The sequence below is a fragment of the Lepidochelys kempii genome, chromosome 1 (genome assembly GCF_965140285.1).
Source record: "Lepidochelys kempii isolate rLepKem1 chromosome 1, rLepKem1.hap1, whole genome shotgun sequence".
NCBI lineage: Eukaryota > Metazoa > Chordata > Testudines > Cheloniidae > Lepidochelys > Lepidochelys kempii.
Window position 1 is genome coordinate 111,004,253 of NC_136380.1, and position 243,793 is coordinate 111,248,045.

The window sequence follows — 243,793 nt, forward strand, 5'->3', positions numbered from 1 at the left end:
CACACTCTGGGTATGTCTTTGCTGCAGAGTTAACTCAGGTGTGGCCCCTAATTCCACTTCCATCCACACATAAAACCTCCTCACCCAAATCAAGTGTTGCTTTTAACCCAGGCTAACTGGCCCATCAAGAGCTAGGTTGGGTGCCCCTTTCACCTGAGCTAGAAGCCAACCCATTTCACAGTGAGGACACAGGCTAAATCACTCAAGTGCTAATAGTCCTCCAGTGCCTTCCCACAATTCCCCCTATATGCTCAGGGCACAAAAGTTCTCTTATCATTCACTGGGAAAGCATCAGCTTACTGGATGTGCCCCCAGAAGTACTGACCCCACACGTTAGGGAGTGCAGCACTAATGAGAACAGAGTGACGTGAATAGGGTTTTGTGGTGTGGCTGCTCACACCCAGACTAGGCTAACTCAGGTGTTGATCATCTGAGCTAACTGCAGTGAAGGCATACCGAAGAGGACTTATTAATCTGTACCCTTTCGGCTGAGAATCTCAAGTGAAAGATGCTCTGCCTTTTCCACCCTATCTTAGAAGTTGAAAATTATTTCAACTTTCTAAACAGTCTACATAAAGCTCCTAAGCAGCAGTCTCAGGCTATGTCTACACAAGAGCCCTTACAGCAGAACAGCTGTATCCAGTGGTAAGCTGGAGGTGGTTCGCACCGGTTCACGCGAACCGGTTGTTAAATTTTGAAGCAGTTTTAGAACCAGTTGTTAACCTGCTTCCCTGCAGGGGGCGCTGAGGCTTTGATGGGCTCCAGCTGGAAAGTGATATAATTCCTCCTCCGGCCGCCGGGGGCACTGCGGGAGCCATGTGGGCTGCCACCTGGCCCTGGGCACAAGCCCTGTTGCTGCTGCTGCTGCTCCCCTGGCCCCGGGGCTCCCGCTGCTGCCTGGTGGGTCCCGGCTGCTTCTGGATGCTCTCCCTGTGAGTACCCACCACCCTGCCCGGAGCCAGCCCCTGCCTCCAGCCACCCCCGCACCCCCTGCCCTGCCCGCAGCCAGCCCCTGCCGCACCCCCTGCCCTACCTGCAACCGGCCCGTCTCCAGCCACCCCCGCACCCCCTGCCCGCAGCCAGCCCCTGCCGCACACACCCCCTGCCCTGCCCGCAGCCAGCCCGTCTCCAGCCACCCCCGCACCCCCTGCCCTGCCCGCAGCCAGCCCCTGCCGCACCCCCTGCCCTGCCTGAAACCAGCCCATCTCCAGCCACCCCCGCACCCCCTGCCTGTGGCCAGCCCCTGCCGCACACACCCCCTGCCCTGCCCGCAGCCAGCCCATCTCCAGCCACCCCTGCACCCCCTGCCTGCAGCCAGCCCCTGCCGCACACACCCCCTGCCCTGCCCACAGCCAGCCCATCTCCAGCCACCCCTGCACCCCCTGCCTGCAGCCAGCCCCTGCCGCACACACCCCCTGCCCTGCCCGCAGCCAGCCCATCTCCAGCCACCCCTGCACCCCCTGCCTGCAGCCAGCCCCTGCCGTACACACCCCCTGCCCTGCCCGCAGCCAGCCCGTCTCCAGCCACCCCCGCCCTGCCCGCAGCCAGCCCCTGCCGCACCCCCTGCCCTGTATCCAGCCAACCCCTGCACGCTGCCCCTGCCCTGCCTGCACCCTCCTGTCTGCAGCTGGCCCCACGTCCACTGGTGCCCTGCAGTTCCCAGGGCAGTAACCCTGCACACCTGCTTCAATGAGGGGGGCAGGGAGCAGTTGGGACCCACACATGTGCACACCCGAGGGTGACCAGACAGCAAGTGTGAAAAATCAGGACAGGGGGTAGGGGGTAATAGGAACCTATATAAGAAAAAGACCCCAAAGTCAGGACTGTCCCTATAAAATTGGGACATCTGGTCACCCTAGCACACCCCCAGAGAGAGTGGCAGGGACCCACACATGTGAAACGGAGCTCATTTCTAGTTTAGGCCCATCTTTTTAAAAAAGAACTTTAGCCAGGGTTAACATACATCCGTATTTTCCTGGACAGGTCCGGCTTTTTGGTATTTAAATCGCCATCCGGGAGGAATTTTTAAATTTTAAAAACTCCTCCCGGGAAAATATGGATGTATGGTAACCCTGTTGGTACAAAAAATACATACTGGGGCACATCCCTTAAATCAGAACTTTTTATAGGGAACCGGTTGTTAAGATTTTGGCAGCTCATCACTGGCTGTACCAATGTAGCTGTGCCACTGTAATCTCTCGTGTAGCTCCTGTATGCTGACGGGAGAGTGCTCTTCCCTTGTGTCATGGGTTTGATACACTCATCACCCTTTGCAGGGATGGGGTGGGGTGCATTACAGCCCTGTGGTTGCATCTGTAGGGCTGCCCCAGGTCTCAGGGCCACATGGCCTTAGTCAGACACCCTTGCGATCAAGGCAGTGCGGCCTGATGGCTGGAGTCAATAATGGCCCCTGCTATTGTGGTATTGAGTTCCAGCGGCCAGAGTCAATAATACAGCCCCTGCTGTTGGGGCAGTGCAGCCTAGCGGCAAGAGTCAATAGTGCTAGGGAGCTGAGCCACCACCCCAGGGTGAGCGATGGCCAGGATAGGGGGACCCAGGCCCACCTTCTCCATCAGGTCCCAACCCAGGGCCTGTTAGTGGTGGAGTTGCCCACCACCCACTCAGCAGGGATCCTATCGAAACACGCCGAGCCTGTCTCCTGTTCTACAGCCGCTTCCCTGCCAAGTTTCCCTGGGTCACTTCCTACCCAACTCTCAACAGTTCGCCGTCTCTGGGTCTCCACGGTCTCTCCCCTCTCTGTGGCATCTCGAGCCGGTGTGTAGGGGTCCATCTCTGGCTGGCTGGCCTCCATGTCCTGCAATGCAGGTAGTCCTCCCCTAAGAGTCAGCAGCACACCTCCTTCCTCACAAGTGGTCAGCCCAGACTGCGCCACTCTGCTGCCTTTTATATCCTGTCTGCAGTTGGAGCATGCCCAAAAGAGCTGAGGGGGCCTGGCCTCCTCAGCCAAGAGAGAAGCGTTAACCCCTGTTGCATCGGTTCGGGGTTGAAACACCCTGTCACACCTTGACATAATTAAACCACTCCCAATGGGTAGTGGTAGCTATGTCAGAGGGAGAAGTTCTCCTGCCAACATAGCACTGTGCACACTACGACTTATGCTAGCGAAACTTATGTCGCTCAGGGAGGTGGTTTTTTCACACCCCTAGGCAACATAAATTTTGCCAACATTAGTGGTAGTGTAGACATGACCTAAGACTCAAATACTTAAATTAAATCAACCAGGTTTATTAAGAAAGAAGAATGAACATCTGATTGAAATGAAAAAAAAAATCTCCATATATTCATTCTTATACTCTGCAAGAATTGAGCTAGGGTGGTACAACTTTGGATAATCTACAGTGAAAGAAAGGATATCTTACTTCTCTGTGCACCCTATCAGTGAGACCACCTCTTCCATCAAGGTAGCTGTCAAACTTTTCCCACTTTGATCCACTCAGCCATCTAGTATCTCAGAGAAACAGCTTCTGGTTTCAAGTGTCTTCAGTTCCCCTTCACTCTTGAATCTGTCCTTTCACCACGAGGTGAATATAGCTAAACCACTTGGTAATAGTGACCATAATAAAATTAAATTTAAGATCCCTGTGGCGGGAAAAATACCACAGCAGCCCAACACTGTAGCATTTAATTTCAGAAAGGGAAACTACACAAAAATGAGAAGTTAGTTAAACAGAAATTGAAGGGTACAGTGCCAAAAGTGAAATCCCTGCAAGCTGCAGGGAAACTTTTTAAAGACACCATAATAGACACTCAAACGTATACCCCAAATTAAAAAAACACAGTAAGAGAACCAAAAAAGTGTCACTACATCTAAACAAAGTAAAAGAAGCAGTGAGGCAAAAAGGCTTCCTTTAAAAAGTGGAGGTTAAATCTTACTGAGGAAAATAGAAAGGAGCATAAACTCTGGCAAATGAAGTATAAAAATATAATTAGAAAGGCCAAGAAAGAATCTGAACAACAACAAGCCAAAGACTCAAAAAGTAACAGCAATTAAAAAAAAAAAAAAAGTACATCAGAAGCAGGAAGCCTGCTAAACAACCAGAGGAGCAACTGGATGACTGAGATGCTAAAAGAGCACTCCAGGATGATAACACCATTGCAGAGAAACTAAATGAATTCTTTGCATCGGTCTTCATGGCTGAGGATGTGATGGAACTTCCTCAGATTTGTCACCTAAAAAGAATGGCTCAGGTTTGGGAACTGTCCCAGATTGAGATGTCATTAGAGGAGGTTTTGGAACAAATTGATAAATTAAACAGGAACAAGTCCCCAGGACCAGATGGTATTCACCTAAGAGTTCTGAAGAAACTGTGAAATTGCAGAACTACTACGTAGTTTGTAACCTATCATTTAAATCAGCTTCTGTACCAAATGACTGGAGGATAGCTAATGTGACACCAATTTTTAAAAATGGCTCCAGAGGTTTATCCTGGCAAGTACAGACCGGTAAGTCCGACTTCAGTACTGGGAAAATTGGTTGAAACTATAGTAAAGAACAGAATTGTCAGACACACAGAGAAACATGATTTGTTGGGGAAGAGTCAACATGGTTTTTGTAGAGGGAAATCATGCCTCACCAATATACTAAAATTCTTTGAGGGGGTCAACAAGCATGATCCAGTGTATATAGTGTACTTAGATTTTCAGAAAGCCTTTGACAAGGTCCCTCACCAAAGGCTCTTAAGCAAAGTAAGCTATAATGGGATAAGATGGAAAGTCTTTTCATGGATTGGTAACTAGTTAAAAGATAGGAAACAAAGGGTAGGAATAAAATGGTCAGTTTTCAGAATGGAGAGATGTAAATAGTGGTATCTCCCAGGGGTCTTCACTTGGAATAGTACTATTCAACATATTCATAAATGATCTGGAAAAAGGGGTAAACGTGGCAAAATTTGCAGATGATACAAAACTACTCAAGATAGTTAAGTCACAACAGACTGCGAAGAGCTACAAAAGGATCTCACAAAACTGGATGACTGGGCTACAAAACGGAAGATGAAATTCAATGTTGATAAATGCAAAGTAAGGCACATTGGAAAACATAATCCTAACTATTCATATAAAATGATGGGGTCTAAATTAGCTATTACCACTCAAGAAAAAGATATTTTGGAGTCATTGTGGATAGTTCTCTGAAAACATCCACTCAGTGTGCAGAGGCAGTCAAAAAAACCTAATAGGATGTTGGGAATCATTAAGAAAGGATAGATAATAAGACAGAAAATATCATATTGCCTCTGTATAAATCTATAGTACGCCCACATCTTGAATACTGCATGCAGATGTGGTCGCCCCATCTCAAAAAAGATAGACTGGAATTGGAAAAAGTTCAGAAAAGGACAACAAAAATTTTTAGGGGTACAGACAGCTTCCATATGAGGAGATAAGATTAATAAGACTGGGACTTTTCAGCTTGGAAAAGAGATGACTAAGGGGGGATATGATAGAGGTCTATAAAAATCATGACTGGCGTGGAGAAAGTAAATAAGGAAATGTTATTTACTCCTTCTCATAACACAAGAACTGGGGTCACCAAATGAAATGAATAGGCAGCAGGTTTAAAACAAACAATAGGAAGCATTTCTTCACACAAGGCGCAGTCAACCTGTGGAACTCTTCCAGAGGATGTTGTGAAGGCCAAGACTATAACAGGGTTCAAAAAAGAACTAGATACATTCATGGAGGATAGGCCCATCAATGGCTATTAGCGTGTCCCTAGCTGGGAATGGGCAAAAGGGGACGGATCACTTGATGATTGCCTGTTCTGTTCATTCCCTCTGGGGCACCTGGCATTGGCCACTGTTGAAAGACAGAGTACTGAGCTAGAAGGACCTTTGGTCTGACCCAATATGGCCATTCTTATGTTTGTTATAGTCTGACTTTTTCTGAGTTAAAGGCATGACAGAAATCAGGCATGCCGATGAAGTTTACATCAGCATTTCACCAAAGTAATGTTTGATCATCTAGAGTGGGGGAGAGATGGTAACAGTCCCTGTTTTCTGTACAACCACTTTTGTTTTCTCTATCTTGTAACAACATTTTCCTACCTTCCCACCCCAGGGTGTGTCTGCCCTACTTTAGTGCTGGAGTATTTCACAGTTTCTTCTCTCAACAGCAAACATTTCAGATGCCTCTTTGATCTTGCCTGCACTTGAGTGAGCCCAAAGGAGCAGCCTGATTGGGCCCAGATTTGCATGTCAATTGTCCATAGTTGGACTGAATCAAACTCATGGTCTTTAAAGCAGCAGGATTTGCAATTTTTGTATAGTTTAATTTGACCAGATATGTACTGACAGACTAAAGTCCACCTGTATTGGTAGGGCAACGATTAAGATACAGGTAGGGCCCTACCAAATTCAGTCCATCCTGGTCAATTTCATAGCCAGAGGGTTTTAAAACTGGTCAATTTAAAGATTTCAGATGTTTCACAGTGTTGTAACCCTGGGGGTCCTGTCCCAAATTGGGATGGGGGGGAGGGAGAGTTGCAAAGTTGTTATAGGAGGGGGCTGCTAGTCTAGTGACAGAATAAGGCAGGGGACCCCAGCCAATTTGGGCCTCTGTGCTCCCAGCAGCAGGGGGAGATCAGATTTCACGGGGAAGGGCTGATTTAACAGTCTGTGACATGCTTTCCATGGCCATAAATTAGAAGGGCCCTAGATATAAGTATTTTAGTCCTATTCTTCTTAGAACTTAAGGGAGCTGGACTGATTAGCTTTAAGACTTCTTTCCAGCAGGGCTCTTAGCTGAATTAGTGTCCCAGATGTATTAGACTTTTTCCATCACGGATATGCTGAAACTTTGCTGGGAATAATATAGCTGTTCCTACTCCTGGTTTTTCAACTGCCCATTTAAGAGGCACTCTTTCTAATGTGCCTGTGAGAGAGGACGGAGCTCTGGGAAACAAACAACATGGCCTTGATGAATTATCATATTTGTTTAGCTATTTTCAGACTTCGTAACAATCAGAGTCAGAGTAACAATAGCCATAACTTTGTTATTAGCCTTTTAGGTTTTGAACATGTGGATCTGTGGTGATTTTCACTTGTGGGGGGGCACTGCTAGTGGTCAGGGCTTTGACCTTTCAACATACGGGGGAAGGGAGGCACGAGACCCTCCCAGTCCACCAGGCTCCAGCCCAGGGCCCTGTGAGGGCAACACAAGGGTCTCAGACCCAGGAGCATCTTAAAGCTGCCCTCCCTGGGCCACTTCCTATCACCCTGCTATTGTCCAAAGTTCACAGTCTATCACAGGAGGGTGAGAAGACCGTCAACTCATAAATTGACATAGTTTCTTGGCCAGGCATGGTGTGATAGTTCTCTCCCTCTTCGGGCAATTGCTACCTCCTCATGTCTTGGCCCTCTGGCAAGTGAGTTCCAAGTCTCTTCCCTTCCAGCGGAGTCCATAAACAAAACATGGTGAATCAATGCAAATAAACTGGGTTAATAGGTGAGAGGAGGAAATACCTCCCTCTCCAAGTATAACAGAAGCAGGTCCTCCCTTTCCTCAGGGAGGGGTCTTCAGACAGTTGTTGAGGAAGAGATCCTGCCTTCCCTCAGCCTTTTTCTCATGAGCTGCAAGGTACAAGTCCTTTCTCATCCCTGGTCTGCCCACATGTGAGCTGTTCTGCTCCCTTTTAGCACCTCCTCCAGCCTGTACATCTCTTGCAAGGGTGGCAGGCTGGGGCTTAATCCCTTGTTGCCCAGTGTGGGGTTTGTATCTACATCAGAGGATCCTGTAACTCCTTCTAAAATATGGTATTTATTGTTCAATGTCAGGGAGTCTGAGCTTATTTTGATGGTCTGGGATTCATAATCAATATCTTCTAGAATTCTGAGGACAGAGATATTTTAAACCCTGACTTGGTGCTTTAGTGTTTCCACTTTTCTTTCCAGCAAAGAATTTTTTTATAAGAATTTTGTAATTCTCTTGAAGTTTCTTTGAGCTCAGATTCCATGCAGCCTAACACTGCTCAGTAGTAAAATCTCTTGGTTCTTAAATTAACAACTTCTCAGAAAACTACTCTATTTTTTCCCCCATGGCAGAGGGGCATTGTTGGCACACGACAGCATATCACATTGGTACATGTGCAAGTGAACGAGCCTCTTATGGTGTGGCTGATGTGATTAGGTCCTATGATGGTGTCCCTTGAATAGATATGTGGACAGAGTTGGCAATGGGGTTTGTTGCAAGGATAGATTCCTGGGTTCGTGTTTTTGTTGTGTGATTGCTGGTGAGTATTTGCTTGAGGTTGGGGGGCTGTCTGTAAGCGAGGACTGGCCTGTCTCCCAAGATCTGTGAGAGTGAGGGACCATACTTTAGGATAGGTTGTAGATCCTTGATGATGCACTGGAGAGGTCACAGTTGGGGGCTGAAGGTGATGGCTAGTGGCGTTCTGTTACTTTCTTTGTTGGGCCTGTCCTTGAGTAGGTGACTTCTGGGTATTCTTCTGCCTGTGTCAATCTGTTTCTTCACTTCAGCAGGTGGGTATTGTAGTTTTAAGAACGCTTGATAGAGATCTTGTAGGTGTTTGTATCTGTCCAAGGGATTGGAGCAAGTGCGGTTGTATCTTAGAGCTTGGCTGTAGACAATGGATCGTGTGATGTGGTTTGGATGAAAGCTGGAGGCATGTAGGTAAGTATAGCGGTCAGTAGGTTTCCGGTATAGGGTGGTGTTTATGTGGCCATCGCTTAACAACACTCTAGTGTCCAGGAAGTGGATTGCTTGTGTGAACTGGTCCAGGCTGAGGTTGATGGTGGGATGGAAATTGTTGAAATCATAGTGGAATTCCTCAAGGGCTTCTTTTCCATGGGTCCAGATGATGAAGATGTCATCAGTGTAGCGCAAGTAGAGTAGGGGCATTAGGGGACAAGAGCTGAGGAAGCATTGTTCCAAGTCAGCCATAAAAAATGTTGGCACATTGTGGGGCCATGCGGGTACCCATAGCAGTGCCACTGACTTGAAGGTATACATTGTCCCCAAATGTGAAATAGTTGTGGGTGAGGACAAAGTCACAAAGTTCAGCCACCAGGTTTGCCGTGACATTATCGGGGATACTGTTCCTGACGGCTTGTAGTCCATCTTTGTGTGGAATGTTGGTATAGAGGGCGTCTACATCCATAGTGGCCAGGATGGTGTTTTACACTAACCCAGGACCCTATCCTTGCAACAAAGCCCTTTGCCAACTCTGTGCACATATCTATTCAAGGGACACCATCATTAGGACCTACTCACACCAGTCACACCATAAGAGGCTCGTTCACCTGCACATCTACCAATGTGATATATGCCATCATGTGCCAACAATGCCCCTCTGCCATGTACATTGGCCAAACCGGACAATCTCTATGCGAAAGATTAAATGGACACAAATCAGATGTCAAGAATTATAACATTCAAAAACCAGTCGGAGAACACTTCAGCCTCCCTGGTCACTGAATTTCAGACCTAAAAGTCGCAATTCTCCAATAAAAAGAACTTCAAAAAACTGACTCAAATGAGAAACTGCAGAAATGGAATTAATTTGCAAACTGAACACCATTAAATTAGGCTTGAATAAAGACTGGGAGTGGATGGGTCATTACATAAAGTAAAAACTATTTCCCCATGCTAATTTCCCCCCCGCTACCATTACTCACATCTTCTTGTCAACTGTTTGAAATGGACCATCCTGATTATCACTACAAAAGGTTTTTTTCCCCTCCTGCTGATAATAGCCCACCTTAATTAATTGATCTTGTTACAGTTGGTATGGCAACACCCGTTTTTGCATGTTCTCTCTGTGTATATATATCTTCCTACTGTATTTTCCACTGCATGCATCTCATGAAGTGGGTCTTAGCCCATGAAAGCTTATGCCCAAATAAATTTCTTAGTCTCTAAGGTGCCACAAGTACTCCTCGTTTTTTTTTTTTTGTTGATACAGACTAACACAGCTACCACTCTGAAGTCTAAGGCCAGGTCTACGCTAGAAGTGTTTTGATGGAATAGCTATACTAGTATTCTATACTGGCAAAGCCCTCCTAACGTGAACACAGCTCACCCTGGAAAAATGGTGCTTTTGTGGTTATAACTTACTCCAGCCGCCCCCAACGCCAGTGAAATAAGCTATATCAGCAAAAGTGCAGTTTTGCCCGTATAATACAGCTACACTGGGGGCTTTTGCTGGCACAGCTCTGTCGGTAGCAAATCACACCTCTGACTGACTTAGGCCTGGTCTACACCTAAAACTTAGGCCAACCTAGCTACATTATTCAGGGGAGTGAAAAATTCACACACCCCTGAGACATAGGTCAGCTTAACTAAGTCCCCGTGTAGACAGCACTAGGTCAATGGAAGAACTCTTCCATCAACCTAGCTGCCGCCTCTCAGGGAGGTGGATTACTACAGTGATGGAAAGACCCCTTCCACCATTATAGTAAACGCCTACACTACACTGGTGGTACTGCAGCTCTGCCACTGTAGCATTTCTAGTTTAGATATACTCTTAGCTATGATGACAAATATCTGTACTGCAGACCTGGCCTAAGTATAAGACAAAAGACCACAAGTAAATATAGACAGACTAGGAAGCACAAGGAAACAATGAGATAATATTGATCAACATGGTAGACAGTAGTCTTGGCATACCTTAGTGTTTCCTATAGCCTATTATGTACCCCATTAGAGGTGTGTGAGAACAGACCTCTTAATTATTCTCGACAGTCTCAGCTTTCAATAACAAAACAAACAAAAAAAGCCTCTAGCAAGCAGTTGCTATTGCACAGATAGCCTTCAAAATGTGAAGTGTGTTTAAGTGGTGAACAGGCTGCTCCTGAATCTGCTGAGAGCCTGAAACAAGAGCTCTGAGATATGAGCAGCACCATTCATCTTAACTCTTGCTAATTCAGATGACACAGGTCACATTGATATTGCTGAAAATGTTGTTGACGATTTCACTGCTTGTCGAAGCATGTGAGAAAGGAGAAGAAGTTTATTAGGAAGATCTGCAAGTGTTTTTCCAATAATTGTGGGGGAGGAAAGATGTATGAATGAAGATGGGTAGGCCTTTAGCATCACATGGAGCATGATGCATTTCATTTGCCTGAAGAGGGAGAGAGGACACTCAGGTTTCAAAAGTTTGGGAAATATTCATATTTTTGGATGCGGACCATAAATTCTGCAGCAAAAGTCTTGATTTTATTTGCTCACATATACTGGATTTTATGACAAACTATAGTAGCATAAAATAAATGAAAAAAAGTAATCAGATTTTTGTTGAATATTAAAACTAACTACACAATCAATGCAGTATTGATGTTCATTTTAACGCAATGAGAATTCTTTAAGATATTTTTCCATTTATTTTATGCTGCTGCAAAAATTTCACTCAGTCATCATATTTTGCATTGACAATAGGGTAGTGGAGGGATAGAGAAAAATAAGCCAAAGATTTGGCTTGCAAGAGGTTTGGGGCTCTTAAAAGAAGGCTGTGTTAGTGATACAAGGTATGTGAGGTTGCAGGAACTGAGAAGGGTTGGTAACTGAGGCAAGAAGCAGATTTGGAGTTCTATTACCTCTTCCTGTGGGTGTTTGTGGGAGGGAACTTGTGGGAGGGGTAAAATATTTGCCTTCTGGTCCGTGGGTCCTCCTTAGTGAAAGAGCCAGGAGCCTTTGTGAAATCAAGTCATCGAGCAGACCAATCAGCAACACACATTCTTTCTAGGCCTGAGGTGGGGACAACATTTTCTGTGGGACCACAGCACCACTCAAAGCAGAGACTAAGTTTAACATAAGTCTCACAGAAATCTAAACACTGTAGAGATCAACAATAAATATAGGAAACATATACAGTTTTAGCTATCATATTTCATGAGTTCCCATGCAAGCCTGTCTACAGCAAGTTCCTCTTCATTTATATAAAAAGAACATGAGTACTTGTGGTACCTTAGAGACGAACAAATATATATACACACACACACACACACAGATAAGTGGGAAGTTGATATATATCTTCTTACTATACATTCCATTCTGTGCATCCGATGAAGTGGGCTGTAGCCCATGAAAGCTTATGCTCTAATACATTTGTTCGTCTCTAAGGTGCCACAAGTACTCCTGTTCTTTTTGCGGATACAGACTAACAAGGCTGCCACTCTGAAACTGTTCAGTTATAATAGTGCATGCAATATAACTGGGTCCTGTTTTTCAACCTAGCCCTTTTCTCTCTCCTGGAGAGAGCAGGGGGGGCAGAGGGTCTAGCGAGCTACCTTTTGATCAGTCCCTTACGGCACAGAACATTAGCTATAGGTTTGCTCAAGAGATCAAAGATCTCTTTAGATTAAGGACTGCATCTTCATATGCGTTTGTACGGCACCAAGCACAGCTGTAATACTAATATATACAGAAATAGATGATTGGCAGTGGGCAGAGAAACTATTCCTGATGTTTTGCAACGTGTGTGTAAGCAGATAATCAGGCCATAGTTTTATTCACTCTTACATGATATGGAGCCATTTCTCCCCACCTCTGCCCATCCAATTATGCCAGACTCTGTTTCCTATAAGTCAAATTTTCCCACAAGCATCTTCTTACTTTCTCTCATGACACTTTTTACACCCGAGAGCAGATCCTCATAAAAATCCACAATGCCATTACATTTTTATTAATAAATTAATGTACACTGAGGTTGTGCTTTTTTAGTTTTTTTAAGAGGATGGAAGGGGAAGTAATTTCAGTTACACTCAAGTAATTTCATTGATGTTAATGGGGCCGCATAGTTGTAAATGAAGACAGAAATGCAGCCTAAGGGCCAGTCATCTCAAAGAAAGAATTCCTACTTCATGACTTCAAAGCATGGAAACCTTCATAAATCACTTCAAATGTTGCCAGTTTTGCTCCTTAGTAGCCTCAGTTTGCTTTAAGGGCCTAAATCACTTCTCTTTTCAAGGGGCAGGGAGGTGGAGGGAGCAAATACTCCCTTCTCCTCAGAGCAATTTGTTGCAAAAGTGGGAAGTAGAAATTTGGAGTTCCAGCAGTTTATACAGTCCTCTTTTGCATACATACTTCCGGGTGCATGGGAAAGGATGACCCTTAATTTACTGTACTTGGCTTCAAGAGAAGTATGACAATTCTTTTTATTTTGGATATAAATCATATCCATTAAAATGATTGTTCTGAGAGAGTGTTTAGGTCTGAAACGTAGTAGAAACGTAGCTGTCTCCGGGATTTTAATGGCAGAAAGTCAGGCACATCCAGAGTTAGGCAGCATTTGAGCAGGGGTTTTAAAAATCTTGGTGATGCTAAAATGTGGAACTTAAGCTGTTAAGTCCTTTTGTGGATCTCGGCCAAAGTTGCTAAGGGTTGCTGGGAGTGGGGAAGCAGTTCTGTGGGGACAGCCTGACAAAAAACATGATGCCTCACAGGATAAATACTATGAAAAGACTGAGTTTGTCTTTTCTATGTTTGACTAGCTAGCCTGGAGGAAGGGAAAGAGTTGCAGAGCGATTGTTTTTCTGATGGTTTGCATTTGAGTCTTTTTTCTTTGCAGGGAAGAAAAAACTTCGAAAGACTGTTTTTACCAGCAATCTGTCTGCAAGCCTTAGTTTCTCTGTGTTGTGGAAAGAAGGCACTCCCCAAAATAGTCTGAGAAATAGCTAGAGGCTGCCATACCTTCTTTTGAGGAGGGAAGATATCCCAAATATATATTTTTTTATTTTATTTTTTAATAGGCTGGCTCCAGCCTTCATTTACTTTGTACTGAGAGAGAGAAGTGATCTCAGGAAATAGGTTGGTCATAGAGGAGCAGGCGTCAGTGTTACCTTGTTCAGGACCCAAGACTGGAGGTTCCAGATGCAGGGTGGGTGTCCCCTATGGCTACAAGCATGCTCACTCAGTAGAGACTCTTGGAACCCCGACATGTGCAATGAAACTATATTTGTTCTGCTGTGTCTGAGACTCTACTGCTCACGGTAGAGGAAAGAGGATTTGACCCTTCAGTGTTCAGATACTTAGGTCTGGTCTACACTGGGGAGGGTGGGGGGAATGTTGATCTAAGTTATGCAACTTCAGCTATGTGAATAACATAGCTGAAGTCGACGTAGTTAGATCTACTCACCACTGTGTCTTCACTGTGGTGAGTTGACAGTTGACGCTCCCCCGTCGACTCCACCTGCGCTTTCACTCCAGTGGAGTACCGGAGTCGATGGGAGAATGCTTAGTGGTTGATTTATCGTGTCTAGACTAGATGTGATAGATCGACCCCTGCTGGATCGATCGCTGCCCGTCAATCCTGCGGGTAATGTAGACAAGCCCTTAGATAGAATACAGTATACACAGGGAGGGCTGTCTTATTGGGAATTGTTCCAGGGAACTAATGCGTAATGCTAGTGAGCGCTAATGAGTAATGCTAAAGACAGACAATACTAACAGTCTCTGTGTAATGGGGATGTATTTGGGGAGTAGTTTAAGTAATGTTAAATACTGTGATTAAGTGCCACCAACAATGCTCACCACTTTAGAAGCTACAAATAGACATGTATACTAGAGTGCTCCCACAGCAGTCACTTAGTGTTGGCCCACTTAAAGACTGGTATGATTGGTGCTGTTCTGCTCCCTCCATATCCTATTGATTCAGTACAACTGGCTAGTGCTGGGGTGGAAGAATGGGAGTATGACAAGGGCATGTGGGTAGAGATCTTCAGATCTTTAGATGAAAGGAACTCTTAAGTACGAATTACCCTAATTCTTGGCTCTGTTCCTTTTATCTGCTTCCTGAAATCACTGCTTACTGGCATCTAACTAGATACAAATCTGCATTTTCAAATGCTGTTATTATAAAAGAGGTATTATAGGCTACAGCCCTAAAGACTAATGACTGCAACAATAGTTTACTGTTCAGAGTCACAGTAGCAACTTAAAACCAGTTTAAAGAAATGTCCAGGATTTTTGATGCCATCATCTTCCTGCTCCGAATGAGACTCAAATGAATGGTGTGCCCAAGACAGGATAGAATTCTAGCCTGTGTTCATATACAAAAGTTACAAAACAATAAGTTACACATTAAAGTTAATGAAATGTTGTGAATATAATTTTTACTCTTGTATATCTAAGCAAATTTTTTTCAGTTTATGTCTCCATATTTCCAATTCTTTCCCCTCATTTAGGGTGCAAGATTTCCACTGGTATGTCCCAGTCAGGACAAGCCTGGGATAAATTACTGCCTGCTTAATTGAACTGATTTCTATTCATATATCAACAAGTTGAAGTAAACTTAGACCACTAACTTTATTGCAATTGCAGACAAGGTCCCCAAGGAAAAAAAACAGACTCAATGACTGTGGCTGTCACACCACAATTGACATGATGGAATTGAATGTGGTCATGGGTGAGGGCTTCAGGGACCTCATACACCTCAGTGAGCCTGCCTACAAAGTGCTGCATCACACCATGTTCCCTCAAAAGCAAGATTTCCAGTACAGACAATGCTCAAAATGCCACGCCTCTTTAATAACAAAGAAGATCAACCAGACATAGCAGTGCTCAGGGAAAAGCATAGCAGCATCTTTAAGAACTAGTTTTCCACCAAACAAGCTTGTAACATTGGCAACAAGTTTGGACACATGGTACAAGCATATCGAAAAGCTTTTGTGGGCTATTAATATTGAAGGACTTCAGAAAATTGCATTTGACAAATTTCTTTGACTATTGATAAGTAGAATAGATTTGCCGTTGGTTTGTTAATACGAGTTGAAGACAGAACTGTCTTTCAACTTAAGAAAATACCCAGAAACAACATGTCCTAGATTTCATAGAGACCATTGTACTCTAATTTGCATTAACCTTTCTAAATAGGGAAACTTGATGACTGTATTATTGCATACTTTTTTTCTGAACCAAAAAGGTAATACAATATTTACCATTACAAAAACGAACGTATTTACTTTATGGTATTGATTTGTAAAAATCACTCAAGCTTCCTAAGTAAATGGCTGTAAAAAGATTGAAGACCAAGTCAGGAAAAAAAATGCAGATACTGTTCAGAAACATGAACCCACAACCTTTTTGAATCTAAAAATGCTGACACTACTAATTTGAGTGCTTTATTTGGTGGGAAAGAACAAGCCACTAAAAGAGGTCTTTTTTGAGCACTAAAGCAGAAGAATGGTAATCACAGATGACATTAAAACGGAATTTTATTTACTGTGCTGATTTGGAATCAGTTACCCATTTCAGTAGCTAGAAAAGATTTTTAAAAGTAAAGTTCCTAATGTGATAAGTACCTTATGGTGCATGCTAGTTCTGCTAAATAGCACCAGTCCATCCAGTTATTTTCACATTACGTAACAGTATGCATCCGATGAAGTGAGCTGTAGCTCACGAAAGCTTATGCTCAAATAAATTGGTTAGTCTCTAAGGTGCCACAAGTACTCCTTTTCTTTCTGCAAATACAGACTAACACGGCTGTTACTCTGAAACATTATGTAACGGTGACTCTCAACTACCTGACCCCCAGGATAAACTGGTCGCTTTTTTATAATCCTTTCCCCCTCCCCACCCACCACCACACAGGCAGCAAGAGACAGTTTGCAAGCCATACAGATGTGATGTTATCAGAATTTTTGATATACTAGGTGGTTTGACATGCTGATCAGAACAATGATAAATTGAGATCAAACTAGCCAGAGACATAAAGGGTAACAAGAAAACATTCTACAAATACATTAGAAACCAAGAGGAAGACCAAGGACAGGGCAGGCCCGTTACTCAATGAGAGGGGGAAAAATAACAACAGAAAATGTGGAAACGGTAGGGGTGCTTAATGACTTCTTTGTTTTAGTTTTCACCAAGAAGGTTGGTGGTGATCGGACGCCTAACGTAGTGAATGCCAATGAAAATGAGGTAGGAACAGAAGAGGCTAAAATAGGGAAAGAACAAGTTAAAAATTACTTGGACAAATTAGATGTCTTCAAGTCACCAGGGCCTGATGAAATGCATCCTAGAATATTCAAGGAGCTGACTGAGGAGATATCTGCGCCATTAGCAATTACCTTTGAAAAGTCTTGGAAGACGGAAGAGATTCCAGAAGACTGGAAAAGGGCAAATATAATGCCCAATCTATAAAAAGGGAAATAAGGACAACCCAGGAAATTACAGACCAGTCAGCTTAACTTCTGTACCTGGAAAGATAATGGAGCTAATAATTAAGCAATCAGTTTGCAAACATCTAGAAGATAATAAGGTCATAAGTAACCATCAGCATAGATTTGTCAAAAACAAAATCGTGTCAAACCAACCCGATAGCTTTCTTTGACAGGGTAACAAGGCTTGGGGGGTGGGGATGGGGCAGACATGGTATATCTTGACTTTAGTAAAGCTTTTGATATGGTCTCGCATAACCTTCTCATAAACAAAACTAGGAAATGCAACCTAGGTGGAGCTACTGCAAGGTGGGTGCAAAACTGGTTGGAGAACCATTCCCAGAGAGAAGTTATCAGTGGTTCACAGTCATACTAGAAGGGCATAATGAGTGGGGTCCCGCAGGGATCAGGTCGAGGTCTGGTTCTGTTCAATATCTTCATCAATGATATAGATAATGGTATAGTGAGTACACTTATAAAGTTTGCGGACGATACCAAGCTGGGAGGGGTTGCAAGTGCTTCGGAGGATAGGATTAAAATTCAAATTATCTGGACAAACTGGAGAAATGGTCTGAAGTAAATAGGATGAAACTCAATACGGACAAATGCAAAGTACTCCATCTAGGAAGGAACAATCAATCAGTTGCACACATACAAAATGGGAAATGACTGCCTAGGAAGAAACACTCTGGAAAGGGATCTGGGGGGTCACAAGCTAAATATGAGTCAACAGTGTAACACTGTTGCAAAAAAAAGTGAACATCATTCTGGGATGTATTAGCAGGAGTGCTGTAAGCAAGACACGAGAAGTAATTCTTCCGCTCTACTCCACTCTGATTAGGCCTTAACTAGAGTATTGTGTCCAGGTTCCACATTTCAGGAAGGATGTGGACAAATTAGAGAGAGTCCAGAGAAGAGCAACAAAAATGATTAAAGGTCTAGAAAACATGACCTATGAGGGAAGACTGAAAAATTGGGTTTGTTTAGTCTGGAAAAGAGAAGACTGAGAGGGGACATAACAGTTTTCATGTATGTAAAAGGTTGTTACAAGGAGGAGGAAGAAAAATTGTTCTTCTTAACCTCTGAGGATAGAACAAGAAGCAATGGGCTTAAATTGCAAGAGGGGAGGTTTAGGTTGGACATTAGGAAAAACTTCCTGTCAGGGTGGTTAAGCACTGGAATAAATTGCCTAGGGAGGTTGTGGACTCTCCATCATTGGAGATTTTTAAGAGCTGGTTAGATACACACCTGTCAGGAATGGTCTAGATACTTAGTCCTGCCATAAGTGCAGGGGACTGTACTAGATGACCTCTCTGGGTCCCTTCCAGTTCTATGAAATTAGGCAAAGGCAATTGTACATCAGGATTAGAATCAGAGCAACAATGAGGTGTTATGTGAAAATAAAATACAATAGCAAAAAGAATATTCTGAGCCTTTAAAGCCCTAAAATGAGAAAGAAGGCTTTCCTCACCTAAACCCCAATACTGTGTGAGTGGTATACATTCACAGTAATTGAACAGCAAGGACCTCATTGCAAAACCAACATACTAGAACCTAAAGTAGAGACATAAGACAAGGCTAACCTTATTGCAACTCCTAAGTGAATAGAAAAAGGCAAAGCCTAATTCAACTTAGCAGCAAAGAGAGAAGAAATACCCACTTTACCTGTAGATTCCAACAGTTGCTTATTCCCTGCTTGTTTATATCTTCCTCTACCCTGGTTATAGGGGTGGCTTCCACTACTAAGGCTCATTACTATTCCAGCAAGAAGCACCTGTTAATGCACTTGTGTAAGTGTAGGAAAAGGAAGGCAGGTGAGTGAAAGAAGTAATTAGTATGTTTGTAACCATAGCAGCTAACACTGTTTTGTGTTTCACCCCACCAAAATGTGAGTCTTGGAGAAGGCTGTTTATCTTCTTAACAGAGACAAGGTGGGGGAGGGAATATCTTTTATTGGACCAACTTCTGTTGGTGAGAGAAACAAGCTTTCAAGTTTACACAGAGCTCTTCTAGTTTAACACATTGTAGTTTACACTGTGGGCAAGTCTGGTCCTTCTATAGCTCTGTGTGTAAAGACATTCCAGAATGCATTGACCTTCATGCAGAAAAGGTTGCTCTGTGGCTGCTAAGTACTGTATACCTTGCTGAGGAACTATCTGATACAAACAATTGAGACAAACATAGTTAAGTAGTATGGTAAAGGTAGAAGTACAACCACTATTGTGATGGTAGAAAAAGCAACTGTGTAGACACAAACCAAATTAAGTTACTTACAATTAGCTCATATGACTGTCTCTGCTGCTTATAAAATCATAGTTAAAAGCTGTAGTATGTTCTGTTAGAGGATTTTGTTATTAAATTAGGAAATACAGGACATCTTGCAGGTTATATCACAACCAGGACGCGGTGAGTCTGGTATAGCGGGTAGGACCAGAAGTCAGGCCTAGTGGTCAGAACCAGAAACAGGAATCAGCACTCAAACCAAGGGTCAGAACCCAAGAACAGAACCAGAAGCCAAAACAGGGCCTGTTGGAACAACAGGTTACGTACTTCTAAGGTGCTTATACATCTTCCTGGAACGCCCTCCATGTTTAAATAGTGCACGAGGACCAAAGGTCATGGGGTGCTGCCAACTGAGTCTTCTATGGCTAGCACTTCCTGTGGTGATTAGCTTTACCCCTTCCCCCCAGCATTTATAGCACATGCATCACAGTTCTCCTATGGCTGCTGGTGTAAAAGTGTTGATCACCAAGAGCGCTGCAAACCTGGGTTTTAGTCCTCAGATCCTCACTTATTAATATAATGGAATTTTGTTGTCATGCTCTCTGCTATTGCAGATAGGATATAAACAGCAAGCCCAGGTACATATTGTCAGAAAATTAGGAAGAAATATGTCAAAAAAATCAGAAATACATCCAGCTCATTCTCACTATGATTTTTCCAGGAAACAAAACCTCTTTAAGATTTTAATAGGCACTAAAACATATATCTAAAACATGTTTAATAAACCATGGTAAATGCTAGGAATACCGAATAGGTTTTAACTATCCATGGCACTATGGAACTGAACAAATCCATAGTCTGGCCACCAGGTATTTAGTTCTTCATAGAATGGTGGTGTAAAACCCTTTCCATTGCTCTTTTAAGAAAGAGAGAGAGAGAGAGAGTGCGTGTGTTTTCAATGTTTCACCTCATCCTCAGGGAAATTAATTACTGCAATGTAAAGGCTGTAAACATTAGTATGACAAAGAGTTAATATAAATGCAAAAGTTAATAAATATTTATCACTAGCAAAGGTACAGAAACTCAATTTTTAAACTGATGTCCTTTTAAGGTTTGAATAGCAATGTTAGCTTGACCACATTGCACATACCGTATATTAAATTGCACACTTTGTGGGTCTAAGGAGTAATAAACAATCCTGAATGTATATTATGTGGCTAAATTAAAGGTGACCTGAACAGAGGAAAAAAATGTTGGACCTGTGCCCTTTTTTTTTTTTCCAGGATGTATAAAGAACTCAAAAAACACGATAAAAATATATATTGCTGAGTTTTTTCTTTCCACATTAGAAGTTTCAGGAATTGTCTGGCCTAGGAGATTTTATGATGGTTGGAGAACTAGTGCATTTTTACAACACAGGGAGCAAAAGAGTGAAAGTTGACTAATCTAGGCCATGATCCAGGCCATGCAAAGCAGGTTGCATCATTAGGGCCCTAGACAGGAAGGGATTTTTAGTTCGACTATATAAAATACTTTGGGTTTGGTTTGCTCTTTAAAAAACACTTATTTAACTAAAACAAAATAGTTTAATTAATTCTGGAGAAAGGAAATTTTTGTTTAAAGTAAAATCTCTACAGCCTTACTCCTTCACTTAAGGTGTGAAAACTAACAAAGAACATCTTCTGAGCCTCTCAACAAGTCCTTTAGCAAACTCAGGGGAAACCAGAAGGGATGTGAAAAACAAGCATCATGAGACCCATAGAACACATTGGGATTACTCATGGGTAAATTGTTTGCAGGAATCGGCCTTAACCCACCCCCCCATTACCAGTAAAGGAGTATTTAACACATTAAGAATATATTCCCAGTCCCTGTATATTTTCCCATGATTGTAGTACCCTTGTGTGTGTGAGACACACGCTATTTACCTCGATTTGCCACTGTTGGGACCTGTGTGTGGTTTCACCCCTAGGAATTTTACAAATAAAGTCCTGCACGGAGAAAACTGAACAGCTGCTCCATCTACAGTTCCCTTTCCTCGACTTCCCACCCTCAACAGCAAAGGAAACAAGGGAGAAGCGCTCACCACCTGCTTGGAGCCCTGCTGCTCTAGAGCTCAGCGCTCTGGGGCTGTCCCACTGCTCCGCCAAGGTCGCCCCCCTCCGGGGAGGGCTCTAGCTATCACTCCCTCCACTGTCTGCTAGGCTGCGGCGTCAGTACCTCAGTAGTTGTGGGTTTAGGGCTATGCAGTCAGGTGATTAAAGAAGGAGCTTCCCGCTCTTTTCTCCACTTATGGGATACGCCCTTTCAACAGGCGTTGGGAACCTTCCTCTGCTTTTCGGATTTGCTGTTGCAAACTCGTGTGAACAGATGTTGGGCGCTAGCACTTTCTGAGATTGTCACTCACAACCCAGCCGGAGGCAGGACAAAAGCTGCAGCGATAAGGACAAGGAAGGATTGCAAAGAATACGTGTGTGTTACCCGGAATAAAGCACTCACCCGGCCTCTGCGGCATCAGCCTGCATTCTTTGCACCCCCACGTCTGAGTTCAAGGAGTGTTTTGGGGTGTGCAAAATGTGCAGGAGGAGGCTCCTTGCCACCACAGCGGAAGAATCAAAGGGGACTGGAAAATCAGCTATAGCGCGCGGCGTTTTCCCCTGGGGTTAAGAGACCGGGTCAGGGGGAGGGAAGCAGGACGCAAACGCCCCAGCCCGAAACCTCCAAGCTTCGGCAGACCCGAGCGTGTGTCCCCCGCGCCCTGAGAGCGCCCCCCCCCGGCCGCCGGCCGCAGAGCGAAGCGCAGGACAGGCGTGAAAAGGGCGGAGCTCGAGGCACTGCGGGGGGGGGGAAGGGGAGGGGGTTATTTGCGGGAGGGGGCTTGGGGAGGCGGAATGCGCATGCGCTCACGCCCTTTATGACGCGGACTGCCTGAGTAGCCGGCAAAGATCAAAGCGGGAGGGGGAGCCGAGCCGGGCCGGGCCGGGCCGGGCAGCAGAGCTAAGCTAACTGCACGCTCAATAAAACGCTGTCTGGCAGCCAGGAGCCAGCGCAGAGCCAGGGACACTCCCCCCTCCCCCCCCCCCCCAGCCTGGCCTTTTCCTCCTTGCAAAGTGTCCAGGGGCAGCAGCCGCTCGAGCCGAGTCCCCGGGGCGGGGGATGAGGCGCCGGCAGGAGCAGCGGCGCACACATGGGTAGCCTGGCGCACGCATGATTTAGCCGGGGCAGCACGGGGGGGGAGGAGGAGGAGGCGGCGGCGGGGGGCAGAGCGGGAGGCAGCGGGGCGGGGGAGTCGCGCTCCGCTTCCTTGCGGGCGGCTGAGGCGGAGCAGCCGCTGCTCCATGGAGGCGGAAAGTGGAAGCGAGGCGAGCTAGGCAGCCCGGCCGGCCGAGCGGCGCTGGCTCACCATGGATTGCAGCCTCATCCGCACGCTCATCAACAGATATGTAAGTACCCGGGGCCGCGCCGCGAACTCGCCGCGGGGCGCTCTCGGGGGCCGCTTCTCCCCGGCGTGCGGGGGAGCCAAGTGCCCGCGTTAGACCCACGCTGGCCCGGGGAAGCGCCCCGGTGACCCCTGCAGGGCGCTGCGAAGCCCCCGTCACTCCATCCTCCCTGCCCGTGACCGCTTGGTGCCCTTTGGGAGCAGCCGCTCCGCTCCCTGCCGGGGGTGGGAACCCGGCCCGGCAGCAGGTTGCCGTGGAAGCGGTGGCGGGCGCGCCTGGCTGCGAGCACTTGCACAGCGGCAAACCACGGGACTCCCGGGACTCCCCGCACTTTCCAGCTCTGCCCCCTCGCTTCCTGCCTCTCTCCGCCGGCCCGTTTCCTTCTGCAAAGCGCGGCGGCGGGGGCGCCGGGTCAGTGTCGGCCGCTAGTTGCTTGTAGGACGTCAGAGATTTGAACTCTCCAGGCTGGACCAGCAGGTGCCTCTCATGTGAACGCGCTTACAGGGCGAAGTATAAACACTTGTTCTGGCTCTAATTGCCTTGCATTGCGTCGATACAATATTTTTGACTAGCCTGATGGGCTAACTATTCGCTGGTGAGTAGCTGAATAGTACAGTGTTTCGAGCTATTCAGTAAGTGAAAACTATATTTGATGCAATATGATGAATGTTATTGCTCGACGGTAAAAAATCCATCGAGAGAGGGGTGGCTGTGTTTACTAAGTCCATCTTCCGCTTTTGGAAGCCTTTACATCTGAGATAACATACTTGACACCCCATATCTCTCCAAACCTAGTGAAATACAAACCCTTAAGGTAGCACTCCAAGACAACATAGTTATTTTAGTCAAATTGGTTACAGTGAACCAGAATAAATCTGTTCTGACAGTGACTCTCTTTTCTGTTGAAGGCTGATAGTAAGTGATCAGTCATGAGTTTTTGATAGTCTCATGATTTGCAGGGAGGTCAGGAGAAGCCTTCAGGGCTTATCATTGCACATGATGGATATGGTTTACACAGTTGTTAGTGTTCCCCAAATAGGTATGGGTATTGTCATGCACTCTTTTACTAAAGCAAAAGTCAGCTTTCCTACCTAAAACAAGGACAATTTACTATACACAAAAATAAGTAATACTACCGGAGTGGACCAGAATTAGCATTAACAGCAAATCATATTTGATTTAGAACTTTTTAAGGATTGAATTTACAGGTATTTCTCACAAAACTAAGGTGACATTCACTGTTAAGTGCAAAGTAATGCACATGTAGAAAAAAATAATCCTAACTATATGTACAAAATGGTTCTAAATTAGCAGTTCTCATTCAAAAAAGAGATCTTGGAGTCATTGCGAATAGATTTCTGAAAACATCGGCTCAACGTGCAGCCGCAGTCAAAAAGCTACCAATGTTAGTAGCTGTTAGGCAAGGAATACATAATGAAACAGAAAATATCATAAACCTATGGTATGCCCACACCTTGAATACTGCATGCAGTTCTGGTCACCCTGTCTCAAAAAGATGTATTAGAATTGGGGGGGGGAAAAAAGTACAGAGAAGGGCAACAAAAATGGTTAGGGGTATAGAACAGCTTCCATATGAGGCGAGATTAAAGAGACCTGGACTCTTCATTTTAGAAAAGAGACGACTAAGGGGGATATGACAGAAGTCTGTTAGACCATGAATGATTTGGAGAAAGTGAATAGGGAAGTGTTCTTTAACACTTCATGTAGCACGAGAACCAGGGTCACACAATGAAATAATAGGTTGCAGGTCTAAAACAAACATAAGGAAGTACTTCTTCACACAGCCTGTGGAACTCATTGCCAGGGATGTTGTGAAAGCCAAAATTATAACAGGGTTCAAAAAAGAAAGGTCCATTAATGGCTATTAGTCAAGATGGTCAGGCTGATCCCAAGCTCTGGGTGTCCCTGAACCTCTGACCATCAGAAGTTGGGACTGGACGACAGGCGAAACCAGAAACAATACAGAGAGATTAGAAATATGGGCAGGAAACTGAAACTACATGTGAACTAATGCAAATTAGTACATTGGGGAATGGGGGGAAGCCAAACCATAAATATTGTATGAGATGGGGGTAATGCTAAGAGACTTTGGGGTGTTCAATGTATGTGTAGGTGTTTTTATTTTTTTGTTTTGCTTTTTTTTTTTTGGACTGCATGTTCAGAAATATCTTGTCCTAGGTCAGGGAGATGATTTTCACTCTCGGTGAAACAGTAGCTAAAGTACCCAGTTTCTTTCTAAGCTCTTCAGCCAGAAAGATATGGACAAATTGGAAGGAAATGAGAAGAGTTTGGAGGGAAAAAACCAAAGAGAATAAAATGATGGGTGTTGAAGAAATTTCCTTGTGGCAAGACTTATAATGCTTCAGCTAAGGGGTGGGTAGGTGGGTGGATGGGGTGGCAAGGGAGGTAACTATATTCACACATCTTTAGAATGTAACCCTGAAGAAAGGAGAGGCATTTCTAAATATTGTACAACTTTAAGTCTTAATCCTTCAGTTGGATCTTCATTGTGGAGGATTCAGCTCAGGTGTACTCTTATGCCTATGTAGAGCCCCATTGTAGGCAGCAAGTCTCCATTTAGGTGCAAAAAGAAAAGGACTACTTGTGGCATCTTAGACTAACCAATTTATTTGAGCATAAGCTTTCGTGTTTCAGGCAGTTGATAGATTTCCACTCCATACGGCTAAATGCAGTGCCTTAGATTTCCACTCCATACGGCTAAATGCAGTGCCTTACATAAGGCACTGCATTTAGCCGTATGGAGTGGAAATCTATCAACTGCCTGAAACACGAAAGCTTATGCTCAAATAAATTGGTTAGTCTCTAAGGTGCCACAAGTACTCCTTTTCGTTTTGCGAATACAGACTAACACGGCTGTTACTCTGAAACCTGTCATTTAGGTGCAGTGATTTGTCAGTGCGGATCCAATTGCAGGATCCGGCTTAAGCAAAGGCCAGTTTTGGATATAGCTGTGCTTTGAAAAATGATTTCCAAGTTCTAACAAATAGTCTTTCAGAGGAAGTACTGCAAACAACTTTGGTAAAACCAGGCTAGAGAATATGCTAGAAACTATTCTAAGAAGAGAGAGAGCATGTAAAAATCATTATGTACTTGGGGGAGGATGGACTGTATCATCTAAGTTTCTTTTTAGTTTTGATGATTAAACAGGATAAAAATTTAAATGCAACCACTTCATAAGCTGAATTATGGAGTGTTCCTGTTTCTCAATGCTCAGAACTTTCTGCTTCAGAATAAAGTCAAGATATGTGGGAGAATTAAAAAGATCTTTATAATTCACCAGATTTTCTAGACTGGCTTCTATGAATGGCATACTTCATCAGTTGCATGTTATTACATTGCTAGGAGCAGGTAAACTATCTTTCCTATTTTCTCTGTGCATCTTGTTGGTTTCTTAAATTTGAATTATTATTATTGTTGTTGTTGTTTTTATGAAGACTCATGGAAGAAGCAGCTGTGGACACTATAAGGTTTACCACTTCAGAAAACTCTGCAAGTAGATGTCTAGCCAGTTACTTTTCCCAACTCAGTGATTGAACTGTTTGTTTTAACCACGGCAGTAAACATACTCTTGCAATATTAAATGCCATCCCTGAAACTGATTGGCGTGAATGATTAGATGTCCATGCCATAGCATAGATCTTTATCACTGTTACTGAATAGATGACACCCACACACTCGTCTCATCTTTGTCCTCATTCCAGAACTTTTTAAAAGGCTGGTGAGTAGGGGGGATGGTACTGCTGGAGGAAAGCCATAGAGAAAAGGTCGGTTTTATGTTTGCGTAAACAATGTCAAGCTCAGACTTAGTCTGACTTCCTGTGGTAAGTTGAGGTCCTACCACTAAGAATTCTCTGCCCCTGAGTCTTTTCCTGAATCATTTTGGCTACAATGGTTTTGTGGTGTGTAGTTGTCTTGGTGGATTGTGGATGGATAAATGGTCTCTAAGGTATGCAGGTGCTAGCCTATTAGAGGCTTTGCAGATTAATAGTGTTTCCCTGGCCGAATCCAGACTAAACTTGGCTGAGTGATATAATCTCTTCACGCTCTGGCTAGTAAACAAATGCTGCATGTTGAATTAGTTGTAGCTTCTGTGAGGTGGTCTCTGTCAGTCCTAGATAACTTCCAGTTGTGTAGTTTTGAGGTTAAAACATTGGGGTTTTTTATTCAAAAGGAAAGGTCGGTCTCCTGGCTTACCAAAGGTGAGAGGTTGTAGTCCTTGCTGCAGTTGGAATCTATGTCCAAAAGCAGTGAAGTCCAGCGTAACTTCAAGGTTATGCAAAAACTTTTGGATCTGATGCCCTTAGTTCAGGGTGAAGTTTGTTTTGGCTAGCATCTTCAAATGTTTTTGTCTAGTGTTTTACCTGAATTGTTAGTCATTTGTTTCCTTATTTGTTCCGGGTATGAGGACCCTTGATAATGACATTGGTTTGCCAATGCAGCCTGACTTTAACCAGTATGCTGAGCACTTCCAAATATCATACTGTGTCCATGCCATCTCCCTGAGTGGTGGGAGAACACTCTAGAAGAGTAGAGGTGCTAATAATAACAGTGTAGTCAAATCCAAATGCATTCTGCCTCCTTTCTGCAAATTATTCTCTGCTTCCACATATACCCTGTCCTATACACCCCTATAGGGCTGTGCGTAGGGGAATAACTTATGAGAGATCCCAATATTTGAACAGATTGTAAATGCTTTGGGTTCCTTGAGGATAAATGGTGTGACAGGAATATACATTTTTTTTTTTTTTATATTTCCATATGAGCTTTGTTTACTGAAAGTAGTGCTTTAGTGGGTTTCAGTTTGTTGAGCATAGTACATGGGTTCTTAATTGAATATTTGTACTTCATTATTCATAGTTTTTCTGTAATATAGAACAGAAGCTTCTGACTAAATATATACTGTTTAAGTTTAAACCATTCAGTTCCCTGAAGTCTTGAACATGTTTTGATTCTTATGGCAAACAATGAAAATTAATTTCCTAATATACATGATTAAAAATCTGTACAGCTTGTAGACAAATTTTTTTTTCTTTTCTCAAGTTAATTAGACTGACTTTTTACGGGGAGAAATAGACTTGAATTTTGGCCGATTTTTACAATGAAGTTAAAGTAACTTCTATGTCTGTGATGGGGGTATACAAACCCCACACTGGGCCCAAAGGAGCAATGCCTCAAACTGAAGGGTCACATAAGACGGATGTTACTCAGGGCAGCAGACTTTTACACTTTATAGGAAGGAATTTGCTGATGTTCCTTCCCACAGGGCCCTGGGCTAGGACCTGGTGGAGAGGGGAGGGCCTGTGTTCTGTACCATGCCCCACTTATGGCCAAGGCCCAGATGCAGAGGGGAGGCACAAACTCCCAGCCTGGAGTCAGGAAGCAGGCACCATTAACGCTCTTCTTCTCCCCTTCCTGTACCTTCCCCCGCCCCCCCCCGGGCCTCGAAAAAAGAAGATGGAGGTCAGGTGCACTAACCACCAGGAAACCCAGCTTTCCAAGAACCCTATCACAATATCCGTGATAATACTCCCTGGTAATTTATCTGGTTTTACAATCCCAGTTTTGTTTTAAAAAAATGTTTCTTTCCTCTGTTGTTGTATGAATGATTAAAGCAAACTGGAAATCATACTGTACAGGGAAATATAGGGAAACTGATTATACACAAACTGAAACTAGTAGTAATAGAGAATCTTTTTCTCTAAACTCACAGAAGTTTACTATAGCTATTAATAACTATATCGGGGAGGATTTGATTTAAATCACTAGTCAGGAAGACTCTCTATTTTAATTATGGATTTCTACATAGAAGTACATTCTTGTTGGTTGTTAAACTCAGACAGATGTAGGTTTCATTTTTAGAAGGTACACACTATACATTTTTTAAGTGATTTATTTTGAAAACTTTTCAGATTAGTTTTATAGCTGTATCAGAAAATGAATGATTGTTCGGTTATTTCATTTACCAAAGGTAACTGAAGCAGATATTTATGAAGTCATTTGGAGGTGAACTATCTCCAGTTCAACAGGTTTATCATTAATATTTGGAGGATTTCTTTGCCTTGCTGTATTAGGAGGAGAAGATCACCAGACAGACATTTAAATTGTTTTATTCAACTAAAACAACATTATGTATTTTGGATTTTTTTCTTCAACAGTTAACATCTAATACCTTAACAAAACAAGCATATGAATTTTTGAATTTAAACTTTCAAGTTCTTGTAAAATCAGGTTTGTTTTAGTTTTTTAACTAAAATAGCTAAATGAAATATATTTTAAAAAAAAAATTAACTTGACTATGTCAGCCAGGTCAACATGAGAAACTTAAAATATTGGCTTTTGCAGCTAACACAATCGTCTTCACCTTCATTTATATATACTACTTGTTTTCCAATATATACTAAATATATATTCGTACATCATTTTCCCACGTTTTTCCCCTTGTCATACAATAGTAGTTGAAACAAGAAAAACAAAAGGGGAAAGTCTTGATTTTTTTTCACTTTATTTTATAGTCCATTCAAATCAAAATATCTCAAATTGGTTTGTAAACTGCATTCTGAATGCAATAACTCTGGATTAGCTGGAAAAAGTTACTGTATATAAATGCCGTAATTGGCTACTATTTAAAATATCAAGACAGTTGGATAACTCGAGCACAGTTTAAACAGATTTGAATGTAATTGGAAAATGGAGGGAGTTTTGAGACAACACAAGCTGATTTTTTTTTCTCCCTTCCTTCTCCCCCACTTAAAAGATGAAATTGTGCCTTAAGGCTGGCTGGGCAGATGATGTTATAGCACATACTACTTAACTGGATTTGACTTAGCAGGCTATTTTGTTCATGAAATACAGTTATCTTCTCATTTAAATCTTTTAGTCAAATTGTATTTTTCCTGAGTACCATTTCTGAACCCATTGGTTTACCATTATATGAGATAATGTAACATTTCCATTGGTATAATTGTCAAGGGACATCTCAGTTGAAATTCAGCCTGAACTACAAGGCAGAACTGGAATGCTGTTTGTCTCCTCTGCTATAATTGCCATAGCAACAATTGCAGGTAGGGAAGCAAACCAAGTCTTCTTTCTCTGTTAGAAAGACACCAGTTTTTCATTTTAACTGTAAAGAGTCTGTTACAGAGCTGTACCCTAAGTCCCCTTGGAAGGTGTTTGGATTGAATGTCTAGTATCATAAATGTTTCCTATTAAGGTTTATTGGCATCAAAAGTATTTTGAAATATTATTTTAAAAAGAAACGTGTACTTTCTAGCAGAAGATGACGTTCCGTACTAGATTATTTTAGAGGGGATGGATGGTCCACTAGCTACGGCTTAATGTGGGTCTCCCAGGTGCAGGCTCAATTCCCTGCTCTCCCACAGACTTCTTGTGTGACTTTGGGCAAGTGACTATTTGTTTCTTTGTGCCTCAGTTCTGCATCCCCCAAATGGGGGCAATAACACTTCCCTACCTTATAGTAGTGTAGGGAAAAGCCTGTGTACATTAAAGCCTGTGAGGTATTCACATACTGTGGTAATGGTGACCATGTAAGTACTACAGATAGGTGGGGTTTTTGGTGTCCCCCCTGCCCACCTCCCCCAGCACTACTTGTTTTCCAATTATACATGATTTACAGTAGCCTTGATCTGGATTTCTGAAAGTATCTCCTCAAACTTTGATTTATTTGATATGCTTTGATAGTAAAGGTCTCTGATAGTGTTTGCATTAAATTTCACTGGTTTCAGAGTAACAGCCTTGTTAGTCTGTATTCGCAAAAAGAAAAGGAGTACTTGTGGCACCTTAGAGACTAACCAATTTATTTGAGCATAAGCTTTCATGAGCTACAGCTCACTTCATCGGATGCATACTATGGAAACTGCAGAAGACATTATATACACAGAGACCATGAAACAATATCTCCTCCCACCCCACTCTCCTGCTGGTAATAGCTTATCTAAAGTGATCACTCTCCTTACAATGTGTATGAAAATCAAGGTGGGCCATTTCCAACACAAATCCAGGTTTTCTTACCCCCCGCCCACCTTGATTATCATGCACATTGTAGGGAGAGTGGTCACTTCGGATGAACTATTACCAGCAGGAGAGTGAGTTTGTGTGTGTATGAGGGTGGGGGGTGAGAGAACCTGGATTTGTGCTGGAAATAGCCCACCTTGATGATCATACACATTGTAAAGAGAGTGGTCACTTTGGATGGGCTATTACCAGCAGAAGAGTGGGGTGGGAGGAGGTATTGTTTCATGGTCTCTGTGTATATAATGTCTTCTGCAGTTTCCACAGTATGCATCCGATGAAGTGAGCTGTAACTCACGAAAGTTTATGCTCAAATAAATTGGTTAGTCTCTAAGGTGCCACAAGTACTCCTTTTTCTTTTTATTAAATCTCACTGAAATTGCATAGCTATTCTTTAGGACATTTGTTGTACTTGTTACATTATGAAGCTACAAATATCACTGACTTAAGAGGTGAAAGTGACCTTTTCAGGTTTAGTGCGTGTGTGTGTGTGTGTGTATAATTCTTATATGCAGGCACTGTCCTCTGTTTTATGTAGACTGATTTCCCTTTTTGAAACTTGTGACTAGTTAAGTTGTTTCCTTCGCTGTATCTGGAAGAGTCTAATACTTAAATACAAAAGATATAGCAATTCTGTTTCCTGGTGGCAGGGACTAATCTTGCTTCAGTTGGAGGATTAAATCTACTCTATTTTAAATGGAGGATTAAGGACAATTAGGTTCTTCCTCTAGATCACTACTAAGATATTACTTTGTGAAATCCCCTGAAATGCACATCTGCTAAAGCACCAGAAAAGTGTTGGTAAATTAATAAAACACATACATAATCTTTCTCTTTAAAAATAGAAATGGATTATATGCTGATAAAATGTACTAAATGCAGGGTGCTGGAACTAGGAGTGCTGGGGGTGCACACCCAGGCTTGGAGTGGTTTCCATCATATACAGGGTTTACAGTTTTGTTTTTAAATGGCTTTCAGCACCCCCATTATAAATATTTGTTTCAACGCCTTTGCTAAATACAACTTGTACTGTTTGTACACTGTTCTTCATAGGGTTAAATGTATAACAAGTATCATAAGCCATGCAGAATGTACCCTGCATTGGTCATTTGTAATTTACATTAGTGGACATGTAGATCAACTGGAATGGATTTCTTGAAATGTATGGTGGTTAATGCAATTAAAATAATAGGCTTAGCACTTTATACATCCCTTTATATTTTTTACAAGTACTGTTAGTTTTATAAAGCAATATAGTAATTAAGTACAGACACAAATATACACTAACTTTGCATGTATGAGAGTTTTTACACTGTACCTAATGAACATGAATTACCCCTCTTGAGGCGAACCTGAATCAGAAGGGGCATTCAATAATCTGTATTAAATCAGCACCCTTGACAGGAGGTGGTCATACAGTAAAAGTGGATATTGAAGTGTTTGAGTGTACATAGATCATATCTATTTAAACAAATAGATGTAAAATACTTAATCCTATGTGAAGGAAAAATAAATGACTTACTATTTTTGTTTTTGTTTGATGGATTAGTTGCAGAGAATATGACTGTTTAAAAGACAGATGAAAGTAAATTGGTTTTACTAGACTGACACTTGCCTTGGAGAAAGGAAAACCAAAATGTTTTCAAAATTTCATCTCTAAATCTAATAATTGTCAGTTATCAGTAACATATTTTCTTTTGTTTATAACAAGAATATTTGTTCAGAGTGCAGGGACTAGTTGGTTCTCTTGAATTACACTGTTCTCTCTCTGAATTCAGGTGCTATTTAACCCTGGCATCTTTTGGGCTGGCAACCAAATAAATGCTTCAAATACATAGATAGGTCCAGTCTCTGATGATTTAACCCACATATAAAAGGAAAGTGCATGTTGACCACTGTTTCTGTTTTTCTGAGGGCATAGAAAATGAGGAGAAAACTAATTGCTGGAAAAGTTTAGGTACATTCTGTTGTCTCGTCTTTTTAGAGTTGTGTAAACCATTATTTTAAATGAAACAGTGCCATGAAAGCTCTTACAAACCAAGCTGTCATTTAATCTTAATACAAAATGTGCCTAGGTATAAACAATACAATTTTATTATTGGAAATATGATACATGAAGAGGATGAGAATACTGCAAGTTAAGACCTAAGCAGTTTAACTTAATTATTTTTTTTATTTATGGCTTTGTCAATAACTGTTATGCTGGAGTTAGCAGATATATAATCTAAATGTTTAGAGTTAGCATTTAGTTTTGACTAAAATACTCCATTTATTGTTCTTAAGTAATGGTCAGCATTTTCCTTGTAAACCTAGAATACACACACATTGAAAATGCTGTTCATGTTAACTGGGATTTCCTGTATCTTCTATATAACAAATAGCAGTTACAAATTAACTAACGTTTTTGTGTTTTCTAAAGATCAGCTTTAACCGAAAGTACTCGAAAGCTTGGGTTTTTTGTTTTCATTTTGTTGTTTTGACTGAAACTCATCAGTCAAGTTATACTAGGAGCGAATATGCGTTTAAATCAACTTCCAGGCTCTAGACCCCCCTACCTGGCAACTTCTTTCTTGGATAGTTAAACAACTTCTGCTAAGATGGGACAGTTAAAAATGGGAAAAGACATTTTTCAGACAAATGGACAAAATTATAGCAGTTTAAGCTAAATTTAAATTTTTAATCGAATATAAACTTATTGATAAGTTTCTATAAAACAGTATAAGTACATATCTGGGTGGCGAAACTCACTAGCCAGCTGAGCTGCATACAGTAATCGTCAGAAGTTTGAGAGCCAGAGCGAACCTGCTGGGAGCCAAGGCTTGGGGCTTCAGCCCCACTTCTGCTGAAGCCGCGAGCCCCAGCAGGTGCATTCCACAGGGCGGAAGCCCTAAGACCCTCCTCCCCACTGGACAGAAGCTCCTACCCCACCATGCCACTGCAAGGCATATGTTCCAAGGTCCAGTCTGGTAGGCGGATAATGGGGAAGTGGAGTGTGGCTTGTGAGCCACACTTTAATGGTAAAAGAGCCACATGTGGCTTGCAAGCCAGAGTTTGGCCACCCCGGTGTGTATACATTAGTGTTTGCAGCTATTCCCACTTAAATTTTGTGTTTTTTCTAGTTATTCACTCATTTGTTGCTAAACCTTATCGTACTCTGTTGTGCAACAAAGGCCACGTTTCTGGTGCTTGACAAATACATCGGACATCTTTGTATTATTATAGCTTGACTTTGGCGGGGGGGGGGGAGGATTTTGATTTATGCATCTAGATAATCGCCTTGTTTCAATTTCCATACATTCATTTTAAACAAAAAATTCAAGGAAAATCTTGTAAGCAGTTCCTTTAAAAAAAACAAAAACATAACCATTCATTTCTGCTGTTATGAAGCTATAAGTCATTCATTTTAAGAAGTGAATGTTGAAGTACTATTAATCTCTTAAATGGTGTTAAGTGGTAAACTGTGAGTTACAGGAATAAAGTGACCAGATGGCCTAGTGTATCTGGCAGGAAGATTCTCTTGTATCTGTGTTTGGAGCAAGGGAAAGGGGAGATGTGATGAAGAACGCTGAGACTATTTTACTGCACTCACAGCTTTCATAGGGTTTGCAAATATGTTTTTGTTTCTGAGAGGTCACTTTACTCTTCAGCCAAGGAAAGTGTGGGCCCCTTATTGAATGAGGGAGGCAACCTAGTGACAGAGGATGTGGAAAAAGCTAATGGACTCAATGCTTTTTTTGCCTCTGTCTTCACTAACAAGGTCAGCTCCCAGACTGCTGCGCTGGGCATCACAAAATGGGGAAGAGATGGCCAGCCCTCTGTGGAGATAGAGGTGGTTAGAGACTATTTAGAAAAGCTGGACGTGCACAAGTCCATGGGGCCGGACGAGTTGCATCCGAGAGTGCTGAAGGAATTGGCGGCTGTGATTGCAGAGCCATTGGCCATTATCTTTGAAAACTCGTGGCGAACGGGGGAAGTCCCGGATGACTGGAAAAAGGCTAATGTAGTGCCAATCTTTAAAAAAGGGAAGGAGGAGGATCCTGGGAACTACAGGCCAGTCAGCCTCACCTCAGTCCCTGGAAAAATCATGGAGCAGGTCCTCAAAGAATCAATCCTGAAGCACTTGCATGAGAGGAAAGTGATCAGGAACAGCCAGCATGGATTCACTAAGGGAAGGTCATGCCTGACTAATCTAATTGCCTTTTATGATGAGATTACTGGTTCTGTGGATGAAGGGAAAGCAGCGGATGTATTGTTTCTTGACTTTAGCAAAGCTTTTGACACGGTCTCCCACAGTATTCTTGTCAGCAAGTTAAGGAAGTATGGGCTGGATGAATGCACTATAAGGTGGGTAGAAAGCTGGCTAGATTGTCGGGCTCAACGGGTAGTGATCAATGGCTCCATGTCTAGTTGGCAGCCGGTGTCAAGTGGAGTGCCCTAGGGGTCGGTCCTGGGGCCGGTTTTGTTCAATATCTTCATAAATGATCTGGAGGATGGTGTAGATTGCACTCTCAGCAAATTTGCGGATGATACTAAACTGGGAGGAGTGCTAGATATGCTGGAGGGGAGGGATAGGATACAGAAGGACCTAGACAAAATGGAGGATTGGGCCAAAATAAATCTGAAGTTCAGTAAGGATAAGTGCAGGGTCCTGCACTTGGGATGGAAGAATCCAATGCACCGCTACAGACTAGGGACCGAATGGCTAGGCAGCAGTACTGCGGAAAAGGACCTAGGGGTGACAGTGGATGAGAAGCTGGATATGAGTCAGCAGTGTGTCCTTGTTGCCAAGAAGGCCAATGGCATTTTGGGATGTATAAGTAGGGGCATAGCGAGCAGATCGAGGGACGTGATCGGTCCCCTCTATTCGACATTGAGGCCTCATCTGGAGTACTGTGTCCAGTTTTGGGCCCCACACTACAAGAAGGATGTGGATAAATTGGAGAGAGTCCAGCAAAGGGCAACGAAAAATGATTAGGGGTCTAGAACACATGACTTACGAGGAGAGGCTGAGGGAGCTGGGATTGTTTAGTCTGCAGAAGAGAAGAATGAGGGCGGATTTGATAGCTGCTTTCAACTACCTGAAAGGGGGTTCCAAAGAGGATGGCTCTAGACTGTTCTCAGATGACAGAACGAGGAGTAATGGTCTCAAGCTGCAGTGGGGGAGGTTTAGATTGGATATTAGGAAAAACTTTTTCACTATGAGGGTGGTGAAACACTGGAATGCGTTACCGAGGGAGGTGGTAGAATCTCCTTCCTTAGAGGTTTTTAAGGTCAGGCTTGACAAAGCCCTGGCTGGGATGATTTAACTGGGAATTGATCCTGCTTCGAGCAGGGGGTTGGACTAGATGACGTTCTGGGGTCCCTTCCAACCCTGATATTCTATGATTCTGTGATTTAATGAAGGAAAGCTTGAAATACTTTCTGTTGTGGGAGAGGAGGTGGATTCCAGTGAACACACAGACTTAAATGTGTGACATACTAGATTGATTGATTTTTTTTTTAGAAGATTTGAGCTCTTAAATTTGGGGTGCTATTTCTTCCCCCAAAGGGGGGTTTCCAGCCATTTGAATTTCTTTTTAAGGGGTGAGTTACCTTAGCCAATAACTGACTGTAATATTGTGCTCAAACACTTATCTCTGAAGGCTTGTGCTGACATGGGTGTGTATGACTGAGATATCCCTGTGGCACCTTAGAGACTAACCAATTTATATGAGCATAAGCTTTCGTGAGCTACAGCTCACTTCATCGGATGCATGACGATGTAGCTCATGAAAGCTTATGCTCAAATAAATTGGTTAGTCTCTAAGGTGCCACAAGTATTCCTTTTCTTTTTGTAAATACAGACTGACACGGCTGTTACTCTGAAACCTGAGATATCCCTAAGCATTTGTCATTGTTTGCATAATGGAAAAGTCTAAATATAATTTTGTTTATAATAATAAAAAGCGCCTGTACACAGGCTCTCTGTGCCCTGCTAATTATTTAAAATGACAAAAACAGTTTGGCGAAACCACAATTGGGGTAGAAATACCAAAGGAAACTACCGACAGTCTGACGCATACTTGAAGGGTGGATAGGATTGGTGAAGATCCTTGCCAGAGATGGGGAGAAGTTATAGCCGTGGTTCTCAACACCTCTTCCTACTCATGCTATCAAATCTTTACTTTCTTTTTTTCTTCCCTAGGAGCGCTTTGTTGTTGTGTAACAGTGGCTGCCTGTTTTGTGGCTCCTCCCTGAGGTGGTGGTCAGAGCCAGTTGTGGCTGCCTTTTTTTGATGGGGGCAGAGCTACCCTTTTCCTTCTTTGTGGGCACGCTGGCCTGGCGGCAGCAAGGACCTGACACTCCTACTACTGGAGCTCATGCTCTGCTCATTTCATCAAGTGGCAGCTCAGTGGAGCGGGGGAAGGGGTGGGTGTGTGTGTGTAAGGGGTGTATTCCTCACATGGTGGCTATTGCACTGGCTTTGCTCCCCTTCTTATGGCACGAGGGAAAAGGCGAAGTATTTGTATGAACTTCCAGTGCTGCCAAGTGCGTGGGTTCTTGGTAAGAGCACTTCTAACTGGATGCACCGAGGGCATCATGAGAGATTTGTCCCATAAATTGGGGCCTAATCCAGCAACTTGCTGACATCCTGTGAGGTACTGAGTGCTCCTTGGGGACCATCCAGCATTGGAAAGGAGAGGAATAAATGACCAGAACATTATCTAATTTTCACAAATCCAGAGTAATAAAGAAGAATGTGGGGTGGTATGGTAGTGGGAATGTGAGAGAATGTTGTGGTGTGGAGTTATTTCTTTAATGCCTTTCATTCTTCATGAAGGCCAGACGTGCATGATCAACTGAAAGCGTAATGACTACAGGAAAATGGAGGAGCCATTATGTGCTCAGAAATTACTCCCACACCTACATTAGAACATCTTTTATTGAAGATGAATATTGGTCAGTACACCAGAGTTATCCCTTACTCTTGTCCTTGGTAAGCAGTTATATCTTCAAGTCTTCCCCAGACAACCACAGACTGGCAGCAGGGATCTTTTGGTCTAAGGCCAATTTCTAACAGTACAGCATGCAAATAATTTCAGTAGTGGCTTGTCTGGCTTGGAGGCAATTGCTCTCTTAATTGAGCCATATTATATCCTTTGGTTTTTCTTCAAAGGTATTTGGATTTCACTTTTCATTTTATTCTGAAAGCAATTGGTAAAATACAATAACTTCTCAAGAACTTGTCTTTTAAAAATATAAACAGGACTTCAGGGGATGAAGAAGGTAAAGTTCCTTTAAAGGGATTCTCAGTGAACCGCATATTGATCATTATGTATCGATAGCTTGAACTGCGTTTTGTTCAGACACTGTGGTCCTTTTTTTTGTGTGTGTACGTGCGTGTGCATGGCTCACATTAGCAGAATTTATGGGTGGTGCTAGTGTGGTAAGGTAGGATGTAAATGAATTTTTAAAACTCTTGAATATTTAACTTCTGTGGTTTTCATTGCTAATGAAATAACAAATATAAAAGTTATAATTCAAACAACCTATACATTTCCTCCTTCTCTTTACATGGAATTTAAGTCATTAGGATATTCAGTTATCAAAATGTGTGCCGTTATACAACAAAATCATTTTTCAAGTGTCATTATTCCTTTAAGAAATTAACAGAATTTCTCCCCTTTTTGTCTTTCAATATATTCAATATCTAATGGTTATCTTAAACTAGTTTGGATGTTACAAATCTAAAATATGTAAATTGGTCCTCTGGGACTGGATATTTAAAACAGGGACTGCAAATCTTTGTAATTCTTTCAAATTTTACTTGAAAACAACCATGTCTAAGTAATTGAATAACTCGTACCTTTCTAAAATCTGCACTGACTTTTTTTACAGTAGTTCCTGTCAGTCTGAAATTGCAATATGAGGAGAGATTCCTTTCCAAAAGTATTAACAAGAACTTCTTGTTCTTTCACTCTTGCAGGAAGCAATCTCAAAACAGCATGGAAGTATTGATGTAACTTGCCTTTGTAAAGATCTTAGAAGTTATTCAAATAGCAGTTGAGGGTCAGCTGGCAAGCAGAGTCTGAAGCATGTAGGTGAACAAAATAAAATTAGAACTAGAATCTTTGCTGGCTGTTTCCATCCAGCCACTCACTCTGCACCTGTCATATCCAAGTGGTCGCTGACAGTGGTGCTCACAGTCCCTACAGATGCTGCAAAAGGCTGGTCCCCTTCACTCCCAGCTTTCCAACTGTCTCCTGTCATCCTCACAGACTTTGGTTGTTTGTCATTAAATCAAGCCCTACAGGGTGTATTTGGCAGGTAGAAAAGATATGGAATGTCTCCGCAGACAAACTACCCCACCCTCGACAAAAGTCTGGTAATGCAGCTGGATGGAGAAATGCCCAATATCACTCTCAGAAGTTTGATGCGTCAAGGGAAAGCCACTATATATAGACAAGTAACAATGTCTTTAGTGGCTTTCCCTTGACGCATCAAACTTCTGAGAGTGATATTTGAACTGTTCATGATGCCACTCGAGAAACCCAAAGATATTTATACCCCTTTCTGTTTGTTTCTATAAAAACAGTTGGGTCCTACTTGCCATTTAAATTAAAAAGAAAATGGTCCCTCCTGCCTCTTTAGAAGACCTCTTGTTTTATCATCTGGCCAAATGATGGTGGTAAAAGATCCTGAGAGGTGTTTAAAACTGACTCTGGGTACAGAGAAGCATAATACTTTTAATAATTCACAAAATATGTGCTATGTTATAGCCATACAGAATATAAAAGGTCATAAAGATTACCAATGACTACTACTTGGTGGCTCTCTGTCTCATCCCTGGAGATTGTAGGCCTTTATTATAGCAGTGATTTGTGTATAGATCTCTACACTATGAAAACTACCTTAGAATTTATACTGAATCACCTGTTTTACCCTGAGATTATTGCTACTGCTTCTAAATACAGACATATCAATTAGGATAATGACACAGGGACAGGTTTCAGAGTAACAGCCGTGTTAGTCTGTATTCACAAAAAGAAAAGGAGTACTTGTGGCACCTTAGAGACTAACCAATTTATTTGAGCATGAGCTTTCGTGAGCTACAGCTCACTTCATCGGATGCATACTGTGGAAACTGCAGCAGACTTTATATACACACAGAGATCATGAAACAATACCTCCTCCCACCCCACTGTCCTGCTGGTAATAGCTTATCTAAAGTGATCATCAAGTTGGGCCATTTCCAGCACAAATCCAGGTTTTCTCACCCTCCACCCCCCCACACAAACTCACTCTCCTGCTGGTAATAGCCCTTCCAAAGTGACAACTCTCTACACAATGTGCATGATAATCAAGGTGGGCCATTTCCAGCACAAATCCAGGTTTTCTCACCCCCCCACCCGCATACACACAGACTAACCATAAAGAACTTATTAGGAAAAATGGAAAAATTTAGGAAATCACCCTGGAGAGGATGGAAGTGAACAAATAGGAGATGCAGGCACTTCACGCAGGGCACATCTCTTCGCTTATTCTCACCTCATTCATTTTACACCTCCAAACCCAATCTCAACTCTGGTTACAAGGAAAAAAAAGGCAACACCTCTCAGAAAACTCTTGGGTGTATTGGTGGTAGATGAACATCCTGTTATCTTTTTATAAGATACTGGGCTTGTGATCTGAAAATGAATTTGGGCTCCACTATTCCATGTGTTTTTAGTGAACTGACATAGTTGCACTTTTCTTAGCAGTTTGCGGAGAGAGCAGGGTTGACTTTGTGGAGATGGTTAGCACTAATACAAACCCTATGTAGGATTTTAATTTGTTTTTTTATGGAAATAGGAATAAAAATATTTGACCGTTAAATTTCAAATCGTTCATAGACAAAGTACAGGCTGTTTTTTGTACTACATATAACTAATTGATATGCAAGTTCCAGCCCAGACTGGCCATAAACTTGCCCAACCAGTCCTGAGACTTGCTTTTATTGAGTCATTAGATTTTAGAACAGACTGCAAATCTGAAAGTGGGTACTTGGAGGTATGAGTCAGCTGAACTGGCTACTTGAACTGGATTCAAACTACCTTATATAATCTTGTACTGTTTCTAGAAAGTATTTTTAAGGTAGAGCCTCTTGCTTTTGTTACACGGTAGCAGAGGATGTAATGTGAAGGATTTTTTCCACATAATTAGGCAAGGCTCTTGGCTGAGACATACCTTGGGATTTGACACCCATGCTGTTGGAAACAGGTGACCTACCATTTTGAGATCTGTGAGCTGGTGTTGGTGAGAGACCTTGACATGTTTTCTGCCATAACAGATATTTTTCTGTTCTGCTGTGATGTGGTAAATTGGCACTTGCAGAAGTCTTACAGTAAAATTAATCCAACAATGTGGAGGAGGGTTGGGCGGACTTCTCTGTTTCTGATGGAGTTCACCACCTCTCTGGATACTGCTAACTCCCCAGGACAATGATTGTTTTTATCCCTGGATTCCTTTTTAGATTAAATTATGAAAAGCTGTTAATACAAGTATCCTGTGAGATAGCATGAGGGATCTCAGTGCCACCTTCTTGGTAGACTGTAATGTGTCGAAAATTGAATCTAATGGTTTTCTGTAGCTCCTTCAGTATAAGTGCTTTGCACAGGTAAATTAGTGTTTGAATAGTAACTCCATAATGCACGTAATAAAGGATTCTGCTCTTTGTTCTTCTGGGGGGTGTTGGAAGCTCAAGTTGGGGTAAGTGTTTTGAGGGCATGTATTTTTACACTATGGTTGCTGATACAAAGCAATCTTGACTGTGTGGTAAGCTGGCCTCAAGCAAACTATGAATTTTAATAAAGCCAAATGTATACAATTAGAAACAAAGAATGTACCCCATCCTTACAGGATGGGGCACATCTATCCTGGGAAGCAGTGACTCTAAAAAGCGATTTGGGGGTCGTAGTGAATAATCAGCTGAACATGAGCTCCCAGTGGGATGCTGTGGTTAAGAGGGCTAATGCGAATCTTGGATGGATAAACAAGGGAATCTTGAGTAGAAGTAGAGAGGTTATTTTACCTCTATATTTGGAAGTGGTAGAACAGCTGCTGGGTTTCAGTGTCCAGTTCTGGTGCCCACAGTTTGAAAGATGTTGATCAATTGGAGAGAGTTCAAAGAAGACCCATGGGAATGAGTAAAGGATTAGAAAAAATGCCTTGTAGTGTAGATTTAAGGAGCTCAGTCCACTTAGTTTAACACAGAGACAGAGAAGGGGTGACTTGATTAGTCTATACATACCTATATGAGAAACAAATATTTAATAATGGGCTCTTCAGCCTAGCAGAGAAAGGTATAATATGACCCAATGACTGAAAGTTGAAGCTAGACAAATTCATACTGGAAACAAGGCACACATTTGCTGCACTCTCTACTCCCTCTGTCATGTAGACTGGTCAGCAATAGTTTGGTCAACCTGGGTTAAAAGTTGCAGGCAGGTTGACTACTCCAGGCATTGAGATAGTGTCCATCCATTGCCATGAGGTCATTGTATGTTAATGCTAGCCACACTACCTATGTGCTGATCTGAAGCTCAATTATGAGGCATTTAAAATATCAGATTTCGTATATTAGAACTTTCTCAGTGACTTTGCCTCAAAATAGGAGGTTGGAGACAAGGTTGAAGTTGGTCAGACTTTCTCTATATGGTGTTTTGTCTCTTGGAGAATCAGACTGAGTATTGTGTGTGTTAATGGGTTGGGGTGTGTGTGTGTGTGAGCTTCTCTGAAGGTGTCAGATTCCCATTAGCAGTGGGCATAGCTGTTCTTCTGTGGCTCTCACCAGCTGAGTGAGGTATGGACCTTTTTTCCTCAGGTAGTAGTGTAAATATTTCTTGTTGCTTTTAAAGGTTCATTGGATGTGATAGTGCCAAACTCTGTCAGAGAAAGCTAGTGGGCTGCTGCATTTCACTGAAAGATTTTCCTTTATTTTCTTCCGCAAGTGTTGAATAGCATTTTTATGTTTTGACACAAAATTACTTCAAAAGAACAGTTATTTTTAACTTTAAGCTGCTTTTTTTTATGGTGTCTTGGGGACAATATTTTTAATGAAATCCAGAATGCCAACTTTCGCTTTGCATTTTCTGGCTATTATCCAGACCATTTGCCATCATCTTACCATCTAAATGTAGTTCTTATATCTATTTCTAATTTATAATATTTCTATGCAGTGTTTCAGTGAGGATGCTAAAACAACCATATGGTAAATATTTAATAACAGTAGTAAAGACTACTTGTTCTCAGCAGGCTGAAGTCCAGTCCAAAAGGAAAGGAAATAGACTTTTGAAATTATTTATGAAATGCTGCATATAACAAGATGGTTGGCTTTATTGTTCAGTTTACTCATGTCATCTGTATATCAGAATGCTTTCAGCTTTAAGACATAAATGGTGCAAGTGAGCTTTAGATTTTTATTATGCTTTAAAAAAGAAAAAAAAAGTCCCATTGGAAGCCGTGGATCTTTTAACAGTGCCAATTGAAGGTGATGTAGTTCCATATCCAGGATGGTACGTCCATGATACAGTAGGTGATCTCATGGCCATCTGAAACCTTGAAGTTGAAATATGGATCAAGTAGATGACTCATCTCAAACTCTAAAAAAGCCTTTAAAACTGGAATTACCACCATTCAAGTTCTATTAAGTTTAACAGTGAAATTGTCACTTGATTTAGGTGTGGCCTCAGCTCTCTAGGGAATGTTACATCTCTTTAATTTACTGCTATTTAAAATGTGGGTCACAACAAAATTAATTTTGATTTGGAGTTAAAGCAACCTTTTAAACTAAAGTTAGAACTGAATTAAAAAAAAACTTAATAGAGGGAGGAAAGCCACAAACTCTAAATTTTTGCACAGTACAAACCAGAAGGGAAGTTCTAGTTAAAATATAGAGTTCAACCTTACCTAAAAGAAATTAAAAATTGGTGGAGGATATTTAGGATCTTGCTATAGTGGATTCAGTGACCTTTCATATGCTGATTATCAATAAGGTTTATACGCAATATAGAAAAAGCCAAACAACTTAAAATTCAAGGTGGTGTTGCCAGAGTATATTACTGTTCTCATAAGACTTGTGAAATAATGCAGTTTACAAGTATCAAAGTCCTCTTTGGAGCAGGTGAGTAATGGCTTTACAGTAAGGACATCTATCAAAGTTAAAATATCACTTAACTGGAATGTGGATGCCAGCAATCTAGTCTAGGTCACTGGAATATTATGGAGGCATTTGTAGCAGCTCCATGGTTAGTTATGTTGAGCTATGTACTCTTAGTGTGACCTAATATATTTCTGTTCCTTGATCTAGTTGTAGGCATGGATGTGTGGTGTGGGGGGGCATCAGGCTATGTACAAGACTTCTGGGGCTTTGGGGGAAATAAGAGGGATGAAGAGGACCAGAGCAGTGGCAGAGGGGAACAGAGCTGTGGAGAGCAAGGGGCCAGTTCAAGGACTCTACTTAGGGCTGCCAACTTTTCTAATCACACAAACTGAATACCCCTGCCCTCATAGGCGCTGACTTCCCCTCTGCCTGATGGGTGCTCATCCCCACCCCACCCCTGCCCTGCCTCTTCTCCGCCTCCTCCCCTGAGCACACCACCAAACAGCTGTTAGGCGGCGGGGGTGGTGGTGGTGCTGGGAAGTGCTGGGAGGGAGGAGGAGGAGCAGGGATGCAGCACTCTTGGTGAGGAGGAGGGGGGAGCTTGGCTGCTGGTGGGTACGGAGCACCTGCTCACTTTTCCCTGTGGGTGCTCCAGCCCTGAAGCACTCATGGAGTCAGCGCCTATACCTACCCCACCTCTTCTGAGACCCTGCCCCTGTTCACTCCATCCCCTCTCCCTCTGCTACTTGCTCTCTCCCATCCTCCCTCACTTGTTCATTTTCACTGGGCTGGGATGCAGGAGGGGGTGAGGGTGCTGGCTGGGGGTACAGCTCTGGGGTGGGGCCAGAAATGAGGGTTTAAGGTTGCAGGACAGGACTCGGGGCTGGGGGGTTGGGTGTGGGGGGGTGAGGACGCTGGCTGGGGGTGCAGGTTCTGGGGTGGGGCTGCGGATGAGAGGTTTAGTATATAGAAAGGGGCTCCGGGCTGGGGCTGAGCAGTTTGGCGTGCAGGAGGGGGCTCAGGGCTGGGGTTGGAGGGGGGGTGGGCTCCGGGAAGGAATTTGGGTGTGGGATGGGGCTTTGGGCTGGGGGATGCTGGCTCTGGGTGGGGCTGAGGAGTTTAGGGTGCAGGAAGGGACTCAGGGCTGGGGTGGGGGTGTGGCCTCCAGGAAAGAATTTGGGTGTGCGAGGGGACTCCAAGCTGGGGGATGCAGGCTCTAGATAGATCTGGGGATGAGGGGTTTGGGGTGTAGGAGAGGGCTCAGGGCTGGGGCAAGGGGTTGAGGTGTGGGAGGGGATACAGGCTCTGGGATGAAGTTTGGGGTGCAGGTGCCAGGCAGTGCTTACGCAAGGCAGTTTCCAGAAGTGACAACACATCCCTCCAGCTCCTAGTGGGAGGGGCAGGCAGGGGGCTCTGTGCTGGCCATGCCCGCATGTGCTGCCCCTGCAGCTCCCATTGGCTGCAGTTCCTGGCCAATGGGAGCAGCGGAGCCAGCACTTGAGGCAGGGGCAGTGTGTGGAGTGTCCCTTCCCCCCAGCAGCCCAAGACGATCCCTCTGCCTAGGAGCCAAGGGACATCTCACTGCTTCTGGGGAGCTGTGTGGAGCTAGGTAGGGAGCCTGCCAACCCCACACAAACCAGACTTTTAACAGCCTGGTCAGTGGCGTTGACCAGAGCTGCTGGGGTCTCTTTTCAACTGGATGTTCAGGTCAAAAACCAGACACCTGGCAATCCTAACTCCACTGTTTCTGCATTGTGGTATTGGCGCTTAAAAGGAAATATGTCAAATACTGATGATTTAGTATGCGAAAGACAGACTCCCATCAGCGCTGCAACCTCGGCCCACTTGCATGGAAGGGGAAAAAAGTGAAACCAGTGAATATTAAAAAGGAAGGAAATGCAGAGTCTGGGTTTTACTTCCCAAAAAAGGCATGTAACCTACCTTAGTTATGGCCTTGCACCAAAGGGCCAGCTGCTGAGAAGGTTGTCTCTAACTAGTGTCACTCTTTTGTTTTGTAGGTAAGTCTGTTCCAGAGGAGTACATTTCACTTCTCAAGGACAATGAAACTACCTAAAAGTATAAGTCTTGGTTGTGGGTAGGAAACAGTCCCTGAGGTGATGACTGCCCAGCTCATTGCAAGCTTTGAAGATCCAGACCGGGATCTTAAACTTAATCCTATATTTGACTGAGAGCTCCTGTAGTAATGAGAGCACTAAGGGGGGTTGATCATGACCTATGCTGGTCTGCAAGTAGAGAGCCATGGCTTTCACTAGTTTGAACTCTCATTTACTCTGGGTTTTTACTTTAATTCCATTGTGCCTTAACGGTGTGATCTATTCTTTTGGTAGTAGGGCTTATTTCTACTTGATGCTATTCTCTTCTATCCCTGATATTCATGGTTTTGTTGATCATAAACCATTATTTTAAAGATACAATATGCCTCCTGAATGAAAGGGCATTTTTTTTTTTGAAAGTATAAACTCAGTTAGAAGCGCTCATAAGAATTCTCAAACTTTTGACAAGGGAGGGGGGTAACTTAGAGAGGTTGTTAAAATATGTAGAACTTAATACATTAAGGCTGGGATTTTCAAAGGAACTTAAGTGAGGTAAATGCCCAACTCCCATTGCCCGCCACTGCACTAGGGGAATTAAGCACTCAAATCCAATTGCAATGCAACCTGTGGGCCGCAAGACAGTTTGTTTACACTGACAGTCCGCAAGCACAGCTGCCCGCAGCTCCCAGTGGCCACAATTTGCTGTTCCTGGCCAATGGGACCTGCAGGAAGCGGCGCAGGCTGGTTGCCACTTCCCACAGGTCCCATTGGCTGGGAACAGCGAACTGTGGCCACTGGGAGCTGCGGGCAGCTATGTGTGCGGACAGTCCATGTAAACAAACTGTTTTGCGGCCTGCCAGCAGATTACCCTGACAAGCCACAGGTTGCCCACCCTTGCTTTATAGCCTTTGAAAATCTCAGAACAAAACACTTCGAATGCAAATTTTCAAATGATAAACTTTCCCACTCCTGGAAAAGACAGTTTTCAAAGAACAGTTATGAGAACAAAGATCAACCCACTCCTCCAAAAGTAACAACTCAAGGCAATGAGGAGAGGCTCAAACAACAAACTGGAATTATTATTTAAGTATTGTCCTGTGTTGGGCAACACAGGACGATGCAATACCTGCTGTGAGGCACTTACAGCTTAAATACAACTTAATTTTGTCAAATTTCATTAGTGTACATAAAGAATTAATGCTATGAAATACATATTACATGCTCTGTTGCATTTTATATTTCCGGAGTTGGCCATCAGATTGACTTGAAAATGTTAGCTTTTTTTAGTTTCTTTAACAGTAATCTGCCTCTGTAAAAGAGCAGACTCACCCCTGCGGCAGCTCTTGCTGGTCATTAGGAATTTAGCTCTTTTCCAGCTTGGAGCACCCTCTGCAGGCTGGTGATCCACACAGCTCTGGCCCCCATGTCCCTCACAGACCCCAGTGCCCCTTTCTCTGAGATTCTGCCCCCTGGCTGTACCCCCATACTCTGCTTCTGAGTCTCCCCTTCCCAGGGGAACCCCCAACCCACTATCCCCATTTTTCAGTCTGGGCTACTGCCAGTCATCACCAAGTCCCCACTCCCTGAGGCAGACTGCAGTGTAAAGGCCACTCATCATAGGCAAGGGGGTTCGGACCTGTTGCCTTCCTCTACCTCCCAGTACCTCTATCAGCCTTGGACCAGGCCTTACAGCCTGGGGAGTTGCTAGCCTGGAGCACCCCCGCTCAGCCTGCTCCTTCCCCAGCACTGCGCCATCCTCAGTACCCAGGCAGGCCCTGCTCTTTCCCAGCCTGGAGAGAGACTCCTTAGGCCTCCGGCTCACAGCCTTTTTATACAGGCCAGCTGGGGCCTGATTGGGGCGTGACCCAGCTGCAGCTGCTTCCCCAATCAGCCATCCCCAGCCACAGCCCTCTCCAGGGCTGCTTTTAACCCCTTCCATTTTAGGAGTGGGGTAGCCACTCCGCTACAGCCTCAGAGCGTGTATATGTGTGTGTGTGTGTGTGTGTGTGTGTCTCTCTGTCTGTCTCTCTTCTCCCCCCACCCCTTTGCTTTAATTAAAAAAAAAAAAATCCAGCACTTAAGAGAAGTGGAGAATTAAGGGTGTCTCAGCACTGCAGCTGGGAGTAAGTCTCCCAGCCCAGATGGACAGACACATGCTAACTCTATTTGAACTAGTGTGTGAAAAGTAGCAGTGTGGATGTTGCAGCATGGGCAGTAGCTCAGGCTAGCAACCCAAGTATAGACTCAGGAGGATTGTACTTGGAAGATATCCCGTGTCATTGCCCATCCCACAACATTCACGCTGCTATTTTTAGCACGCTAGCTTGAGCTATGCTCCCAGCTGCTGTGTAGACATACCTGAAAGATTGGTTGCATCAATCTCAGTTGCCGAATGCGCCTGTAAGTAGGTCTGAGACTTGAACTTGCATTTAAATCTGGTCCCTAGCCTCTGCTGCAGATCTTAGCTCATTCTTTTACTCCAAGTCTGTATAGTCCTGTATTCACTATGACTTTAAAACCTTTTCAAAGGATGTTAACCACAACTTTGCATCATTCTAAAATCCTGTCCATAGTGGGGGGAGGGGAAATAAGCATGTTTGGAATAACTTGAAACATCTGTAAAATTTTCTTAAATATTTATAGAACTCCAACATCACTCTTGCACTGAAATGCTGTGATTCCTTGTGTGCGTATTCAGAAGTTGTGTGCGGGATTTTGATGCGCTGGTCTCACACTAGTTTGCAACACCTGGGATTCTGTTTAACCTTAGGTCCTAGTGAACCAGTGCAAGCTACAATTTTAGCCAAGTATGGACCTGGAAGCCACAAAAATTATACCTGCATTAGTTGAACTGTTTTCTTTAGCTCATCATGCCTTAAATTTGTAAACTGCTAGTATGCTTCTTGCATAAGTGCTGGTGTAAGTACTTGGAGATTGGTATTTCATGAGTCTGAGAATGCACAAGCACATCCAATGATTTGTAAGGGGTGCTCTGAGGATGTGCCAAAACTACTGTAGCAGAATCAGGGTTGCTGTGTGAACAACGCATCAAATGTGTAGATCTGCCTTAAAACTAATTAAACTCGGAAAAATGTTTGCTAAACTGTACTTGAAAACCAAACAACTATTTTTAAAAGTATAAGTGTATTATTTGATGTGGCAATTAAAAAAACAAACAAACCCCACCTAGAGAACAGAAGAAAACAAATACTGTGTAACGCAAGCAGCCTTAAGCTCATCATAGGCAGTTGTGGCACACTCCTTGTCTCAGAGAGTTTACAATCCAAGGCCCTCCACTTGGGGTTGCCTGTTAGGGTAACTGCTAATTGCAGTAGCAAGTTTATGAAGCATTTGGCCATTATACGCAGGCAAAGCAAGATGTACTGAGTCCCAGAAGATGGTGTTAACGTATCCTAGAATCTCAGCAGAACGCTTCCGAAATGGAGGACAAAACTGATAGGCCTGAGGATTGTTTGTTAGGCTTCCAAAAATGAGTTATTGAATGAGTAAAAGAACAAACTGCCAGACAAACCAATGCAGTCTTTAAATGTGAGATGGGGAAACTGAAATTGGTTTATATTATAAAACGGGCCATTTTAAGCTCTCTGAATGTACTTAATTCCTGATATGCACTGTCCAACCACTCCAGTCCAAGACCTCTCTTCAACGGGAAGGCTGCACTGTGGCACAGTTTTGCTAGCTAGTGATTACAGAAATACACGCATGGCAGCTTCCAGCTCTCAAGAGGAGATGAATACAGACTAGCACAGCTGCTCCTCTGAAACCTGTCATTCTAAGGTAGTCTCTTATTTTGAAAAAGTCCTTGCCACTTCCCACTCTCAAATTTCAGCATTATTCCCATTGCTGAGACAACTGAATACAGAGTAGAACCTCAAAGTTGCAAACACCTCAGGAATGGAGGTTGTTCATAACTCTGAACAAAACATTATCATGGTTCTTTCAGAAGTTTACATCTGAGCATTGACTTAATACAGCTTTGAAACTTTACTATGTAAAAGAAAAATACTGGTTTTAACCATCTCAATTTAAATTAAACAAGCACAGAAACAGTTTTCTTCCCTTTTCAAATCTTATTTTTTTAAACTTTCCCTTATTTTTTAGTAGTTTGCTGTATTTCCTTTTCCCCCCTCTGCTACTGCCTGATTACTTACTTCAGTCAACCACACGCCTCATTTGGAACTGGGTCAGTTCGTAACTCTGGTGTTCGTATCTCTGAGATTCTACTGTACAGCCTTTTTGCAAACCCACTGTGTGACACTGGCAAACGAGCTGCAGTTTATGCCAAGGTGCTCATGCCTCATATGGATACTGACAAATACATAGGTGGAATTAATCTGACTCACCTATGTGTCAGTATTGTTAAAATAGATATTAGAATTATAAAAAGGTGGTTAATGTTTAGAGATTATTGAATGCTTGTAAATTGCTGGATTCATTAATCTCATTAATAACATCGATATCCCATGTTACAAGGTAAAATATAAGTTTTTTGCATTGTAAGCCTCTGTAACTATGTAAGTCACCCGAGAGGGACCAGCTCTCGTAAGCTTACCCAGGTGACAAGATAAACCAGAGTACCCAAGAGGACTGTCTGTGCCTCCATGGTTAGACTGTTATAGTGCTGGAGGAGTTTACACTTAATAAATGATTGGTGAAATCGAAGTCTAGAACTCACAACCAGTTTGGGGTTTGTCCCCTGCTTCTTAATAGTCTGCCCTGAAGTTGGTATTCATGCCCTTGAGTCACTGGAGGACAGCTTGATGCACTATTTCTGTTGTTCCAGAAAATGGCCTGGCAGGAGGTGTCCAACAATATTCCCCTCTTTCAACACTGCAGGTGCTACTTATGTAATAATTGATGCTTCTTCAAGAGATGTCCCTGTGGGTGCTCCACTCCAGGTGTTGGTGCACCCCTGCGCCTTCGTGCGGAGATTTTTACAGCCGTGCATGTGCGGCGCTTGCCTCGTGCACTGACTGTGCCTCAGTAACGCCTGCGCACGGCCCAGGCTCCTCAGTTCCTTCGCTATTGTCTCCGGCCTGAGGCGGAGCTCAGCTGTCTCGCTCAATTATTTCTTGCTTTAGATAGTTGTTTATACAGTTTATCTCGCTTTTTTTTATTAAAATTAGATACGTTTAATTTCCCCTTCTCTTAAAAAATAAAATTAAATTAAATTTTTTTTTCCTTCCCGTTCTTTTTCTGTCAGTTAAACAGTTTATACTATGCCTGGCTCTCCAGGTTTTAAGAGATGGACTGCATGCAGAGAGGCCATCCCTATCTCTGATGACCATTCTCCATGTGTTTGCTGTTTGGGGGAGTCCCACATCCCCCCCCCCCAAATGTGCCCACTGTACTAAACTAAAGGGTAGGGCACTAAAGGACCGAGACCTGAGACTCAAGTTAATTCTAATGGAGAAGTACCTTAGACCTGCCTCTGACTCGGGTCAGGAGTCCTAGTTGAAACAGAGTCCTCCTAAATCTACTAGGGACAAGAAAACGACAAAAAAACTGCCAGCTTCATCACCTCAGAGAGATGAGCCGGTATCCAAAGGGTCTCCAACCAGGTCTGTCTCGTCGGTGCCGACAGCTCCGCGGCTAAGCATGTACGACATTCTGGGCACCTCCAGCACCGTCCGTACCTCAGCTGCTGCCAGTACACACTGCTCCGGTGCCGAGGGTATGTGCTTAAAGTTGCCTGCCTCTTCGAATACGGCACCGCACGGCACCGCAAAGGACTCGGTGCCTACTCACCTGTCCCAGCACCGACACCTCAACCACTTATCACACCGCATACGGTGCCGCGCCAATTGGCACCGGCCGACCCTGTGGCCCCGATGCCGCACCCAGCGCTATGTATTCCAGCTCCATCTACCTTGGCACTACAGTTTATTCATTCCAGTGATTTGCTAATCTCGCCAGCTCCAGATTCCCCATTACTTGGTACTGATCTCTCACCGGGACCGTTAGCACAGCACCGACAGCTATCCCCCATTCCCTCTCACTTTTTTCTAGTGATAAGGATGATGACGTGGAGGGAGTTTTTTCACCATACCATTCCTCCCCCCTTCACACTCCTGCTAGCATGGGACCAAGGTCCTTTTATTCCAGGGACTTACCACCCTGGTGTGGACACCTGTGGATGGGACCACCCATACCCTTCCCCGGACAATGGCATTATTGGAACCCGTGGGGGGTCCTACAGCAGGCACCACAGTAGCCAAGCAGAGGACAGTGCACGTAGACAAGGAGTCACCTGAACCCTCCCCAAATAATAATAATTAATCCATCTCACCAGAAGAAGCTATTCTGCCCCCCACCCCCAACAACAGCAGATGATTTTACTCATTTTCAGGACCTCTTCAAAAGAGTGTCTGATGAGCTCAAGATGACTCTGGAGGAGGTGTCAGAGACTCGGGATGAGCTGACCGAAACATTACAACCTTCGACCTCCTGCAAGATTGCCCTACCTATTAATGGAGCCATTATGGACCCTGCCAAGAATATCTGACAAATCCCAGCCACCATACCCCCCACCTGCAAAAGGGCAGACCAGAAATACTATGTCCCCTCCAGGGGCTCAGAATTCCTTTACTTACACCCCTTTCTCCCCCCCCCCCCAAATTCACTGGTGGTAGAAGCAGCCATCCAAAAGAACAAACAGCAGCCATTTCTGGTCCACTCCCTCTGTCAAGGACAGCAAAAGAATGGACCTACTCGGCTGCAAAGTTTATGCATCATCCACGCCACAGTTTAGAGTGGCAAACTACGTGGCCCTACTGGCCAAATAATATGATAGAAATCTCCATGAGTTTCCTGTCTTTATTAATGACATCCCAGAGGACAAGAGACCACAATTCAAAGCATAGTCTCTGAAGGGCAGATTATTTCCTGCATTGCAGGCTGCCCTCGATGCTGTGGACACAGCTGCCAGGTCCACCGCAATGGCTGTAGTGATGCGTTGGGCTTCTTCTTTCCCTGGTGAGATACAAAAGATGGTGGAGGATCTCCCCTTCAATGGCGAGAAGTTATTTGTAGCAAAAACCAGCGAGGTGCTGCACACCATGAAGGATTCCAGAGCGATGCTCAGATCCCTAGGCATCCATACACCAGCAACTAGAAGAAGACAATACGGGTATCTGCCTTATCAATGCCCACGATACCCAGCTTCCACACAACAGCAAAAGAGGCCATACAACCACCAGCAGCAACACCGCCAGAGACCCAGGCATAAACAATGATGCACCACAACATCGGCACCGTCCCAACCTGCTCCATCTAATAAGCAGATTTGAAACCTTGGTCAAGACCTTCTACCCACTCCAGCACTTATACTTCCCATCCAACCTTTTGGTTACCGTTTACTCCCATTCTACCACAACTGGTGAGCCATCACTACAGACAGATGGGTCCTAGAGGCCATCTGATTGGGTTATTCCATCCCCTTCCTCTCCATACCCCCATCCCTCTTCGGGGACCCCTCTCACGACCACTTGCTCCACCAAGAAGTGCAACGTCTTCCACAAATAGGAGCAGTCAAGACAATGCCCAATCAGCACAGGGAAAAGGGTTTTTATTCCCACTACTTTTTGACAGAAAAGAAAAGGTGGGGAATGGCGACCCATCCTCGACCTCAGGCGACTCAATAAGTTTGTCAAAAAGCAAAAATTCAAAATGGTTACTCATACCCATAATTCCAGCGCTGGAGCAGTGCGATTTAGTTTTCAGCCCTTGAACTCCAGGATGCTTATTTTCATGTAACTATACACCCCACCCACGGGCATTTTGTCAGATTTGTTTTGGGCTCAAATAACTACCAATACACGGTTCTGCCCTTTGACCTCTCAACAATACCCCGCGTCTTTTTCCAAGATTCTCATGGTGGTAACAGCACATCTATGGAAAAAAGGAGTCATAATTTTTCCTTACCTGGACAATTGCCTGCTCAAGGCACAAACTCTTGGGGCGGCCATCCAAGCCACACAGATGACTATCGACTGCTTCCAAGGTCTGGGCCTACAAATAAACAAAACCAAATCCACTAACTCCTACCCAATGACTACAGTTCATAGGCGCTCACCTCGATTCCACAACTGGACTTGCATTTCTTCCATTTTACGGATTCAATACCATAAAGAATCTTGTTGCCAAGTTGCAAAACAGCCTGCAGGTCACCGTCCAGGACTCTCTGCAACTTCTCAGCCATATGGCCTCGTGCACTTTTGTGGTCAAGAATGCACACCTCTAAATGCGGTGCCTGTAGGCTTGCATGACCATTATCTACAGACCCAAATGTGCATGGCCTAAACAGACTTCTCTCCATAACTACCAAAGTCTAGGACTCACGTGGTGGACTCTTCCTCTGCTCCAGAGTTCTGTTCGTGCAGGAGTCCCCCTCCATTATAATTACCACAGATGCTTCCCTCTCAGGCTGAGGAGCACACATGGCATGGCACACCACACCACTCAGGGACCCTAGTCCCCTACAGAAGTCCCACTACAGATAAATCTTTTAACTTTAAGCGGTCCACAGTGTCTGCCTCCAATTTCTCCTACACATCCAGAACCAACACATCAGGATCATGACCAGCATCTCCTGCATGTTTTATATAAACAGACAAGGGGGAGCTCGATCCCACTCGCTCTGCACGGAAGCTACGAAACTTTGGAATTGGTGCCTCCAAAACAATATCCAAATTTCAGCCTCCTACCTACTTGGTTCACTAAACACCACTGTGGACGAGCTCAGGAGTTCTTTTCCCCTAAACGATACCATCCTACACAACATATTCAAAATATGGGGCTACCTGCAACTGGATCTTTTTGCAATCACAGCCAACAAAAAATACCCAGAATTTTGTTCCAGAGCGGGCCTAAGAAAGCACTTGATGAGAGACGCATTCATCAAATGGAATGACAATTTCCTATATGCATTCCCCTAGATACCCTGTGAACAAGTGGTATTACAAAAAATATGAGCGGAGAGAGCCAGGGTCATACAAATAGCCTCTACATGGCCCAGACAGGCGTGGTATCTATTTGTAACGAGAATTTCAGTTTGTCTGCCGATTCCACTTCCCCGCCTCTTCTGAACCTATTATCATAATTATCAACTACACCACCCCAACGTAACAATGCTGCACCTCAAAGCATAGCTCCTCAGTGATTCTCTAATGAGGAACTAGACTGCTCTGAACAGGTACAAAGAGTACTATTACATAGGTGGTATGTGGATTGTGTTCTGCTATCTCCATAAATGGACTAGGTTCACTCACTGGTGCTCCACCAAGCAAACCGCACCTGTTTCCGCCCCTCTTTCACTAATACTAGACTATCTGGGCTCTCCTTCAGCTCCATAAAGGTACATCTAGCAACAATTACGGCGTTTCCTAATAAGACTGGAGACACTACTATCTTCACCCACCCCATCACAAAGCAGTTCCTCAAGGGCCTCCAGATCCTATACCCGGACATTAGACCACCCACTCAACCCTGGGACCTACATTTGGTCCTCTCATGCTTGATGCGTGATCCATTTGAGCCTCTTGCAACATGCTCTCTCTTACATCTATCCACAAAAACTATTTTTAGTTGCCATTACATTGGCCAGACGTAGGAAAACTTGAGTACTTAGAGCTGACCCACCGTATACTATATTTTTTTAATGGACAAAGTCGTGTTCCAAACGCATCCTACATTTCTCTCAAAGGTACATTCCTCCTTCTACCTCAATGAATCTATCCATCTATCAACCTTCTCTCCTAAACCATATGTGACTGCTTTCGAATCGGCAATGCACACACTTAACTTGCACAGAGCATTGTCTTTTTATTTGGATAGGACTAAGCCCTTTAGGGCTTCCCCTAAACTTTTCATTTTAGTTGCAGAATGATCCAGAGGCAAATCCGTCTCTACCCAGAGAATATCCAGTTGGATAGCAGACTGCATCCGCTTATGCTACCAAGTAAAGAAGATGAATCCTCCAACTTCCGTTAGAGCACGCTCCACCAGATCTGTGTCAACGTCTGTGGCATTCTTACATAACGTACCCCTCACAGATATTTGCAAAGCCGCCACCTGGGCTTTAGAGCATACTTTTTTGCTTAAACATTATATTCTTACTCAAGGACCCCTGACCGATATTCAAATGGGCTGAGCTGTGCTGTCTATAGCTTTCTTACCAGATCCAAAGTCCCTACCTCCTTAAGAGACACTACTTTTCAGTCACCTGGAGTGGAGCACCCACAGGGACATCTCTCAGAAGAAGAGGAGGTTACTCACCTGTGCACTTCCCACTCTCCTCTCCTCTACTTCGGAGTTCGGAGCGGTCTCCATTATAGAGAAGGAACTGACGAGTCTGGGCCATGCGCACGCATTATTGAGGCACAGTCAGCACGTGAGGCAGGCACCATGTGTGTGTGGCCCGTGTGAGTACTGCTGTAAAAATCTCAGAGCGAAGGTGCGGGGCACGCCAACACCTGGAGTGGAGCACCCACAGGGACGCTCATTTCGAAGAACATCAGTTACTGCACAGGTGAGTAAGCTCCTCTTCTTGAACAAATGTAGAAGTCTCAAATGTAGAAGCCACTTGGCTAGAGGTCCCCCCCGTCCCCCTTGTACTGAGCTGCATGCTGCAGTGTAACCTTTTGTCTGATATTAAATCACAATGGGCAGTGTTCACTGATCCAGCAAAGGACAATGTATGTGTATAACTGAAGACTGATGAATCAGTCTGAATAAAATACAAAACATTGCAGAACCTGTTTTTGCCATTTGAAATAATGTAAGCTCCCATTTTAATCATTTTATATGCCTCTGAGCTCTTTGCTTTCATCTGGAAGTAGAAATAACCACAGGTGTTTTATGGAAGGGAATGTATCTTTCTCTGTGTTTGAAAAGGACTTCGTACATTATGGGTGACACAGCATCACCACTTATATTACAGTATTTTTTTTTATTTGAACCAAACCAGGGAACTTCAAAGACCCTGATCTTGCAACAGAAGTGGTATGAATACAGCCTCTAACAGAGGTCTGCGCTCACTATAAAATAACTGCAGTATAAATTTTTAATCAAGGAAAGTAGGTACAACCTGAAAGAGGTTGCTACAGTCCTATCTGGCAGCACTACAAGTCTTGCCTATACTACTACCAAACAAAGAGTAGCCCGCAGTTCTGCACTTCTATAGGTTTGCTTTCTGCTACTCTATTAGGGAGACTTAATACACACACAAGCCCACACCCTGCCCCACTGACCCCCTCCTACTTTAATCTCTCATTGTCTACTACTAAGGAAACTAGGGAGAAACTTAAATACACAATACAGAAGTTCCTCCCTGGACTAACAAAAGTGATACCTGTGCCCCAAAAATTCATGCTGCATAAAACCTTGAGAACAAAGTGATTTTTTCCAGCAAAAGTGTGACCCAGAGAGTTTGTAGCGTATGACTATTGAATGAACATAATCTGTTTGTTCTAGTTTCATTTAAAAAATACCCAGCAGTCAAACAGGTTCTTGTTTCTTTCATTCAAGTAAGTTTTCCTCCGTGCTCAATGCACTCAGACATTTACTCCTGCCTGCATACTCCAAGCTTGTCTACGCTGTGGGGCAATATGCCGTGGGAGAGAGGAGAATTTAAAGTACATGCAGAGTATTAATTGATCTGTGTACACCCATTTGAGGCACACTAACGTGTGCTACATTAAAGTTCCCTAGATACTTAATGTGCAGCACATTAATGCACTTCAGAAACAATATCCCCATAGAGCAAAATGTCTTACTTTACAGACAAACTCTAGTGAAATAATTTCACTAATCTGTGGTCACTTGGGCAACACCACTCACTACATACTCATGGCTCTACTTGCTGATCGGAGTCATTGTTTGTATTCTGTGCGATCTGCCATCAAAGACTACTCCTCGCTTGGACTTCAGCTTCATTTTACACACCGAGCTGTAATTAACCAAAACCCTACTTAGAGCAATGAGTGATCACAGCAATGTGCATCGTGACGACCTTTTAGTTTTTTGCAGTGCTTAAAACACAACATTATTGCCAATTTCAAGAGGTCAAAAAATCATTAATCAGGGCTGAACTTTCCAAGGGGGTGGAGCATCTCCTGTCATCACGAAGTAGGCTTCAAAACCCCACCACACATGATGAAGTAGCAAGAATTGGCAACACTTAAGGTTGCCAGATATTTCGCATTCTAAAACTCTGTTTTCAGTTGCTTATAAATTTGCCGAACTTTAATTATTTAGGCAAATATTTTCCATGCCAGGTATTTGCCTCAAGTTATTAAAAATAAATAAAAAAAAAAATCAGCTAAACAGTGTAGTCATTTCTAAGAACGAGACTAAGGGAAAATACTTTTTGAAAAATAATAGTGAACTGAGAAGCTCTAACACCCCATGCTCTGGAATAGTGACCTGGAATTTGATAGGTGTGGTTTTTGTATCAAGGATGTGCCTTTTGCTGTCCCTATGAAAATCCACCCAATTTGGCCAGGTTGTAAGCCTCTGAAATATAGTAGTTTGCACGCGCTCAGTAGAGATGCCTTAAATTTTTAGCAGCTAAAATCTCCAAAGATTCCCTCCTTGCTGCCATCCTCTCTCAGCTCCTAGTGCCAGACTGCACGTGTGCCGTCCCCTCACAGAGCAACTGAGTATGCTCCAATCCAGGGCTACAGGAGTTCAGAAGGACTTTCTTCTGTAAAGACTGGTAGGGCCAGGCACCAGAACGGAGGGCAGGGAGCCTGTCTCTCCTGTGTTTTCAATGATCCTCCTACTGACATCCAGGCAGCATGGAGGAGGAAGGAGCAGCCAGATTTTGAATGAGGAAGGCACAAAATAGACTGGGGTTGGGGAGAAAAAGGAGTAGATTGGGATAAATGAATGTAGTGAGATTGGGTTGGAGGTAGGGTAGAAACTGGATTGGCAGAGCAAGGAGACTGGGAGCTGTGGGAAGCAGGGGAGGTTCGGGATGGTGTGTGGTGAGGTTTTTTGGGGTCTTGTTTTTTTTTTGAGGAGGGGGAGACAGGCATGTTTTGCTCTTTCTCTGTGTATCATGCTGAGCTTGTACCAATGCCATGAAGTAGCACATGATTAGAATAGCGATGGTGAAGTGGGTTAGATTGGATGTGGCACTTGAAAAAAGAGAGGACCCACTAGCAAGTCGTGTAACTACCATCACCTTTGAGATTTTGCTAGTTTGTCTACAGTTGTTCTGCTCATCTGTTTAGATCATGTGCACTTCAGTGTGAGTGGTCTGTTTTACTCAATGTAGGTGCAGCACCTGGCGCATTTGGTCACTTCTGCAATACACAAGTAAATAACATCTGCCTTCAACACACCATTCTCCTGCTTTGCTGAAACAACTGTTTTTTTCTTGTATCTTTCAGAGGTGTTAAATTGTATCTTATGTGAATATAAATTAACTGGTTTATAAATTTTAATCTAACAAGCAGTAAGTATTTAGCTTCAACATCCCACATACAGTTCATTTAGAAAAATAAAACACAGATGAATCTCAGTATTGTTACCTGAGAGCACTGAAAAATCACAGCAGTGCAGGCTAGAAACTTTTTAAAAAAAAAAAAAAAATTAAAAAAAAAACCACCCAGCTACAGTTGAGGTTCTGGTATAGTCACATAAAGCCAGGGCCTAGAGCTTTAAGAAAAACACTGAATACTGTGAAGCTCCTGGTTTGTGGTTTTTTGTTTTTTGGGGGGGGGGGGGGGGTGTTTTTTTTTGTGGAAAGTTGAGAGCTGACAACAATGCAATCGCTTGAATCAAGAGTTTAAAAAGATTTAAACCAAGAAATAGTTGGTTTTCCAGTCACAGGACTAAAACCACCTCTGCATGTTGACTGTCCATCAGTTGAATGTCTGAATTTGTTGCTGGGTATTTGTCTTGGGTTCAAACTCCGCCCCCCCCCCCCACACACACAGAGTGCTTTGGCTTAACAGCTCGACTACAGAACTCTATAGGAGACTAAAAGCAGACCTGATGTCTTTGCTATTCTCCTATAACTAACTGAAACAAAAGCTCCATGCAAAAGAGTGAGTTGAATGTGCTGCAACCCTATTCGATCTTTGAAGATCTGTGCAAGCGTAACCCTTGCCTGCTTGGTGTGTGACGCTTTTTGTTCTGGTCTAGTGGCAGCTAGACCAGCTAGAGATTGATGAGTCTGCTACAGCCTTGGCTAAGAGAGAGCTGTCTTTTAGCTCATGCAGTAGAACAGGGGTGGGGAGCCTTTTTTTCTATCAGGGCCCTTGACCTACAGAAAAAATCAGTGGCAGACCCCACACAGCCCTGCAGGGGAGCACAGAGGCTCCGGGCTTCCCTCTGCAGCGGGGCGAGCCAGTTCGCGCAGCTCCAGCCACACAGGGAGGCGCAGAGGCTTGGGGCTTCCCCTAAGCTCTATGGTGGGGCCAGAAATGAGAGGTTCAGGGTGCAGGAGGGGGCTCTGGGCAGGGGGTTGGGGTGCAGGAGGGGGTGTGGATTCTGGCTGTGAGTGCAGGCTCTGGGTTGGGGCTGGGGATAAGTTTGAGGTCTGGGAGGGGATTCTGGCCAGAGGCAGAGGGTTGGGTTGCAGGTGCGGGAGGGAGTTTGGGTGCAGGAGCTGGATCAGGTCTGGGGGTTGGTATGTGGGCAGGGGTGTGGGCTCTGGGGGGAAGTTAGGGTGCAGGGACAGTGGGGGTTTTGAACTGAGGCCAGGGGTTGGGGTGTGGGTAGGGGTGTGGGCTCTGAAAGGGAGTTGGAGTGCAGGAGGTGGATCAGGCCTGGGGATTGGTGTACGGTTAGGGGTGCTGAGTCTGGGAGGGAGTTAAGGTGTGGCAGGGGTGCGAGATGCTGGTTCCAGCCAGGTGGCCCTTACCTGAGGTGGCTCCTGGTTGGCAGCACATCGGGGCTAAGGGAGGCTCCCTGCCTGCCCTGGCCCTGTGCCGCTCCTGGAAGCGGCCAGCATGTATGGCCCCTTGGCGGAGGTGCGGCCAGGAGTGTCTATGCGGTGCGCACTGCCTGCACCTGTAGGCGCCGTCCCCACAGCTCCCATTGTTCCCGGTTCCCAGCCAGTGGGAGCTGCGGAGCCAGCACTGGGGGCCGGAGCAGTGTGCGGAGCTTCCCTGATCACCTCTCCACCCAGGAACTGCGGGGGGTAGGGGGATGCTGAGGCGCAGGGCTTCTGGCCCACAGCATGGAGACTTGCTGTGGGCCAGATTAAATTAAGCAGCAGGCCGCATCCGGTATGGGAGCCAAAAGTTCTTCTCCCCCCCTCCCTCTCCCCCAGTAGAAGCTCATGCATTGCGCATCCATTGCGGAGAGTGGACCAGATGATATGTCTGGGGGGAGAAAGCAGAAGGAGACTCCGCTGGTTGGAAGGCATGAGATGCACTGTCGTGAGATTGGGGGTTCCACGACCACCACTCCCAAGAGAAGGAGGCAGGTGGTGGTGGTTGGGGAATCTCTCCTCCGGGGGACTGAGTCCTCTATCTGCCGCCCTGACGGGGAAAACCAAGAAGTCTGCTGCTTGCCAGGAGCTAAGATTCGCGATGTGACGGAGAGACTGCCGAGACTCATCAAGCCCTCAGATCGCTACCCCTTCCTGCTTCTCCACGGGAGCACCAATGATACTGCCAAGAATGACCTTGAGCGGATCACTGCAGACTACGTGGCTCTGGGAAGAAGCATAAAGGAGTTTGAGGCGCAAGTGGTGTTCTCGTCCATCCTCCCCGTGGAAGGAAAAGGCCTGGGTAGGGACCGTCGAATCGTGGAAGTCAACGAATGGCTACGTAGGTGGCATCGGAGAGAAGGCTTTGGATTCTTTGACCATGGGATGGTGTTCCATGAAGGAGGAGTGTTGGGCAGAGATGGGCTCCATCTTACGAAGAGAGGGAAGAGCATCTTTGCGAGCAGGCTGGCTAATCTAGTGAGGAGGGCTTTAAACTAGGTTCACTGGGGGAAGGAAACCAAAGCCCTAAGGTAAGTGGGAAAGCGGGATACTGGGAGGAAGCACAGGCAGGAACGTCTGTGAGGGGAGGGCTCCTGCCTCATACTGAGAATGAGGGGCTATCAGCAGGTTATCTCAAGTGCTTATATACGAATGCACAAAGCCTTGGAAACAAGCAGGGAGAACTGGAGGTCCTGGTGATGTCAAGGAATTATGATGTGATTGGAATAACAGACTTGGTGGGATAACTCGCATGACTGGAGTACTGTCATGGATGGTTACAAACTGTTCAGGAAGGACAGGCAGGGCAGAAAAGGTGGGGGAGTAGCACTGTATGTAAGGGAGCAGTATGACTGCTCAGAGCTCCGGTACGAAACTGCAGAAAAACCTGACTGTCTCTGGATTAAGTTTACAATTGTGAGCAACAAGAGTGATGTAGCGGTGGGAGTCTGCTATAGACCCCCGGACCAGGGGGATGAGGTGGATGAGGCTTTCTTCCGGCAAGTTGCAGAAGTTACTAGATCGCACGCCCTGGTTCTCATGGGTGACTTTAATTTTCCTGATATCTGCTGGGAGAGCAATACAGCGGTGCACAGATAATCCAGGAAGTTTTTGGAAAGCGTAGGGGACAATTACCTGGTGCAAGTGCTAGAGGAGCCAACTGGGGGGGAGCTTTTCTTGACCTGCTGCTCACAAACCAGGAAGAATTAGTGGGGGAAGCAAAAGTGGATGGGAATCTGGGAGGCAGTGACCATGAGTTGGTTGAGTTCAGGATCCTGACACAGGGAAGAAAGGTAAGCAGCAGGATACGGACCCTGGACTTCAGAAAAGCAGACTTCGACTCCCTCAGGGAACGGATGAGTAGGATCCCCTGGGGGACTAACATGAAGGGGAAAGGAGTCCAGGAGAGCTGGCTGTATTTCAAGGAATCCCTGTTGAGGTTACAGGGACAAATCATCCCGATGTGTCGAAAGAATAGTAAATATGGCAGGCGACCAGCTTGGCTTAACGTTTAAGATCCGCTAGGATTTCACCATAAAAAAGAAGCTCACAAGAAGTGGAAGGTTGGACATATGACCAGGGAAGAGTATAAAAATATTGCTCGGGCATGTAGGAATGAAATCAGGAAGGCCAAATCGCACCTGGAGCTGCAGCTAGCGAGAGATGTCAAGAGTAACAAGAAGGGTTTCTTCAGGTATATTGACAATAAGAAGAAAGCCAAGGAAAGTGTGGGCCCGTTACTGAATGAGGGAGGCAACCTAGTGACAGAGGATGTGGAAAAAGCTAATGTGCTCAATGCTTTTTTTGCCTCTGTCTTCACTAACAAAGTCAGCTCCCAGACTGCTGCGCTGGGCATCACAACATGGGGAGTAGATAGCCTCTGTGGAGAAAGAGGTGGTTAGGGACTATTTAGAAAAGCTGGACGTGCACAAGTCCATGGGGCCGGACGAGTTGCATCCGAGAGTGCTAAAGGAATTGGTGGCTGTGATTGCAGAGCCATTGGCCATTATCTTTGAAAACTCGTGGCGAACGGGGGAAGTCCCGGATGACTGGAAAAAGGCTAATGTAGTGCCAATCTTTAAAAAAGGGAAGAAGGAGGATCCTGGGAACTACAGGCCAGTCAGCCTCACCTCAGTCCCTGGAAAAATCATGGAGCAGGTCCTCAAAGAATCAATCCTGAAGCACTTGCATGAGAGGAAAGTGATCAGGAACAGCCAGCATGGATTCACTAAGGGAAGGTCATGCCTGACTAATCTAATCGCCTTCTATGATGAGATTACTGGTTCTGTGGATGAAGGGAAAGCAGTGGATGTATTGTTTCTTGACTTTAGCAAAGCTTTTGACACGGTCTCCCACAGTATTCTTGTCAGCAAGTTAAAGTAGTATGGGCTGGATGAATGCACTATAAGGTGGGTAGAAAGTTGGCTAGATTGTCGGGCTCAACGGGTAGTGATCAATGGCTCCATGTCTAGTTGGCAGCCGGTGTCAAGTGGAGTGCCCTAGGGGTCGGTCCTGGGGCCGGTTTTGTTCAATATCTTCATAAATGATCTGGAGGATGGTGTGGATTGCATTCTCAGCAAATTTGCGGATGATACTAACCTGGGAGGAGTGGTAGATACGCTGGAGGGCAGGGATAGGATACAGAGGGACCTAGACAAATTGGAGGGTTGGGCCAAAAGAAATCTGATGAGGTTCAATAAGGATAAGTGCAGGGTCCTGCACTTAGGACGGAAGAACCCAATGCACAGCTACAGACTAGGGACCGATTGGCTAGGCAGCAGTTCTGCGGAAAAGGACCTAGGGGTGACAGTGGACGAGAAGCTGGATATGAGTCAGCAGTGTGCCCTTGTTGCCAAGAAGGCCAATGGCATTTTGGGATGTATAAGTAGGGGCATAGCGAGCAGATTGAGGGACGTGATCGTTCCCCTCTATTGGACATTGGTGAGGCCTCATCTGGAGTACTGTGTCCAGTTTTGGGCCCCGCACTACAAGAAGGATGTGGATAAATTGGAGAGAGTCCAGCGAAGGGCAACAAAAATGATTAGGGGTCTGGAACACATGACTCAGGAGGAGAGGCTGAGGGAACTGGGATTGTTTAGTCTGCAGAAGAGAAGAATGAGGGGGGATTTGATAGCTGCTTTCAACTACCTGAGAGGTGGTTCTAGAGAGGATGGTTCCAGACTGTTCTCAGTGGTGGAAGAGGACAGGACAAGGAGTAATGGTCTCAAGTTGCAGTGCGGGAGGTTTAGGTTGGATATTAGGAAAAACTTTTTCACTAAGAGGGTGGTGAAACACTGGAATGTGCTGCCTAGGGAGGTGGTGGAATCTCCTTCCTTTGAGGTTTTTAAGGTCAGGCTTGACAAAGCCCTGGCTGGGATGATTTAATTGGGGATTGGTCCTGCTTTGAGCAGGGGGTTGGACTAGATGACCTCCTGAGGTCCCTTCCAACCCTGATATTCTATGATTCTATGATTAAACTCCAGGGGTCCCAGGTTAGGTCCTGGTTGCTGCTGACCGGGATTTGTCGGTTTTACACCAGGACTTCATCTTTCATCACAAGGAAACTGGGCTAGGAGTTGTACATGTTGCTGGTGACCTGAAGCCAGGGAGTGTCTTGATCTTACCTCCTCTCCAGCATTGCTATAGAAATAAATTCTAACAACTGTGCAGGGGAAAGTAGTGCACAGGGAGACATGCCGGTGAATAGGAGAGCAAGGCCACAAAGAGGGGAATCCAAACATTACAGAATTGGACATGGAGGATGGCTAGGGAGAAGAGGACAACAGGACTGAATTGCTCTAATTTTAAAGGTGGAGGTTCTATTTGAGTTTCAGTACTAATCCAATTACAGCAGCATTAATTTAGATTAGTACCCAAAAGAAACTCAGTAACGTCCTCCCAAAATGTTAATCCTTAAATAACTTTTTTTTATTATTATATTTATTAGAGTGTATGTAAACAGTGAGGTGGTGGGGTAGAAGAGGAGTAGAAAATGTGTAGTTAAGAGAGAATGCCATTAAAGCTCAGCTTATATCCATGTGTTCATTAGGGTAAATTGCTGAAACTGATTATGTACCAAAAAACCTTGAAAATTCTGGTGGCGTGTGGTGTTTTGTTTGTTTGTTGGTCTTGCCTAAACTTCAGATTTAAAAAAAAAAAAAGGAAACTAAATTTTCAAACTTCACAGTAGCACCAAAATATAGTGTGGACACCGCTCCCTTCCCTAACCTACATGCACATGCATACACATGCTTGTACACATACAGTCTACTACATGATTATTGGTCTAAAGCTATTCCATTTTCTGTTTGGTTTCATACTACTAACGAGACATCCCCACTAGATTCCTTGGTTTCTGAACATGACTTAAAAACTCCATGCACATTGAAGCAGGCTAAATTTAAGGATCTAATTCCTATTGCATTATTTCATATGCCAGGTCAAATAGTATGACAACACAGCTGCAGGTTCTGAAACCTTGGCATGTCAAGGCCAGTCTTTTAAGCATGCAGAACAAAGGCCATTAGCATAATGTAATCCAAAACTACTGGGTAGTGTCAAAAATATCTAATAATTGAAACATCACACCAGATTATTTGATTTGATGCGATACTGAAAGAATACAAACTAATAGATTATGGAAATGCTACACTACTTAGCATTATAAAGTTTAACACGGGGTTGGGGTTTTATCCTATTATGTTACACAAATCTTTGGATTATATCAAGTATTAGCAGCCTGCTCCAACAAAAAACAAATTGAAAATGTGTTTTTCACAAACTGACAGATTTTAAATAGGTTTTAGTTCAACAGTAGATGGGTTTATAGTCTCAAATTTATACCCCTCAGATGAACAGGTCATGCCCTAACTATGTATACAAATGTATCTGTAAGAGAATAATTCTCCTTGGAAAAATGCCCCATTATTTTATTTCGTTGTATTGTACAAAGCAAGTACAGCACTGAAATAAATTATCAAGATTTCGCTCTGTAATAAAAACAAGTCACGGGATGCTCTCCCAACATATAGTGCCTTTCAAAAGAGCCCTTTCCATGTTTATAAAATCAATTCTTATTCTCTGTGGACTACATCAATGATGGGAATATTTAGGGTTGTACCGGGGAAATCCTACTGTGTATAGGATTTATCATAAAATTAAAGCTTCAGTCAGCTACCTTTCACAAAGGAATGTCTTATTTTAATCACATGGTAAATATTATATTATCTTACAACTATAAAACTGCTTAGAAATGTATTCTTTACTCACATAAAATGTCAACAGGGAAGAAAGGAGAACTGGTAATCTAATATAAATGTAGAAATCAATTTGGCAAAACCCTTCCCTGACTCCTCTATAGAAGAAGGGAGGAAACAGGTTTGCTTTGTTGCTTAGCTAGTGAAGGAAATTTAAGGAAAAGCTAAACTCCAAAGTATCTGAAGAACTTTTACTTATAATTTTTTTTTTTTTGAAAATTCAGGATTACATGGAATAAACTCTAATCCCATAGTATTGATTTGCAAACTTCTTTGATCAAAATACTTTTAAACAAATCACACCACTGTTGGGGTTTAGCACTACAAATGTTGACAAGAGGTTCTTGAACATGTGCATTCTAAAAATTATAAGAAGCAACTCACTCTGTTTATATCAGAGAACTTAATAGAATACAAAATAGCTAATTATTTATTTACTTTATTTATACAGAAGCATTGTGTGCTTACAAAAGTCTTTTAACCAAAAAGGAGAGACACCAGACATTTGTGTTTAATCTAATTTCCCCCTTTTCTGTAGCAGATCATTTAGAAAGTGAACTTCTCCACTTCTAAAAAAGTTTATCCAACACTGATGCCATCTTGCACCCCCCCCCAAAGTTACAATTCTATAGATAACCAACAGCGTAAGCTGTATCTCAACATTATTTCAAAAGGACACTAAAATCGTCATGCCTTTCCTAGTAGGGGATGTAACTACAAAGTCAGCGATGGTCATGTTGGACATTGTGCCAACCGATGAGCAAAGTCCTACTGATGGTGTGCCTGCTAATGTAGAAAAAATTCATTTATTATGTAGGCATACACTTCAGTAAATGTCATTCCATTATAGCCATATCTGAGAGGGTTCATGATCCAGGTTTGTCATAAACTCACAAGGTGGTAGGAATCTTCACCACACAGATCAGCATGCAATGCTGTAGAAACATTTTACCATGTATATGGCCAGCTAGGCAAAATTACTGATGCTTATGGAGCCTTAATTAACCAGTTTTTCTATTTAGTGACACTGATTTGGACTGATACCACGCTTTTATTATTTTTCCCTTTTTTAACTGGAAAAAAAGCTAGTGTCCTCTGTGTGCTTCCTTTGCCATAGCAGCATGATCCAATCTCGGTTTTGTGAGTGTCCTATCCTGATCAGAGGCCCCAAGTCATGTTTTTTCAATCTTAAAACAATGAATTTCCATCATGCACTGAATATTATAGGAGCACATGGCCCTGGGTTTTATAATAAAAATTTAAACATATTTCAGTCTTGGAACAGAAGTTGTACTTAAACTAATTATGTTTTAAAGTGTTCAGTAATTTTTATTAAATATGTGAAGAATGACAGACCCTCAGTAACCGCAGCAGTTCCAAGCACCATTATAACTGTTAACATACATGTAAGTTGAAAAGGTCTGACATTATCAGTCTCCATAGATTCACATGTTAATTCATCAGAAAATATTTCTTCAGGAAATACATTATAGACCCTTTGGATCTTAAGAAATTTTCTTTTGCCCAAAGAGCTTTCATTGCTCCAGCAGCAGAATAAATGCCTACAGTTGATCCATTTTTTTTTTAACTTCACCTACGAGGTCCACTTCTTTCAGTGTGATATAAAGTGTGACATTTAATAAAGCTTAAAATCAAGATTTACTTCATACATTGTGTAATTTAGACTATCAACATGTTTGTAATATTTCAGTTTCCAGACTCTGGCCATCGCGTTCATAAATCTCTTAAAATGTCTTTGCATTGTTAAAAGTACAAGCTACAGAAGAACCATCTCTTTAACCAGGAAGGGTTAAGAATCGGCTAACACAGAAATAAGGTGAAGATGGAAGATCTTACCCAAGGGCTGAAGCTTTGTCAGAACAGAAATCTGATTGAAGTACTCAAATGTATTCAACACAGGGGATTACAACTTGGGATGCACAGGATTAGTTCACCAGGCAGACACTTGAAAGGCGAGCAAGTCAAGTTGGGACACTGAATTGTTATAAGCAAAGCTTGAGAGCTGCTTTCATCAGATGAAGGAGCATAGAGTTTAACCTTCCACAAATTTAGAGTCCTCTAATTATCCTTGTGAAGAAGGATGGGGGAATGAGATGGTGTGGGGACAATTGGTGGCTGAATAAAGTTTCAGAAGGACACATGCCCAAACTTAATCTGTTGTCCAAAGCTTCCTGTTTTACTACACTTGACCTAGCCAGTGGATACTTGTGACTGGAGATTCGTCCATATGATTGGCCTGAGGCCTATGTGGGATAAGAGGGGGTGATTCCTAGAACTATAATGAAGGTAAAGCATTGCTCCCAGTGAGTTGTTCAAGTCAGCTAAATATTCTCTGTTCTCAGTCTTCTCTATTCTAATCAATACCTCTATCCCAGGAGACTTAAGTGAGAATGTCAGAGATCTGGAATCCCTTTCCTGTAAGGAAACAAGAAAGACTCAAGATTACAGGGAAACTACAGTTTATTGTTAATGTCGGGTGGGTTATTAGGAGATTGGAGACTCCATTCTCATTTGACGTTTATCTTTACTTTCTAAATGCTTTCTAAATTGCAGGGTAGGCCAACATCTCTGCTTACCATTTTTCTATAGTAGAACACACAAGCAGATGTAAATACTTATTGTAGTTACGAGAATTATGTATTGTAAATATATTTCTTTTAACAATTTATCTTGAAAACCTTTGGAGAAAATGTATATAAAAATCAGGAACAAAGAAGTAACTGGCCTAGAGAATCAGAGTATGAAACCACAATTCACCTCAGAGGGGAGCCTGATGCAAAGCCAGCAGAGTCCACGAAACTTTTGACTGCAGGTAGAAATCAAAGAGGACGTTTTCAGTTCTGTCATACATTACACATTTTTAAATGAATTTGAATGTAAGATGAAGAATTAGAAACTAAATTAAAATGTTTTGAGATACTTGGTACTAGAGATCCCAGAAAATATTTTTGATCAGAGCTCTATATTTTGTTTTGCCAAATATTTTACAACTGTCTCCAAAAATAGAGGTCTCTAAAAGATAAAAGACTGTAACATCCCCCTCAAATAGATTAAACATTTTTTAAAAAAGATACAAGACTTGTGATTCTGAAACCCATGAAGTTCCAGAAGTTTAACACTAAGTTCTGGAAATTTCCTTTTCCATAATCTACACCAATATTTAAAAATAGGGACATAGGTTAACATGAAAGCCTAAAGCTTAAACCACCTAAACTTGCAACTTGGTACTTAAATAAGAGCAGCCTGACGTTCAGAGATGCAGATACAGCTGCAAAGTCTTTGAAAGTCAGGCAGCTTTTTGCTAGGTGCTTTACGTTAGTCACCCAAACTTGAAAAGGTTTAGCCAAATCTTTAAACTTCATTGGCCACAAATCTCTTTGGATGGTGTGCAGGGGAAATTCACATTTTGTAGTAATTCTGTGGATTGTCCCTTTTGAGAATTTCAGTGTGTACAAGACTTGCAAAGTTAAGTACGCAGAAGTGAAGAAGTGCCAAAATTAAAGTTGCTCATTCAGCTGCTTTGTGTGTATGCATTATGATACAGTCTTTAGGTACACAATCACGTACTATTTTTTTCCACTCCCACTCACTTATCTTTGTTGTTAGGGTAGGAATATATCTTTGCAATGATTTTATTTGACTGAGACAGAGATAGTCTGTTCTCTCCAGAGAGTACGTGTGTGACTGCTTCTGGTTAAGCAAAGTAACTTGAGAACAATGAGTATATAAATAAATGTTTGGTTTCTTTGTACCACATGCCTAGATCCTGTAATTGTTTAAGAGTCAAGTAAACACATTTCAGAAACCTACAAACAAAAAGCAGTTTGCCCTAATACACAGAGCTGGAGTCAAGGTAAACAGTACAAACAGAATATGTCCAATATCTATTGTACATGGAATATCAAAAACAAAATGACAAAATTGAACATATACAGAAAACTACTGAGGTATTAAATGCCAACATTTAACCAATTTTAAAGGAAACTTTTTTGGCATCTTTTCATGATTTGTCCACTAAAAATGACAGGAACGTAAGAGGTTGTTTTTTTTGGATACGTCTATCACCATTAATTTTCTTATGACCTTCATGGAACTGATAATATAGGGAATAGCTGTTTCCTTTGTCTTAGTACCCTTCAAAATTACCTTTAATTGCATCTGTTTTAGAAACATTTTGAATTAGAACAGAAATCTAAGTCCAGTTCTTCACCACATCCTGCTCCTTACATTTCATTGGAGATTATTTTCTTAATGAAATAAAACCACTATAAACTAAAAATGACACATTCTGTGACCATTAGATATTGTTTTTAAAATAGAATGCTAAATTTAGAATTGTGTAAGAGAGGGGGAAGGAAAAATTGATAAGACCAAGGATTTCTCTTCATGGTGTGCTAGCCTCTTCAGGAGGGTAGCATTGCAGTTCTAGCTGGAACACTTATAGAAGATAATGTGCATGTTGACCTGAAATTAAAACTAATGGAAAACTGTATTAAAACCATTACTAAGATTTTTGGTATTCCCCAAAAAATTGCTGTTGAGGATCTGTTAGTTATATATAAATCCTTTTTAACTTCACTGATCGTAACTGACCCTTCTTTAAACACACTAAAAGCGTATCATATATGTCTTGAAAGAAAGTCTCCATTTTGATCATTCAAGTTCCATTAGTAGCATCTGTTTTAGTCATTTTTGTAATATTGCCCACCAACAATTTGTTAATGCGAGAGGTCTGGAAATGAAAAGAGAAACTGAAGTTTTTCTTTGAGTGCTTGCTCATGTCAGTTCCATTCATGGTCGTCGGAGTTTTTTTGCCTTAGCGGTATCCGTAGGGTCAGCAGTGGCACCCCCTTGAATGCCGCGCTCGTGATACTAACCACCAGTATATCAGGCGCCGCCGACCCTACACCCTCTCAGTTCCTTCCTGCTTCTCATGGTGGTTAGTCAAAGTGCCTTTCCTTGCATTGTAAGCACTAGAGGTTTTTCCTCTACTGACATCAAGCTTTAGGGCCTTGTAAATAGTTTGTTTATAGTTGTTAGTGTTAAGTAGTTAACTGTAGTTAGTAGGTAGCAGTTAGAGTCCCAGCAGGGACTTTGCCCCAGGAAGAGCATGCCCCGGTCTCCTGGGTTTAATCCCTGCGCGGACAGCAACAGGCCTATTCCTGTAAGTGACCGCCATAGCAGCTGCTGCAAGTGCTTGGGGGAATCACACATGAGATAAGTACTGAATTTGTAAAAACTTCTGGTCCCGCACTCAAAAGGAGCGGGATATTCAGTTACAGGCTCTCCTCATGGAATCCGGCCTCCATGCAGCCCTGCCAGGCATCGCCAAGTACCTCGGCCTCAATGCACAGTGTGTCCCCGGCACCGGGCTCTGCCTGGCATCGTTCCCAGTCACCAGTGCCCAAAAAGAAGGCCAAAAAGCGTGGCTCCCTGGATGAGGCAGTGGTGGGACCCTCGAGCATTGTTGCTGGAATGCTTTTTATAGTGCGGTGCTGAAAGCCAGCAAAACTATCCACAAACTTTTTACCTCATGCCACCCCTCTCAGATCTGAGGCCAGGAGCAGGGCCGTGTCTCCGGTTTGGGGGACATGGACAGGGATAAGGGGGCCGAGGCTGGGGTCAAGCATGAGGTCTGTAGTGGAGGCATGCGTGGCCGGGAGCGGGGCCGGCAGCTGGGACCTTGTGTGTGCAGCCGGCAGCTGGTACCCCTCATAAAACCTGAGGGTTCTGCAGCACCTCCTGCACCTCTACTTTCCGCGCCTATGCCATCAAGGGTCAGTCCGCCAGACGATTTCAAAGAGCACCAGGCCCTGCTGTGTTGGATGGCTGAGAACTTGGGCCTGGAGGTGGATGAAATGGCTGAGCAGGTGGACACCTTATTTAATGTCCTATCAGCCTCTACCCCAACCCGTATCACGCGACTGGTGCATGATGGTGTCCTTAAGATTGCCAAGGCCCTCTGGCAAACTCCTTCCTCCATTCCTCCCACCTCAAAAAGGGCTGAAAATAAATACTTTGTGCTGGCCAAAGAGTTTGAATACCTCTGCACTCACCCTCACCCTGGCTTGCTGGTGGCCTCCGCGGCCAACAAAAGGGACAAACGGTCATACCAGCTCAACCCCCCAAAATAGAGAGGCCCAAACGGTTGGACCTGTTTTGGGAGGAAAATTTATTGGATGGCCAGTTTTCAGTTCCGGGTGGCAAATCATCACCCCCTCTTGGGCCATTACAATTTTAACTTATGGAACTCCCTCCATAAGTTCAAGGAGTCCCTCCCACAGGATGTGGTCCAAGAATTTGGCACCCTGGTGAAGGAGGGCACTGCGGCTGCCCGTTGCTCCCTTCGGATGGCAAGGGACACCACGGACTCAGTAGCCAGGGTGGTCGCTTTGGCAGTGGTAATGAGACGCAGTTCCTGGCTTCAGACCGCCGGACTTTCCCAAGAAATGGAGACCTCTGTTCAGGAGTTCCCATTTGATGGGAATGATCTCTTTTCCAACCAGATGAATGCGATGCTGCAAGGGCTAAAGGACAACAGGGTCACCCTTCGCTTGCTGGGAATGCATACACTGCAGCCTGCGAGGAAGCAGTTCCGGCCGCCCCCGCCACCTAGGCTTGGCAGTCTCATTCAGGGTCTGCAAGGAGAAGGGACTGAGACTTTAGCTTCAGCCGCCGCCACCTTTCCTCCTCCTGCTCACCCGTGCAGCCTGGCCTGGCAAAACACTCTGGGGGCCAGAAGCGCTTGTTTTGAGGGTGTGGTCAAGAGCAATGCCCCAGTCACCTTCCAGGATCCATCACGCTCTTTCCTCAACCATCTTCATCCCTTCCGTTCAGCCTGGTCCCAAGTCACCTCAGACCATTGGGTGCTGGACATAGTGTCTCAAGGTTACACTATGCAGTTTACGGCCGCCTCTCCTTCCTCCCCCCTCTGCTTCTGTCCCTCTTCAGGGACAAGTTTCATGAGTAATTCCTTGTTCAAGAGGTCAAGAACCTCTTGCGCATGGGGGCCGTGGAGGAGGTCCCTCGGGACATGGCAGGGAAAGGTTGCTACTCCTGTTATTTTCTAATCCGGAAAGCAAAAGGGAGCTATAGACCCATTTTGGACCTGCAATGCCTCAACAAGTCTCTCTCAAAAAGTTGAAGTTTCGCATGGTCTCCCTGGCCTCCATCATCTGCTCCCTGGATCCAGGAGACTGGTACGCTGCCCTCAACTTGAAGGACACCTATTTCCGTATCGCCATATTCCAAGGTCACAGACGTTTCCTCTGTTTTATTGTGGGCGAACCCTATTTCCAATTTAGAGTGCTCTCCTTTGGCCTCTCATCAGCCCCAAGGGTCTTCACGAAACGTATGGCGCCAGTGGCCGCTTATCTGAGGGGTCCAGGTCTTCCTGTATCTCGATGATTGGCTCATCAAGGCCAAGTCTTAGGATCGAGTGCAGAGAAGCCTCGATCTGGTGCGTTCCATGTGCCACAACCTGGGCCTCTTGATAAACAAGAAAAAATCAACCTTAAGGCCAGTCCAACACATAGAGTTCATAGGGGCGATTCTCGACCTCATGTGAGCCAGGGCCTTCCTCTTGGAGGCGCGTTTTCAGGTCATGTTGGATCTGTTCTCCCATGTGAAGAACCAGCCGCACACCACGGCTCACACCTGCCTGCAGTTGCTGGGCCACATGGTTGTGTGTACGTAAGTGGTCAGTCATGCCCGACTCTGTTAGCCTCTGCAAGTGTGGCTGGTGTCAGTTTACACCTCCAACAGACACGATCTAGACGGGATAGTCAGGGTGCCAAATCACATCCCTGGAGTGGTGTTGCAGAGAGTTCCCTTCGCAGCCCTCTCCCCATCGCTGACCCTGGTCTCAGATGCTTCAGTCCTAGGCTGGGGAGCCCACCTGGATGAACTCAGCACTCGGGGCCGCTGGCTGCGGGAGGATCTGGCCCTTCACATCAATATCAGGAAGCTATGGGCTGTTCACCTGGCCTGCCAGGCCTTCTTGCCCCACCGGAGGGGCCAGATGGTGCAGGTCCTCATGGACAATACCACTACGAACTATTACATCAACAGGCAGGGCGGGGTCAGGTAGTCACCCCTTTGCCAAGAAGTTCTCCGCCTTTGGGACTTCTGAGTGCAGCATGCCATTTATCTGGTAGCCGTGCGCTTGCCTGGGACTAAACATACACTAGCAAATTGCCTCAGCAGAACCTTCTTGTCTCTCCATGAGTGGTCGCTTCATCCAGAGGTGGCTAGTATGATCTTCCAAAAGTGGGGGACTCCCCAGGTGGACTTGTCATGTCCCACCAAAACCGGAAACACCACGAGTTCTGTTCACTCCAGGGGATGGACGGGAGATCCCTGTCAGATGCTTTTCTGCTTCCATGGTCAGGAGCTCTGGTGTATGCCTTCCCATTAGTGCCATTGATCCACAGAGTCCTCATGAAGATCAAGCGGGGCAGGGTGTGAGTTATCCTGATAGCCCCCGAGTGGCCTCACCAACACTGGTTCGGCACACTGCTGGACCTTTCTGTAGCCATGCTGCTGTGACTCCTTGTCTGCCCAGACCTGCTGTTCTAGAACCATGGCAGTCTCCTGCACTTGGACCTGGAGGTGATGCACTTGACAGCGTGGCTGCTGCGTGGCTGAATGCAGACTAGCGGGAATGCTCAACCAGGGTGCAACAGGTGGTGTTGGGCAGCAGAAAGCCCTCCACCAGAGCAACTTACCAGGAAAAGATTCACATGCTGGGCTTCAGATCAGCGCGTCCGGGCTGAGCAGCCTTTGCTGCAGGAGATCCTGGATTATCTTCTGCACCTCAAACTTCAGGACTTGTTCCTGTCATCGATCAGGGTCCACCTGGCTGCTATTTCGACTTTCCACCCCCCCGTTCCAAGGCCGGTCAGTCTTCGCTCATGACATGATGGCCCAGTTCTTAAAAGGTCTGGAGTGTCTTTACCCTCACATCCGGGATCCTGTCCCTCCCTGGGATTTGAATCTCATGCTGTCAAGACTCATTGGGGCCTCCCTTTGAACCTCTGGCTTCCTGCTCTCTTCTCCTTTTCTCCTGGAACGTTGTGTTCCTGGTGGCAGTTACTTCTGCCCGCGGAGTGTCTGAGATCAGAGCACTTATGTCAGAACCACCCGATATAGTGTTCTACAAAGATAAGGTCCAGTTGCAGCCACGGTCATTCCGTAAGTCAACGCAGCTGTTTGTTGTGGCAGTAGTCAGGATGAAAGGTCATCTGGTGTCTGCTCAAAGGATTTGGATCACAGCCTGCATCCAATACTGCTACGATCCGGTGAGTGTGCCTCCACCGGCAATAGTCAAAGCACACTTAACTAGAGCGCAAGCATCAGCAGCAGCCTTCTTGGCCCAGGTGCTCATCCAAGAGATCTGCTACCTGGTCATCTGTCCACAGGTTCACATCCCATTATGCAGTGACCCAGCAGGCCCAAGACAATGCTGGCTTCAACAGGGCAGTGAGTGCTGTGAACTGCCAGATTATGAACTCCGAGCCCACCTCCATTGGCACTGCATGTGAGACAACTAGAATGAAATCGACATGAGGAAGTACTCGAAGGAAAAAACAGTTACCTGCCTTTTGTAACTATTGTTCTTCGAGATGTGTTGCTCATGTCCATTCCAAACCCACCCTGCTGCCACTCTGTCAGAATTGTCGGCAAAAAGGAACTGAGAGGGCGAAGGCCCGGCAGCGCCTGATATACTGGTGCATGAGCGTGGCCCTCAAGGGGGCGCCAATGCTGACCCTGTGGATACTGCTAAGGAAAAAAATCTCCAACTGCGCGCGTGGGTGTGCGCACACCTAGAACGGAACGGACAAGAGCAACTCATCTCGAAGAGCAGCAGTTATGAAAGGGAGGCAACCGTTTTTTCATTGAAATATCACTTCCCTGGTATTGCTAAAATAACTCCTAATGGCAGAAAAGTAGCTACATTATCTGAATTCTCGTCTCGTGTTTCCAGACCTCCGTATTTACCCACTAAATTTAATCAAATTAAAAATGTCTATTTTATACTATGTCTGGTTTTTAAGCTGAGAGAAAACTTTGTTTTTGTACATGAAGATCTGGATTCAGATGTCAGGTCTGATATATTTTTGTTCCCTGAATATAAGTAATGTCATGTTAGCTTAGAAAAACAAAAACCCCTCAGCTTTTTTATTTTCATGTTTAATTATTTGTATGGGTCTCATTTTTGAGCACTCTTCTAGCAGGATTTGATATATTATATTTCTTGTTTGATAAATGCATACTTGAAATAATTTCACAACCATGAGTGGAGTTACTGAGTGGTTGAAATAACATTTTAGTAGTAGTGTTTGTAGACCTAGTTGCCATGTAGTATTCCTTGCCTTGTCTTTAAAAGAGAGAGGTTAGCTCTCCAGTTTAAATTTTTCATTGAAGTATCTGGATCTAGTATGGACTAGTTTGCATCTTAAACTTAAAAATTCTAGCTGCTTTTTGTGTTTTGTTTGCAACTGTGGTAATACAATCTTGGCAGATAAGTCTTTTGAAATATTTTCCTGGTTAAGTATTCATAGTTGTGCTTTTGTTGGATGTTAAGAAATTCTTCTTTTATGCAAACTTCATTACTTTGAACAAACTCTTATGGAAATGGCTCTGACAGGATTAACATTTCAGAGGTCTGGAACAGGTCTGTTTTTAGGGACTGTGACTGCTGGAAAGATGTTATTTAGAGGCAAAATATTATTTGGCCTTATTTTGTGTGTGTGCGTGAGAGAGAGAGAGAACCCCCCCACTCTTTGTCCCATAAGTGCCCCCTCCTGGGACCCCCGCCCCTAAGCGCCCCCTGGGACCACCCCATATCTAACCACTCCCCGTCCCCTGACTGCCCCCTCCAGAACCGCTGCCCTATCCAACTGCCCCGTTCCCTGTCCCCCATCCAACTGTCCCCTGACTGACACCCGGGACCCCCTGGCCCTTATCCAACCCACCAGCCCCCTTACCACGCTGCTCAGAGCAGCATGTCTGGCTGCCGCGCTGCCCTGCATGAGCATGGAGCCCCACTACCCAGAGTGCTGTCCACACGGTGGCGTGGCTGCAGGGGAGGGGGGCTAGCCTCCTGGGCCAGGAACTCAAGGGCTGGGCAGGACGGTCCTGCGGGCCGTAGTTTGCACACCTCTGAACTAGAACAAAATAATTTACCAAAATGAGACTATTAGATTTTTCTGTATTTTCTGCCCTTCATTGTGGTTTATCACTTTTTTTCTTTTTACATGTAAAAATACCGTCTCCTTTCCAGTCAGTGGTTGTTTTTTTCCTTCTTGATGTCCGAAACACCACCTGTTTCCAACCTTCCCAACACTATCCTGTTGTTTACCTTCGTATCTGAGGGAAGTTATTGCTTGAGCAATTAATAGTGTGTCATGGAGTCACCTGGCTAAAGTGATTTATACATTTTTAACGCTAACTGAAGGAACCATTTTACTTTCCTTATGGGTTAACGTCATTATGCCTTTCCAAAAGTATATTAGCATTTCTTTGTGCCTTTTCCCCTTTACCTTAAGGTACAGAGTGTATTGAAATGTTCATGAGACTTAAAAACAAAATAGCTGGTTGTAAAGACAGTCCTTGGAATATTTCCTTCTGTCCATCTCAAAAGGAATCTTTGAAATTCTGCAAATATCTTACGTAAATATTTATCTTAAATAAGAGTAGCCTTTCCCATATCATTCCTACAGGATATCAGTATAGTGAGAATGACTATCTGAAATATTGTGTGGCTCACTGAAAGATCCTTCAGAATTGGGAATATCTCCTCCATTAAAACCTGAGGGTACTCTCATTTATGCTTTGTTTGAGAAGGGAGAAAATTTCCAGGGATACTGTTCACTTTGTTAAATCCAGATATAGAAACATTGTTGTAAAATGCATCTGAGCATTTGTGGCAATGTATGTAAATAGAAAATCTCTCCTATTGTTTTTGCGAAAACATGTGAAGCCATTGGAACTAGATAAGAAAAATATTGTAAGAAGCTCAGGCTTGGTGGCTTGTGGGCCTTCTGAATTAAGACCCCACATAACTGTTGTTGCTGTCTCATTGTAATTTACCAAGTACCTCGTAGAGAGTGCATCACAGTTCCCAGAGACCCTCTTGGGATTCCTGTCAGGCTTACAGTAGGATTTTTGTTGTTGTTAAATTCCCTGTAGAACTGATATTTACTCTCCAAGGAACTTTACATCAATGGGAGCTGAACGTGCCTAGCATCTGTCATGATCCGTTCCTATGAAACTAACATTTTTCAAGATGCTCATTTTTTTCTTCTCTTGGGGAAATGTATCTCTTTCTGGGGTAATGGAACTGAATGAGTGGACAGGTGTTATCTCCTTTTTAACACACAGGTAAACAGAGGTTAAATGTCTTGACTGGTGGCACAAAAATGGGAAATGACTGCCTAGGAAGTAGTACTGCGAAAAGGAATCTGGGGATCATAGTGGATCACAAGTTAAATATGAGTCAACAGTGTAATGCTGTTGCAAAAAAAGCAAATATCATTCTGGGATGTATTAGCGGGAGTATTGTAAGCAAGACACGAGAAGTAATTCTTCTGCTCTACTCCGCACTGATTAGGCCCAAACTGGAGTCTTGTGTCCAGTTCTGGGTGCCACATTTCAGGAAAGATGTGGACAAATGGGAGAAAGTCCAGAGAAGAGCAACAAAAATGATTAAAGGTCTGGAAAACATGACCTATGAGGGAAGATTGAAAAAATTGGGTTTGTTTAGTCTGGAGAAGACTGAGAGGGGACATAACAGTTTTCAAGTTCATAAAAGGTTGTTACAAGAAGGAGGGAGAAAAATTGTTCTCCTTAACCTCTGAGGGTAGGACAAGAAGCAGTGAGCTTAAATTGCAGCAAAGGCGGTTTAGGTTTAGGCGGTTTAGGTTTTCCATTAGGAAAAATGGCCTGTCAGAGTGGTTAAACACTGGAATAAATTGCCTAGGGAGGTTGTGGAATCTCCATCATTGGGGATTTTTAAGAGCAGGTTGGACAAACACCTGTCAGGGATGGTCTAGATCAGTGCTACTCAAAGTGGTGGTCCACGGACCGGTGCCGGTCCGCGAGCCATCAGCTGCCGGTCTGCGCGCACATTGGAAAAAAAAATTTTCCTGTCCCCAACATCAGATAGCTTGAGAAGCACTGGTCTAGATGACTCTTAATCTTGCCTTGAGTGCAGGGGACTGGACTAGATGACCTCTTGAGGACCCTTCCAGTTCTGTGATTTGTTAGGATATAGCTATTCAGGCCTGTCTGCAAAGGCCTGTACTTTAAGAATTTAGGGGTATTCTTATCACTTGGCTAGTTCTAGAGGTATAAAAGAAAGAATCAAAATCACTGTCTGCTGGTGTAAGGGCCTTCTCTTACTGTGACTGTTTGAGGCCCTGTTCTTAGGCTAAGGCCTTTGGCTAAGCAGCAGAGGCAGCCATAAGCTAGGAAGCGAACAGTCACATCCTCACATTCCAAACTAGTCACATTGAAATAAGGTGCTATTGGGCTGTCAGGCACTATCAGGACAGGATTGTATTCCTATCACCTCCAGAGAAAGGGAAGTGCCTAGAAAATGTAAAAGGAAACTTAGTTTGATAGCATCCTGTCTGGCAAGAACTCACTTATCAATAGCTGGGATGTGAAATCCTCACTTCTGTATTGTTTTGTCATTATAGTTCCCACTTTGCTATTGTTTGTCTGTATAATCTGTCTGGTTCTGTGATTGTTCCTGTCTGCTGTATAATTAATTTTGCTGGGTGTAAACTAATTAAGGTGGTGGGATATAATTGGTTACATAATCATGTTACAATATGTTAGGATTGGTTAGTTAAATTTCAGGAAAATGATTGGTTAAGGTATAGCTAAGCAGAACTCAAGTTTTACTATATAATCTGTAGTCAATGAGTAAGTGAGTGGGTGTGGGTGGGAGGGGATGGGAACAGGGAATGGGGGTGCGGAAATTGGAATCATGTTTTGCTAAAGAGGGGAAAAGGGAATGGGGGTAAGGAAATTGGAATAATGTTTGACTAAGGGCAGGAATGGGAACAGGGACACAGGTGTAAGGCTCTGCGGTGTCAGAGCTGGGAAGGAGGATACTAAGGAAGGAAACTGGAATCATGCTTGCTGGAAGTTCACCCCAATAAACATTGAATTGTTTGCACCTTTGGACTTCGGGTATTGTTGCTCTCTGTTCATGCGAGAAGGACCAGGGAAGTAAGTGGGTGAAGGAATAAGCCCCCTAACATGATTCTATACCAAATCTGTAGTAGAGTTGGGCGGAAAATCCAGGTTTGTGGTCTCCCAGTCCACTATGCTAACCAACAGGCAATACTGTGGCCCCACAGTTGTTGTCCATCACATGGAAAATGAGGACACCAGTTTTACTTTCCTTGCATACAAACAGAGCACTCTACCTTCTCAGCAAATTGTTTTTCTACACATCAATTCCTTTCTCGTCCTCACTCACCCATATCCTTTCTCTGAATTTAGAATTTATTTTGATTTCTGATTTTGGTATCAGATCTATATCTCCATGTTCCAGAAGAGATCAGTCTTTCCCTCTGATTGATATCTCTGAACAACCATGTCTGAAATGTACTTAACAATCCTAATAAAGTTAGGCAGCACGATATAAACTTTTATCAATCACTACAGTCTACTTGATATTGTTTAAACCATGTTAATGTGTATGTAGGGCTGTCAATCGCAGCTAACACGTGATTAATTTAAAACAAATTAATGCTTTTTTTTTTTTAACAAGCATTAATCGCACACTTCTGAAGACAGGACTAGCAGCGACCAGGCAGGGAGGAAGACACAGCCAGCCTTAGGGGTGAGTGAGGAGGGACCACTGCCCAGGGTGCTGTGCTCAGGGTGTGCCCCTCTGCCTGCTGCCCTGCTTCACTGCTTCTCCTGCCTCCTCCCTCCCCCTGAGCCATCCCTGCTCAAGCCGCTCTGGAGCGGTCGGGAGCCTGCCTCCTGTCTGCTGCACAGAGTGGGGGCAGTGGGGAGGCTGATGTTGGGGTGTCCCCATCCACTCAGTCATTGCTGAGCTGGGGTCAGGAAAAAGGGAGAGCCTGTCTGTTGCTGGCTCAGGAATTAGTGCTGCTCCCAGCAGCTGCTGCTGGCTGAAAATGCATTCAGGCTCCTGAGTGTTCGGCTGAAAGAGACAGCACTCTTCCCCCACACACCCCCCACCCCGCGGGCGCACACACACACTCTCTCTTCTCCCCCCCCCCCCCGCCCCCAAATCTGAAATGGTGTCCCTGGTGAGCCAGGAATGGCCAGAGGGGCTGCGGAATGGCCATGGGCTCTGGAAAAATGCAGCCCCTGTGTGAAACCATGAAGCCTGCCTTGAGCTGCAGGCCGAGTGCCAGGCATCATGAGCTGCAGCAGCTGCGCAGAAGTAGGTAACATTCAAGAATATTTAAATAAATGATATTCTATTGTTGTTTTAACAGTGTGATGAAAACTGCGATTAATCACGACTTTTTAAATCTTGTGATTGATTAATTTGTTTAAATCGTTCAACAGCCCTAGTTTATAGTTGTGCCGAGTAAGACACTTTAATAAAAAAAAAAAAAAGTCAGAAAATGAGGTAGAGTGGTAGTATAATCAACAGTAGAAAGCTTAGCATTGGCATAACCAGGTCTTGAGAAACAGGTCTGGCCACAATAAATTAAAGTTTTGCCAAGTGGGATATGTAGGGAATTGTTCTTTCTCTGAGAACGAGGAACTGGACTGGATTTTATCTTGTACTTAATTTGAGCCAGATAGCCTAGGGTTGAAAGGATCTATATATCGTCACTCCACTAGTTACCAACAAATATTTTTCTGTGAATGTTACTTTTAGCTAAGGATTCATCATCTGAAGGCAGCAATATTCCTGCACACATCAGTGTATCATTTTATTAATGATAGTTATTTTATACAGTTTGCATAGAATCTTATTCTTCAGCTAATCCAAACTTGTATTATAGAGAAAACTAAGAAACCTGGGGGAGTCATGCTCTCCCCTTGTATTTTGCTGTATTTTCAGAATCCAAAGCTTTTATTAATTACAAAAAAAAAAAAGCCCTTCTAATTGTTAAGATGATCTTCAGAATGTAAACAGATGAACTGTTACATTGCTTGCAGCCTGCCAAACTGAGATAATAGTAATGAGACGTGTGAAATGCTTCCATTAATCTAAATGGGGTACTAATTTAGAAACCTTATTATGATGTATTGCCAGTGCTGTTAACTACTTGACTATGTAATGATATATCAGGTACATTCAACAAATATGACTGGATACATTCAGTGTATATTGTGGCACAGGAACATTTCAAGCAATGGGAAAGGATAGCTGAGAAATTGGGTTTATCTTTGATTGTTAGAGGATTTATATCAAACAAAGCAAAATTCCTACCTACAAAGGAATTTGTACAAAGGGCTTGCTCAGTGAACTCTATTTAAAGCATTTTTCTGAACAGCTGTTTCTAGCCTTTCATTTATATTTAAAATTGTGTATAATTATTACTTGAAATGCTGTTTTTTTATCCAGTATACATGAATTTTTTTCTAAAAGAACTGAAGAATATGAAGGAAAAAACCTCTCTGCAGATCTTGCTGTGGGTGACCACAATTTAACCTGCTTTCCAGAAAATTCTTAGTGACAGGTTGTGTGTGTAGGCGGGGATGGATACAAGCAAATTATTTAATGCCTCTAGGTTTTTACATTGTCAAACAAAATTTCACATCCACTGTAGGCAGCGTGCCTTTATGTGTGAATCTTCCAGGGTTTGCTGTTCTTTAAATTTCAAAACTTCATATTTTCTTTGCAAATTAATTTGTAATCGAGTCTGTAAAATTTATGGGGGAAAGATAGAAAGAGTTTGGGCTTGTTCTTTGTTTCCTATATAGCAGTTTCACTGACAGTCTTATTTCTGCTGAGCTTATATTTAGATCTGATGGTTTGGAGTGTTTGTTTTATTAAAAGCTGCATTTTTGTAGTAGTTACAGAACACCAAGGGAAAGTTATTTTGAATCTTTGTTTGTAGTGTATTGATACTCTTAAGTCAATAACTTTTCGATTTGACTGTGGGCTAGTGAGGGATGTTCTTATTTGTTTTAAAGAATGTCCATGTGCAGATGTCATCCCCCAACATCTACAAGTGTACTCCTTTAAAAAATATAAAGTGTGGCACAGTATTAATGACATATACTTATTCTTTTCGGAGATAATGTACACTTTTATTTTAAATCAATTGCACCATAAACCACAAGTTAATATAATATGCAATCAGTTCTGCTGCCTAAGTTATTTTGAGCCATGTTACACTCCTATTGGAGGGATTTATATATTGTAACTTACCAGAAGACTGTTGGTTTTTTCATGTTCTCTTTAAAAAGAAAATGTTTAAAAGTAAAGTAACTTTTTAAAACTTTTCCCTAAATATTGGAAATGTAAAAAACAAAAAGAAAAACAAACAAAACCCCTAACCCTGTCTAAATATGTGTTAAATAAATAATTTTTTTTTCATTAAATTCATAATGAGGATGACAGTTCTCTGGGGGGAAAAATGTTCCCCTGCTTGGAATAAAACAATTGAAAGCTGGTGGGATTCCTACACTGACAAAAAAACCTTTTCTGGCGGTATGGGCTGTGTCTATACTACAGGGCTATGCTGGCATAGCTATACTGCTACAGTGTCCATAGTGCAGACCAGGGTTTTTGCCTGTGACCACCCACCCCACATTTTGAGACTTACTGTTTCCTATGGCCCCAGACAGCAACATAGTGACCAAGGAATTTACACATTAAGTACACTATTTGATGCTCTCTAATGTGTCATTAGAGAACACTGTGTGACATAGCAGGCAGTTTGGCCTTTCTTCATTCTTGACCAAAACACTGGTGAAGCATAATCGAAGAAAGCCTCGTCATATTTTCAAGCATGTTTCTTGGATTCTAGTTTTTCGTTCATAACTGCATCACTAGACTTGCTGCTGGAGGTTGACGCAGATACTGTCTGTAAAAATGAGTGCGTTGTGCCTCTTCTTCAAAAAGTTAAGTAAATGAGGCCAGGACTTCCGAAGGCCTTGTGTGTTGATATTAGGGCAGCACTGAGACAGTCATTGTATGTCACTGTCATTGAGAGATAACAGAATACTCAAGGTGACATAAAAGAAGATATGGGCCCTGCCTTAGCTTACAAGCCACTGCAGGTTCCATCTCAGAAAAGGCTAGCACAGGCTCCTACCAGCTCGAACAGAGAGGATGCTCTGTTAATGAGGCTGGTGCCCACAGATAAGGCTCTTCTGCATTCAGATACCTCAGCTGGATGCTTGCATAGCTGGATGCTGCAAATGACCAAATTAGCGCCCACACAGCTATCTCTGCACAGCCAATGCGTCCGATTTTGCTCCACAAATGCTGCATCAGGTATTGTAAAAGGGCCTTGCTATTATGGCAGCTCGGCTAAGAAGACAAGGAGCAGTCTAGGTGTATCCTTACTAGATGACTGCCTAATACAGAGCTCCTCCCAACAACATCTCTTGACATCTTCACTTCTAAGGGTTTCAAGGTCAACAAGGACAAATCCACACTGAACCCAGTGCAAAGCATCAAATTAATAGAAGCAGTATTAGATTCCAGGTTGGGAAAAGCATATCTACCTGCGAGATTCGAAACAGTGGCAGACCAGCATACATCGTTTCCAAAAGTGCAGCCCTCAACATCAGTGAGAACCTGTCTGAAGCTTCTGTGACATTTTGTTGTACACGTTTGTCACACAGCATACCGGATTTCACCTTTGTCCACTACAGGGGTAGTTGAAGTGAGCATATCTACCCAACAGCGACAGCCTAGACAAGATGGGCTCCCTCCCTGGCTCCTGGGCACCCTGCCTGCAGGCTGCAGCTCTCTGGACTCCGAGACTCCCTAGCAGCCCATCTGGCTGCCAGAGTTGGGGCTTCAGGGATGGCCAGCTCCCCAGCTGGTGGAATTCGTGGGCTTCCTGGCTTTGTGGGTGGCCAATTCCCAGATCCTGGGGTCCCAGACAGTGGAGGTGACTGGCTTCCCAGCCAGCAGGATCCCTGCTCCCGGGGTTTTTGAGCGGATGTCTCCTTTGATAGTCTGGCTCCTTGGCCTGTCCTACTGGCGGGCAACCTGGGAAGCCAGCTAGCTGGGCAACTAGGCCTTCCGCCCAGCAGTTTGGAGGCTGGGCAGGTAGCTGGCAAGCCAGAAACCTCCATGCTGATTCTTCTGAAATGGATTTTTTTCCACCTCTTTCCTGCCTGTTTAAAAAAAAAACAAACAAAACCCTCTGTTCCCATTCAGAACAAAAACCCCTCAATCTTGAGATTTTTTATGGAATGGAAGATCTTTTCCCCCACACAGATCTACTAGTCACTTTTGAAGACCTGAGGGCCAATGGAGTACATCACACTCAGTTCTCAGTGTGCTCTATAGGCACCCAGTTTTGTTCAGGATCTAGCTCAAAATTTTTATTCATCTTTAGAGTGCTATCTTAGAATTCCTTTTCTCTGACTCGACCTAAGGAGTGGGCTCTTAGGTGACTTGTTGGTGAATTATTTGTTATCTAGGGGTAAGGCATTCTTGGGCTTTTGTTAATAAGCTTCTTACTGCTGAAGAACAGGATGGCCCTGACAGTCATAAGAACACAGGGCAAGACTGATTCTTTGGCAGAAGCCTTTTCTTGGAGGGTGAACCAGGGGAGAGGAAATTTTCTCATAGGAGAAAGAACAAAAAAGGCAAAGGAGAAAACTTTCAGTATGTAATTGAGGCAATGGTAATTCAAACAGTAACAGAACCGAGGATGCCTTATTAGACTACTCATTTTTTTAATTTAGTCTCCTGCATGGCACATAGATACCATGGTTATGAGAGCATCAGAAATGTATAGATGGAACTATCGCAGCATTACTTGGCCCTTATATGCACTTTACAAAAAATAAATGGCCTTTAGTAGTACAGGATATGTGTAGTTTACTGCAGTATTTTTCTTCCAGTATACAAAGGTTATAGTGACAACAGTTATAATGAAGATTTAATAAGTACATGTGACATAAGAGGCTGTTCCTTACTGCATTGTGTGGTGACTTAACAGCTTATGCTATAGCTTACTTTTCCTTCGTGAAAGATTAACTGCTTTTATTAAAGGCTCTTTCTTCTGGAATAATGCTGAATAAAATTCCTGTTGCTGCTGCTTACGTCATATTGCTTTCAACACAGTTAGAAATGAAACTGTGAAATTTAAAACACTTAATCTTTTTTTAACATGACATTTTGTAGTAGTGTCTCTGATGCAATCTAATTGAAAAGATCCCCCTCAGAAACTCTCAAGTAATGCTTAGTTTATAGGCTTTATTTTTACAAAAGCAAAGCTAGTTTTTTTTCCTCTCTATGGAAATGTCTTAACACTAGATTTAAACATAATGTTTGTAGAAATTTTATTTTGCTCTAATGAATAAGTCTTATGTGTAACAATTGGTGCATTGTTAATGTCCAGTCTCTTATGTGATTTACCAACACAGTTTACGAGCTCAAGTTTAAACTTCTGTCTGCTTCAGGCTTTCAAGAACAAAGAAAGCAGCATAATCTTGTAACACAACAGTTTTTTTGTTTGTGTGCATAGAAATAAAAAGGCAAATTTGTATTCTCGATCTTTTTTTAACAAACAGTATCAATAGATTATATATAGAATATTTCCTATCTTGCTTTGTACTTAAGATTTGTTTTTTAAAAAAATCCAAAGTTTGCTACAGTTTGACCCTTACTACAGCACCATCATGTTGAGAGGTAAAGAATGGATCTGCATGAGATTTTGAAGAAGCCTTTAGAGAAAGAAAGTTGTTTTGTTTCTACACTGTTACAATGAATATATAGAGTGCAGCAACTGATTCTTTCAGATTGCTCTAGCCATGAATTAAAGCCTTTATCTATGCTATAGGCCTAAAGAAGTAATTGATAAAAAGGCAGCAACGCATAGTTGTGCTAGTAATAGGTAAAAACATAAATTCGTAGACTGTCTACTTCTATCAGTGCAGGCAGAATTTGCCCCACTAAAACCAGTATCTCGACAGCAACTTGTTTTTCCAGTGGGATAAAGATTTGGTTTGTTAGATGACATGCTTAAATAAATTAATTGTAAACCGACATTATGGTTAACTATTTGAAGTGTACAATAAAATATATATCACAAGTATTTGATCACATACACTTATACTGTACCTGAGAAACAGTATCATACTTTTTTTCCTTAAGAACTTTGCTACAGAAGTGTAGCATCTGGTAAGGTAGTACTGTTTCAGACAGTCTATGAAAATAACGTTTTATAGACAACTACGCAGGGGAAGTTTACTTAAGTGTTATACAACTTCTGTGCGTGGCTCTTGACTAACCAAGATCTCCTGACCTTTGGAACTTGATCCCCCAACTGTTCTTCAGAGTCTTTAGATCATGCTGTAAGATTTGTCTGCTCAGCATGAAAACTTTGTATGTTTCATTTTCATTTTTGATTTCTCTTCTGGGTAATTGGATATTGGATGTGGCCAGGTTTCTAAGTTTTTGATCCAAGTTTCTATAAAGGGAAGGACTGACCAGGGTGAGCTGGAGCCATTTCGCTGGAACTGGTTGTTAAATTCTGAAGCCCTTTTAGAAGCGGTTGTCCTGTTGTCCTATGAGGGACAACCAGTTCTAAAAGGGCTTCTAAATTTAACAACTGGCCAAAAGTGGCGCCTTAGGGGAAAATTTGGTGGGTGCAGAGCTCCCCAGCTCACCTCACCTCTGCTCCGCCTCCTCCCCTGAACACATCGCCCCGCTCTGCTTCTTCACCCTCCCCCTCTGGTTTCCCGCAAATCAGCTGTTCGCGCAGGAAGCCCAGGAGGGCTGAGAAGCAAGCGGCAGCTTTGCGCTCAGGCCCAAGGAAGTGGAGCAGAGGGGAGCTAGGGAATGGGGGGTGAGGAGGGCCGCCCACACCGCAGCAAGTAACCCGCGGGGCGCGCAGGGGAACCACTCCCCGCCCCAGCTCACCTCCGCCTCCCTGGGCCTGAGCGTGAAGCCGCCGCCTACTTCTCAGCCCTCCCAGGCTTCCCGCACGAACAGGTGATTCGCAGGAAGCCGGGGGTGGGGGGTGTGGGGCGGGCGGAGAAGCAGAGCGGGGCGGTGCGTTCAGGGGAGGAGGTGCAGCAGAGGTGAGGTGAGCTGGGGCCAGGCGGGACCAAATTTTCCCCGTGGGTGCTCCAGCCCTGGAGCACCCACGGAGTTGGTGTCTAAGGCGCCCCTTTTGATGTGATCAGTGAGGGGAGTGGCCTCCCCCTGCTTCCCCCCAGCTATGCTACCCCACCCCTAGGAAGCAGAGGGACCTGCCAGATGCTTCCTGGGAGCCACCCCAGGTGAGCCCTGCTGGGACTCCCCACCTCACCCCCTGGCAGATCCCTCTGGCTCTTAGGGGCGGGGTGGGGTGGGCACCCACTACGGTGGCCCACGAGACCCTCCTGCCCGGTTCTGGGGGCAGTCAGGGGACAGGGGAGGGGGTTGGATGGGGCAGGGGTCCCGGGGGGTTGGATGGAGCAGGGATCCCTGGGGGCACGGGCGGGTCACGACTCCCTTGTGGGTTGAGGAGGGAACCGGTTGTTAAGATTTTAGCAGCTCATCACTGGGACTGACTGAATTGAATTCTGTTCTATCATTTTGTTGTAGATACTACATCATACAAATTGGACGTGTTGTGTGGATTTGTTGGTTATATCTGGCTGTTCACTTAAGATATTGGGAGGAACTTAGCGAAGTAACAGCTTAGTGTAAGTGACAGTGGATTGACTGGCTATATTTGGTGGCAATCATTTTTATCATTTTTGCAGTCGATTACAGTAGTTACTAAAATCCAAAAAGCTAAGGTAACTGTTTACAAAATCTCTGCAGAAAGCAACTATAAAGCTTCTCTTGGATCTTAATTTAATTATGATCAAACTGAAGCATCTCCTAACCACTGTCACCACTTACTTTGTGGGGAGAAAAGGCAGCCACTGTAGGATTTGGAAGCCGTTTTCTATTTATAAGATAGTTTGGCTGAGATATTCTAAAGTCACTAGTAATTTTTGAGTGTTTAATTTTTGGGTGCTCATTTTAGGGAGCATCTTAAAGAGTCTGATTTCCCCCCAAAAGTGTTGAGGATCCAGCTTTTAAGGGGGGAGGGGGTCTGAATTTTAGAGTGTTTGGCACTTAAAATGACTAATAACTTCTGAAAATTTTGGGCTTTCCTCTGGAATTATAAGTAATATATCCTCTTACTCAAAGCCATGCTCATTTTACTTTAAATTTGGTCTTATACCATTGGTGGTGATAGCTTTAGTTACAGAGCTTGTTTACAAAGCTGTAATTTTTTCATCTAATACAGAAAGGCAGATAAAAAAATAAACGGTTAGGCATCAGTGGGGTTAATAGCAAACAAATGTGACCAATTTATAATCAACTCTTTTTTGTCAGTTCAGCATTTAGTGTCTGCTCCCAAAATAAGTTGCTAGTATCGATAGGATTGCTCAATTATTATTATTTTTTTTAAATCACCCAGGCAATTGATTTGTTTAGCTTTGTTGTGTAACACAGAGTGTGTCTGAGCTGGGGCAATAGTTTGGGCAACCTAATAAAATTGATCTAAGTTTAATGTAAACCTCTGTAGTATAACTTCTGAAACAATAGGATTTAGCACGATTTGCTTTAGAAGAAATTGCACCAGCCAATAATGACAAGATAGCAATCAAAACAAAATAGCCTTTTTGGAGAGGTTTCAAAAGTGTAACCATGTTCTTAGATGATTCAATATGTAGTCATTTGAGAGATGCTGAAACTACTTAACTGCTGTTTGCGAAGTGAAAAACAGAAAGCTAGTGAAATGCTGGCTCTACACGAGATGGAAAAGGAGACATCGTGGGCTAGATGATCAATGAAGCTATCTTCAATAAGCTTTTGTACCTGTACAATGAAATATAGAAATGGAGACTTTCAAACTTTTGAAAATAGAAACTTAATAGAAAGATCCATGCATTAGTGAATTTCTGGGCATTGCAAAAGTAAATATGCTGATTGCACAGAATGCTGGATGTGGCTCTTAATTGAATACTTGAACATCGGGGGGGGGGGGTGAATTCATGCAAAGGAGTTTTCCCTCATTGTTTAAATTGGAAAGCTGTCCAGAGGTATAGTCAGTTGGCTTGACTAAAGTCTTGTTTAAAGCAGAATTGTTGCCAATAGCTGTACTACAGTGGCTGCTAAACTTCTTCCAGATACGCTCTGTGACAAGTATAGTGTAACTGATGCAGTCCCTGGGACATCTAGTATTTGCTGCATCACTTTTAGAGGTTGAGAAGATTTGCATTGTTTCTTGTAACATGTATTTCAGCATTGCAACCTATAGTAATTGCTTCAGAGATGTAGTATGTCCTGTTGATTTTGGAAAATTTGGACCTGAAAATATTGAAAGAAGTTGCAGAGTTTCTGAGAATTATGTATGACTGTTCTCAGCTACCTGTCTGTAAATCTGGAGTAACTCGAATGAAGTAATGTCACCTAGTGCAGAATTTGGTCCGTTACAGGCAACTCCCATTAGGAGTTAGAAAAATGCTCACTTCAGTTACATTAATGTATTCCTTTGTACCTGAGAAGGCTTCTGTAATGCGCTTCTCATTTGCAACATTGTAACTTTAAACATTGTGTGGTGTTTTTGTTCTTAATTACAGTGCACAAAACTTCTTAAAAAAAAAGCACTTACAATTAATATATTTTTCTTTGAGATCTTCATGGTTAAACATATAATCTACTTATGTACACACATGTTCAAATTGGAGGAAGAGATGTCTGCTTTTGTGGGATGGGGTTAGAAGATTTCGTTCCTAATCAACCAAATGGGTTTCGCTTTTCTTCTCTCTGGAGCCTTGAATTACGAGAAGAAGAAACCTCCTTGCAAAATCTTTCACCAGCATTTCTTTCCTACTTGCAGTGGCAGAGTCATGAAACTGAATGATAGAACAAGTAATGTGCTACCAAAATTTTAGCAAGGTGTTCCCTCAAAACTTTCCACTTCGTGAGGTGATCTATATGACATTCCGTGGGTGAAATACCTTGCACATATATTCAGCAGTCTTATCCCTATCCCCTAAAATTCATCAATCCTTCCCGTCCCAGTCTTCATGACTGTCCCCCACACCTCTTTGCCTTCTGCTCCCCAGCACCTCTCTTGAGGCTTTTCAGTGGTGGTGGCAGCTAGCTTGTCTTGGATGTGGCCTTTGTTTGCTGCAAACTGGCTGTCCAGTGTTGGCTTTCAGATGGCTAGTGTGTTGTGGTTCATGAGAACTCCTGGGACTGGCAGCAGCTTGGTATTAAAGGCATGGCTCTTCTCCTAAGGTCTGTAAATGGTTAAAATGCACATATCATGTACATGCTGGCCTGGACACACATTCATGGGCTTGTAGTAGTGTCTGGATTATGTCAGTTGTGCTGATTCTTGACTTGCCAAACAAGATGGTAAGTGCTTTATTACATCATGGATTGAGGCCTTCTTTTTCTTAAGGCTTTCTTTAAATTCTCTTAATTGTTTGAGAGACTCACTGCCAAACGCATTTCCTTCATCCAGAATTATGCATTTTAAAATGTTAAATTGTGGGGGGGTGTTTTGTTCCTCTTCTGTAGGTCAGGAAGTTCTTTCTAAGATTATGGGTTGAGCTCCCACTGCAGGTTGAATATATCACCTGCTACATCTTAGAGCTAGGCTTTTCCAGTACGCTGAAAGCAAAATAAATTAACCCCTCTCATTTGAAAACTGCCCATGTATGGATCTACTGCTGTTGGGATAAGCAGTGCCTCAGAGTTTCTAGAAAGCTGTGTCCGTTGGAACTCTTTTGCAGAGTTCCGATGATATAAATCAGGGAGTGACACCGGCCACCCTCCATTTCCTTTTCAACAGCAATGCAGCATGTTCAAATGCTGTGTCCTCAACACTTGCCTAGCTTCTCCTCCCCTTTTGGGTGTTATTTTTAATTTTTGTTCAATGTCCAACTTGGAAGCACAACCTTGTGGTCACTTCTAACCGTAATACTCAATCCATTCCTGGTTGTTTAATCATCCACCTGTGAGTATCCACGTGGGCAGTTTTCAAAGGTGAAAGCCTAGATGGCTCCACACTCTGCACCCACTGCTTTGGAGCCTCAAGATAAGGGTTCCTGAGTTCGTGGCTGGAACTAGGAGGTGGATGGGCCACTCCTGCTCTGACGTTCTTGGAACCCTACATGACGCAAAGGGTTGGGGGAAGTGACTCTAACGGGCAGCACTTTCTAGAAGATTCTGAGATGGTGGGCCAGACATGCAGAGATGCTCATGCTCTAAGAGCGTGGCTCCATATGGGCAATATTCATCTTGCAGAACCACAGTCACTATGGTGAGAACCCTTTTTCTTTCTCCTCATGTGGGCTAACTGGTGGTCTCCAGAGGTGAGTAAAGAGGGGATTAGTGACTGCCAGCCTTCTGTAAATGCCCTGGTTTGACAGATTAACATGTAACTAGCTCTCTGAAGCCATAAATTTGCATCTACAGACATCTGTGTATCTTTTAGTCTCTCTAGGATGTCCTGCTCTCTAGTATGAGAGAAAGCATTCCCCCCGTGAATGGAAAACCTTCAGTTAGCCCAAGGAAACTTTTTTTTAATGGGCCTAAATTCTTCTTATATCGAACCATATGCACTGACTCTTCACTGCTTTCACGAGTTAACGCCTCACTCTTTAATTTCAGTTGCTTAACACAGGCTGTCACTGCTAAATTAAGTAAAGTACAAGTTGTAGATAACTCACTCTGTTATACTGAAGAATTTCACAAAACAAGTTGGAACTGGGTTTGAAAGACTTGTACCTTTTTTGTCTCTTATATTATCTCAAGACTGTTTTGATTGCTGTCCACTTACATTACAGGGTCCCTGAGTAAAACTGCATTTATTATAATAAAATGTTTGGCAAAGCTAAACACTGTGTTCTACTTTAAAATACTTAAACTCAAGAACTTTCTCTTCAGGTTTGGAGGGCTCCATAAAGAGGTTGTTTCCTTTCTGAAAAGAGGCTGATGAAAGGAAGGAAGGTTTCAGGGAGTTTAATTGTTGGGAAAGGTGCCAGATTTGACATTTCTAGAACTGAAGTATTAACAAATCTTTTCCCCTTTAACGGGAAACCACCTTATCAATGCAGTTCCAGTTCACTACCCTTCTCCACACCAATCAGGCCATCTTCGAGAGGGGGATCTTGGGTATTAGCAGTATAGAATGGCAAATTGTCCCATACCGACTCTGTAAGAGGGCTGTCTTAAAAAGGGTCCAGTACTTTTAAAAGGCATTCCAAATAGAAAAATATTTTTTCTAGAGGAAAGTAAATACTCAAAGTGTGATGCTAATCTGAAGAGAGTTTAGGAATGGCACCATGGAGTTCAGTTTTTGTGCCTCAACAATATTGATTCAAAGACACTCTGTTCACAGGTGCTAGTAGTATGGTTTGCTTTTTTTTCTCTTACCTGACAGCCCTGCAAACTGAACATGAAAGTCCAGCTGGAATATTCCCATCTTGTGTATCATCCCCAGGAACTGACCATGTCTGCATGCCCTCAGTTACATCTGTGCAACTTCACTACAGGTGAATCTGATTGGAAATTGACCAACAATTCTCTTCATGGTACTCAAGAAGGGAATAGAATCCAATTTACCTCATTTGTCTCTGTTTGCTCTGCAGAACTAACTGGAGTGAAAAATTAAAAAAAAAAATTTGTCAAAGTAAACAGCTATGACTGAATACACACACAGCAAATCTGTTAAGACAGTGATTTTTCCACACGTTCATTTTAAAACTAAGACGTCACTTTGATGCCTTGTCTACACTAGCAAAACCATTACTATATTCAGCAACTGTGCAGCTGCAACAGAGTGCTAAGTGCTAAAAGATAGCAAAGTTACCCTAGACTACAAAGGGGAAGGAATGCAGATCAGGATAAGTAAAGAACACAGAACTGGAAGCCATCGGAGTAGAGTTGGACGCAGGGTGCCAGAGATGATACACTTGGTGGCATGTAACTGCGTATCCACCAGTTTGGTGTGTGATGATCGAATCCAAACTGGTGCGCAGTACTCCGCCACCAAATATGAGATGGGAAGACCTGACGTCCTCCGAGTTGGAGCATGAGCACCACATGACGAACCTGCCAGTTTGCTGAGAAGATTGTTATCCGTCTTAACTTTAGCTGCTGTCTTCTTCAGGTGGGCATGGTAACTCAGTATGCAGTCTAAGGTCACACCTAGATAGACTTGTTCTTCTTCGTGCTTCACCTTCTGACCATTCAGATAAACATTCAGTTCTTGTGTTTCGCTGGCGTGATGAAGATGGAACAAACTGGAGACTGTTTTTATGATGCTTGGCTGGAGGCACCAAGTCTTACAATAGAGTCAGCTAACTTTATCATGTTCCGGTTTAAGGTGGCACCAAGGATGTAGAGAAACTGGAAAGGATCCAGAGGCAAGTGATGAAGATGATCAGTGGAATGGAATCCAAGCCAAATGAGCAAATGCTGAAGGGACTGGGTATGTTCTGTTTGGAAAAGAGGAGATTAAGGAGGGACATGATGGCGGCCTTGAAATACTTGAAAGGCTGCCATAAAAAAAGATGGAGAAAAGCTGTTCTCTCTTGCCACAAATGGCAGGCTAAAAGGCTATGGGTTCAAACTACAGCACAGCAGATTTAGATTAAATCTCAGGAAAAACTTCCTAACCGTAAGAATGGTAGGACAATGGAACAGACTGCCCAGGGAGGTTGTAGAACAGGGGTCTCAAACTCAAATGACCATGAGGGCCACATGAGGACTAGTACATTGGCCCGAGTGCCACACCACTGACCCCCCCACTCTGCTGCCCAGGCCCCGCTCCCACTCCACCCCTTCCGTGAGGCCCCACCCCTGCCCTGCCTCTTCCCACCCATTCCCTGACAGGCTATATTTTGAATTTTTATTTTTGGCACTATAGTTCTGATGTCTTGCCCCACCTTCTCTGCCTCCAGAATAAATGTGTGCCAGGATAAGTGTTCTGGCTTAAGTAGCATGCATCTAAAACCATTTCCAAATCTACAGCTGTTTATATGGGTGTTTGCTTTTTAACGGATCAAATACTTCAGTTGCTGAAGCCCAACTTACTGCTTCATTCAGTGCCATTGGTGGCAGGGGGAATGACTAGACTCGAGGTGTTTTTACCTTGAGTTAGTTTATTATGATGATCTTGAACTAGGTAACATGCTTAAACATGCTAGTCGGGACACATGGCAAACATTTGTTCCACAGCATGCATGTTTGTGGTTTATTCTAGGTTATCCCCCTAAATATCAGTATTTTGAATAGGGTGAAGCATTTTGTGTCGTAGGATAAGTGTCCAGGCTAGCATTTAGAAACAGGTTTGCTGATTAATTGGTAGTCAATGAATTAATGTTAAACTCTAGTCTAGACTAATCCTCAAAAATGCCAAAGAAAATCCAAACAGTACATGTTAAACAAGAGGTTTATACATCCAGTTGCTCAGTCAACCTGGAGTCTTCTGAAAAGACCTGTAACAGCGTGGAACAAGGTACTGAATTTTCAGGGTCATACATTCTCAGAAGAAGGTGTTGAGTGCAATATATAACCAGTTTTCTTTGATATTCAATGTAAACTTAATTTATACTAATTTATTTTGTAGTCAGTCTTATAAAGGTAGTTTGAGTTTATTTCATCACTGCTTTTTGTGGCTCCACTTTGCAGTAACTGAGTGGTTATGGTTTCTGTGCTGTTTGCTGTTATGGTTTCTGTGATTTGGCTTAGTTCCATAACGCCACTTAGACACCAGGAGCAGACTGTATGGCCAGGGAAACACCCTGTTGTTGGAAGAGGCTCAGTAAAACTTAAAAACACTTTTGATTGTGTACTCAGGACAAGGCTCAGAACAGAAAGCAAATGATTATAAAATATTTTTTTCATTAGATTAAAAGCCCCTTTCTGCTGAATTTCCCTCATTTGTAATTGTATTTGTGTGTGTGTGTGTATTTTTATATATATAAAATACACACATTCTTATATTTGTGCTTATAGGATTCAGCTGCACCAGCTTGTAGGTTATTTGGCTTGTCTTATGCAAAAAATCAGACATTATGATCAGAGTCATCCCCTCTGGTCTTAAAAACCTATAAATTTCATCATCTTATTCTTGAGCGTTTGAGGAAGCAACTCTGAGTCCTAGATTTCCTCTTCTCTGTCTTCATAAGAGAAATTTGAATATGTAGAACTCATAACTTTGAGGCTTCATTTTGGGCTCTGAAAGGTTTGTAGCATTTCATACTCTTATGTAAAGTTCCTTATATGAAAGAAGGTCTTGCCTCTCAACAGGCGCATTTCCCTCCTGATCCCTTTTACAGTAGAGCAGCCGAGCATAGGGTGCAGCACAGTCTCAGTGCAAGTTTTTCCTATTCTGCCCTGCTAACATAATGGGTTGAGATTGGTTACATGTTCCTGAAGGAAGGCTCAGTTTTTAAAGGTTTCTTTAGGGAGCAGGCAAAAAGGATTAAGGATGTGGGTTAAAGAGTTTTGGAAGACCTTTTGGTTAAGGAGCACATGGGGAGATATGGTAAGAAGAGACCACCATTCCATGACCAGCTTGTCTCTACAGCATCTCTTCCTCTTCTATAACCAGGATTCTCTTCCCCTCCCCTAGTCAAACAATGTATGACAGCAAATCAGAGACTGGAGGTGTATGCTGTCTCATGTATTGTTTATGTATGTTTTTGCTGTTTGAATAGGAAACTGCTACATCAAAATGTTGTTTAGCCTTTTTCTATATCATTGAACAACAGACGTATCTGGAGGCTGTGATTACACTTATCTTCTCACCTCAGACAAAACTACCTAACCTCCCTTGCCGTTATCAAAATCATTGCAACTCAAAATGTACTAATATTAAAGTACAGTTCTATACATGACTTTATAGCAAAATCTTTCTCTAACAATATCTTGGCTTTCCTAGATGAGAGACAACAGTTTTTTCATATATTAAATGCTCTTGAAATACAGACATATATTAAATCTCTATCCAAATATAAATGAAGGTACATGGTACGTCAAAAACATTTTTCCCATCTCCATTCCCCATGTTGTGTAATTATATTGGTGTCATCCACACTGTGATATTCAAAGGTCTGTTACTCTGAGCACATACATGAATGATATAATGTATAGCTTATATTTAGAGTGGGAAGTGGCTACTATTTCATTAAAATAAAGAAAATTAGTTGAACCCCATCAACCCCCATAGTTGAACCAGCCGCTAAAATGGCAGTCGCAGTTTATAATACAGTTTGATGTGTTACAATTTGAAGCTTACAATGCTTACCAGGATTTACATTAGCCATGTCCCTCCCTTGAGTCACTACATACAATCCCACCATAATACATACACATTTACATTTTTAATACCATGAACTCCTAAGGTACTGAAAGATTTAACTTAATAAGATTTAGCCAAGCAATTGCCATATTGTCACAGGCAGGTACTGTTCTCCTTTCAGTTTTAAATGTCGAACCACAAGCCCTTAAGTATTATCTAACATTGACGGTAATTCGCCTCAGTGAGCCTTTCTGAAAACATCTCGTATCATGCGACCTCGTGTTTTGGGTTTAAATCCTTTCAGGGGAGGGATGATGGTAGGGCCCATATATTCCCCCTCTCCACCTTGAAGTTGTGTGATCTCAGATTGCTACCCAATATCTCAATTAGGATATAACACTCTCTTCCTCTGCCATTAAATACAGCCCCATTGCAAGCAGACACCTTTGTCACACCATCATAGCAATAGAATACACATGCACCATGAATTCCATGGGTCTCTAGCCCAAGTATGCATGTGCCTTTGTAGGCCAGGCCATGAAACATTGGATTAGTGGGTGTGTATCAATAACAAGAACTACCCTTTCACCCCTTAGGAGAAAGGGTAGCTATTCTTCTCTTATTCACATAAGGTGGGCCATATTGGGTGGCAACAGAGCAGGCAGATTACAAAGCAAGTATCACTTTATGGCTCTCTAAAATGAATTAAGTATCGCTATAAATTGGGTTTATGGCAAATTATTTATTCAGAATGCACCAGAACGATTGATCTCCCAGAGTAGCTATGTCTTCTACCTGAAAAAAGGGAGACACCGAATACTGTGTGCGGGAAAAGACACCTTTGTTATCCTAGTTTGTAAATGGATGAAGGTGGTGGATGGTAGGCAATTATTTACTGTACCTGGTACCCAATTAACCATGTCTTATTTCTGTTACTTTAGCCCAAACCTTAAATAAGCGAACACTGGTATTTTGAAGGATCACTACACGTTTAACACAACAACTCTTCTTTCTCATGATTTCATTCTTTTTGGTTTCATGCTTTGGGCCTATTTCTCAAGTGCCCCTCAATTTCATTGTCAGTAGTAGAAGTTCTTTAACGTGGAATATGGTAAACTTCTGATATTCAGTGTTTGTACCAAAACTGCATCAACAAACATTTAGGCTCTTGTTTATATTCTCAAGAGTAGGTACACTCAAAGATAGGACAGGATGTTCCATCCTGGTTATTTTGCCTGTGTGCACTTTTGAAGTGTAGTTCTCAGCAGCAGATGAATTAGGTATTGAATTTTCTTTACCTACCTATGGTAAGATATATTTAAATGAGTGGTAAGTTCTGAACTACCTTTTTGTGGTTATGAAGTAAACTGGATATCATGATCCACAGTTCAGTGTCTAATTATATTACAAATATAGGTTTGATATTTTGTGCTGAAGTCTGGCAGAAGAATGTCTATATTCAGTTCATACTTCTGCAAATATATTCACATTTTTTAGCTTTTTTGAATTGTGGTGGAACTCCTTCCTAAATAGTCAAAATAAGCGTTTGCATCTGATTTCTCCCGTTCTCATGTTACTATTATTTTTTTGGGAATTATACTTTCATTGCTTTGAGAATATGAATGTCAAAGAAAGATTAAGAATGCAAAGGAAAGTTTGGGATGTGAAATTGAAAATCTTTGTTGAATATCCAACAAACTTCTGAAATGTAAATAGTACTGAAAAATAATAAATGTTTATTATGTTAAATATTTGACTGGCTAGTGGATAAGTGCTTATCCTTAAAATGAATCTTTTGATGTCATTAAATGCAATACATTGTGAAATATTCGTACTTTGATTTGGTATTCGGTTGTAGATGGAAAAAGCTATACTCTTTGAAAGAATGAAAAGTAAACAGGACTTAAAAGCTCAGTACATCAAAGGAATTTCTTAAATATTTAATCTTTAATTGAATTGTTTCTTTTCTTCAATTGCTGTGAAAATCAAACTTATTCTACAAATGCTGCGATTAGCAGTATTGTAAACCTTTTTATTTATTAGGGGTATGTTTCTCCATACTCCTGACGTTAACACACACTAGAGGTGTCAAACATGAATTTTCCACTCTGTCAGCTTCAGACATTCACCAGCATAGGTATTACATGAAGTCTGTGATCTAGACGCTGTTAGTTTGAGGTGTGTATTAAAGATCCCCACAGCTATACTCAGGGATCAAAGGGATATATCATCAGCATCTAATATATAAAATGGTAGGTAAAACTATCAAATGTAATTTGTGGGTGGTATTAGAACTTGAGTATTTTTCTGCTGATATATTTAAAATTGGAGTTCTTCCTTTATATTAAAGGGTCTGATTGATATTTTAGGTTCCTTTATCATGGTAAAATTGCAGTGGAGTATTGTTTTTGTAAATATGTGAAATTCCGTCAGAGGACAGTCTTGTTTTTGTATAGCTCTGAACAAATTTCTCATCTAATTTTTATAACTTTCTAGAGTTAGGGTCCTTCTTCACATCATAGCAGATCAAATGTGGGTTACCATTTTCTAAACCAGACATTACATAACCAAGGATTTGCTGCCAGTCTACTGGAGATAGTCTGGAAATGCAGGGAACTATTTAATAATACATTGTAGGATAATTTTTATCACTTATTCTGAAGAGACAAGTGATTTTAAAGCTATATGTACAGGAATAACTGTGTGCAGGCTGAAGTGTAGCTACCCTTGTGTTGGAACATGACAACTGTATAATGTTTCAGAGTTGCTAAACCATTATATGCTATCCAACTGACACTGCAGCGGGAATTTAAATAGGAAAAATGTAATAATCCATATTAGAATTTGGCCAGCACATAAGACAATGCCATAATTTTGCCTAAAGGAGAGGGTGGGAACTATAACAAGTGATCAGGACGTTGGTTTTAATCTTTATCTGAAAAAGGCAGCCCAAGCAACAAAGTGTCTAATGTATTGCTAGGGCATTTGGTCTATACTACCAGATAGTGAAGAGTACCATCTACTCAGTAATACCACTCCCAGAAGCACTTGGATTTGCTTTGGAGAATTCCCATTAGTGTCTCTACTTAGTTTAGGAGATCCGATGAACTTGCAGTTCAAGTTGGTATGGCTATACACATTAATCAGGAGAACCTTGAACACCACTACCTTGTTCAAAAGAGGTTGAAGGTATGACGGTTTCCTGCAACAGTGCATTATTACACAGATTATTCGATAGTGGCACTTGTCTTGCCTATATATAAATACTTTGTAGGTTAGATGAATGACTATATATAACTTGACTTCTGTATTCTACAAATATATTGCCAGTTGTAATATAGATCACATTTCAATGTCATTGTATAATATTTGTATATCTGGAACATACAATACTGGAAGCATTTTGATGAAGCTTGGTGCCAAAACAGATATGATGGTTTACAGTCTGAGTTGTGGGATTTTGGCAGTTTTGATTTAGTAATGTAAAACTGCATAAGTAACAATTTGTCTGCCAAGATTCATTGAGCATATTCAGTTGTCTTTTGAATTTCTGAGACAGGCTAATGTTTGAATATGGTTACAAGAAAGCAATGCCTGAATAGCAAAGAAAATGTAGATGTGTTAAATGATGAACTGTTCATTTCAGAATTGGTCCAGTTCATTTTGTGGTAAGTGTCCTTAGCATAAGGTCAACATCATTATTCTACAAAATATCTTATGGGGGGGGTGTCTGTCTGTCCATCTATCCATACACATACACACACACACACACACCATGCACAGGTTGGCTAACTTTTATAATAGAAATAGTCAACACAAACACTAGAGCATTGGGATTTTACATATAGAACACTTTGACCAACTGGGGCATTTTTAGATTTATATTACTGTTAGAAAGTATTGGAAGGCTTCAACTGAGCAAATTTTAACCAATTAATTACTTTGTGAGTTGAGATATTAATTGTTGTTGCTATATGTTTGGTTGCCATCATTAAATGAAACTGTCTTTCCTAACTGCATAACTGTAATCATAATCACTGGGCCTTTGATTCTGTTAGGGAGGAGTAGTTTGTGATATAGGCCTAGGTCTTGCTAAAAAGTTTAGGGATTTTTTGGGGGGTATCTTTTTAAAAAAGTCATAAAGGTCATTGAGTTACATCCTGTCTGGGATGTAATGACTAGGAAAATAATTAGACTATTGTAATTGAGTGTTGAGGCAGAATTTAAGCTAAGTTCCAGCATATTCACACACAATAAATGAGGCATATGAGGCGATAGTCTTATTGCTACAGAGTTTTGAGGAGATCTTTCAGCGACGGTTGTCACAGGAACAGGTTTTTCTTAGGAAGCCTGCGGATGGGAAAAGCCTCAGTGGAAAGAAATCTGGCTCATATGCCCTTAATTCCTGTCTCCCCAGTTGTGCTCCCTCTCCCCAACTGTTTCCCCAACACCCCCTTCTACAACTGGCCCACAGCAAGAGAGACCACAGCAGCCACCTCGTCTTCCTCCCCCACTGGCTCTTCTTTTCTGCCAGGCAGTTAGCTAGCAATGAACAGGGGCAGAGAGGCGTCTGGTTGCCTGTTCCTCCCCACAGTGCCTAGAAGCACCTGCTTCTGCATGCTCCCAGGGACCTTTATCTCCTGGGTCAATGAGGAAGACCATTATATGGAGGTGTCTGGGTCAGCTGGTTGAGTAGCCTAGTGTGTTGCCTGTCCAGGCAGCTGGAGTAGTTGGGTAGTAGAAGGTTGCTAGTTGTGTGGGGCTGCTGGGGAGTGAGGGGGATCCTGTGGTAGCTTATACTGTGAGAAACCCTGGACCAGTATTGGACTCCTCTCCCTTTGCTGCTGCAGTCTCCTCCCTGGTTAAGATCCAGCAGGAAGAGCGGTGAGATGGGAAGCAGGCATCACAGTGGCCCCAGGTGGTGGCCAGACAGCACAACTGGAGGCAAATGCCTCCTGCTTTTCCACAGCTCATTAGCTATGTGATCATTTGGCTTGGCAGAATTTATAATTGATGGTCAATGTTTATTTAAGCATTTTAATGATTTTATTGATGTAAATATTTACAGTTGTGTGAAATTATGGGGTTTAAGCATTTTTTTGTTTTCATCAATTTAAATTGTCAGTTGTGGGGAAATTAAGGGGACATCAGCTCATAAATATTTAATGACAGTTGCTGAATTTCCAAAAGTTGAAGCTACCTAAATGGCGCCTCTGTTCCAGGTCCACTAAATGCCAGCATAACACATTTTATATACATTAAGGTGGGACTGTAAGTTCTCAAGGAGCATTTTTCTTTTTGTCTGTCTGTAAAGTTTGATAATAATCAATAAAAATATTATTCATTGGTTTGTGTGTACAGTGAAATTTACATTTGCTGACATTTATTGATTAAAAATCTAATCCTTATTAGTCTAGTGATATTGCATTTGTGATGCAGGTTTGGACCCCGTTGTAAAGAGTGTAACAAAGTCCTTGTCTTTTTTTCTTAATTGTCTCTTTGCCAAGGTTTGTTACAGGAGGTCTGACCAAAGAGTCCAATATATGTTTCCTTCTCTCTATGTTGCTTAATATACTAGTGCTAGGATTCTGGTCTGAGGCTTGGGGAAATCTGCGTCTCTCTCTCTAGTGCAGTGATGGTGGTAAACATTGTACAGCAAAATTTATTTACAGTGAATATTTTATGAACGAAAACTTGGTCAATCAGTTGCTTGCGAAAGAGCTGAATATAAAAGGGGTATAAACAACAAATTAAATTTGCGTTTATTATTTGCCATAGCACTTGCAAAGAATTTTCCCACTACTGCTTACTTCTAGTCATGACTCTTCGAAGGCTGACAAAATATATTACTTTTACTTAATACATTTTTAGAATGCAGCCCCTCTGGACAGTCTGAAAGTACTCTAAAAGCAAGAACCTTGGTTCAGACATGGTCCTGTTTTATCTAATCGCCTGAATTTTTTTGTATGGGGAGAATACTTGGCCCCTCCCCCCCATGCATTAAACTGTGCTTTTGAAAGGGTTGTTCACTGGAACTGTTGCTTGATCTGTCTTAAAAAATTAATATCTCAGTATTAAAAACTTAAAATACAGAGATTTTGATATTTCCAGAATTTTGCTACTTACTTTTGCATGAATGAAGGGACAAAATCACCCCCCAAACCCAAACAATATAGACACTATTTTCAGAATTTGATATGCTGCAAATAACAGCAATACATTTAAAAAATTGAAATGTTGAATTTTGTAGCTTGACATTGTCTCCTTACTTTCTTTTGAGGAACAATTGTAAATTCAATGTTCCCCTTGCAACCAAGAGGATGAAGTTGCCAGTCCTCTGAGGCATCTTATGCAAGTTCTCTTAGTTTAGCCACTACTGCATGTAATTCTTAGCACCACTATCAGTTATCTTGTAAAAACTGAAAAGGTTTCTCGATACTCTCTAGTCTTCATTAGCTCCAGGAGCAGGAACTCCGGATCCTCTTCTCATAAACTCAAGTTTCAGTTATTGTCATTGTTTAAGGGCTAGCTAGGTATAAACTTGACTTATAATTAATTTAGATACCAGGGCTGCCAAGTATCATGCATCTCATGTGACATCTTAGGCCTGCCAGCCCCCCTTGTCACTCCTGCCCACAGTGTAGTTGGATTCTCATGCATCCATCTGGTTTGCAGACAGGCAGGAAAGGTTACTCTGCAGTGACTCCTCCTAACTGTTGGGGGCCACGCAGCCTCTCTGCCTCAGCTCTTTCTGCTGTCTTACAGCCACCATTGAGCACAATATGGAGCAGGCAAGAGTGAAAAAGGTGAGGCCCAAAGCACTCCCTTAGATGCCCCGACACTCCCATGTTCCCCAGATGTTTACTTCATGCTGTTTTCCCCATATTTCCTTGATCTGGGGTCCCAAGAGTGTGTATGAAGGGACCCTAGGGAGTGTTGGAATAAGATGCTGCTTCTCTGTACCATGTCCATCACTACTCCTTTTATAGAGGGGAGGGGGGAGAAATCGGGAACACACACTCAGCCATCCGAAGTATCACAGGTGCGTCCATTCTAAGCCTTTAATATAGTTGTACTTTGTTTGGAGTTAAAGATGACCACATATTAACAATCTGCTTCTTGTTCCAGTAATTTAGATTTGTTTATGACCTGAAACAAATTACTGTAAACTCTGCTGAACAAGAAAATGGATGAACTAACCTTGTCAGTTCAGTAATCTGGAATTAAGTATGGATAGCATGGAACTGCAGTTCAAGTGTAGATGTTTAAAATTTAAAATTTGTGAATATAAAGTGAAAGTGGTCTGAGGTGCAAGTACCCCTAATAAAAGACAAGATAATTACTTGACTGAATAATTTCATCTTATTAGTGCATAATAATATTCTAGTGATGTCACAGCAAACATGAGGTGAGAAAGGCATCTCAATTTTTTGAATTAGGTCGGAAATTAGAAATGATGGATTCTGATTATTAGTTTACTGGAGATGCACTGATAATTTTCTGTTGCAATTCAGTTGGGGTTGGTCCTGCTTTGAGCAGGGGGCTGGATTAGATGACCTCCTGAGGTCTCTTCCAACCCTAATCTTTTATGCTTCTATGAGTAGGCAGAACTAGATCTGCCATGTGGTGTTGTGCTGGATATCACTGTGCTTGATGGCTAATCTGATGTGAAATAGATTTTAACTAGATCTATTAGATGATCTTCTGAGCAAATGGCTGTGACAGGGCTTTCTGCTTACTGCTCGAAGGTGCCTCCTCCTAGCAGTCTGGGGATTAGCTTTGCCAGGCCAATGTCCCTTCCTGCTGTCGCACTCTGTCTCTCTCTAACTGTGGCCCCTCTCTCGCTCCAGGAGCTAGTACTTCCTCTTCGTGACTTGGCCTTATTTCCAGGTCACTATGCCGTTTCCCCTCTCAGGGTACAGCCCTTCAAAGTCTTCCTGTCCAAGCAGTGTCAGGCAGTCCTCAAGCCCACTACCCTGACCGTGTCACTCCAGCAGTGACCTGGGCAGTCTTCTAGTTCACTGCCCCAAGCGGTACCACTCTGCAGTGGTTCATCTACTCTGGGTTTCTGTCCAGGGCCCTTTACCAAGCTGTCACAGTCTGCAGCATCCCTAACCTTACTGCTCTCACCACTGGACTACTTCCTACCTTGCTTCTGCCCATTCTAGTCAGACCTCTCTCCTAGGGTTTGCTAGGTCTCAGGGATTCCTATCCCTCCTTCCTTCAGGGAGAGTGATTGCCACTCTTCACCCTGTAGCCATTTCTCTGGTGCCAGTCTCTTGACGTTTATGTAAACCCTGCCTGTTCCCTCACAGGTGACTGTGCTTCCAATTAGCAACCTCCTTGTAGCCTAAATCTCTCCCCCTGTTTGCTGCTTAATTGGTCAATTGATTGGGCCTGCCTAGCCTAATTCAACCCTTTCAGGGCTAGTGTGGGAAGCCCATCACAATGGCCCCAAAGGGGAAGGAGTCAAATACATTTTCAGTACAATCCCAGCAATGCTAGGCTTTCCACAGAAACTAGAATGTTTGCTTGTTTGTCAGGATATATGTTTCAACAGGTGTGACAGAAACTTAGTAGTTGCATTATGTAATGTTTTGTATCACCTGTGCCTATGCCTGACATTTTCTACAATTATAATCAGTGTGGGGCTTTGCAGACACCCATGCAGTCTGTGGATCTGACCAGAGCTCTTTGCACTCTCCTGGAGCACCAGTGACTTACCATTGCTCTATGCAGTGTTGTTATAGCCATATAGGTTCCAGGATATTAGTGAGACCAGATGGGAGAGGTAATATCTTTTATGGGACCAACTTCTGTTCGTGAGAGAGACAAGCTTTATAGAAAATATTGGAGAGCTCTGTGTAGCTCGAAAGCTTCTCTCTCTCTCTCTCACCAATAGAAGTTGGACCCAGAAAAGATATTACTTCCCGCACCATGTCTCTCTAAGGCCTTGTCTACACTACGAAATTAGTTCGAATTTCTAGAATTTGGTATTGTAGAAAGCGTTTTTATTCAGTTGATATTGTGTGGCTAAGGTTACCATAAACGATATCACTCTCCTGAGGATAACCCAGAGAGATAAAGAATGGATGTTGCTTGAATGCCAGCAAACACCGGGACCATACGCTGCCAGGCTTTGTCATGCAATGATACCAGATTACTTGCTACTAGCATGGCGTGGTAAAGTGTCCTACCATGGAGGACAGAATAAGGCTGCTCTCCCCAGAAACCTTCTGCAAAGGCTTTTAGAGTACCTCCAGGAGAGCTTCATTGAGATGTCCCTGGAGGATTTCCGCTCCATCCCCAGACACGTTAACAGACTTTTCCAGTAGCAGTACTGGCCATGAATGCGTCCCAAGTCCTCAGGGCTACTTAATCATTAAAAAACACTTGCTTTTATAACATGTATTATATTTTAAAAGGTACACTCACCAGAGGTCCCTTCTCTGGCTTTGTTGGGTTGGGAGGGTATTTCAGTCAGGGTGATGAAAAGATCCTGGCTGTCGGGGAGAACGGTGTGCTGTGTGCTCTCCCCAAGCTCGTCGTCGTCCTCCTCTTCATCTTCCCCATCTGCAAAATCCTCAGGCATGGCGGAGAGTATCCCATCATCGGAGTCCACGGACAGGGGAGGGGTAGTGGTGGCGGCCCCCCCTAGAATTGCATGCAGCTCAGCGTAGAAGCGGCATGTCTGGGGCTCTGTCCTGGAGCGTCCATTTGATTCTTTGTTTTTCTGGTACGCTTATCTGAGCTCCTTAAGTTTCACGTGGCACTGTGTTATGTCCCTGCTGTAGCCTCTGTCCCTCATGGCCTCGGAGATTTTTTGAAATGTTTTGGCATTTCGTCTTTTGGAACGTAGTTCTGATTGCACGGATTCCTCTTCCCATACAGCGATCAGATCCAGTACCTCCCGTTCGGTCCATGCTGGAGCTCTTTTTCGATTCTGGGACTGCATGGTCACCTGTGCTGATGAGCTTGCCTGGCCAAACAGGAAATAAGATTCAAAAGTTCCCAGGGCTTTTCCTGTGCACCTGGCCAGTGCATCCGAGTTCAGAGTGCTGTCCAGAGCAATCATAATGATGCACTGTGGGTTAGCTCCTGGAGGCCAATATCTTCGAATTGTGTCCACACTAACCCTAATTCAAAACGGCAATGTCGATTTCAGCGCTAATCCCCTCGTTGGGGGGGAGTACAGAAATCGGTTTTAAGAACACTTTATGTCAAAAAAATGGCTTTGTTGTGTGGATGGGTGCAGGGTTAATTCGGATTTAACACTGCTAAATCCGATATAAACTCGTAGTGTAGACCAGGCCCAAGTGATTTAACATAGTCATTCATCGTCATCGGGCCAGGGAAAGCATGAGAATGACTCCATAGTCTGGTACTTAGGGCATTTTCCTGCAATATGGGAGACCCAGGTTCAAGTAGTTGCTCCAATGACTAATTAATTATTAATACAAATTGTAACAGATTCAGCAGGTGATTGAGAAAGAGCCATACCAGAATATCCTGTAATGGCTAGGGTACTCTCCTGCAGTGTGGGGAGTGAAGTTCAAATCTCTTCCCCACATCAGGCAGTGGGGGGAATTCTGGATCTCCCATATCCCAGAAGAGAGCCTTAACCTAGAAAGGGTTATAGTAAAATTGTGATCCATAAACAAATTGAGCATAATCTCACTTTTTTATCTTGGTGTAACATTCTGTTATGATTAAATTAATTTCCTATAATGTTGAGAAGAGAGATTTTCAGATATTCTCAATTAAGAAAGTTATTCATGGAGATTTTAAAAATGTTTCACTGTTTCTAGCAATATGCTATAACAACAGAATGAGACATCAAATCCGATGATACTAACATTGTCCAAAGGACCATGCTCATTAAAGTCCTTGGAGTTCCTTAGTGCTTTGAGCTTTGTTTTGATGGCTGCCTCCTCTGTGCTTGATTAATTCGTAACTGATGATGGCAAAGTCTGCATGCTTTCTAAATACATTATCCCTATGGCTTGTTGTAAAGTGCTAAAGAATCTATTTTACAATTTGCGCCACCAGTTTTTGTACCAAGATGATAAATATAAACATAATTCTTCATTTTACTGGTTGATTTTTGTAAGTAACCATTGATTTAAGGAATTTAAGGTATTTTGCATCTATAAATTAGGTAAAGACTTATACTTAAAGTAGGTGATCATACAAATGATTGTGAAGTTTACATGGTCAAATTCAGCCATCCACATGCCTGTCATATGGCTCATGTGGACTTTGATAAAAAAAACTTTTTCTTAATCCCAATACATAATCTGGAAGTCTTGCATGGAAAATTATTTTAACTTTATAGCTCTTGTAACTGAGTACTCTTGACTTTTTTCTGAAAAGAGGGGAAAAAAACTATAATAAAAAACTCTATTTTAAGTAATTCTATAGTTCAATCATTTCTGTTTATAATTCTACCACCACATAAACACTGTTAAACCAAACAAAGGAAACCTTCTGCTTTAACGAGCAAAGATATAGTGGGGTTTATGCAAAGCAGTATACCTGTAAAATAAACAGTTGTTTTATTAATAATTGATTTATTTGCAGATACCTAACAACTCTTCCTTACCTCTGCCCCTCCCCCTTAGGTAAAATGAGGTAAGACCCGGTAGAGATTTCTTTTTCTAGAAATAAGTCTTTAAACATACACAACTGTCAGATATTTACCTGGAACTCTCATTGAGTTAAATAGCAATCAGGTGTAGTGTTTTGGGGATTTTTTTAGCCCTCTCATGAAAACGTGATGAAAGGTTGCCAACGCACAAATTTCCCCTTATTCAAAATGGCCACCATCTCCCATTATTGTCATTGTGGCTGAAACCAGGAAGATGGCTGCCATTTTCCTACATTCTATCTGCATGTAGAAGTGAGGCTGCCATTATTAAAAATTGGCTGCCAACTCCCACTATCTTCAGTGATATTGTAGCCATGTCCACAGGCATAATGTCTGCCACTCCATAGTCTGGGGGCTAGACAGGATACAGGAACTGTGAGGAGCAGGAGACAGACTTAAGGGCTACAGGGGAATGAGGTGCAGGGGAAATGAGGGTGAGGAAGAGAGTGGCGGGGATGAGGGTCCAGAGTACTGAGAAGCAGGGCATGAATGGGGTTGGGAAGGCGGGTTCAGAGCAACAGAAGGCAGGGATGGAGTAGGTGGGGGAGTGCTCCCCAGTTCCAGGCAGAGAAATTTCTGGGAGGGAGTCAGGGAAGTACATCTGCTTGCAGAAGGCTAAATCAATCCCGTATTGTTTTTACTGTGACATTTTGCATATATCAATCATTCATATAAGTGATCAAGTTTTTTAATATGTGTATCTGTAACTCATCACCCCTAAAAACTAATGTAAGGGAGGGGTGTGCGTCTGTGTGTGAATCATGATTAAGGTTACGATTTAGTAATAGGTATTTTTAGTAAAAGTCATGGACCGGTCACGGTCAGTAAACAAAAATTCACGGCCCGTGACCTGTCCATGACCTTTTACTGAAGGTACTGGTGACTAAAAGTTGGGGCCACGGGTGCTCGGGGGTGGGGGTGTCCAGGGGCACCGGAGGTGCTGGGGGAGGTGGCCTGGGACCCCTGCTGATGCTGGAGGTTGTGGGTTGGTGGGGCTGGCAGGGGCTCCTTACCTGGCTCCGTATCCCTGCAGCTCCTAGGCGGCAGAAGGGCACAAGAGCCAGCTGCTGCAGTTCCCATTGGCTGGGAACTGCAGCACACAGTGCGGAGCCCCCTGTGACCCCTCTGCTGCCTAGGAGCTGCAGGGCCATGTCAGTGGGAGCCCCACACCCTGAGGTAAGCACCTCCCGCACCCCACAACCCTCTGCCTCTAGCCCTGAGCCCCTTCCCACGCATCCAAACTACCGCTGCTGGCTACCCTCTTGCCCTCATTCTTTCTTGATGAATGATGACCACAGCACTGCCCCTACTCTGGTTGAGATACAGATCTCTGTATAGTGCAGCATCTGTTACTCATTTCCCATGCAAACATGTGGTGCTCATGATCTTCAGTTCAGGAAAAACTCCTTATGGAGAAGTCTGTGAGGCCTCACTCTGATCTGGTCCATGAAGATCTCCCTGTACATTGGCCCCAGCCGACAAGTAGCTCCCTTCTGGGCATGAGCTTGGAAGTGGTGCCTAGAGCTGTGTAGGCCAAAGACTCCTCATCCAAGGCTTTGCATGAGTGCAAGGGATACTCTCCTGGTCATAAGGACCATAAATAATGTAGAACATTACCAAGTACGTACTACTTACATTAAACTGTAGGTTACCAACACATTAACCTTTGTGAGCTTATACATGCTACTCGTCCTTACTCTGTGCAGTCAATACCAAATGCATTGTTGTTAACAAAAATAAAAGTGATTACTCAACAATATACTGTGTCACTTCAGAGAAGAAACAACTTTTCTTCTCCTGGGCAGCAAGTCCAGCTCTACTCTTGCTGTCCTGTTCTTTGCTTCCTTTCAGCTTGAAGTGCTCCTTAGATTTTATTTGCCTATGGCTGTACCTCTTTTCGCTGAGTTTATCCACGGGTTTATCTTCAGCTTGTGGACCCTCATTTGTCCATTAGGCACCTTTTGAACTGTATTCCTTCAATAGATGTTTAAACAGTCATTCTCTTTGTTCATAGAATCATAGAATATCAGGGTTGGAAGGGACCTCAGGAGGTCATATAGTCCAACCCCCTGCTCAAAGCAGGACTAATCCCCAATTTTTGCCCTCAATCCCTAAATGGCCCCCTCAAGGATTGAACTCTCAACCCTGGGTTTAGCAAGCCAATGCTCAAACCACTGAGCTATCCCACCCCCACTAAAGTTCATATACTTTAGGTTCTTTGTGGGTGGGCTTCTCATTTACTGTTTTCAGGATCTGTTTTCATTGAACAAGCTTTTTGAACAATTCCCTTTTTCACCACTTATATTTCCTGTCAGTTTTCCCCCTTGACTCTCTCTCCAGTACGTCTGTAGATTTTATTTCCCTCTACTTACCTTTTCTATTATGCTGCTGACATACCCAGGTTTTTTATTTCTGCCTCTCCTGAACTGAAACCGTTCCTATTTTCCTTCTTCCCTCCTTCCCAGTTCCATATATTTATTCTCCTGTTCTTTTATCACCTCACCTCCTACCCCAGCTCCGCTTCATCCACTAGCTCAGCATCTAAAAGAGTTGAGACATGCTATTTCATCCTGATCAAAGGATCTGAGTTCCTTTTCAACCATCCAGCAGCCAACTTGCCACTGTTGCAAGCAGCCATAGAGAGAGCAAGGTCACAATATCCTAAGACAGTGGTCTCCAACCATTTTATGCACAAGATCACTCTTTGAATTTAAAATCAGCCCAGGATCTACCCCACCCCTTCCCCAAGGCCCTGTCCCACTTACTCTATTTCCCCCTATCTCCATCGCTCACTCTCCCTCACCCTCACTCATTTTCACTGGGCTGGGGCAGGGGGTTGGGGTGTGGGAGGGGGTGCAGGCTCTGGGCTGGGGCTGAGAGGTTTGGAGTGTGGGAGGGGGCTCCGGGCTGAGCCTGGGGTAAGGGGTTGGGGTGCAGGAGGGGGTGAGGGGTGCAAGCTCTGGGAAGGAGTTTTGGTGCAGGAGGGAGCTCTGGGCTGGGGCAGGGGATTGGGGTGCGGGAAGGGATAAGGGGTGTGGGTTCTGGGAGGGAGTTTGGGTGCGGGCTCAGGGCTGGGGCAGGGGGTTGGAGCGTGGAAGGCGGTGCAGGGTCTGGGAGGGAGTTTGCATGAAGGAGGGGGCTCTGGGCTGGGCAGGGGTGCAGGAGGGCATAAGGTGCAGGCTCCGGCCAGGAGGCACTTACCACAGGTGGCTCCCAGTCAGCAGCGCAGTGGGGCTAAGGCAGGCTGCCCTTGCTTCCCAGGGAATTTACAGCAAGACCCTCAAGCGAAAACACTGCAGGCATGGGTATAGACCAAAGCCACCCCCTCCACAAACTTTCTACCACCAGAGTCCACCAGAGCCTCTGTGCAAGCATCAGAGAGTAGAGAGCCTTGATTTTCAGCTCCCTCTACTACCACAACCTCTGTCCATTCCCATCCACCCACTGTGAGGGCTACTTCTAAAGCACCCACTGTTATTGATGCTGACCATTTCTACTCCTCTCCGTCTTCTTTGATGGTTCTCTCTCACTTTTTTTTTTACCACAACTGGGACTCAGTCACAACAGACAATTGGGTTTGAGAAATCATCCACCATGGTTACTCCATCAAATTTCTCTCCCTTCCTCCCAACAAACATAAGGAGGTAGATTCTCTTCTTCAGTAACAGGCAATAGAATGATTCCCACCTCAGTATCAAGGGAGAGGATTCTAGTCCCCATACTAGGAGATTTCCTCCCCAAGGCAAGATTTCAATTATTGGGCAATCTGATAGCATAAATTACTCACAGACCAAAGATTATGGTCCTAGTATGCCTTTCTCTTCTCGGCCTCATGGCCGTGTGCACTTACGTGTACCAGATTTCATCTATGCTGCCTACATGCTTGGCTCCAGTCAGTCTACTCATCAGACAAGGACCACATGAACACCAGCCTGACTGTTCACACGAGAGTAATCACCTCTTAGCTGGTGGTCAAACCTGGCACAAGTGTGAATGGAAGTTCCCTTCAGCACTTTCAGCCACCCACCATGCCACTGTCATCACAGATGCATCCCTTCTGAGTTGAGGTGCTCCCCTGAACAACCATACCATAGAGGGGATTTGAACCCCACAGGAAGCCAGACTTCACATCAACCTGCTAGAACTGAGAGCAGTGTGCCTGGCTTGCGGGGCCCTTTCCCCCACTCATATGTTCACTCCATATCCAAGTAATGTCGGACAACATCCCCATGGTTTTTTATATAAACAAGGAGGGTCAAGCAAGATCCCTTCCCCTCTGCCTGGAAGGAGTCAGGCATTGAAATTGGTGCATCAGAAACCACATTGCTATCCAAGCCAAGTATCTTCCAGGTGTTCAGAATTCTTTAGTGGACAATGTAAGCAGGCACCTCTCTGCAGATCTCAAGTGTAAAATATACAGCTTTGTCCTGAGTGAGATATTTGCTCAGTGGGGAAAACTTCAATAGGATCTCTTTGTGTTCCAAATGAATAGGAAGCTTCCCTTGTACTGCTCCAGAGCAGCTATGGGCAACTACTCCCAGGATTATGCTCTACTGCTGTCAGGTACAGACCAACTGAGAGATCCATTTTAGCCCATTCCCCTGCTACCACAGGTCTTGAGAGTGGCTCTGGCCCTGTCGAGCCAGATCTTTCTCACAGTACCCAACAATTCCCAGAACTTCGGAGACTATCAATCTGTCCTCCATCAGGATTTGTCCCGTCCCAGATCTGCTAATTTAAGAAGTTGGTAAAATCAGTCGCACCAATCCAGACCCACCTCACCTCATGGCCTGGTGTCTGGATGGACATCAGGCCTACAGCACTCATGTTCTGAAGCTGTGCAAGCCATTCTTACACAAAGTAGGAAAGATTCAACTAGGAACTGCTACTTGAGGACGCTTTCCTACCTGAGTATGGTGCAATGGATCTTCCTCAAACTCTGCAGATATCCCAGTCATTTTAGACTATCTTCTGTCGTTGAAGAACTTGGGTCTTTCCCTTCGCTCACTGTGGATACTTCTTGCAGCATTCAGTGCCTTCTTCTTCCAGTAGGGGGATGTTCCATTTTTTACTCACCCAGCAATGCTTAGGTTAATGAAGGGCCTAATCAGGATCTTTCTACCAGTGGTAAAGTCTGTACCTTAATGGGGCCTTAAACTCTCCTGTCAGTGCTGACCAGACCACCATGTGAACCTTTGCAAACGTTCTGAGTCCCACCTTTCCATGATAGTTGCATTCTTAGTTGATATAAGTTCAGTCAGAAGGGTGAGCTAGGTGGGGGCACTCCTGACTGACCTACCATATACCACTTTTCACAAGAAGAAGGTCTTCCTTCACCTTCATCCTAAATTCCTCCCTAAGGTAACTTCTGAATTTCATGTCAACCAACCTGTCCATGGTTATCATGCTTCCACTGAAGAGAAAAGACTTCATTCCCTGGATGTCAGATGTGCCCTGACATTCTACCTGCAAAGGACCAAATCAATTAGAAAATCACCAAGGCTGTTTCTCACTATAGCAAAGAGGTTGCGAGGACAAGCAATATCTTAGCAGAGAATTTCTGAATGGATTTCTGGTTGCATCATCATGTGCTACCAATTTGCATGTACCCTTCCTCCGGATGGAGTAAGGGCACACTCCACAAAGGCGTAAGCTGCTTCTACAGCATCTCTGCAGGAAGTACAGATACCGGACATATTCAGAGTAGATACCTGAAGTTCCATTCACAAGTTTACAAAACATTGTGTTAGTTCAGGCCTGCACTGAGGATGCAGTGGAGTTCTTCAAGCATCTTTACTGCTAGCATCCTTGCACCCCCCCCTCTGGTCTGAGCACTGCTTGTCAGTTGCTCACATGTAGAATATACATAGGGACCAGCACTTGAAAAAGTGGAGGTTACTTACCTGTAACTGGAAGTTTTTTCAAAAAGAAAAGGAGGACTTGTGGCACCTTAGAGACTAACAAATTTATTTGAACATAAGCTTTCGTGAGCTACAGCCCACTTCATCGGACGCATTCAGTGGAAAAACTATGGAAGTTTTTTGAGATGTATGATCCCTGTCTGTATTCCACTACTTGCGCTCTGTCCTCTTTGCTTTGGATCCTGTTGGATTCACTGTAAGGAGAGGCACTGACCCGCACTGCCTCTTATGTCCTTGGTTTGGAGCACAAGGTGGGCAACTGCTACGTGCGAGCCAATGGACGCTGCTTGTTCCGAATCTCCAGACTCAGGTGCCTGGGGTGCAGGCATATACCCATGTGTGGAATACACACACAGACTGCACATCTTGAAGAACTTCTAGTTACAGGTATGTAATCACCTTTTAGATTACTTTTGGCTCTGTTCCAAACTGGTATTCTTTTTATTTGAGATTTCTGGAAAGGTCATTCTTTGTTTCCATTGATTTTTCCAGTTTATAGCTCAAAACCCTGTTCCTTAAAATTATCTAAGATTCTGAATCTTTCAAGATCAGTTACTTTTTCAGACTCTGCTGTTGCAAGCTAACAGAGTTGTCAGTACCTTAATCAAAGTTGCCTTTGGACTGGAAGAACTAAAATTACATGTGAAGAATAAGCTGATTTGTTATACCCCTGGATTTTATCAAATTGCTTTTATTTCTCTCTCTTATTAATATGAAAATGTCTTTGTAACTTAATTCTCAGAAAGCATTGTTTTTTAGCTCACAGACGTTAACTTATCTCTCTTCACTCCCAGCCCCCACCACCTGTTGAATATTTATACCTTGTCTGGTCAATCTCTAAATGTACCTAGTTAAAAATTATCAGAGTAGCATACAAGTGATTCAGAAGTTTGTCATAGTTTGGAATTAAACCTGGAAAAAAATGCTTAGTGTATTTTGTGTGACTTCCTAAACTGTCAGATTTTATGAAGATCATACTAGATCATCAGCCTTCTTTTATGTGAAGTACAGACAATTTAATGGATTTTTCACCAGTCTTTGGTTTCTGTATTGCTGACAGTGCTAAAGAGCGCAGAACATAAGTAATGTTGCTTCATTTATGTGCCAATGAAACTAGGTTTCAGTACATTGAGCTTTGTACTAGTAATGGAAACACATAATGCTTTAGGTTTATTTATTGTTTCTTGGACATATCTGTAATGGGCTTAAGCAACAGAATATAAAACACTGAATACACTTCACTGCACTGGCCACAGTGCAGAGTTCCTTTTTTCTATTATCCTGGTGTCACTCTGCAAATGATGTCTAATATCTGGTACCTGGACATCAAAAGAATTCCTTGTTCAAAGTGTTCTCTTTGTAGGACAATATTACTGTTAATAAAAACATGGTGTTTTGATCTCTGCAAGTGGCATACATTAGAGCTTCACTGTGCCATTTTCCTCCATATACCTTTTCCTGATTAGTAGAGATGAGTGCCCTTGTGGGATAACTGTATTGCAGTGTTATTGAATAATGCATGATGCTTCCTTTTTTATTACAGTATTACTTCACTGAACAATGCAGTTGCACATTTTATGCAAAATATTCCATGTATATGTTGTGAAATGTCTTTTTGTTTGGAGTAGACCAGTGATGTACATTAATTCATCACTTCTACAAACAGATGGGAAAAATCAAATTAATTCTGCTGTGGCGAGTGGTTAAAACTGTATGTAAAAAGTTAGTTGACTTGTTTTTAATCCATTCTCTATGGTGAATTTATTTTAAGAACAAAAATAAATCTGATGGACTGAGTAAATGAGCCTGTCTTAATTTATATCGCTATGTACAATTAATCATAGAATCATAGACTATCAGGGTTGGAAGGGACCCCAGAAGGTCATCTAGTCCAAGCCCCTGCTCGAAGCAGGACCAATTCCCAGTTAAATCATCCCAGCCAGGGCTTTGTCAAGCCTGATCTTAAAAACCTCTAAGGAAGGAGATTCTACCACCTCCCTAGGTAACACATTCCAGTGTTTCACCACCCTCATAGTGAAAAAGTTTTTCCTAATATCCAATCTAAACCTCCCCCACTGCAACTTGAGACCATTACTCCTCGTTCTGTCATCTGCTACCATTGAGAACAGTCTAGAGCCATCCTCTTTGGAACCCCCTTTCAGGTAGTTGAAAGCAGCTATCAAATCCCCCCTCATTCTTCTCTTCTGCAGACTAAACAATCCCAGCTCCCTCAGCCTCTCCTCATAAGTCATGTGTTCTAGACCCCTAATCATTTTTTGTTGCCCTTTGCTGGACTCTCTCCAATTTATCCATATCCTTCTTGTAGTGTGGGGCCCAAAACTGGACACAGTACTCCAGATGAGGCCTCACCAATGTCGAATAGAGGGGAACGATCTCGTTCCTCGATCTGCTCGCTATGCCCCTACTTATACATCCCAAAATGCCATTGGCCTTCTTGGCAACAAGGGCACACTGCTGACTCATATCCAGCTTCTCATCCACTGTCACCCCTAGGTCCTTTTCCGCAGAACTGCTGCCTAGCCATTCGGCCCCTAGTCTGTAGCGGTGCATTGGATTCTTCCGTCCTAAGTGCAGGACCCTGCACTTATCCTTATTGAACCTCATCAGATTTCTTTTGGCCCAATCCTCCAATTTGTCTAGGTCCTTCTGTATCCTATCCCTCCCCTCCAGCGTATCTACCACTCCTCCCAGTTTAGTATCATCCGCAAATTTGCTGAGAGTGCAATCCACACCATCCTCCAGATCATTTATGAAGATATTGAACAAAACCGGCCCCAGGACTGACCCCTGGGGCACTCCAGTTGACACCGGCTGCCAACTAGACATGGAGCCATTGATCACTACCCGTTGAGGCCGACAATCTAGCCAGCTTTCTACCCACCTTATAGTGCATTCATCCAGCCCATACTTCCTTAACTTGCTGACAAGAATACTGTGGGAGACCGTGTCAAAAGCTTTGCTAAAGTCAAGAAACAATACATCCACTGCTTTCCCTTCATCCACAGAACCAGTAATCTCATCATAAAAGGCGATTAGATTAGTCAGGCATGACCTTCCCTTGGTGAATCCATGCTGGCTGTTCCTGATCACTTTCCTCTCATGCAAGTGCTTCAGGATTGATTCTTTGAGGACCTGCTCCATGATTTTTCCAGGGACTGAGGTGAGGCTGACTGGCCTGTAGTTCCCAGGATCGTCCTTCTTCCCTTTTTTAAAGATTGGCACTACATTAGCCTTTTTCCAGTCATCCGGGACTTCCCCCGTTCGCCACGAGTTTTCAAAGATAATGGCCAATGGCTCTGCAATCACAGCCGCCAATTCCTTCAGCACTCTCGGATGCAACTCGTCCGGCCCCATGGACTTGTGCATGTCCAGCTTTTCTAAATAGTCCCTAACCACCTCTATCTCCACAGAGGGCTGGCCATCTCTTCCCCATTTTGTGATGCCCAGCGCAGCAGTCTGGGAGCTGACCTTGTTAGTGAATTAATTGTATTGTATTAATTGTATTGTGCCTCTATGTAGATGAACAAATGTTGGTCATAATACTTGACTGGCAGCCTGACAGAAAAATACTAGCTTTCAAATCAACAGAGTACTGTGGGGGAACTTCAGCTCTTTAAAGGACTTTAAATAAATAATATTCAATATTATATGAGCTCCTATTGGTAATCCAGTTAATGGGGGAGGGTTGTGCACTTGTAATTGGCTCATGGCAAAGACCAGTTTATATTGCAAAACGAAGGAATTGGTTACCTCACCTACTCATGTTCTCTCCAAATCCCTTTATGTGGACTCATAAACACAAGGAATATGTTTGTCAATCTTGCTCAGTGTAGAAGGAAGAAGCTAAATAGTCAATTCTTGATGTTCAAGGATTTATGCATTGAATTCCCATTAGCTCTAATGGAAGCTTCGTACTTGCATCCCCTGTGTATCTTAAAAATTGTACTACAATACAAAGAATTGTTCCCGTTTTTTAAAGTCCTCCTTAGTGTAAAAACAAATGCCAATGTACTGTATAACTTAATAGACTATCCAGGCCTATACTGTATCTCTGTTTTCAGCAGTATTATTTGACACAAATATCCATAAATCTTTCAAGTGTTTTGTACATCCTCAGGTACTGAAAAGGTGATATGTATGGCAATTTAGGTATAAAATATACATTTGTTGAACCTATTTGTTTCTGTTGCCACAGAAAAGCTGCCATATCAGTATAATATAGAAATGTTTTCAGTACAATTTCCTTTTCCCTCAAAATTCTTTGACTTGCCACAAAAATTCTTTGACTTGCCACAAAATCCTGGGTGGGGGAAGTGGTATGAACTATAGCTATCCTAGGGTAAGTTAAATATTTGGAATGGCAACAAGCTTTTTAAATTGTGGCAACTCACATTAAAGACATGGGGAGTTGACTTGTTGGAGAATTAGACTTGTTTGAGATTAAACGTTCTTCTCTTTCCCTTATTCCACTTTTCAAAAGGGATGCGCTAAATGTTTTTTAGATCTACACATTTGGGGCTTGATTCTAAAAGATGCTGAGCACCTACAATACCCATTTGAAGTCAGTAGGAGTTGCAGGTACACAGTACTTCTCAGGATCATGGTCTTCCTCTGTCTTGAGGCAGTCTTCATTTCTACAGTCTTTGCATCTGTAAATACATTGTCAAAGTAGTTATTTTTAAGGTGTGCCTCTCAATGTACTGCGTAGGATAGAAATAGAAGAATAGGATGGCGAAAATGCCAAGAAACACTTTATCTTCTTATCCTTTTATCTTATTTAGTTTTGTATACCAAACTCACTATTTTGGCATCTGAGTGCCATCTCTTCATATTTCTGTATGATTTCAAGAATGAATACTAATGTAACTTTTTTGTGGACTGTTTTCAGTACAGACATATTGAAACGCATAGATTAATTATATAAAGGTACAGTTAAAACTTAATGGTTCATAGATTTAATTTTCATAGTCTTAAACTTTTCACACTTTTTCCCCAAAAGAAGCTTCAATTCTACACATTTGCAATTAGACATTTACTGATTTTTGTACACACAACTACTTCAGGTTTTTCTTTTTCCTTTTTTCTCTTTTGTAATACTGCATTAACAAACAGTTGAACTGAAAGTTTTTTTCTTAATATAAACGTAGTATTTAAGTCATTAACTTGCTGTAGTAGTGAACCAGTAGTGAATGGGTTTTTAGATGGGGTAAGATCCAAGTTACCCGGGAAAGAATTTTCTGTAGTATCTGGCTGATGAATCTTGCCCATATGCTCAGGGTTTAGCTGATCGCCATATTTGGGGTCGGGAAGGAATTTTCCTCCAGGGCAGATTGGAAGGCCCTGGAGGTTTTTCGCCTTCCTCTGTAGCATGGGGCACGGGTCACTTGCTGGAGGATTCTCTGCTCCTTGAGGTCTTCAAACTACAATTTGAGGACTTCAATAGCACAGATATAGGTGTGAGGTCTTTTTTAGGAGTGGTGGGTGAAATTCTGTGGCCTGCATTGTGCAGGAGGTCAGACTAGATGATCATAATGGTCCCTTCTGACCTAAATATCTATGAATCTATGAACCAGTGTGGGCAAGTCTAAGTGTAGGCAATCTAAGAGCAAGTCTCTTTTGCTTAAATGTGAGAATGAAATTCTATTTTCAGAATTCTGGGGTTATTGAGGAGGAGGAGGAGGAAAGCTAATGTTCTAAGACGCTAAACACAAGTATGTATAAAATACAACATTTCAATATAAGGTAATGTTTGTGTTTAAAACAGATTGAAACATTCTCTAAATAAATAATTAAATGTAAACTTAATCCTGTGGCATTTACAATACAGTGAAACTCCTATCTAAAGATACCAAGTACTACACTCTGTGCAAATACCGAAGAGTTGGTGCACTAGGATAAATTTTAGATATATGTGGGAACTACTAAAACTTTTTTTTTTCTTAAGAGGCAAGTACTTTCTATTCTAAACTCTCTGAAGCAACCCCTCAAATCATAATCCCAAGGGAAAGGGATCTGTGTCCTCAGATAGTACTTACAAACTGTGAATACATAAATGCTAATTTGAACCAATTATATAGAAGCTTTGTGATGTGGGTGTGTGGGGACTAAATGTGGGCCCCACTCATACTCCTCTTTTTTTCATGATCATAGGCTTTGAACCCAGATATATTCAGAGATGAAAAGCTAATGCATTGCCCTGGTGTACAGCATATCCCCAGTGTCTGGATTATGAAAACTATTCTGGGTATTTCTGGATATGCTACTGTGGCTTGGTGCCTATGGGATTCACCATTACTAGTATTTCAGACAACACAGGGTGGGTTCTGTGTAGAAAGTAACACACTTTTCTATTACATTTGCTTTAGTGTTGGGTAAAAATGGAGCTATAGCTGGCTATTCATCCAATCTAGATTGTTCTTGTCATATGACTGAAATGTTAATATTATCAGTAATTTTCTCAGAGTAGTGAGATAAGCACTGGCCATGTGGAAACTTTATAAAACTCTATTTAATGGCAAAATTGTAAATCGTCTCTTCTTTTTCTTCAAAGGCTAGCATTTCAAGGATATTACCTTATTGCTATAGGGGGAAAATGTTACTGAAGACAATTAAAGGCAGAGTTTTGATAGCTTGCTCCTATTTGTCATTTAGGGTTCTTGGGAAGACTATAGTCAGAAATTTAGGGACGGTACATTGATGACTGTGTGAAAATGGCATCTGTGTTGAAAAATGACAGGACTAGCGGACTCAATCTGACTATTTTTATACAGAAATACTGGGTGAACTGAGGATAACTGTTTCTTTCTTTTGCAGTGTGCTGGGGAAGAGAATTGGGTGGACAATCGGACTATTTATGTTGGGCATCGTGAACCTCCTTCAGGCACCGAAGCATACATTCCACAGAGGTATCCAGATAACAGGATAGTCTCATCAAAGGTAGAAGTATTTCCTTTCATTCACTGTTAGAAAACACATCATTTTCTGCTTTGTTCTGTTCATTTTTTATTTCCACAAAAATCTTTTTTTGCTTCTTAATTCATCATCATCTTGACTGTGACAGTTTCTGGAAAAGGTAAAATGAAAAGTGCTACAAGTTTCCTTCACCAAATTGCCTCTGGCTTGAAGGGGAATAAAATGACTCATTCTGTGTTAATATCAGTGGTGTACATTAAGCCAGTAATATGACTCCACATGATTAATCAAAAATGTGGGCTTTTTTATTTTATTTTTTTTAAAAAAAGGCAAATATTAGTTTGGAGACAAGTTGGAAAAATGGAGGAATAAATCTTCCTTCTCTTACTTTCTATTCCCCTGCTGTATATCCAAGAATAGTGTTAGCTTTCTTAGCTACAGCATTGGACTGGGAGCTTGTGCTTAGTTGGTTATATGCTATGATCATGGGCAGTGGATGAACCCCTGCTTTGCAGAGGCTAGCCCGCTGGCCCCCCCACTTCTGGCCAGGGCCCTGATGCCTGCACGCCGGAGCCCCCGAATTCCACCCCACCCCAACAGGAGAAGCCCTGAGGGGCACCCCCATGACTGGAGGAGCCCCGGCCTACCTGCCCCAGCCACACCAGGCCGAGCCACCGACCCCCCTGAGCTGCTCGATCCACCACCCGCCCCCATCCAGCTGCCGGGCTGGCCCCCCCCACCCCTGAAGGCCATCCCCTGGCAAAGCGACTGGCCCCCAGTGCTGAGCTGAGCTGCTGGCCCCCCGAGTGCCAGGCCCACCCCAATTGCTGGGCCAGCCCCCCCGAGTGCCTGAACCCCCCGGGCTGAGCCTCTTTACTCCCCAGCCCACTGCTGACTCTCTGCATCCCTCCTCATTCCCCTGTCCCCGAGGAGGAGGGATGCTGCGAGCAGCAGGGCCCTCCAGAGTGGGGGTGGAGTTGAGAAGACATGGCAGGCAGGCAGGAGCAGCAGCAGGCAATGGGGGCCTTGGGGAAAGAGTGGGGCCCAGTGGTGGGTGGGCAGCAGCGCCAGGGAAGGCTAAGCCTATGGCTATGATCCCCATAAGTCCCTTTCAGAGTTGATACATTCTAGGATATTGTCCCCCAACCTGCACAGGCGGCGGGTGGAGTTGCCCTTCAGGGAGGCTAGCCCCCAGCTCCGCCCCTTCCACCTGCACCCATTTCTTCCCCACACACCTGGAGGAGCTCCGGGCGCCCCCTCCCCTTGGCCGGAGAAGCTTCGGGCCGGCCGGAGGCCCAAGTGCACACCCCCCCACACATCGGCCGGAGGAGACCTGAGCCAGCTGAAGTCCTGAGGCGCCCCACCCAGAGGGCCCCAAGGCGAGCCATGCCTCCACAGACCCTAAGCCACCCTGGGGAAAAGTGTCTCGTCTGAAAAAGCGTTTGCTATGCCCTATGCAGGTTCCGGGGTAGCTGAGGAGACAGTATTCGCTACTCAGCTTCCTGGATTCATCAGTAATTTCTCTGAAGTCTTGGGAGATTACTGATGAACCTGGGAAGCTAAATAGTACATACCGCCTCCTCAGCTGCCCTGGAACCTGCATGAGGCATAATAAAGCAAAAACTTCCTCGCCAAATCCTGCACCTGTGGGTTCAGCAACAGAGGCATCACTAGGCAAGGCTGAGTCATCCTGCAAGCATGATCTACATTAGATGATCCTAAATTAATGACCATGCATTTGGCAATATTAAAATGGTTATTGTTCAAATGAGCCCAGCTTACCAAGCAATCCAGATCATGCTATAAAACTGTTCTGTTCTTATCACTCCACCATTTTTTGTCATCCAATCAGTAATTTTTCTACCTCATTGATAAAAATATGCAAATTGTATTGGGCCAAGAAGAAATCTATGCAGGATCACACTAGAAACACGTCCCCCTCCCAGAGTGAATGATCATTTATTTTGAAATGTAGTCACCAGTTTTAAATCCTCATAGTATGTTGCTTCGTTAATTTGTGGAGTGCTTATTTTATTAGCAAAATAATATGCATACAATACTAAGTCAAATGCCTCACAAAAGTCTAAAAATATGTCAACGCAGTTGTCGTTGTTAGCCAAATTTGTAATCTTATGATAAAACATGACTAAGGGAGTGGGATGGGGATAAAGGTGCAAAGGGAAGGGGGCAGGAGCCAGGGGATGTGAGGGTGGATAGGAGCAAAGAATCAGGGAGGCAGGAACTGGAGAGAGGGCAGGTTGTAGAGAGGAGAGAGAGAGGCAAGGCTTTGGGGAGAGGTGGGTTAGAAGCAAGGACATGCTGGGTGGTCAGAGCAGAAGGGTCTTGTAACTAAAGACCATATCCTAATGCATATGTATAGTGAGACCAAACTAAGGTTATATGGGCAGTTCCGGCATTTCTGAACATTAGAGTGTCTGACTTCACAACTTTAACAACCTTATCATTCTTCATAACATTTATTGGGGTGTAATAAATTACGTGTACTCTACACTTACATAGTGCACAATTAACATCTCTGGGGTGGAATGCTGAAATTGTAGTATACAGCAACTTCATTTCCTGTGCTAAGGAAATATGTTCTCATAGTGACACTGTGAAGGGAATTGAGCACCAGCAAAATGTGCTATTGTGTCTTCAGTGACCACAGGTGCTCACAACTTTTGTTTTGTGTCTCAGCTGAAAGATGTTACCTCAAGTAGAATCACTGTACCACAAAAGAGGTACCCCCACTGCCACCATTTCTTGTCGTATCTGGGCTTTCCCTGAAGGATAACCATCCAAATATTGACACAGCTGCTGATCTTACGAGATGTAGCCAGAGCTAGTAACACTGTAGTTTGAAAATCCTCCAAATATCCTTGTTCTGCAAATGAGTCCTCAATTGCATCCCACAGAAAAACTAAATTATAGTTTTTTGAAGATACTAGTTATTTATGAGTCATCTCAGACCTTCAGAATCACAGTGAATATCTATCTTTTCTTGTAGCTAAAGAGGTCTCTCTGTTCTCAGTAAATAATTTTAAGATGTCACTGACAGATATTACAATTACATGGAGTATCTTTGGGGATCATATTGTATTAAATCTATGAATAGCTTATGTATGATTGTGTTCTACATGGGGGAGGGGGAGTTACCACAGCACCTTCAGGAACTAAAAACAGTGGAGGGTGATTAAGGTAAATCACTGAAAATGAAAAACTCTAGGGAGGTACCACCCCCTGGAGTGGCTTGCATATACTATTCATATTGGGTTTTCCAGAGACTAGGGGACAAAGAAAGGGCTTTTGGCGTAAAAGGATGAGCTTGAACTGACCCAATGTGTTCCTTCTGATCCAGTAAACAGACAGGTCCAAGGGGGGAGACCCTTGTGGAAGGTGTGGAATGACTTTGGCCTACAAGGGCCCCATATGGTTGGTGGGTGACCTCTAGTGAGCTTTTAGCATATGTACAGGAACTTTTATTTTTTAAGTTTTTCTCTGTAATGCTTTTATTTTAAGAATAAATGTACTTGCTTATAAAGTACCATGAGGTAACTTGTGATTTCTGGCGATACATTATTTATAGACTTTGGAGAGAAAGAAAAGCACAGACTCTGACATTTAGGCAGACTGGCTTGCTAAGGCTATCACAGGGTAAGGCAGGGAGCTGTACAGCGTTAAAACCCTGAGTCAGAAGGAAGTGGGACAAGGGTCCCTGCCTGGAGACAGGTGTGGCTGGAGACCTGACAGGGAACTCCTGGAGTGGACCATGGAGAGGGGATACAGGTGCAGTTACCTATCACTGTTTCAGGGTATGTCTACACAGCAGCTAGACACTCAAGGCTGGCCTGTGCCAGCTGACACGGGCTCGCAGGCCTTGTGCTGTGGGGCTGTTTCATTGCTTTGTAGATTTCCTTACTGTCATTGTCACTTGTTGCCAGTGTTCAAAAGTGTGCATCTAAAAGAGCAGCTAGTGATGAATGCATGTGTAGTTCATTCTGTATTAGGAGCACACTTAATGAGCCTACGCTAAAAGCCAGCACTACATGTCGTCAGTAGGTGTTTTCAGACCTACATAACTTAGTCAAATAAAATGAATTTTCTTCTGAAACAAGGCCATGTTCTGATCCGCAGTGAGGACTCTTTCTGGGACAATTGCAGCTTTTGAAAACCAGACTTTTCAAGTGGACGCCCATTCAAACCTCACTTAAAGATTTAAATAAGGGCTATGAAGTGCAGAGGTTATGAAGGTCATTCAGGAGGAGGGAACACAGGACTCCTTGACTCCAGCTTTGTGTGCATTCCCTACTATGAAGAGGACTTCTTCTGTGAATAAAGCAGGAGACCAGGGAAGGTTTTCAGAAATATTTGGACAGCTGTCCATGTTGGTTTGGAGTCATTCTTGGAACTAACCAGTTTTGTGGGAAGCTAAGCTAGCTACAAGTTAAGTTATAATGGAAACTGTTTTATCAACCACCATTGTGCCCTCCAGAAGGCTAGACAGTCTCTGTTCTTTGTTACTTGCTTTTTAAAATGTGGCTAAGATATTTGCACATTCATACATTTTTATTTGTCTCCTGCAAAGCACTTTACACAATTGCCGAGGCATTATTATCTCAGTTTTATTTGTTACATAGCTAAGTTTAGAGGTCTCAAGCAAATTGCTTCAGACGCTTTAGTTGGGGGCAAAGACGTAAGTCTAACACATTAAAGATCAGAGTTCAGTTCTGCCACAAACTTCGTATATGGCAAGTCACTTAATGTCTGATTTCTAGAAAAATGGGAGCAGTGAATGTTATCCCTCTTTGATTGTTAGTGTGAGGACTTTCTAAGAAGGTTTGTGAAGCACAAAGACATAAAAATATTGGAGGAAGAGGTGGGATTAAATCTCTAAGCCCTGTCTGTGCACATTTCTTTTGGCTGTGGGCAGCATTTTGGTGTGTCTTCCACAACATTTGAAAAATGCATCCTGGCTAGTTGGCATAAATTTAAGAATGAGCAGCTCAGTGGGTACTTAAACAGTGCATGCATATTTACTAGATTGGCAGTGCACCCTTCTATAGGTGGGCTTAAAAATTTTGGCAAAAAATCTCTACTGCACATGTTCAGTATATGATTTTGACTTGTCCAAGTGGTGAGCATTTGAAATACATCTTCCAGAATAAAGATGTGAACTGCATTTGACAAATTCCGTGTCTGAAAAGTGTAATTTTATAAATTTAGAAGTTCTGAAAACAGAACAACTGTTTCATTATGGATAAAGTATATTGATTATAAACTGTATAATTGCAGCGGGCATTTGAGCTCTCTTGCTGAAGGCAGACACCTTGTTTAAAAAAAAGTCATTTGCTATTTTGGCAACATGAGAACCTTACATAAGAAGTTGTAAACATTTTCTTTAAATTTTGTGTCATAAAAATCCATGTTCTGGGAATATTGCTGTTAATACATAGGAATCCAAATATTGTTTAAATATCTTGGTCTTTTCTGATGTATAGTTATACTTATTTAGATGTTGGTACCTAGCATTTGTTTGGCTTGTTGTAAGAAAAAAAATATTTGAAAATCTTAACAAATAAAAAGAGATTGAATCCATCATGGTGGTGGCTAGAATTCAGGATGTGGCTGGAGGTTTACCATTGGAGGGTTAGATAGAGAGAACACAGGGTTGAGGGTGGCACAACAGCCTGGAGGTTCTCAGGAGCACGGGTGAATGGGTATATATTTGGTTATAGGAGGCAGCAGGAAGAATCCAGTAAGACTGGGGGAGGGAGAATCTGATTTGTGTGAAGTGGGAGAAATTTGGAAAAAGTGAGGATGTGGTGGTAGCTGCTTGGCCAAATGAGCTGTGGGAAATTGAGGAGGCAGCTGTCATCAAAAGGATTCTGTTACTCTTGGGGGGATTATGTGACAAATTAAAAATCATGCACCAAAAAATTAAAAATTCTGCAAAATTCTGAAAATTTTATTTGTCAAAATAATCACACCAGTTTCAATTATTTTGATAAGTTATTTAAACTACAGTACAGAAAAAAGTCACAATAACTATTCAGGATTTCCTTAACACATGAAAGTTAAGTTACAAATATTTGGTAACTAATACCCTGCATTCCAGTTATAATCCTCAATTTTCATTCAAATTACATTACAGAACACCAAACAGGGAACAAAAATATTAAAATGTCATTTTAAGTTGCTCAGACTTTCACACATGAAAGTCGTATTGTTTTCCTAATCATTGTCCTGGACCTAGCTGGGTACTTTGGAAAATGCTTGGTTCTGATCGTCCTGACATTTTATTGGCTGCTTGGTAAATGTTTTATTTGCCCTCAAAAGGCTTTTTTTTTTTTAAATGGGTAAGTAAAAATCTAACTCGTGCCACTTTGGCACAGGAAAAAAGTGAAAGAGTGAATAGATCTTCCTAGCTGATTCCCTTATTGCCATTTATAAGGTTTTACATCATTTTGGCAATGTAGGGACCTTAAAAATTGTACAGGTTTTGCTCCTGGGGGAATTGACTGAGAATGGGAACGGTTAACTAACAATAGAATAATTAACAATGTTACTATGCAGGCAGGTTACTATGCAGAAAAGGAGGACTTGTGGACTCAAATTTATTTGAGCATAAGCTTTCGTGAGCTACAGCTCACTTCATCAGATGCATTCAGTGGAAAATACAGGTTGCTATGCAGACAGGTTGCTACATTTCTGTCTCCGAGAATGAGATCAATTAACCTTTTTTTTTTTTTTTTTTTTTTTTTTTACAAAAGCTATTTTCTTTAACTTAAAAACAAATAATTTTCCGTAACATGATGCTAATATTTAATTACATGTTTTTTTCAGTTCTCAAGAACTTACATTTTACTAGGCAGGCAGGCTGCTACACTTCTGCCTCAGGGACAAAGCCTTCGTCCTGCATAACAAAAAGACCTACCCTCCTCCACGCCCCTCAAGCCGCAGTATCAAGAGAGACTGACAGAGTCTCTCTCACTTGTTGGCCAGCCCCGCCCCGTGACAGTGATCAACGTCTCGCCCGCAGGCAGGCACGCCGAGTTCCCCATCCCCCACAGTGATTTGTGTCTCTGAAGCTGCTCCAGGCAAACTGGAACAGATGACAGACACGCTGCCTGGGCTGCCAGGGAAGAGACGAGTGTCTCTCCCCCCTGTCCCCCGCCCACAGTTTTAGTTTGCGTTTTTCTGCACGGGGGGCACAGAAATATGTGGGCCATATGAATTCTGCATCGGCGCAGAATTCTGTCAGGAGTAATTCTATGCATACAGGAGCACTGCTACAGGATGCAAGAGCAGCACAGCACTGTAGGAGTGTGCTAGAATTACAGAGGAAGGTTGTTACTACAACCTGGAGAAACACTTCTATGATTGGTTTCAGAGTGGTAGCCATGTTAGTCTGTATCAGCAAAAAAAAAAAAAAAAAGAGGAGTACTTGTGGCACCTTAAAGACTAACAATTTTATTTGGGCATAAGCTTTCGTGGGTTAAAACCCACTTCATCGGATGCATGCAGTGGACAATACAGTAGGAAGACATATACACAGAGAACATGAAAAAATGGGTGTTGCCATACCAACTGTAACGAGACTAATCAATTAACGTGGGCTATTATCAGCAGGAGAAAAAAAACTTTTTGGAATGATAATCAGGATGGCCCATTTCCAACAGTTGACAAGAAGGTATGAGTAACAGGAGGGAAAAAATTTAGCATGGGGAAAGTGTTTTTACTTTGTGTAATGACCCATCCACTCCCAGTCTCTATTCAAGCCTAATTTAATGGTGTCCAGTTTGCAGATTAATTCCAGGTCTGCAGTTTCTCGTTGGAGTCTGTTTTTGAAGTTCTTTTTGTTGGAGAATTGCGACTTTGGGTCTGAAATTCCATGACCAGAGAGGTTGAAATGTTCTCCGACTGGTTTTTGAACGTTATAATTCTTGACGTCTGATTTGTGTCCATTTATTCTTTTGCATAGAGATTCTCCGGTTTGGCAAATGTACATGGCAGAGGGCTATTGCTGGCACATGATGGCATATATCACATTGTTAGATGTGCAGGTGAACGAGCCTCTGATAGTGTGGCTGATGTGATTAGATCCTATGATGGTGTCCCTTGAATAGATATGTGGATAGAGTTGGCAACAAGCTTTGTTTCAAGGATAGGTTCCTGGGTTAGTGTTTTTGTTGTGTGGTTGCTGGTGAGTATTTGCTTCAGTTTGGGGGGCTGTCTGTAAGCAAGGAATGGCCTGTCTCCCAAGATCTGTAAGCGGGAGGGATCGTCCTTCAGGATAGGTTGTAGATCCTTGATGATGCGCTGGAGAGGTTTCAGTTGGGGGCTTAAGGTGATAGCTAGTGGTGTTCTGTTACTTTCTTTGTTGGGCCTGTCCTGTAGTAGGTGACTTCTGGGTACTCTTCTGGTTCTGTCAATCTGTTTCTTCACATCAGCAGGTGGGTATCTGTAGTTATAAGAACGTTTGATAGAGATCTTGTAGGTGTTTGTCTCTGTCTGAGTGATTGGAGCAAATGTGGTTGTATCTTAGAGCTTGGCTGTAGACAGTAGATCGTGTGATGTGGTCTGGATGAAAGCTGGAGGCATGTAGGTAAGTATAGCAGCAGTAGGTTTCTGGTATAGGGTGGTGTTTATGTGACCATCACTTATTAGTACTGTAGCGTCCAGGATGTGGATCTCTTGTGTGGACTGGTCCAGGCTGAGGTTGATGGTGGGATGGAAATGATGAAGATGTCATCAATGTAGGGCAAGTAGAGTAGGGGCGTTAGGGGACGAGAGCTGAAGAAGCGTTGTTCTAAATCAGCTATAAAAAAGTTGGCATACTGTGGGGCCATGCAGTTATCCATAGCAGTGCCACTGACTTGAAGGTATACATTGTCCCGAAATGTGAAATAGTTATGGGTGAGGACAAAGTCACAGTCATCTTACGCTACATTGATGACATCTTCATCATCTGGACCCATGGAAAAGAAGCCCTTGAGGAATTCCACCATGATTTCAACAATTTCCATCCCACCATCAATATATTTACACCTGAGATGGAATTTGTCTGTGCATAGTTCAAGGATAGATATATTTGGAAGGATTTTAAGGATTAATTTACATATTACCTGGGCTACCTCAGTTACTAGGGTTCCTGATCAATTATGCTGTTCCCCTTTATTCTAAAAATATAACAAATAAATCTGGCTCAAGCAAAAGCATATATAATATTTGAGGCACCTGAGACCTGTTAAATTGTAGAAAAGTAGGGAGAGGCCTATATGGGATTGGAGAGATGATGTGCTGAGGTTGTAAAGTGGAAGGTGTCTTCTTATCCAGAACTTCTCTCAATCTCAAACCCTTGAGGAAAGAATGAAAATTCATATTTTTGTCTGTTTATTTAAACTACTTGAATTGGCTTTCCCATTCTGACATATGAAGTGTCTAGACTGATGAAGGTGATATGCTTCCAGCTTACATTATTACTCATAATTGTTTACAGAAGAAAAGTCATTCTATAAGCTGTTGAATTTTGACTTGATAAACAGTCTTTTGGGGAGTTTTAGTGCTATCAAAAAAACCTGTATGTTAAAATGGTGATCAAAAATATATGTTTTCCTTCTATAATTAATTTTCAATGTTGATGGAATGAAAAAAACTGTTTATTCCAGACACATTAAATTTGTAGTGTACATAATTTTTTCTCCTCCTTGACTGATTTGCCTTGATAATACTTGGAAGTAAATTGGTTCTCTTATATTGAATTTCTATTATGTTCCCCAATCAGTTGTAGCTATCTTACCTATGAAAATGCAATACCAACTGAGGACTGGAGAAGAAGAATTGTATAAATCTGCGGAGACTGTGATTTATTAGGAAGTGATGACTACAAGATCTGAAAAGGATAACTTTTTCCTGTTAGTCAAATTTAACAATGAAAGTGTAGAATTACTTAAATCAGTCTCTTCCCACAAACCATCATCTCCAAATTTAATATAACTGAAAGGTCACATTCAGGTTTTAGTGTTTAAATAGTAGAAAATAAAGTTTCAAGTAAAACTTCAAGTGGCCTACCTGAGACTACATTTTGGAATATATGACTTAGCTGCAGATTTTGCCTCTTGTAGAGCAACAGTGACCAAAGATGACAACAATAGGGATCAGGAATCCAAAGAACCTCTTTTTAGCAATCCCTTCTCTTTAAGTGTTGCTAAAGAGTTGGTAATATATCTTCTTGCTCTTCTCTCTTTAAAGATGTCACCTAGGAGATGAAAAGACTAAAGATAGGAGCTGCAAAGAAAGATTTATATTCTCCCCACAGTCTGATATATCATCATTTTATTAATCTAACTGAATGCCCCCATGGCTGCCTCCTCATCTCTTTCAATCCTCAGCAGGTTATAACTATTATCCCCAGAACTGGCATCAGCAGCTTCTTAGAATCATAGAATATCAGGGTTGGAAGAGACCTCAGGAGGTCATCTAGTCCAGTGCCCTGCTCAAATCAGGACCAACACCAACTAAATCATCCCAGCCAAGGCTTTGTCATACCAGGTCTTAAAAACCTCTAAGGATGGAGATTCCATCACCTTCCTAGGTAACCCATTCCAGTGCTTCACCACCCTCCTAGTGAAATAATGTTTCCTAATATCCAACCTAAAACCTCCCCCACTGCAACTTGAGACCGTTGCTGCCTCTTCTGTCATCTGCCACCACTGGGAACAGCTGAGCTCCATCCTCTTTGGAATCCCACTTCAAGTAGTTGAAGGCTGCTATCAAATCCCCCCTCACTCTTCTCTTCTGCAGACTAAATAACCCCATTTCCCTCAGCCTCTCCTCGTAAGTCATGTGCCCTAGCCCCCTAATAATTTTCCTTGCCCTCTGCTGGACTCTCTCCAATTTGTCCACATCCCTTCTGTAGTGTGGGGACCAAAACTGGACTTAATACTCCAGGTGTGGCCTCACCAGTGCCGAATAGAGGGGAAGAATCACTTCCCTCGATCTGCTGGCAATGCTCCTACTAATACAGCCCAATATGCCATTGGCCTTCTTAGCAACAAGGGCACACTGCTGACTCATATCCAGCTTCTCGTCCACTGTAATCCCCAGATCCTTTTCTGCAGAACTGCTGTTTAGCCAGTCGGTCCCCAGTCCATAGCGGTGCATGGGATTCTTCCTTCCTAAGTGCAGAACTCTGCACTTGTCCTTGTTGAACCTCATCACATTTCTTTTGGCTCAATCCTCCAATTTGTCTAGGTCACTCTGGACCCTATCGCTACCCTCCAGCATATCTACTTCTCCCCCCAGCTTAGTGTCATCTGCGAATTTGCTGAGGGTGCAATTAATCTCATCATCCAGATCATTAATAAAGATGAACAAAAATGTCCCCAGGACCAACACCTGGGGCACTCTGCTTGATACTGGCTGCCAACTAGACATCGAGCTGTTGATCACTACCCGTTGAGCCCGACAATCTAGCCAGCTTTCTATCCACCTTGTCCATTCATCCAATCCATACTTTAACTTGCTGGCAAGATTACTCTGGGAGACTGTATCAAAAGCTTTGCTAAAGTCAAGTCTTTTCAAGCAGTGACTTTCTCCTCTATTTTTGTTAGTTAGTCTTTGTCCTTAACTGGAATTTTAACTTCATCTTACACTTGGTTGCAGTAGACTTGGATTTTCAGTTTTTATTTTTATTCATTTTCTGTGTTTATAGCTACATTAAAGTCTTGTAACAGACTAGAAATTTTTTATAGGTTCATTTGAATTGTGATTTCACAGTTTTGATTAGAAATCTGGTGTTTAGTTAGGAATGAAATAAAAACAAGCTTTTTTGAAGTCTCAATTATTTTTGCAATCTGCATTCCCATTCTGAGTGTAACCTCATATAAAAGAACCACCACTTGCCATTGTGTTGCTATGTGCAACCAAGTGTGCTGCTGAGAGACTTGAACGTAGTTGGAAACTCGTCACTCTGGTTTTATTTCTCAATCATTTTTTTCTATTATTTGTTTAATTTTAACCAGAAAATCAGAATCCCAGGTAATCTAATACCCCTGTAATTGTAGCTTCTACATCTGATAATTTCAAAACAAAACAACACCTTTTTGTAATCTTGTCAGTCTTCCAATTACCCGTGGCTCTTGCCACATCCCTCTTCTGGATCATTGCATCTGCCATCCTCTTCCCCCTTACTTCCCCATTGGCTCCATTTCCCCATACATGTTAACCTCACCCCTATAAAGTTTCCACCAGCTCTCCTTGCTCTTCTTCCCTTCTCCATCCCCATCTTCCCCATTCTTCCACCAATACAAATCCAGATGTCAGATCCCACATCCACATTCTCCTTTGCCTCGTCACCTCTTGTGACATTTTCCCAACCCTGGCTTTCCCTCCACACCAACCCTCTCCACCATCTTTTCCTCTTGTGCCACCATTCCTAATCTCATGCCCATCCACCTACTACCCATCTCCCCCTTCCTTTTCTCTTGCTGCCTCTGGAACCCCCACTTGATTTCTAAAAAGATCTCAGCCGTCCTCATCCTCATCCTAGCTCCCTCCCTCCAGCTACTGGATCCCTTCATCTGACATTGCCACTGCAGCTGTCCTCTTTTTATGAAGGCCTCTCCTTGCTTTCTCCTGGCTGGATCAGACAATAATGGGGGTGTTGGGCTTTTCTCCTCCCATTCCTGCCATTTCCAACCTCTCCCTCCCACCTTCCCACACATACTCTTTTGAACAGTACTGCATCCAACTCTCTTCTTCCCCTCCATGTTGCTTCATTCACCCAACTCCTCCCCATCAGCCTGCCTCTCTGATTTCAACTTCTGACTCACTCTCTCACACTTTCCTTACAATCTCCCACACTCACCCTTTTTGATTTTGCCCTATACAGCCCCTTACCTGAACATTTCCTTACCCTCATATTTTCACTTGACCTGCAGTCCTGTTTCCCTGTTCCCACTCCCCAAGATGGCCATTCACATTCACCAAGCACTGCTCTTTCTGTTGCTGAGTTCCCTCTATCCAACCCAGCTATCAGCTGATCTCTTTTTCAGCATCACCCATCAACCTCTTCCCCCTTCCCCTCACGTCCTATCACTTGCCCTTTTTGTGACTTTCAGTTCACCAGGGTTGATTTCGTCTTGTCTGCTGACATCTGCTCCTATGTGCCAGCTTTTGTGCTGAAGAGAAATCCCATGACCAGTCTGACTGACTTAATTACAAATTAGTTCTCTCCTTCAGTTCTGCCATATTCTTAGATAAACAGCTCTACTTCTTCAACTTACTTGAATCCCACGTGTGCAGTCACAGCCATTTTTTACCACTTTTGACTCCCTCCTCAAATCCTTCCCTCTTTTGCCTCCACTTCTCTCCGCACTGGATCTCCAAGAGAAAATTATAAGTTTATATAGTCTTTATTTGTATTTTCATATTCTGTAATTTGTATGTCACATTATATTCATTATAGTTTTGCTATGTATAACACTGTTAAATAAAGGTTTTACAACCATAAACTGTTAGTGCTCTTGATTGTTTTAAGGGATGCATGTGTAACAAAACCAAAGAACATAAAGGGGGCTGATAACTTTTGATTTTGTCCCTGACTTGCTGACAAAGCAGGTTTAGCATAAATGAAAAAAGAAAATGGAGATTAATTAAATACAGCATTAGAAGCAATTGTTTTAATATTTTAAATGTTTTTCAGTGGCTTTCAACTAAATATACCGTAACTAAATATCTGGGTATCATTGCCATAAAAACTTATTTCAGTCCATAGTACCAAGATGTCCAGATGTCAAATATTTCTGAATGAAACTGTGGAGTGCTACACTTCTGCTTCGGGTAGCCATGTTAGATTCAATCATTCAGTTAATAACTGAAATTCTAAGAATGCATGAATGCCAATTGCATAAGTATATTTGCCTAAATAAATTAACAAAAATTTCTTCTAATTTGCATTTAATATTTAAACTTAATTTGTGAATTTTAAGCTTGTTTGATTCTTAAAGTACTTGTATATATTTTGCTGCTGTTAGTGATGTGGCAGGGCACACAGTATTAGAGAAAACAGCATTATCATCATAAATACTTAAATACTCTTTACATTTTTTTTTTAGTACACATTTTGGAACTTTGTACCGAAGAACTTGTTTGAGCAGTTCAGAAGGATAGCTAACTTTTATTTTCTCATCATTTTTCTTGTTCAGGTAAGCCATTCCCATTTCTTAAATAGGTTCATATGAACATTGAAAAAACAGAACTTGTAAAATTCAGCTAAAGCTTGAAAGAGATTTAGAAAAAACAAAACCAAACCATCTGCATCCTCCAATCCACCAATTTTGGTAGCAGGAGAAATTGGATGGTTAAGATTGATTGGTTTAAAGATTGGGTGGTGATATGCTAAAGAACTTTTTCAACTGTTTCTAGTGTGAATCCAATCATGGTGGGAAATGGCACTTACTTATAGCTGATGATTAGTGTTTATAAAATGAGTGGTTTTTATGTTGTAATAAACAGGTTTTCACCTCACTAAACCCACCATCATAATTGGCACTAGCTGGCATCCATGTTGGTAATACTCAGGATAAGTGGTAGTCTAAATGGGTATGGAAACTGGATTATCCTCCATCAGCAAAAGGTAGTCCCTCCAGGCCAGGGTCAAGGCACACTGACAGGGTAGTGTGGGTAGGCTTTCACTGTCACTGTGCATGTTGACATGTTTCAGTAATTATAGGTTGTCACTTTTTAAGTCCCTTAATTTTGCACCTTGAATGAGCACTGAAATACACTAAACGTAATGGAAATTCACTGGTTCGGAATGAAAGACCTTTTCTATTTCTTAACTTCTCTAGACCAGCGTTTTTTCTGGTCAGCACCACGGACCAGGATCTTAAAAGTCCTGTTGGCAGTCTTGCCCAGCTAAGGCAAGCTAGTGCCTACTTGTTTCGACAGTGTGCTGCACCCCAGAAGTGGCCAGCAGCAGGTCCAGCTTCTAGGCAGGGGGGCACGGGGCTCTGCTTGCTGCCCAAGCACCAGCTCCGCACTTCCATTGGCCAGGAACCGGCCAATGGGAGCTGGTGCGGGGGGAGTTATGCCTGCGGGTGACAACTGTGCGGAGCCACTTGCGCACCTCTGCCTACGAACTGGACCTGCTGCTGGCTGCTTCAGGGGCAGCGCGGTCCGTGGTGCCAGGACCAGTGGGAAGCCTGACTCCGCACCCCGGCTGCGCTGCTGACTGGGAGCCTCCAGAGGTAAATTCGCACCACAACCCCACGTCCCAATCTCCTGCCCCAGCCCTGAGCCCCCCAGAACCCCTTCCTGCACCCCAAACCCCTCATCCCTGGTCCCACCCCAGAGCATGCACCCCCAGCCCAGAGTCCTGACACCCTCCTGCACCCTAACCCCCGTCCCAGTCCAGATCCCCTTCCCACATGCTGAACCCCTCATTCACGGCCCTACCCCACAGCCGTCACCCCTATACCCCAACCCTCTGCACCAGCCCTGAGCCCCTCTCACCCCCCAAGCCCCTCAACCTCAGCTCCGTTGGGTCACAGGTATCAACAGTTTTCTTCAACTGGGTCCCCAGAAAATTTTTTTGAAAACCACTGATCTAGACAGTAGCAAGCAATATTTATGTAGGTTCTTAGAACATTTTTTATTTTTCCCATTGCACTGGGACCCCAGTCTGTGTTCTGCCTCCTTACCATCTAAATGCAGTAGTTACAGTTTGGTATTTTTGCATTTTCTCTTAGGAAAAGAATAGCACTGTCATGAGGGCTATGAAGAAAGCCCTTTTGCTGCCACTTCGCAGCTAACAATTACTACAGTCTTATTTCCAGTTCCTGTAGCCTTTACTCCTTAACGACTAGAAGGAGGAGTAAGCATTCCAACCCACATGTTTTAACACTTGATTAATTATGTGTTTATTTTGCACTTAAAAATTCTTCCAAAGGACAAAACAGGTATTATGTTTTAAGAAAATGTATAGAATCATAGCATTAGAAGGGACCTCAAGGATCACCTAGTCTTAACCCTTTGGCAAGAAGCAGGATTTGTTGTCTAAACCATCCAAGACAGATGTCTATCTCGCCTCCTTTTTAAAAGCTCCAGTGAAGGAGCTTCCACTACCTCCCTAAACAGTCTGTTCTATTGTCCTGCCGTTTTTCCTGAGATTTAATCTAATCCTGTATGCTAAAGTTTGAACCCATTGTCTCTTGTCCTGCCCTCTGTGGCAAGAGAAAACAACTTTTCTCTATCTTTTTTATGGAAGCCTTTCAAGTATTTGAAGACAGCTATCATGTCTCCCCTTAATCTCCTCTTTTCCAAACTAAACATACCCAGTTCCTTCAGCCTTTGCTCATATGGCTTGTATTCCATCCTTTTAATAATCTTTGTTGCTCGCCTCTGGATCCTTTCCAGTTTCTCTATAAACATCCTTTCTATACTTGAACAAAACTGGACACAGGACTCCAGTGGTGACCTAACCAACGTCGAGTAGAGTGGTACTATCACCTCCCGTGACTTGCATGTTATGCCTCTGTTAATGCAACCTAAACATGCATTAGCCTTTTTTGCGATAGCGTCACATTGCTGAATCATGTTGAAGTTGTGATCCACCACAACTCCCAAATCCTTCACAGCAGTGCTGCTGCAAAGCCAGTTATCCCCCATTCTGCATTTGTGCATTTGGTTTTCCTTCCCTACATGTAGCACCTTACATTGGTCTATGCTGAATTTTATTTTGTTGTCTGTAGCCCAGTTCTCCAGTTTATCAAGATCCCTTTGAATTTTAACTGTATCCTCCAAAGTGTTGGCAAGCCCTCCTAGCTTTGTCATCTTCAGACTTGATCAGTATGCTGTATTCCTACATCCAGGTCATTAATAAAGATGTTAAACAACACCGGACCCAGAACAGATCCCTGTGGAACCTCGCTTGAGACCTCCGTACAATCTGACATCATTCCATTAATAATTACTCTTTGTTTGCGGTTGTTTAACCAGTTATGTAGCCACTTAATGGTAGTTCCGCTGAGCCTGCATTTCTCTAGCTTGCTTATCAGAATGTCATGTGGGACTGTCTCAAAAGCCTTGCTGAAGTCCAAGTATATTATGTCCACCACATTCCCCCTACCCACCAAACCAGTTATCTTGTCAAAGAAGGAAAGCAAGCTGGTTTGGCATGATTTGTTCTTAGTAAATCCATGCTAGCTGCTAGTGATTACCCCTTCATCCTCCAGGTATTCACAAATTGAATGTTTTATACACTGCTCTAGTAGATTCCCAGGTATCGAGGTCAGGCTGACTGGTCTATAGTTGCTTGACTGGTCTATCGTTGCTTGACTCCTCCTTTTTCCCCTCTTTAAAGATGGACGCTATGTTAGCCCTTCTCCAGTCTTCCAGGACCAGTCCTGTCATCCATGGATTTCCAAATATTATTGCTAGTGGCTCAGAGATTTCCTCAGCTAATTCCTTGAGTACCCTGGGGAGAATAGCATCAGGCCCTGCTGACTTGAATTCATTCAAATTGGTTAGCAGATCTGACATGTTCTGTACTTATCCCTATCTGCATCCCTTCCCCTTTATTGTCTGTAGTAATTTGACTAGTTGTCCAGTCACATTTTGTTTTTTGTGAGAAGACTGAAGCAAAGTAGGCATTGAGCAGCTCTGACTTCCTATCATCTTTGGTTACCAAATTACCTTCTCCATTGAGCAGTGGACCCACACCATCCCTGATCTTTCTTTTTTGTCTGACTTATTTGAAGAACCCCTTCTTGTTGTCTTTAACATTTCTTGCCAGCTATATCTCATTCTTTGTCTTAGCTTTCCTGATTTTATGCAAACACATTTGCGCTGTTCCTATGTATACTTCCTTGATGATTTGGCCCTCTTTCCATTCCCTGTATGTATCCATTTTGGTTTTTATAGCTAAAAAGGTTCTTGTGCAGCCACATTGGCCTCCTGTTGCTCTTCTTATCTTTCCTCTGCATTGGAATAGCATGATGTTGAGGCTTTAGTATTACATCTTTTAGGAACTGCTAGCCCCTTTCAACTCCTGTACTTCCTAATTTGTCTTTTCATGGGACCTTGCCTACTCTTTTTCTGAGTTGGTTGAAATCCACCTTTCTGAAGTCCAGTGTCTTGTTTTGCTGTTCTTGTGTCTTGTTTTCCTTAGCATCTTGAATTCCATCAGTTCCTGATCCCTTCCTCCAAAGTTTCCGACCACCTTCATCATAGCAAGCATTTACCCTAATTAACTACTTTCACTATGGGGACAGGCTTGGATATTTCCAAAAGATAGAAACTTTTACCCAATTAAAACAAGGATTCATTCCATTAGGTTCCTACTAATCTTTGAAATGGGTTTTATATGGTATTTTAAAGGGTACCATTTGAAAGAACATCCAAGTATTTAGCAGATACCGATATCTAAAACTTAGAGGATACTTTATATGCTCAAAGTACTGGGCAATCATTAACTAATCATCACAGCACCTCTATAAAGTAGGTATGTAAATGTTGTTCCATTTTAGAGATGGGGATATAGAATAAATATTTATTGACTTGGTCAAAGTCACACAGCAATCAAGTGGCAGAACTCTGATTAGAATTTGGAGTTCCTCATTCCCAACCCTACACTCATTCCTCTTAACATTAAAGAAATAAAAGACTGAGTGAGTGAGTTCTTAAGGATTTTTTTTCTTGTGCCTGCCTGCCTCAAAAGAACATTAGAGATCAGAAAAAATAGTCACCTGTGGTACTATTAAATGGACAAGCAATTTGAAAATGGTCCTTAGTGCAGGTTTCACTATATTTATTCAGAACTATTGTTTTTTATTAATCTAGAACAGGGGTCTCAAACACTTGGCCCGCAGGGTTATTTTCTGTGGTCCGCGACCTCCACGCGGCCCCCCCAGCGTTTACCTAGAGTGGCTCCGGCCCGGCCCGGCCCAGCACACACCGGGGGGAGGGGGAGCACAGGGGTCTGTGTGTTGCCCTGGCTGCGCCTCCAGGTACCTCCCCCGAAGCTCCCATTGGCCATGGTTCCTTGTTCCCAGCGAATGGGAGCTGCGGGGGGCGGTGCCTGGAGGTGCGGCCAGGGCAACACACAGACCCCTGTGGGCCTCCACCCCAGGTTCCAGTCTCATCGCGGAGCGGCGTGGGAGCAGGGCAGGCAGGCGGGGAGCCTGCCCTGCCCCCGGTGTATGCCAGGCCGGAGCCTGCCCCCCGAACCCCTCCTGCAGCTGAAACCCCTGCCGCACCCCTCCTGCACTCCAACCCCCTACTGCACCCCATGCCCCTCCTGCACCCCGACCCCCTGTCCTGAGCCCCCTGCTGCACCCCACAACCCGACCCCCTGCCCTGAGCCCCCTGTCCCACCCCACACCCCTCCTGCACCCTGACCCCCAGCCCTGAGCCCCCTGCTGCACCCTGCACCCCTCCTGCACCCCCTGGGGGAAGGGAGGGGGTGGAGTTGGGGTGGGGATATCGGGGAAGGGGTTGGAATGGCGGCAGGGAAGGGGTGGAAAGAGTGGGGCAGGGGCCAGTGATTGTGCCGTCAGGCCAACGTACTAGTCCTCATGTGGCCCTCATGGTCATTTGAGTTTGAGACCCCTGATCTAGAACTAGAGTGATAGATTTGAAGGTCCAACCCAAAAAAAAAAAAAAAAAAGGAATATTGGAAGCCCACTCCGTTTGATTTTTTTTTTTTTAAATGGAGGGGACCTTAACCAGATAACTCAAGGTTTTTTCAACAAGAATGTGCTCAGATTTTCTTTCGACAAAATATTTTTTCAAAGAAGTGCCTCATAGGTTTGAAAGCAAAGAATAAAAATTCAGACATTTCCAGATACCTAACTTGTTGAAGACTTATTGCTGTTGCAATCTTGCAAAACTTGTTCTTTTTCTTTGAGTGATGGTCCCTATGTGTATTCCACACGTGAGTACACATGTGTCTGAATCTAGAAATTCTTCAAAGCAATATCTTTTGACCCGCACTTGCTCAGTTGCTCCCCTCATGTTTCTGACTGAGGGTATAAAAGGCAGTGTGGGTCAACACCCGCCCAGTTCCTTCTTACCTCCACATGGCCAGAGTCAGAATTGCGTCCTTCACTCCATGTATAAACTGTAGCATAAAATACTTGTAAATAGTTTGTCTATCTTAACTTATAGAATCATAGACTTTAAGGTCAGAAGGGATCATCATGATCATTTAGTCTGACCTCCTACACATTGCAGGCCTCAGGACCTTGCCCACCCACTCCTGTAATAGATCCCTAACCTCTTGCTGAGTTACTGAAGTCCTCAAATCATGATTTAAAGACTTCAAGTTACAGAGAATTCACCATTTACACTAGTTTAAACTGTAAGTGACCCGTGCCCCATGCTGCAGAGAAGACGAAAACCCACCATGGTCTCTGAAAATCTGACCCCAGGGAAGATTCCTTCCTGACCCTAAATATGGTGATCAGTTAGAGACCCTTAACTAGTTTGTAGTTAGTATAGTCTATGGTTAGTATAGAGTAGTTCCCTCACTCCCAGTTGGGGGAAATCTTCTCCAGGCCCAGGACTATGTCCAGAGACCTGAGCTTCAAGAATTGCATTTCCTGCCCTTGCTCCTTCTCCATCAGCAACGATCAACTGTGCTTGTACTGTCTGGGAGAAGTATATATCTCTGCAGGTGCAGTATCTGTTGATCCTTTCCACCAAGAACATAAGAGACCTGGCAGCCCTGACTTAAGTTCCTGATGGAGGAGGCTATGAGGCCCCGCTCTGATCAAGGCCCAGGAGACCTGCCTGTAAATTGGCCTCCACCAACCAGCAGTGCCCCTCCAAGTACATGGCTTGGAGCGAAACAGTTAACCTCAAAGCCCAAGGACTTTTCCTTCAGGGCTTTCTATGAGAATAGAGGGCACTCTCATGGGTGCAAGGACAGATCCTCACAGAGGACTCTCTCTAGCAAATGTGTTTCCTCCACAAGCCGGTCCAGGTTGGGTGAGACATCACGTCTGGAACCCATGGAAGTGGCTCTGCAGAAGATCCCCAGGTTGGAGGGCAAGGCATGCAAAAAGAGGGATCCGATGGTGACTGTGCTTCTGAAATGGAAGGACAGATGCTTACCAGTTCCATATTTGAGTGTGGGTCCAGACTCCTTATTGGTACTGCCTTGTTCACCTAAAGAATGTTCGGCTTCAACAAATGAGCCGGGTCCTTCAGACATATCTGTTGGAACTCCCTGGATCCCAAGCCATACAGGGACCTATGTAACACCAGAGGACATACTCCTCCCCTACTCACAATCTCTTTTCTGGCCCTGCTGTCTTGAGGAATGTCCTTTCTCCAGAGGAGGAATCTTTACTGATGTCTCAGGTGCAGTTCCATCTCCAACCATTGGACGGGAGCGACCTGGAACCTGCTACCAATGGAACAGTCCTCGTAATCGGAGGAGTCAGAAGAGATAGCCACACAGTATCTCCGCTCAGGCACAGGAGCCCCAACAGACAGCCGAGAGGCCATACTTGCCATCTATCCAGGTATGGCCCTCCTAGGCACTGCTGGTACCGATTCCCCTGGGAGCCACTGCAATGGATGGATCCTGCCTTCTGGACTTATTGGGGCCTGTGGGATCCTTATGGTGGGCCTCTGGATCCCTTTCAGAAGTTGCACCCCTCCTCCCCTTCTCACCAGCCAGCTCCATCTGTGTACAAGGAGGAGGAGCCAGAACCAGTTCCACTGGTACCAACAATTCCAATAGTCATCGTCTTCATTATCCCCAGACAGTGCTGTCATTCTTTCATCGCCTCTTCTGCCAGGTCATAGAATCATAGAATATCAGGGTTGGAAGGGACCTCAGGAGGTCATCTAGTCCAACCCCCTGCTCAAAGCAGGACCAATCCCCAACTAAATCATCCCGGCCAGTGATGATCACTGTCAGTACCAGCAGCTTTTACAAAAGGTCACAAATGATCTACAGATCCCAATAGAGGTGGTTCAGGACCTTCCACACTAGCTCCTACATATTTTGCAACTACAGGGATGGAGTAAGGTGGCCCTTCCAATTATACTCTGTACTAGAGTCAGCCAGAGTGGCATGGTACACACCAGCATCTTGTGGCCCTACACCAAAAAGGGCCCAGCGACATTTTTTTGTTCCTGCCAAAGGAGCTGACTTCTTGTTTTCTCATCCTACCTCCAGTTCTTTGGTGGTACAGACAGTCATGGAAAGAGCTCAGTCGCACTATCAGAAATCCATCCCAGCACATAAGGGCTCAACGAGACTGGACCTCCTGGGAAGGAAGGTCTTCTCCGCCACATGTCTGCAGTTTCGCGTAGCTAACTACCAGCATTGGTAGCAAAATATGATTTTAACACCTATGCCAGGCTTGCAGACTTTAAAGATAAACTTCCCATAGGCAACCCAGTTCCAGTCCCTTCTAGATGAAAGGAAGTTAATAGCAAAGATGGCCCTCCAGGCAGAGATGGATGCTGCAGACACAGTATCCAGGACTTTGGCCACAGGACTTGTATTGTGGCGGGACTCATGGCTACATTTGTCAAGGTTTCCTAGAAAGGTCCAAATCACCATCCAGGACCTCCCCTTTAATGAGTCCAATCTTTTTTTAATGGAAATACAGATGAGTCCCTGCAGTTCCTAAAGGACTTGATCTACTTTGCGGTCCCTGGGGATTTCCCCTCCTTCCCCCAGGAAGAAAATACCAGAGACAGCCTTTTAGACAAAGACCACTCCCTCTACACCCTCCCTATTGCCAGCATCCACATGAGCCTCTGTACAAATGCCAGCAGACTCATAGGTGCTGTTTCTCGGCTCCGTCTACTGCCACAGCTTCCACTCACTCCCAACTGCAGGTCAAGGGCCATTTTTGGTTGAGACCTGCATACCACATTGATGCCACCCACATTTGTGTGCCATCTTACTCTTTTTGCCCACAGCTGGAGCCAGATCACCCCGGACAGTTGGGTCCTGGAGATTATGCATCAGGGATACTCCACAGAGTTTCTCTCTTTCCCTTATCACAAACCCCGTTCCCAATTTCCCTTTGGGGACCACTCTCAGCAATTGATTTTTCATCTGGAGGCAGAATCCCTTTTACACCGGGGGTTATGGGGTGGTAGCAGCCCAGATCAGGGGTCTCAAACTCAAATGACCACGAGGGCCACATAAGGACTAGTACATTGCCTGAGGGCCGCATCACTGACTCCCCGGCGCTGCCCCCGCCCCGACTCCACCCCTTCCATGAGGCTCAACCTCTTCCCACCCCTTCCCTGCCCCCATTTCAACCCCTTCCCCGAAATCCCCACCCCTACTCTGCCCCCTCCCTGCCCCCAGGGGGCGCAGGAGGGGTGCAGGGGGCTCAGGGCAGGGGGTTGGGGTGCAGGAGGGGTGCGGGGTGGGGCAGGGGGTTGGGGTGCAGGGTACAGCAGGGGGCTCAGGGCAGGGAGTCGGGGTGCAGAAGGAGTGTGGGGTGCAGCAGGGGGTCAGGGTGCAGGAGGGGTGCAGCAGGGGGCTCAGGGCAGGGGGTTGGGGTGCAGGAGGGTTGTGGGGTTTACTAAGAGCCGCTCCGGCCTGGCGCGCACTGGGGGCAGGGGCAGACTTCCCGCCTGCCTGCCCTGCCCCCGTGCGGCTCCGGAAAGCGGCCGGAACCTGGGAAAGGGTGTGGGGGCCACAGGGATTTGTGTGTTGCCCTGGCTGCGCCTCTGGGTACTGCCCCACGCAGCTCCCATTGGCTGGGAACGGGGAACCGCGGCCAATTGGAGCTTCGGGGGAGGTATCTGGAGGCGCAGCCAGGGCAGCTTCCTGGCAGGTCCCGGGCGCTTCCCGGAGTGGCCTGTGTGCAGGGCAGGCAGTCGGGGAGCCCTCTAGGTAAACGCTGGGGGGGCCGTGCAAAGCTGGCAGGTCGCAGAAAATAGCCCCGCGGGCCGCATGTTTGAGACCCCTGGCCAAGATAAAGTGGCAGGGCTACACAGTGTTCCCATACCTGGACAACAGGCTTCTGGTAGGCTGATCTCATGGGGAATTCATGTCAGTGACAGGATCTCTTTGGCAACTTCTTGCTACCTTGGGCATTTGTATAAATAAAGTCGGTTTTGTCACCCATGAGGACAGTAAACTATTACCAGCATCCACCTGAGCCTCCAGGCAAAATAGGAGCACGACTGGATTCCGTCTCTGCAAGAGCATTTCTTTCCACAGACAGATGTCACATGATGAGCAACCTGATTTTCTGCATTACCCGCAAACCGCGAACTATGATGCACCAGCATCTCTTGCTGTTGGGTCACGTGGCTGCATACATCTACGTGATGCTGTTCGCCAGACTCGATTTACTGTGTCTGTAAGCCTGGCTCCACTGGACTTACCAGCCAAACAGGGACCACATCAACTCCAAGGTGACTGTTCCCATCAGAGTTCTCACCTCCCTTGCTTGGTGGTTGAACCCAAACAAAGTCATGGTGAGAACTTCTTTCAGCCCCCCCATACCAAGGGCAACCTTTGTGATGGACGCCTCCCTCAGGGAGGGGACCCTCACCTGGTCTACCACACAGCTCAGGATACCTGAACCCCCAAAAAGGCCAGACTGCATATAAATTTACTGGAACTGAGAGCAATCTGCCTTGTGTTCAAGGCTTCTTTCCCCTCATATGCCCGCTCCATGTACAGATAATGTCAGACAATATAATCATGGTGGGGTATATAAACAGAGGATTAAGATCTTGTCCTTTCTGCCTGGAGGCAGTCAGACTTTGGAACTGGTGTACCAGAAACCACCTTATGATACAGGCCGCATACCTTCCAGATGTTCATAACTCCCTATCAAACAAACTAAGCAGACCACAAATGGCAGATTCACAACACAGTCCTAACCAAGATATGTAGGAAATGGGGTACTCCGCTTTGGGACCTCTTTGTGTCCTAGATGAACAGAAAACTTCCCCTGTATTGTTCCAGGGGAGCCATGGATTGCGATTCCCAGGGTGATGGTCTCCTGGACAGGTAGCCTCAGATACACCTTTCTTTCCATCTGCCTACTATTGCAAGTCGTAGGGAAGATCCATTGTGACAGAACCCCCATCATCCTCCTAGCACCCTGCTGGCCCAGACTATCCTGGTTCATGGAACTTCTAACAATGTCCATACACTCCCGTCAGGATCCTCCCTTTTCCAGATCTCCTAACCCTGGACAGGGGGGAAAAATCAAGCACCCCAGTCTGGGATTACTCCACCTCACGGCCTGGTGTTTGGATGGGCATCAGAAATAGAATGCCCATGTGCCACCCTGGTTTAGGAAATCCTTAACCAAAGTAGAAAGGATTCTCTATTAGAGTCTGTTATCTAGCTAAATAGAGACACTTTTCAGCCTGGGTCCACCTCCACCAACTTTCGCTGAATACCACGAGCATTCCAGAAGGATCGCGGAGCTAGCAGTCATTATGGCAGATCCTCCCTATAAAATGTTTCACAAAGAGAAGGTTTTCCTTACATTATACCCCAAATTTCTTCCCCAAGATTGTTTGTTTGACTTCCACATCTATCGGACAACACCATTACCTATATTTTTCCTCAAAACCCATGCTTCTTCCAAAGACAAGAGACGTCACTCCCTCAACATTAGGCTCACATTGCAGGCAGAATGCCAAACAACCAAACCAATTAGAAAATCTCTGAGACTCTATTGCCATAGCAGAAAGATGATGTGGGCAAGCCATATCCTCCCAGAGGATTTCTAAGTGGGTTTTGGAATGCACATAGAATGCTACAAAATAGCAAATATTCCGCTCCTGGGTGTATTATAGATCACTCCATGCAAGCACATGCTGGCTCCATGGCATCCCTATGTGACGTTCTACTGCAGGACATTTGCAGGGCAGCATCTTGGAATTCTGTTGACATGTTCATAACACACTACACTCTAGACCAAGCAGCAATTGCAGATGCAGCCGTAGGAAGGGCATAACTACAAGCAATTCTGCTGCCACCTTCCTTGCACCTTTCTCTAGTCTGAGCACTGCTTGCCAGTCACCCATGAGTGAAATGTAAATAGGGACCACACATCGCAAAAAATGTCCAGCTACAGTAAGTAACCTCTATTTCTTCCTCAAGTGATGGTCCCTATGTGTATTCCACACATGGGTGACTGGCAAGCAGTGTTCAGACTGGAGGAGGGTGTGAGAAGGCGGCACAGAGATGTTTGTAGTGCTTCCTTTCCTATGGCTATGTCTGTAGTTGCTGCTTTCCATCCTCCATCCCTTCTGCTTCAGATCTGGTTGGATTGCAGTAAGAGGAGGAACTGGAGAGGCATTGATCCACACTGCCTTTTATTCCTTGGTTGGGAGCGCAAGGGGAGCTACTGCACAAGTGCAGGTCAATTGACACTGCTTTGAAGAATTTCCAGATTTGAGCACATGGCGCACATGCATACTCACATGTGGAATACAGATAGGGACCACATATCTCAAAGAACCTACAGTTACAGTAAGTAACCTCCATTTTGACTGAGTGCATGATCATGAATTGGTGGATAGGCTTATATGTATTTGCAATTACAGATGGTGTCAGGGAACGGTATTGTCAATAGAAATAACCTTGATTTCTTATTGCACTTTCCTTTTTTTAATAAGTTGCATTGTGTGTGGTATGTGTATGGTTATATTTTTTAAAAGCCCAATATAAATTTCATGCTTGGAAAATGATTGCATTAAATTCACAGAACAGTATTCAGGAAATGGTATGATTATTCTTTGTGTTGCAGTTAATTATTGATACGCCAACCAGTCCAGTAACAAGTGGACTTCCACTTTTCTTTGTCATCACTGTAACAGCTATCAAACAGGTGAGAGTTTCTTTGGGGGAAGCGGGGAAGTGAAACTGAAGAGTGTATGAAAATGTAATTTTTTTTTTTTTTAAAAAACAACTGCCAATGTTACTTTTGTTTGTTCTTAGGGATTCATGGGAAGGGTTATCCTTTCTTTGAGGGCTTTGCTTTTATTTTGAGGGCTTTACTTTTTATTTGCCTCTGTTTTAAGTAGAATTTTATTGGTTGTTAAATGATGCTGGCTTTCATTTATTCAACAGAACTTTCAAAATTATTTTGTAATGTTAGTTTGTACTTTGTGTAACTGTGTTCTGAAGAGTAGTTTATACAGTTGTGTCTATTAAAAGTAGCCAGATGTTTGTTTTTAGTTCCTAAATATTTATTCACCTACCTATTCAAAAAAATTAAAATATGTGGAGGAAGAATTACAGCAGTAGGTTATGGGAAAAAATTGTTGCTCTTATTGGTGAGGAAATTTCCAACATACATTTGTTGTGATATGTATAGACAACCTTTATAGCATCCACAAGATGGACTTTTAATGGATCACATTAATTTTTACTCAAACTATTAACAGTTTATAACTAGATTTAATGGATACTATATAATAATGCTTCAAGTATATTTAAAAATTATCTATAAAACTAAAATAATAAAATTCAAGTAAGTCAATACTTGCCATATCAATGTAGCTTGGAAGATCCTAATAAAGGTTCCCCTAATCTAAGTAAAATAATACTATAATATTATGGAACTGTGTCAGCCTTCCCTTTCTCTTTTGTATATTTTAAATTAATATTGCCATAGAGAGTGGATTACAGCAGTTTGTCACTCTGTGACCCCAGTACTGCAATGGTATCTGCTAGAGTGGATTGGTACATGTATCTAGAATCCCAGTAAAATCAGTGGGGACCCTACACAGAATATATGCTATGACTTATCTGTGTAAGAATTTCGTATCTTCAATTACACTGGCTCAGCCTGTTCCCATTCAGACTCCAGTCTGCATTCTGCCATAGATCAGGACACCAACAGTTTCATTCAAACAATAGAGAGAGAAGAGAGTAAAGAAGTGTTGTGATAATTGGGCTTACAAATTTACCCTAATTGTGAGCTCTATTGTGAAAAGTGAGTAAAAGTTCATAAAATGTTACAATAACCTAGAACAACAAATGTTGCTGGGAAAAGGTGCGAAAGAGAGATCAATTGAATTAATCCGAACAAAAAGGCCTACTGACATAATTCAAGGACTGAGTTAAAAATCATGTCTGGTAAACAAGAAAAATGTTGGACCAGAAATCAATTTAACCAGAATTGGCGTATAGGAAATTAGGCTTAATTAGTGGATAAAATAGTGAAGGGAAGAGCTATTTTACCAATTACTATCTTTTGGGGTCCTCAGAAAGACTTTGGAGGAGAATTAGCGGTAGTGGGCTGCCAACAACCGCTGACTAAGAGACAGAAGATCAGGAAATGGGTGAGCTTTACCATCATAGCTGTCACCTACTCCATTTCCTGAGACCTCAGGATCCACTGTAACACAGTTGGGCCTTCATCTTGACCCCGAGAGAAGTCCTGACCAAGTCAGGCCAGAGAGAGGGACCAAAATGACATCACCCCCTCTATTGAGACTGACTAAATCCCAGCCATCACCTGGGATGTGAGACTTCCTTCTGCCTCTCTGCACATTGTTTTTTTTCCTTCCCTACCTTATTTCTTCTATCTAATAAGAATCTGGGTTAGCTGGCTAAAACTGTGTTTTATGGCACTGCTATAACCCTGTGACCAGAAGGAGGCAGCTAAAAGCAATGCCCTAAACAGTCCTAGTACAAGTTTGTCAAGTCTTGGAGTAGCTAATAAGACAATATGCCATGCTTTTGTTTTTTCAGCAGTGAGGTGCAAGTTAAAGTCAACATGAGACAGAAGCCTGCATTTTCTGTCTTTTTATAGTTTTTTTTCTCTCCCCTTTTGAGTGTGTGTTTGTTTTGTCTTCTAAGAAACAGAATCAGACTTTAACACCACAACCACCACCACCACCTCCAGACCATCTCAACTAACTTCTTCTCTTTTCCCCAAAAGGGCCGTTATTACCACTTTAATACCTCTAAGACACTGTCAGATGGGGATGGTGCGTTTTGGTGGGATGTCTTTCTTAAAACTTTCTCCAGCAAAAGGGAAAGAGAACAAAAAATGTTGTTAAAACGAAAGCCCTACTTAATACTTCACATTTCAAAACTTTAACTGTTTCCTTCTTTTCTGCATCTTTATTAGAAGGTTAAAAAAAAGGTAATGTGTTTGTCATGGTACTAAGCAGGCTAAGATCTCGGTCTACCTAACCTTATTTAACACTGTTTAATATTGGACAGTGACAGGACCATGTTGACACCTTTAATTCTTTGGGCCAATATATTCCATCTAACATGATACAACAGAGGGTACAATTGTTTGAGACTCTGTATTAACACTTTCTGCTCAAAATTGTGTGATGCTATCTGCTAAGTGCCAGGAGTCAACACTCTTCGTACAGAAATTAGCCAGTTATTTTTCTGAACTTCTTCAAACACAAGTATTCTTTGCTCAGAGAAAGAAGTTGAGGAGATTATAGGACATCGAGAGATTCATATGTCAGCCTTCAGTTCAAAACTTCTTGGCTTGCAATGGGGCCTCTCTATTCCAATATTCCATGCCAACATTTGGGCTTGCCCCAATTGTGATCTCTAGAAAGAAAGTAACTTCAGTTGTGTCGTGCTGGGATAACTGGCTACCACAGTAGTTGTTTCAAGTCATGTGGCAGTGATGAATGCAGAGAATACTTATTCTACAAATTTCTCGTTCATTAGTTGTAAAAGAAATTACAAACAGCAGCGTTTTCAGTCCTTCACACTGCATGACTGACCGTACTCTGCAGTCACAGTCAGTATTTGCTGACACTAGGTGGTTGTGGGGAGCACAGCAGCTAGCTTCTTACGGGTGGCTTTTCCGCTCTAAGATTTGGGGGATTATTTTTAACACTCCGTTGTGGTTTGACCACACTCAGAGACTGGATTATTACAAAGTGTTCCCCATAACACGACACTTGTATCTCCTTGTGACTACCCTCAGAAGCTACAGCTGGTGTGGACTTTTGTGGGCCGCTTGTATACCCATGTGAGCTGCTGGGAGCATGTTACACAGGGCTCCAAAGGCTACATTGGTTCCCTATTCATTTCTGGGTGCAATTCAAAATGGTGATATTGTTCTCTTAGGCAAGGAGTTTCAAACATGCCTAAGGAAACTAAAAGTAAAACTCCCATTGAATTACAATGAAATTTTAAATCCCAGCCTTTAAACCCACTGTTTTTTAGGCTCTGTGTGTCTGGGGAATCACCTGCAGTAGAACCTCAGAGTTACTAACACCTCAGGAATGGAGGTTGTTCATAACTCTGAAACATTCATAACTCCAAACAGAACATTATGGTTGTTCTTTCAAAAGTTTACAACTGAACATTCACTTAATACAGCTTTGAAACTTTACTATTGTGGCAAATTACCAGCACTACTATGATGGGTCCCGCGCTCTCTCTTCTTGTGGGGGGAGTTCAGGGCTCCATTTCTCACCCCAGATCTGGGGTATTAACTGTCCCACTAGTATCCCAGAGAAGGGGAGTGGAGAGGGAGGGACTCAGGCCCGCCCTCTACTCCGGGTCCCAGCCCAGGGGCCCTAGGGATCGCAGCAAACTACTGGAACTAGTGATTCCTTTCCCTGGGCTACTTCCCTCTCCGGCCCTTCAGCTTCTGGGGCTTCCTGCCCTTTCTCTGCTTGGACCAGGTTTCTCCCAACCCCTTGTGTCTGTGGAGTCCCTCTGCTCTGCACAAGCCAGGTTTCCCTTTACCTAGGGTCTTGGTCTTCTGGCCCACCACAGCACTTCTCCAAACTCTCCTCTGCTTCCCTTCAAGCTGCTCTCTGCTCCAATACCAAACCACTCTGCTTCAAGTCCTCCAACTGTCTGATTGGAGCCAGGGGGGTTTTATCAGGTGACTGGCTTCAAGTGCTCTAATTGGCTTCAGGTGTGCCAATTAATCTATAGCAACCTCTCTTCCCTCTACAGGGAATAAGGCTCTCATCATCCTGGGGCTTACATATCTCTCCTCTATCACCCTCATGCTGCCCTCTGGGCATGCTGTATCACACTATATAGAAGAAAAATGCTGCTTTTCACCGTCTTAATTTAAATGAAACAAGCACAGAAACCGTTTCCTTATCTTGTCAAATCTTTTTTTTTAAACTTTATTTTTAATCATTTACATTTAACACAGTACTGTACTGTATTTGCTTTTTTTTCTCTCTCTCTGCTGCTACCTGATTGCATACTTCTGGTTCCAAATGAGGTGTGTGGTTGACCAGTCAACCTCATAACTCTGAGGTTCTACTGTGTTTCTTTAACACAACAATTGAGATTAGCTGATTGGAATTTCTGACGACTAGGGCAGGATGTTTTAAATTGATGGCCATAGACTCTGGAATTTGCTTTTCCTGCTGGTCTAACAAAGCCTGTGGAGTATGACCTTCAGTGGATCTAAAGGTCATCTGGCCTTTTCTCATTCATTAGTTAGTAAAGAAATTACAAACAGCAGCATTTTGATTGCTCCCATTGCTGGGGTATATTTGTGTCTTCAGCTGGATTTTGGAGTTATCTTTTCATATTTGGTTGACATGTAAAATTGCTTTTTAATTTGTGTGTATGCTCCTGCACACATGTAATGGGTGCATTTCTAAAAATAAAAAAAAAATAAATACAGCCACAGAAAATCCTTTATAAGCTTGAAGTTACCCTTTCTCATAAAAAGAATGGAAAATCTGTGGGGTGAAATGTCACTTGATATTGTTAGCAGCTGTTGTTGCATCTTCCAGTTGTCATTAATCATAAGCAATATGCTGAATTCTGCCCCTGGATATATGGCACCTATTGCTTGTGTCTAGGAATTTCCAGGGAATTTAAAGCAAAAGAGCTGCTTAGGTCAGCTCTCTGTTTAAATATCAGTTCTAGCATCTGATCTTCTTGTGTATATTAGGGGCTTCCGTGGAATTAATGCAAGAGAGATTTTGGGAGGATGGGAAGTAGGAGGAACTTTGACCTCCCCAAAAAAGGATCCATTTATTTTTTTTAAAAAACTAATAAAATAGTAAAACTAATTTTTTAAATTTTATAATATGGCTATACAGATTTGAAAGCAGAGTTATCATTGTATTGCTGAGATCCTCAACCATATTTATATGTGTTCCTCTCTAATGTAACCTTATAAATTGGTGAAATAATGCATCAACCAAAATAAGCATCATCAAGGTCACTTTCTCAAAACTTATTCTGGAGGGTTGGTATATTGTGTACACCAAATAATAGTTCAGTGTAATCAGAAAACAAACAGGGAAACTCCCCAGTTTGTAGTTCATTCCAGCCCTGTAATCGCTTCATGTTGAGCCCAACCTTACCAAATGCATTCTGCACACTTTGTCTCCTGAGTAGCCACCCTTATAGGAGACCCCTCAGAGCGCTTGGGCAAGGAGTGGTGGAAATTGAGCTGGAGTTTACCCATTATTCACAAGAGACCAAGAAGTGGCTCTGCATTTTTTCACAAAGCCTACTCACACCATCAGATTATCTTCACTTATGTTATTTAAGCACATCTGATTTGCTAAATACTAAACTATTGAAGATTTTAGTGATACGCTTTACTTTTTATTATCATTTTGTAATCGAAAATTCTTTAACTATTTTTGTAAGAAAGCTTTGATCTACAACTGCAATGTAAAGTGTGGCTAGCTGCATTTCCTTAACTTTATTCCATTCCACTTCACTTTTTTCTAGGGTTATGAAGATTGGCTTCGACATAAAGCAGACAATGCAATGAACCAGTGCCCTGTTCATTTCATTCAGCATGGCAAACTGGTTAGAAAGCAAAGCCGAAAATTAAGAGTAAGTAACAACTAACACAGGGTGTTTTTTTAGGGATCAGGCTGATCTCTCCCCGCTTTCCCCACTTGCAAAACAAATTAGACAAAAATGTAGAGCACTCAAGATCACAGTATTCACTACATCAATATGGAAAATAAAAGTTTAGAAAAATATTTTAAAACGATTAAATCTGAATAAAATATTGTTAAAAGCTATAGCATTTCCTTCCTCATCCTTGCTTTGCTAGGTTCTCCCCTATTAATTCCCTATGCTGGGTTGTCTCTCTACCCTCCTTGGTCCTTTCATTATCTCCTTCTTAACTTCCAGCCCTTCACTCGTGGTTTTTCTTCTGTTTTCATCTCTCTCTCTCTCTCTCTCTCTCTCTCTAGGAAAGTAAAAATGATTAGCAAGATATCTCTCTTAATCCAGTTTTGATGCAAAATTCATTGACTAATTCCTCTCCTTCCAAAGAGGACACAGCCCAATCAGAATACAATCCTCGCTTTGTACCTTTTCAGCATCATAAAGCCTCTCCTTTAGATTTCTACCTTTGTACCTGCACCCCTGATATTTTGGGGATTATTTTCAGAAACTAATGTCTGTAAATTCTCATAAGCAAAGCAACTTGCCTACCTGGTTTTAATTTTCAGAATGTCAACAGTTTGAAACAATTGATGGGCATCTCTTTGGAATACCTGGTTTTTTTTTCCCTGGTGCCTCTTACTTTGCCAGAATTGTCTTGTCAGAGCTCTTGGCAAAATTCCTTGTGACCCTTCCATTTGGTGTTCTGATCTCTTCACTAGCCTAGTATTTTTTTTTTAAGACCATTTATCCTTATCACACAGTTCGTTTGGGTCTCTTCATCTTTCCCTTTTCAAACAAGCAGCTGTAGCTCTAGTGCCAGTCAGGTATTCTTAAATCCTCACAGTCAAAAAAAAATTACTCTTGCTACCATTTTCAGTATAAATATAATTCACTGTTTGTTTGTTGTAAACATAAGCACATTTAATTCTGGTGGTGCGAGTTCTGTAGTTGCTGCATTGGAGTGTTGCTTTTTTTAAGACTTCTGAAAACATGCTCTATACCTTGTCCCTCTCAGATTTTGGAAGCACTTCAGATTTTTAAACCTTGGGAGGAGTGCTATAGCTATCTTTAGAAATCTCACATTGGTAGCTTCTTTGCGTTTTGTCATATCTGCGATGAAAGTGTTCTTAAAATGACCAGCATGTGCTAGGTCATCATCCGAGACTACTATAACATGAACTATGTGGCAGAATGCTGGTAAAACAGAGCAGGAGACGTACAATTCTCCCCTAAGGAGTTGAGTCACAAATTTAATTAACGCATTGTTTTTTCAACTAGCAATATCAGCAGGGAAGCATGTCCTCTGGAATGGTGGTCGAAGCATGAAGGGGCATACAAATGTTTAGCATATCTGGCATTTAAATACCTTGCAGTGCTGGTTACAAAAGTGCCACGTGAACGCCTATTCTCATTTTCAGGTGACATTGTATATAAGAAGGTGGCAGCATTATCTCCTGTAAATGTGAACAAACTTGTTCGTCATAGTGATTGGCTGAACAAGAAGTAGGACTGAGTGGACTTGTAGGCTCTAAAGTTTTACACTGTTTTATTTTTGAGTGCAGTTATGTAACAAAAAAAATCTACATTTGTAAATTGCACTTTCACGATAAAGAGATTGCACTACAGTACTTGTATGAGGTGAATTGAAAAATACTATTATCATTTTTATAGTGCAAATATTTAAAATAAAAAATAACAATATAAAGTGAGCACTGTACACTTTGTATTCGTGTTGTAATTAAAATAAATACATTTGAAAATGTAGAAAAAAATCCAAAAATATTTAATAAATTTCAGTGGATATTCTATTGTTTAAGAGTGTGATTAATACTGAGATTAATCACGATTAATTTTTTTGAGTTAATCGCGTAAGTTAACGGCGATTAATCGACAGCCCTAATTTTTATTGTTCCTTAACTGTTTGGTGAAAATCGATGTTATTACTCCTTTGTCTTCTAGGTAGTAGACTTCTGCAACTTTCTTGTCATAAGAGGTCTGTGACCAATGTGCTTTACATGTTCTTAATATTCCTTCTTTTCACAGTTCACTCCGTGCCTTTATATGACTGTGTGTTTGTATCAAAGAGCTTGTTTAGGCTAGTTCCTTAATTTTGCAGCCTAATGACTGTATCATAAATCTAGGACATACATATTTAATACTAACTGTATTCACTTTAATAATGATTCAGCCCAAATCAAAAAGAACAGTAGAAAAATTAGTAGTTTGTAGTACACTAATTGAAATTTTGCTCAACATAAGTATAAACAAAAGAAAAAAGTTACTAAAAGGGAAAGTCCTCTTTTCGCCAGTGCACTGGTAAATGAAATCAGAGGTGCACTTAACAATTTTGGTTAACAGGCTTCCTGTTGCTGAGCTTTATTTTTACCTTTCTAACTCTTGTGTTTTCCCTTCTTGAATTAATACTAGGATAAGTTTAATTATTAATCATTCACATTTTGGCAGGTTCTTATTACAGGTTGCTCAGTTTCCTAGATCAACTCAAGTTTTTTGTATGCTATGGATTGCAGAGTGAACCCTTGCTAGAATCAATACATTTTATTTGTAGTCTGCGACTCTTGGAACTCAAGAAACCAATCTTTATGAATTTCCTGCATACATTCTCTTTATGATTTTAAAATACCTTCAGTGGCAAGCTGGAACCCTATAGAAAAAGTGTCAGTGTGGATTATGCTCATTCATTCCTGAGTTTTACTGCTTGAATCCTCAGCAGGCAAGCTTGTCAGTGACTACTCAAAAGGGTTCATGGTTTTGAAGCAGCAGATTGGGTCCAAAAACTACTGACAAAAAAGTCTAAGAAATCTATTTTAGAGACCCTTTGGATGCATTGAAGACAAAGAAAGGAGGAGGCAACAGAGACCATAGCCATATGGTCAGACACACACACAAACAAAATGGAGGATACAAGGATTCTAGATTTATTACGCCTTGGCACCAACATATAAATTAGTGTGATACACCTCAATACTCGGCAGATACAGAAGTTGGGTAGGCAGCTGAGCTAATTCATTTGGAATTCCTTCCATAATCTGGGAAATGTAAAAATACATTTTATGAAGTACTACCTAAACTGTCTTGATTTTTACTTTTATACTTACTTGGTCCTTGTCAATTACCAAAATATTTGTGTATCGTTAGAATTGCTCACCTCCTAAAAGTTTGTTTTGGTGATGTCAAAATTCAGTCTTTACTGTCATAATTTTCTGTTATGAAATTCATTGTGACCACACTAAATCCTTCTGACAAGAGGAAAGATTAACTAGAAAACTATTTAGACAAGGACATCTTAACATGATAAAGTAGGCAACCCAAGAAATCCACACTAGTCGAATGTTTAGCTCGTCAAAATTCCAAAATTTATTTTTTTTATATTTTTCATTGAACCTTTGATATTTTTACAGCCCCCTGACTAAATTCTTACAATTTTTTGACCTTCTTTGACCTGCTGTACTTAAATTTGAGTATAAAATTATATATCAGAAGCTGCCTCTATGGGGGGAAAAAATCTTTAAAATAATCTTTGACTGTGGGAGCTGGTTTGTTGAACGATAGCACTCTATAAGAAGCCTATAGTCTTGTTGACAAGGTCTATGAAAGTATCAGTTATGGTTACAGAAATCTGAATTAATTTACTGGACACCAATATGGATGGGAGATGAGATGAACTTTTCATGAAAACTTTTGCTAAAAATTTCTTTCAATTAAAAAAAACCGAACTTCAAATTTTTTCAACCAGCTCAATATCAACAGCCAGTGATACTGGGTCACCCCCAGTTTCGGCATAGAGTCAGACTCCAGAGTCACACTTCTGACTTGGCTCATTGTGTAACCCGGGGTTGGCAACCTTCCTCACGCGGTCCATCGGGGTAATCCACTGGCAGGCCACGAGACATTTGGTTTATGTTGACCATCCACAGGCATGGCCCCAACAGCTCCCAGTGGCTGTGGTTCATCGTTCCTAGCCAATGGGTGCTGTGGGTGGCTGTACTTGCAGATTGTCAACGTAAACTAAATGTCTTGCGGCCCGCCAGCAGATTACCCTGATGGGTCGTGTGCTGAAGGTTGCCGACCTCTGGTGTAACCTATCTGTGCCTCAGTGTTTTTATCTGTAAAATAGGGATAATACCATACATGTGTATATCTAAAAGGGATGTTGTAAGGCTTAATAAAATAATCTGCCCTTTGAGGATCTCAAAGTACTTTTGAGATCCTCAGAGGATAGATACTATCCCAGTGCTAAGTATTATTTATTGTCTTACAGGATGTAGTACTTCTTTTGAGAATTGTATCTGCAGTTCCTTAGTCTTGTGATGAAATCTCAGCCCTATTAAAGTCAATGAAAATTTTTCCATAGACTTCGATGGAAGAAGGATTTCATCCTTGGAATCTGATCTTTGGGCTATTTAACTAATGATAAACATGTTTTCTTTTCTATTTTTTTTAGGTTGGAGACATTGTGATGGTAAAAGAAGATGAAACATTCCCATGTGACTTAATATTTCTGTCAAGCAGCAGAAGGGATGGAACATGTTTTGTTACAACAGCTAGTTTGGATGGTGAATCTAGTCATAAAGTAATAAAATACTATATTTTTTTATTTTAAAAATGCTATTACAAACTTTTTTGCATACAATGCACAGTAACATCCTATATAATAGTGTAAACAAAATATTGGTTTGTGTGATTTTTTTTTTTCATTTAAGCTATCATTAACTTACTTCTGTACCATTGAGCCATTTTATGAGGAATTTCCTAACTGGTGCTTGCTTATGTGTACTTGCACTTTTGTATGCGCCCAACATGGGCACTCAGAGGTGAAGCACAAGCTAGTGTTGTGCATGTGTATACATACGTGCAATACTGATTTGTGCAGGATTGGGGGCACTGAGGCATGCACCTATTATGTAAAAGGTTAATAGGTAAAAGGTTAAGAGAAAGCAAAAATATTTCACTTAAAAATTTGGGCTGCTTAGATTAGAGGAAAAGAGAGTTCATACTGCAAAGAAAACTGAATCAATCTGTGAGTTATGACAGGCAGAGGAAAATTCCATATCTATATTTGGAAGTGCATATTTTTTAACAAGAATCAGGATTACGTGGCTCTTGACAGTCTAGCACAAAATATGAAAAATTTACCTACTTCATGGCCCTTCTTTTAATTACATACATAACTTGGTCACCGCATGTGTTTTGGCTTATTATTTTTGTTACACCTTTTTCATTCATTCTAGACTTACCGTGCTGTTCAAGATACAAAGGCATTTCATAATGAACAAGATATCGATGCACTGCACGCTACCATTGAATGTGAACAACCTCAGCCTGACCTTTATAAGTAAGAAAATGACTTGTATTTTTATAGCTTTAGTATATGCTACCAAGGAATCCTGTAAACAAACTATAAAATAATGTAATTATTAAAGGGATGCTATCAATTCAAACTTAGCCCAAAATTTAATTTAAGACAATTAAATAAAAATCCAGTGAAGTGGCTGATTTTTGTAAACAAATGGTCTCCTACAGTATTTGAAACCTAAGCATTGCAATCTAAGAAGATCAAAGTGAAACTGATTTTCATTGTCCCAAGCAGACAGGCAATTCAAAGGCAAGTAAGGAGCATAAATAGTGACATGTAAATTGGATTTTTAAAAAATCTTTCTTCTATATTTTTAGATGTTCAAAACATGGGCTAAGAAATGTGTGTTTGCAACCTCACAATCCCTCAATTTTTTACTTAGTTGTTCTAGTTGCGTATAGTTAGTACTCTTAACTAAGCTAACTAATACTAAGTGTTTTCCCTGGTGATGCCCTCACCAAGGTTCAAACGTTGTCCATCGTGCAGAGGGGTGATTCCTAAATGGTTTGTAATTGTATGTATGGACGATCATTTGGCAGCCCTGCAAATGTCCAGTATTGAGATGTCACTTAAGAACGCCATTGACGTAGCTTGTGCTCTCGTAGAAAGGCTGCCTAGCCCTTCACACAGTCCACGTACAACACAAGTAGATGAGGCAAAGCATGACAGGGTTTAGTCTAGAAGGATAGATGTCATCTGATGTCTAACCTGTGAAGGTGCTGCTCTTCCAGGGATGAATGTGGCTTAGGAAATAAAACAGGTAAATATACCACCTGGTTCAAATGAAACTGAGAGACTTCTCTAGACATAAATGTTGATTACAGCTGCAATGTCGCTTAGTCTTTGGACAACTGCGTATAAGGAGGCTCTGCCATCAAAGCCTGTAATTCTCAGACTCTCCTTGCAGATGTTATCACCACCAGGAATGCTGTCCTTTTGACACAAGGAAAGGAAAGTGACAAAATGACTGACAGGCTCGACCAGAGGTCCCATCAGAGCTGCTGAGACTGTATTAAGATCCCAAAAAGGAACTGGTTCTTGCCCTGGCAGATGGAGATGAAAAATTCCTTTTAAGAATCTTGTTACCACTGGAAAATACTGCTCTCCCGTGAATAGGTAGATGAAACCTTGAGATCATTTCCAGATGCACCTTCCATGAGCTAAGCATAAGGCCCCATGACTGAGGATGCAGCAAGTTCTCCAAGATGTCCTGGATGCAAGCCAGCATCAGCTGAATTCCATGGGCCAAGGTCACATTGAAAACCACTTCCATTTTGCCTAATAGGCTATTCTGGTATTGAGTAGGACCTGTCAAGCAGCTGGCAAACATTGCTCTTCCTCTTCATTCAATTACTGAGCAGCCTTGCAGTGAGATGCAGGGAGCTGAGCGCAGGATACAAATTGAAACTGTGATTCTGTGTGAGTGGGTTAGGATGGAGAGAAAAAGATATGGGAGGCTGAATGACAACATGAGAAGATCAGAAAACCAACACTGCCTCCTTGGTCATGCCAGGGCAATGAGGATGAGCTTGACCCAATCCACTTTCGGCTTGAGGATGACTTGTGGAATGATAGGATCAGAGGTAAAGCATAGAGGAGTGTTGATTGCCACCTGATTTGGAAGGTGTTGATCAGAGAGGCTGGACTGAGGGCCCCCTCTGTAACCCCCAAGATCAGACTCCAGGCTCCCTTATAATGGCCTGCCTACATTTGTAACTCAATCCTCAATTTGTCTGGTTTTGGTAGGTTAAAGGGGTTTGCCTGCCCCAGAGGAATTGCCAGGGTTTTACCAGAGGGTTTCTCTCTGACCTTTGGAGGACTCCCCAAAACAGACTAGATCTGTTAACCCCCAGGAGGACCCGGATACAGCCTTCCGCTGAAAGGATTTACACTCAGATAGTAATCCTTCAAAAACAAAAGTAACCTTTATTTAATGCAATATTTCCTAATACAATAACTCTAAAACACATAATAATATTAGGAAAACATGGCAGATCTAAAACATATACTAAAGAAATAAACCACATGTTTTCTTAACAAAGGTATAAAATTCTGTTAGCACAGATGCACATTAAAGTATGCAAAATTGCAATATCCTACAATTGGAAAACAGCTTTAAGTGATTGCATTCTATATGGGATGGCCAGTCACACAGAGGAGGCTGACAGCAAGTTCTTAAACATTAAAACTATACATATAACAACAAAGTATACATACACAATCATCCAGCTTTAACATCCCATACATACACATTTACATATTACCTTATATGTATATTGGAGTCATTATGCTTTCTACTTTGATATCTTCCCCCTTCCCTCTGACTGTTCCTTCTGTTCTGTCAAAATGGCATTGTTATTGCTGCTGTTTTTCCACCGCTTACTGATACATAATGATTTAGCTTTTTTAGTGGACTTCCTTCTCTCCCGTTTCTATCCGCTATGATTCTTTTTTCCCACACAGATACAGGTACTTTTCCACTTTCACAGACAAACTAACTAAAGCCTCTCAGCTCCTTGCCTTATATACAGATTTTGATCTGTTCTGATTGGTTGTTTCTTCAATCCCTATCATTATCAGCCGATCAGCTTTGAGCCCTCTCTCTGTCAATCAAAGTTGGACCTGATTGAAAACCTGCGCTTTAAAGATGGACCTGTTTGAAGACCTGTGTTCTGCCTAATTGACCCCACTCTTCAGGTTTCTGGAGTGACCTTTATTTCACCCCAACCAGCCTTCTTGCTGCTATTGGCTGAATCGTTCTAAGGCCTCCATTTTGGTTTTCACAGCTTTGGTTTCTTGCGACCACCATCTTGCTTTCTCTAGCTGTAACTGCTTAAAACTTTCTTTATTAACGATCTAAATCCTTATAATTACCAAATATATATATATATACACACACACACTTATATGTACCTTAACATTATGTTTCACTGTCACCAGTCCAATTTCACTAATTTACATAAACCCCAAATTCGATCTTTCTCTCCTTCAGCTAATGGTGACAGATCAGTACTATTGATGCTGGACAGTGCCTCAGTGCTGATCAGTGTTTGCAGCACACAGAGAAGCTGGAAAATCCTTTGTATCACCTTGAGAGTAGAAGAGACAGCATTTCCTGTTTTCTCTTGTAATGAATAGGTTGATTGTCAGGCTGCCCCCAAGCTGTGAAGTTGATTTGCAGAATACTGGGCTTCATAGACCACTTGTGACTCAGGTTAAAATTCCTGCTGAAATGGTCCATGAGATGGTTCTGGGCTCCAGGCGAGTTATCAGCTATCAGAGTGATACTCTACTTGATGTAGAACTGCCACAGCCTGGTTGCCTCTTCGCAGAACACTCTGGAGTGTGTTCCCTGTCGCCTGCTCAAATAATACACAGCAATGGTAATGTCGCTAAGTATGTGAACCACTGAGCCTCTGGTGTGGTCTAGAAAAATGTGACATGCATTATGATGTTGATATGCCGTGGAGCATCCTGCTCCGATCACAGATGCTGAACATTCAGTGGAACCAGATGTGTTCCCCAACCTATCAGAGAGGTGTTGGTGACCACAGTCCTGGTTATTAAGAGCCAGACAAAGGGAATGCCCTGACATACATTCCTTTGAACCATCCATCACTGGAAGGAGCCCAGGATCAACAAAGGGAGGCAGACTAAGGGGCGACGGGTTGAAGAGTAAACTGTCCTGAGCCACATTTGAAGAGGAAGAAGGCAAATTGAACCACCTGAGTGTGATATAAGAGCCTCAGACATGTGCAAACTGTCTTGGAAGGCTGAAACTGTAGACCCCAAAACAAAAGTGACAAGTGGTCTGAGAATCGTCAGTTGTCAAAAAAACCTCTCAAATGTGTAGAGTCTATTAGGGCCTTAGTGAACTCAATTTTCTGAATGGTGACAAATGTTGACTTCCCACTGTTTAGGATGAGACTCAGATGGTCAAGCAAGCACAGCGTAATGGATACATGAGAATATTTTCTCTGGACCTGTCCCTTAGTAACCAGTTGTCAAGATACAGGAAGACATGGGTTCCCTTGTTCCTGAGGTCTGCCATCAGCATGATCATACATTTGGTTAAAAACCCAGGGACAGAAGACAGACTGAAGGGGAGGACTATGTATTGAAAATGATGGTTTGCCACAATGAACTAGAGGAATCTTCTGTGGCTTGGGAGGATCACCACATGAAAATAAGCATCCTGAAGGTCCAGAGCAGCAAACCAGTCATTGAGTCAACCCAGGAGGATAGTTGACAGGGTTAGCATTCAGAGCTTCATGTATCCTATATATATGATAAAGCTGCACAGGTCAAAAGTAGATCTGCCCCTCCTTTTGGATTTGGGAACCAGAAAGAACCAGAAATAAAAACCTTGACGCTGGTGCACCAGAGGAATTTCTTCCACTGCTCCCAGAACCAGTAGAGATTGGACCTGCTCAAGGAGCAGTATCCTGTGAGAGGAATCCCTGAAGAGAGACTGGGAGGGAGTGTGGGGAGGAAAGGTGAAGAGGAACTGGATAGCGTAGCCTGATCTGACAATTCTTAGGAACCAGCTGTGGGTGGTAATCAGGCCCCAAACATTGAGAAAGCAGGCCCCAAATGGTGGGGGGGGGAGGGGGAGAAGAAAAACAGGGAAACGAGATAATTGAAGTCCCAACTGGAAAAAGGAGTCACACTTGATGCTTGGGGGTGCTGGCATAGGTCACGTTGACTGGCAGAACCCAGAGCTGGAATGCCCCCATTTGGGACATATGTCCTTTTCTAGGTAGTACTGCTGACTCAGGGGAGAGGAAGATTGCCCAAAGGGGTGTTGAGGGCAGTGCTGCTGCTGGCACTGTTGCTGGGTGCTGTAATGGCACATTTTGGCCACCAGCATAAACACCCCCAAGGAACATAGAGTAGCGCTAGAATCCTTGAAGGAGTGCAAAGGTTCATCGGTTTTGTCTGAAAAAGCACCCGACTGTTGAAGGGCAAATCTTCTATTGCCTGCTGCACCGCAGGAGAAATACCCAAACTGTGCAGCCAGGATGCCCTTCTCATGGTCACGGCTGAAGTCATCACTCTGGCCAAAGTGTCGGCCACGTCAAGCACACACTGCAGTGACATCTTCGCTACCAAGCAGCCTTTGGTAATAATCACTCGAAATTTCTCCTTGGAGGCTTCAGGCAGGTGGTTTGTAAACTTAGACGTAGCTGTCCAATTTACAAGTTGTACTTGGACAACAATTCCTGCTGGTTATCAAACAACATTGGCAGGGAAGAGGAGTTATAGATCTTTCTACCATTTAGTCCAGTCATTTAGAGTCCTTGTCCTGAGGAGTGGACTTAAATTTGCCCTGCTGGGCTGTGTTTCTCCCAGCGGTTATGACCAGGGATATGGGGTAAAGTGGAAGTAAAACCCCTCAAATCCCAGCGTCGGGACAAAGTAGCATTCCCCTCGGTGGCACCAAAGCTGGCGTGCTCCAAAGAACCTTTCCAGGTTCCAGGTGCGCATCATTAATGGGGAGAGTCACTCTCCATGGGGTCTAGCAAATTACAGATGTTCTCCTGCAAGAACTCCCTCTGGATGCTCAAGGAAGCAGCCACACATCACAGGGGGTCCTTGAAGGCCTTGAAATCCTCAGGCATTAAAGGAGAGCTGGGCATCACTGAATTTGTTCAGGGACAATGAAGAGACCGTTAACTGTGCCAGTGATGGGTCATGGACCTGGATGGGACAACTCTGGAGGCTTCATATGGGGAAGGACAACCCCAGCCACTGAAGTGCCCATTGATGTTGCCTGGGAGTGGATTGAGAAGGACAGCCTCCACGATTGAGGAGCATCCCACAGATTCTATGGAGGCTACAGAGCATAAGGATAAAGCATTGGTGGCCAGTCGGCACCAGGCCAGAATGCTGAACTCAGTACCAATGCTGCTCGGTGAACAGTCCTGGATATGGGCCAGGCGATGGAGAGCGGAAGAGGACCCTGACCTGGATGCCGAGGAAACTTGGGTTTCAGGGCATAAAGGTGGAGCCAGCCCAGGAGGCACAAGCAACCGGCCTGACTTGTCTGTCACCCATAGCGAGGGAAGGACTGGTACAATGGTGGAAACGGCACAGCCACCACAGAGTATGCCTCGGTTCTCTCTGGTGCTGGGAGTGGTGTCAGTACGAAGTCAGCGGTGGTACCAATGCTGCTGATGGTGCTGAGGTGGAGGGCAGGGAATGCTGCCACAGTAACACTGGCACCACAAAGGAGTTTCCCAGTGTCAAGGAGATCCCTTGTGCTGAGCCCAGCAATGGCCTCACTTCCACAGTCTGCGGTGCCCGTACACCTGAAGGTTCAGCTGCCCATCCAGGCAGTGAGGCTGAGGATGCCATAACCCTGGTGAAGTCCTGGACCAATGGTGAGCTTGGGATGGAAAGGCAAAGGAGGTCTGCCACCTTCTGATATGCCGCTAGTGTGGAAACAACCAGTGCCGGCATCGCCGTCAATACTAGACTCAACAGGTGCCCCAGGACTGGAACTGGAGTCAGTGGTATGGGGTCTCCCACACCCCTGCACAGGACTGGGGAGCAGTTGGAAGGACCTGCTTCTTCCCGCGTGCTGGGGTGGCAATAGCCATACTCTTCCTGGAAGAGGAAGAAGAGTCTCCACAAGGTCTGGAGCGATCTTGATTGGTCTTGACACCTTTTCTTTGGCGCACTCAATGCGGAGTGTTTTCTTCACCTCTTTGGAGAGGGGCCAGTTCCAGAGTGTAAGTCAGTACCACTCACCAAGGTTGAGGGCGACTTCCAATCCTCTATAGGCCTTGGTGCTGAGACAGACTTCCTGGCCTGCTTGAGAAGATGCTGCTTTAGGAAAAGGTGTCTAAGCTAACTAACATTAATATTAAGGGTACTAACTAACTATATGCAACTAGAACAATTAAGTCAAAAACCAAGGAATTGTGAGTTTAAGAACTACACACAGTTCTGACTCTGGCCACGGTTAGTAAGAAGGAACTGAGCAGAGGCAGAGGCAGTGTCACCTCATTATAGCCGGGGAAGGGGCTATGGCCATGAGGCACAAGCGCCGATTGCTACAGGTACTGCTAGGCAAAATTGTTCGGCTCTGGTGTGCTGGGCGTGCACACATCTAAATGAAATACACAGCTGCATCACTTCTCGAAGAACTATAGTTTTGGTAGGTAACCGTATCTTTCAGGAATTGAAAATGAATGAAGAAATGTGCTCTAATTAGAAGGTCTGCAAGTAACCTTAGAACCACATTCGCCTTTGTTACACACAAAATTTGTATTGACTCACTGTTATAACTGATGTCTTCAAATGCTGGCTTATAAAAGTGAAGTTTATAAAAAGTTTAATATGTTTCAAATAATCCAAATTTTCAGGCTTCCTTCTCTATTATTTTTATTATATGTTGTCCATATAACATTTAATGAACTTTTATAGCATACAGAGCCTTCATAGAGAATTTTAAAAATAATCTTCATCTTAATGTATTTTTGCAAGTTTTTTTACAAGTGAGATGCTGTCTCTCTATATAAAATTTCAGATCGTCATAATACAGATTTTTAAAATGTTTTATAAATACTTCTCAAGTTGTATTTGCGTATGTTCTATATAAAATAACTTAATATCTGGGATTGATACTAAAGTACTTTTCCTCTTACAGATTTGTTGGTCGAATAAATGTTTACCAGGATAGGAATGAACCTATTGCAAGGTAAATCAGAGAGAGGGTTTTTAACGTACAATACATAGGTTTCTTTTGTCCCTGAATATGTAGTGATCCTGAGGGAGAAGTATGTTGTCTTGATTTTACAGTAGAAATTTTTATTTTAAAAGTTTACAAAATTCAATTTTGTGTATAGCGAATATTTTATGCTTCATGTATTCAATCATCTTTTTTATATTACATTTTGTTTTTAATATTAGGTTTGTGATCTGTTTTGATGGTACTTTGTGGTTGTCTGTATCATAGATGTCTGAATGTAAGGTTAATAATTGATTTAGTGCATTTATATAGTGTTGTTTACAATCCCAAATTGCTTTGCATGCACAGAATATAGATATTTCAGGTATTGCTTACTCAAATAGCTTCATTCTGTTCTACTTGTATTGTTCTACATAGGTTCTTACACTGCCCTTCTCACTGTAGGATTTCGTTACTTTCCAGTAACGTCTGTCATATGTAGTTCATTCTTTCTTGTCTTCTCTGCAGGGGAAGAATTGTGTGTGCAGCTTAGTGTTTTTTGTTTTGATAGGGGTTTGCAGGGGGGGTGGGGTGTTGTTTGTTTTAAATATACGTATTGCTTTATTTGTTAGAGAAGGCAAGTCAAAGAAGTACAGCTTGCTCATGGAATAGAAGGTGATGGTACTGAGTTAATTCCTCAGTCCGTCTCCTGCACAGACAAACTTCACCCATACGGTAGAAAGTTCCATTCTGCCTGAGGAATGGAGTTGTCAACCATGGTCCTAATCTAAGGAGGTTTTAGATATACTGGGCCTAGGCCATTGAGCACCTTGAAGATCAGGACCTTAACCTTGAACATGACTCAGTATTCTGAGGAACCAGGGAGAATAGGAGTCATATACTCTTATCCTTCATATTTCAGTACATTGCAAACAATATGCAGGGTGAACAACTGAGGGCTGTGATCCTGCCTCATAGACAGAGTGCTGTCAGAGTCCACAAGATTCCACATAGGCAGACAGATTGCTTTTCAGGATAGGGGTCTAACATTGCAGACAACACTGAGCAGTCACAAATTTAGTGTTTCTTATAATAACAAGACTTTGTGAAATATAAAATGAAAATTTTCAGAGAGAGAGAGACTTAACTCGCCACTGGTGTGAAACGTGGCATCATATAATTGTGCACAGCAATACCACTCAACACTTTGGAACAGGAAGTGAAGAAATTTTCAATTGAAACTATTGGAGAAACTTGGAGAAACAAAACATATTGGCAGTGCATCTTCTCCTGTTCTGTCTGGTAAGAGCCCATATACACAGCATTCATTTTCCACCGATCAATTTATCGGTGGAATATAAGCTCCAATTTGCCCACTTCCTCTCAATTTGTTGTCTCCTGCATGTTGGAAGCAAGGAAGAGCAATTGTCTCTTTTTCTGTATACTTTCTTATTTGTTATAATTCTTGTTCAAGAAAAGAGAATGAAGAACCACAGAATCAAAGCTATAGAGGAGAAGTAAAGATGAACAAAGCAGCACAAAGAGGCACCATTCCTCCTGTCTGCACTGTCAAGAAGATTTCCCATCCTGTAGGTGCTTCTGTCCAGATCTCAACCCAAAGAGAACAAAAGCTTTTCCTTTTGTGGCTACTTGCAGAAGCCCAGCAACCAAGGAGCCAGCCAGAGCTCTTTCTCAGAGTGGCTTCTGTTAAGCCTTCTTTTTAACCTCTGTAAGTGACTGCAGGTTGTCGGTTCTCTGTATCAGTGAGCCCAGTGGATGAGGGGAATTTCTGCTATTCCAGATCTTCCTGGCCCTCCTTGCTTAGTTTGTGGCTCCATCAGGATACCTGTGTACCTCATTAGCTGTAAGTGCTTGCACAGGTCTAACTGATAAAATCTGAAAACAGGATTGCACAGGTATATCTGAGAAGCCTAATTACAGGCAGCAGAGCAAACCATTGCAACTTGAGCAGATTTGAAATGCAAATTAGTGAGACAGTGAATTATAGAACCCTACAATGCCATTTTTACAAAGGTGTTTCAGTACATACAGTGCTGTAAGACCAAGGCCTGTCCTTCACTTATGACCCCATTTTACCTTTTGGTTGCTTTGGGGGATAATCCCTTCAAACATAGCATGGATTCCAAGGCAGACTCTGGCCTTCCCCACCACTCTGGGCTCATTTCCATCTTCAGAGGTTCCCACTCCTTTAGTGGCATTGGCCTTTTCCCCCTCATTCTATCTGTCAAGGAATCAGTCCTATGTGGTACTTCCTCCTCTCTGCATACAATGGGTCTGAGGTATGTACTGCACCACCCCCATTCTTGCCATGATACTTGCCTCTTGAACTCAGACTTCTTTTGAGTCTAGAAAATGATTCTTTCCCTGTAGTCTCAATACCAACATGCTGGAGCTTTGGGTTATCATTTGTGACCTGGAGCACACCCTGCCTCCACACCTCTCCTGAACCATGTGGGGTTGAGGAAGAGGAAAAACTCCTGGGTGGAGCCAACCAAACAGTCACCCTCAAGCAAACTCAGGTAGCTCCTGAAGGCACTGTTGGCTACTTTCTACAGTTCTTAGGCGGGTCATTCTCTCCCCTGAGCTGACTGGTTATTTGCTTTAATCCCTTTACGCATAATCTCTTCACCTCAGTTTAACTCTACCTGCCTTCCATTTTTTTCTTGTCTCTGTTCCTTCCTTCGATATCTTCTGTCCTTTACATTTAGCTAATCCTTTCCCACCAGGACACCTCACCTGCCCCCTCCCCGCCACAATAAAGCCAAATCATGGAACTAGCTTGATGTTTGCAAATGAAAACTCAGTTCACTCTGCTTGCATGTTATTGCTATTCCCCTATCCTTTTTTGTCTGTTTAGATTATAAAATCCTTTGGGACAAGGACTGCCTCTTGCTCTCTGTATACAGTGCTTAGCACATTGGGGCCCTAGGGACTACATAATGCAAATAACAACAAAACTACAGTAAAAAGGAACACATAGCTCCGTGTTCCTTCCTTTCCCACTTGTCCCATCTGTGTTTGGACATAGCCTTTCCCTGCCTCCCTCAGAACAGTCTCTCTCTTAGGCCAGGGGAGCTCCTGTCCAGGACATTGGGAAAGTGGCGCCTGCACCTCAAGTCTTCCAGGAGGTGTGCCGGCAGCTGAGTCCAAAACAGTCAATTGGCTTGACTCCAGCAAGACAGCCACACTAACCGCATTTTGGAAAATACTTCTGTCCCGAAACGATGGGGAAGATACATTGGCCTGAGATTGAAATAAGGAACTGGGATATTGTTTCCCTGTCCTAATAGTGTTCTGTAAAGCTGCAAGAGAAATTAGGCTAGATATAAATGATCCTGCTGGCTTCTTGGTGGCCCCATCATCTTTGGTTTTCTGACCTCCGGAGCATCACCGTATACTTCTACATAGCTGCTACTTAATAGGCCAGAACTGCTATCTGAGATCAGCCAGCTTCCCCAACTCAGAACACCTAGCCTTGAGGGATGGCCTGGAGATTGAGCAGAGCTATTTAATTGTAGATTTCTCGGAGGAAATTGCTGAGTGGCATTTTTGAGCTCTGATGCTGAAAATAATCAGCCTTGACAACGTTCTCTTAGGTTAGTGCATCTTCATTCACTGGACGTTGGAGAAAGGGGAGGATATATAATGATGCTTCTTTCAGTGTGTCCTCAGCATTTTACCAGCAGGCTTCAAGAAGGTCCTGATTCAGTAATATTTCTCTTTTCAGTAGAGTTCATAGCTAAAACTCAAACTCTAAGTAACTATTCTCTTTGCTTTGAGAGTTGCAATAAAAGCAAGGCCACCAGTAAAAATACTGTAGCCGAACTATGAAAAACTTGTCCTTACATCGTAAGTGTCGCATGGTATGGCAAAATCTGGTGCATGGAGAGTTGAGATATCTGCCTCTTCTATTTGCAAGGTGACAATCTGTTCATAGCTGTATACTTTCAACTGTCACTACCAGCTGGTTGTCTTTTGCCACTGACACTTAGTTTGGCTAGTTGGTTTTCCAAGCTTCACTACATGTAAACCCTCCTTTGGGATGACACCATATACTATATCCACTATCTCTAAGGGCATTTGCCGATTGGAATGGGAGAAGAGGGACATATGACATTAGTAATCCTATTTGTTATAGTCTTCTCCCATTCTACATTCCTCCCACCTCCCCTCAGCTATTTAGGGATGCACTGGGCCTTATGTACTGACTATGATTGACAGATATTTTCCTCCTGCTTCCTGATTTGGTAGAGTCTGAATGCTGTCCATAAGACTTTTTGCTAGGAAGGATAGGAGAAAAGAAAGAGATGATAAACAAGATTACTGGGAATAACCTTCCCTTATACAAATTGGCATTTGGTCCAGACACCAGCATTTACAGCTGATACCTTACAAACAATGTCATGAAATGTCTACAAGTGGTCAGGTCCAGGCTTTACATCTTTTCTAAAACACAGCACCTTTTAGCACAGTGCTAGAGCACTCTTCTAGTTCAGTGCTGACTCAAATTAAAAGCACCACTTTTTGGATATCCAAACTTCCTTTCCGTGAAGAACCAAGCAAAATAGATCTTTAAATTCAACAAGATTACAATATAGTTTTCAATTCCTTGCTTATATTTAGCACACATATTTCCAGCATGCCATATACAAATACTTGCTTTTCACAAGATATATTTGAAGTACTGTATAAATTCTCAAACGTTTGGATGACTTAAACATTAGTTTATAGCAATCTGAGTCTAAAACTTTTGTTCCATCAAATTTCTTTGCAGCTAACTTGAAACAGGAGGGAGGAAGAGAGCTTGAAAGCAGCAATCTTTCCCATTCTAATGAGTTTCCCATCCTAATCAGTAAACAAAAGTAGACTGTACAATTTTCAGGGGTGAGAAGTAAAGCAAGATAAGTTGGTTACGATATGCCATGTATATCTTGGATAGTGCTGTTGGAACAAACTCCGTAATGCATTTTTCAGTTATCTTTGTATATTGAGGTTTGTGGTCCAAATTCAATCTGAAGTCAGTGGTAGCTGCTGGATTTGCAATGCTTCTGTAAATCAGGTTATAGGTGTCTAAGTATGAATTTAAGAGCTTAACTTTAGGTATTCATATATCTAAAAATCTTGACCATAATACTTCAATAAAAAATCCCAAATGCAAACCGCAGATGTTGGTTGCTTGTTAATTGTGGACTTTCACTAAATAAAATGATCAATACTTTATTTTCTGTAGCTAATACTGTCTGTTATGTTTCATGTGGCTTTCATAACAATCTGTTTTCTATTTCTGAACACTTAGTATATTTTTGGTAATCCTTTATCTTTTGTAGGCCATTAGGATCTGAAAATCTGCTTCTTAGAGGAGCTACTTTAAAGAACACAGAGAGAATCTTTGGTAAATATTTGAATTAACAAATGATGAAAATGTATTCTCAATTAAAATGTAAACGTTAAATCAAGTTAAAAATCTATAATTACAATCACCTGAGCATAAATCGTCCCTTGCATTGCCTGAACTACATCTGCACCACGGAGTGCACTTTTGTCATCATTAAGAGAACTGAGATAATCACAACTGACATACAATAGCAATGACACCCTTTTTTTCTTGAAATAGCAATTGATTTAGTATGTAGTAATCTCTAATACTAGCTATCGGCAAGAGACCTTGGAAGGAAACGTTTTCTAAATTCTGCACGTAAATATGTGGCTTTAATCCACAAAATTGTTGATGCGATGTGGATGTGACAGGCTAGCAGTGTGTGCTCAAAAGCCCAATTGTGTTAGAAGTTAATGAGCCACTGGAAAACGTTGAGTCTCTGTTGCTGAATCATTAGGGCAGATGAATTGTTACCCCAACCTAATATACGAAGGGCTGGCCAACATTTTCTCTTAAAAGTGTTCTTCAACAGAGTTGGATTTTCATCTCAACATTTTTTCCCCTCCATAAAGTGTCTGCTTTCTGCAGAAAATTTCAGTTTTATGTTTACAAACCAATCACCGAAAAACTGAAATATTTTTATTTGGAAATGCCACGATGAATCATTGAAGTTGTAGTTCAGTTGCTTCATGTCCCCATTCTCCTCTATGGGTCGGGCGCCTTGGCCAGACCACATCTCCCATGATGCACCACCTTCTCTTTCCAAGAGGGAAGACTGTGAATGGCAAGGAATCTAGAAAATTCAAATTTTGCAACTTTCTCTCTCCAGAAAAAAACAGCAGGAAATGATTAGAGGAGAGATGTTGTCAAATGTCCCTTATTTACTTGGAATAAAGAACAATGTAATAGGTATAATTAATGTCTTTTTATTATTATTTTCAATTTCATAGGGCTATTTTATAAACTCAGTGAAGATGTGTATCAAGCTGAGATATTGCCACTCCTTGAGCAGTTGCTGTTGACCTTGTTAATAACACACCCAACATATGGAATTATCCCAGCACAGCACACATGCCAGAGTGTCTTATTTTTAGTAGTGAGTTATGACCCAGGATACATTAGATCTGATTTAATGTGTACTTCGAATATATTTTTTTGTTTATAGCTGATTATAATTGCTGTATTTAATCTTTTTTTTTTAGTCTCTGAAGCTGTTATTAATGGGGCTGTGCAAAACTATAATATTTTTTAAATGAATGAGTAGGTTCTGCTGAAGAGAGCAAAATCTGTGGATTTCTTTTATTTTTGGATACATCATGTAGTTTAGGCTTGTTTAGAATACTTCTTATAACCTATCATTTAGTTTCTAAAATTGAAGCTGGACAAATCTAGAATTACAATATGGACTATTCAAAAATACTTTGTACAGTTGCATTTGGTAACATGTCAAAAGGCACTCCAATGCAAGAATTGTGAGGAACATGGTGTAGATTCAAGATGGAAAAATGTGAATTAGAAATGGAATGTGAATGTTGCTGTTTCTAGTGCTGGTCCCTGTGTGCGTTTCGCTGTCGATACATATACGCTCAATGTGCCTGAGTCTGGAAGATTTTTGCCAGTAGTGTCCATTGGTCTGCACCACATGACCAAAAACGGTTTCAAGATCTGTTGGAGTTGTGGATGAGCTCCAGATTCTTCTGGAGCAAATTCAGGGGATACCTTACAGACTCCTGGATAGTTTACAGACTGCAGGACCTAGCAGAATGGCATTTGCCATTAACAGTGCCATCCCTAAGCTTGACAAGCTTGTGTGGCATGCTCCAAGAACAAGTGCACCTTACTCCTCCAGCAACAAGTGCACCTTACTCCTCAGAGGTGAGAAAAGAGATACTTTGTCCCAGACAGGGTAACAGCATTTTTATTTACTCATCCTGCCCGGAATCCTTTGGTGGTTCAGGCAGGTTACAAGTAGGTAACAGCACCCAAGGTCTGTCCCCCCCAGGTAAAGAAACCAAAAGTTTAGACCTCTTTGGAAGAAATATTCACGTCCACCAGCACGTGATTCCGAATAGCCAACTACCAGACCTTACTATCGAAATACAATTTGTCAACTATTCAAAAATTTCTGAATTCAGAGATGAGTTCCTTCCAGAGAATAGGGCATAATTTGAGGTCCTTATTGAGGAGGGTAGATTGGTGGCTAGAACATCTCTACAGGCTGCAGCTGATACAGCTGGCATGGCCTCAAGGTAATAGCACCTGCTGTTGTGTTGCAAATCCTTGCAGCACTTGAGATTTCTCAAGGAGGTTCAATCAGCTGTAGAGGATTTGCCATTCAATGGGAATAATTTATTTAGTGAAAAGACAGATGAGTTTTACACTCACTGGAGCACTCCAGGGCAACAGTATGCTCCCTGACTTTATATACGCTAGCACTGAAGAGGAAGTGTCATAGACAGCCCTATGAACCAAGTCCAGTACCACAATCCTTCTACCACCAAAGGGGATACAAACCACCACATAAGCAATAGAGGATCCAGAAAAGTAAACACAACACTCATCCTCCTTCCTCCTCCTTTCAGCAACAACTTCATGTCAAGAGGTACTTTGATGAGACCAGAAATCCGTTTTGGTGGCTGAATAGCAAAATTTTTCCATGCCTAGTAGATAACAGACAAATGGGTTCTTAACATTGTCAAGTTCAGATGCACAAAGAGTTCCTCTACCCTCCCCCTTGAAAACCCTCTTCCCTATTCCTTTTTAGGGGCCACTTTCATAAGAAGATACTCATTCAGGAGGTAGACTTCCAACTTCAGCAGGGAACTGTAGAGCTGGTACCACCTCAGTATTGGGGAGCAGGGGAGGCAGGATTTTATCCAAATATTTCCTCATAGCCAAGAAAAGGAGGGTGGAGATCCATTTTAGACCTTCAACAACTATCTGTAGATTGAGATTGTGGATATGGTTGCCAAGTCTGACTGAAGCTGGTCTGGGAGATTTTTTTTTTCCCCGGCATGACGTAATGTCATTGTCTTAAAATAGCCTATTAAAATCTCCTGGATTGCTTTCAATAGTCACTGTGAGATCAATGCTGATTCTGGGAGACTCCAGGCCAATCCTGGAGGGTTGGCAACCCTAATTGTGGATGTCATCCTGGCATCAATAATTATGTCCCTAAACAGAGACTATTGGATCACGGGTCTTGGCATGAGAGATATCTATTTTCATATCAACATCCATCCCTCTAACTGAAGATTGCTGAGATTCACTATAGGTCCTAATCATTATCAGTACAGGGTGCTCCCTTTTGGACTAGCAACAGTGTCCAGAGTGTTTACAAAGGTACTTTCTGTCATGGCAGCATGTCTGACACCACAGCTCAATAGTCTTTCCTTACCTGGACAATTAGCTATTGACAGAGAGATCTTATCAGTAGGAGGCACTGACATCAAACTCATCTCTCCTCAGTTTTTTCTAGCGTCACTGGAAATCTCTGTGAACACAGAAGAGTCCATTTTAGTTCCATTGCAGACCACAGAATTTATTGGTGCACCTCTGGACAGATTTCAGTCACTGAATAATTTAATCAATCAATCCAGAGCCCTCAGTCATTGATTTGTACATGTTTTATTTTCCTGTGTCACATGGCATCCTACCTACTTGACACCATTTGCAAGACTTCAGCTTCACTGCCCATAAGCTTGGCTTCAGATGGTATCTGTGCCAAGCAGGCGATGGCAGTGCAACAAGTAGATGTGCACAGGAGTTGCCTTTGTTCCACCCCCAGAAGATGATTATTAGACACCTTCCTCCTAGGATGGGGCTCCCATCTGGACAAACACACAGCACAAGGGATGTGGACTCCCCGAGAGTCCAGGATATACACAAATGTGCTGGCACAGAGAGCTGTCTGAGAGGCCTGCAAGCAATTCTTACTGCTTGTACAATCCCAATGTATTCAGGTGATATCAAACAATATCACAAAAGTGCGCTACATCAACAGGGAAGGGGGAGCAAGGTGCATATACCTGTTAATAGACATGGCCAACCCATGGAATTGGTGTATTAGTCATAAAATCACTCTATCATCAGTACATCTCCCAGGATACACAGAACATTAGTGGCTCAGCATACATGTCACGATCAACCACAAATGAGAGCTACATGAGCCTGTGGTGCAGAGCATATTCAGGCAATTGGGATTCCCTTCTTGGGCTCTTTTAGTAGGACAAGAAAACAGTAAATGCAAGACCTACTGCTCCAGAGGAGTTAAAGGTCAGGACTCCAAAGGGGATACCATCCTAATCCCTTATGTACCCTTTTCTCCTCATTACTCTCTTACCTCGAGTCCTCAGGAAGATCCAGCAAGATGGAGTGGTGATCATCCTCATTGCTTCCAGATGGTCCAGACAGTTTTGGATACCCAACCTTCTCCAACTGTCAGCTCAACCCCATCAGCCTCTGATCTTTCTGGACCTTCTGACATAGGACAATGGCAAGATCGGACATCTCAATCCAGAGTGACTCCACCTCACAGCCTGGTGTTTGGATGGGCATCAAATCTAGAACGGACATGTTTGTTAGCAGTTTAAGCCATCCTTAACAACAGCAGGAAGGAATCCATCAGAAAGTGGCTAAGTGGAAGAGATTTTCTATTTGGGCCTGACATTGTCATATGGCCACAAATGACTGGACATTCCCACTATTTTATATTATCTGCTTACCCTGAAGACCTCAGCTCCCTATGAGTGCATATGGTGGCAATTAGTCCCTGTCACCCTCCAGTCAACAACCACTCTATTTTCACCCATCCAATAATTATGTTTTCTAAAAGGTCTAGTTCAGGGGTCTGCAACCTTCGGCACACAGCCCATCGGGTAATCCGCTGGCGGGCTGCAAGACATTTTGTTTCCATTTATAGTCTGCAGGCACGGCTCCCCGCAGCTCCAAGTGGCCGTGGTTTGCCATTCCCGGCCAGTGGGAGTTGCGGGAAGTGGCGCGGGTGGCAGGGACGTGCTGGCCACCGCTTCTTGCAGCTCCCGTTGGCCAGGAACAGTGAACCGCAGCCACTGAGAGCTGCAGGGGGCCATGCTTGTGGATGGTCAACGTAAACAAAATGTCTCTCAGCCTGCCATCAGATTAGCCTGATGGGCCGTGTGCCAAAGGTTGCTGACCTCTGGTCTAGTTAAAGCCTTTCATCCAGTAACTAAACCCACTCCAGCATGGGACCTTAATTTGGTCCTCTTAGCATTAACTGAGTCACCGTTTTGATGATTGTTTTCATGACATGCTTCTCCCATCTCTTTGTGAAGGTCACCATGTTAGTGGCCATCCCATCAGCAAGAAGGGTTGTTGAACTAGGTGACATTATGGCTTATCCACCTTATGCAATTTTCCATAACAATAGTTACACTGAGGCTACACCCAAAATTCACCCCCAAAGTCCTCTTGGGCTTTTGCCTAAAACAGACTATACATCTACCTCTTTGTTTGTTTTTTCTGAAGCTACATGCTGCTAATGAGGAGAGGAGACTTTATTCTCTGGATATATGCCAGGCACTGACACTCCACCAACAAAGAACAGTCTTTTAGGCAATCATCTACGTTGTTTGTTTGTTTCACTGGGAGAATGGATGAAGGGACAAGTGATATCTTCTCGGAGGCTTCCTGAGTGGATTTCAGGCTGTATCCTGCTCTGTTATCAATTAGTTGATACCCTCCCCTGCAAAATGTGAGGTCCCATCAAGCATCACTTCATCTGCCACTGACTGACATCTACAAAGCACAAGATGGAGTTCTATACATACCTTCACAGGACATTATGCTTTAATCCAAGCCTCTGCAGCCAATGGTTCATTTGGATCTGCAATCCTTCAGTTATTCATACTGCGTAGGTCCTCGCATCCGCCTCCTTCTTCAGCAGTGTGCAGTGGAATACACATAAGGACCATTACTTGAAGAAAGAGGGGCTGCTTATCTTGTATAGTAACTGGAGTTCTTTGAGATGTGTGGTCTCTAGCTGTATTCCCCTATCTGTCCATCTTGCCCTCTACTTGGATTCTCACATGATTCGTGGTAGAGAAGGAACAGGAGAGGTAGTCAGTCTGCACTGCCCCTTATGCTCTTGATCTGGACCACAGGTGGGGACCAATGGAGACTACTGGCAAAAAAATGAAATTCTGTCTCAGGCGCGTGAAGTGCATGCGTCCCCACAGTGGCATACAGATATGGCCACACATCTCAAAGATGCTCCAGTTACTATACAAAGTAAACAACCTCTGTTTCTTAAAATTTGCCTGGACTATCCATGATGCTACAACTGTTTTTAATTTCTGAATATCATCTGAACCAGTGTTTTTTTTTCTTCATATGGCCAAGGCAGGATGTAATGGTAGGATATGTAAATACCAGGGCAATCAGAGATTTTTATTTATTTTTTTTGTTGCTGTCAGGATCATATATCCTCCTTGATCTTGTGCTGTTCATTAACACTTGCATTCACAACCTTCAATCACAATCTTTACTAAAATAGTTTTTCTTGTTTCAGGTGTTGCTATATACACTGGCATGGAAACGAAGATGGCATTAAATTACCAGTCAAAATCACAGAAACGATCTGCTGTTGAAAAGTAAAGCTTTTATTATCCTTTTTAAGTATTTATTTTGGGGTGAAAAGAGTACGTTTGGATTTAAAAAAATAATATTCGGACACATTTTTGTTTACGCTAAAACTTTATGTTACATTGACTAGAATATAAGTGGAAGAAAGAGACTTGGTAAAAATTGCATCTTTCTGTGGTCACCATGGGCACCCTTTAGATTTTTGTTCCTCTTATTGAACAGATGACTATATTTTAAAAACAACAACAAACACTTATTAATTCTAGTTACCTTTTCGAAATCAGCTGTTCTTTACCATTCCAGAGTATAGTAACTCTTCCTGCTTAGAGTAGATCCACTGACAGAATCAGCAGATTGTGCCATGTTCCAGTACCCTTACAGTTCCCAATTTTTAGCAATTACATGTTGAGTTCAATAGACAAAACTCCTTTGAGGCACTTCAGTCTGGAACAGCATACTAAAATACAATAAAATGGAACCAAACTGCAGAAACACTGTGTACTACCAGTCTGTTTCTGGCAGGGTTTCTGTGTTTTAACTAAAATGAATGGTGGTCTACACAAGCAAAATGAATGCTATTGAAAAGGAAGCCTGTTGTTTTCTGAACACACTGTCATCTGTAAGGGGAGTAGCAGCTACTTGGGCTGATATTGGTTGTCTGTTACCACAGATATCGGGGATTCTTATATAGTCTCATACCTTACCCTGGTGTCTGAGTGGCAGATAGGATGCCATTGCTTAAAGCAAGCTACGGTAATCAGCCTGTGTACCTCCTTTTTCCTTTCACAACTGCTGGGAAGTGGTGAAGGAGCTCTTCTTATTGTTAAAGGTGTACAGGTCAGAACGTTCAGTTCATGCCCATCACTGATGTTAATAACAACATTTTTGTTTTCTTATGCTTTGAGAAGAAAGTTAGGCCTTATCTGCACTAGGACGTTTTTGCCATTATATTGGTATAGTTATACCAGCAAAATCTTGAGTGTGGATGCGGTTATATCTGTGTAAAAGTGTTTATACCAGTATAGTTTGTGCTGGTTCAGGGAACTGGCTTAAGCTGTCCTGGTATAAGGATAGTTATGCCAATGTAATTGCATCTACATAGTGGGTTTACCAGCATAGTGGTGATGGTAAAACGTGTATAAAATTTGTGATCAAGTTATGTTGGTAAACTTTTAAGTTTAGACCAGGTCTTAGTAATATTATTCTCCACTGGAGAAATACTGTACAGAACTTATTTAACATCATAACATTATTAGATTTGTTAATGAATATTAATTAGACTTAAGGAGCTTCAGTATAAAGTTTTTATAAACTCTGTACATTTTTATATACTAATGGAAGAGTTGTTTTCTTTTGTTTGTTTTAGATCAATGAATGTATTCCTTATTGTATACCTCTGTATTCTAATCAGTAAAGCACTAATAAATACTACCCTGAAGTATGTCTGGCAGAGTGATCCATTGCGTGATGAACCATGGTATAATCAGAAAACAGAGTCAGAAAGGAAAAGAAACCTGGTACGGAAAATTACTGTGTGTTTGTGTAACATAATTTTCTCTCAAGGTGTTCAAGAGTGACACATATAAAAATTATAGTGTTCTAAACAGAAGAGCATGGAGGATCATATAGCAACTAGGAAAGTGTAAACTTGCCATTTTTATTCTAGTGTCCCTGAGATTTACAGTTCCATTTCACCGTAATCCCAGAATATGTGATTGTATGACGTTACTGATAACAGGAAGCCCTGCTGTTGAAGTGTATGATGGATTGATGTAGAGTTAGAGACATGTTTTATTTTTAAAATATTTTTAAAAAGCTATTCTATAAAAAATTTAAAAAGCTATTTTTTTAAAAAGTATATGAAATATTTTTTCAAAAGGGCACCATATTACCAAAAAAGTGTCCCTTACCAGACCCATATTGACTGGCTCTATTAGTTAATGACGCTTCATGGTATGTGTGACATCACAATGGAGTCAAATTGGCTAGCATAACTTTAAGAAGATTGGAAAAACTAGTTTTTCATATCTGTTATTTTTTGAATGACTCTTTGCCCTCTTGTTCTTTGTGCATTTAGCACACACTAGATAAAATATATTTCTGAATGTTTTGGAGGTCACTTTTAAAATGCTGAGCGTTAAGTGCAGATACAACACTTGACCATATTATGCTGATCTGTTGTTTTCGTTCTGTTTGTTTTTTAATTCTAAGTCTTTGGATAACATACTTCCTACTATCCTAAATTCAGATGGAGGTACCCAGCAATCTTTGTTTTTATATATTTTCTGTTTCGTTAACACTTGTTTGATGAAAACCTTTTAAGTAGTGATTGTTAAATAGTATATAGATAATAGTAAAACTGAAAAGTTTAAAGAGGCTATAATTTCTGTATCAGTTAAAGGGAAGCAAATCCCCTAGGCATAGTAGCTAATTACTTTAAAAAATAAATATTGAATAAATAGTAGATGTTTGTCTAAAGTAAACATTAAAAATTAGATGGCAACGTGTGGGATATGATATATTTTTATATGGTAGCTTATGAATAGATCTCTGAAGTTGGGGACGAGCTCCTATTGATTAGAAGTAATTTTGACTGTCTGAGGGGAAGCCATTTCAGGACTTTTGAGAATCACTTAGGGGATTACTAGAGCCACTGGATAGCTACTGGAAAATTTATAAAATTCAATGGAATTTAAAACAAATTGAATGAACTTGTTGGATATTTTTGTAAAGCAAATCAAAATAAAAGTGAGAATGCTAGTGATTGTAGTAAGTTATCTGTATCTTTTCTGGATCATTTTAAAATAAAATGTATTTTGCCCTCTTCTGCCCCAAACCTTAACCTGGAGTCCTTTCTTTATGACTTCCCACCCCGATCTCTTCCCAGAGGTCTTCCCATATCATCACCTGTCTCTCTCTTCTCCCTTCTATTCCCCCATAAGGACCAAAACAAAATTCAAATATTTGATACCATATTCCAGTGCAACCTGATTCGTGGAGCATGTCCTTTTGAATTAATCCAGCTATACTGCATAAAGCACATTAGCTAGGTTTTTATACTAAAATGAACAGCAGTAAAATAGTAAACAGTATTGACATTTTAAATTGGTATGGTCATATACAAAGTTAATGACCCCAAGGTGAATGAGGCAATATACACCTGTTAGCCCCTCGTGCTGTAAAAATGCACTACTGGTGGGACTGTTACATCATGCTCCACCATGTCCTATATAAATGGATACTGGCTGTCTTGTCTGTTCCTATAGATCGATAAATACAAAACTGTCATTGTTCTTTCAGAAGTAGATCTGTGCAACCATAATTCGCAGAATATTTTTAATGAAAATTTATCTTGTGAAGAAAACACTTGAAATACCAAAATAGTTTCAGAATACCCTAAATTCACATTTGTTTCCAGTGATCCTAGTGAAGAGTGACTAAAAGTCATGAATTATTTCTCCTGGTCCTTGCTGAGACTACTGGCAGTACAGTTTGGAAAAGCTTTGTATTTTGGCTTTCTGCACTTTAAGCTGGATGTTTGTTCAAATGTAATTTTAAAGAGACTATATAGTAATAGTGTTTAGTATTCAGTCTGTACAGTATCAAAAATCCACCTAAATTGAAAGTGTGTGTTTTCTTGTTGCTGGTATTAGTTACTGAGAAATCGGTATTAAACTCTGAGCTCTTAACTTTGGGCCTCACTTTGCAGCCTTTCTTCACATAAATAAATTTTCTTACAAATAAGATTGGATTTTGCAACCTTTACTCCCACAAGTAATACTTACTTGTGTGATCTTAGTGACTGTGATTGCTAGGTTTACGAATTGGAGTAAAGGTTGCACAATTCAGTCCTTTATTTCTAAATTGCTTAAAATCTGTCATTTATTATCTATGGAGAAAACATCAAAGTATTAATATATACACATGAATACCTTGCTATTTCATTGAGACAGGAAGCCCTTTATTTGAAATATGGGAAGTGTTTGTAACCTGTACAAATCGGCAAACCTTGCCTCCTTTTCTTGCTGTTTGGTTTTTCTCTTTTATGATATTCTGTGAATATTAATTTTTCATCATTCATAGGTAGTCATTCATTCGACACTCTAGAACTTTGTAATACATTAATATGTAACTGAAAATATGTACTCTAAACCTGGACTCACGAGAATTACAAAGTTGGTTTCTCCTTCAAAGCTCTTTCTTCCTCATGCTTGATTAGTAGTGAAGTTGGAATCATAACAGATGTATAAAAATGTGCCAGATTCTGACTTCACTGTATCATGAAGCATGGAGAGAAAATGACAGTGATGGAGAAATGCAGAAATGCAAGCTTAGGGTTGAGAGTAACTGAGAAGATTTTTCTTTTAAATGGTTCCACTTAATGTTTGAAAGACATTTGAAAGATAAACTCATAAATAACCATTTGAATCTTTTAATTTCCACTGATTAATGAAAAATCAATGTTTTGGTTTTGTTTCTTTGGCAGATACTTCGAGCATTTACAGACTTCCTTGCATTCATGGTTCTTTTCAACTACATTATTCCTGTATCTATGTATGTCACAGTGGAAATGCAGAAGTTTCTTGGTTCTTATTTCCTCACTTGGGATGAAGAAATGTTTGATGAGGACACAGGTGAAGGACCTCTGGTGAATACTTCTGACCTCAATGAGGAATTAGGACAGGTAAATTGATTATAAAAATTTATCAATCGTTTCTAACACTTAAAGTAAAATAACCCAATTGTGGTCATTTTTGGCTTAATTAATTTTTGTCATTTCAAAATGTGCTGTTCAAGATTTAATCTGGAGTTTAAAAGTGTTCTTCAGTTTTAGATATCCAACTCGATACCCATGAGGCTCAATTTTCAGAGGTACTGACCATGCAAGTTGGTGAGAATTGTAGGTGCTCAGAGCCTCTGAAGAACAGGCCTGAGGTTTGTCAAGTTGTGCAACCAAACTTAGTGGACACATTCATTGTTGATGCAGTGTTGTTGTAGCCATGTTGGTCCCAGGGTATTAGAGAGACAAGGTGGGTGAGGTAATACATTTTATTGGACCAACTTACTTCTTTTAACGTGTGATAATTTCTAAGGCTTTTAAACAATATGATCAATAGTAATTGAGAGAAGTATTGCTTAACCCATTATAAGCACCATTAGCTTAAATGATATATTTGGAACTGCTTGCTGTCAGTTACTCAAAAAAAAACAAAAAAAAACACCACACCCCACCTTTGAGCTGTTATAGTAGTCTGACATATCTGTTGTCCCTGCTACCAGTCACTTTTCATTTTCTTTTTACTGCTGTGGGTTTTGAATTCCATGAAGTGCTATGGAAGGTGAAATAAAAACTGATGTTCAGGTGAAGAGTGCAGTTGCTAGGCCTACACTGTAACACTATAACTACATTTTGTTTGTTTTTCCACAATTGCTGTGGTCCTATTCTGATCTCACTAGTATCTCACTTACATGCACATTAGTATGTAATGCTTGAGTAATTCTGTTGACATTGTTGTAGACATTGTTGTAGGCACTCGGGATTTACATTGTATAACTATAATCGAAATCTGGGCTTATGCATCAGATATCAAAAGTCATTGACAAGTGTAAGCTATGTGCAATGTGTTTCCAGAAATAGCTCTTGCAGATAAGGGATTTAACCTGGGAAAGGAGGAGGATGGAAGTGAGAAAAATGGATTAAGTGCTTCACTACTGTCTCACATACTTTCTTTGTCAGGTGAAACATAGTTCTGCAGCTATCCCATGTACTGTAGAACCTTTCAGGTGCTGCCTGTATTTTGACAAAAGTTGACACCCCAAAGGAAAGCCACTGTGTTCTTCTTTAGTGAGGACCAGTAGCTAAGGGCTTGAAAATTATACAACTTGATTTATGAACAGAGACTTTCTCAGTGTCTGATAATAAATCCAGTTCTCGTTAATTAATGTATTTCTTTGCAGGTTGAGTATGTCTTCACAGATAAAACGGGAACATTAACTGAGAACAATATGGAATTCATAGAATGCTGCATTGAAGGGCATGTTTATATACCTCATGTCATCTGTAATGGGCAAATCCTCCATGATTGTACAGGCATTGATATGATCGACTCTTCTCCAGGAGGAAGCGGGAAAGTACGATGCCCCTTTAAAAAAAATATGAAAATGGACTGATCTTTATGTGGAAAAGAAAATTATAAATGTCCCAGAGATTTTAGTAAACTAAGTGGGTTTCTGGTGGAATTGTATCACAGCATAAATATTTTCCTCTTGTAGTTTAGTCTAAGGGATTCATTTGGTTAACAAGAAATGTCCAAGAGAATCCACTTAACAGAATTGTAAAATATCGTTAATTGAAAACTAAAATATGAAAGTTTACCAAGTTAATAGCTAAACATCTATAATAATAGTTAGTTGACTGATTAAAGTGATAATATAAGACAAAAACTATGATAAAATGGGTAAAAATGAGTGCTAAAAGCATATTGTATAGTCTTCATAAATTTAAACTAGTGCAAAAGTTTTTTTTCTGGGTGACTCTATTCTCTACACAGTTGCAGTTTTTGCTGTACAGGAAAGAGAGACAGACACCAAAGTGTGATTAGAGCACGGGCTGCAATTCTTCTTTGGCTTAACTAAGCAACCTTCATTGGGATAAAACAGAACCCCAAACAACAGCCCAGGAACTAGCAGTTACCTCTTAGATATGGTTCCCAACCTGCACTCAGAGGCCTGAGATACATAAAGAGAGGCTGTCCTTAGTCAGTCCCTGCAACTGACTGTAAAGGTTTCACCCCAGCTCCCAAAATCGCCTACCAAAGCATACCTTATATGAGCAACCAGAAAGGGGCTGTTTCAAGCTATGCAAGACAGGAAGTCCACACACTCAGCTGACAACATCAAAGGTCCAAACCCAATGCTTTTCTGGCTCTCAGCTTGGATTTAAGGCCCCTAAAAACATGCTCTGTTATTGTGCAGTAAACACTTGTCAGAGTAGCAACAGAACAATCAGAAACTCACCCCACAGTAAGACCTGGGTGCTGAGAGAAAATTTATCATATCACTCTTGTCCTTTCTCTGTGACCCACAGCCTTCTGCAAGAGCCTGTCTACTCCCTACATGATTATATTCCACAGGGCATCTGCCTGAGAGTCAGGGCGAGCCTGTCTCTACTCCCCTTATCTTTAGCCTGCTGCCTGCAGAATCATATGTAATCTGTGTTCCTTCCCCTGTCCTAGGGACTCCCGCAGGAACCTTCCTACAACCTGCACCTCTCCATTCTGCTCCTTTTAAGATTATACTTCTTTCAGAGAGTTGCATATGAAATAGGCCATTTCCCTTGATCCAGGGATTCTTACAGGAGTCGTCTTACTTCCTGCTGCTCTCCTGAGCTGCTTGGTGGCTTTTATGAGGACCAGGTAATCTTCAAGCCGTCACCTGATCCTGGCTTTGACATCATCTAGGAGGAAGCTTAATTAGTCATGGGTAGGGCTCGCATCCAATTCCCTCGTAAAGGATTAGCCACCATGTGAGACTGTATTACCTATCAAAAATATTCATAATTGGTTGTAGGTACAAGCCCAAATCAAATAAGTGGTTCCAATCTCCTACAGAACAGAATAATTTAGAAGGAAGATTGGGTTTTATTTGTTTTTGTTTTCATTTTTCGTATCCCTTTTCAAAGTAATACTATATAATGACAATACTTTCCTTTTTATTTATTAGGAGAGAGAGGAGCTATTTTTTCGGGCTCTTTGTCTTTGTCACACTGTTCAAGTGAAAGAGGATGACAGTGTAGATGGATTAAAGAAAGCCCAGTTGTCCGGAAGATCTTGTGTGTATATATCATCATCACCTGATGAAGTTGCTTTAGTTGAAGGAATACAGAGGTACGTGTGTAATTTGATCGTTTTTAGGTCTCCAAAATAATTTGAATATGGATATTCAATTCACTGAAGCTGAAAATATATTTCAGCAGCAAAATATTATTAATAAGCAACTTAACAGAATCATATCAACATGTGATGTTTACTATCTTCTTAGCATACCTTAGTGATTCTTTTTCTTAGCTATGAATGAAATCAAAACGGAATATTTCTATTTCAGAAGATAAAGTCGATTCTTAAGTACTTACAACGTGTTAAGCTGTGTAATTATAAATGTATTACTTGTAATCTCTCCTTGTCTGAATTTGCATTTAAATTTGCAGGCTTGGTTACACATATTTAAGGCTGAAGGACAACTTTATGGAAATTTTAAATCCAAAAAATGATATTGAGAGGTGAGTGGTTGTGGAAATATGAACTGGTTGGGTCTGAGGAAATGGATTTTATCAATGGTGTATACAGCAATTTTTTCTTTCGCTAAGTATATTCATTTGTAAACCAAAAATTTTGAGAAATAATAAACCACTTAGTTGAAGAATGCTAATGCTTTACTGATAGTTATAATTTACAGGACTTCTCATTTTCTGTTTTCACTTACTCTGACAGTTTGAGAAACTATGTAGTTGGAAAAATGGGAAAACAGCAAAGGTATAACAAGGTAGTCCGAGGCAAAATGGTGTTTCTCTGGTATATAAAATTAATATGGCTTCATCTGTTTCTATATATTTTATTTTAAACAATCCTATTTAGTTTTAATGGAGAATTATATCCCTGTTGGAAAATCGTTTAGGTGGTTCAAGTAATTTACAGAAAGGGTACTCTACTTTGTTAAATAGTCTGGGACTGTAGAGTAACTTCTGTAGAACATTTTTATGAGTAAAATTTTCAAAACCACTTAAATCCCACAGAAAGTTAATAGGATTTATGTGCTTTTGAAAATGTTAATCTATATTTCTGTAGAACCCCATTGGTTTCATTCCTGTTAAGTAACATAGGACTCTGATATTTATAGCTAAATTCATAAGCAAATGGAGGCACAGTAATAATTTGGCAGGTAAAGTATGGAAGTACTAAAAAATACTTGGAACTTACTCCAATTTTCATTGCATTTTGCAATCATAAGCCTGATCCAGCTTCCTGCTAGATTTGTACCATTGACTTCAACAAAAGTAGTATTATGGCCTTACGTAGTTTTTTTTTTTTTTTAATTCCAGACTGTAAAAACATAGAACTGAGTAAATTCTCTGATTAAACAAGTGAAAACAATATGATATGGTCTGTCTAATGATTAGAGCATTTTTCATGAGTAAAATATTTACGGAGAAGGGCCTTTCAGAGGTCAGAACTTGGGTTAAAGATATGTTTATATTGAAAAAAAAAATTGGGACTCTTTACTTTATAAAAAATTAATAAGAGACCTAATAAAATACATTAAATGAATGGTATGGAGAAGGTAGAGGGGAATCATTGGGTCGAGGGGAATATTGGTGTTGGATGGAGATTTATTGGGGGTAGGAGTGCCTTTCCCTTTGAGGAAAACAAGAATATTCAGAGTTATAATAAATCTTAAAAATCCTAAAACATCTGAGGGATAGAAACCCTCATACTTCAAGGCATAGGACAACCTCTAGCTATTAGGGACTAGAAGGAAACTTTCCCTGTGGGCAGTATGTTCCATATCCCTGTGTTATAGGGTTTCTTGCATCTTCCTCTCGTACTGGCTGCTGTCAGTGACTGGATACTGGACTCCATCATGCAGTCATTACCCAGCCAAAACTCCTGGTCTAGTTGCCAGGGGATTCACCCATTTTTCCTTAACTGACTGCATCTTACTTTGTTCCACGGGGCAGAACTTACAAATTATTATCTAGGATTAGTAACAAGCTTAGCTGTGTGAAAAAACAGGCTAACTTCAAAATGGTTTTTGTTTTTTTTCTCTTTCAGGTTTGAATTGTTAGAGATTTTGAGTTTTGATTCGGTAAGGAGGCGAATGAGTGTGATTGTCCGATCAGTGGCAGGTAGAGATGTCATATCCTGGATTTGGTTTGCTTTGGAGGGAGGGGGTTAGTGGTTTGTGAACTTTGTCTTGATTTTGAATTCAACTGGGTCTCACCAGAGTGTTCTTTTCTTCATGCTGTGCTCTTTTCTGTTCTTCCAGTGATACTTTGGAATTTTAAGATGGTAATTAGCTCTCTCAGAACAATGTATGTCTGAAGAAACTGTCTTTAAAAATATTTAACCTGTTTAAAAACTTTTTTTTTCTTGAGAAAATAAATTTTAACCATTTTAAACTTCGTATTTTGTCTCTTTTAGGCGACATTTTTCTGTTTTGTAAGGGAGCAGATTCATCTATATTTCCTAGAGTTACAGAAGGCAAAATAGACCAAATACGATCCAGAGTTGAGCGCAACGCAGTGGTAAGATTAAATATTAAATGGCATTTCCTGACCCTGCATTGTGCCCCAAGATGGGGAGGAGGGTTCAGGGAGCCTCCACCATTGTGCGAGACCTGGACACAGCTACAGTCCTTCTGCCCTCCTGAGTGCAAGGATTACTCTTCATCATAGCCTCTGTAGCAGTAGCTGCCGACAAAAGTGAGCCCCCTCTCTCCTCTGCCCCCTGGAGATCTTTCCTCTGAGGTATGATTTTTGCCCCAATGCTTAATAAACACCAAGAACTCATATTTTGAAGGATATTTACATGTTAATTTTGTGGTTAGGATAATCTAACTAGTAGTTATCTATTATTACCCAGAACTAGTTAATTAGCAGTCAAAGGTGAGGTTTTTAAAAAGTGCTCAGCTTTGGCCTAACTTTTCCCCATTGAAGTCAGTGGTAAAACTCCTATTGAAAATCCCACCCCCACTTTCAGTCTCCAGCTTGGCATCTGATATTTTTACCGACTTTAGAATACTTCACAAGATCTCCTGAGAGAGAAAACATTAGAACATAATTTTGCTGTAAATGTTCTTGTTATGAGGAAGCAATACAACAATAATGCCTGTACGTACATTTTTGCTCGCTAAAAAGGAAGTCTGAGCTTGCTCGATTCCTTTGGGAAAAAATATCTAACTTGGTTACTTGAAAGATAGGATTAGGGGTTATAAATACTTGTCTCACATGCCATTAAAAAACAACAAAGGCCATTTCAATGAAATATTATCATCTCTTTTAAAATAAGATAGCATTGACTGGCATCAGATACTCAGACTGAAAACAGGTATTACTACAGAAAGTGAAGAAATGTCCATCAATGTTATCTGCTGTTTTAGAGGAAAACTGGATTTCCTCTTTAAAACTCTTTCCCAGAGCACATTACTAAGCTTTTACTATATAAAATAGCTTTCTCCCCTGTGAGAGAGTGGTTGTTTGGAGGTGGAAGAAGCTAATAAAACTGAAAGAGCAATTTAATATTACTATATCCATCCAAATTCTGGCAGAGTCTGAGAGAGAATCAAGACCCTCAGTCTCAATATTTCTTCATCCTGGATAATTGCATTTAGGCCAAATTCTTAAATATAGCTGCTTCTTCAAGAGCATACAGGCAGCAAATAGGCTCACATGCTATGATAAATGATAGGTATCTCATAGATGTCCTGATGATTGTCCTTTTTGGATTGCATATAAGTAACTTTGTAGAGAGCTCGTCTATCTTTATTTTGCTTGATTAATCTTCCATACGAACATTAAATGCCACTTAAAATATATTTCCTCTGACAACATCATTTAACTGGGAAATAAAAATCTTTCTTATTCTAATACAGTTCATAGTTCAAAAGTTTGAACCAACTTGAAAGGTCGTTGCTGGAATCTAGTCTTAGCAGTCAACTAAACTGGAACAGTTAGATTGAGTCATGCTTTCAATATTGATCTGGTCCTTTCCCTCTCTTTTGAAAGATTACTAAGACTTTATTATTCATTTTGTCCATTTTGTCATGTAGACTTTACTGACTAACATTAAAATAACACTTCAGATTCTGTGTCCAGGACAATATACTGCTTTTTTACAAGAAGCAACATCAATTTATCAATAAAATCACGAAGTTGGTTGCCCAAATTGTTGTGACTGGAAGGAGTAAAATTACTAGAGCCTCATCTCAAGCTAACTTCTTCAAAAAGTATCTATTAATGCATTCTGTCTCAAAGTGGAAAACTAAATTGAGAGGTGGTTGTAGTTGTTAATTGCTAAATACCAAAGTACAAAAAATACAGAGGATTCTATAATCAATACAAATTAATAATCTAAGGTGATGGGCAAAGCGCTATCACCACAAACTGCCCAGGCTTTAACCAGGGGAAGATTAGCCTAAAACATTCAGATTAGGAGCTAGGATTTTCTTATTTACTAAAGCAAAGTACAGTAACACCAAGGGCAAGACCTTGCTGTCCTTCCATTTTCAATTAACTGACTTGCTCTTCTGTCCAAGTAAGACAGTCCTGTTGATCTAACAAACCAAAAAAATAACATTCATTTTCTTCTGTCTATGCATTATGTTCATTTTTAAGTAAAATTCACCTTTGTGCAGAGAGCCAGCATCAAGATCTGTACATGGGTTATGTGGCATTTAATGCATTGGCCTTGTGCTGATCATCTTCATAGGGATGAATTTCATCTTCTTATGTGTATGTTCCCTTCCAAAAATGAAATAATGTTGTTTCCTCTTCAAAAATTGAATTCAGTCATCTTTGGCAACTGGGTTCTGGGCATTGGCTCAGATGAGTTAATCACTTTATTAATAAACATTCTTGGCTTTGTTGCCATCAGCTGTTTCTTTCCTCATGGCTCCTTATAGACATAATTCAAAAAGAGCACATTACACTTCTGATTTGTACATTTTCCCATCATATTTTTGATAGCGTGACTTTTTTTCTTTGGAGAAGGGTACATGGGTTACCTACCTTCTATTTAGTAAATTCTACTCATGCATCAAAATATATAAAGCCAAAATGGTAACAGTGGTAGGTTATGTTATAGAGCAGAATCGTTCGGTAGTGCCCATCAAACTGTAAGAGACTTGTTTGTATTTATTTGTCGGTTAGATTCATGGGAAATTCCTTTAACTTTTCAGGTTACATTAAAGGTACTCATTAACAGTATAAAGGGAACTTGCAATGATAGTTTGTCATAAATAGTACTATTCTTTCTAAGGATGTGTAAACCAGTTCAGATCAAATCAGAAGTAATCCAGCTCAAAATAATATACTCAAATCTGTGCTTCCTGGTCATGATCAAGATAGAAAGTGGAAACATCAAATTACTAGGAGTATGATAATTACTAATCTTGCAGTGCTGTTCTGTGGAGAGCAATATCCATATCTCAAGGCTGGAAGTGGTGTTGATCAAGTGAAATGCTGTTGCCATAAAATTTCTAACTCATTTTTGGTGATTGTTACTTGTTTTTATCCTTGGCACTGTGGTCTGCTATTTTGGGGACAAATAGGGAGTGGGAGGATGTGATCTAGGTCAGACGTTCTCAACCTTTTTCTTTCGGAGGCCCCCACCGATATGCTATAAAAACCCCAAGGCCCAACTGGGAGTGGAGCGGAACTTCAGAGCTCTGGGCTTCAGCTGCTAAGCCAGGGGGCTCAGAATTTCCCCCCCCTGTGTGTGCCAGGACTCAGGGCTCCAAGCTTCAACCATAGGTCCCGATCAGTCTGATGCTGGCTCTGCTTCATGGACCCCCTGAAACTGCCTCGCAGTCCCCCAGGGGGCTGCAGACCTGCAGTTGAAAACCATTGATCTAGGTGTTGTGGGCAGTCATCGGGATGCTTAAGGTACTGTATATTAGTAATAGAAGCCACTATGAGCCAGTACAAAAATATAGTAATACCCAATCCCTGCAGTAGTGCAGTGTGAAGGTGAACACATGACATTTACACACAGTGAAATGCTTTACTGCTAGTCCTCAAATTCAACTGCTGCATTGCAGCAGGGCTCTTTTCAAGTTCCAAAATGTAACTGAAATAAAAATGGAATGCTCTCTCTCTCCTGCCTTTTCACTTTGTGATCACCACTCTCTCTAACATGGGCTTCTGTTATTCTGTCCTTTCTTGGCTCTCCTGCCTCACTGATGTTTTTTTCAGAGGATCATCTTCCCTTCCCTCTCCATTTCTATAATTGCTGACCAGAATCTGCCATAGGTTCCCTCCTTTTCTCCTTATACCCTTACTCTCTTGGTGATCTCGTTGACTCCTATGATGTCTTGTCACCACTGTGCTGATGACTGTCAGATCTACCTGTTTATTCCAGACTTTACCCCTTAGTCTAGGTTCATGTATTTTTCCTCTCATCCTGAATGTCATAGTACTTATTTTAAATTAAGTATGGCAAAAACTGAATGTTTCATCATTCCCTCAACACTTCCCTTTCTCTGTTTCCATTGATAACTCCACTATCTTCCCCATCTCTCTAACTGGAAATGTCGGAGGGGTTTTTTTTGGGCACTTCCTTATTTCTCTCTTCAACTCTCAGGCTGTCCAGCAATCTGCAACTGTAATGAACTTTTCCTGCCATTTTTACCATGTCCCTTAATTGGTTCTTTGTCTCTTTCTGTGTAAAATTAAAAACTTTTGTCACTGAAAGCTTGAGAGAACTCCTGCCTATACATGTTACTTATCCTCTTGACCCTCTCCATCTCGTACTATGCAATCTGCCTACTCTTAACTGCTGATTGTTCCCACGCACTCATTCTTCAAACTGGAATGACCTCGCTCTGTAATGTGTCAAGCACCTTCAGTCGTCTTCAAATGCCTCCGCAAAACCCATTTCTTTCACCCTGATTTCTGTCACTCGCTTCCACTCGTGTGCTATCCACTTGATCCTTCTTGCACTACCTCAGCCTCATTTCAAAAATCACAAGTTATATAATTCAACCACAATATAACATGACTCATGTTATCATTTGGCCTTAATCCTTGGCCCTCCTTTCACTGCTTCTTCCTTTATCTTCATTTCCTTTGTTTCTCTAAATAAGTATGCAAACTCCTTGGGGACGCTTCCATTTATAATTCTCAGTAAAGTACCATTCAAAGTTTTGGCACTACATAAATATTTAACAATATCTGACACCAGCAAGAAAATAATTGATCATACTCACATCGAAAATGGTCAAAGGGAAATGTTCTTGTTGTATTGCTTTCTGAACACTTGACATTCCACCTGACTTTCAGTCCAATTACTGTGGTGCATTTGCTGAAGTGTAACGTTATGGTGAAAAAGGTACTGATCGTTCACTAGATCATTCACCAGACCAGTACATACAAGAAAGTAGCTTCTTATTTGATTTCCTTTTGTTAATGAGATACTTGACATCCTGCTTTGTTTTATATGTGCTTGCTTTCTCTTCTTCTGTTAGAATTAAACTATTGTAAATTAAGAAACGATATGTGCAGTAAATATAGGATTGAGATTATCGTGACATTCAGGTATTTTGTGCTTTACTTCACAGAATAATATAACTATAATATTTAGTTATCTCAGAATTGGATGATGCCTGCCCTTTCAGTGTATAAGGAGTTACTGAGAAACATGAATTGTTTTAGATTAGACAATTGTTTATAGCTCTCAAAAGTGAGGTCTATTTGTACAGTTTTAGTATTTTTTTCATTTGTACCTATTTAAAGATAATCTCGCCAAATGAATCAGAATTTTAAAGCTGATCTTTTTAACATGGAAAATATATCAGTAAAATCAGCTGAAAAAATTATAAACTTGAATCCCTTTTAAATAGACATAAAAATGCTTGCCTACAAATTAAATCTTTGTGCATATAATGTAAAGACCAGCCAAGAGCCAAATTCTATCCCTGCTTGTGCAGCAGCACAAGGGATTAAGAGTGAGAAGCACCCCTTTGGACCAGGTTGCAGGTAGCAGCTGAGGAGGGGCAGCAGGCTCCACAAAGCGAGTACATTTCCTCCTCTGTGCAGGTAGGTAGGAGAGGTCAGAAAGGGGAACATATAGCCTTAGTTTCCCATGCTTTTCCACCTACCTATCGTACGCACTCAGCAGGATAGTTGCCTTGGCATGTCAGGCAGCATGTGCTGCAGTGGGTATAGACCCAGTACAATTTACTTCCTACTTGGAGGGTCACAATGTCTCTCCCAGGCTGCTCTCAGAGCAGCATAACATCCTGATGCCTCTTGTTCTGGCAGATTATATAGTCATCATCGAGCCCTAAACTGATATAGAGAAACCAAAGAGGGACTCTTCATATTAATCATAAATATTACATAATATTAATTTCTTCTATTTTCAGAAATTTTCTTAATGGTGTTTAAGACTTTCACAGTATAAACATTGTTCTTTGTTTTTATCATATTCTTTAGGAGGGACTGCGAACATTGTGTGTTGCATATAAAAAGTTCACACTCAAAGAGTATGATAATGTCTGCAGGCTGCTTCAGAATGCAAAGATAGCCCTTCATGATCGGGAAAAGAAACTGGCAGAGGCATATGAGCAGATAGAGAAAGATCTTATTTTGCTTGGTGCTACAGCTGTTGAGGACCAGTAAGTATATTGCTTTGGATATGTTGAATGATGTATACTAGCAAATGTGATAAATGGGAAGATGCGCCTATTACCAGAGGAGCAATAATTATACCTCTTTTTTGTATGAGGCACAGATCTCTTTATTTGTATCCATCTCCTATAAATTAGCTACCTACATTCTCAGTTATGCATAATAAATACACAGAAATCAGTATTTTCAGATAATCAATGTTGCAAATTATTACTTTTACTATTATGTTTCTAAGACCTACTACAAATAAAAATGTTAAATATGGCTTATTTCTTTCAGTCATAGATACCATACTAAAATAAAACTTTGAAGAATAACATGTCGTGAATATTACCCAAGTATTTCTATACTCATTTGATTTGAGTCACAAATGGTAATGAACATTTTGGTTTATATCAAAGTCAGCATATTCCTAGAATTGTTTAATCAGACTATACTGTATATTCACACACAGACCATAATTAAGGTTGTATGAGCTACCTTAATTCTGGCATTTCCTGAGTTTTGAGTGCTTAGCTTTGCAATAATAATTTTCTTTTAATTTGTTTTTTATGGAGTTTATATAAAATCTGTCACCCATGTGGAAAAGCGGATACAAAACTCAGCAAGGTTAGGTCTGCTCAGAAGACATTGCTTGGAATTCTTCATTTGTCACTAGTTCTGGCTATGAAGGCTGTGGAGCCCCAGAGGAACAAAAAAGGGAATCTCACACTTTTGAGAACATCACTGATGTGTGACAGGGCTGGGTGGTATTCCTGTGTACCCTTCATCTGCTGGAGGGAAGATCATGGAGAAGCAAGTCTCTGAGATGGGCAGTCTGAGGAAATGAAGGCAGAATCTTTAGGGGTTGGTGAGGAGAGCAAAAGATATGCTTATTGGGTGCTGTGAGGGGCATGTGTGTGTCTGACTTTTATCACCCAGCAACTTAGATGTTTCATTTTTTTAACACAACTAATTGAAGATACTGGATATGTCCTGCTTTGAGCAGGGGGTTGGACTAGATGACCTCCTGAGGTCCCTTCCAACCCTGATATTCTATGATTCCATGATTCTATGTTGTGTGTTTGTACTTGGCCTGGAGCTGGTGAGATGAAACATCCTATTCTTTAAGTAATAAAGATGAAAGCAGAAACCTTTGAGTAGCTTGAAAATGGCAAGACACATTACTTATACAGTACATGCTGATCTTTGTCTTTAAGCATTTTCAGATTCCCAGCTATGATTTTCCTCATATTAGAAACTTCTTGTGTCTAAAACCTTTTACTGAAATACTGTTAGTGTCATGGAAACCTTTTAGTAAGGACCCTGAATTTCTCATTTCCAGTCAGTCTATCAATATTTATTGTCAATTGATATCCACAGGCTGCAAGAAAAAGCTGCTGACACTATTGAAGCACTCCAGAAAGCTGGCATTAAAGTTTGGGTTCTGACCGGAGACAAAATGGAGACTGCTGCTGCCACATGCTATGCCTGCAAACTCTTCAGAAGAAACACACAGCTACTTGAGCTAACCACAAAGAAAATTGAGGAACAGAGTTTACATGATGTATTGTTTGACCTAAGCAAAACTGTCCTAAAGCACAGTGGCAGCTTAAGCAGGGACAACTTCTCAGGGTATGTAGAAAGTTCAGCTTTCAGGCTGAGAAAAGAATTGTTGGGCATTTCATAATTACTGTAATTAAATGGTTGTTAGAACAGCAATGGCAGCAGTATACTGTAGCTCAATTTATGTTGCCAGAATGTGAATTACTGTGTAGCAACTAATACCTAGTTTAGGCTTGTTACGTGCCAAAAATCTTTCCACTCTTCATCCTCGGGCTTGTTATGTGACTTACGTTATTTTAACCATTCCACTGCTAAAAATAGATCATGGACAAAAATCATGGTTATGAAAAATATATTGTTTTTATTTTTAAAAGATACTATGAACAGTATGTTCCTGAATTAATATTTTGTGTGCTCTGGGACTTCCCTGATAAGCCCATGTGCCAGGAAGTTTTGTGTACTATAATTAAGGAAGCCTGAGAGTACACCTACATGCATCTGGGACAGAGCAAGCGCACTGCGGGATCTCTTGGCCCACATGTGAACCTTGAAACGTTAGTGACTTAAATATGAAGGTAGAGGAACCAGAGAATATTGAATTATGTTTGTTGGGTGGCTAAGTGGCAGCTGCCCATGATCTGGGGAAGAGTGGTTGATTTCATCAGTTTAGAATGTGTCATGAAGGGAGAGAGGATGGTTAGAAAGTCAGAAAAATGGGATTTGGAATCAGAAAATGTCTGAATAAAACTTCAAAAGGTTAAAACTCTAAAAGTGTTTGTTTGTCTGAAAATTTGGGGGGAAATCAGTTTCTGGGTTTTCTGGACCTAGTAATACAGCGTGTATGTTTGCTTTGTTCTCTTTGTTAATTTGAAAACAAATAGCAATTTCACCCTAGTGATAAGTTTGTAATAAAGGGACAGCATCAGTTAGCAAGCATTGTTACGTTTTGGCAGAGTATTGCACAAATGTCGGTCTTGTTGCTTGGAGTTGATGGTTACTGGTTTTCCTTGGCTCTTATTTCCTAGATATTAATTCTCTCTCTCTCTTGTCAAGGGTTTGGGTGTGTTCACTTATGTATATTATTTTAACCTTGTATTGCAAAGGTCTTTGTACATTGGTTTTCTCTGTACCATTTGATTCATATATGTGTGAATCAAACACATTATTTATTTATTTTTATTTTAGTTGTAGGGATTCTGTGTGTGTAAGGCTAGAATGAAAATATTTCATTGTCCTGTCAAGCATTCAAGCTCATTGTCAGCTCTTAATAAATACCTCATTTTCTAGTTAATTCTGACTCAGTAGTGTGCTACTTTGATGCTTCTGTTGTTTTCAAGGTGTGAGGGAAATTTTTAATATGTCAATAATTTATCATTATAATGGGTAGCTTAGGCAGTTTATTTTTGTCAAAGATAAACAAAAGGTTGTATATTGGCAGTGGAGACAGAGGGAGGTGTTGGGAAAATAACTATTATAATTAATATGTAAATGTTTACAGACTTTTGAAAACCACTTGTTTTTCCCCCATTTTTGTTGTGAACATTCCCTTGCAGTGTTGGAAACCCAAACACAGTAGCATTATACAGTGCATGGAAGTCAAAGCATAAATTAAACGGAATCAATCTAGTTTCATTGTCCAAGCTAGGTGGTGAAATGCAAAAGTAAATAAGCAGAATGAGTCAAAAGTAAACTAGAATTTAAAAATATTTTGCTAGGAACAGCATAGAAGGATTTTCACTTTAAATATATTTACCTTGGTAGTGTCCCTTTTAATGTTGCTTTTTGGTAAATAAATTTGTCACCTTCTCTTTCCAAATCAAGACTCAAAATATGTATATTTGTACAGTAGCTCTTCACTTGCATTTTCTTCCTCAACAGACTTTCAACTGATATGCAAGATTATGGCTTAATTATTGATGGAGCAGCATTATCATTAATAATGAAACCTAGAGAAGATGGGAGCTCTGGTAACTATAGAGAGCTCTTTCTTGAAATTTGCAGGAACTGCAGTGCAGTGTTATGCTGTCGAATGGCACCTTTGCAGAAAGCACAGGTTTGTGTTTCATGATCAATTACTTGTTAACTATGCATCTATATAAATATTGAAAGTCATTACTGTTTGGGACATGTTATGGTAATTTAAAATGTTATCTTTTACTTTTCTATCCTATAAAATGGAATAAAAAAATTAGAAAAAGAATGAGAGGAGAATTTTTGCTAGAAAGCAATTAGATAATGGCACATTAAAAGAGAACCCTGCTGTGCACCTGATTTTGATTTATGTATATGATCAACTTTTATGGTTGATACATACTGGTAAATGAAACATATTTAATGAACTAATTGCTTCATCTTCTATTCATACTACATGATACTATTGGAAGAATGAGTTACCTATTATTGTGGAGTGTTAGTTCTTGTTTTTTAAACACAAATAGAAGTAAAATCCAGATGGAATAGGTAGATGGTGTAAACTATTTGAAATACTGTCCGACTCCTGTTTGCTCATTGATGTTAACATAAACATATACATTTCTGTAGATATTCCCAGATTAAAAACTCTGTTTTACCTGGAGTTCAATTTGTAAACAATATTAATAACTCCAGAGAAGGAAACGTTAAAGCATGTTGATATTTAAGACACAAAACATGGGAACATTAATATCTTGAATCCCCATATCTTTGTTTTAGTACTCATATACAGTACACATGCATATTCGTTTAGTCTAATCAATGTATTTAGTCACTCTTCTTTTCATCCTGGGGAAGTCTGTATAAGTATTTAGTTTGAATAGACCAGTTTATTAAAATTATAATGCTTGCTAGTTAAAATGGATAGATCTATGCTCCCATATTTGGTCTTCTATATCCAGAAAGACATACAGGACCCTATTATCTTTGTTCATTGTCAAGTTTGATATTCATTTTGCCAGTCATGGAATGATCATGAGATTAATATTCAAGAAAACTATTCAATAAGAAAAGAAAAGCAACTTTACTGGCTTTGGAAGCATTTGAGAAGGTAAAAACCTTTTTTTAAAAAGGATTTTACTGAAAATGTACAGTCCATATCTTGGGAATTGTTTTAATTAAAGCTTTCACAGCCTATAGATGATGACTGTGCATAAGCAAAACTTCTGAATAATTTCTACATTAGTCTCCTCAACAGTCTCTCTCCCCTACCCCTTTTAAAATGCACTAATAATACTTATAAAACCAGAGGACTATTCATACCCCAGGTTTTTCTAGCCAAAGAAAACCTATTGGGTTTAATGTATAATGATTGAATTGGACAAAAGTGGTTTTCTTCACTTTCACAGAATTTCCTTAGTAAGCATGTTGCTTACATTTAATTAACTGTACACCACGTGCCATCTCACAGCACAGTAACCAAACTGTAAACATGTCAGGAAAGAGATTTTTAATGCTAGTTCTTTTTCAGATCGTGAAATTGATTAAATTATCAAAGGAACACCCTATCACATTAGCAATTGGTGATGGAGCAAATGATGTCAGTATGATTCTAGAAGCACACGTTGGTATAGGTAAGTGTGCAGTCTAGATTTTAATTTACAAGGAAATAAATATAATTTAAAAAGTAATAAGAGGTTGCTTCAAAAAATTAGTTCCCCATTTTCTTAGATACCTTTTATATTTTATACACTCCAGCTAATTATAAGGCATAGTGAAATCTAATAATATTAAATTAACATCACCGCATGCCCTGCAACTTTGCCAGTATTTGTTTGTATGCTTTAAATAATTTGTTACCTTTCTGAACAGCTTCTAATGACTCTTTCTTCTAGGAATCACGGGGAAAGAAGGCCGCCAAGCTGCAAGAAATAGTGACTATGCAATACCTAAATTTAAACATTTGAAAAAAATGTTACTTGTTCATGGGCATTTTTATTATGTTAGGATATCCGAGCTTGTGCAATACTTCTTTTATAAGGTAGGGTGACCTCATGTAATCCACGAATATGCATATGGTATTAACTAACTATATGTAATAGGTACCCTCAACTGTAGAAAATGCTGTAATTCCACAGAAAGTCTGTTGACTCCTAGATACGAATCCCCAGGTCGTTTGCTCATTGTACTCTGGGGCGGGATTCTGTGCCACTGTGCATGCACAGAATTTATGTCCCCCCACATACTTCTTTGTTTCCCTGAAGAAAAATGACTTTCTGATGGGGAAGCAAAGGGAAGCCACAAGAGCAGTCATGCAACCCTCCCCGGCAGTATGTTTCGGCTGCCCAGGGCAGCCAGCAGAGAAGTAAATCACTGTGGGACAGGAGGCGGGACTGGGAAAGACCCAACGGGTGGCTCCTACCCTGCACCGGACTCAGGTGCTAGTCCCATCTGGGCTGGGGAGAACAGGATTTCTTCTTCCCCTGTACAGCATCTGGGGCCGAGTCAGACCTATTCCCAGATTTCTCCCCTGGCTGCAGGATAAATTGGAGAGAGTCCAGCGAAGGGCAAAAAAATGATTAGGGGTCTAGAACACATGACTTATGAGGAGAGGCTGAGGGAGCTGGGATTGTTTAGTCTGCAGAAGAGAAGAATGAGGGGGGATTTGATAGCTGCTTTCAACTACCTGAAAGGGGGTTCCAAAGAGGATGGCTCTAGACTGTTCTCAATGGTAGCAGATGACAGAACGAGGAGTAATGGTCTCAAGTTGCAGTGGGGGAGGTTTAGATTGGATATTAGGAAAAACTTTTTCACTATGAGGGTGGTGAAACACTGGAATGCGTTACCTAGGGAGGTGGTAGAATCTCCTTCCTTAGAAGTTTTTAAGGTCAGGCTTGACAAAGCCCTGGCTGGGATGATTTAACTGGGAATTGGTCCTGCTTCGAGCAGGGGTTGGACTAGATGACCTTCTGGGGTCCCTTCCAACCCTGATATTCTATGATTCTATGAAGCATTGCAAACTCCTCCCTTTCCCCTGCTGCCTGCACGCATCACTCCTCAGCCACAAGGGGAGGGATCTCTGTACAGGGAGCTGCTCCTCCATCCACCCAAACTCCGTGCATCCAGACCCCTCGTACCCAGACCCTCCCACTGAGCCTCACCCCCCACACACTGAGAAGCCCCCAATGAGCCCCACTCCCCCTACACCTGGACCACCCCAACGAGCCACCTGGATCCTCACCACACCAAACCCCAACCAGATGAGTCTGTGTCCCAGGCAGGGGAGGCTCTAGAGTGATCTCCCATCTCTGTGCAGCCAGTGGTCTGGTGTCCCCAATGCCAAGCTGGAGCCTCCACATTTATTTGTCTGAAGAACATAAATTCACACCGTGTAGAGGTCAAGCACAGGAGTTTATTACGTACAGCGCTTATGGAGTGTCACCTCGCTTATAAGGCTTAGAGACACTGTTAATCAATGGATTACAATAGAATATATGGATTTTCCATGAGCGGGGAAAGTGACGGGTAGGCAGTCCCACTTTCCCAGATAGGTTTAGCAGCAAGACATGATAGCACAGTAGCCAATGGTTAAAGGTTACATAATGTCTTCGCCCATGGTCTCAAGTTCAGAAATTAACATTTAACATTTAATTAGTACTTTAATAAATGTATTTGTATAAAATATATATGTTGAATTTTTATTTGGGGTTTATAGGAATGAAGTAGCTCCTTTGATTGTCCAACAGATGCATATCTAGGGGTAAAAGCAAAGGAACAGTGAAAGTATATGGGAATAAGATTGTCTTTCAAGTTGTTCATTTGTGTTTTAAGGCAGGCATTGGTCCCTGGGAAAGGGAGCTGGGAGGAGGCCATATCATATACTGACATGCTTGAACCTTTTATAAACTCAAGGTTGGATGTGTGGGAAGAATATCTTCCTACAGAAGAAACTAACACAAGAGAAACAGGGCTTCTTTGTTTTATTTGCAACTTTGAATAAGACACAATTATTGCCCCCAACATCTGGCGTTTTGCTGACCAGGCATATATTAGCAAAAGCAAAGTTGTTTTTCAGTTATTCTGCTTTCTCTAACCTCTACTGCCTGGTTCCACGCCTTCAAGTACTTTACATTGGCCTGGTCCACAGTTTTTCCTATTAGGGTGTACCTTAGACCCTCTGGGCCTTGGCCGCCAACTCCTTGATTTTTGCCTGCAGGGCCTGTAGATCCTCCTTTAGATACTTACTGCCGTAGTGACATTCCGGATTTTATGTTAGGTTACCCATTATTGGCAGAGTATGGTGGAGCTGCGTCCTGTTAACAGTCAGGGTTGCCCTTTGGGGAACTGTCGTGCACACGGATGGGTGCCTTGAGGGGCAGGGCTTTTTATTTAGCTTGATGGAGTGGTTTGGGGCAGTTACACACCAGTAGGTACCGTTTATTTGGACCAGCTCCATGTGCGCCAGTTTTTTAGTGATGGCCACTTTGAACCTAGACAGAGTCGTTAGAATATTATATGGGCAAGTACACAAAATTTTCTTCTTAGAGTGGGTGCAACATTCACTAGGATACAATGCTTTTCCAGTGACCTCGGAGTATGCAACACCTTCTATTTTAATAACATGACCCCTCCTCCATACTGGCAGGGAGGTCACCATCCTGGCTTGCTGTAAATGAGGGATGCCCAGAGGTACCAAAAGGTTGAAGAGTATACTGTGACCTGTTCAAACTGGTTTTGGACTTTTATTGATTTTTTTGTTTCCCCATACCCATGGAGGGGTACTGGAGAGATAGGGTTCCACCACTTTCATAAGGGCTGGGTGGACCCGCCCATTAAGGAAATCTGTTACAATTCCCTGTGTGGTGCGGCCAAAGTTTGTTTTGCTCTTCAACAGCTCTCCTCCAGGGCCTTTATTTTGGTACCATGTTAGTATAATTGGCACATGATTTTTTACGAGTGTTTGGGGGGGGGTTTTCACAAAATTCCGCACAAATTCCAGTATTGAGGTTTGTGTATTTTCTTCCAAGCCATTGTGGCAATATGCCATGTAATTGTGTTTAAATGAGGGATAACCCAGGACCTTGTAGTCCCCTTCAGTAGTGGGACGCAGCTGGCCCCCTTTAAAGGTAATTTGGACACTAGTTACATTAAGTATAGGCACTGTCCCTCTAAGAGGGCCACAGCATTGTTTAAGGGTGTTACTCTGCTTGAAGGGGTAGCTTATGCACTGTCATGATTTTTTTCAAATGCCTTCATTAAACTCCATGATCTCTGGCACCTGACACCAGCGAATAACAGGGCAGTTAGCTGTTATTAAAATTGTGATGTTACTAGTCTCCCTGTTTATTATAGGAGGACTTGTGGCACCTTAGAGACTAACCAATTTATTAGAGCATAAGCTTTCGTGAGCTACAGCTCACTTCCTCAGATGCATATCGTGGAAGTGAGCTGTAGCTCACGAAAGCTTATGCTCTAATAAATTGGTTAGTCTCTAAGGTGCCACAAGTCCTCCTTTTCTTTTTGCGAATACAGACTAACACGGCTGTTACTCTGAAACCTGTTTATTATGAGCATCAGTGTATGATTTTGTTTGGACCTTTTTACGTTTTATTGTGTGCTCATGTCCTAACTGTAGTGCCATCTTTATCTCTGGCCAGACTTGTTTATTGGCCATTGCGTGTGTTTTGCAAAAGCTAAGTGTTTTTTTAGTGTGGCAATTAAAGCGAAGCAAACCTGAAGGAGGGGGGTTGGTGACCCATTTTCATTCCTTCTTTTCACATGGCACACTACTTGCTTTTTTTTTTTTTTTATGCACCACAGGGACTGCAGGAGCCACAGCAGGAGCCTTCCCCTAGTCACTCTGGTTGTTTTGGTTACCCTTTAGTTCTTTGTCCTTTACTTCCTTTTGTTTACCTGTCGAGACACTTGTGGAAACATTGTTAGTATTGACAGATGCTGATTTAAACAATTTTAACTGATTTTGGTGCCTTCAAAATGTTCCCAATTTTCCCCCAATCTTTGCACATGTATTAGTAGTTAGAAGGACCCTTATTGGGCCTTGACATTTTGGCTTGAAAATTTTTTAACTTCTGGGTAAATGTGACACATTACCAAATTTCCAAATTTAAATGCCAGTTTCTTTAAAGTGCTGTTATTATTCAGTTGGGTTTGATTTTTTTTTTTAAACTTGGTTGTACAAATCCTTTAACTCTCTGTCCAATGCCTTGATGTAGTTTTGCAGCCTGTCTGCAAAAAGTCCAGACCCCACCCCACCCCACCAGGAGGATTACAGTGCTAGGCATTCTTATTGCTCTTTCTGTTATTAACTCAAAGGGCGTTAGCTGGGTCAGCCTGTTTGCTGCCTCTGATTCGATACAATACATCAGGGAGCATACGAGCCCATCCTTCTCCTGTATTCAATACTGCTTTTGTTAAGGCTGCTTTTATTGTTTTATTTATTTTTTTCACCATTTCTGAACTTTCAGGGTGGTATGGTATATGGAATCTTTGCTTTATTTCTAGTGCCTTACATGCCTTTTTCATCACTCGCCCTGTAAAGTGAGCTGTAAAGTGAGGTCAGAGTTTATTGACAGGGGCAGACCCCATCTGGGTATTATTTTTTTTGCTAGGATTCGAGCTACTGTTGTGGCAGTGCAGTTCTTGGTTGGGAATGCCTCTATCCATCGGGTAAAAGTGTTAATAATTACCAAAATGTAAGTGTATCCCCTGCTTCGTGGCAAAGGGTTTAGTAAAATTAATTTGCAGATTTTACCACTGTCCCTTTGGCCATGGTTGGTGGTTTAGAGGCACCTTTTTTCTTCTACCCAGATTCACTTGTGCGCACGTTACACATGGTTTGAGAAATAATAAAGCATTTTTTTTCATAGAGGGCGACCACCAGTGTTTTAGGGTAGCTCTTATTTGTCTCCATCCCAGATGAGCTGGAGAGTGGATGGCATGGAGCAGCAGAGCCCGTATGCACTCCCGGGCTACCAGCTCCTCCCCCCTACCCCCCGGCCCATACCAGAGGTGATTATTATACACACAGCCTTGCTCTTTCCATTTTTTTTTCTGGGCTTATGGTTGCATATAGCTTTTTTAAATTCACTTCCTTTTTTGACACTACAGTTGCACAAACCTTAATAGGACTTGTTTGTGCAATTTTTTTGGCCCGTTTATCTGCCCAGTAATTTTCCTTTTGTTCCTTGCTTGAGATTTTATTATGTGCTTTTATCTTTACTACTGCCAGTTCTGATGGTAGTTTGGCAGCTTTTGTCAGTTTTTGAACTGCCTCCATATTATTAATTGGCTTGCCAGTTGTTGTTATAAACCCTCTGCGTGACCACACATTCATGTAGTTATGCACTACTCCGAATGCATATCTGCTGTCTGTGTATACAGTGAGCTTCTTGCCTTCCCCCACTCTCAGACATTTAGTGAGGGCTGTTAGCTCCGCTCCTTGTATTGACTTTGATCCTTCCATCTGACCTGACGCTATTACTGTCCCATTACTGAGTACCACCGGCCATCCGGTGTGTGGCACTCCATTTTTATACTTTCTTGATTTATTTACATACAGAATTATATTTGAATTCTCTAATGGCTCTTCTTTAACTCTCCCCAACACTTCCTCTTTCCTATTTATAAGACATTTGTGTACTTCTCCCTCTATGTTTAGACATTCAGCTACATTTATTTTTTTGTTTCTTACGATAGAGAAGTTGGGGTTTTGCAAGCACAATGTTGATTCCCACTGCCGCCTGCGGGCATCTGTTACAGATCTTAGCCACCTGGTATTAAGGAGATTAATAAGTGTATGGGGTGTATGTAGCACTAATTTTTCCATGAGAGTGTATGATTTACAAGCTTTTACCGCCCATGTAGCACAATCTAGAGTTGCTATGCACTCCGCATTCCGGTAGTCCATGGGATACAGGGGGTCTTAAGGTAGATAGGTATGCTACAGACCCTGTTTATCTTCCTGAAGTTGTGTTAATACAGCTGAGTATTGAGTTTCATGATGGCTGCAGTAAAGGTGGAATGGCTTTTTCACATTGGGTAAGCCCAGGCTGGGGGTAGAGGCTAAAGCCTGTTTTATTTTTTTAAATGCCTACTCTTCTTCTGTGCCCCATATTACTAACTCATTTACAGGCTTTCCTCCTCTAGGGAGGCTTTGAATTGGTTCTACTGTCTCTGAGTACTCCGAAATATATGTTTTGCAGAAATTGCGGAGTCCCAGCACTGTTCGGACTTCCTTAAGTGTCCATGGTTTTTTAACTCTCAAATTGCCTGTTTTTTTGTCTACAGTGAGTGCTTTTTCTCCCTGTGATATGCTGTTGCCATTGAGCTTTTTTTGCGCTTAATTTAAATTCTGCCTCGCGAAGATATATAAACAGTTTGTTTAGGGTTTTTAAATGGTCCTTTTTATTTGAACTGGCAATTAGCAAGTTATTTACATACTGCAATATTACAGTATCCACTTCCAAAGGCACTTGTGTTATTACTTCTGCGTCGCCCTGTGGAAGTTAGAATGGAACCCATGGGGTACTCGGGTTCAAGTATAGTGCTGGTCTTCCACTGTAAATGCAAATTTTTCCTGACTCTCTTTTGCAAGGGGAATACTCCAAAATTCAATAGCTATATTCAGGACTGAGAATACTGAGTGTTTTGGTTTTAGCAAATTAAGAATAGTGGCAGGGCTTGCCACAATAGGGTGTGCCTTTGGATTCACCTGGTTAAGGTAGGTGTAGTCTATAGTTAACTACCAGGTCCCATCTGGCTTTCGGACGGGCCAAATTGGGGCGTTAGTTGTGGAGGTGGTTTGTCTAATCACCTGTTTAGCTTTTAAATTAGTGACTATAATTTTAACTGCCTTTAAGGTTTTTGGTTTCATTGGGTACTGCCTGTGGGCTTTATGTGTTGGTCTTTCTACAGATATAGGCTTCATGTTTACTAGCCCACAATCTTGTTTATCTGTTGCCCACACTTCAGGGTGAAGGAAAACACAGTGTTTTTACTGGATTTCCCTCCACTCTTGTATTTTGCCTTACTCTTGGCAATTATGGCTATATTTTGAGATAATCTCTCCTGTTTGGACCCTCCGGCCCATTCAGTACAGCTGCCTCTGGGGTTGATTGCTCCCCCGAGCTCCTTAAGGAGATCTGTGCTGCAAATTGTGTCTTCCTGCTTGGGGCAAATCCAGATTTGACTGACTGTGACCATATTTTTAAATTTTATTTCTACTGGCTGGCTTACGGTTCCTTTTAATCTTCCCTCTGCCACTCCTTTAATTTATATGGTTCAACGGGTGAGGGGGAGATTTTGGCTGGTTATCGATACCGAGGCTCCTATGTTTATCAAAATTGTTGCACGGTTGGCCCCCCACTCGTGCGTTAAGAAACATCCTGGGGTCACTTTCGGATCCAGCCACAGAGGCCGCAGATACCTATTTGCTAGCCAGTAGTTTGAGCAACTCCTGGATTTGTTTTTTTGTTTTTGGGTACTAGTTGTATCAGTTTTATTTTGCTTGTTTGGCACTGGCCCTCCTTACGCCCCCTCTCCCCCCTGGGGTGGAAGCAGTCTTCCTTTATGTGGCCGCTCCTTTTACAATTGCTGCATGTTTTGATTTTATTTTTACAATTACGTGCCAGATGTCCAGGCTTATTGCACGTGAAGCAAGTAATGGTTCTGATTGCATGAACTGCTGTCATTTCCTGAGAGGGGATGGTTGCTGCTACCTTCCTCTTTTTTCTGTTTTCTACTTCTGTGTCCCTTTTCATTACTGCTGAGTGTGTTTCTCCCACTGAGGTGCCTAATGCCAGGACCACTTGGTGGTTTGCAGACTGCCCCTTCCTTTAGGAGGAATACATCATGGTTTTGGGATGTTATATTCTCCAGACCTGAATAAGCTTGAAATGCATTCCATTTCTTTTCAGCATAAGACATGGCAGACTCCCCCTTCTGCTGAACCACTGATTGCAGAGCCCCCCAGTTAGTGGTCTGGGCTCCTAGAACAGCAGATAGTGCATTTCTGAATTCTGTTACACTGCCTGCATCTGGGTTTGGAATTCCTGCTGGTTCTCCGGCCTGATCCCCTCCCGCAGGGTTGGGGTTATGATTTTTAGCCCAGTGCCCCATCTTCCATTTATCTTTCAAGTTGTCCCACACATTCCTGGGGCATTTACACTTGGCCAGGATATGAACATCCTTCCTGTGGAGGCTGTGTATTTTAGCCAGGCCATTTAGCTTGTCCCAAAACTCAGTATTTTTGTTGTCATGTTTGAGTTTGGGTAAATCAGATAGTAATGCCTGTTTTTCCTGGGGGGTGAAGGGATGGTAGATTTTAGTTGTTTCTGTTCTGAGTCTCCTTACTGGTTCACCCTCCGCATTAACATTTCTGAACCTCCTTAACTGCGTCTTGATTGGAGCCATACGCTGTACTTGCTCCCCTTGGGCAATTAATCCTTGTGATGCTCCTTTATTATCTTTGTGGGTGCTTAAATTTGGCCTTTCACATGAAGAAATGTATGGAGGAGGGTTGGATTCCTCCCCTTTGCTTTGTGCTGCTGAGTTTTTTCACACATAGTTAATTGGTGATGCAGTTGGCTAACAAATGCTGGGAGTGGGCTCTCCCCCCTCCCAGTCTGGAAGCGTGTTTTAGGCATGGTGAATGTAATTCGTTTGCTCTGGGATCTTTTCCAATCTCCGGACAATTACACATTTGAAAGCACAAACTCTTATTTTTTAGAGCTTGGTTTTTAGATTTAAAAATTGCATTTTCTTTTCTTTTATGTTGAGTATATTCAATAACACTATTACCGCCTTGTCTGTTTTGTCACTTTTCTAATTATTCCACCAAGTAACCAGATCCGCCTCTGGTCCAGCTGCAGAGTAGTTTGTTTTTTTAGCTGCTGTTTGCCGAGTTTTGGCATGTTTATATTTCAAATATTCTTGAGGGCTGATTATCGCCTCTCCCTTTGATGCCATGGGCTTTTACTCACCCCGGCTGCTGACCTTGTTTTTGGGAACTTGCATTTTCCCCTCTAAATGCCGTAGTTTCAATCTTTACAGCCTGTCAGCCTTGATCGGGATTTATCTTTTCTCCTTTTTCTGCTGTAGTCTCAATCTCCACAGCCTTTTATGAGGCCGTCTCCCCCCCTTTTTTTAAATAGTGCATGGTTTTAAGTTACACACAGCTGCCGGCCTTATTGGTTGGAGACTTTGTGCTATTCGAAAGCATGTACATTACATGCCTGCGGGGGGGGGGGGCACTCCCCTAGGACTTGCAGTGTTACGTGCAATGAGGAAATGGGACCACCAGTTTGCACTGCCTATCTCTTGCGTACCCAGCCGGTCCTGGGCTTAACTCAGGGCCAATCGCTTGCTGGTGGTTTATTCAAGTTCCCCGAAACATACCCCTTAGTTTAAACAGTACATGACCCTTTTGCACTTGTCTTCCCTCCCCTTTGATACCCTTATTTAACCCCTCTGCTTGGACTACACGTGCCTAAGTTCCTTCACACTTAAATTTAAAAAGCAGAAACAAGATGTGTTTGAAAGGGGATGAGAGACTTCTATCCCTGGCCTAATGAGGTGGTAAAGTAAACATACTCACCTCCTTGGATTTCAGTCTCAGATCCTCAATTAGCTCAAAAGCCTGAATCCAGGACGATCCCCCAAATGGAAGGACATAAATTCACACCGTGTAGAGGTCAAGCACAGGAGTTTATTACGTACAGTGCTGACGGAGTGTCACCTCGCTTTTTAGGCTTAGAGACACTGTCAAACAATTGATTACAATGGAATATATGGATTTTCCATCGGCGGGGAAAGTGACAGGTAGGCAGTCCCATTTCCCTGGATAGGTTTAGCAGTAAGACATGATAGCACAGTAGCCAATGGTTAAAGGCTACATAATGTCTCTGCCCATGGTCTCAAGTTCACAAATTAACATTTAACATTTAATTAGTACTTTAATAAATGTATTTGTATAAAATATATATGTTGAATTTTTATTTGGGGTTTATAGGAATGAAGTAACTCCTTTGATTGTCCAATAGATACATATCTAGGGGTAAAAGCAAAGAAACAGTGAAAGTATATGGCAATAAAAATTGTCTTTCAAGTTGTTCATTTGTGTTTTAAGGCAGGCATTGGTTCCTGGGAAAGGGATGTTGGAGGAGGCCATATCTTATACTGACATGCTTGAACCTTTTATAAACTCAAGGTTGGATGTGTGGGAAGAACATCTACCTACACAAGAAACTAACACAACAGAAACAGGACTTCTTTGTTCTATTTGTAACTTTGAATAAGACACAATTATTGCCCCCAACATCTGGCATTTTGCTGACCAGGCATATCTTAGCAAAAGCAAAGTTATCTTTTGGTTATTCTGCTTTCTCTTAGCTATTGCTAGGCCTTTGACCTTTTGACCAAACTCAGGACTTTGGGCCTGTACACAAATCCATATACCAGGTTATTACATCAGCAATGGATTTTAACCCTTCATTGTCAAATAAAATTTGCAGAATTTTGCAGAATTTTAAAATATTGTGTATAGAATTCTAATTTTTTTGGTGCAGAATGATCTCAGGAGTATCATTGTCACCAAACTCTGAGGCAGAACAGCTTTTATTTATATGCACTGTGTGATCTTTAATACGGTCACAAATAAAATTTTCATTTTTTCTTTAATCTTTATTCCCTTATGTATTCCAGCAACTCCCTCCTCCTCCTCTACCCTCCGCCCCCCCACCCATCTTTTAGGCTCCATATACAGTGGCCTTTTAAATCAAGTCTGAGGAACAGTGTTTTAAAAGTTAACATAATTCTAACTTAAATCAGTTTCTAAGTTCAGTTGACCAGTGTGGATGGAGAAACCCATTTTACTGTTTATGTCCACACTGACTGGCCACCGTATATCAGAAACTAGTTTACCTGAATCCCATTGTTGATATGACCTTAATTTCCTCTTTCTGTCTTCTGTGCCCACCCACCCCCGGGTAGCATCTCATTTCCCTCCAACTTGATAGAGTACTTATAGTTTTTCTTTCAAAATTGTGTTTGTCTGTGCTAATGTAAAAGGAGAATGTGAATGCCCTATTTCTATAAATCTGTCACGGTATTTTCTGTATTCTGTGTACAGTTCAATTAGTATTATACAATATTATAATATACATGGTTGTAATAATGCATGATATATGTTGTTGATGCATCACTTGATAACTCCCACTTTGTCTTCCAGAATGTCTGCTTCATTTTTCCTCAGTTTTTATACCAGTTCTTCTGTGGGTTTTCACAACAGGTTAGTCAGTCATTTTAATTTTTCTGCTTTGTGTAAAACCTTCTCTTTGGCCTTTTTTAACTAAAAGCGTTGGGCTGTTGTATATTCTTACTGGACCAAGTAGGCTGGGAAAGCTGTTAGTTTAGCTTACAGCTGTCATTAAAGAAGGCTATTACCTTTGGTTAGTGTGGCTTTCAAGAGCTCTCGTGACTGTTACTGAAATGAATTTGATGAATTATCAGAAAACCCACGTTATTTTCTGAGTCAAAGACTTAATGGAAAAAGCAAAACTGAGAGTTAGCTGTGGAAAGCAAAATCTCTATGGAAAACATGCAGTTCAATCTTTTCATCGATTTTTTTTTGCTCACAGAGCATGGATAGAGGAAAATCTAAAAGGTGTGGGTGTGAACAAGCAGTTTGTCTTTTGAGGCAGGGGTGAAAGTGCAGAAGGCTGCTGTCCTGATCTGGGGGGCCTCTCAGGCTGAGCATGCAGATGCCCACACCGTGGAAATCCGTGGTGGGAGAAGGGAAAATAAACACACCAGTTTAAGGAAAAGGGACCTAATTCTCCAAAAGAAAAAAAAATAAGGCATTCTTGGGGGATGGCAAGGTCCTCTTTCTTCTAAATTCTTGTTTCTTTGCTCCTCCTCGGCTGTTCTCAGCTATCTAAGTTGTATGGAAGGCTCCTTGTCACTCCTCCCATGAAGTAAGGGAGATGAAAACAAATTCAGGAACTTGGAAGAAAAGGAGACCGGACCTTTGTCAAAGATTTTCCCAGTAAAGCTCTACTGAGCTTAACAACATGGAGTTTGAGTTAATTTTAGGGATGCGCTGAAACCTATCTAGCATTTTGCAAAGCACTCTCTGGCTAATACTAGATGTTAAAGCATGTGTTCATGAACTTTGACTGCAAAATTTGCCATTCTTTTTCATGAAAAATAACACTACTTTTTTTTAAGAGAAGCCTTTGTAGTAAGGATTTTCAGTGCACATGTTTCAGGGCATAGGTTGATCATGAGGCAGGGTCTGGAAAAAAACCCCACTTTATAGGGGTAAGGAATAGGTTTGTTGTTGATGATAAACGTTATGTACCTAGAATAAGACCCAGAACAGGGAGAAGGGGAGAAAAAGTTTGGTTCATACCCATTCCCTTATGTTGTCAAGGAGCTGATTTGATCCCCCTATTCAAGCTGTTCTCTAGAGCCGCTTTAGCTTAAACTTGCTAGCTACAGCCCCACAAGTGACCATTATGGCATCTGAGGATTACTGGAATGTAACAACACTCCAGCCATTACACTTGAACTCTGCCCTACATTGGGTGAGTGAAAAGGGGGTGGAGTGGAGCTGGCTATGCCTGACAGAGATTTCCTCCACCAGAGGAATCAGTTGTCCAGCTAGGGTAGCTTTACAGCTCCTTTGCACAGCTGAAACATTGTGAGGCGGCCACTGACTATTGTCAGGTCAAATTTTGATAGACTTGTTTGCCCAGAGGAACCTGGGTGAAAACTGACTTTTATCCTATCTCAAAAGCTGTCATCCAAGGATGTTATGTGGAATTTGTCTTCGTTTTAAGGAATGTGCTTTTATGGCTTTAAACAAGACAACGTTCTCCCGTTAAATCAAGCATAATATGGTGTATTGTGTTTGAAAATATAACTGGTTAATATAACTCTTTTTTCCATCTGCAGCCTTTGTATGATACTGCGTATCTAACACTATACAATATCAGCTTCACATCTCTTCCTATCCTCTTGTACAGTCTAATGGAACAACATGTCAGTACAGACATGCTCAAGAGAGAACCTTCACTGTACAGGTAAAGGTAATCATTTAGCCCAAAATGTTTGGCTATTCATTTGTAGACTGTCTTTTTTGGAATGTGTCTCCAAAATACCTTTAGCGTTTACCTTTTCCATTGTGCACAATATAAGAAATTCAACATCCTCTAACAATTAAATGCGCTGCACCTGAGATGGTAGTTCTGTAAATATTTTGGAAATGACCGGATGTATATAGTATACTATACAGCATATATATGTTTAGGGCTGTTGATTAATCACAGTTAACTCACGCTATTAACTTAAAAAAACATTAATCACGATTTTAAAAATTAATCGTGATTAATCGCAGTTTTAATTGCACTGGTAAACAATAGAATACCAATTGAAATTTATTAAATATTTTGGCTGTTTTTCTACCTTTTCAAATATATTGATTTCAATTACAACACAGAATACAAAGTATACACTGTTCACTTTATATTATTTTTATTACAAATATTTGCACTGTAAAAATGATAAACAAAAGAAACAGTATTTTTCAGTTCACCTCATACAATACCATAATGCAATCTCTTTATCGTGCAAATGCAACTTACAAATGTAGATTTTTTTTGGTTATGTAACTGCACTCAAAAACAAAACAATGTAAATCTTTAGATCCTACAAGTCCACTCAGTCCTACTTCTCGTTCAGCCAATCGCCCTGACAAACAAGTTTGTTTACATTTATGGGAGATAATGCTGTCCATTTCTTATTTATAATGTCAACAGAAAGTGAGAACAGGCGTTCACATGGCACTTTTGTAGCCGGCATTGCAAGGTACCTATGTGCCAGATATGCTAAGCATTCGGATGCCTCTTCATGCTTCGGCCACCATTCCAGAGGACATAATTCCATGCTGCTGATGCTCATTAAAAAAATAATGCGTTAATTAAATTTGTGACTGAACTCCTTGCGGGAGAATTGTATGTCTCTGGCTCTATTTTATGCGCATTGTGCCATATATTTCATGTTATAGTAGTCTTGGATGATGACTCGGCACATGTTCATTTTAAGAACACTTTCACTGCAGATGTGACAAAACGCAAAGAAGGTACCAATGTGAGATTTCTAAAGCTGGCTATAGCACTCAAACCAAGGTTTCAGAATCTGAAGTGCCTTCCAAAATCTGAGAGGGCCGAGGTGTGGAGCATGCTTTCAGAGATCAAAAAAGAACAGCACTCCCATGCGGAAACTACAGAAGCCAAATCACCAAAAAAGAAAATCAGCGTTCTCCTGGTGGCATTTGATTCAGATGATAAAAATGAACATGCATCGGTCTGCACTGCTTTGAATGGTTATTGAGCAGAACCCCGTCATCAGCATGGACGTATGTCCTCTGGAATGGTGGTTGAAGCATGAAGGGACATATGAATCTTTAGCACATTTGACATGTAAATATCTTGCAATGCTAGCTACAGCAGTGCGATGTGAACACCTGTTCTCACTTTCAGGTGACATTGTGAACAAGAAGTGGGCAGCATTATCTCCTGCAAATGTAAAAATCCTTGTTTGTCTGAGCAACTGGCTGAACAAGAAGTAGGACTGAATGGACTTGTAGGCTCTAAAGTTTTACATTGTTTTATCTTTGAATGCAGTTATTTTTTGTACATAATTCTACATTTGTAAGTTCAACTTTCATGATAAAGAGATTGCACTACAGTACTTGTATTAGGTGAATTGAAAAATACTGTTTATTTTGTTTTTTGCAGTGCAAGTATTTGTAATAAAAATAAATATAAAGTGAGAAGTGTACACTTTGTACTCTGTTATAAATGAAATCAATATATTTGAAAAGGTAGAAAACATCCAAAAATATTTAAATAAATGGTGTTCTATTATTGTTTAACAGTGTGATTAATCGCAATTAATTTTTGTAATTGCTTCGCAGCCCTAATATATATATTTCAATAGCTGGATAAACTCTGTAGATCATGTACAATCTTGGACAGAAGTTCAGAATTATAGTAGAAAATTATTGCCCTACAGAGTGGAAAAAAACGTATTCGTTTAGTATTGTTTAATGCCTCCATCTGTGGAGGACAGCAGATTCCTAGAAACAAAACACACTATATATCTATTTATAAACTTTTCTTTTGAGGGGAAAGAGAGACTGATAGCTGCAGTTTCTCGCTCCTTTTTCCTTAAATATTCTCTTTGCTGGATCTAATTCCATCAGTGAGTTCCTTGTTTCTTGCAGAGGTGAGTGGTGCGGGTATAGTCAAAGATATCTTTTATGCAGCAACATGTTTTTCACAATAGACGCCATGTGAACAAGTTTTTTTGAAGCCCCATAAACATATTGTTGCTGCTTGTTGAAATACCTCAAGCCTGCTTCCAGTATGCCATAGTGTTTCCTTGAAACTTTTATCAGTTTTACATGTCCCAAGATCCTTTTGGCAGGGAGACTAAAATAGTCAACGGCAAAATGTTGACTAGCTTTCAGGACAGTAATGCTAAAACTATTTTAGATTACTCTTCTCTGCCAGTTGGATGACTATTTCTGCCAATAAACTGCATTTGGCAGTCCACATTAGGATGAGTGTCTGGTTTGGATTGCTGAAGCTGCAAAACCCGTGCCTTATTTTGAGAGTAATTGTAGATGCCCAAAGCATAAACTTGAAAAGTGTAATATGGCTCCAGGTATTTATTTCACAATTGGGTGAACTCTTAGATCCTAAGGGCAATATGACATACTGCTATTGAAAACTCATTTTTATTACACCTTACAATTTAAAAAAATGCTTGTTTTGGAGAGTCACATTTTTGTTTGGCTTTTGAGAGCATAGCATATTTAATGCCCACTGATCTTCTGAACTTATTTTGTCAGTCAATAGCACAAAATTATTGCAGGCCACATGAGACACATGATGCTCTTTTAGCCATTTATAGTGATGTATTCTTTTGAAAAAATTCCTGTTAAATGAATGGGGTAATTTACTCACAATGAAAAATAATTTAAGATCGTCCTGAGCCCAGTTTTTTTTAAAAGCTATTTGGATGAAAATATTGATTGATATGATCACTGATGGAAAGGGAGAGAGTGTATAAGTGCTTTTGTTTCCAGCTACTGTTTATATCTTTATAATTCACATTTTTCATTTCAGTTTTGCTCTGACCCATTTTATGATATTTTATGATAGGCCATGTCCCAATTTTCTGTGTATGAGAATTAAACAAGTACCATTCAAATTCATATGTACTGTGGAAAATTTACTATAGCCAAATACTTTTGTCCAACAATCAATCAATCACATTTTCTAAAGGAAAGCATTCTAGTAATACTCTTTATGTTAATATACTCTTTGATTCTGGTAAGCGTGACTCCACCTATGTTGTTAACATTCCATATCGTAGTAATAAGTTTGTCCTGTGCTCTCTTTGTTTACAAAGAGCACCACCTGGAAAAGAAAACAAAGTCTCCAGAGACCTCTAGTGTTTCAGTTTATTACATATCTTTTTAGGTCATCAGTGTGTACAGCACTTTATAAAACTTGTACTTTAAACATGTCCCTTCCCTGAAGAGATTGAAATCTAACTTGCACTGGTACAGTACAAATACAGAATTTACCATCAGAGTGGGAACTGGTAGAATTATAGTCAATGAGTAGTGGAGAAGGCGAGAAAAAAGTCGTAGATCTTACGGAGAGAGATGAATGTGGGTCTGGTAGACACCTGTCGCATGGGAAGCGTTTAGCTGTTCCAAATAAAATATTTTAAATATTTCTTCTCACAGAATAATTTGTTGACTTCATATTTCTTAGATCTTTTTAGCATGCCAGTCTGAGTGCATATGTCTTGTTTTGTTCAGGGATATCACCAAGAATGCTCTTCTGCGCTGGCGTGTATTTATTTATTGGACGTTCTTGGGACTGTTTGATGCTGTGGTATTTTTTTTTGGTGCCTATTTCTTGTTTGACAACACTACTGTGACCAGCAATGGACAGGTTAGTATTTAGTTTGATCAAAGTAGACTTGGGAAATGAAGAAATTGTAACTTTTAAAATCCCAAATGTTCAATTATGATTTACATAGGCGTAATTCATTAAAAATAACGAACTATTGTCATAAAGGCTTCCTGTAAAGTTAACAACTTTTATGGGTGGCAGTGAGATAGGAGTGATCTGTAACTCTGTGTTTAACAGAAGCAGAATTATATAGCTAAAATACTGTGGATCAGTAATCAGCATGTGGCTGCATGCTACTTTGTGGGAGTATGGGGGAGTTTATAACCTGAACTCGAAATATCCTGTAAGAATTTACATTATAACTTTGCTATTTCATAATTAACACCTACTTCATCAATATCTTGATAATTTGACTCATTTAATTAATTTGTGTATATTTTAAAAAGATAGACACCTGAATATCCTTGTGATGGGTACCACGCAAGAGCCTAAATATAAAAGACTAGAATTACATGTTTAACATTTATACATTTTACATGTCTTTTAAGATATTCTATTTCTACTTACTGTACAGTGACATGAATATAAATTCTTAAGGACCTTTTGCATTTTAGTTATTTATACATTAACATTTTTTGGTCTATTTTATTTGTGTCTTGCTTTTTTTTCTTTTTTGCTACTTGCTTCTCTTCCTAACCTCAGCTAATGACAGCCAACACTCATATGGTAAGACTACTGTGGTTTTGTCATGATGTGCATTTTCTCTTTCCCAATTCTTGAACTAAAGAACAGTTAAAATATTTCCTACAAATATTTTCATGACTTCTGTCCTTTATAGAAATATTAGCCGTTGCTGCCTTTTTCATTTCTTTAAAAATTGTTACGGCCAGGGAGTTGTATTAGAAAGACTATAATTTTTTGACAATATTCATTTTCTGCTTTCCTTTGCGTTACGTTGTGTTTTCATCAGTGCTTCCCACTCAGCTTTTTTGTCTTATTGAAAATCTGTACTCTAGTCGATTTATAATATCTGACATTTCCAAAACTTTAGAAAAGATTCATTGAATGACAGTGAGAATACAACAGTGAAATTTTTTTACCCAATTTTAAGTGAAACAGATCTGTCCACAAATGTCACTTGTAATTCTACATTTACTAGAGAAGTAATATTCGAGTAGAATGGATATTGTAACATCATTGAATGTAATAAACTAAGCCACTATGTGAGAAAAGATAGGAATCTTCTTTTTAAGATTGCCTGTACACTGAAAAAATTACCATTGGGCAGTGCAGTGTGCTACAGTAGTTCTGTTTATCCTGTACTTATGTTTTCAGTCTGATGTTGAAAACTCTATATCGTTTCAATTTTTGGTATACATAAAATTGTCTTTTTCAGACCTGTGGGTATCGCATAGCCTCTCGTTGTTGCCAGATGTGTTGATTCAGAGTCCATCTTTAATCTTTTAGTTCAGTCTTGTTGTGTAGATAGAGCCAGCTTGCTTTTAACAATGTTCCCAAAACACATTAAAGCCTCATCCCAAAATGTTCAAAGTTGGGTGCTTAAGGTTAGGTACCCACATTAATATTTAGGTACCTAAAATAAGTAGCCTAATGACAGAGGTATTGAGTATCCTGAGCTCCATTTGAAGTCAGAATTTAAGGGGAAATTCAGCACATTTTGGAACTCTGACCTTTTATTTCAGTGTTAAGCATGGATTTTGGGTGCCTGAAAATGTTGGCTGCCAGGGATAAGTTATCAACTGAAATGTGGACATCAACCTCAACTCTAAACAATGATTGAGTGTCCGATATGTGCTAAGTGCCTCACAAAATCAAGCTTTGAGTGGCTTACAATATCAATTCAGTATCTCACAACAAGTCAGTCAAAAACAAGTTAAGGGGGAGAGGAGAGACAAGTGTGACAGTCTCATGAAGCTACACTAGATGATCCACCTTAGGTTCCAAGTTGTTAAAATGGACAACTTCTAGATTATTGCATCAAGAAGGTATTTTTTTTCAGCTTTTCACCCCAAATCTCCACTTCCGCCAAGGCTAGTAAAAATGTGAGGCAAGTTAATGTCCTTTACTGTGTGAAAAACTCCAATGTGACAGGCCAGATAATGGCATGACATTCAGCTTAAAAATAAATCACAAACCTAAAGCATCTAACTTTATTTAGAAATCTTATTGAAGGTCCACTACAATCCGTAAAGTGATATACTGTTAGAATTTTGGGTGTCCTTTATCACCCATCGTCTTTCATTTCTCTTGGCCAGCTGACTGCAAAATGGCTGGCCCAGAGCAATTGGCTGACAAGCAAAATTCAGGTGTCCAAGATCTGTCAATAATAATAGTAGTCAATTTACTACAGCAATGCCTAGATACCCCAACTGAATTGTGGACCCCATTGTGTTAGGCACAGTACTAACACATAGTAAGAGATGTTCCCCAAAGAGCTTGCAATTTAAACAGAGAAGGCAAAGAGTAAAGAAAGGAATGCAACATAGAAGCAGAGTGATTGCAGGTGGTAAATGTCATATAACTTATACAGTGTGTTTTGTGTGCTCTTGATTTGGTGTTTTGTTGTAGGATTTTTAAAATTGTATTATTGGGGTCGGAAAAGTGGGAAAAGGGCAGGAGAGATGATGGGTTAATAGGAGCAAAGGTGTGGGAAAGACAAAAGAAGGGAATAGGGACAATGAAGGAGAAGGAGAGATGGGAGAAGTAGGATTGAAAATTGTAGAGGAACTTGGAGGACAGGGACAAAAGTGGATGGGAATCTGGGAGGCAGTGACCATGAGTTGGTTGAGTTCAGGATCCTGACGCAGGGAAGAAAGGTAAGCAGCAGGATACGGACCCTGGACTTCAGGAAAGCAGACTTCGACTCCCTCAGGGAACGGATGGCCAGGATCCCCTGGGGGACTAACTTGAAGGGGAAAGGAGTCCAGGAGAGCTGGCTGTATTTCAAGGAATCCCTGTTGAGGTTACAGGGACAAACCATCCCGATGAGTCGAAAGAATAGTAAATATGGCAGGCGACCAGCTTGGCTTAATGGTGAAATCCTAGCGGATCTTAAACATAAAAAAGAAGCTTACAAGAAGTGGAAGGTTGGACATATGACCAGGGAAGAGTATAAAAATATTGCTCGGGCATGTAGGAATGTTATCAGGAGGGCCAAATCGCACCTGGAGCTGCAGCTAGCCAGAGATGTCAAGAGTAACAAGAAGGGTTTCTTCAGGTATGTTGGCAACAAGAAGAAAGCCAAGGAATGTGTGGGCCCCTTACTGAATGAGGGAGGCAACCTAGTGACAGAGGATGTGGAAAAAGCTAATGTACTCAATGCTTTTTTTGCCTCTGTTTTCACTAACAAGGTCAGCTCCCAGACTGCTGCGCTGGGCATCACAAAATGCGGAAGAGATGGCCAGCCCTCTGTGGAGATAGAGGCGGTTAGGGACTATTTAGAAAAGCTGGACGTGCACAAGTCCATGGGGCCGGACGAGTTGCATCCGAGAGTGCTGAAGGAATTGGCAGCTGTGATTGCAGAGCCACTGGCCATTATCTTTGAAAACTCGTGGCGAACCGGGGAAGTCCCGGATGACTGGAAAAAGGCTAATGTAGTGCCAATCTTTAAAAAAGGGAAGAAGGAAGATCCTGGGAACTACAGGCCAGTCAGCCTCACCTCAGTCCCTGGAAAAATCATGGAGCAGGTCCTCAAAGAATCAATCCTGAAGCACTTGCATGAGAGGAAAGTGATCAGGAACAGCCAGCATGGATTCACCAAGGGAAGGTCATGCCTGACTAATCTAATCGCCTTTTATGATGAGATTACTGGTTCTGTGGATGAAGGGAAAGCAGTGGATGTATTGTTTCTTGACTTTAGCAAAGCTTTTGACACGGTCTCCCATAGTATTCTTGTCAGCAAGTTAAGGAAGTATGGGCTGGATGAATGCACTATAAGGTGGGTAGAAAGCTGGCTAGATTGTCGGGCTCAACGGGTAGTGATCAATGGCTCCATGTCTAGTTGGCAGCCGGTATCAAGTGGAGTGCCCCAAGGGTCGGTCCTGGGGCCGGTTTTATTCAATATCTTCATAAATGATCTGGAGGATGGTGTGGATTGCACTCTCAGCAAATTTGCGGATGATACTAAACTGGGAGGAGTGGTAGATACACTGGAGGGGAGGGATAGGATACAGAAGGACCTAGACCAATTGGAAGATTGGGCCAAAAGGAATCTGATGAGGTTCAATAAGGATAAGTGCAGGGTCCTGCACTTAGGACGGAAGAACCCAATGCACAGCTACAGACTAGGGACCGAATGGCTAGGCAGCAGTTCTGCGGAAAAGGACCTAGGGGTGACAGTGGACGAGAAGCTGGATATGAGTCAGCAGTGTGCCCTTGTTGCCAAGAAGGCCAATCGCATTTTGGGATGTATAAGTAGGGGCATAGCGAGCAGATCGAGGGACGTGATCGTTCCCCTCTATTCGACATTGGTGAGGCCTCATCTGGAGTACTGTGTCCAGTTTTGGGCCCCACACTTCAAGAAGGATGTGGATAAATTGGAGAGAGTCCAGCGAAGGGCAACAAAAATGATTAGGGGACTGGAACACATGAGTTATGAGGAGAGGCTGAGGGAGCTGGGATTGTTTAGTCTGCAGAAGAGAAGAATGAGGGGGGATTTGATAGCTGCTTTCAACTACCTGAAAGGGGGTTCCAAAGAGGATGGCTCTAGACTGTTCTCAATGGTAGCAGATGACAGAACGAGGAGTAATGGTCTCAAGTTGCAGTGGGGGAGGTTTAGATTGGATATTAGGAAAAACTTCTTCACTAAGAGGGTGGTGAAACACTGGAATGCGTTACCTAGGGAGGTGGTAGAATCTCCTTCCTTAGAGGTTTTTAAGGTCAGGCTTGACAAAGCCCTGGCTGGGATGATTTAACTGGGAATTGGTCCTGCTTCGAGCAGGGGGTTGGACTAGATGACCTTCTGGGGTCCCTTCCAACCCTGATATTCTATGATTCTATGATTCTATGACAATGAGGTCAGAAGCAGAATGAAAGTGAGGACAAAGGGAGTAGGAGCATATCATAGCAAACCAGCAAACAGAACACAATACCCAGAATTTGAAGTAAAATGTTCACCATCTGGGTTTGATACACCTTCTTTTACTGGGAATCTGGACTTGCCATCCCACAAAGTCTGCTGAGCACTATACATACAAGCATTCAAACTGGTACCAGATCTTCAAGTTCTTATTCTGTCAGAGAGGTGCCTAGACCAGCATCTAATTACTTGAATATCTAATTGCTGGAAGAAAGTCAGCATGTGTTGGCATGACCCGAAGTCCTGAACAAGTCAACTAACTAAAGGGTTAAAGAGTCCAGCCTAGCCTCTCTAATCAAGAAGTGAACTGAATTTTTCAGAAGTGGCACACACAATAGTACAGCCATGAGCATGGCCATGTCAAAATCAAGTTGATTACCAAAACGAAACCTCAGTAAATCAAAATCCTTCAGGTTGTACAGGTAAGAGGATTAAATGCAGAAGGTCTGACTAGTGAATGAAAGGTGCCACATAGGCTTAAATAAAGAAATTAGATAGATGTGAAAGTCCTGATTATGGAGGAACAGACAATCACTTTAATATTTCAGTCGTTCATTGCTTTAATGTTTCTTCGTCTTAAACACCATGCACACAGATAAATTTGGATGAACTGTTGAAATGTTGTATTGAATGTAAAATATCAAGAAGTTAAAATACAGCCGCATGTGATCTTAGTTTCAATGGAATTAACTTAAGATAAATGAGAAATCAACACTGTGGGATAACATATGGTTGAAGGTATCCTTTCTAACTGAGATTCAGAATCTGATATTGGGTATGATGAAGTTTGAGTACTGGTCTATGTAAAATGAGTGGATGGTGTCTGTCTACTTTCTCGTGGAGAGGTGTCCACATCAAAGAAACTACTAGCACAGCTGGCAGTGAGGCACCATTGCTGGAAGGTTCAGTGGAGATACAAAGGATCACCATGTGAAAAAGGGAAGTTATCATCCCTGGAGGTGACGCCATGTGTTATCAACCCTTCAAATCAGAACTACATCAAATTGAGTGAGCCTTCACAGCTTCATATGCTCTAATGGTTATGGGACATAAATCTCTAAGGATAGTAATTTACACTTTTCATCAACACTAATAATTATTTCTGCAGAGAGCCTACTAGTCTGGAGTAAATGTGGTGAACGTCAAGGCCTGAGCAACTCCACACCTTTCTCCTCAACATGTAGTTGAGGAGTCCACCAGATCAAAGTATAGCTGGGAGGAAAGACCCTTTCTACCTGACTGTGTGCTCCTTCTAGTCTCTGCTCTGGTGCCTCTCCTGTGGAACAGGTTGCCTCCCTGATATCTTCTCAGGAAGTTGTCCAAAATCTTGTGGAGTCTCTTCCCATTTGGTTTAGGGTGAAGATTCAATGAGGTATAAGGGGCTGGTCAGGCAAGGCCTGTTCCAGTCACTGCAACACTCCATGCACAGTTTCAGTCCTACTGTCATCAGTATAGCTGTGGGAGTACTACTGCAATAGTTCTTGTCTCATTGTGAAGTAAAGGTAACAGAGACTGGTGGGAGGCATGTTGCTGGTAGAGAGGACTTTGCTGGGCAGCAAAAGCCTAGCAACCAAGTAGGGAGAAGAGCTACAAACAAACAAACAATGTAGCAAGAAGCAGCCCAGATTCCAAACTGGTGGTTTCCTTCACAGGAAATCAATTTAAAAGACACACCAAAATCTCTCTTAAACAAAATAGAAAACCTGGGATATTTTATCATAATACGTGTTGTTCAGTCTATTAAAGTACATTATTTCAAGATTTATTGTACCATAACTATAATTTCTGATAGTAGCTCAGATACCATGGTGAGGGGTGATCTTATGAAAACCTAGTTGAATAACTGAGTAGTGAATATACATAATACTCGCAAAAAGAAAAGGAGTACTTGTGGCACCTTAGAGACTAACCAATTTATTTGAGCATGAGCTTTCGTGAGCTACAGCTCACTTCATCAGATGTTTACCGTGGAAACTGCAGCAGACTTTATATACACACAGAAATCATGAAACAGGTATTGTTTCATGATTTCTGTGTGTATATAAAGTCTGCTGCAGTTTCCACGGTAAACATCTGATGAAGTGAGCTGTAGCTCACGAAAGCTCATGCTCAAATAAATTGGTTAGTCTCTAAGGTGCCACAAGTACTCCTTTTCTTTTTGCGAATACAGACTAACACGGCTGTTCCTCTGAAACCATACATAATACTATGGATTTGACCGAATATTATTAATAATCATAATATTTTGTTACAGTAGTATGTAGAAGCCTAACTGAGATTGGGACTTCATTGTACTAGATAAAACACTTACTTAGAAGTCTCTACTTTGCAGAATTTATAATATATATGGTCTTTATTTCCCTTTGTGTAAAAGCCAAAGTTATTTTGGTTGGTTGGTGGTGTTTTTGTTTTGTTTTAAGGCTCTATGTTAAAGTTGGTATCTGAAATAAATGACTTACAGTATGTCTGAAGTTTACTTAAGTAACACCTAATCTCTATTACAAATACTAGTATATGGGAAATATGCATGCCACTTCTGTGTCTTGGTTTAATAAGGCAGAAGTCATATTTATCAATTGCAACACAATTATATCTTAGTATAAAATAGCACATTTTTCATAAATCTTGGAAATGGAATGAAGTGGAAAGAAATTGTAGCTCATGTAATCTTTGCATGTCTGCCCTGCCCTCATGCAACCAACTAGCAGCCTCTGGTGCAGCATGCTGGAAGTCTACAGTCACTACATTTGAACAAGAAAATTCAGCTCAGCTCATCTGCTCCTGAGCTGTATGCTGTCTCTATCTGAGTAAGCAGCAGCTGCTCCCTCGTGTGTTGTCTGTGTTCATCTCTCAGGTCCTCTTCACATCATTTTCAAATTTCCTTCTCTGTGCCATCTATCTGAAGAATCTCGAGCATGAGATACTTCAGATATTGCATCATTATCACAGCTTCTAAAATAGATATATGTGTAGGTGTTAAAAGGTATTATGTTGGTATCCTGAACCATAAATATTGTATGCTACATAAAGCAGTGTGCATTTAGGGTAGTTGAGGTGATTTTATTTCAAGGTGCATGTAGTGAGGAATAAAAGGAAAAAAATCTAGTATCAACTACTCAAAGCTATTTTTTTTTAAAACAGTGAAGTTTATACATACCTACATTTCTATGATGCATATCACATTCTTACTTGTCCTGTTACCAACCTGATGCATTCATCAGTCTCCATGAAGACATGTGACTCCAAGAGCTAGAGAGGAGGGAGGTCAGAAAGATGGCTGTTGAGAAGACTCTGAAGATATCATCAGTGCTGTCATGGGAAACAGCGCGATGACACGCTAACTGTGCTTCAGTTTTTCTTTACGCAAAGAAAACTACCAATGAGCTTTGGGCTGAGTGTTCTGATTATGTGTATTCTGCTTGTGTGCAGCCTGAAATATGAGCAAAATAAACTGATATCCAAATAGTTTTTTCTAGATGGATCATGATACAATGAAGTACATTACCTATAATGACTTTGGACCCTTTTTTATAGATGTTTGGAAACTGGACCTTTGGAACATTGGTGTTTACTGTGCTAGTATTTACAGTTACATTGAAGGTAAGATATTCTATATTAATATTTCATCTACTGAGACTCTGGGATTTCCATCAATAGCGACAGTTGTACCCTATCGTATTTACTAAAACCAACTCTCCCAATATGGTATTTTGACTATAATCCTGCTACTTACGGAGAACTAGACATGGTTTCCTTCGGAGTTTGTCGATGCTGCTCCTGTCCAGAGCTGTTGGTATATGAAGCTATAAAAAAAACTCTGTACATTGGTTGAATCTGTGCAGGGTTACTGGCAGCTCAAGAATGAAGGATTTAGCTGGAGTTCCAGAGTTGGATCTTGACATATCATCACATTGTTGCCAATGAATTGCCAGATTGATCCTGTTTGTGGTTTGGTTTTAATTTTTAAGTTCAGCTTTCTAGCTTGTTATGGTGATGTATTCCTTTTCAGATGCATCCCTTTTCAGATGCCCTATCAAAGTTGGTTTATGTTTAAATATACTGATTTCTTACACATTCTGTATAATGAAATGAAAATTTCTGTGCAGAAATGCACATATACTTATATTTTGCTTGAGTTCCTTTCATGTGACTTTTTAGCCAGGGTATTCAAAATAGCTGATTTTACTGAGTTAATTGTTGGAATACTTTCTCCAGTAGATTTTCACTGTCAAAAGAGAGAAGCGTTGGGAGTTCATGACTTATATTTCTATCATCCAATAAGTACAGCCTATTAGATGAAAAGAGAGCATCAGTAATGAGCATCACTATGTAATTATTTGTTTGTTATAAGGGGGGAGAGAATTCTTTTCATTGTTGAGGCAGTTTATAATTGCCAATTTTCAGTAATTATATACATAAGTTTTTAACTGATATAAAGTAGGACAGTTACAGCCTAATTATAAAGAGGAACAAGAGGGAGGACGGTGAAACAATAGTCTGGGGCTGTGCTAGTAATATCTCAATGTTATAATTTCCTAATGAATAGTCAAGCCTTTGTCATGACATATACTAGATCTCAGTACAGATTAGTACTTAGGTATGGGAACTTTCTTAGGTATGGTAGAAATAGAAAGGTATCATTGTTCCCTAAAGTTCTGCAAAGATTTCTCAGATTAATTCTTTAAATAGTTCATTGATTTTCTTTGTACCTCATCTCCTGTTGAGTCTTTTATCACTTCTAAAAATAATATAAACACCAAGATGACCTGTTTTCTTTCAGCTTGCACTAGATACACACTACTGGACATGGATAAACCACTTTGTGATCTGGGGATCGTTGTTGTTCTACATTATCTTTTCCCTCCTCTGGGGAGGAATTATCTGGTAGGAACCTAGTGTGAATTGTATTGCAAATGTTATTTTCAGAAGCATAAAATAAGTTTATATATTCAACTGTGTTTTTTTTTTTCAAATAAAATTCATTTAAGCTTTTATAGGTACTGTAATTTACAATACGAGTTACCAACTGAAACATGTCAGTCATGGCGATTAATGAATACTTGGCTTTTCTTTAGTTTAATAGCTGCTAAAAATGTTCTTAAAGAAGAGAAGAAGAATAGCACTCAGACTGAGTCAGTAAGCACCTGAGTTTCTGGTTGTTCTATTGTTTTAAGAAACCAAAACCTCTATTTTTAATAAAGGCTTAAGTACATATTAAAGAGGTCCCCTGTTGTGCTAATATACATACTGCAGTACATTTTCTAAATTTGTAAAATGAGTTCATGTTAAAAGGCAAGGAGTTAACGTTGAATTTCAGACACAAGCTAAATGTGTTAGTGAGTACTACATTTGTTATGATAGCTAAATATTTCTGCTATTCACCAGATGTGAATAACGTTTTAGTAAATGTTTTTCCTTTCCTTCTTCTTTGCTTAAAATATATATATTATTGCAGAATTTATGCACCACCTACTGCTATTTTTGTTACTTTATTTGTGTATTTTTATTAATACATTCTGGCAAGGTTTAATATCCACCGCTAGCAAGGAAAATGGAAAGCAAAACTCATATTACAAAACTCTTGGATGTATATAGGAGAGAATAAAGAAAAAAGAAAAGGAGTACTTGTGGCACCTTAGAGACTAACCAATTTATCTGAGCATAAGCTTTCATGAGCTACAGCTCACTTCAGGAGACTTGTCTGGTTTCATGCTTTTGGCTGCAAACAGACTATAAAGGCATATGGCTTTAGATTAAATACATTTTTAAAAAATAGCTATAAAGTGCTTTGTTTTATCCATATTTACATTTTAACAGGATAAATCAGTTGTATATAACTGAAAAATCACTATCAACTTAATTACATTATTAAAAATTGTGGGGAGGAGAATAAACATGTATGTTATAAATAACTTGATTCTCATTCTCCACCCACATACTTCCCATGGGATTCCCATGCCCAATGAACTTTTGACTACCTTCTGGATGGGAGACCTGTGTCATTTATCTCCAACAGCACATTCTGACACTCTTATTCTTTTGGTGTCTTAACTGAGTGAGCCAGCTGGTTCCCCTCGCAATCTATAAGTGGAGAAGGGGACTGTTGCTAGCTTGCATCTTGCATACCAATTTGGGACTGGGAAGGGTGGTCTGCTCCCCGCTCCCCCCAGATCAGGAAGAATCTTCTGGGAGGCAGCCTATCCATTTCTCATTTCTGCAACAGCAGGGCTCAAGGTTCCCGTTGGCCCTGTTCTTCCCTTTTGAACTGGGTCTGTACGTCTGAGGTTCCCCATGTTAATGACCTGGATGTAGAAACAGAAAGCAAATTTGCAGTGATACAAAGCTGGGAGTGGGGATTGCCAACACTTTGGAGGATAGAGCTAAAATTCAGAGGGATCTTGATAAATTGAAGAACTGGGCAATAGATCACAAAATGAAATTCAAAAAGGATAAATGTAAGGTGATACACTTAGGGAAGAAAAAACAAATGCAGAATGGGGGATAATTGGCTTGGCAGTAGCACTGCTGAGAAGGATCTGGGAGTTGTGGTGGATCACAGCCTCAACATGAGTCAGCAATGTGATGCTGTTGCAAAAAAAGCAAATGCAATATTAGGTTGCATTAACAAAAATATCACGTGCAAGTCACGGGAGATTAGGCCTCAGCTGGAGTACTGTGTCCGGTTTTGGTCACCAATATATAGAAAGGATGTAGAGAAACTGGAAAGGATCCAGAGGCGAGCAACAAAGATGATCAAAGGGATGGAATGAAAGCCATATGAGTAAAGGCTGAAGGGACTGGGAATGTTCTGTTTGGAAAAGAGGAGATTGAGGGGGGGACATGATAGCGATCTTCAAATACTGGAAAGGCTGCCATAAAAAAGACAGGAAAAAGCTGTTCTTTCTTGCCACAGAGGGCAGGACAAGAGGCAATGGGTTCAAACTACAGCATAGCAGATTTTGAGTAAATCTCAGGGGAAACTTCCTAACCATAAGAATGGTAGGACAATGTAACAGGCTGCCTAGGGAGGTAGTGGAAGCTCCTTCACTGGAGGTTTTCAAAAGGAGGCTGGATAGTCATCTGCCTTGGATGTCTCTTTTACCTTTGTTGATAAAAGTGACAATGGCTTCTTAGTCACCATATGATCATGGCCATGTACGAGATAGAATGAGTCTGTGAGGGCCGCAGGGAAAATAAATGTGTTGGGGAGCTGGTCAAGGAAATATGTAGAGTCTGGGATGTAGAAGGCATGAGATGGATGTGGGGGGAATGTGGGAGGCAGCAGGCAGACTCAGGAGGAATGCAGGACTATGTGATGACGAGGAGACTGTGAGGAGAAGGAGAAATATGGGGGGCAAATGAATGTAGGGAACAGATAGGGTACATGAGCATACAGGGAGAATGAGAATGGGGCTGTTCCCTATCCTTTCAAAGGAGGGAGGGGGATAGAATGGCGAGTTCCCCACGCACCAGCAGATAGACGAGGGTAAGTGTAGCTCTCTCCGATTAATGAACAGGGAGGCTACATTCTTGTGAGTGTATTTAAGGTTGAATTTTAAACCTGAGGTAACATACAAGTTGTGGAGGGGAGGTGTTCTTCCCCCTTAAGGTGAAAAAAATCAAAAGGCGTGTGAAAATGTTATATGTTTTTATATCCTAATTTTTCAGCCAATCATGAGTGGGGTATTTTGGGGGCATTAGGGGTCTGAGTCATGATTTTTGAACATTTGGAGTTGGCAATATTGAGGACAAATTTGGAACATTTGGAGGGGGAAGGGAGACCTGTTGAGTATCCCAGACCAGGCTGAAGTCTATTCTGTGGTTAATTTGGGGGCTGGAGTTGCTGATAATCATTCTCCTTCCATAGCCAGGGGAAGAATGATTTAGGCTAAAATATTGTACAAACTACAGTGGTTTTGATGCTAAGGGCTTGTCTACACTTACCGGGGGACCCGCTAAATCGTCCGCAAATCGCTCTCTTGTTGACTCCTGTACTCCACTGGGTCGAGAAGAGTAAGTGGAGTCGACAGGAGAGCATCTCCTGTCGACATCACATAGTGTGGACCCCGCGGGAAGTAGATCTAAGCTACGTCGACTTGAGTTACACTATTCATGTAACTCAAATTGCGTAGCATAGATCCACTTTTCCTTGTAGTGTAGACAAGGCCTGAGCCAGGCAAAAGGTGGAGGCCGTTCGAACTAAGCTTGTCTGAATTTTCTGGTTTGTTTGAATCTGAAATACAGAGTGAAACTCTGGTGGATGAACTCCCACAAACTGAAAAGTGAACTATGTGCAAATTGGAAACCGTTTCACACAACTCTGCTACTCCAGTTTTTATATTTAACAATGTTAGGAATTTTGTTCTTAGATGTTCCATTGAGGTTTAATTTCTTTTTTCTTTTTCCCACTAGGCCTTTTCTCAATTATCAGAGGATGTACTATGTTTTCATGCAGATGTTGTCTAGTGGTCCTGCATGGTTGGGTATCATTCTGCTCATAACTGTCAGCCTTCTTCCAGATGTACTCAAGAAGGTTTTATGCAGACAGTTGTGGCCCACAGCAACAGAAAGAACCCAGGTAAAAATATCTTTCTAAGTAGATACAGTGATATTTACTATGAATCCTTAAAAGTTAGAGCCCTTTAGCATTTTAGAAGCAATAAATGGAAAGAATAGAAATCATGTTTATGTTTAGTGAGAAGTATGTGTTAGTCAATTTCTGCAGTGTTGAAATTTCACTGGGAGAACTTTTTGATCAACTCTTTCATAATTTATAAGACTGTTGAGAAATAGTTGATGGTACTGATCCAGGCAGTTCATTACAGCTATATACAATGGAAAACCATGTAAAGGTGTTTCCTGAGCACAAAATAAAGCCAATAGCAAGAAGGCAAGTTTTCTTAACCAAATTCAAAGTAACTCTTTGCAAAAGCAGTTCCACTCCAATATCAAAAGAAGACTATATGAATGTTTGTTTAATTAATCAATCTAGGATTTGTAAATTTAAAAATTAATATGCATAAGATGACTAAGTAGTTTACTACTGCTAAAATATCATGTTACATGACCTATGTAATCTAATCATTTCCTAGGAAACTATATTACTCTTGTTTGCTGTCTCTAGTGAGGCTGTAGTTTTTACGAAAAATCGTGCATTTAAACCAGTTGTTCTCAACCTATTTACCATTTTGGGCCACGTATGCAGCTCTCTCTGTGTTATGTGGGCTGCATCCACACAATATATATACTATCTGTATAACACAGAGGATATCACATGGGCCACAGCTGTGTGATAATTGGCTGCAAGTGGCCTGTGGGCCGTGGGTTGAGAACCACTGATTTAAATATTACTAATTCATAATGCTGTTAGCTCTTTTCATCTATAGTTAAACTTATCTTTATTTTTGTTTCTTTCAGTACTCTTTCTAGAATTAATATTCACATATATGAGATGCATATATTCACAACATACTGAAGTACAAACACACTGACATGCACTGTAGTCACATCATTGAAAGACAAGCCTGTTTTCAGATCTCTACTTTCCCCATTCCTTTGATCAGCCAACAGGAGAAACTACTGTATAGTGTCAATGCAAAACTCCCTTACTGACGAATGAGAATGGAGCCAAACTCAGGTGGTTTGGATGGTAGCCCACAGCAGTACTGCCGAGGGCCATCAGGCCAGTTCCAACCTTAAAACTCTCATATCTGTAAGGTTTCAGAGTAACAGCCGTGTTAGTCTGTATTCGCAAAAAGAAAAGGAGTACTTGTGGCACCTTAGAGACTAACCAGTTTATTTGAGCATAAGCTTTCGATGCATCCGATGAAGTAAGCTGTAACTCACGAAAGCTTATGCTCAAATAAATTGGTTAGTCTCTAAGGTGCCACAAGTACTCCTTTTCTTTTTGCATATCTGTAAGGCAACTCTTAATGCCATTATTCTGCATTCCCTGTATGTATAAAACTATAACTGACTGATTTCTATAGGAAAACCAAGCTTGTAGGAATAGCAGAATATTGGAAGAAGATTTCTGCACAGATCAGATTATAGAATTTTTCCATTTGGACCTTTGAAGATAGGACTCTTCAGTATATGACTGCTACTTACAGAAGCTCACTATATCAACAAATCTCTGACCTCTATTTAGGCTGTGGGTGCTCACGCTAAAACCTCTAACGAGAGAGAATGAGGATGGGTTATAAAACAAAAAAATAGAAAGAGGGTGGGGGGAGGATGTATATCTAATGGCATTTCTCAGTGCCATTATGTGTTAATGTTGGAAAATGAACCAGCTGGAAAGCAGAGTGGGCTTAACACTGGCAATGTTCATTTTTTAATAAGCTCTAATATCACTAGAAAATCTTTAGCTTTTAACCAGATTTATCCCTTGTATTTCTTTCTTCTCTCTCTCTCCTCCTATCTTCCAACCTGCTTTTGCCTAAATAACCACTACCTTGCTTTAAACATACATGATGTGCACGATTACTTCCTACAATCTTCTGGGGAAATCAGAGTAAACATCAGTGCCTTTCTGTTGAGCAGTCCACCATCTTTATGCTTTCTCAGACTTCAAGCAGTCTAAGTTTCTAATGGAATAAAAGGTGATTTTTTTCTGCCTTTCTGCATGCTTGGCCATTTCATTCAAAGGACAGTAGAAAGCTTAATTATCATCAAAACCTGTTTACTGTTATCATTGTCTCCACTTCTGACTCACATATAAACTACTAGACTTAAGAGAAAAATACTTTTTTGGATTAGATTTTTCCTCCTTATGTTTATCCTAAAGTTTTTACACATCATTAGTGGTTATCTGAGTCATCTTTGTCACAGTCATTTGCATTTTATGCAGTAATATTTCTGCTTAAGGAATCAGAGATCTGTGACTGTTTCCCTCCTTTTTGAAGCACTGATGTTTCTATAGATGAATGCACATAGTGCTTGCATTGTAACTGACTATGTTGACTGTTCACCACACAAAGAAGTGATAAAGCCCTTAAGCAAGATGATATTGGTTTTACCATTATTTCTAACTTAATACAGAAATGATGGTATTAAGCTATTTAATGGCTCTTTTGTAATGTGTCTACTCCACTACCGTGGGGAAAAATGCTGCAACTCTGATCTTTTGTTCTGCAGCCATTATTTCCAGCAAACATGTTCCATTTTTTAAAGGAAAATTTCCTTGTATTCTATTTCATGAAATCCTATGCTGCTTTCTAGAAAGAAAAAACATCCATAAGATCAGAAATACTGTTGAATTCAAAATATTTAAATTAACAAAAACATTAATAGGAAATAGACTAGTGATAGATGCCCTTTTATAGAACAATTTAAGGTGAAATCATGTCCCCATTAAATTCAATAGCAAAGCTCTCATTGACTTCAATGGGGCCAGTCTCTATTTCAGATTTCATATTCATATTTTCTGACTGACCAACATAATAAATAGAATTTTTTTTAAGTGTGGTCATTTAAAAATGAGTTGTTGCATAAGTCACAGGGAGGACATATGAAGCTAATTTTGAAGTTCAAATTTTTGGCTAAAATTGTCTTCTAAATATGCTAGAATTGGTTTGAACTAGCTGCTTGAACAGCAATGATTTTTAGTTTTTGAGTCCCTTAAAATGATAAAGCCTTCTTTATAATATAGTTTAGAGGGCTTCTGCAACAGCTGAAAATATACTGAACCAATTCTGGCTCTACTGAACTTTGTATTTCTAACCTTGAGATTATTTGTGTGTGGTGAACAGCTATTTACCATCCGTTACCATTAAAAAAAAAATTTTAAATATCATTTAAAGTCTGTCACCATTTGAAGTTCACTATCAGAGGGGTGTTGTATATGCTGGGATAAAACTATCGATAATTCTGCAAAAGCTTTGGAGGAATCTATTGCTATGAGTAATTTCAGGCCAAAACCGGCATGCACCTCTCAGACAAGTAGGCTCAATAATTACAGTGAAACTATTTGCCTGTGTGAGGCAAGCTGAATTTGACCCTTTAATTTGAAATTACACGTGTATGGTGTTTTCTCTGTTATCTATCATACACTGTGGTCATGTGTTATACCCAAACTGCATTAATTTATTACATTTCCACTACCATTATTCTTTCTTCCCTCTAACTAACAGCAGAGATGTCTAATATCTGGCAACACTCATTTGAAAAATGCAAAAGCACTTCAAATTATCTTCTTCCCACTTTTTTATTGGCTCTGTAACTGACCATTATTCTAGTAATTGAAAATATTTATCTAACTCAAAAATGTCAAGCATTTTATCTGAGAGTGGTGAAGAATTTTACATTTTTGACCCATTTTTAAAAAAAACACCTTTCCCTTCCATTTGGTTGCTGACTGATATTTTCTCTTTAATATTTTGCTTCAGTCCCAATTGCAGGTCATCCACCCTGTTGTTAAACCTTTGCCCTTTGTTGTTTCTAGAGGAGCCAAAAATGGTACTTTGCTTTAGAAAGGAATAATGGGGACTCTGCATACTTCCACTTTCCTATGCGTATAGCCCTGTTGAACTAGAGTGCTTTTATTACATCAGTGACCAATAAACTATTATCTTTGTCAAGTCGTTGGCTTCTTCTCTTTTGAAAAAAAGAGGACAGAATTCTGCTGTGGAAGAACTTGAATCCCATGACAACTACATTGACCCTGAGTAGTCTTCAAAGTGACCTCCTGTAGCACCAACCCTCATCAGTTTTCAAGTGCAACTGCCTACTTCTTCAGTACAGAATCATTCTGCAAATTAGTAAAGGGGACAATTTGCTCCTTAATTTTGGTGGCTGAGCACTTTGAGCTGACAGTTCATAAATAAGGCTATGATTTTGTCAGGGAGGTCATGCCAGTCACAGAATCGGTGACTTCCAGGGACCTCCGTGACTACAGTCGGTGGCACCCAGGAGCTGCGGGGTCCTGCGGCAGATCATGGGGGGACTCTGCAGCTCCTCATTTTGTCACCGATATTTTTAGTAAGAGTCACGGACAGGTCACGGCTTCCCTGAATTTTTCTTTATTGCCTGTGACCTGTCCGTGATGTTTTCTAAAAATATCCATGACAAAATCTTAGCTTTACTCATACATAAACATTCTACCAGCATAGCTAATAGCCTTGTTCCAGGGCAGTTTTGACATTCTTATAAGCACTGTGCTCTCAAGTCATTTGATCATGTCATAAGGAAATCTCTTGTTAATACAAATAACTTTTTCTGCTGTAATTAATAAATAGTCAAAAGAGTGCAGCAGAACACATACTCATTACTAGTTAGTTATGGTACACTGTATATATCTCTGAGAGAGTGATTAGTATTCTATCAGTGGAGTTCAAAATGGGATTAAAGCCACTCTGGGTAGGCAGTATGGCTCAGGAAATTAACCTCAGGATTAGGAATATGCATTTTGCTTTAAACCTAACTTTAAAAAAAAATCTGTATTGGAAAATTTGTTGCTTTATATGACCTTGATACAACAGTTAGATTTTTATTCTTTACATCTTGACAAATTCACTCATTTCACTCATGTATTCAGCAGTAGTCTCAGTGTTTTTCCTCATCCTTGCAGAAGAGTATGAAACATAAAACAACTCTAAATGCACTGGCGAACAGCGATGGGCCACTTCTTGAAGGAACTCTTTCAGCTTCCGAGGCATAATTAGATCAATGCTAGGTAACAGTATTGCACATGTTGCCAGTTTGGAGTCATTTCTATTGGTTTTCTGTGCTATTTAAAACTAAAACTATTTCCTCCAGAGTTTTTGTTGTGCTTTACCAGTTTTGATATATGATATCATTACCCTTTTCTTGGAGATCCAAGTTTTTGTATGATGTATGTCATATCACAGGTAAGGTCTTTTTGTCTCAGACATGTAACAGTAAAGGGCCCTGATCCTGCAAAGCAATCTGCCTGCGTGGATCCATACACCCACAAGGGGTCCCATTGAAGAGGATTGGGTTTAAGAGATTAAGTATTGTATGACAATTGCTTTCATATTTATAAACTGCTTGTTCTCATGCTGTATCTGGGGTATTGAATACATAGTATACAAAGAAATAATACTTAATCATTAGCAGTTTATTCGCCATAGCCCCGGTTCTTCTCAGACACATGTATAGACCAAATGCAGACAAAACAAGACGTTAGACGTACAGAGTCTTAAAATGCTGTAGGTACTACTGAAAACTCAAACATGGAGCTCCATGTATTATGTCTTTTGTGTGATATATATTTCTGGATGAAAAACTGCATTAGAATGGCATTCAAATTGAAAGTACATAGCAGTAATTTAAGGTAAAAAAAAAACACACAGGGATTTTGTAATTATCTCCAAAACAGGCATTATAAACCCAGAAAATTTGGAGTTTAACATGTTTTGATTTCTTTTAAGGTTAAAGTACAGAAAAGCGTCGTTAAAACACAGGAAGAACCTTAATTCTGCCCTGTGGTGACACCATGCAATAACGATATAGTTACTATTAATGTATTATTCTGGTGTCTGGGGTCCCTGATTAGATTAAACTGCTTTTCAGGTTTTTTCTCTCCTGGTGTCACAACCGAAGTCACCATGGGGAACCTGTGAGGGGCGGTCAGGAAGGGTGAGTGGAAATATAGAGGGTACAGGGGTGTTCATTGGTCTTCAAAGATAGTTGTGGGAGAGGGTGTTATGTACGAGAAGGATCTTGTGTTGAGACCAGGGCTATGTATCAAGCAGGGACCTGGAGTGGGGATAGAATTCCTGTGTGCCCAGGGCAACAGTGTTTTCCCATGGTACTAGTGGAAAAGCAACATAGGGTCATGAGCTCTTCAAGCACAAAGACATTGAGACTCAGGATCTGGGTCTCCAGTATCTCCAGTCTCATTAATACCAGCTGCCTTACCCAAACAAACTCCCACCTGGACCCATGAATATACCTTGCTTCCCACTTTACTTCTTCCCATGGTTGCCTCACTGTTTCCTGATACCAGAAAACAACAGTGGGGTAATCAAGGGAGGTCAGAGTGACAGTGTGTGAAGAGAGTGATAGGTGTGTGGGGGAGCCAAGGGGAAGCATGCAGGGAAGTGGGCTCGGGCGGCAGGGAAGCTGTGTTTTCAGATATCTTGTAACCCTGCAGAGCAAAACACAGGCACTTTATACCATTCTTAGGGGAGTTTCCCAGTTTTGCAGTGTGGACACACAAATTCTTTCTAGCCCTGGACAATCCCAAAATAGAAGACCTTGAGCTCATGACATTTTATATATAGAACAACACATCATTTTTAGAGGTATTTAGGGTAACTGGCTTTGTGGGTTGAGGGATATGAAATATAGTTCCTGTACACTTCTTTTAAAAAAAATCCTTTAAAAAAAATTTATAAAATGCTTTCCCATAAGATGCGATGTATATTTATCTGGTTTTTTCCCCTCAATTAATGCCTGTCTTTGGTCTATATATGTTGAAAAGATTCGGGGCTATATTAAATACCCCTCTGCTGAATAATTCCCTGTATTTGTCTCACTGTTTGTCTTCAAAGAGTGATTATACTGTGGAGTTAAAAAGAGAGCCTTATTGCTGGTCTTGAGCATATACAACTGGTATTTGAGGGTTGTGATTGTTATGAAAGAAATAATGTCTCAGGCAGGTTTTATAAACAGAAAGGGGATGAAATTACTAACATTGATGTTTTTTACCTCCTTTTGCCATTTTTTGTTTTGAACAGAGGAGATAGGTTTTATTAATGGTTTATTAATTTGTTAATGGTTTAGTTATTACTCACGAGAAAGTGACTGATAGCATTGGCTTGAATGCTTAAGGTTAAGCATTGGCTTAAGGTTTATTTTCCTCTCTGATATAGCTTCTTTAACCCATAAATATTAGTTATATGTGCATTTGCAGAGGAGAATAGACCACTGCTTTGGGAAGGCCCAGTGCAAATTTCCCCTCAGTCAGTGCACATGTACTTCAGTCTTGTCATGCAATACTGCTATTATTGTAGTCCTGAGTATTTCCTGGGTAGATGTTACCCATTGTGCTCAGTTATGGGGTGATTTTGTAGCATAGATAAATATTAATGGAAGATTAGACTAAGATAATACTGTGATGTGTAGTATAAATTGCTAAATAGATCCATATGTAATCCAAGCAAGATCTGAATTTAGATCTGCAGAAGTAAAGAGCTAGTGCATTTAACCCCACTGTGCATTATCATCTATTAACATAAACTAGTTGAGGAGAATTCTCTCTTTGGAAATGCTGTAGAAAATATATTAAATTATTCTGGCCTTTTTAAAATTCCTGCTACACTGATAAAAGGTCAAGGATGAAATGATATTTAAAGCAATATAGCAAATTATAATGTAAACCTGGTAATAATTCTCAAATTGAAAATAATCCTTCTAATCTCCACTCTGCTCTTTAATGAGACATTATCAACTTTATATATGAAGAATAGCTGGCTCTCTGATCTCTAAATCTAATGTAAATTAATCATGTAGAAATTGGCTGATTGCTCATCACTTTGGGATTGAAATGAACAAGCCAGACTGGTGCTCTAGTGAGCACTATGTGTGTGCGAAAGGCATAGTGCGTCTATTAAATGACATTTTTTTAGGATATTTGGCTATTTTATTGTCAATTTACTGTGTGTTATTTCTTTGGTTTTCTTGACAGATTATGTCCAGGCACTGTCGGGACCACATTTCAGAATTCACACCTCTTGCATCTCTGAAAAACCCAAGATATAGGAGCAGTGACTGCAGCAATTCCCCAGCCAGGAGGTCTAATTCTCATTCTAAAAAAATGATGTTTACGCACTGGAGAGGCAATGATTATTCAATACTTCCATCCATCTTTGGCTATTCAAATAACCGTTGCAATTCCAGTGCAAGATACTGCTACAGTGGGTCAGGTCTGGAAACATCCGTATGACAGATCACCAATTCAAGCCTTTAAGAACTGCATTTTTCTTTCTTTTTTGCAAAAACAGGAAACGTCACAGAACTGTACTAAAATACACTTGGCTTTTCCTGTCTGAAATAATGTTCAGACAAATAGGATCAAGAGCTAGAAGTATGAATCTTTCCAGGCCTGCTGGCCCCTTTTTATGTTTTGAACTGCTGCAGCAATGAACAATCTGCACAGTCTGGTACTGTGAGACTGATAGCACTAGAAATTTTCTTCATGCTATGTCAAGACGTTTGTGCGTTCATTGCTTCTGTTGTCATTAGTCATTTCTGTATTACTTGAAGTGTATAATTTAAGTCAATGACCTACATTTTGAGATCAACAGTTTTAATTTTCAGCCAGAAGCAATGACCTGAGATAACTCCAGTGAAAGTCTCTTAAAGAATATTTAACAAGTGCGGTTTCTGATTTTCCTCTGTACTTTTTTCTTTCTTTGCTCTTTCTGTAGAACAAACTGGTGTTTCCTCTGTGCAAATCTGCTTTCAAGAAACACTCTCTAATATTCACTACCTTGTAAGTGGCTAAATCAGGTCTAATATGGTTTTAAGTTAGTTTCCCCTGTAGAAAGGTAGACTAAATAAATTTTGCTTAGACTAGATACATACCATATGGAGTCAAGCTGGCTGTCAAATACATAAAACCATCAATATTGACATTTACTCAGTTACTGAATTTAAGAATTCAGCCTAAAATGTCTGAATTTAAGAATAAATTAACCAATGTTCCTATCACTTAGCTACCTCTCTGGAAAAGTGCATGTGCATGATTCTAAATTATTCATGTTAGGAAATATTGGTGGGTTAAGCTTTTTCCTGTCAATGACAGGAAATAGTTGTTCATAACCAATCTTTTATGCTACCCAAATAGAATTTTTTTAACATCTCCATTTTTGTTCCTTGATTCTTATTTTGACTTAATGGCTAATGGATCCACTATATGTATCTTATTCTGAAGAAGCCAGTATATGTTTGTTAGTCTTTTGAGACAGAACCACTCGATGGCATGTGTCTATTACTGTGGGTTAAAACATATTTCTGGTAGAAATGAGTCTGACTACAAGCTGTATGAATTATTTAAAGCATTACAGCCAGCTTGTGCTTCCAATTTCTCAGCAGCATTAATTTTACCTTGCACTGTTTTTACTTAGCTATGTACTTGCTTGGTTTTTGGCCAGTGTTTTATTTGGGGTGTAAAAATGCCTCAAGGTTTAATCGAACACTGATCAATTTTAATGTACCTATAGTTAATACCAGATAAACAATTGTTTCCATTAATGTTTCTGGCAGGCCATTAGTTAAATGTTTATTTCTAAATGGAAACTAAGTATTTGGGATGAGAGCTGCTGCCTTTATTAGAAAACTTGACCAGGGTATTGTTTGCAGACTTTTTAGTGCTGTAGATAAGGGGGAAAGGGGAGGATTTCATTTTTGTGTAAAATAACTTAGAAGTACATGTTTTTTAAATACAAGTAAAATCAATGCACTAGGAAATGTTTCACACAAACATTTACAGTGATCTCTTCATAAGAACCAGTGACCTACTGTTAAGAAACACTGGGGAAAACAGCTAGAATTTTTAAAAAGTGAATTGTGAAAACTTCATTATACCAAAGATTAGAGAGAAGAAGAAAAAAGTCTGACAACCTATTAATTGCCCTATAGAATGATATTAGGGCATCTTTACCATTTAACATGTAGCAGTTTTCAGTTTCAAACAATGCCATCATATTGGTCACATACTGTAATATTAATAAATATAAATTTATTTATATTTGCCATTGCATATTTGAATGTCGGTCAGTTAGAACTGTCCCCTATATAAAACACTGGTGTATATATTTTAAAAATATATCTTATATGGGTATACGTTTTATACCAGTAGTAGTGACAAATTTCCTGTGTGCAGTTAACAAATTATTTGTAATGTATTTTTTAGAAATCTTAAAATTGCCTTTGCACTGAAATATTTTTCATACTGTAGCTATTTATAGATCTGGTTTACGCATACATTTGTTAACACACCATTTTTATTATTTTTAAATATCTGTTTTGAAGGCTTTTTTAATATTTGAGTTTTGGCCACTTAAATTTTAGCTTACAGAGGAATTGTGGCTGAATGTTAAAATTCTAAAGAATGTTAAATTAGAAATTTAGGTCTCTTGCTCTATCAATCTCACCCAAACTACTGATGTTTTGATGCTGTTTATTATAGTAGTGATTAGTGTGAT

At 41.7% G+C, this 243,793-nt stretch overlaps 1 protein-coding gene across 7 annotated transcripts; it reads left to right on the forward strand.

Annotated features, from left to right (window-relative positions):
* Nucleotides 1-22,629: 22,629 nt before the first annotated feature.
* ATP11A (ATPase phospholipid transporting 11A) lies at nt 22,630-243,520 on the forward strand. 7 transcript variants are annotated; one of them, XM_073350134.2, is made up of 31 exons: nt 22,630-22,798; nt 122,638-122,760; nt 136,854-136,943; nt 149,502-149,582; nt 150,967-151,041; nt 155,411-155,518; nt 160,044-160,172; nt 160,831-160,934; nt 168,610-168,660; nt 173,979-174,043; nt 180,576-180,657; nt 182,016-182,166; nt 185,136-185,333; nt 186,608-186,781; nt 188,372-188,535; nt 188,856-188,927; nt 190,477-190,550; nt 190,846-190,949; nt 196,857-197,038; nt 198,414-198,665; nt 200,475-200,649; nt 202,039-202,141; nt 202,403-202,548; nt 213,754-213,813; nt 215,481-215,608; nt 219,424-219,559; nt 228,153-228,218; nt 229,399-229,502; nt 233,031-233,196; nt 238,189-238,293; nt 241,273-241,356. In XM_073350134.2, exons 1-30 carry the CDS (start codon nt 22,760-22,762, stop codon nt 238,276-238,278), a joined length of 3,492 nt encoding a protein of 1,163 aa, XP_073206235.1. In that variant the 5' UTR covers nt 22,630-22,759; the 3' UTR covers nt 238,279-238,293; nt 241,273-241,356. The 7 variants fall into 7 exon arrangements, with proteins under 7 accessions (XP_073206235.1, XP_073206205.1, XP_078709761.1 ...); XM_073350104.2 differs by lacking the exon at nt 238,189-238,293 and having other exon boundaries at nt 241,273-243,520; XM_078853635.1 differs by lacking the exon at nt 238,189-238,293 and having other exon boundaries at nt 182,061-182,166; nt 241,273-243,520.
* Nucleotides 243,521-243,793: the final 273 nt, after the last annotated feature.

Bases quoted from the DNA above. Each gene is read 5' to 3' on its own strand.
- ATP11A (XM_073350104.2), top strand. From the start codon at position 22,760: ATGGATTGCAGCCTCATCCGCACGCTCATCAACAGATAT. The intron at 149,583-150,966 runs GTGAGAGTTTCT...TGGGGTCCTCAG, and splicing joins CTGTAACAGCTATCAAACAG to AAAGACTTTGGAGGAGAATT. The intron at 215,609-219,423 runs GTAAAGGTAATC...TGTTTTGTTCAG, and splicing joins AGAGAACCTTCACTGTACAG to GGATATCACCAAGAATGCTC.